General features: G+C 44.0%; 1 protein-coding gene across 4 annotated transcripts; it reads right to left on the minus strand.

Annotated features, from left to right (window-relative positions):
* Window positions 1-11,785: 11,785 nt before the first annotated feature.
* On the minus strand, window positions 11,786-238,889 carry HYCC1 (hyccin PI4KA lipid kinase complex subunit 1). 4 transcript variants are annotated; one of them, XM_082259374.1, is made up of 12 exons: window positions 238,675-238,889; window positions 177,037-177,119; window positions 169,090-169,191; window positions 158,942-159,121; window positions 135,152-135,232; window positions 130,476-130,591; window positions 115,510-115,605; window positions 60,239-60,355; window positions 40,943-41,030; window positions 31,408-31,567; window positions 21,515-21,708; window positions 12,397-12,561 (listed from the first exon to the last, which is right to left on the minus strand). In XM_082259374.1, exons 2-12 carry the CDS (start codon window positions 177,085-177,087, stop codon window positions 12,547-12,549), a joined length of 1,200 nt encoding a protein of 399 aa, XP_082115500.1. In that variant the 5' UTR covers window positions 177,088-177,119; window positions 238,675-238,889; the 3' UTR covers window positions 12,397-12,546. The 4 variants fall into 4 exon arrangements, 3 of the variants coding, with proteins under 3 accessions (XP_082115498.1, XP_082115500.1, XP_082115499.1); XM_082259373.1 differs by having other exon boundaries at window positions 12,426-12,561; window positions 21,436-21,708; XR_014225350.1 differs by having other exon boundaries at window positions 12,438-12,561; window positions 21,404-21,708.
* Window positions 238,890-288,358: the final 49,469 nt, after the last annotated feature.

Genomic DNA, 288,358 nt, shown 5'->3' on the forward strand with positions numbered 1-288,358 from the left:
ATGCTAATATGATGCTAATACAATAAAATCTTGGATTGCGAGCATAATTCGTTACAGAAACATGCTTGTAATCCAAAGCACTCGTATAATAAAGCAAATTTCCCCATAAGAAATAATGGAAAATCAGATGATTTCTTCCACAACCATTTATGCATAAATCCTTTAGTTTATAATCCATATAAAAAGATTATAGCAACGTGTTTGGTTGTGTAACCATAAAATGTCCATCCACAAATGGCGCCTCCACAAGGGGATTAGAAACAAAATCCAGCAGGAGCTCCAGAGTATAAAAGAGAAGAGAGGAGCCTCTAAGTGTAGCAATATGGTTACATTTAATGAAGGTACAACATTTGGCAACACATGGTTGAAAAAAATAGGCACATCTAAGTATGCAGGCATCCGGGGTAAAGCTGTCCACATAGACCATCCTCCTCACCGCCGGCTCTCACCGCTGTCAGTCTGCAATCGTGACCGGGAAGACTACCCTGCAGTAGAGCGATCTTGAAAGCGAGGTGTGGAGCGCAGTGTGGAAGGGAAGACGTCGATGGCGATGTGGAGGACAGTCTATGTGGACAGCTTTCCCCCGGATGCCTACACACTTAGATGTGCCGGTTTTAATCATCAACTATGTGCGTTGCTAAATGTTGTACCTTCAATAAATGTAAGCAGATTGCTACACAAAGGGCTCTTTCACACGGACGTTCCGTATATCCGTATATCACCCCATCCATTTGCGGGTGATATACGGACATAATGCTTGTCAATGGGATTGCGGATGTCAGCGGATGACCATCAGTGTCATCCGTGTCCGTAAAAAAAAAAAAAAAAAAAACGCCGCAGCGGAGATAAAAAACTGAGCGGCCGTGTGAAAGAGCCCTTAGAGGTGACTTTCTTCTCTTTTATACTCGGTTGTGACATGAAATTACTCTTAGTCCCCATTCACACTACGGACGGGTATGGTGCCAGCTGATTGGAAAAAAGCCAACGTGGTACCAATATTTAAAAAGGGGCCGAGGTGTATCCCAGGGAACTATAGGCCGGTCAGCCTAACATCGGTAGTCTGCAAGATTTTGGAGGGGATGTTAAGGGACCACATACAAGACTTTAGTAATGAAAACGGTATTATAAGTAGTAATCCGCATGGATTCATGAAAAATCGTTCGTGCCAAACCAATCTATTAACCTTCTACGATGAAGTGAGCTGCCACCTAGATAAAGGTAAGCCTGTGGATGTGGTGTATCTGGACTTTGCAAAGGCCTTTGACACCGTTCCCCACAAACGCTTACTGTACAAACTAAGGAAGGTAGGTATGGACCATAAGGTGAGTACCTGGATAGAGAACTGGCTCCAGGGGAGAGTACAGAGGGTGGTGATTAATGGGGAGTACTCGGATTGGGCGGGTGTGGAAAGTGGGGTCCCCCAGGGTTCTGTCCTGGGACCAATCCTGTTTAATTTATTCATAAATGATCTGGAGGAGGGGATATAGAGTACAATCTCAGTATTTGCGGATGATACTAAATTAGGCATGCCAATATCTTCTATGCAGGATGTGGAAACCTTGCAAGCGGACCTGAACAAAATAACGGGGTGGGCAACTACATGGCAGATGAGATTTAATGTTGAAAAATGTAAAGTAATGCACTTGGGGGCCAGAAACCAGAAAGCAAGCTACTCACTAGGGGGGGAACCTCTGGGTGAGTCTAGGATGGAAAAGGACCTGGGGGTACTGCTAGACAACAGGCTTGGCAGTGGCATGCAATGCCAAGCCGCCGCAAGCAAAGCCAACAGAATACTGGGTTGTATAAAAAAGGGGATTCACTCCAGAAATAAAGAGATTATTCTCCCGCTCTACAAGACTCTGGTCCGGCCACATCTGGAGTATGCTGTCCAGTTCTGGGCACCGGTCCTCAGAAAGGATGTGCTGGAACTGGAGAAAGTCCAGAGAAGGGCAACAAAAATAATTAGGGGAATGGAGGACATCAGCTATGAGGAAAGACTACAAGCACTGAACCTATTCTCTCTGGAGAAGAGACGATTGAGGGGGGATATGATATCAATGTACAAATACTGTACTGGCGACCCGAGCATAAGGAACAAACTATTCAGAGAAAGGAGATACAATAAGACACGTGGCCACTCACTAAAACTTGAGGAAAGGCGGTTTAACCTTAAAGTGCGTAAGGGGTTCTTCACTGTAAGAGCGGTAAGGATGTGGAATTGTCTTCCACAAGCAGTCATATCAGCAGGGAGCATTGATAGTTTCAAAAAACTATTAGATGGACACCTTAAAGACCACAACATACAGGGGTATACAATGTACGGTTAAAAGCAAACACACACATACATCATAGGTTGAACTGGATGGACTGATGTCTTTTTTCAACCTCACTAACTATGTAACTATGTAACACTAGCGCGACTTGTCAGGCGACTTGGTCGCCTGACAAGTCGCGGTGGGTCGCCTGCCATTGATTAGCACAGGACCCATTCTAATAGGAGCGACACAAGTCGCTCCGACTTAGAAAAAGGGTCCTGTACTACTTTGGGGTGACCTGGAGGCGACTTGCATAGACTTCAATGATATGAAGTCTGTGCATGTCGCGCCGAGGTCGTCCAGCACAGGTCACCCCAGCAAGTCGTGTCGCCCCTGTGTGAATGGGCTCTTAAGAAAGACATTGCTTGTTTATCAAGTGAAAATGTATTTAAAAAAAATGTTGCTAGTCTTGCAAAACGCTCTCAAAACCAAGATACTCTCAATCCAAGGTTTTACTGTACACCTAAAAGATTCTATGCTTCTAAAAGCTACTAAAATGCTACTAGAAGCTGTCACAAAAATTATATTATCAGCATTTTTCTAGCTTTGAGTTTATGAAAACCGCTAGTGTGCATGGAGCCTAAGGTCATGTGACAGTTCTCCCATCTGGAAGGGTTCTCTGCAGCATGATGTAGATATTGAAGGCTTCACACTGAACTCTGCAATTCTATAAATACAATGTAAAATGCAGGGGCAGGGTGCAGTTTTTGAAGCCATGTCCTGCAATTGGGAAAGAGAAGAGAATTGGCTCCAAAGTGTTAAGCTGTATGTGTTTGATGCCCCAAATTCAGGCTAAGTAACAGACCTCAACATTTCTCTTCGGGCACCAAATTCTGTGCCCTTGTTCCAAAGCAGTGCAAATTGTCTATAGCTTTATCCCATGAGATGAGCAGTGCAATAGTATTTATGTGCCATATAGCAATATTGAAGCCCTCCTATATGTTGACTAGAAATAAGTAAACTTTTTTTTAAAGATGTGCTTTCCTTAGTAGTTAAAACTAGAACATTATCCAATCATCACCAACTCTATCAAAATTATTGCAAGAAAGAGGCAATTAACAATTCAGCTGCAATGGAGTATATTTAACCAAAGTTATGGTTGGGATGTCATATAATCCATGGATTTTAGTGAAAAAACCTGTGCTAGGAAAAAAAAAACCCACAGGATTCCATTGCCAACCTCTCCTTCTGAAAATGTGTTTTGCCTGGCATGCTGAATCAGTGGCTTTAGTTCTGAGCTACTGACCCACAACAAGCATGTGGAACAAGGAGTTCTGACTTCATCGTTTGCATATTTGTGACCAAAAATCCTAAAGCAAGAGACAGCCAGGCAGCTAGCAAGTATCTCCCAACATCAGCTTCTTTAACCACTTGACCTCGGGAAGATCCCCCCATTTCAGGACCAAGCCATTTTTTGCGATACGGCACTGCTTTAATTTAACTGACAATTGCGCGGTCATGCAATGCTGTACCCAAACTGTCTTTTTTCCCCCACAAATAGAGCTTTTATTTTAAAGGGATTTGATTAAACACTGCATTTTTTATTTTTTGGGTTATAAAGAAACCAGGAGGCTGACAATTTTGGAAAAAAACATTTTTTTTTACTTTCTGCTAGAACACATATCCAATAAATTAAATTCACAAATTTAGGCCAATATATATTCAGCTATATTTTTAGCATACAAAAAAAAAATCCCAATAAGTGTATATTGATTGTAGATGCTATAACTTTTACACAAACCAAACTATGGGATATATACTGTAATTTTTATTTTTTACTAGTAATGGCGGCGATTAGCAACTTACAGCGGCAGACATTCGGGCACTGACATATTTTGGGAACCAGTGACACAAATACAGTGATCAGTGCTAAACATATGCACTATCACTGTACGGACACTGGCTGGGAAGGGGGTTTAACATCTAGGGTGCTCAAGGGTTAGATTGTGTGCCTAGCCAGGGGTTTGGTGTACTACGTGTGGTGATTTTACCAAGGGAAGTAATGGATTTTATTACCTGCTTTGCGAAAAAAGAAAAACCATTACTTCCCCACTAACAGGACAGTGCTCTGTCCTTTTTGAATTCCCAATGATCGGCAGGTGCTGGCGGTCAACCATTGCCCAGCACCCGCTGTGCCTAATCACAACACAGCCGGGTCTCCGGCAGCATGTGTGCTTCACACCCGGTAGTGCTGGATCATGTACCTAGAGCAGCCTTATAGGTATGTTATACTGTCGGCAAGTGGTTAAAGACGTTTCAAAATGAGATATACTTCAAGGATTGAGATGAGATGTACTCATTTGGCTCCTGATCCAGGTAAAATTATGAGCCAATACAAGGGTTGCGTTATGCTCTACACAGAGGTGACTCAAATATGGGTCACAAAATCCTTTAAAACAAATAATTTGTTCCTAAATACAACAGCCTTTCCCAAACACCCTCAAGTCTCACCAATAGTGTATTTTCTTTGGATAGCCATATATAGTTGTATAACATTGTGGCCGTGCTGTCTGTGAGGTTACCAACATAACACGCACATAGGGCTGGATTTCAGATTTTTAGGAAGCACTGAGATGTTCCCATGTTTAAAGGTCAAACTTGACCCTGGATTGAGAATTTAGTCCTGCGTGTTCTCTTGCACGTAAACCTACTCTGGTATATTATTTATCTGCTAATACTATTTATAACCAATGTTTGGATTTCTCCACTAAAGTTTTTGGGTCTACTGAGCTGCTGTAGCTTATACAAATCCAAAACATTGATGATCAGCTCCCAATGGTTTCACCATAAACACAGAAAAAAGTCTGGGAAGTCCAGCTGCAAAAAAGTGACATCAATGTTATGACATGGGACAAGGAGACATTAGCCGATTTAGCACTTGTGTGCCACTGTAGCAAACGTTAACCCATGGTGTATGCTTGTTGCCAATCGTTTTTAAAGACAACCCAACACTTAAACATTGATAAGAAAAAAACCACACAGGACCCTTAGCGCAACACATGCAATAAAAAACACATGTTGATTCGTTGCTCATTGGGGGGGGGGGAGGCAGGGTTGTTTTTTGGTCCATAGATTTACTTTGAGGGCCCATTAAAAATAAAAGGGTGTAAGTAAAAAACAACGCTTGTACAGTTGTAAATAGACCCTAAAGGATAAGAAGTCAACTGGTAGATTACTTGGCTCTGTCTAAAATGTCCTTAGTATGGTGATCTACTGAGTGAACTCAAGAGGACGGTCTCATCATCTGCTATCTGGCAGCAAATAAAGTGATTTGAGTCCGCAGGGAGAAAAGCGATATAGAAATAGAAATATAAAATGATTGATTGAATTGAACTACTTATACAAAGGACAACAAAATAAGCAGCACCAAACATTTAATTCTAATCTCACTGTATCAAAGCAAAAATAATCTAATCTAAAATGCATCATCCAATTGCAGAAGGTCACTTTCGGGAGCAGTCAATATGATTTTCAATGCAATTGCCTTGATATATTCAAGCACACAACACTATGTTTCTTTAACTCTGAATTTATGAGAATGAGATTTTATTAGGACAAATTTGCCCATGTAACAGCACAGACCTACAGCCTATCACATCAGTTGAGAATAGAAACCTGGCCTTTACTAATCAATATATAATAAGAACTGACTATTACCTCTGTAGCCACCAATCAGATTAAAATGAACTATAGAAGTAGGATTACAGGAGTGTTCTCTTTAGCGATTCAAAAAAAAAAAAAAAAAAAAAAAAAAAAGGACTACAGATACACTAATGCCTAGTACACACGATCAGAAAATTGGACGAAAAATACTGCTTCGAAGCCATCGTAAGATAATTTGAATTAGTTAGCACACAGCTTTCGAGAGCCAATCACAGTAGCTCATCCAAAATTACCCAAAGGGTCAAACACAAAACTTTTTCTTGTACAAAATCAAACTAAATTTTTTTATGATTTTCATTTAATCAGTACAGTCTTCTTCCGGAAAAAAATAAATTGAAAGAGCAAGAACAAGCATGCTCGGAAATGAAAAAATTACAACACAATATATCACTTCCGAAGTTGTATTCTGTCGTACGAGAAATTTCCTAAGTTTAGCAACTTCATTTTTGATATGAGACTAGCATGAAAAAAAAACCACGATCATTCGACTGATATTCTCATCATGTGTACGAGGCTTAAGTTGCACTCTACTTTGCCTTACCCTGGTAACTTTTATATAAATTCAAGTTTTAAAATATTAGTTTACTTTATTTACTTATTTACTTTTTTTAAATATACTTTCAATGACTGTACACATTACAAAATGGAGTGGCACAATGGCAATATTTATTAAACAAGAATCACTTTTTTATTTAATAGAATATGTTCCACTGAACAGAAAAATATGGCTACATTCCCAGTCTGGGAGTCTGCCATCTGGTTTTACAATGCGATTGGTTAGCGCAGTTGGTTGTTCATCTCTGCGATGCTTACACACTTTCATAGACAAGTAAGCAACAGCAGCTCCTTTTTTGACTTGACATTCCTTTTTAAAGCAGAATTCCAGGAAAAAAATAACCCGTCGTTTGTTTTGGATAATGTGGGGAAGGATTTAAACCTCTTTCAGATTTTTACAACCCCTTTTGCTTAGGAGCTTTACCCTCACTTCCTGTATGGTCATTCAGAAGTGGGGAGAAGTCTTTCCAATGTGAACATCGCAATGGACTTTTTTTTTTTTTAATAGAAGACTTGGAAGTGGTCAAATAGTAAGGTTTTTAGTATTCTCTCAGTCCCTATTTTGGAGGGTCCCCCCACTTCTGTCCTGGGGACCACATATGAGTTAGTCGAATCTCCCCAACAGAACACAGGGAAATAAAGCTCTGTGTAATGTGCCATGATGATCCAGCTTCATATAGTTCCTTTAAAAATTTCCACCCATTTCTGTACATGCTGCTACCATCTGTCTCTGTACCTCTGGTAGCCACACTGAAAATCAATCAGGAATACTGCAAACCGAGAGGAGATAAGTGGAGGAACAACAGGATTGCAAAGGTAAGCATAAGGCCTCATACACACTGGACGATTTTGCTGCTGCTGCTTTGAGCATCTGGTGTTTTTTTTCTGCAGCCAGTAAACTCCCCAGCATGTTATCCTCTGTGTGTAATGCACACATAGGCTGTTATTTGTGGTGTACAGTTTTTGGCAGAGGTGTTTTCAGGCTGGAAAAAAAACCCACAGAACTAGTGGGGTTTGAGAGGAGTTTTTCAGCTATAAAAACGCTCTAAGGCTTCTTTCACACGGTCCGCCTCCTCAGGCGGATCCGTGTTGCTCAGAGGGGTTCGATCCGCGATCCCCGCTGAGCTGGGCGGATGACAGCTCCGTCTCCGCTTGCAGAGCAGAGAGGGAGGTGTCTCAGCACCCGCTGCCCTCTATGGGGGATCGGAGGAGAGCGGACCGCTTGTCCGCTCTCATCAGATCCGCTCCGATTACTGAACGGATGGAAAAATAGGGTTTCCATCCGTCCAGATTTCAGCACAGGATCGGATGCGGATGGCAGCGGGTGTCAGCGGAGGTGACCTCCGCTGACACCCGCTGCCCCATAGAGCTGCATGGAGGATCCGATCAGATCCGCCTAAAAAACTGACAGGCGGATCTGATCGGACCGCCCGTGTGAAAGAGCCCTTACTCTTAAAAACGCTGGAAAGCGCAGCTATTCTGTGTTTATCAGCATTTTTGAGCTACACGCTTTTGTGGGAGTATAGTTTTGTTAAAAAAAAAAAAAAAAAAAAGCTACTGCTGAAAAACGCTACTGCAAAAAAGCTGAAAAAATCCTTTTATAGCTATAGCTTTCTACTGGCGTTTTGATAAGTACAGTGTGCATGAGGCCTAAAGGTTAAACCAACGTCTGTCATTCTCCATGGTAAGGTGGCTGTCCGTGGCAGATTTACCCAGCAGAATTTTATGTGCCAAGTTAATTTTTTTGGTGCTAATGTAGCAGCTTTCCTTCAATATTATTCTGGGAAGAGGAAAATATACAACAATCCAAAATATGGTCCATTTCCTGTGACCGGCCTGTTAGCCTGCTACAATGCGCATGCTTATTCTGTAGCCCACTAATAAGACCCTAAACTCAATGTCAGCATCACATCCTATTATCCACCATACGCTACTGTGTTGGGTCACTTACATTCACCCTGCAGTTATAGTATGTATTTTGAACATTGCCAACATCTGCAACCAACACAACATCCAACCTACGTTTATACGATCCTTGCAATATTCATCTAATCTCAATTTTCCTTTTTCTCCTTCCTTTCTGTGGGTACAATTTTTGCTCCTTAATCACCTGTTACTAAAGTTTAAAAAATTGAATTTTATATTGAGGCAATGGAAATAGGCAGCCATCTACATAAAACATATTAGGCAATCTGACCAAATGTTTAGCATAATCCCTATTACCTCTTTTAACCAAGATTCCTCCCTATTTCAGTTCGATGCACAAACATGCACTCTTGGGCAATATTTGCATACATGGGTATGTAAAAATATTTTAGAAAGTAGATGTTAAAGTATACATAAAAATCTTTTTTTTTTTTTTTTTTTTTTAAGTTTTGGACAGAGAGGAGAGGGATTAGAACACCTATCAGGTTTCTGTGCCCGTTCGCGAGATTCACCCTCTCCATTTGTCCAGTTTACGGTTATCATCAAAGTGAAATTAAAAGAAAATTTGGATTGGCATCAAAACAGTAAGAGGAGGACTCTTCCGATGGGGACACTATTTCTGATGACCTGGGGGTTCCTAATGAATTCCCCTAATTTGCAGGCATTTGTTCTCACTTCCTGTTTTGGCTACGAGACAGGAAGGGAAGGTAAAACTCCAAAATGGGGCACAGATGGCAATAAAATGACAGAGGTTATAACCCTCACTAAATTTCCAAAATTAAAAAAAATAAATGTTTTGCCCACAGATCTACTTTTAGGCTCGGTTCACACTGGGGCGACTAGATGCGCTCCATTCAGTGCAATGGAACCATTCAAATCGGAGCGACTCAAGTCGCTCTGACTTAGAAAAAGGTTCCTGCACTACTTGGGGGGGCGACTTCAGAGCAGCTTGCATTGACTTCTATTAAAGAAGTCGTTTGCAAGTCACGCTGCAGTCACGCTGTACAGGGCAGCTTCAGGGTCAGGTGACTTTGAAGCCGCCCCAGTTTGAACCGAGCCTAAACCTGTGGCCAGAGCAGACCTTATGTCATTTGCTTAGTTAGGATACCAAGATTATCAAATGTTTTTCTCAGAGTTTCTTTTTCAGTTCAGTCTCAAACAATGATAGAGGGTGCCCTCAGAACTCTTGACACATGTTAAATGTTTTTTAAAAAAAATCTGGTTGATAGGGGTGGAGCTTGAGGACATCATCACGTAGAGCAAGAAGGAAGCTTACTTATAGGTGAAAACTTTACTGGCGTTGTTCCTGAAGGGACAACACTATTTTAAAACGCCAATTGTTCCAGTGCACAGGATTATGTGAGCATATCTCCTCTGGATTTTTTTAGGTTTTAATGAAGTGTATGGTGTTTAATACTGTACAATTAGGCCACATGCACACTGGGCATTCTAAAAAGCCAGTATCCTTAGCTGTAGAATAAGTTTTTTTAGCAAAACTATATTCCGCAAAAGCTTATGGCTCAAAAACGCTGATAAACATCGTATAGCCATGATTTTCAGTGTTTTTATGCTTTTATCAGAGTTAGAGAGTTTTTAAAGCTGAAAAACTCCTCTTCAAATCCACTAGTTCTTGTTTTTTTTTTTCCCAGCCAGAAAATGCCCCTGCCAAAAAAAGCTTATTGCCCCTGCTAAAAAACAGCCTTTGTGTGCATGGACACATAGGACAACATGCTGGGGAGTTTACTGGCTGCAGAAAAAAATGCCTCAAGCCAAAAACAGGAGCTGTAAAAAATGTCCAGTGTGCATGAGGCCTTAGGGTTCTTATTTCTTTCGAGCACTATTAACTGCAAGTACTGGTAATTGCTTTCTGGAGAGTATGGAGATCCATGGTGGTGATGAATCTCCCTAACATCTGGAGAGTTATTGGAACCTTATTAAAGGGCAAGGTGCTCTTATATTTTATACTAAGGTGAGCAGCTAGCGCAATTGGTGGTGTATTACACTGGGTATACATGGCAATATTTCTTGATTTATCATCAGGGAGGACTATTTTTCCTCGACACTGAGCACTTTTGGAGTACATTGATCTAATGGTTTTCAGGACTTTTGAACACAGTATATTGAATGCACTTCTATATGCAATACAAATCACAGCTTTTCTAGGTTTATGTTTCAGGATTTTGATCACATTAATGCATGTCATATACTTGCACATTGGTACTCCTTGTGCATTTTAGTTTCAATGAAGTGTGTGTATATATATATATATAATCTATATATCTAAAGCATTGAAGATTGTTGTGAATTGTTGAACATAAGTGTGTGTGTATATATATATATATATATATATATATATATATATATATATCTATATATCTAAAGCATTGAAGATTGTTGTGAATTGTTGCACATAATCACCACGTTTGAAGTGCACATTTTATTTTTGATTGCTCTGCACTTTTTAAATAGAAGAACCTTTATGTGGACGGATAGTATCTTTGTGCTCAATTTTTTCCTACAAACCTCAATATGTTACTCAAAAGGCAGAGTCAAGTTTCTTTATACACTTGGAAGCTTCCTTGAAACTTGATGTCACATCAGATTGGGATACTCACCTATACCCAGATCCAGTGCGCTACCACCTCACCTCTCTTTCAGTTTTTAAGATCTGTGGAGATTTTCATTATCTCTTACCTAAACTGTACTTGTAATGATTGACAAACTTGGTACAAGAGCTACATCATAGCTTTTAGGCAGTTCCCATAAAGACAATAACTATAAAAGGCAAAACATTTTAACATTACCATTTCAAGATCTTCAAAAGCATCAATATAATTTTCTAAATGTTCAAAAATAAAAACCACCAACATTTTACAGACATTTTGAGGTGGAAAATTACAGTAATTCACAAAGCTTTTCCACCAACAGCTATTTTTCCAGACAAAAACTAGAAAACACTTGTGCATGGTACACCGCATTGCCATCTGCTGGTCAGAGACATCCATTGTGCAGGCCATTCCAGGACAATTGCATTCACATGGACTGAAATGACCATCAACCCACAGGAGTATAGAGATGGTTATTTGAGAAAGCTGCTTAAAAGCAAACCAGTGATGTTACAAATATCTTGCGGATATCATCCTTGTGCCTAACCAGCTGTATTTATTTTTATCCATAGCTTAAAGGTTGACATAAAAAAACATATGTTCTATAAAACAGGAAACAATACTTCATACTAGAAGGGTAAATAAAACCATGAATACATCTGAGTAACACAAAGTTTGGTGGGTGTTCAAGGATACACCCCTGGCATATTCAAAAAAAAATGCTAAAAAGTTATGGCTGGTTATTTATCCATTTTATACAAATTGCTTAACGCTTCAATTAAGGTATCATGTAAAAACTTTGGTAAACTACAAGTCAGGTAATTCTATAAGCTGCTCCATTGTGTTTTGATTCAAATTTGGGGGTAATAGGGAACAGTTTGTTTGGCTTTCCTATTTTATGGCGCTTCTTCTGTGGGTCTAGTCAGTAGACAGAGTAATGCAGATACTCGGGGATCTCTGGTGGCTTTTGCCAGGCATGACCAGCTCAGTCCTTTCAGAAATGTACACCAGTTTCTCTTCTTGTAGGCTGCATGCACTAAATCTATTGGTTTCCACATTAGTGCCTGCGCCAGCTGTGTTGACACCTGTGGCATTGTGTATAGGAGCTGCTCCACTCATCTGTTCAAAGGATTTACTGAACATAGCTGTTGCAGTCCGTGCAAGACTATAGCTGCCAGGTTTAGGGAGTGACTGGCTAGTTGTCAGAGTGAGCCTTTTTAGAGATACTAGCTCTAAATTCTCACTCATAGCTCTCTGGTTCTGCTTCCTGTTGAGATGCTCACGGCAAGGATCCCCTGTGGATTCCCTTTCTTTACCCCCGACCCTGGATCCAAGAGATCTCCTCTGGGCTCTACCCAAAGGTGGCCTACTGAAGCTACCGCTGCTGCTGTGAGACATGGCCGATTGGCTTGAGCTTGAGGCTGCCCTGGAGCAGAAACCTTCGTCCACCTCGGCTATTTCAGACAGCTCATCTGGTAGGGTCAACTCTGCGGAGTCTGGAAGAGCAGATGTATAAAAAAAACAACAAAATTAATGTCATAGTTCGAGGAGCAGCAAACAAGTGGAATGCTACAGCACAATTTAAAGCATAATCATTTGAAGCAGTGTCAGATATACTTACTCATTTATTAAAAAAAAAAAAAAGAATCAAACATTAAAATGGTCCAGTGATTTTGCAGCAAACAATGTGATGTGAAGGAAGAATATAGAAGAGGATTTAAGAAAAGAGGGTTTCATACATTTTGAAAGGCTGCTGCGAAGCCTAACCGACTTGAAAAATAAAAGGTTTGCCGGTCCAATAACAGAAAAAAAAGAAAAAAATTCTGGAAAAATAAACTGTTGACACAAGACTACCATGTTCCAGGCTTCTGACAATTCTTGTAGGCATTGGCAACACTGTGCCTCATCACTGCCACCTTAGAAAACATTGGCTTTAGAGGCTAAGGTAATTTATTTTCCCTCTTGTCAACTGTTTATTTTTGAGGGTTTTTTTTTTTTTAAACTAATTCTGTTTGGAGGAAGGGGGCTGGCCGTAAAGCAGACCTTCCTTTTTATGGCACTTATGTGTATGCAGGTTATGAGCATGCCTTTCACACGTCTTCCACAACCTTACCTCCTACTGTGGCTATAAAAGCACAGAAACGTGGAAGTACATGGGGCTAAAGTCATTTTTAAACATCAATGGCCAAAAAAAAAAAAACACAATACAATCCTGTATCTACTTTTCCAATCCTCCTCCTTCACATCATTAGCTTTATTACAAAAATGTAAGTGTGCTTTTGGTGCAAATGCAAAAAAACTATAGGTTCAAAGAAGAAGCATGCATAAGTGGATTGTGAGGCAAGTCAAGTGGTTAACCATGCAAAAGAACAGTTTATAAGATCACCCAAATTTATGAGTGCCGGCTTATACCACATACATGAAACAAAAGACACACCAATTTACTGAAGATTCCAAACCTCTAAAATGTGAGGGCTGACAAATGGAAAGGTCACATAATGCACACACTGACTTCAAAATCTGTTTAGAGTATACAGACTTACTACATTAAATGGTCTATACATAGATAGTAATAAGTTATCTTCTGTCATCTTTATGCATTCGAATTTTAAAGGAAGATCACATACTGTATGTCTACTATAGGCGTAGATATATACAATAGTATTTGCATGCAGCTTATTATAGGTTAGTGTTCCATGCTTCCAGCATATAGCCAAGGAATCAGTTCAAGCATGAATGCTCTGTTTTAAAGAAACTCCACTGAAAAAAATACCTGACCAATTAGGACATTCCCTAGTGAAACCAAAAAGACTTATGCCTCGTACACACGCAACGATTGTTGGCCGTGAATTTTCGGCCATCGTCCGATTGTCGGCTTGTTAGTATGATGCTTCCGACAACCGACTGCGACTTTTCGGCCGAACAAAATCTGGTGTGCATGCTATAAAATTTTTGTTGGCCGTCAACAGAACGGCCGATTTTCCGTCAGTCAGTACAGATTTCGGCAGACAAAAATCAGATGAGCAAGACTGGGCATGCTCAGAGAAGAAAAAACACACGGAAAGTAAACCAGCACATGACATCACTTCTGAAGTTGGTTGTTGTTGGCCGAGAAAATTCGTGTGCAGTCTAGAGCACATTTCAACCAACACAACAACATTGGACAAAAGACGGCCAATCGGTCGGCCAACAATCGTTGTGTGTGTACGAGGCATGTGTACCTAATGAGCACCTCTGGTAAAAACTGATCAATGTGACAATTTCAATCCAGAGCATGTGCTAGAAGACTCCCACTGATGCTTATGAGACAGCCAATCACTCAAAAATGAACCTTCCCATAAGGTCAAAAACACTCAGCTTTTTTCTGATCAAACTCCCCTAGGCTTCCATAATAAAGACCTGTCACCTTTACGCTGAATGTAGAATAACTCCCCAAACTTCTTTACTGCAGGCATCCCATCCAGTGCCAAATAACGGAATTTTTGTAAAATCTTACCTGTAAAATTCCTTTCTCTGAGTCCTCCGACAGTCGCCGCCTCTTCATATTCGTCACATATGGGGTATTAGACTTTGCTCCGAAGGAGTAGCTAGGCAACAGAATATGTTAACAATAAAGCTTTAACATATCCCACCCTCAAGGGGTGGTCCCCTCAGTCAATACCCTCCTACTTCCTGCAACCATATCTCAGTTTTAGTGGAATAGCAGTAGAGTATACATTCAAACCCCAAAAGAGGGGCGGGGGCGGCGACTGTCGGAGGACTCAGAGAAAGGAATTTTACAGGTAAGATTTTACAAAAATTCCGTTTTCTCTTACGTCCTCCGACAGTCGCCGCCTCTTCATATTCGTCACATATGGGGACGTCCCAAAGCAGTGCAAACATGAGGGGTGGGAAACGCATCCGCGCCGAAAGGCAACGCAGTCTCCACATCAAAGAAAGGAACCTTACCAAAGGAAGGAAACCAGCTGGGCAACAGCAAAAATAAGTGCTCAACAGGAGCAACAACCCAGGAAAAGACAAAAAACCAGGGGATACAAAACTTATCCCAACAGCCAGGAGTCCCCAACAAGGGGCCCTAGGGAACAGCCGCACTAAGAACCTTGCGGCCAAAGGAAGCATCCGCCGATGCCTGAACATCTACTTTGTAGAATTTTGTGAAAGTGTGTACGGTCGACCAAGTCGCCGCCTTACACACCTGGGCTACAGAAGCCCCATGACGACAGGCCCAAGACGTACTCAGAGATCTAGTAGAGTGCGCCTTCACAGGCACAGGGGGAACCTTCCCCTGCAAGGCATAGGCCTGTTCAATGGTCTGCCTGATCCATTTGGCAATGGTAGAGGCGGAAGCCGCCATGCCCTTCCGAGGACCCTCTGGAAGAACAAACAAGGAGTCCGTCTTTCGAAAAGACTCAGTCGATTTAAGGTAAACCCTAATCGCCCGAACAACATCCAGAGAATGCAATCTCACCTCCTTTGGATGTGTAGGCTTCGTGCACAACGAAGGCAAAACAATATCCTCGTTAAGATGGAATTCCGAAACTCGTTTCGGCAGAAAAGAAGGATTAGGTCGCAAGACCACCTTATCCAAATGAACAACCAGGTACGGAGACTTGCAGGACAAAGCCGCCAGTTCCGACACTCTGCGAGCCGAAGTGATCGCCACCAAAAAGGCGACCTTTTTGGACAACATAGACAACGAGATCTCCCTGATCTGTTCAAAAGGAGCACGTTGTAACACAGATAGGACCAGATTCAAGTCCCAAGGGGGCAAAGGATCCCTCCTAGGAGGAACCAGATGCCGCACACCCTGAATAAAAGTGCCAACCAAGGAGTTGGAAGCCACGGGACGTTGAAACAGAACGGCCAGCGCAGACACCTGACCCTTTATCGTAGCCAGCGCCAAACGCTGATCGACACCCGTCTGAAGGAAAGACAGCACACGGGAAACCGAGTACGTGCGGGGTGAAAACCCCCTGGACTCACACCAGGCAAAATAGGCCTTCCAAGTACGGTAATAAACCTTTCCCGAGGAAGACTTCCTCGCGTTGATCAAGGTATGAACAACCTCTGGAGAGAGACCCTTCTCCTTCAGGACCTCGGTCTCAACAGCCAGGCCGTCAAAGCCAGCGACTGTAAAGCAGGATGGTAAATCGGTCCTTGAGACAGTAGATCGTCCCGAAGAGGCAGACGCCAGGGGGCGTCGACCGCCAGATTCACGAGGTCTGCGTACCAGGACCGGCGAGGCCAGTCCGGTGCCACAAGAATCACCGTGCTGCGTTCCGAGTGTAACCTGCGAAGGAACCGGGACAGCAACTGAATCGGTGGAAACGCGTACATCAGCCTGTACTGATGCCACGGGGCCACTAACGCGTCCGACGCGTCTGCCCGAGGGTCGCGCGTCCTTGCCACGAACCTCTTCACCTTGTAGTTGAGGCGGGACGCGAACAGGTCCACATCTGGAAGACCCCACTTCGCGCACAACATCTGGAAGACAGCCGGATGGAGAGACCATTCCCCCTGATCCAGGGTCTGGCGACTCAGATAGTCCGCCTGCCAGTTCTCCACTCCCGGAATGTGAACCGCCGTTATCGCCGGGACATGAGTCTCGGCCCAAGACAGAATGTCGGCCACTTCTCGAGCCGCTCGGGCACTCCTGGTGCCCCCTTGGTGGTTGATGTAGGCCACCGCCGTGGCATTGTCCGTCTGCACCCGAACCGGGCAGCCCTGCAGCCGGTCCGTCCAGCGATGAAGACAGAGCCTTATCGCACGCAATTCCAGAATGTTGATCGGGAGGGAAGACTCCCCCTCCGACCAGGTCCCCTGGGCGGACAGAACGCCCAGAACACCACCCCAGCCCGACAGGCTGGCATCCGTGGTGATTATCGTCCACGAGATCGGACGAAACGACTTGCCCCCGGACACCAACGGGGACTGAAGCCACCACAGAAGGTTTTCCCTGGTGCGATGACTCAACGAGATCTGAAGATCCAGAGATTGAGGTCGCCCGTCCCACTTGGACAAGATCTCCGCCTGGAGACCCCGCGTGTGAAACTGCGCGAAAGGAATCGCCTCGAAAGCCGAGACCATCAATCCCAGACATCTCATACACGTCCGCAGAGACGAGTTCGGAACGTCCCTGAGGGACCTGACTTCCTCCTGAAGAGTCCTGAGTTTGTCTTCCGGCAGGAAGACCTTCGCCTGCACCGAGTCCAGTATCATTCCCAGATAGGGAAGACGAACCGACGGACTCAGTGTCGACTTTGGAACATTTATCGTCCAACCGAACTCCTGCAGAGTTTGCATCGTGACAGACAGGTCCTTCTCCAGACCCTGACTGGTCGCAGACCGAATCAGAATGTCGTCCAGATACCCCAGGACAGAAATGCCCTGGGCCCTCAATAATGCCAGAACCGGTGCAAGCACCTTGGTGAAGACCCGCGGAGCCGAGGCGAGCCCAAAGGGCAACGCCACGAACTGGTAGTGATCCTCCGCAATGGCAAATCGAAGGTACCTCTGATGACCCTCGAATATGGGGATGTGAAGATACGCATCCTTCAAATCGATGGAGGCCATGAATTCCCCCGGAACCAGGGCAGCCACCACCGAGCGCAGGGATTCCATGCGGAACTTGCGAACCCGCACAGAGCGGTTCAGAGCTTTCAAGTCCAGAATTGGACGAACCTTGCCCTCCTTTCTGGGCACGGTGAACAGATTGGAATAAAACCCCCGAAATCTGTCCCGATGAGGCACCGGAACCACCACTCCCTGAGCCCTCAGGTCCCGCACCGCCAGGTGCAGATCCCGCAGGCGCTCTGGAGACAGTTGTAGATTTGAGGGAAAAAATCTGCTCTCCGGCCGAGAGAGAAGCTCGATCTTGTAACCAGATCGAACGATTTCCAGAACCCATCTGTCCCGCACACGGGCCAACCAGGGTGGAAGAAAACCGAGCAAGCGTCCCCCCACCCCAAAACTGGGTGAGGGCGCCCCTTCAGGCCGAACTGTTATGGGCCGCAGGTCCGGATTGGCCGGACTTCTGTTTCCCAGACCAGGGTTTCTTCTGAGAGCCCTGGCCCTTGAACGGTTTGCCCTTGTAGTGCGGCCGAAAGGCACGAAAGGACCCCTGAGGGGGCCGAAAATTCGCATGCTTCTTCCCAGAAGCCCCCTTAGCCTTGGGGAAATGGGGCAAGAGAGTGCTCTTACCCCCGGTGATCCCCTTAATCAACACATCCAAGGACTCCCCAAAAAGGCGAGACCCATCATAAGGCAGATTGGCTAAGGTTTTACGTGAAGATTGGTCCACCGACCAACATTTCAACCAAACCAGGCGGCGAGACAACACCGCCACGCTGTGCACACGTGCAGCCAACGGAATCAAGTCCAGGTCCGCATCACACAGATACATGACACCCTGGTGTATCTGATCCACCATGTCCAGGGTCGCCGCCGAGGCCGAATCGGCCACTAGGACGCGCCTAAGCATCTGCGTCCAACTTGCGATCGCCTGGGCCGCCATGAGAGAAGCAAATAGAGCTTTAAGCATAGAACCCGTAACAGAATAAGTATGACGGGCAAGAGACTCCAGTCTCCTATCCGTGGCATCACGGAAAACAGGGGATCCCTCTGCAGGAATCGCAGTGGCTTTGTTCAAAACCGCAATTGCATGATCCACTGGTGGAGGCACACACCACAGTTCATCAGTGGCAGGGGAGAAAGGATAACGCAGCTTGAATTTACTTGGTACCGCAAAATGTTTGCGCAGATCGCGCCATTGATCCTTTACCGCGCGCTGAAAATCAGCATTGCAGGGAAAAACCTGCGGCGTCCTGCGTTTTCTCTGCGTCCCATAAGCCGCCAAGGCAGCGGGGGGACACACTTCGTCCTGCAAACGTAGCGTCTGCTTAATGGAAGCAATCAACTCATCCATGATTGCAAGCTCTTCAGGCGAGCCAGGGGGAGAATTATCAACCCCCTCAACCTCAGCCTCTACCTCAGACCCCACTAGATCAAGAGAGGAGCGGGACCCCGATAGGGAGGTCCCTGCCAGAACAGCCCCATCACCTTCACCCTCAGAATCAGAGGACAGAGTAACTCTGGGCCGTTTAGTAGATTGAGCAGCCACCAGCATTTGCACCTGGGCAGCAAGGCCAGCCACAATAGTGGCTAAATCCCCCCCTGGGGGGGAAACAGCGGTCCCCTGGCTTTCCACCAATACTGTGGGAAACTTGCCCTCCTGAGAATCCATTGCCCCTGTACGCCAGACAACCAAGGGTTAACTGCCCCCTTTCAGCAAGCGCGGTAAGCGCAGCCCACCGCACACACTCAGGCACAATGAGACCCCCACAGGGAATATACAGACTGAATACAGGCAATGGACAACAGGAATAGAAGGATAAAACCTGAGGAGACCCCGCTGCTGCTGCTGCCTCGACCGGTGTTCCAGGAAAAAGGAAGTGATGCTGCCAGGGCGCTCTATGTAAGCCTATGGAGGCTACAAGAAAATGGCCGCCGTGCATGTAAACCATGCGGCCGGAGCGGGCGCCGGTAAAATGGCGTCGTTTGGCGCCGAAACCGCCGCTCCACAGTGCATAAAAACACACACAATTTCATCCCATTATATGGATACATGTTAGATCGCCGCAGCGATCGCTGTATATGCCCCAACATGCCATTAAAAACATGCCCCACAGCACACAGCTTCCCACACTGCCCAGCCTGACACACACAGTGTCATACAGCTCCCCCCCCCCTTGCAGCCCACAGCATGCAGCCGAGAGATAGGGAGACAAGCAGTGTGATATAAAGGCAGGTTACACAGTCCCAGACTGAGACCCCCCCCAGACAGACAGGTCCCCACATAGACACACTTACCTCATATGGCGTGGGGAACCCGCACAGGCGAACAAGCCGCTGCACATGAGGCAGGGAGAGTCACAATTCAAGACGCCCACAATGGCGGTTAAGAAACCGCACAGCGTCCGGTGAGGTAGCCACCTCACCAAACTTCCCTGCACCGAACAGGGATGGGTCGTTCACCGTGCCAGGAGCGTTACCTGGCTGAACGCTCGATGGCAGACTGGGAAGCCACTGACCCACGACCTGCGATCAGGGGGATCAGCCCGAGACCCAGTCCGCATGATCCTCTTCGTCCGAAGAACTAACTAATGCTGACAAAAAACAACAGCTAAGTAAAGGTAGAGGAAAAACTCAAATAAAATATTAAAAAGAAGAAAGAGTCTGGGACAAAAAGTCCCAGCACAGAGAGAGCCAGCCACTCCTGACAAGCTAGACATTAAAACTGAGATATGGTTGCAGGAAGTAGGAGGGTATTGACTGAGGGGACCACCCCTTGAGGGTGGGATATGTTAAAGCTTTATTGTTAACATATTCTGTTGCCTAGCTACTCCTTCGGAGCAAAGTCTAATACCCCATATGTGACGAATATGAAGAGGCGGCGACTGTCGGAGGACGTAAGAGAAATTACCATTAGCGCTCCCAAGACAGTTTGTGCTATAGCTCCAAAAAAGATCCAACATAATCAACTTTTCTGAAGATGTTACTGGGCAAGCCCCCTTCCAAGCTCAGAGCATTGCACTGTGGAATGGGAAGAGAGAGCATTGCAGGATCAGTAATTGTAATTCACATCCTGTCCTTAAGACACAACAGGAAGTGAGAAGAAATCTCTCTAAACTAAGGGAATTGCCCTGTTAGACAATGGTGATTACATGGGTTCCAATTGGAAGACTTTTCCTTACCTCTTGTTCTGGAAAACTCTAGATTGCCCATCAGCGACAATGGTCACCAGGATAAACAGCGGCTGAATCTGGCCAGCAGGGAAACAGACAGTAATACAAACCCTGACAGGGATTCTAAACCCTCACCCCTTTAGCTAAAATGTAATAAAATGTTTTGGGTACACATACACTAGAAGAGTACAGGCTTGCTTTAAATGGCAGATGATTTCAATCTGAATGGTACGGAAAAGAAAGACAGGAGCAAAGTATTTTCTACCTTATGGAGTGGGGGGTCATATTGGAGGTAACAAGATTTTAAGACCTATGAAAGCACAACTTTATGATTAAACATACATTTGGTGTAATGATTCTGTACAAAGTGCAGTAAACCCATGGCCCCCAATGAGATTTTAGCATTCTGTAGACATAGGAAAAAGATTTAACTGAAGAATCAAGAGAAACCCCACTATGCTCTACTTTACCCAAAAAATGTCCCAATTGACCACAAAGAAAGTTAAAGCAATTCAGGTGGAATTGTATAGGGTACCAAACAGATACGCATGCTTGACTGCAGCCATTAAGAAGTAAAAATGTTTAGTATGCGCACCCATGCATTGTGACCCTTTCACTTGCAGGTACCTTGTGCCCATCATCTATCAAGTGATTAACACTGCACTCTGCCATGTGAAGACATCCCGTCCTCCATCAATCTCCTTACAGATTTTTGCCTTCTGATTTCAGGCTTGCCCTCAGTTCTAGACTCTGAACAGTTTTCATGCAGAGCATCATTATCTGCTAGTGGTTTGATTCTCTCCCCATTGCCGGCTCTGTCTCCTGGCACACTGGTGACACTAATCTCGGGTATGACAAGGTTGCCCATGTCTGAGGAGTCATTATTAGTGTCATTTTGTTCTAGATGGAAGAAAAAAAAAAAAAGAAAAAAGGAAGGTAATGGCTGAAATGACAATGGAGGGAATTGAAGACAAAACAAGTAATGTAAATGAACATCAACACAAATGTTACATGAATAATGAACAATGTAAACCAGTTAGACATTAGTTATGGTTAAAGCTTGACAAATATAAAATTAAGGATCATTATAGGGAAAAATAAATAAAACAGCGAGTTGTCTGAATACATTTAGTCCAAATGGTAAACATTCTAAATTTCTGACCCCTAAATTGTAGGCTGAATGTGGCCCTTTGTTTGCCCTCATCTGACCACTGGGGCATTCTTTCCACTGACATAATAGGGAAATATTCCTCCCAATGACACCAATAATGAGAGACAATTTCTTCCACTGGCGCCAACAATGGGGCACCATTTCTCCCATTAGTACCAACAATATGGCAAAATCCCTTCCACTGACACTAAGGGGCACAATTGTTATTTGCACCAATTCCTTGCACAAATGCACTATCCTTCCCACTGATGCCAATGATGGGACATTTCTACCCACTGGCATCAACAATAGGGCATTATTCTTCCTCCCACTGACAAAAGGTGCTAGCTATTCTCACTAAGTCACAAAGTCTGAAGCTTTGTTTACCATGGACAATAGGACATTTTCTACTCCCAACGGCCACAGTCTGCCCCCCTATAGTCTAAAGCAGTGGTCCTCACCTCCGGTCCTCAGGGCCCACTAACAGGCCAGATTTTAAGTATTACCTTGGGGAGATGCAGACTAGAGTACTGCAATCACTGAGCAGCAAATGATATCACCTGGGATGTATTTCAGTTATCTTGCAAACCTGGCCTGTTAGAGGGCCCTGTAGGCCAGGGTTGGGGACCACTGGTCTAAAGGATAGAGAACTGCCCCTTTGTTAGGAAAATCTGGGGTTTCTGATTCTAAATGAACATGCATCTATATGAACGATTAACACACACATGACTTTGAAGGAATTTTGTAGCACTAATAGAGTTCCTACAGTAATAACAGAAATAATTACTCTGCATTTAGAAATGTGGTCAATTGTGCTACATTATTTCAGATGGAGTTGGTCACAAAACCAATGGCTATGATTTCATCCACACAGCCCACAGTTTAACATTCACCATTTTTCTTATTAAATGTTGAGCTACAGAAGCAGTTTTATAAATTAAGAATCCGATCTATCTAAATGATTAACTTCTAAAGCCACAGCTGCTCTCCTACATCTACTATCCATTTAAAATGCAGTCAAATTCCCAGTTTAAATGTGGAGTTACATAATGCATGTTTAGCACTGACATGATTGATAAAATAGGATGAGAGAAGACTTGGCCAGCGGTCGAGAGGATTAATCTATGATTATAAAATAGATAACCATTTGTATCTAAGGCAAAAATACTTCATAGTAAACCAGAAAAAATGTTACAAAATAAAAGTAGGAAAGATTTCTTGACCAGAGAAATATTTGCCGTGGGTCGATTTGTTCTCAAACTATTAATCTTTCTAATATTAATATTCACTAATTCTAAAGAGGATAACGTACGCATTTTTTTTTCCTATCCTAGTCGGGGCTTGGGTGGTGGTAGGGGAAAGGGATTAAGATGTAATGCCCTTTCCCAGCAGTATCTCCAACCCAGTACCCAACAAGCATATACAGTACTTTGACTCTCCTGTGGTCTCAATATCCCACCTACTAAAGAACACTTTCTTTAGAGAGTTTTTTTTCCCCCCAAAACTCTAAGGCCCTGTAAACAATGAATTCAGCTTGTATGAGCCTCTACAACGCATTTTCACAAGCTTTTGACATGTTTTGTTTAAGGATTCTAGGAAAACAAATGTTTTAGAATCTGCTGGCACACAAATAGTTAAGTGCAACACGATGCATGCAACCTCCTGGAGCACTTTTCTTCCTCCTTACAATTAACCCTTTCACTGAGGGTTGATCGTATAGCTATCAGTATACTTCTAGAACTCCAGTACCCTAGCTACAGGGGTCTTACACAGCACTGGTTTGCATCTGTGCTGCCAGCCTCTCGCCTCCCCCTTGCACAAAGAAAAGAGAAAAAAAAAACTGATTTGAATTCTATTTAATAAAAGTAACAAAGTTCAAACCTTTCCGTGACCGAGCATGGGAAATGAGGGGTGGACAGAGCTGCTGCTGTGTAAGAGAACCATCTCTCTCCTCTTAATATAGTATACAGAGATAACTATACTATTTGGCAGCAGCAGAATTTGGTAGGCAAAGAAAAGCGCTTGGCGCATGTAAATGCGTCTTAACATGCATTAGTGATAGGCGCATTTAGCGCTTGAATGTGAATTCATTTCAGTGGCCAGAATAGGTTATTATTGTGACCAATGAAATGAATTAAGGCCTGAGTGCCTTCACGCGCCTAAAAGAGTTATATGCGCTTTTTTTACCTGCCAAAACGCTGCTGCCAGGAGAGGCGTCTAGGAGAGTTGACGCGACGCATGTGGGCATGAGACCTAAATGTAGAATGCTTAAGCCGGGTACACACTTAGGGGTTGCACAAAAAAAAAAAAAAGCTGTCAGCTCCGGTCAGAGCCGCTGTACTTACCATTCGAAGGTTAGTTCAGCGATCTCCCCACACTCAACCATTGTGTTCCGACAGGGGGACGCCAGGAGGCAGCCCCCGCCAGAACACTATGATCAGCGCTCTTAGCCAATGGCAGTTGGGAGTCAAGTGTATGCTGTTTTTTTAGCATCCACGTCCGTCAGACCGACCGACATACACATGGGCCGAATGTCGGATGTTTTTTGATTAACCGCTCTATAGACATTTGGCCAGTGTGTACAGTGGCTTAAGCCTCGGTGCCATCACTCCATAAACACATTTTGAGAGGAGATATCAGCCACAAAAGGATATGCATTGTTTTCAAATGACCAAGACTAGCACTAGGAAAAGGGAATAGTAATGCACAGGGAGCAGAGAATGAATATGTGATAAACAAGTCTTCCTTTTAACAAATGATCTAGAAGTTTCCACACTGAATGCAAAACTCCTTAGCACTTGCTTTATAATCTGACCATTCAATGACCATGGCATGTATAGTTGTGTCTTTGATTAGATGTGATCAGACTTCCAAGTTAAGTGGGACAGCAATCAGATTGAGCTGACAATGCTTCGTTCTGCAATAGGTGTTGAATGCTTTCAAAATAATTCCTATTCTTCAATTTTACCAGGAACCTGGCAAATGACTTTTCTTTGTATGACTCAATTGTTTTCCTATTAGCAATTCAAAGAGGCACATGTGTGGCTCTACTGCTTGGAAAGAATTCATTGTGCTAAACACTTATGATTAAATTGGAAAGGAAAACTATATCGTGTGGCCACCACTATGGAGGACATTTTCCAATTACTTTACTCCAGGGCATAAACCCAAGACAAATGTCCCATTACACAAAGTAGGTTTGGTCCCACTACACCTCATGTCAATACTCTTATGGTCTGCCCAGCTACAGATCTATGGGGTTTACTTTTCCTTTATCCTTAGTTAACATAACTGCTATATTAACACACGAAGAGTCTGGATGCTCCACCAGAAAATTAATATAAAACTCATGCTCATTATGCAGCCATCTGATCCTGGGAGATAAATGGTGCTCTATGAAATCACAAAACAATCACATGCACTTAACACCACAAATGTAAGAAACGATGGCATGATTGGAGCAGTCTGATGAAACAAATCTCTTCAATTGCTAAATTGTCTGCTCTGAATTATGCATGGAAATCTAGTTCTGGATTGTTTTGTCAGCGTACACTGTGTAATGTTTGATCTATTATAGTGAGTAAAATGGGCAGGAAAAATGTAGCAAATTGTAAAATATGTATAATGAATGCTGCATATCCACCAGCAAACTGAAATCTGAAATACTGACAGAACATTCAGCTTTCTTAATAACAGGTATTTGTACAGTATTTAGAGCAATCATAATGTTTAAATTGTGGTTATATTTATAAAAATTCAAATATATGTGTCTATCCTTGGTATACCTGACAGAAGCACTTCAAAGAAGAACTCTACTTCTATGCCAAGCCCCTGTGCTGCATAACACACAGTAAAATGCACACTACTATGCACCCTGCTGATTGGCACCGTAAGGCACCTTGTCCGCACACCGCAACGCATGCGTTTCCACAGAAAGTGTCACTGTGTTGTAATGCTCTAAAAAATGATGCACAACTAGTTTTATGTGTTGTGGTGCATTGGCAGTTCATAGGCTAACTAAACAATGTTAGGAAGCACAAGAGTGTAATGGCAGAGCCCTAGTGGGCACAGCAGGCTATGGCGCTGGACTGTTAACGTATATGTAAACCCTTCTAATCTTTTATGTGTTAATGTAATTTTAAAAGCCATGTTCAATCTGTTTAAATCTACAGCGTCCATTCAAATATCTGGCGATTCTGCTATGAACTACCTTTTCTACCACTTCCTGTAATAGAAGATCACTGTGTAAGGCTCCATTCACACCCGAGCATATCGTTTGCAGGCATTTTTCAGGTGTTTTTTGCAGGTGTTTGGAGGCAGGCATTGACATCTTAGGCCCCTTTCACACAGGGAGTCCGTTCAGATCCGCCTGTCAGTTTTTTTGGCGGATCTGAACGGACGCCCCATGCATCTCTATGGGGCATCAGATGTCAGCGGAGACATTTCCGCTGACATCCGATCCGTCAAAACCGGACGGATGGAAACCCTATTTTCCATCCGTCTGGCGGATCGGATGAGAACGGACAGACGGTCTGTTCCCATCCGATTCCCCCATAGAGATGCATTGGGACCTGACAGCTGTGTCTTTGCACACAGCGTGGAGACACAGCTGTCATCCGCCTGCTCAGCGGGGGATCGGCGGATCAATCCTCCCGCTGAGAAAAACTGAGTCCGCCTGACGGACTACATGTGTGAAAGGGGCCTAACAAAAACACTTGTAATCTGCCAAAAAAAAGCTCATGTACTTTTTTTGAGCTTCAGGTGACAAAACGCTCAGATGTGAACAGGGGCCGTTGAAATAAATGGACTTCTGCTTGTTGGGCATTTTGAGACTTCAGAGATGAGCGTTTTATGAGCTGTAAAATGCTCAGGTGTGAACAGGGTCTTAAGCTGGCTATACATTGATAGATATTTGACCTGTTCAGCAGGGGCTGGGTGAATTCCTGTCAGTGTGTGGGTATCCTCACTCGACATTGGTAGATTGTTTGGTTAATGTCTATTAGAGTGACATGCTGCAAAATGTTCCCCATCAGCAGCTGCAGCCGTTGATCAGTATTTTCTGAAAACTGTGGGTGCCAATGTCAGAATTCAATGTTCCAGTGGGAAAAAGAGATTCCTCCATCCTCCATGTTTGTGTGAATGGAGGAATCTGTTTTATTGAGCAAGCAAAGAGCTACCCATGTATGGCCAGCTTAAAGCATTTCAGATAGATAGGTAGATAGATATATTTATCTATTTATTTGTTATTTTGTTTAATACCAAACATGTCATACTTCCCTGCTCTGTGCAATGGTTTTGACGGGAGAATGCAAGGCTGCGGGCATGGTACGGGAGAATGCAAGGCTGCGGGCATGGTGCATGAGAATGCGGGGCTGCAGACATGGTACATGAGAATGCGGGGCTGCAGACATGGTACATGAGAATGCGGGGCTGCAGACATGGTACATGAGAATGCGGGGCTGCAGACATGGTACAGGAGAATGCGGGGCTGCAGACATGGTACAGGAGAATGCGGGGCTGCAGACATGGTACAGGAGAATGCGGGGCTGCAGACATGGTACAGGAGAATGCGGGGCTGCAGACATGGTACAGGAGAATGCGGGGCTGCAGACATGGTACAGGAGAATGCGGGGCTGCAGACATGGTACAGGAGAATGCGGGGCTGCAGACATGGTACAGGAGAATGCGGGGCTGCAGACATGGTACAGGAGAATGCGGGGCTGCAGACATGGTACAGGAGAATGCGGGGCTGCAGACATGGTACAGGAGAATGCGGGGCTGCAGACATGGTACAGGAGAATGCGGGGCTGCAGACATGGTACAGGAGAATGCGGGGCTGCAGACATGGTACAGGAGAATGCGGGGCTGCAGACATGGTACAGGAGAATGCGGGGCTGCAGACATGGTACAGGAGAATGCGGGGCTGCAGACATGGTACAGGAGAATGCGGGGCTGCGGGCATGGTACAGGAGAATGCGGGGCTGCGGGCATGGTACAGGAGAATGCGGGGCTGCGGGCATGGTACATGAGAATGCGGGGCTGCGGACATGGTACATGAGAATGCGGGGCTGCGGACATGGTACATGAGAATGCGGGGCTGCGGACATGGTACAGGAGAATGCGGGGCTGCGGGCATGGTACAGGAGAATGCGGGGCTGCGGGCATGGTACAGGAGAATGCGGGGCTGCGGGCATGGTACAGGAGAATGCGGGGCTGCAGACATGGTACAGGAGAATGCGGGGCTGCAGACATGGTACAGGAGAATGCGGGGCTGCAGACATGGTACAGGAGAATGCGGGGCTGCAGACATGGTACAGGAGAATGCGGGGCTGCAGACATGGTACAGGAGAATGCGGGGCTGCGGGCATGGTACAGGAGAATGCGGGGCTGCGGGCATGGTACAGGAGAATGCGGGGCTGCGGGCATGGTACATGAGAATGCGGGACTGCAGACATGGTACATGAGAATGCGGGACTGCAGACATGGTACATGAGAATGCGGGGCTGCGGACATGGTACATGAGAATGCGGGGCTGCGGACATGGTACAGGAGAATGCAGGGCTGCGGGCATGCTACAGGAGAATGCAGGGTCTGCGGGCATGGTACAGGGGAATGAAGGGTCTGCGGGCATGGTACAGGAGAATGCAGGGTCTGCGGGCATGGTACAGGAGAATGCAGGGTCTGCGGGCATGGTACAGGAGAATGAAGGGTCTGCGGGCATGGTACAGGAGAATGAAGGGTCTGCGGGCATGGTACAGGAGAATGAAGGGTCTGTGGGCATGGTACAGGAGAATGCAGGGACTGCGGACATGGTACAGGAGAATGCAGGGACTCTGCGGGCATGGTACAGGAGAATGCAGGGCTGCGGGCATAGTACAGGAGAATGCAGGGTCTGCGGGCATAGTACAGGAGAATGCAGGGCTGCGGGCATGGTACAGGAGAATGCGGGACTGCGGACATGGTGCAGGAGAATGCAGGGACTCTGCGGGCATGGTACAGGAGAATGCAGGGTCTGCGGGCATGGTGCATGGGAATGCAGGGCTGTGGGCATGGTACAGGAGACGGACATGGTACAAGAGAATGCGAGGCTGTGGGCATACTACAGGAGATGCAGTGCTGTGGGCATGTACCATGCCCGCAGCACTGCATCTTCTGTAGTATGCCTGCAGCCCCGAATAATGACAGGTAGTGTGCAGCCTCACTTACCTGTTCCTAAAGGGCACTTTAGAATTTAAAAATGGCGCCGCCCGGGGCCACACGTCAACACGTCCGCGGCCGGCCTGACATGCACACTGCGCATGCGCCGCCGCTCGGGAAAGCTAGCTAATACATGTTCGGCTATTCCCGGAAATAGCCGAACGTTTACGGGCTTTGCCGAGCGGCGGCGCATGCGCAGTGTGCATGTCGGGCCAGCAGCAGACCTTTTTTTTTTGCGAGATAGGCTTAGAAGAGAAGAGGCGGCCGGGGCCACCCCTCTCTAAGTGCCGCCTGGGACCCATGGTAGGGCCGACCCTGAGGAGAGCAATTGGTGGACAAATAACCTGCATTCATACCTGTCATGGTGATCCCTGATGGAGACAGTAAGCAGCCACACTGACACGTTGTGTAGGAATATTCTACAAACAGAACATTTCCCAGCACATTTACCAGTTAGCCTACAACAGTTACATAGTTAGTGAGGTTGAAAAAAATAGATACCAGTCCATCCAGTTCAACCTGCACACATTTATAAAATATATTCGAAAACCACAGTGCCTCGCCAAGGTTCATCTGTATACGGTCGTCCTAAACTCTATAGTTTTGAGAGTTTCCCAATTGGAGCATATAGAGCAGTTGATACATTTAGGGCAGATTTGTCTGGGGGTAGCCTAATCCTCTTTAAAAGGCACAAGGACACACTGGACACCCAGCAACTGCACAACTGCAGCTGAAGGTATTCAATGAGTCCCGGCAACAAATTCAGCTAAATCGATATATGGCAACCACCCCAATCTATAACTAGCCTTTACAGTAAGGTGCAAATGTGCAAAGCCCCTTCCATGCGCACCTTACTGTAAAGGCTAGTTATAGAGGAGCCTTGGTAAGACACTGTGGCTTTCATATATATATATATATATATATATATATATATATATATATATATATATATTTGCAAATGTGTGAAACTAAAACTTCTGATTTAACACAAACTGCTAGATAGGGCTAATTTGCTTTTGTTGCAGATAAGCTGGCAAGTGTGGTGGGGAATTTTCTGTTTGTAATGTGCAAAGCCCCTTCTATGTGAATCTTACTGTAAAAGGCTAGTTATAGATTGGGGTGGTTGCCATTTACAGGCAGTCCCCGGATTACCAACAAGATAGTTTCTGTAGGTTTGTTCTCAAGTTGAATTTGTGTGTAAGTTGGAACAGGTACTTTTTTTTAAGTGTAACTGCAGCCAAAACTATTTTTAGGTTTTTTGGAAAGCATTGTGAATACCCCTGTAATGTTTGTTTTGCGATCTGCGCCTGTTGGATTTTGAAAATTTTGGGTTGTTGTGGGGAAAAAAAAAAAAAAGGATTGGTGATAAAGCTTTAGTAGAGACAACTTTTTCTCATGATAACTCTAAATTTCCCTTCCTAGGGGTAGATTTCCTCTCACTACCTGTTGTCTCCCTCAGTTTGGAAGTAGGAGTCGTAAGTGGGATGTATGCAACTCAGGGACTGCCTGTGTCTGTATAGGCATATTCTGCCACCACTAGGAACCTCGTCCTGAGAAATTACATGCACCCGCAACTGTAGCGAGGGGCATGTAGACAAAAAATGGCTTCAAAGAGGCTGGAGGAAATCAATATGGTAATTCTAAAACACTGTGCAATACGGTTTTACTTTCAGTTGGGGGGCATGATCTAGCCACAAGCATGAGTTGAAGCCTTGTTTATAGTGGCAAAGAAAATCAATTCTAAGATGATAAAATATACTTCTGATCCTAGAGAGACTGCACATTGTTGGCATACATTTGTCCTCGACAGTTTTGATTTGAGAAGCACACTCCATGAGTTTGGGTGAAGGCTAAGTGAGTGATGTGTGTAAGTATATCTACTCTTCATGATCATTTCACTGTGCCCTTGTCCTAAGTGAAGGTCTTCATAGGAACATCTTTTGACCCTACTCTGAGATAAGAACTGCTTACAAAATGGTCTACGACAAGCATTATGCCCACAGAAGACTACAGGAAACCATTTTCTATTTTTAAGATCTCTCTAAAACAATAGCACTTGCATGTCTTCTAAATAGTCATTAAAAGAAGGAAAAAAAAAGAAAAAGCAAGTCACTACAAGGTTTTAAAAATGGTGACCGATGCATTGCTTCATATAACCAATATAATGCAACATCCTTGGAAACCACCACCACTCACTAGTAGAGGGTGATATTGGGTAAAGCATAAGAGCAAACCAAAAAACAAATCCTCACCATTTCGCTTCCACCTGTGGCCTCTTATAGACATACTGGTGACAGCATTTCTAGATATCCTAGATGCGGTTGGAGCAATTTCAACCTGTATGCTTTTAGTGCCTCCTTTAGTTCCCTTAATAGCAGCTTGGGGTAATGAAGCCTTTATTGCATTTGCAACCTGAAAAAAATGAACAGCAGCACAGCGTCAGGATGTGTATATACTGTATGTCAATCAGATCTGCAGGAGAAAGTGTATTGTGGTAAACACTATGTATTTGGGTCATATAAACTGGAGAAAAGATCCATACAAACATTTGGCTGTTAACCAATTTAAAATGACATTTTCATGTTTACTAAAGGAAAAAAGAAGAGGATTGACCGACATTTTTCTTCATAAATATATAAACCAATCAATCAATCACTTTAGTTTTGGATAGAGTGGGTTAGGATTTTTTTTGCTGTCTGTGCCCCTGTAAGGGAGACTTGCTCTCTCCATATGTCCTATTTACCATTGTCATCGAAAGTGAAAGTAAAAGAAAATCCCAAATTTTGGGATGACAGTGATAGAGGAGAAACCTTTCGATGGGGACACTGGTTCTAAATACTGGTGACACGCTGAACTTCCCTCACCTTGAAGAGGATTCCTCCAACTTCCTGTTTTGCTTATGAGACAGGTAGTTAAAAGGTAAATCTCCCCTATGGGACACAGATGGCAAAAAATCTGACAGGGGTTATAACCCTCAATTACTCTATTCAAAATAAAAAATAAAAAGTTTCGCCTTTAGTTACACTTTAAATTAGAATTGTAACAATCCAATAAATACATCCTATAAAGCTAATGCTGTTCCAGTAAGGGAACACAGGCTACATCATCATAAGCCCATACATGTGAAGAATTTGTAAGCTTTTCATCCACCCAACATTTTTTATCATGTTTGCTTTTTGAGAAAATACAAACAATAAAAACAGTATCAGTAGTGGGTTAAAGATGCTTATCAATTCGCAATGCACCGCAACAATATCAGTTAATTTTAACTATTATTTTGATCTTTTAATTCTGAAAGTTTAGAATTTAAGCGAAACCTTTCAGGATAATGTAGATTTGTCCTCATTATAAATGTATTCGATTTCTAAAATATTTTTTCTTGGAGTCCATGGAGTTACACAGCAAATCTTAAACCTGTGTAATACTGCCACATACAGGAGGACTGGACTTGCCAGGCCAGCCCAGGGTATAACGCACCAGGACCATGAACACAAACACAGTGAAGGAACCTGTGCACCTCAATGGACTCAATAGTAGAAAATTCTGATTTCTTTGTTTGAGAGATACCGGAAAGCAGACACTGTTGGAATGTCCAAAAGCAGTCCAACTGGGGGGTGGGTAACACATCAAAAATTGCCAACAGGCCCAAGGAGCGAACTGGGGACTGCCTGCAGCCCAGCAGTCATCTGAGGGACAAAAACCCAAAATGTGATCCAAGTAAGGGTGGAGTCCCCTACCAATAGGGGAATCTGCCAACACAACCAGAGGGAGGACACAGAATCAGTCGGATCCTCAAGATCTAGAAGATTGGTAACCACCAGTGGGAAAGACTCCACAAGGAAGAGGCACGGAATCTGAACCAGCGTTAAAGTGATCAACAGAAAACCGCCATAAAACAGATGTAACCACAATTAATTCCCATGAAGGGAAGAGAAGACCCACAACCTGATGTGGTCAACAAAAAATGGGTTAAGCCTCCAGACAGAACAGGTCCCAGGAAGGAAAACTAGGATCAGCAGGTCCAGTGAGCTGATCTACTTGGAAAGGCCAAAGGCCTTTGCAGCACTGATCCTCTTAGATAAAAGGAATGAAACTAGCTAAATAGGTTGTCTTGTCTGACAACCAATCTCACTAGGTGAGGGTTCTCACAGGGCTCATGTGAAGAGCACATGCAAGAGTAGGCAATAATGAATCACCAGACTGCCCAGACAGTACAACTGATGAAGCCAATGCATCCTCCTAGAACAAAAAAAGGTGCCAACTCAGAAGGATCCTGTTAAAAAAAACTGCTCTGCCTAGACCTCAGGTAATACAAGTCTAAGAAAGCTCCTAATCCCTCAGTTCCAGTGAAGCATCTGTTGCCATGGAGGGAACAGGTACAGTGGATATAAACAGTCTACATACCCTTGTTAAAATTTCAGGTTTCCGTGATGTAAAAAAATGAGACAAAGACAAGTAATTTCAGAACTTTTTCCACCTTTAATGTGACCTGAAAACTGTACAACTCAATTAAAAAACTAACTGAAATCTTTTAGGTTCAGCTGTTCTATTAGGCCAAATTGTTTTACATCAAATAAACCTGACATTTTAACAGGAGTATGTAGACATTTTATATCCACTGTATCTTAGCTGTACCACAAAAAGTATTCCCCTGATTAAAGGGGAGAACCAGGGAAGGAATCCGAAGAACCATTGGTAAGCAGCTGCCGATCCACCAAGGAGGAAGGACGAAGTCTGTGTTCAACCTTCTAACAATCCAGGAAGATATAGGGACCCTCAGAGATGCCATGCAGGGTCTGAGGCGCATCTAGATGCTTGAATCTCTCTTTTCAGTCCAGAGGCTACTAGTTGAGAAGAACCAGATCTCACAAGTTACTGTCCATAGTGAAAATGGTGCAAAAAAGGTTAAGTTACTTGGCATTGTCTAGAACAGAGACAAGACTACCTGGTTTTGGTAGTGAAGGCCAGGCAGCACCTAGATGGTGTCTAACAGTTTGAACCTGGCCTAGGCAAGATCCCCCCAACATGGATGGAATCATCTGCTCTGAAGAGCCAGACAACAGCCCTAGGGATATTGGTTCTCCAATGGACAAAGCCGATTGGATAAGGTGATAAGAAACTAACCGAGCCCCCTAAAAAGGCTTAAAGGATAGGTTAACCTTTACAAAAAAAATAAATGCATATTTTTTGCAGATAATGCATTTATTATTTTTTGTTAAGAGACCTGTAAAGCATTGCACCCACGATCAGCAGACCTCCACAAATCGTACCTCCGTTACAGGCAGACAGTTACAATGACAGAATGCTTAATGAGAACTACAAGCTGACAGCCGTAAAGGACCTTGTAGAGTTTTATGTGGGGCTTTGCAAAATAGGAGCTTTAGGATTTTTCCTCTACTCTGAATAGTGTAAGATACAGCACCCAACATAACTCTTTCTTTTCTGCAGCAAAACTGGCAAAAAGGGAAAATGGTGGGTTCTTTGGCCTTCAGGGATATCCTTGATGAGGATGTCAAGGGTTGATCCGATTAAACGTCATTCCTTGAAAATCAAGTGGATCAGGTGCTCCTTGGACACAGTGTCTGTGTCACAGCACATTACCCAAGTGCTCTGTTCCATTGTATTGACAACAGACCTGAACAGAAAACAAGCCAAGATGCTTTCAACAGGTCCTTATAGCTTATGTACAAACAAATTGTCACTGCCCCCACCTATAACTGGCCTTTGAAAGGATTACATGGAAGGATGATGCACGTCAAACAAAATTCCCAGCTCAACTTACCGACCAGCCTGCAACCAACTGAATTATGCTAACAGTATGCTTTAAAAACAGTTTAGAAAAGGTTTCACTTGCACACATTTGCAAATACAGGCGTAAACTGCAGAGCCACTTCATGGCACCCCAGTCCTAATTCTAAATTAGGAGAGCCTCCATAGTAGAAGAACATGCATTATAATGAATAGGCAGAGAGCAGGTGAGCCTGAAAGTAGCCCACCCTGCCTTAAAAGCACAGGGCACACTGGACACCCAGCATATGGCACAATGGCAGCAACGGTGTTGTGTCTCCACTCACCAGTATTCCAACAGTACAAACAAACGGCCAATGCCACCGCCTATAACTGCAACTTTGAATGGCAAGTTATAGGTGAGGGGCAGTGGTCATTTGTTTGTATTGTTGGAATACTGTTGAGGGGACACATCGTGCTATATGCTGGGTGTCCAGTGTGCCCCTGTGCCTTTAGGGAGAGGTGGGCTCCCTCCAGGCTCACCTGCCCTCTGTCTATTCATTGTAATGCATGTTCCACTATGGAGGCTCTCAAAATTTAGAGCTAAGACTGCAAATACTGGGGTGTCGTGAAGTGGCTCTGCAGCTTACGCATGTATTTGCAAATGTGTGCAAGCTAAACCCCTGTTTTTAACGCACTCTGTTAGACAGGATAATTTGGTTGGTTGCAGGCTAGTCAGTAAGTTAAGCTTGGAATTTGTTTTGAAATTATAGCATGAAGTTATACATGTTTTGTCAGGAAAGGATCCACTGCCACAGTAGATATATCTTTTTGAGGGATTTAGATCGTTCTGCCACAGTTCGAAAAAAATGGATTTTTGTAAAATCTTACCGTAAAATCCTTTTCTCTTAGCTCATTGACAGACGTAGTCCTCGGTGATTCAGCACCTCCGGGTTATGCTGCCCTCCACAGGAGTAGGACTAGACAGGAAATAAAATGCTCTGGCCACACCCTAGGGGCAGTCCCCGAGGGTATATCCTCTCTCTCTCTCTGCCACAGCAAATCAGTTATGTCACAAAGCAGTGTTTAGAGAATTTAACCCAACCCAACTCCAAAACAGAGGGGCGGGTACTACGTCTGTCAATGAGCTAAGAGAAAAGGATTTTACGGTAAGATTTTACAAAAATCCATTTTTCTCTATCGCTCATTGACAGACGTAGTCCTCTGTGATTCAGCACCTCCGGGACGTCCCAAAGCAGTACCACAAATGAGGGGTGGGAAAAAATGGAAATTAAATCCAATCTAGAAGGCTCAACCGGTGCCAACTAGAAGTTTTACAATGCTCATCCTCAATGATGAGACTCAACAAAAAAAAATTTTCAACAGAAAAAATCCTCGAGGTAGACCTCCGGTCTCCTCAAATTGCGGCCTGCAAAACCTTGCGGCCAAATGAGGCATCCGCCGATGCCATCACATTAATTTTATAAAATTTTGTAAAGGTATGTACCGACGACCAGGTGGCCGCCTTACATACCTGGACCACTGACGCCTGATGGCGGAAGGCCCAGGAAGTACTGAGCGCTCGAGTGGAGTGCGCCCTAACAGGGAACGGAGGACTCCGACCCTTAATAGAATAAGCCTGTACCACCGTCTGTCTAATCCATTTGGCGATAGTCGCGGCAGATGCAGGCAACCCCTTTCTGGGGCCATCCATGATCACAAAAAGTGAATCCGTCTTACGGAACGATTCCGTAGCCTTCAGGTATACCCTGATTGCCCGAACCACATCCAAGGAATGCAACGCATGTTCCCGATGATGATTGGGCTGAGGACACAAGGAAGGTAGTACAATATCTTCATTCAGATGAAAATCTGAAACCACCTTAGGAAGAAAGGATGGCTTAGGATGAAGTACTACCTTATCCCTATGAATCACTAAGTATGGGGACTGGCATGATAAAGCAGCCAGTTCTGACACCCTGCGTGCAGAAGTGATAGCCACCAAGAAGGCCACCTTCTGGGATAAAGTAAGCAAGGGAATCTCCCTGATGTTTTCAAAGGGAGGTTTCTGTAGAACCGACAAAACCAAATTAAGATCCCAGGGCAGTAAGGGCGCGCGGACTGGTGGAGCCAGGTGCCGCACCCCCTGGATGAAATTCCGCACCAAGGACTTGGTAGCTAAAGGTTTCTGAAAGAAGATTGCTAATGCTGAAACTTGACCCTTGATGGTGCTCAAGGCTAGTTTCTGCTCAACCCCTTTTTGCAAAAAGGCCAATATTCGAGTCACCGAATAGGTACGTGGAGGAAATCCTAAAGATTCGCACCACGCGATACAAGTCTTCCATGTGTGATAATAGACTCTGCTGGAAGTCGCTTTCCTTGCTTTAATAAGGGTAGGAATGACTGAAGCTGACAACCCTCTGTCCTTCAGTACTTGGGTCTCAATGGCCAGGCCATTAAAACCAGCGACTGTAAAGCACAATGGTAGATTGGTCCTTGAGACCGCAGATACTCCCTGAGACGAAGTTCCCACGGAACGTCCGCGACTAGCATGTCCAAGTCGGCCAGGCCGGCTTGACGAGGCCAGCCTAGAATTTCTAGGACCACTGGCGCTGACTGGATCTGAACCAGGCGTCCCTAGAGCTATCTGGCCCCGACCATCCGAGAAAGTCTGGTCGTTTTCTGTTCCCACACATTTATCAGACACCTGATTCCTGTCAGGAACGGTGATCTTTCCTGGTTGAACCTCAGGGACCGAAGTCACCTGGCTAGAGGCTTCTTGGTCTGTCTGGTTAACCAGATCCGATTCCTGTGGGGAATTGAGACTAATCTTTGGAAAAGGTAAAGGAAAGGATCTGTTCAGGGAACGGTAACTACCGCTCCCTGTAGTACTTAAATTTTGGAAGGGAAGAATCGCACCGGTAGCAGTAGACGATGCTCGATCTAATGTCCTGAATACCGGTGAAAACGTCCCCCCACCCTCAAACCGGGTGGGGGCGCACCTTCAGGCTGTGTAATCCTTTGCTTCGGGTTTGGCTGAGTCGGTCCTCTGTTTGTCCGACCAGCCCTTCTTGAACCCTCCTGAAGGAGTCTTGCCTTTCCCGCTTGTTCCAGCCGGGCGTGCGAACCCTTTATGGGCGGTAAAGAAAGGTCCTCGCTTGTTACGAGGTCCCTTAGCTTTAGCAGCCTGTGGCAAGAAAGTGCTCTTGCCCCCCGTGGCGTCCTTAATGATCTCATCTAGGGTGGCCCCAAATAGGCGATTCCCCTGAAAGGGGAGATTCGTCAAGGTCTTTTTGGAACCTAGGTCTGCTGACCAGCATTTTAACCACAGCACACGTCTGAGGATTACCGCTGACATAGATGCATGCCCTAATAGGGGGGGTAGCATCCAAGGCTGCGTCACAGACAAACTGTAGCCCTTGTATAATCTGTTCCATCAAATCAGATGTTCCCTGGGGGATATCTTTCCCCCTCAGGTCTTGGCGTACCAATCTCGCCCATTCCGTTAGTGTCTGGGAAACTAGACCAATAACAATTACTGGTCTAAATGCTGACCCTATCAGGGAGAAGATACTGCGGGACTCCGCTTCCACCTTTCGATCCACCGGATCCTTAAAGGACGAAGTGTCCTCCACTGGGATAACCGTGGCTTTATTCAGCCTGGAAATAGGTGGATCCACCACTGGTGGTACCGTCCATTTCTTAATGAGAGATTCCTCAAACGGATAGCGTCTAGCAATACGCTTGGAAATAGTAAAGGTACGTTTAGAATGCTCCCATTCTTCTTTAATTTTATTACCAAAACACTTGGGTACAGGAAAAACCTTCACCGTTTTGATGGGCTTGTTAGTACCAAAGGGAATCTCAGTTTCAGTTGCCTCTGCCGGTAAAACCTCAAGTCTTAAGGTTTCCCGCACCGCCACAACTAGTGCGTCCACCAATGCTTCTTCCTGAATTATGGCGGAAGAATGAACGTCCTCCTCACTGTCTGAGGGAACTTTACCTGAGACAACAGCCCCTGCAGAGAAACCTGCAGCTGCAGTGACCATCTCTGAATCTGAGTCAGAGGTGTCAGATGATATAGGGGTAGGCGGGGGTCGCTTTCTTGACCCCCGTCCCTGACAGGCCGTCTCCACCCGAGCCACCAAAGACTACAAAACTGATGTAAATGCGTCTATACTCTGTGCACCGGCGGGTCCCGTGGTCCCCTCGAGGGAAACAGGTGGGGGTGCTTGTGTGGCAGGGTCCATGATAATTCCAGCTACTACCCGGAAAATTCAATCCAAAAATAAAACTTTTTTTTTTTTTTTAGACCCCCCGCGCCACAAAGCCCCTCAGTGTTAGCTGCTCAGGGACCCTATCGAGCGAGAAAGAGAGAGATAGACCCCCAGGCTCACCACTTGATGCTCAGAGTTTTCCACTGCACTTGTCTCAGCACTGTCTTGAATCGACAGGAAGTCTCTTGGCTGGCTGCCCGGGAAGAAAGGAGGCGGCTCCGCCCCTCCGTACGCCTTCCGGCGCCTCCCCTAGCTCCACGAGGTGTTTGGGTCACCTCAAACATGGCCGCCCCCATGCTGGAGACACGAGGCTACGCCAAAATGGCGGCCTTGTGCGATCTAGCAAAACAATGGCGGCGGTAGTACCGAATAGCGGCGTGACTGCAGAGCATCACAACACCTTCTCTACATGGGGATTCAGCCTGGTCGGCGGTACCGGACCCTGGCGGACCGCATGGCCGTCGGAAGGCCTGCTATTGCTGGAGACCTGACCTGGAAAGCAGTCTACATGTCCGTGGCTTCTGACTGGTAGGATACTTATATTATCACAGTAAGATACCCATACTGCCACTGATTACAATCTTTTAACATATTTACAATTAGATTGTCAGCTCCCAAACCAAGCCTCCTGGCTTTTTTGCACATAAAAATCACACTCAAAGTAGGGGGATCTGTGCCATGTTATAGGATAGAGGGGAACTCATCCTTACCATACAGAGAGGGGCCCGCGTTCACCACAAGACCCGTCAGGGGAAAGGGGGAACATAATACTCACCATACCGGAACCAGGCGGGCACCAACTCCTGACAGTACCCCTCTCCACCGGGGTGGGAGGGCTGTCGACTAATACGGACGCCGTGACTCATGGTCCTTAGCGTTTCAGCGAGACGTTTAACTCGCAGGGTCAGTCCCTCCAGTGGGACTATGTCGCGGCCGACCCAGCGCGGAGCTATGGCCTGCACGTGCTCGTAGGCTGAACTGGGGTGACCACCGGATCTCAACATCCAGCCCGTCGCCCAGTTCAGCTTTCTTGCTTGAAGATCTCACTGGAACACTGGAGAAAAAAAGCTGTCTAAAAAATCTTAAGAAAAAAATCCTGCCAGGACCGAAGATCCCAGCAAGGTATCTAGGTCCGTACTCCTGACTAGACAGAAAAAAACTGATTTGCTGTGGCAGAGAGAGAGAGGATATACCCTCGGGGACTGCCCCTAGGGTGTGGCCAGAGCATTTTATTTCCTGTCTAGTCCTACTCCTGTGGAGGGCAGCATAACCCGGAGGTGCTGAATCACCGAGGACTACGTCTGTCAATGAGCGATAGAGAAATAAGGTCACCTTATGCCAGCAGGAAAAGCATTAAGTGGAGGGATTCTAACTAATGGTCAGTAAATTCTGAAAACCATTGAATGTTAGCTACAGTTGTAGAGCCCCGCTCTAGCAGCAATGCAATGCAGTACCTTGACTGAGGAGAAAACGCAGAAGAAAAAGAAAAAATGCAAGCAAAAAATTAGGTTCGATTTGTCCCAGAAAAACTGAAGAACAGATGATAATTCTACTAGAAAATAACAAAGGCATTCTGGTAATAAAAGGAGTTGTACCCTGGTCTGACCTACATTTTTTTTTTCTGCCAGTGTACAGTCCTCTTGTAGGTAGCAGCATAACCCAAAGGTTTAAGATGTCCTGTGTCCCTCATTGGAAAAGAAAGAAAAAAAAAAAAAGTTTTCCTGCCTGTATAGAGTTCCAACCGAATTAAAAGGAAATACAATGAATAGTCCCTAATGCTTACCAGAAGAGCCTCTGGGAACAGTTCCAGCTGCGCCCTGTACAGAACATCATCCAGTGCCCTACGTGCAGAATCCCATTCTCCATTATAACTGCAAGAAAGAATTAAATCATAAGAACTCCAAAAAAGGCAAGTCATCTGTACAAATAGGAGGAAAACAGATAACACTTTTGACAAAACAATCAACATGAGGTTTTAATTTTGGTGGTCAAGGGTCGGCTGAATCACCCGCTGCCTTCTATCCCTTGAGCTTGACTTGAGATCTCTACACTTGCATTTCTAGTATAACTGGAATTCTCTTTTCTTAAGCAGGATGTACAGAAGGTGAGGTAGAGAAGCTGCAGCCTGAAGGCTTACAGGCTCCTTAGAGGGTACAGTCAGGCCCATTGATACTGCAGTCCAGGTGGCTAAAAAGGCCCTTTCTGAGAACATATTGAAGATGGCGGATATGAAAGATCGTATGCGACACAATATTAGAGTGGTGGATTTCCCAGAAGGTGCGGAAGGTGGGTGCCCTGAAGAATTTTCTGGAGGGCTGGCTTAAGGCAAACATGGAGGCTGCCACTTTCACCTGCTTGTTAGCCATTTAGAGGGCCTTCATATACTGGCTGGGGCACCTCCTAGTTGGACGATTCCTCGTCCCATGATAGCGAAGATGCTGCATTTCTGTGACCAGGAGAATATTCTGAAAGCTGCGGGAACTGGTCCTGCGCTGGATTTTAATAGTTACCGTATCTCCATCTATCATGATTTTTCAGTTGCCACTCAGACGCAGCGTGCCAGTTAAAGGCATGTGAAGAAATGCCTTCGGGATCTCCATGTGGTTTACAGTATGCTTTACCTGGCCAAAATTGTAGGGGGGTAAAGGGTAAGGGTAAAGCCCAATTTTTTACGACCCCCTACTGAGGGCTTCTAGATGGCTGGATGCTCGTGGCAGCCTGAGAGGAGGCAGTTCCCCACAGCCTCCCTAAGGCTGAGGTTCTATCAAGTGGGTGGGGGGAATTCTCTGTCCGTTCTCTTTTGTTGAAGTGTCCCTATTGAACTGGGAAATTTTTTCTTAAAGCGGAAGCTTAATACCTTAAATTCTCCCCTGCAATTATTATTGTGAGCTAGGTTCTGCCCTATGTGCCAAAATGAAAAACTCCCAGTTTTTCTACTTTTTTTTTTTTGCAGTCTTCAGTGCCGTCACATGACTGCAATCACTCTTCCTGCTGAGTCCAAGAGCAGCAAATGGGTGTGGTTACTGAAAGCCAGTGACATCACTTCCAGGGAGGGACACTGTGTAGCCAGTGGGCATATACATGATGGGATAAGCTGATCATAGGTTCCTGCCCAGTGTTCTCTCATTAGTAAGGATGCATTGCACATCCTAATTCATGAGAAAATGAAGAAATAATTCACACAGGATACGGGGGGGGGGGGGGTTGTGAGGGAGGTGCACATATACATTTTAGCTCTGCTGGGCTTGGACTGAAGACTATCACAGGAGAAGGAAGCTGGACACGAGGGGGGGTGGGTTGTCAGTGTAGCTGGAAGTGCTCTGGGGTCTCAGCTCACAGTCTACAGTGATCATGGTACAGGCAACCACACTAAGTCTACGTTTCCATTAGTGCGACTAATCAATGACACCCGTTCCCATCTATGCGACTTTAAAAATCAGAAACCTTGAAGGCAGGGCTCGACAAACCCAGGCGCCAGCTTTTCGGCCTTCTTCTGTGAGATGAGAGGCTAGGGGAACTGGCGCCCTCTTGTGGTGGCCGGGAGTAATGCATGTTTTTAATGCCTTCCCATACCCTTCCAAAGAGGAAATGAGAGGGAAGTTTTTTAAGGCTTCATCTCTCTGTCCAGTTACCTTTGCTTAAAGGTAAGTGGACAGGGAGTGTGGTTACTATTTATTTTTTAAATGTAAAAAAAAAAAAAAAAAAAATAATTTTTTCTTTTTTTTTTTTTAATCATTAAAAAAAAATAAAAATGTTTCTCTTTTTTTTTCTCCAATTCTTATTATTAAAAAAAAAAAAGAAAAAATATTATATATATATATATATATATATATATATATATATATATATATATATATATCTTTTTTTTTTTCCTCATCGCCGTGCCACAGCCGAAAGCCCCTTTCACACGGGCTGTCTGATCAGGTCCGCCTGTCAGTTTTTCAGGCAGACCTGATCGGACCCTTAATTCTCCTATGGAGCAGTAATCTGCCGCCATCTGATCCTGTCCGCCAAAAACAGACAGATGGTGGTTCTATTTTCTATCCATCCCGTGGATCGGATCAGATGGCATCGGATGGAAAGAGACAGACAGTCTGTTTCCATCCAATTGCGCTATAGAAGAGAATGGAGTTCTAGTCGTATTCATTTGTAAATTTAGTATCCGTTTTATCAAATAAAGCTTGGTTGTTAGTTTAAAAAAAAAAAAACTGGCTCCTAACTTTTTTAGCTGGCTCCTAGATTTCAGGCAAATTTGTCAAGCCCTGCTTGAAGGTACTTGCACTACTTTGATGCAGCTTTTGATGCAACTTTGATCCAGAGTGTGTAAAGTTGGATCAAAGTCGCACTCTAAATGGCAATAGTGGATACGTAGACTAAAAGTCAGTTTCCACTAGTGTGACTTTTCATGCGACATTGGACTCAAAGTCACCTGACAAGTCCCAGCCTATTGATTTCAATGCACCTGTTCCCATCTATGCAACTTTAAAAATCAGCGACCTTAAAAAGGTACCTGCACTACTTTGATGCAACGTTTGATGCGACTTTAATCCATAGAGTATAAAGTTGGATCAAAGCTGCACTCAGACACTCCAAAGTCGCACTCTAGCCTCATTACTCACATGTAATGAGCAATAGACATCAATCTGTATCCTTCTAAAAACTTTCAAAAATGTTCCTTTGTACTTTATTTCTTTCAAATATTGTGGCAGTCACGTTAAACCCCTCCCCTACTATCCCTCTCTCAGGAGAAGCTGCGAAGCTGCTAGCCTAAACAAGCCAACTTTGTTTTTTGAACAACCTTTTTTTGGACGTGAACTTGTAGACTCCCGGATATTAAAGGGGGCTATGCTTTGTGTAGAATCCTGGAGCTCTGGTTGGTTGCTTGCGATGGAGATGGTGGCCTGGTAATCCTTTATTTTATAGTCCCCTACTACCCGAGATGGCGTTAACCTTACGTTTCGTGTCCTGGAACCTCCGGTGTCCTAATTCAAAATGTAAGCTTTCACTGGTATTTGATTATCTTAAAAGATATAAACCCCATTTAATTATTTTTCTGGAGACTCATTTACAGGGCTCCAGGATTCTTTCCTTGAAAAAGGGCCCAAATTGCTGGGGCCTATACTGCCACCTTTTCCTCTTTTGCTAGAGGTGTATCTACATCAGTGACAAAGGCCTTACCCAGATCTATACATGCGATTAAAACTGATCTTTATGTGCAATATTTGATCCTGGTTATTAACGTGTGCAATAAGTTCTTGATATTGGTTAATAAATATGTACCCCCTCCCTTCTCGCTCTCTCATTTGGATGATATCCTCAAAGCAACTTTTGAAAAGGGGAGGGGCGGATCTTCATTATGGGTGACTTAACACGGTGGCAGATGCCTTGATGGACAGGTTGGCCGCACCTCCTGGCTCACCAGTCCTTGGCAAGATGGCTGTCTACTTATCAATTTAGGGATGTTTAGTGTTACAAACATCTAGATCTGAAGGAATAGTCTTGTTACTTTGAGACATACAAGTCCTTATCCAGAATAGATACCATTCTTGCTAAGGGTGTGGGGTTGGGTCTGGTCGATTCGGTTGAATAAAATACCCAGAGCACTTTATGACCATTTTCCAATATCTCTCTCACTCTCAACTTGGGTGTCCGGCAGGGTATCTGTCACTGGCGTATGGAGGGTAATTGGTTGCAAGAGGAATATATTAAAGGAGTTGTAAAGTCAGGTGTTTTTTATCTTAATGCATTCTTTGCATCAAGATAAAAAAAACCTTCCTTGTGTAGCAGCCTCCCCAACACCCCCTAATACTCACCTGAACTCAATCTCTGTCCAGCTATGTCAACGAGTCCCTCGACCGTCCGGGACTCTTCCGATTGGCTGAGACACAGCAGCAGCACCATTGGCTCCCTCGGCTGTCAATCAAAGTCAGCCAGCCAATCGGGAGGGAGAGGGGGCAAGGCTGAACGGCAGCTTTGTGTCTGAATGGACAGATTGAGCTGCAGCTCGGCTAAGATGCCCCCATAGCAAGCTGCTTGCTGTGGGGGCACTTGATAGGAGGGAGGGCCAGGAGCTGCACAGAGGGAGCTGAGAAGAGGAGTATCGTGGCTGCTCTGTGCAAATCCACTGCAACAGAGCAGGTTTAAGTATAACATTTTTTTTTAAATTTAAAATAAGGACTTTACAATCACTTTAAGATTAAATGTACGCAAGCAATTCATCATTTTTGGGTGGAAAACGGGGCAAGTGGGTCCTTCCTGGTTCAATGGGAGGCCTTTAAGGCAACTTTGAGGGGAGTTTTTATGACGGAGGAACGTGGCTTCAAGCGGCAGCTGGCTTCCACAGTGGGAGATGGCTGCATCTTTTGCTGAGGCGGCGTGCATTCGGGAACCTACTCGGGATAGGCTGGTAGAGTGGCAGCAGGCGACTCGGAGTTCCGTGCTTTTTTGGCAGCCCAGACAAGAATATGCTGGCCAAGAGGAGGTTCATATTTGAGTTTGGGGATAAAAACAGTCGCTTGCTGGTGTACTTGGCCCGACCTGACTACCTACCTGTGTGCATATAGGTGTCATTTATACATCCCAGAGGGTGGAGGTTGCTGAATCCGCTGAGATACTCCAGGTGTTAACCCAATATTAAAAAGGAACTGTATGTGTCCCGTGCCTCTCTAAACCAAGCCACTTTGTCAACCTATTTGTCAGGAATAGCACTTCCTGAGTTCTCAAAGGAGGACAGAGAGCTGCTCGATAAGGATATTACTTTGGAGAGGAGGAGATTTAGGTGGCTATTACCTCCTTTTCTCCTCGGAAGTCTCCAGGGTTAGATGGTCTCCCCTCAAAGTGGTATGGAACATTTAGTGAACTCTTAGCGCCCCATTTGTTACAGGTCTTTGAATCAGCAAGAGAGGATGGTACTTTGCCACCCTCCATGAGAGAAGCGCTTGTAGTTTTTATCCCTAAGACAGGGAAAGATCCTAGGGAGTGTGACTCCTACCACCCAATCTCACTGATGAATGTTGATACTAAGATCCTTGCAAAAATCCTGGCAGGTAGACTTCAGGAGGTTATACTGAAACTTGTTAAGGCGGAACAAACTGGGTTCATGCCTGGTAGATGTGCCCAGATGAATATCAGGAGGCTCTTTGTATATCTTCAGACTCTGCATGACAACTCTGGTGCAAGGGTGGTAGCCTCGCTGTATACCAAGAAAAACTCGGTGCAGTGGCCTTATCTTTTTCATCTGCTAGAGTCTTATGGCTTTGGTCCTACCTTTTGTATCTTGGGTAAAATTGCTATACAACTGACCCATTGGTAAGGCTGTGGGTAAATGGTACTATTTCCGAAACCTTTCCTATATATAGGGGAACCAGACAGGGGTGTCCATTATCACCCATGCTGTTCGCCCTGGCCATAGAACCTCTAGCTGCCAAATTACGATGGAGTATGTCCTTTACAGGGTTTCAGTTGGGTCAAATGGAGGAACGTGCAATCGCTCTATGGGGATGACATGCTTCTGTATTTACAAGACCCGGGTCCCCTTGTTATCTGCTGCATTTGCCCTGATTCAAGAGTTTGGGAATTATTCGGGGTTCTGTATAAACTGGTCCAAGTTCCCTATTGATGTCTTGAAGGTACCTGGGGACTACCCCATTCCACTGACCAGCTCCTTTAGGTATCTGGGGATTCAAATTTAACTCCCAATATCTAAATTTATGGAGGTCAATTTGTCCCTAATCCTAAGGGCATTTCGGCAGACAGTGCACAAATGGCAGGCATTACCACCTACCTTGATGGGGTGCATACATTTATTCAAAATTATATTTCTCCCTAAATTCCTGTATGTCTTCACTAATTCTCCTGATTATGTCCCAAAAAGTGTTTTAAGGGTATAGATTAAATCAGTGTATTATGGGGATTGCGTACTCCCAGGCTCTCCTTGGCTGTTCTGAAGTTACCTATGGCCATGGGGGGGGGAATCATATTTTGCCTCCCAACTGACTTCATTGGAGGTTTTTTCCCCAGATTCCAAATGCGACCACTGAGTTGGGAGGCGGCGGTCACCACGTCCTTTGAGGCTTTACCTAATATGCCCTATAGAGGTGGCATCCCAGGAAGGGAATCGGGGTCAGTTATAGCTCTCCCTGGGAAGATTTTTTGTATATGCTCCCGAATTGCTGGTGACAACTCCTTATCCATGTCTCCTAATAATCCCATATGGTTTAACGTGTCCCTAGGAGAATTTTGTAAGCTTCAGGATGGCTGTGGGCCCACTATGGAATTAAACACATACATCATACATTTAATGATGTGCTTTTGAACGGCTGTGAGGGCAGTTCGGGATACCCAGGACTTGGCATTTTAGGTACGCACAGCTCCATCATGCTACGCTGGCACAGTTCAGGAGTGGAGCAGCTTACTAGTTCTTCCTTGGAGACTGTCTTAGTGGACCCTGACCTGGGGACCTCGGACTTCTTGAACGAGCTAGACCGGATGGCTGGCTGTTGCACCGGAGTTGTCAGAGGAGATGTGGATGGAGGTGCTTGATACCTACTTCAGCACTGTTCTATCTTCCACGAATACGATGATTCAGTTGCGGTTTCTGCAACAGATGTACTATAAACCTGTAAGTCTGTTCTGTATGCATAAAAGGGACGCCACAATCTTGTCATAAAGGTCTACTAGCTCAAGGAATTTTTTTTCACATGGTGTGGGGTTGTTCTAGGGTGAGGCCTTTATGGTCTATGATTACGGAGTTCATAGAAAAGTTTGGCCTTCCCAATGTATGCTCCCCCTTGCGGTCTCTTCTAGAAATTATTGAGGATGAGGAGACGGATGCGGTTACGAAAAACTGTTCCTCAGACTCCTTTTCTTTTGTGTCCATAAGCTCATAGCACGGAAATGGATATACAGTATCTCACAAAAGCCTGCATGTCATCCCAGAAGGAAGCCTCTTCTAAAGATGATGCACAAGAAAGCCCGCAAACAGCTGAAGACAAGCTCTTTTAGCCTTTTTCCACTAAACGTTTTTTTTAATACTAGTGATTAGGCCAAAAAAAAAAATCTTGATCTGCGGAACAATTTCTCCTCACCCTAGTCAATTGCCCCTTTGGGATATTACGGAGCCATATTGGGTGGTGGCCACTAAAGGTCGGTAGAAAACTATTCCTATCAGTAGGCTTGAAAAAGATACTCGTGCTGATATTTCAGTCTTTCAAAAAAATACTCCAGAAAATCAACGTGCTCAAGACTCCAATGAAATTGGAGCCTGATGTTATTGTTGTTAGTGTTGAGGAAATCAGCAAAGGTTTTCAAAGAAGATTCATCTCCGACCCATATAAAAAACAGGTCATCGTTAAATCTTCGATAAAACAAAAGTTCCTTCTTTCTATTGCTGAAAACAAACCTATCTTCCCACTGGCTCAAATATATTCGCCAAACTAGGGGCGAATTTGACACCAATAGCAACTCCCCTCCTTTGGGTGTAGAAGCCGCCATTGAACCAAAAATAATTATGGGTTAAACAATAATCCAAAATCATCCTCAAAAACCATTTCTGAATAAAAGGTAAATCCTCCCTCTGACATAGAGCCCGATTCAGGGTCAGAAGCACATCCTCATGTTGAATCACCGTATACGACGACACGTCAGCAGTCACCAGATGAACCTGGGTCCTGGATTTTGGGGGATTGCTTCAACACCATCTACCTGGAGAGGGTCCAATAGAGTTAAGGAACTATCTAGAAACAAAACAAAATTGATTTACTGGACCGATATCCTTCGTCCAAAGGGAATGAACATTGACCTGGACTTAAACTGTTTTATAAGGGATTACTGATCTGAATTACTTCTTTTAGGGGTGTGTGTCTGTAGTCACCAGTTCAGCAATACGTTCATTCCCTTGTATACATCTGTTTATGACTGTACATATGTTTATATTTGGTTTATTGTACTATCATCTGTATATGGGTGGAGTATGTAAGGTACAACTTGTTTATGAGGGGGCTATATGCGCAGGTTTTATTTTCCAGTTTAGCAGTACCCCTTTGTTTACATGTATCCCTATACCTGTTTCTATGCGTATGCAATAGGTTGGAGTATGGAATGTATTTTCTTTAAATTTTTTAAACTGCGTTTTAAGTTTGTTTGATGCCTGGGTCACTCAAATTCTCTGCTGAGCATTAAACTTTAGGTGTCCCGGATATGGCTGGTGGAGTCACTGTGTGTTGTGCCGCTACGTCATGTGGGTTAAACCATTGCTGAGCAAGAGGGGGGTTCTTCCATTTTCAGCTTCCCATTTTATCTGGTTTCTCTTTTTAGGGTGTCTGCCCGATCTTATTAGGTCTAGGGGAATTAGCTTTAGGCTGCATTCTATACACATCAGGGCGGCCTAGTTATTGTCTGCAGCATCATTATGATTGATTGATGAGTGGACAGTTTGGGTTACCCTGGCATCTGATGTGTACGAAGATGGCGTGCTTCCTGCTCGGGAGATGCAGGGTTTAAGCTTCCAGTCCAGCATGCTATACATTTGTGATGGCCCTGCCGTGTGGCCACGCCCTCTGACGAAGCGATGACAAACGCATTAGTGCATGACCACGCGGCTTTCACCTAGTGACGCAGGTCGGCTTTCCCTGACCAAGGATCTCCGCTGGTCGGATATTGGTGGTGGGTGGTTGATGCTTCGCGCTCTGCTCATACAAGTTTTATATACGGATCTTATGAAAACTTTGTTAAAAGCGCATATTTGTAAGGGGGGATTGGTGTGTTATTCAATAAAGTTCCAGTTGAATTGCACAATGAGTTTCCCCCTTCTCTTTTTGGTGGTCTTACAACTTGGAGTACATCTGTTCTGAGAATCACCTGCATACTCCCTGGAGAGGTCCTGTGAGTGGGTCAGATGAGACATGCCTAGTGTGTGTGTTTGCAAGAGGACACCATGGAAATGACAGGCTGTTAAATGTATTTCTGGTGAGTGTATGACCACTGGGAGAGGCTGCACGTGGTGTGGTGATGGAGGATTACGTTACAACCCTGGATTTTCCTCACGTGGTGTACCCTGAATGCTTTCAGATTGAACAGATATATGGACTGATCATTTTATGTTATTGTGATCTCTCCGACTATTATGATATATTGATGGTCCCAAGACTCAATCTGTCCTAAATAGTGCTGTGTCAGTCTAGCATTTATCTGTATGATTGAATAGCTGTAGGATTTGTGTAATTTTAGAGTATTTCCAGGCATTATTTGTTTTATTTTTTACAGTGATGTTCATTTGATCCTTTCTGGGATTATACATTGTAATGTATGGTGGTGTGGCCTGTTAACATTCTGGAATGTGTGGTATGGCCTTCACCTCTATCCATCTCCATTCATCCACTATTTTATTAATTAGTGTTTAGCGCCACTTGATGTTATAGTTCTTTGAGCTTGAACATCCTCTTGTGATATTGTTATTTTTTATAGGTAGCTGCTTATTAATTTGAGTACTTTGTTTGTGATTTGGCGCATGGTGGAGATTGCTTGCAATTATCACAGGCGTGTTTCCTTTTGTTTTTGTATTTGACTGTATACTTTAAGGCTGACATTCCACTACATCGCATTCAGGAAGGTCTGATTTCTGTGGGTGGAGTCCACTGATACACCAGAGGGAGAGAAGGATATTTAAGATGCATACATTGGCCGAGACGAGATGTGTCTGTTTGAATTCTCTCTGCTGGGGGGTATGCTATTGCACACTTGCTGGAACTAAGGAGACTGGGTTTAACTTTCCCCCGGTTTAAATTTTTCTGATGGCTGTTCGGTTATTCTTTTTGTTTAGTCTATTGTTTATGTTTTGAGGTTGAGGCCTGTTGCCCTTCTTCGGGATTGCGCTCAAAGGCAGGGGGGGTTGGGGGAAATAAAAAGGAAAAATGGGAAAGGGGAGGGGGGAAAAATGCATTTTTTTTACTCTGAGGGATGAGGTATCTAATGTTTTACTGCTGGATAAATGTAGGGGACAATCATTTCCTAAATCATGGATATTGCTTTCAACCACTTGTCTTAGGTTTGCCCACTAATTTTCCAGTTGATGCACTATGCTTTTTGACACGGTTTGTGAATCTTTTGTTGAGCAACAAATAAATCTTTTTAAAAATAAAAAAAATAAAATAAGCAACCGTCAAACAGGATAGTATATTGGTCGATGCTGCAAAGCAGATGAGGGATGCATTCCATAGGCATACATAAAGATGTACTGATTCCACAGAGCCAAAAGAGCATCCACTGCTTTGGCTATAGGGTTCCTGGCTATAGGGTTCCTGTACCTGAACACAAAATTGTCCAGTTTCCTGTTGAACTTGGAGGTCCACATACAGTGTCCCCACCTGTGACAGAGGTCCTGGGACACCACTGTGTGTAGGTACCACTCCCTTGAGTCTAGGCTCTGTCAGTGGAGAAAGTCTGCCTGCCAATTGCCTATGCCTGGGAATTGAATAGTAGACTAGGCTGAAATTCTGTCCAGGACAGGATCCAATTTACATCTCTGCAATAAGACTTCAGATTCCTTTCTAATGGTTGATGTATGGCACCACTGTGGCATTGCCCACCTGAATCAAGATTGAATGAATCTCTAGCAGGATTGTGCATTGCTGCAGAGACAGTGAAACTGCTCAAAGTTTAAGGATGTTGACCAAGTCTCCAGGAGGGCTGGCACCAGTAATGAGGATTCTTTAAAGACAAGGAAGAACCTCTATAAATCCAAAGCTGGATGCCTGAGCCACCAACTGAAGACAGCCTGGACCTAAGTGCCAAATGAACTCACCTATCCAGGGACTTCACTGACTTGTGCCATGATGACAGAATGTTGCATTGTAGAGGTCTGGAGTAAAAAAAAATGAGCAAACAAACTGCCCCAAAAGGAGGACGACTCCTAAGAGCATGAATTTGTTATCCGAGGTGAAGTTTCTTAGTCCTGGGTTGTGGTTCTGGTGAGAGTGTTTCTTCCAGAGAATAACAAAGGAACTCTGATGAGTCGGCGACCAGCAAAGATTTCTGAAGTTTCAAAAACGCTTATGTCAGGGCTCAAAATTTCAAGTCATGAGCTACTAGCCAGGCCTTAAGAGTTACTCGCCACTTGTTGCCCCACCCAAACCCTACCCTGCTCCTCCCCTAAACACGCCCTCGTAAAATATCTCATAAAATTACACTGTTAAAGGTTTTATTCATAATTAAATTACAAAAAAAAAAAAATTAACAGCAACAACTTTAGAGTGCCTACAGCGTGCCCCCTTTCAATGCAGACTGCCCACAGAGTGACCACAGCATGCCCCATTTCAATGCAGAATGACCACAGCGTGCCCCCTTTCAATGCAGAGCGCCCACAACGTGCCCCCTTTCAATGCAGAGCGCCCACAGCATGCCCCCTTTCAATGCAGAGCACCCACAGCGTGCCCCCTTTCAATGCAGAGCACCCACAGCGTGCCCCCTTTCAATGCAGAGCGCCCACAGCGTGCCCCCTTTCAATGCAGAGTGCCCACAGCGTGCCCCCTTTCAATGCAAAGCGCCCACAGCGTGCCCCCTTTCGATGCAGAGCACTCCCACAGCGTGCCCCCTTTCAATGCAGAGCGCTCCCACAGCGTGCCCCCTTTCAATGCAGAGCGCTCCCACAGCGTGCCCCCTTTCATTGCGGAGCGCTCACAGCGTGCCCCCTTTCATTGCAGAGGGCCCACAGCGTGCAGAGAGACCAGCGTGCACTTACCTGCAGCGGGCGGCTTCTCATCAATTGTGCGCATCCTCCGTGTCTCCCGAGTCCTCCTCCTTGACCAATTGCAATTGTTCGCCTTTCTGCCAATCAGGAAATGGTCTTGCACCCGCCTCCTGATTGGCCAGTAGGAGGATCCCTGTGACAATAGCGAATATTCATTCGCTATTGTCACACAATGGGTGGGCTCAGAGCGCACTGCTCTGCGCCCCGGGTCCGCCCTTTTCTGCAGAAGAATGTAATTGCAGGCTGCGCTGTGAACAGCGGCGGCAGGGGCAGGCACAGGCACTACTAGTACATTCCCCATACACGGGACTACAGCACAGCCCTTACTCGCCATCCTCATAATTCCACTCGCAAAATGCGAGCAGGCGAGTGGAATTTTTGAGGGCTGGCTTATGTGGTTTCTTTAATAGGTCATCCAAGTAGCCCACAATCGGGACGACATGGGATCACAACAGGGCTAATTCTAGGGATTAGCAATCTTGTACTTAAAATAAAGAAGAGAGGCCAAATGTCAAGGCCAGAAACTGTAGGGGCCCCAAGTAAAAGGTAGGACAGTGATGCACTAGAATGATAGGAACATGCAGGCACATGCCCGTATGTCCACAGAAGCCAGAAAGTCTCCCTCATGGTAGGGGACAAGGACAGACCTAAAAGATTTTATGCGGAATATCCAAGTTTAAAATGTATACATTCAGAGCGTAAAAATCCAAGATAGGAAAGATGTCCACTTTGTTTGAGAACAGTAAACTCATTGAAGTAAAATCCTGGAAACCATTCTTTCACACGAACTGAGGCAACGACACCTTAAGCCCAGAAGGCCCAGAGGGCAGGATGAGGAAACTGGTTATTCTGTGCACCAACACGGGTTGAAGGTGAGAAATCAAGAAGGTTGCAGGAAGCTAAATTCCAGTTTGCAACCCTGGGATATCACCTCCTGCTCCTAAGTGTCTGAGATAAAAGCTGTAGTGTCATAGAAACGTAAACATAGAATGTATCGGCAGATAAGAACCATTGGCCCATCTAGTCTGCCCAATATATCTGAATCGTATGAATAGTCCCTGGCCCTATCTTATATGAAGGATAGCCTTATGCCTATCCCATGCATGCTTAAACTCCTTCACTGTATTTGCAGCTACCACTTCTGCAGGAAGGTTATTCCATGCATCCACTACTCTCTCAGTAAAGTAATACTTCCTCATATTACTTTTAAACCTTTGCCCCTCTAATTTAAAACTGTGTCCTCTTGTGGTAGTGTTTCTTCTTTTAAATATGCTCTCCTCCTTTACCGTGTGTATTCCCTTTATGTATTTAAAAGTTTCTATCATATCCCCTCTGTCTCTTCTTTCTTCCAAGCTATACATGTTAAGGTCGTTTAACCTTTCCTGGTAAGTTTTTTCTTGCAATCCATGTACTAGTTTAGTAGCTCTTCTCTGAACTTTCTCTAGAGTATCTATATCCTTCTGGAGATATGGCCTCCAGTACTGCGCACAATACTCCAAGTGAGGCCTCACCAGTGTTCTGTACAGCGGCATAAGCACTTCTCTCTTTCTACTGCTTATACCTCTCCCTATACATCCAAGCATTCTGCTGGTATTTCGTGCTGCTCTATTACATTGTCTTCTCACCTTTAAGTCTTCTGAAATAATTACTCCTAAATCCCTTTCCTCAGATACTGAGGTCAGGACTGTGTCAAATATTCTATATTCTGCCCTTGGGTTTTTACGCCCCAGGTGCATAATCTTGCACTTATCCACATTAAATTTCAGTTGCCAGAGTTCTGACCATTCTTCTAGTTTTCCTAAATCCTTTTCCATTTGGCGTTTCCCTCCAGGAACATTAACCCTGTTACATATCTTTGTGTCATCAGCAAAAAGACAAACCTTACCATTGAGGCCTTTTGCAATATCACTTATGAAGATATTAAACAAAATTGGTCCCAGTACAGATCCCTGAGGTACCCCACTGGTAACATGACCTTGTTCTGAATGTTCTCCATTGACTACAACCCTCTGTTGTCTGTCACTCAGCCACTGCCTAATCCACTCAACAATATGGGAGTCCATGCAGTTTATTGATAAGTCTTCTATGTGGGACAGTGTCAAAAGCCTTACTAAAATCTAGATATGCAATGTCTACTGCACCTCCACCGTCTATTATTTTAGTCACCCAGTCAACAAAAAAAATCTATAAGATTTGTTTGACATGATCTCCCTGAAGTAAACCCATGTTTTTCATCTTGCAATCCATGGGATTTAAGATGTTCCACAATCCTATCCTTTAATAGGGTTTCCATTAATTTGCCTACTATTGATGTCAGACTCACTGGTCTATAGTTGCTCGATTCCTCCCTACTACCTTTCTTGTGAATGGGCACGACATTTGCCAATTTCGAATCTTCCGGGACGACTCCTGTTACTAATGATTGGTTATCCACAAAAATAACCAATCATTAGTAACAGGAGTTACACAAAAAAGTTAGATATCCCTCACTCTGGAAAGCATCTTGCCACCTTCATACTAAGAAAGGCTTCTCCAAGCATTTGGAAGACTAAGTGCCAGACCTTGCAGGTGGACGGAGTCAGGCTTGGAGGGGTTTTGACATAAAGAGTAGACCAATGAAAAGGTCTCCAACAGAGTGAGGAGACTTTGCTATATGATCTATATAGCTTATTTTACGGCGTAAGATGGCTGCTCTTGCCACCAGTAGCGTCCTTGATAATGGTATCAAGAGTAGATCTGAACAGATGTCTTTCGAAGGCCAAAAGAGATCAAACATTTCTTACATGTGGGTTCAGTAATCCAGCTCTTTAGCCAACACTCTAAAATTGAAGTAGTTCCCAGTGCTCTGCCCACTGACCTACTCACAAAACATATCCTTCAGAGGCAGGACCTCTTCCAGGATATCCCTGCAGTATCAATTCAGTGGGGTCCAGATGCAGCAATTCCAAAATCAGGCTGAGGACAGCAGTACTGGATGGCTGCAATCAGATGAGTTATAGCAGCCATGTAGAAAAGAGTAAAGTTAAGAAAAAAAGGGCAAGCAAATATAGGTCTTTTAAACAGCAGGTCCACAAACCGCAGACACTAGCAAAAAACTGAGGCATTCTGGTAGCGGGTCTACGCTGTTTGCCAATCCTCCTAAAGGCAGTAGAGATGGGATCGGGCTTATTCGCTGCACAAATCGGGAAATGTCTCAGTGACTGTGATTAGTCGAGTGCAGTGTCGGTTTCCTGGCAGGATAGGGCACGGAGGGGGGGATTCGAACACGCCCATACCCATCTCTAATAGGCAGCATTATAACGACGTCCTGTGTTCCTTAATGGATGAGAAAAAAACAATGTTTCCTATCAGCAACAAACCAACTCAGATACTAGTTTTGAGTGAAAAGCCCTAAAACCAGCCATCCATCTTAAGAAAATATGATAAAGGAGGGTGTATCTTTGTGGGTGTTATTCCCCTTTTAAATAGGCTGCATCCAGTTTGATCGGGAAGAGATCCATGTAAAGATCCCCTGCTGAATCTGAGCAGATTGTAATGGATGTCACTTTTAAGACATCAGTGTCTGTTCAGTTTTTGTGTTGCAAAAAAAAAAAAAGGGTAAGGGACAAAACTTTTCTACTTTTTTCTAAACCTAGACGCACTTGGAGGTAAATTAATTGAATGAATGCAAGTTAATTTACATCCAGCCACTCGTAGACTTGTATGGAGTTTTCAATCAGGTCTTTCTAAAAAAACTGACCTGTGTGAAAAGTGCCTTAATCCTAAGGTGGCTGAATCCTTATCTAATAGCTATCAATAAATTGAGAGATAGATAAAAAAAAGTCACAAAATAGTGGTTTTAATAAAATTTGGTGTTCAAGATACCAAAATCTCTTCTATTCAGCTTCTTGGAATCTTCTGCACAGCATCACTCAGACTGGGAGTAGGAGGAGCAGCACTGTAAATCAGTCATCAGTTTCTTCCTCATTGTACAACTTTATGAAAAGAGGAGCGCTGAGGAATTGTGTTATCAGTGTACTGCTCCTTCAATGTTCAAGCATAAGTTAAGGCAGTCCTTGACCACTTTATTTTACTTGTCTGCAGTGAAATATGCAGAACATTCTAAAACTGCAAAACAAGGATGCAATGTCCATCAAGGGTTCCTAGACCACAATATTATGTTTTTGAATTACTTTAGCAGTTAAGACGGTTCATATACACATAATTAAACTACATTTTTTTGTATGCCTGGATTTCAGTTTTGAATCTATTATGTCACCTTCATGGTGATCTCCATACCCTTATGTGTGCCCTTTGCAGAAAAGAGAATAAGTAGTATTCATGACAAAATAATCTTGAATAGATCAATCACATATCCTATTGGTTATATGGTTTCTCCAGTTTATATTGCAAGTTGTTCAAATTTCTTTAAAAGCTAGAATAATTCTGATTCCAAATAAACACTATGTCCTGTTTTACAAAGTTACAGCAAAAAGGTGTAACTTCTAATCATGGCTCATCATTGCCATCGGCTACCCCATTCTTCGCCCACTTTCATATGTCCTTGGCTGGATTAGCAAACCTGAACAAAGCAGAGAGAATAATTTCTGTCCTCCACCCACTTGTTTCCTGGCGACTAAACTTGTACCATCTATAGCTGTGGATACCTGTGCGTGGTGGTTTCCATGGTTTCAATACTTTCTCTATCCACTCTTATTTTTGACGCAGATACATCAATAAGATATTACTTAAAGTATAAAAGTGTTTATTCTACATTCGTTTTTTTGATAAATGCATCATTCTTTAAAATGTGGACAATGTGAAAACCTTCAACATTCACTAATAAATGTGAAAAAGTGTTCGTGTCTCATTCATCCGTATAAATAAGAGTAATTTTCCAACACACAGACTGCCTTGTGAATTACATAAAACACTGGCAAATGCATGAGCCTCCCTTAGGTACCCTTGCAAAAATTAGCCGTGATCAAATGTTATTGCTTAATTAATTAAAAATGAGGGTTCCAACAGACTGCTTAGGGCAGTCAGCAAGTGTACTGCCATTGCTTGCTGGGCACACAGATATAAATACATACAAATAAGACACTTTAGGTGATCCCAAACTGTTATAAGGAATGGGGTAGAAGTAGAGTGGAACTGCCATCTTTCCTATTTTCTAATGTGCCTTGTCTATTGTCTACCACCCTTTAGTTCACTCATGGCAGGTTGTCATAGGAGTCAAATACATGAGATGGCAATCGTTGATTTTAACTGTTTAAAGCCCAATTATATCCTAAACGTTTTAGTTTTAAATATGGCTGAAAAAAGTGAAGATTTGTCATATTTTTTGGTCATCGGTGACTGCCTTGGGAGTTTTCACCTCTTTTCCTGTCCCCATGACAGTAGGACAAGGAAGATACTACAGGTTCTAAACCTCCCCCCATTTTACTCATAAATCAATATTGCATAGATCTATATATCTACACTGGAAGGATTTCTAACTTCCGGTCAGGATTTTGTATGACTTCTTATGATGGAAAATAGGGACTTGGACTGCAAAAAAAACTCTCTAAATAAAAAATAAAACATTTTGACTAAATTAGCTGTACAGCGTGTGACTTTATACACATAGAAATACACATCTACTGCAGGATGTAACACTGACAAAACATACATTAAAGGGGTTGTAAAGTCAGAAGGTTTTCTATCTTAATGCTTTCTATGCATTAGGATAAAAAGCCTTCTGTGTGCAGCAGCCCTCCTAATACTTACCTGATCATCTCTATCCAGTGATGTCCTGATTGGTTGGGACACAGCAGCAGCACAATTTGCTCTCAATGCTTTTAAACTCAGTTAGCCAATCAGGAGAGGGGGAGGGGGCAAAAGGCACCTATGTGTCATAATGGATACACAAAGCTGCAGCTTGGCTTGGGTGCCCCCACAGTAAGCCACTTGCTGTGGGGGCACTCAACAGGAGGCAGGGGCCAGGAGCTCCAGCCATGGACCGGTTTGCTCTGTGCAAAACTTCTGGGGAGGTGGTAAGTATAAAATATTTGTTATTTTACTAGAAAAAAAAAAACACAAGACTTGACAATCACTTTAATGTAAACCTATGCCTAATAAAGCATTTACATGTTCAGAAATAAAAGTAAAAGCATTTCTAACAAGCCCTCATTCACCTCTGTATCTATTCGCTTGGGGCATAAATCATTTTTGAAAATGCACTGAAATCCTAGGTATTTTCTATCGCAATTGAATCCCGGCAAGCTGCCAGGCTTCTAATGCAAACATACAGACCAAACCCATATTTAGGGCTTATGCACACGGCCGAATAAAGCAGTAAACCTCCCAGATCTGCATTTTCTGTGGCGGGTATAGCCAGGTGTTTCCAGTCAGCTGTGGAAAGAAAGCCAATGCAAATCAATTACAGGCTCACACTATCTGTATATAGATGCCCATGGCGTGATTACCTGCAGATAGTTTAAATTGTGTCTAAGGGCACATCTGTCTCTAACTGCAGGCAATTGCTCCATGTGCATGCAGATAGCAGTGGACAGCGTCAGCCTTGTTATTCATTTGTATAGGCTTCCCAACTGCGGCTGATCAGAAAACACCGGGCTTTACCTGCCACAGAAATATGCCAAGTGGTACAGCCCTAATTTTTGAGGATCTTTCAGAAGGAGTAGCTTCACATTAAAAACCGCTATACTGTATAGAGGACAGGAATGGCTTGCTTTACAGCTTTTTTTTCTGGGTATTTAGAATATGTAAAACAGTTTAATGATCTGGGTACAGGTGTACTTTTACGTGCATCTAATAAAATGGTATTTTTCGTTTTAGTAAAAAAGGTAGAGAAGGTCAGAATCCCTCAGTTTTTTTTTTTTTTTTTTTCCTGTGTGTTCCTTCGGGCAGATATTTATTGGAACAGATATTTCTTCAATTTCTATCCAGGAGACACAACATGAAGTGAAGCAAAAGTTGACAACCCAACTGGAGTCCCTTTTGGAGATTTCTCCTATCTTTTTCATAATTTATCCTGTTCGAGGCGGTGGTAGCCGTATTAGTGCATTTGAAAACAAAAAACGTATTAAGCACTGTCCAAAACACTTTTTTTTAAAATTTGCACTAATATCCAAATTTTGGGGTGTACCCCATTGTCCAAGCAGGACGTTGAAGAAGGGGGTGCAACCCGAAAGCTTGTCCTGCAAATTTGGATGTTAGCGCAAAAAAAAAAAAAAATAGTATTATGGACAGTGCTCAATTATTTTTTCATACTTTATCCAAAACTAGTGAAAAAAAAAAAGTTTTGCAGTAGATGCACATTAAGCTGAAGGTACTGTATTAAAATTTTGATCTTACAATGAGTAGTAAATGCCGGTAAGAAGCTGGACCATAAACTCTGAGGAAACTGGTATTCTGTTCTTCAAGCCTTTGAATTTTCTTGCATTTTGGCGAGGATATCCACTGAGGCAAAGTCTGCAGGAGAAATTGATAAGGATTTCATACGTTAAATGGAAACTGAAGCGTTCTAGAAGTAGCTGCTGAATACAAAACTGCTCAAAAAAACAAAATTTTAGTCTACAACCTTTACTACACTTGGGGTTTCAAGATGAATCAAATGCAAGAGGTTTCTAGGGAATAACCATTGAACATAGCTTAGAATAAGTTTCCATTCATTATTGTTTTAACAGTCTATGGCAAAAATATATTCAATTATGCAACAAAATCTCTGGTCTTTGCCATGCTGACTTGTTTCCATTATTATAAAATTACATCATGGATGACTGACATTTTACCAAAAAAGGTTGTGTTTATTTTGTCTCTGACTCTCAGAACATTCCAAGTAACCTACTTACACAATTTATATATATGTACCACTACACAAAATGCACACCATTTACACTAGGTTCACACTTACATTTTATGAGGTTTTTTTTTTTTTATGCAATCCTACTGAGATCTATGGGGCCAAAAATGCTAAAATATTGCACCCTTTTTACAAGTCGCATGGCAACACATCACAAAAGTGTGGACGCCCTCTCGGCTCTGCTAAGCAGAAGATCAGTAGACAGATCCCCTGCTAATTGAAACAAAAGACATCCATGTGAAAGGGGCCTGAGAATGCTTAGGCCTGCAGAATCTTTTTAGTTTAGAAATATTTGTCTTACAATATATTTCAATAATTTTTTCAAAGAAGAAACAGGGAAAATGTACAATATTGGTTTTAGAATTTTTAGCTAAAGTATAACAATGTACTGAACAAAAAGAGGAATAAAATAAAAGCAACACCAATAAGTCCTACGGCATTAAAATGTAGCATACATTTGGTGTACAAGAACAAATAGTTTAATAAAAACTTAGATATAAGAGCGAGAATTCTAAGTGGGGGGGGGGGGTGGTCGTTTTTTGTTAACCGAGTAAAGGTACAAAGTATTCGTTTTTTTTGTTCAACCACACTGAAAAAAAACAAAAAAAAAAACCTGTCCGCTCCAGTCTGAGCCGCCGTACTAACCATGCGAGATTAGTTCGGAGAGCTCTCACGCTGAGCTGTTGTGTTCTGACAGGGAGATGCCCCCCCCCTGCCAGGACACCGATCAGCACTTTGACATTGGCTGGGAGTGCTGGTCATGAGTCTATTGGATGTGGTTTCCCAGTATGCATGTCCGACAGAAGCCGGCAAAGACTGATATACACACAGGCCGAATGTTGCCAGTTTTTTTTTTTTTTTAACTGGCGGTTGTTTCCAGACATTCAACCCATGTGTACTGGGCTTAACACAGAAGAGGGTCAATGAAGATTCAAATATTAAATTAGGTCAAGTGTATCAGAAATGCAAAAGTATCTAAAGAAACAAAGGAAAGAGAAAATCAGTGAAGAGAGAGAAGGGAGGAGGAAGGAATGGGATCGGAAAGATTGGGATAAGAAAGAGGTAACCCTATGTAGTCTCAGTATTGGTAATGGTGGTGGTTGAGGGGATTCCTGGTCCGGACTACACATGGTTAGAGGGAAAGAAGGGAACGATCAATGTTCAAGTGTTTGATGTACTGTAGTTAAGCCATGGGTCCCATACCTTTGTTTAGAAAATATTTTGTAAGAAGTTCTGTAAGCACTGCATGCTTGACATCTCCCTATCTCTTCGCATGGCTATGGCATGTCTCCACAAAGGCAACAGTGAGGCAGATTATCCTTACATGTGTGAGGTGTTGATATCAGAAAGCAATTACAAAGTAAACACTAAAAAAATGCTTTATTACATTTATACGGTTATACCCTTAGCATCTGTCCAACATGCCCACGTTTTATCAAATTACCTAGGACAATAGTGACTGGCATAAATAGGTTTGTACAGAGGCAGCACCTTGTTGACTATCTTCCACTCTGCTATATTGGGAGGTAAGGGTGGCTTCCATTTCAACAAAATCTTTCTCTTCGAGCATAGAAGGCGGTAAAAAAATAAACAGTTTTTGATATTGTGATACCCAGGGCCTCCGATGGGGGGGCACCTTGTTCCTCCTGTAGGGGGCCCAGGCACACAGGGGGGCCCGGAAAGCAGGGGGATCAGTGCAGCAGGTCGGATGGACAATTAGAGAATGATGCAATGTGTGGCTCCCTTCAACAGCTGAAAGGTGATTTCTCTCCCACCCACTGGTTTTTAGCTGCTGCAGGGAGAGACACGGACACAGGGCATTGTTCTGTAACTTACCCCCTCCGCACCAATCCCCCTTCCCCATTCTGCTGACATCTTATTACCGCCTGTGTGCCTGGGCATTCCTTTCCTGTCCCGCCGGCTGCTACAGATACAAAAAGGATGTGTCAGAATGGAGAGCGGTGGAAGGGGGCAGTAAATATGCAATTTACCGGCCCCTCCCTTTTTTTTATGGACAAAGTGAGTGATCCATACCAATCACTCCTGTATACATTGATAACTGGGCATAATAAACTGTGTTTAAAGGTGAGATGTCAGGGGTCTGTTTAGACCCCTGATATCTCACCAATGCCCCACCAACAGCGTTGTAAAAAAAAAAAAAGTTTTTAAATTATTTAACAAAATTAAGGGCTTATTCACACCTCAAGTTCTCTGACCCATACAGTGTGAATAAGAAGTTTGTGCAGCTGGAGCTGTTACTCTATGAGGATGCAACGGCTGTTTGAACACAGCCGTAGGCCCTAATTTGATAAGTGTGCAGGTGCAGCCCTAAATATGTCATCTGTGTTTGGGGCTGTGTTCGTACTGCTGCATCCCCATAGCATAACATAGGCAGCTAGGCTGCCTGCACACAGGTCCAGTTACATTTAAAAAAAAAAAAAAAATAGATTTTTTTAGATTTAACATGAATTTTCTAAGTTAGGTTACGTTTGTTAGTTAATGATTTTACTATATTTTTAGTGAAAAATAGTTTTGATATTTTCAGGAAAGGGGGCCCTGTCAGGGAAGGCTGTACAGGGCCCCGTGATTTCTAACAGGTAGTGATACCCCAAGGTTCTCTAATACCCAGCAGGCATATAAGTGGGTCTGACAGGACCGCTACTCCCCTACAGTCTAAACGACAGAGATGACTCCCCTCCCAGTAGTCCTGCAATCTCAGGCAAGTCAACAGCATATGAAAGAAGGAGCCCTCAGTACAACATTCGGGACAGGTAGCAGATAGTTGAGGGTAGATACAGGACAGCCTTTGATCATATCCATTAGGAAGAAATCTAGGCAGAAATCCCAGTTTTAAGTTTGGGTAGGAAGATCCGCATGTCACTTCTGATATAGGGGGGTCAGTTGGGGCACATTAGCAGTGTTCTCTTTTTAATTTTGCACAAAGTGCAAAATGGTTAATACCCATCATGTCTACAGTAGATCTGCAGTCTAGGACCTATTAGAAGACTTCTCTTGTATTCTGGTCTGACAAATGGTAAGATGTTGCATTTCCGATTATTTTCTGTATTGGAGACAATGATCACCAAGAAAAGCAGAGGGGTTAATCAGACCATGTAAAAAAGAAAAAAAAAAAAAAATCACTTTTTGTATATGTTGAGCATTTAGAACATAGAAAATAATGATCCCAAGTCTCCTGCATGTCCCTGTGCAGAATGTGCTGATAACAGAGCTCCAGGCTACTTTCCCACTGTGTATCTAACTAGAGTGCACAATAAACAGGCACGCAGGACTGTACCATGGGAACAGATTCCCAGTAATTGCAATTCTGATCTACATCACACATTGTGCATCACCCTCCCCTTTCTCAGCACACATTGTACACAAGCAACATTCTCATTTTACCACCCTGTGACTGAGAAGTAAATGTATACTCCTATTCATCACGCCGCGTGCTTATATCCAGATAGAAGAAATAGTAAATTAGAGGGAACTGATCTTGCTGTGTGACCCCAATGTGTGTTGCTTCAAGTGCATATAAAATTGTAGCTGAGTGTAAGACCAAGTCCACAAAGATTTCTGCTTTGAAGGCATTCCCACTGCAATAAAGTCCAAAAAACAAAAAAAAAAAAACACAACACACTTTGATGTGATACATGGTATGCTCGCCAGCCCATTCAACATGAATAGCTTGCCTTAAAAGCTTTTTTTGGCCATACTTCTTTTCTAGGTCACAGGAATGCACTGCACTCCGCTGACGTCATGATTTTAAAAGTAAGCTCCAGTCGTTTTTGAGTTTATTAAAAGTCAGCAGCTACAACAACTGTAACTGCTGACTTTTAATAAACACACACTCACCTGTCCCAAGATCCAGCAAAGTGGTCACCTGAAGAGTCGCTTCTCTTCCTCTCCTCCCCCTGGCATTTCAACTGTGGGCACCCACCTGGGTGCGCACTGCTCATGAGCGAGTCACATTGCGCCTCCTGAATGGTTCAGGTATAGACACCCGCTTCCCCCCCCTCCCAAAAAAAACTGTGGGCACCCACCTGGGTGCGCACTGCTCATGAGCGAGTCACATTGCGCCTCCTGAATGGTTCAGGTATAGACACCCGCTTCCCCCCCCTCCCAAAAAAAAAAAAAAATGACATGCCAAGGGGGGGGGGGGGGGGGGGTAAGGGTGCTTAGAGTTACCTTTTGGGTGGAGCTCCACTTTAAGCGCAGGATCCAACCAAATGTCTGAAAAGGAAGCTGGCTCAGCCTCTCAGCATGCCGCCAAGAGCCTGCCGCTCCCACCGCCTCCACAGCCCAGTGTTCCAGTGATCACTGGAGGCAGAGAGCGATGTCTGACAGTCACTGAAGACCGAGAAGTGAGCAATCAGCATTCATATGAATGCTCAGTTCTCTGTTTTATGGCCCGTACACACGATCCAAAATTCGTACAAAAAATGCCACTTTTGAAGTGATCGTTCGATAATCTGCTGGTTAGCACTGAGCTTTTGAGAGCTGATCACGACAGTTCATCCAAAATTATCCGAAGGGACAAAAATTGTTTTTGTACATTACCAGATCGTAGGATTTTCTATTAATCAGTTGCTGTTCCTTTGAAAACACAATACAATACAAATGCACTACAACACATTACATCAACGAAAAATGTATTTTGTCGTCTGATTTTCGGGTCCTGTGTGCAGGCAAATAGAGCTGGCAGGGGACAGCTGCAGCAACGCATCAATGCTGCAGCCATATAGGGGAGTATGAAAGTTTGTTATTTTGATTTCCCATGTTTCTGCTTTAACACACAACAGTATTGTATTAAAACCCATAGTGTGATGGGGCTAAAGAAAGAGGAAGGAGGGAAATAAAAAACAAGGAATGTTGGTCTCAAGGCACAGTTAATAATTTTGGACAATAACCAATTTCCAAGTGGAATGTTTTAGTTGCCATTTGTTTCAGCTCAATTTTTAAACTGTGCCTTGTCCCAGTGGCTGCAAAGGGTCCTGATGGGGTTTACTGCTAAGTCCCCTTGGTGAGACAACCATTGCCTTTCCAAGACAAAACACTATTACACTAATGGGCATATACAATGTTTTGTGGTGCTCTAAAATAGCAAAAAAAAAAAAGTAATGTCATTACTTTTGAGTGCTAAGGTACACTACCAGCCCATTCAAAACAACTAAGCTGCCTTAACACACCGTAATGCATTACATTTAAAAACAGTCCAAAAGTACTCTAAGGGCCAAGATATTCAAGGCCCTAAGTACTCGGAAAGAGAATAATACAACCCCAAGCAATGTGTAAAAGCAAACAGTCCAGAAAGACAGGGAATTTTGGGCTTATGCTAAAGCCAATAACTAATGACTTAATTCCCAAGTGCTGATTTAAAAATGCACAGTTTTTGCAATTGTTTCATCGCAGTTTTAAAATAGCACTTTGTCTCAGTGGCTGCGGAGGGTCCACTGGATACCCCAGGTGTGACAGTTAAGGTCAATCCATTACAAAGCCTAGCAGTAAAAGAAGCTACTGGACTTGTAATCCTGCTAGAACGCTCTCAACAAGGCTAGATACACACTTTTGCGGGTTGGGAATGCTCGTAAATTGTTCATGTTACCGACCTGCAAGCAAAACGCTGTGCTCTTAAGCAGATGCACGAGGTGCTTAGGCTAGGTTCACACTCGTGCAACCTGTGGGTAGGGCAGCACATTCATTTCAAAGGGCTACCCTACCTGCAGGTTTTAGCTTAAAACTGGTGCTAGACATAGCCGATCCTAGTATGGATGGATGTGAAATCCTCAGCCAATGCCACTCCTTGGGCCTTCCCCCCTGACATGTTTGGCACCACCTACTGATGCCTAGTTATAGAGGCATTGACAGGTTTACACATTTATACATACTAGGATCAGTTATGGCGAGCAGCCGGATCAAGCTAAAATGTTCATTGCTCACTGGATAAGTTTCTAACGCTGGCATCCCTACTATCCTGTGTGTCAATGGTGGGCTACCACCTATGACTATCCACAGAAATGCAGTTAAAGAAGTCACTGACTTTTTGTTTTGTCAATGTGCAAGAGTGCCATTAGTTTACCACAGTTATTCACTTTAAAAATTGTAGCTTTCTCTTGGCGTCTTTCAAGAATTTGTTTCACGAGGTCAACAACACTTATTTGAAGTACAAAATCCATCTTTCAAAATCTGCCTGGTTTCCCTCTGTAGCAGATCACTACAATAGTGATCTATGGTTTACAATTAAGTGATCGCTTTCTTATAGAAAACAGCCAGCAATAGATCCTTAAATCTGCTAGGGAACTGTTCAGAGATAAATTGGGGGTGGGGGGCAATTGGGGCACTTTTCAAAAATGTTTCCCCTCCAATAGCTTGGTACTTTGGCAGGACCCCTCTCACAATGTTTTGCCCTGAAGGGAGAAGCTAGTGCATCAACACAGGGGTTCTTATAATCAGGGATACCTGGCTGGCAACTCCCAGCTTAGCCCCTACGCAACTTCTTTTACAGATGGGGGCCGCACGCTAGAACCATATTTATACCGGTTTTGTTCTATTTCACTCTGAAGCATTGATCCTTAGATTGCTGTAACACATCAGTGGTTTTTCGAAGACTCTTATTTTAATCACTTGTAACATTTATTGTGATGGTTAAAATGGAAGTAAACCCATCAATTTAACGGTTTTAAAAAAAAAAAAACTGTCATATTTGTGCTCCCAACCAAACTGTCAAACCATCCAATGGCTGGTGTCATAACTGATCACATGTGCAGCATCATGGCAGTTGAAGATCAAATAGAGGCCAAGATAGCAGCTTCCTTGACTGAAAACAATAATCGGATTTTTGTAAGATCTTACCGTAAAATCCTTTTCTCTTAAGCTCATTGACAGACGTAGTCTTCTTGATTCTCAAGAGCTGGGTTATGTTGTCTCTGCAGGACTAGGACTAGGCAGAAAGACAAAACGTTCTGGCTCCACCTTAGGGGCAGTCCCTGAGGGTATATCCTCCCTCTCTCTGCTACAGGGAATCAGTTCTGTTCTAAAGCAGTAACAGAGAATTTAACCCAACCCAACTCAATGATAGAGGGGCGGGTACTACGTCTGTCAATGAGCTTAAGAGAAAAGGATTTTACGGTAAGATCTTACAAAAATCCGATTTTCTCTATCGCTCATTGACAGACGTAGTCTTCTTGATTCTCAAGAGCTGGGACATCCAGAAGCAGTGCCACAAATGAGGGGTGGGATTGACAAAAATCAAAATCCAATCTAGAAGGCCCAACCGATGCCAAACTAGAAGTTTTAAAGGCTCATTATAAACAAAGAATGAGACTCAAAAGAAAAATTTCCAACGGAAAAAAACCCTCGAGGCAGACCACTGGTCTCCTCAAATGGCGGCCTGCAAAACCTTGCGGCCAAACACGGCATCAGATGATGCCATTACATCAACTTTATAATGTTTTGTAAAGGTATGCACCGACGACCAGGTAGCCGCCTTGCACACCTGGACCACTGACGCCTGATGGCGAAAGGCCCATGACGCACTAAGCGCCCGAGTGGAGTGCGCCTTAACAGGGAACGGGGGCTCCCGACCCTTAATAGAATAAGCCTGTACCACCGTCTGTCTGATCCATTTGGAAATGGTCGCGGCAGATGCAGGCAACCCCTTTTTGGGTCCATCCGGGATCACAAAAAGTGAATCCGTCTTGCGAAACGAGTCTGTCATTTTTAAGTATACCCTGATCGCCCGGACCACATCCAAGGAGTGTAAAGCAAACTCCCGAGGATGACTGGGCTTAGGACACAGGGAAGGTAATACAATTTCTTCATTCAGATGAAATTCTGAAACCACTTTTGGTAGGAAGGATGGATTCGGAAGAAGAACCACCTTATCTCTATGAACCACCAGATATGGGGAACGACAAGATAATGCGGCCAGTTCTGACACCCTGCGTGCAGAAGTAATAGCCACCAAGAAGGCCACCTTCTGGGACAACGTAGGTAGAGGAATCTCCCTAATATCTTCAAAGGGAGGTTTCTGAAGAACCGACAATACTAAATTAAGATCCCAGGGTGGTAACGGCGCGCGCACTGGCGGAGCCAGATGTCGCACCCCCTGGATGAAATTCCGCACCAAGGAATGAGTAGCCAAAGGCTTCTGAAAGAAGATAGCTAATGCTGAGACCTGACCCTTGATAGTACTCAAGGCCAGTTTCTGCTCAACCCCTTGTTGCAGAAAAGCTAATATTCGACTAACCTAATAAGACCGTGGACGGAACCCCAGAGGTTCACACCATGCAATGTAGGACTTCCATGTGCGATGATAAATCTTTCTGGAAGTCGCTTTCCTTGCTTCAACTAGAGTAGGAATAACTGAAGCTGACAAACCTTTGTCCTTCAGCATCTGGGTCTCAATAGCCAGGCCGTTAAAGCCAGCGATCGTAAAGCAGGATGGAAGATCGGTCCCTGAGACAGTAGGTCCTCCCTGAGAGGAAGTCTCCACGGGACGTCCGCCACCAGTCTGACCACGTCGGCGTACCAAGCTCGACGAGGCCAGTCCGGAGCTACCAGAATTACTGGAATTCCTTCCTCCTCTATCCTGCGAAGAAGTCTTGGCAGTAACCCGAGAGGAGGGAAGGCATACATTAGCTGGTATTGCCCCCACGGGGCGATCAGTGCGTCTGCGGTCTCTGCTAGAGGATCGCGGGAGCGAGCCACGAATCTCTGTACTTTCCTGTTGAATCGTGATGCCAACAGATCCACATCCGGGGTGCTCCACCGTAGGCACAACTGGTGGAAAACTTCTGGATGGAGGGACCATTCCCCCTGATCCAGAGTCTGACGGCTGAGATAATCTGCCTGCCAATTCTCCACCCCCGGAATGAACACCGCAGAGATAGCTGGAACAAATCGTTCCGCCCAGCGAAGAATGCAAGCCACTTCTTTGGCCGCTCGGACACTCTTGGTGCCCCCCTGGTGATTGACATAAGCCACGGCCGTGGCATTGTCCAACTGGATCCGAACCGGGCTGCCCTGGAGCTGCTCGGTCCAGTGAATCAGAGAAAGTCTGATCGCTCTCAGTTCCAATACATTTATCGGCCACCTGGATTCTTCCAGGGACCAAAGTCCCTGGACAGATAACTGACCGAGAATTCCTCCCCATCCGGATAGGCTGGCATCCGTGGTCACTATCGTCCAATCTATTGGCAGAAATGACTTTCCCTGGCTGAGCATCGGAGACCGAAGCCACCAGACCAGAGACTCTCTGGTCTGTTTGCTCAATCGGATCTGATTGTCCAGGGATTCCGGATTCCGATTCCATCTTAGAAGAATCTCTTGCTGAAGAATTTGGGTATGGGACTGGGCAAATGGGACTGCTTCGAAGGAAGCCACCATCAACCCCAGAACCCTCATGCAAGTTCGAAGAGAAGACCAGCTGTTGGATAGTAACAACTGGACTGCTAACTGAATCTTCCGGAGTTTCCCTACCGGAAGAAAAACTCTTGTCCTGACTGTGTCTAGAATTAGACCCAGATATTCGAGCCTCTGGGTGGGAACCAGAAATGACTTTTGCTGGTTCACCAGCCACCCGAATTCCTGTAAAGAAATTATAGTAATTTCTATGTTTTGTAGCAAGGTCTGAGGAGACTCTGCATGAAGCAGAAGATCGTCTAGGTAACCAAGAATCGATATGCCTCTTTGGCGCAGTAGTGCCAACATTGGGGCCAACACCTTCGCGAAGACCCGAGGAGCCGTGGCGAGACCGAAAGGTAACGCCACAAACTGATAGTGGTTCTCTTCTACGGAAAAGCGTAGAAACCGCTGATGTCTTGCGAAAATGGGAATGTGAAGATATGCGTCCTTGATGTCTATGGACGTTAGGACATCCCCTGGATGCAGGAAGGCTGCTACTGTGCGAATGGACTCCATTCTGAATTTTCTTATGTTGACAAAAGAATTGAGTGCCCTTAAGTCCAGAATTGGACGCACTTTGCCCTCTTTCCTGGGTATTGTAAATAGGTTTGAATAAAACCCCTGAAAACGTTCTGTCCAAGGAACGTGGACTACCACTCCTTGTTGTAGTAAATCCGTGACTGCTCTCCGCAGATCTTCTAAACGATCCGGGGATAGTCGAATATTGTAAGGGAAGAATCGCGCCGGTGGGAGAGGTCGAAACTCGATCTTGTACCCTGACCTTATGACTTCGCAAACCCACTTGTCCGGGATTCTGGAAAGCCATGGATCCGGGAACCGGCGAAGATGTCCCCCCACCCCAGTTATGGGTGGGGGCGCACCTTCAGGCTTTGGACGATTTATCTTCAGGTCTGGAGGGGGTGGGCTTTTGCTTGCCCGACCAACGTCCAGTGAAGCCTCCTGAAGGAGCTTTGGAGGACTTAATTTTTTCACCCGCGGGACGAAAAAACCTTTTGTGAGCAGCAAAAGAAGGCCCTCGTTTTTGACGAGTTCCTTTACCTTTAACATTTTGCGGTAAAAAGGTGCTCTTTCCACCCGTGAGATCCTTAATGATCTCATCTAAGTTGGCTCCAAAAAGACGCTCTCCTAAAAAGGGGATATTAGCCAATGCTTTTTTGGAACCTTGGTCGGCTAACCAACCTTTTAGCCACAGTGTACGCCTGAGAACCACCGCTGAGACTGATGCTCGCGCCAATAATGGAGTGGCGTCTAACGCTGCATCACACACAAACTGTAACCCCTGTATCATTTGTTCCAACAAATCTGATACCGCCTGAGGGACCTCTTCTAAGTCCCGGCGTAACCACTTGGTCCATTCAGTTACAGCCTGCGAAACCAGACCAATAGCAATTATTGGTCTGAAAGCTGATCCAATCAAGGTAAACATGGTGCGAGACATAGCTTCTATCTTGCGATCCACTGGATCTTTAAAAGACGGAGCGTCTTCTAGAGGAATAACCGTGGCTTTATTCAATCTAGCAATTGGTGAATCCACCACAGGTGGTTCTGTCCATTTCTTAATGAGGGTTTCCTCAAACGGATAACGCCTGTTAATGCGTTTAGAAATAGCAGAAGTGCGTTTTGGCAGACGCCATTCTTCGATTGGATTGCCAAAACATTTGGGCAATGGAAAAACCTTCGCCACTTTGATGCGTTTTTTTAGTCCCAAAAGGGATTTCAGTTTCAGCTATTTCCGACGGAATACCCTGTAATCTTAAGGTTTCTTGAACAGATACAATGAGTGCGTTTACCAACGCTTCCTCTCTGGCTATGGCTGATGCCGAAACATCCTCCTCACTGTCTGAAGAGACAGTACACGAGACACCAATCCCAGATGAAGTACCTGCAACTGCAGAAATAGGCTCAGAGTCTGAATCCGAGGTTTCAGATAATAAGGGGTTAGGCGGGGGTCGCTTTCTTGCGCCCTGTCCCTGACAAGCCACTTCCACCCGGGACACAAAAGTTTCCATAATAGCTGACAATGATTCAATCGTCAGTGGGGTGCTGGAGGATCCTGCAGACCCCTCGAGGGGATCCGGAGGAGATACATGAGTGGTAGGGTCCATGTTAATTCAGGACACCTTTGCCAGAAAAAACAAAAAAAACTTTTTTTTTTTTTTTTTTATGTGTCTCCCCCTAGCGCAATAGCGCTCCTCAGAGTACCTGCTTCTCGATCCCCACAGAGAGAGAGAGGGACCCCCAAGGCTCACCAACCGATGCAGTGAAGTTTCCAACCAACTGCAGTCAGCGTCTGTCTTTTACAGACTGGAAGGAGCTGTTGCTTTTTCCCGGGTAGAAGGACGTGGCTCCGCCCCCTGTGTACGCCTTCTGGCGTTCCCAGCTCTCCACGAGGTAGCTGGGCTCATGAAACATGGCCGCCCCCATACAAGAGGCAATAGACTCCAAAAACATGGCGGCCGGCGTGACCTGAGGACATACATGCACTTGGTCTACGGCAAAATGGCGGCGGACCGCCGAAATCGTTTTCCCAGCACATCCACCTGCATCTCTGCTAAGTGGCGATTTATTGATCTACAGGAGATACACTACAAATAAGGTAGGATTATACCTCCTATGTCTGCTGTAATGCTACAGTCTGCTGGGTAGAGTGTTAGCTCTCAAACCAAGTCCACTTCCCACCAAACACATACTGTATTTACAAGGGGGACTTTTAGTGTCAGATATATACTGACCATGTATGGAGGGGCCCATAATTCATACTGCCTCATAACGAGGAAAGAAAAAAAGGGAACGTTTACTCACCATACCGAACCAACAGGCACCCTCTCTTCACAATACCCTCTCCACCGGGGTGGGGGGTTGTGGACCACTCCGGACGCCTCGACTCTCTGGTTCCTGGCGTCCAAGCGAGACTTTTAACTCGCCAGGTCAGTCCCTCCACTGGGACTCCGTCGCGGCCGACCCAGCGCGGAGCTCTGGTCTGCACGCGCTCGTAGGCAGAAACCGGGGTGACCACTGGATCTCAACACCCAGCCCGTCGCCCGGCCCCGCATACTTACTTGAATGTGTCGCGGCCGACCAAGCGCAATGCAATGGTCTGCGCGCGCTCGTAGGCCGGCTGGGGTGACCACTAGTGTCGCCCAGTCCGGCGTATTTGCTTGAAGATCTCACAGGAAAAAAACACTGGAGAAAAACTGCCTAAAAAAAAAAACTTTTTCTCTTTTTTTTTTTTTTAAAGAAAAAATCTTGCCAGGACCAAAAGATCCCAGCAAGGAACTTAGGTCCTTACTCCTGACTAGACAGAAAAAAACTGATTCCCTGTAGCAGAGAGAGGGAGGATATACCCTCAGGGACTGCCCCTAAGGTGGAGCCAGAACGTTTTGTCTTTCTGCCTAGTCCTACTCCTGCGGAGACAACATAACCCAGCTCTTGAGAATCAAGAAGACTACGTCTGTCAATGAGCGATAGAGAAAGGAGGGTTTAATTCCACTTTAATGTTCTTGGTGCCTTACTATTGTAGAGCTAGATAGATCTGTCACTGAACATCAAGTATTATTGTATGTATCATATGCAAATTTCTTCCTGGGATATACACATACATACATACACAGTATCTCACAAAAGTGAGTACATCCCTCATATTTTTGTAAATATTTTATTACATCTTTTCATGTGACAACACTGAAAAAAACGGAATTTTTGTAAAATCTTACCTGTAAAATTCCTTTCTCTGAGTCCTCCGACAGTCGCCGCCTCTTCATATTCGTCACATATGGGGTATTAGACTTTGCTCCGAAGGAGTAGCTAGGCAACAGAATATGTTAACAAAGCTTTTAACATATCCCACCCTCAAGGGGTGGTCCCCTCAGTCAATACCCTCCTACTTCCTGCAACCATATCTCAGTTTTAGTGGAATAGCAGTAGAGTATACAACCAAACCCCAAAAGAGGGGCGGGGGCGGCGACTGTCGGAGGACTCAGAGAAAGGAATTTTACAGGTAAGATTTTACAAAAATTCCGTTTTCTCTTACGTCCTCCGACAGTCGCCGCCTCTTCATATTCGTCACATATGGGGACGTCCCAAAGCAGTGCAAACATGAGGGGTGGGAAACGCATCCGCGCCGAAAGGCAACGCAGTCTCCGCATCAAAGAAAGGAACCTTACCAAAGGAAGGAAACCAGCTGGGCAACAGCAAAAAAACAAGTGCTCAACAGGAGCAACAACCCAGGGAAAGACAAAAAAACCAGGGGATACAAAACTTATCCCAACAGCCAGGAGTCCCCAACAAGGGACCCTAGGGAACAGCCGCACTAAGAACCTTGCGGCCAAAGGAAGCATCCGCCGATGCCTGAACATCTACTTTGTAGAATTTTGTGAAAGTGTGCACGGTCGACCAAGTCGCCGCCTTACACACCTGGGCTACAGAAGCCCCATGACGACAGGCCCAAGACGTACTCAGAGATCTAGTAGAGTGCGCCTTCACAGGCACAGGGGGAACCTTCCCCTGCAAAGCATAGGCCTGTTCAATGGTCCGCCTGATCCATTTGGCGATGGTAGAGGCCGAAGCCGCCATGCCCTTCCGAGGACCCTCTGGAAGAACAAACAAGGAGTCCGTTTTACGAAAAGACTCAGTCGATTTAAGGTAAACCCTTATCGCCCGAACAACATCCAGAGAATGCAATCTCACCTCCTTTGGATGTTTAGGCTTCGCGCACAACGAAGGCAAGACAATATCCTCATTAAGATGGAATTCCGAAACTCGTTTCGGAAGAAACTAAGGATTAGGTCGTAAGACCACCTTATCCAAATGAATAACCAGGTACGGAGACTTGCAGGACAAAGCCGCCAGCTCCGACACTCTGCGAGCCGAAGTGATCGCCACCAAAAAGGCGACCTTTTTGGACAACATAGACAACGAGATCTCCCCGATCTGTTCAAAAGGAGCACGTTGTAACACAGATAGAACGAGATTCAAGTCCCAAGGGGGCAGAGGATCCCGCCTAGGGGGGACCAGATGCCGCACACCCTGAACAAAGGTGCCAACCAAGGAGTTGGAAGCCACGGGACGTTGAAACAGAACGGCCAGTGCAGACACCTGACCCTTTATCGTAGCTAGCGCCAAACGCTGATCAACACCCGTTTGAAGGAAAGACAGCACACGGGAAACCGAGTACGTGCGGGATGAAAACCCCCTGGACTCACACCAGGCAAAATAGGCCTTCCAAGTACGGTAATAAACCTTCCCCGAGGAAGACTTCCTCGCGTTGATTAAAGTATGAACGACCTCTGGAGAGAGACCCCTCTCCTGCAGGACCTCGGTCTCAACAGCCAGGCCGTCAAAGCCAGCGACTGTAAAGCAGGATGGTATATCGGTCCTTGAGACAATAGATCGTCTCGAAGAGGCAGACGCCACGGGGCGTCGACCGCCAGATTCACGAGGTCTGCGTACCAGGACCGGCGAGGTCAGTCCGGTGCCACAAGAATCACCGTGCTGCGTTCCGAGTGTAACCTGCGAAGGAACCTGGACAGCAACTGAATCGGTGGAAACGCGTACATCAGCCTGTACTGATGCCACGGGGCCACTAACGCGTCCGACGCGTCTGCCCGAGGGTCGCGCGTCCTTGCCACGAACCTCTTCACCTTGTTGTTGAGACGAGACGCGAACAGGTCCACATCTGGAAGACTCCACCTCGCGCACAACATCTGGAAGACAGCCGGGTGGAGAGACCATTCCCCCTGATCCAGGGTCTGGCGACTCAGATAGTCCGCCTGCCAGTTCTCCACCCCCGGAATGTGAACCGCCGTTATCGCCGGGACATGAGCCTCGGCCCAAGACAGAATGTCGGCCACTTCTCGAGCCGCTCGGGCACTCCTGGTGCCCCCTTGGTGGTTGATGTAGGCCACCGCCGTGGCATTGTCCGTCTGCACCCGAACCGGGCAGCCCTGCAGCCGGTCCGTCCAGCGATGAAGACAGAGACTTATCGCACGCAATTCCAGAATGTTGATCGGACGGGAAGACTCCCCCCTCCGACCAAGTCCCCTGGGCGGACAGAACGCCCAGAACTCCACCCCAGCCCGACAGGCTGGCATCCGTGGTGATTACCGTCCACGAGATCGGACGAAACGACTTGCCCCCGGACACCAACGGGGACTGGAGCCACCACAGAAGGTTTTCTCTGGTGCGATGACTCAACGAGATTTGAAGATCCAGAGATTGAGGTCGCCCGTCCCACCTGGACAGGATCTCCGCTTGGAGACCCCGCGTGTGAAACTGGGCGAATGGAATCGCCTCGAAGGCCGAGACCATCAATCCCAGACATCTCATACACGTCCGCAGAGACTAGTGCAGAACGTCCCTGAGGGACCTGACTTCCTCCTGGAGAGTCCTGAGTTTGTCTTCCGGCAGGAAGACCTTCGCCTGCACCGAGTCCAGAATCATTCCCAGATAGGGAAGACGAACCGACGGACTCAGTGTCGACTTTGGAAAATTTATCGTCCAACCAAACTCCTGCAGAGTTTGCATCGTGACAGACAGGTCCTTCTCCAGACCCTGGCTGGTCGCAGACCGAACCAGAATGTCGTCCAGATACCCCAGGACAGAAACGCCCTGGGCCCTCAATAATGCCAGAACCGGTGCAAGCACCTTGGTGAAGACCCGCGGAGCCGAGGCGAGACCAAAGGGCAACGCCACGAACTGGTAGTGATCCTCCGCAATGGCAAATCGAAGGTATCTCTGGTGACCCTCGAAAATGGGGATGTGAAGATACGCATCCTTCAAATCGATGGAGGCCATGAATTCCCCCGGAACCAGGGCAGCCACCACCGACCGCAGGGATTCCATGCGGAACTTGCGAACCCGCACAGAGCGGTTCAGAGCCTTCAAGTCCAGAATTGGACGAACCTTGCCCTCCTTTCTGGGCACGGTGAACAGATTGGAATAAAACCCCCGAAACCTGTCCCGATGAGGCACCGGAACCACCACTCCCTGAGCCCTCAGGTCCCGCAAGCGCTCTGGAGACAGTTGAAGATTTGAGGGAAAAAATCTGCTCTCCGGCCGAGAGAGAAACTCGATCTTGTAACCAGATCGAACGATTTCCTGAACCCATCTGTCCCGCACACGGGCCAACCAGGGCTGAAGAAAACCGAGCAAGCGTCCCCCCACCCCAAAACTGGGTGAGGGCGCCCCTTCAGGCCGCACCGTTATGGGCTGCAGATCCGGATTGGCCGGACTTCTGTTTACCAGACCAGGGCTTCTTCTGAGAGCCTTGACCTTTGAACGGTTTGCCCTTGTAGTGCGGCCGAAAGGCACGAAAGGACCCCTGAGGGGGCCGAAAATTAGCATGCTTCTTCCCAGAAGCCCCCTTAGCCTTGGGGAAATGGGGCAAGAGAGTGCTCTTACCCCCGGTGATCCCCTTAATCAACACATCCAGGGACTCCCCAAAAAGGCGAGACCCATCATAAGGTAGATTGGCCAAGGTCTTACGTGAAGATTGGTCCACCGACCAACATTTTAACCAAACCAGGCGGCGAGACAACACCGCCACGCTGTGCACACGTGCAGCCAACGGAACCAGGTCCAGGTCCGCATCACACAGATACATGACACCCTGGTGGATTTGATCCACCATATCCAGGGTCGCCGGCGAGGCCGAGTCGGCCACTAGGACGCGCCTAAGCATCTGCGTCCAACTTGCGATCGCCTGGGCCGCCATGAGAGAAGCAAACAGAGCCTTAAGCATAGAACCCGTAACAGAATAAGTATGACGGGCAAGAGACTCCAGTCTCCTATCCGTGGCATCACGGAACACAGGGGAATCCTCTGCAGGAATCGCAGTGGCTTTGTTCAAAACCGCAATTGCGTGATCCACTGGGGGAGGCACACACCACCTTTCATCAGTGGAAGGAGAAAAAGGGTAACGCAGCTTGAATCTACTTGGTACCGCAAAAGGTTTGCGCAGATTGCGCCATTGATCCTTAACAGCGCGCTGAAAATCATCATTGCAGGGAAAAACCTGCGGCGTCCTGCGTTTTCTCTGCGTCCCATAAGCCGCCAAGGCAGCGGGGGGACACACTTCGTCCTGCAAACGCAGCGTTTGCTTAATGGAAGCAATCAACTCATCCATGATTGCAAGCTCTTCAGGCGAGCCAGGGGGAGAATTATCAACCCCCTCAACTTCAGCCTCCACCTCAGACCCCACTAGATCAAGAGAGGAGCGGGACCCCGATAAGGAGGCCCCCGCCATAACAGCCCCATCACCTTCACCCTCAGAATCAGAGGAAAGAGCAACTCTGGGCCTTTTAGTAGATTGAGCAGCCACCAGCATCTGCACCTGAGCAGCAAGGCCAGCCACAATAGTGGCTAAATCCCCCCCTGGGGGGGAGACAGTGGTCCCCTGGCTTTCCACCAATGCTGTAGGAAATTTGCCCTCCTGAGAATCCATTGCCCCTGTAATGCCAGACAACAAAGGGTTAACTGCCCCTTTTAAGCAAGCGCGGCAAGCGCAGCCCACCGCACCACACTCAAGCACAATAAGACCCCCATAGGGAATATGCAAACTGAACACAGGCAATGGATAGCAAGAACAGAAGGATAAAACCTGAGGAGACCCTCGCCGCTGCTGCTGCCTCGATCGGTGTTCCTGGAAAGAGGAAGTGATGCTGCCAGGGCGCTCTATGTAAACCTATGGAGGCTACAAGAAAATGGCCGCCATGCATGTAAAACATGCGGCCGGAGCGAGTGTAGGCAAAATGGCGTCGTTTGGCGCCGAAACCGCCGCTCCACAGTGCATTAAAACACACATTACATTCCAAAATCAGAATACATGTCAGATCGCCGCAGCGATCGCTGTATATGCCCAAACATGCCAAAAAAACATGCCCCACAGCACACAGCTTCTCACACTGACCAGTCTGACACACACAGTGTCATACAGCTCCCCCCCCCCCCCTTGCAGCCCACAGCATGCAGCCGAGAGATAGGGAGACAAGCAGTGTGAATAGAGGCAGGTTACACAGTCCCAGACTGACACCCCCCCAGACAGACAGGTCCCCACATAAATACACTTACCTCACATGGCGTGGGGGACCCGCACAGGCGAACAAGCCACTGCACATGAGGCAGGGAGAGTCGCATTCAAGACGCACACAATGGGGGTTAAGAAACCGCACAGCGTCCAGTGGAGGTAGCCACCTCACCAATCATCCCTGCACCGAACAGGGATGGGTCGTTCACTGTGCCAGGAGCGTTACCTGGCTGAACGCTCGATGGCAGACTGGGAAGCCACTGACCCACGACCTGCGACCAGGGGGATCAGCCCGAGACCCAGTCCGCATGATCCTCTTCATCCGAAGAACTAACTAACGCTGACAAAATAACAGCTAAGTAAAGGTAGAGAGAAAACTCAAACAAAATTTTAAAAAGAAGAAAGTCTGGGACAGAAAGTCCCAGCACAGAGAGAGCCAGCCACTCCTGACAAGCTAGACATTAAAACTGAGATATGGTTGCAGGAAGTAGGAGGGTATTGACTGAGGGGACCACCCCTTGAGGGTGGGATATGTTAAAAGCTTTATTGTTAACATATTCTGTTGCCTAGCTACTCCTTCGGAGCAAAGTCTAATACCCCATATGTGACGAATATGAAGAGGCGGCGACTGTCGGAGGACGTAAGAGAAATAACACTTTGCTACAATGTAAAGTAGTGAGTGTACAGTTTGTAGAACAGTGTAAATTTGCTATCCCCTCAAAATAACTCAACACAGCCATTATTGTCTAAACCACTGGCAACAAAAGGGAGTACACCCCTAAGTGGAAATGTCCAATTGGGCCCAATTAGCCATTTTCCCTTCCCAGTGTCATGTGACTCGTTCGGTGTTAGAAGGTCACAGGTGTGAATGGGGAGCAGGTGTGAAATGTTGTGTTATTGCTCTCACTATCTTATACTGGTTACTGGAAGTTCAACATGGCACCTCATGGCAAAGAACTCTACATAGAGATGGCCTAGGCTATAAGATTGCAAAGACCCTGAAACTGAGCTGCAGCACGGTGGCCAAGACCATACAGTGCTTTAACAGGACAGGTTCCACTCAGAACAGGCAACGCCATGGTCGACCAGAGAGGTTGAGTGCACGTGCTCAGCGTCATATCCAGATGTGGTCTTTGGGAAATAGACGTACAAGTGCTGCAGAGATTGAAGGAGTGGGGGGGGGGGGGGGTCAGCCTGTCAGTGCTCAGACCATACACAGCACACTGCATCAAATTGGTCTGCATTTTGTCCCAGAAGGAAGCCTCTTCTAAGGATGATGCACAAGAAAGTCTGCAAACAGTTTGTTGAAGATAAGCAGCCTAATCACATAGATTACTGGGATCATGTCCTGTGGTCTGGTGAGACCTAGATAAACCTATTTGGTTCAGATGATGTAAAGCAGGGATCTTCAAACTACGGCCCACCAGCTGTTGCAGAACTACACATCCCATGAGGCATTGTAAAACTGACATTCACAGATATGACTAGGCATGATGGGAATTGTAGTTCCTGAACAACTGGAGGGCCATAGTTTGAAGACCCTTGATGTAAAGCTTTTGTGTGGCGGCAACCAGGTGAGGAGTACAAGGACAAGTGTGTCTTGCCAACAGTTAAGCATGGTGGTGGAAGCGTCATGGTCTGGGGCTGCATAAGTGCTGCCGCCACTGGGGAGCTACAGTTCATTGAGGGAACCATGAATGCCAACATGTACTGTGACATACTGAAGCAGAGCATGATCCCCTCCCTTCGGAGACTGGACAGCAAGGCAGTATTCCAACATAATGACCCCAAACATACCTCTAAGATGACCACTGTCTTGCTAATAGAAGGTGGAGGAGCACAAGGTCTCTTACATCCACCAGCTCTGTGATGTCGTCTTGGAGGAGTGGAAGAGGACTCCAATGGCAATCTGTGAAGCTCTGGTGAACTCCATGCCCAAGAGGGTTAAGCCAGTGCTGAAAAATAATGGTGGCCACACAAAATATTGACACTTTGGGCCCAATTAGGACAATTTTCACTTAGGGGTGTACTCACTTTCGTTGCCAGAGGTTTGGACAATAATATATAATTATATTATAAATATATTATAATAATAATATAATGGACAATAAAGTTTTTATTTAAAAACAGACAGGACAGACACTGGAAGTGCACAGTGCAGAGAATAGAATAGACAGGTCAGTGCTCCAAGGACTGTTCTGTCCATTAGCAAATATATTAATACACATCATGCAGAGATGATGGAAATATATTGCAGATGAAGAGTCTTGTTCAGCTAAGACTATTGACCTACTCTACACTTAATTAGTTAGACGATCAATACACTGCAGTCAGCGATCGTTCAAAACTTCCTCTTGTGTACTATTCAGAAAGTGGAAAAAAAACTGCCTGGTGCTATTACATTATGTAATAGCACTTAACAGTTCAATCAAACTATTCTTACCTATGACGACAATCCTTACTTTAAGGCCATATTAGCAGCACTAGCAAGAAGCATCTTGAAGCGAAGGCAAAGGACCAAAACACAAAACTAAGGGTAATTATTACATACATTTATTTTTAAGCTGTTCAGCAAAACTGCTACGTACACAGTTGGAAAACAAATGTGAACTGTTTCACTATTCTGTTTAACCACATATTCCTGCTACAACTTTATTAAAATTACAATAAAAGCATAGGTTACCCAAAAAAAAAAAAAAAAAACCTGTTCCTAAAGCATTTTATACAGCACAGTGCTTGTGCTGTGTAATTTGGCCCCCTGTATCACCTAAAATACCTGGCTGATCCTGCCAGTTTCTACCCTCCCCTCTGTACACTGACCACGGCTGCTGAGCCCCGACACTGTGGTCAGTTTATGTGCCTCCATTATCTGCAGCTCTCCTCTGTCCTCCTCAACCCCCCCCCCCCCCCCGACTGTGTCAGGGACCACCTCTCCTGCTGCTGAAATTACTTTTTAATTTTCATATAATCCTATGTGGTTAATAATTTTAGGTGCCAGGTGTCTGTGCTCAATTAAAAAAATGCCGTTTTTTACCTGATTTCAGAGCGCCACTCAGCGATCATGTGCTCTCTCCTCCCGACTGACATCAGCGGAGAATTCTCGACCCCTTCCGCTGTAGCTGTCAGATGAAGAGAGGGGAGAGGCGGCCGGTCACGTGAGCGCAGAAACGCGCTCTGAAATCAGGTATAGAACGGCATTTTTTTTACTAAACAGACACTGGGGCACCGAACATTAACCACAGAGGATTATAAGAAGACAACACAGTGGCTTAACAACCACTTTTAGCCTTTTACACACAGTCTTGAGTATAGCAAACTTTTACAAAGCCTAAAGGATAAGTTCACCTTTTAGAAAAAACTGAATTTTTGTAAAATCTTACCGTAAAATTCCTTTCTCTGAGTCCTCCGACAGTCGCCGCCCCTTCCCAAGTCTTCACCAATGGGTATTGACCTTTTCTCCGCAGGAGTAGCTAGGCAACAAGATTTGTTAATAACAAAAGCTTTTAGCATAGACACAACCCTAGGGGCTGTCCCCTTAGTCAATACCTCCCTGCACCAGCATTCCCAACTCAGTTTGGTAGCATAGCAGTAAGAGTACACAAAAACCCCAAAAAGAGGGGCGGGGGCGGCGACTGTCGGAGGACTCAGAGAAAGGAATTTTACGGTAAGATTTTACAAAAATTCAGTTTTCTCTTACGTCCTCCGACAGTCGCCGCCCCTTCCCAAGTCTTCACCAATGGGACGTCCCAAAGCAGTGTAGACCTGAGGGGTGGGAGACGCAGCCGCAGAAAAGCAACGCAGTACCCACATCAGAGAAAGGAACCTTACACACAGTAAGAGAACCAACTGGGCAACAGGAAAAAGTGCTCAACAGGAGCAACAACCCAGGAAAAACAAGTAACCCAGGGGTAAAACACCCCAACAGCCAAGGACCCAAAAACAAGGGTCCCTAAGGCACTGCCGCACTGAGAACTTTACGGCCAAAGGAGGCATCAGCCGATGCCTGAACATCCACTTTATAGAACTTTGAGAAGGTGTGAACGGACGACCAAGTCGCCGCCTTACACACCTGGCCACGGAAGCCTGATGCCTGTAAGCCCAAGACGTACTCAAAGACCTGGTAGAGTGCGCTTTCACAGGGAAGGGAGGGGAGGGACCTTCCCCTGCAAGGCATAGGCCTGCACAATGGTTTGTCTAATCCATTTGGCGATAGTCGCAGCCGACGCCGCCATGCCCTTCCGAGGTCCCTCAGGAAGGACAAAGAGGGAATCCGCCTTGCGAAAAGGCTTAGTGGACGACAGGTAAACCCTGATCGCCCGGACAACATCCAATGAATGTAGGCAACCTCCTTAGGATGCTTTGGCTTCGCGCAGAGCGAAGGCAAGACAATTTCCTCATTAAGGTGAAAATCCGAGATCACTTTCGTCAGAAAGGACGGGATAGGTCGCAGGACCACCTTATCCTTGTGGATCACCAAGTAGGGAGAGCTGCAGGACAAAGCCGCCAGCTCCGACACCCTGCGAGCCGAAGTGATCGCCACCAAAAAGGCCACCTTTTTGGACAACAGAGGCAACGAGATCTCCCTGATCTTTTCAAAGGGAGCATGTTGCAACGCGGACAGAACCAGGTTCAAGTCCCACGGAGGCAAAGGCTCCCTCCGCGGAGGGGCCAAATGGTGCACCCCTTTAACAAAAGGTGCGGATCAACGAGTTCGACGCCACAGGGCGCTGAAAAAGGACGGCCAGTGCAGAAATCTGGCCTTTAATCGTGGCCAACGCCAAACGCTGGTCCACTCCAGTTTGGAGGAAAGCCAACACTCTTGACACCGAGTACAAGCGAGGGGAAAACCCCCTGGACTCACACCAGGCAAAGTATGCTTTCCAAGTACGGTAGTAAATCTTTCCCGATGAGGCTTTTCTAGCCTTGATCAAAGTGGGAATGACCTCAGGGGAGAGACCTCTGTCCTTCAGGACCTGGCTTTCAACAGCCAGGCCGTTAAAGCCAGCGACTATAAAGCAGGATGGAATATCGGCCCTTGAGACAGAAGGTCTTCTCGAAGCGGCAGACGCCACGGAGCGTCGACTGCCAGATTTACGAGGTCTGCGTACCAAGACCGGCGAGGCCAGTCCGGTGCCACCAGAATCACCGTGTGCGGTTCCAAGGCCAACCTGCGAAGGAGCCTGGACAGCAGCTGAATCGGTGAAAAGGCATACATCAGACGATACTGATGCCAGGGCGCCACTAACGCGTCTGAGGCGTCTGCCTGAGGATCGCGCGTCCTTGCCACGAACCTTTCCACCTTTTTGTTTAGACGAGACGCAAACAGGTCCACATCTGGGGAACCCCACTTCGCGCACAACATCTGGAATACATCCGGGTGAAGGGACCATTCTCCCTGGTCCAGGGTCTGGCGACTCAGATAATCCGCCTGCCAGTTCTCCACCCCCGGAATGTGAACTGCCGTTATTGCCGGGACGTGCGTCTCGGCCCAAGACAGAATGTCGGCTACTTCCCGAGCCGCTCGGGCACTCCTGGTGCCCCCTTGGTGGTTGACATAGGCCACCGCGGTGGCATTGTCCGTCTGAACCCGAACCGGGCGGCCCTGAAGCCGTTCCGACCATTGCAGAAGGCAAAGCTTTATCGCTCGCAATTCCAGAATGTTGATCAGAAGGGAGGACTCCTCCGACCAAGTCCCCTGGGCGGACAGATTGCCCAGGACACCACCCCAGCCCGTCAGGCTGGCATCCGTGGTGACCACCGTCCACAGCAAGGGACGAAAAGACTTGCCACCCGACACTGCCGGGGACTGGAGCCACCACAGAAGACTGTCTGGTGCGGTGGCTCAACGATATCCACAGATCCAAGGACTGCGGACGCCCGTCCCACTTCGCCAGAATCTCCGCCTGGAGACCCCGCGTGTGGAACTGGGCAAAGGGGATCGCCTCGAAGGCTGAGACCATCAACCCCAGACATCTCATGCATGTCCGGAGGGACGAGCTGTGGTTGGCCCTAAGGGCCCCGACCTCGTCCTGAAGCGTCCGGAGTTTGTCCTCCGGAAGGAAAACTTTCGCCTGTACAGAGTCCAGAACCATCCCCAGATAGGGAAGGCGAACCGAAGGACACAGAGTCGACTTCGGAAAGTTTATGGTCCAACCGAACTCTTGCAGAGTCGGCCATTAGGCTCTGGCTGGCAGTTGACCATATGAGGAGATTGTCCAGATACCCCAAGACAGCAATGCCCTGTGCTCGTAACAGGGCCAGAACCGGCGCCAGTACCTTGGTAAAAACCCGCGGAGCCGAAGCGAGACCGAAAGGTAACGCCACGAATTGGTAGTGTTCCTCCGCAATGGCGAATCGAAGGTACCGTTGATGACCCTCGAAGATGGGAATGTGTAGGTACGCATCCTTCAGATCGATGGAGGCCATGAACTCCCCCGGACTCAGGGCAGCCACCACCGAGCGCAGGGATTCCATGCGGAACTTGCGCACCCGCACAAAGCGGTTCAGAGCTTTCAAATCCAGAATCGGACGCACCTTGCCCTCCTTTCTGGGCACAGTGAAAAGATTGGAGTAAAACCCCCGAAATCTGTCCCGATGAGGCACCGGAACCACCACCCCCTGGGCCCGCAGGTCCTGCACCGCCAGGCGCAGATCCTGCAAACGCTCCGGAGACAGCTGAAGATTTGGAGGGAAAAAATCTGCCCGCCGGCCGAGAGAGAAATTCGATCTTGTAACCAGATCGAACGATTTCCTGAACCCATCTGTCCTGAACGCGGATCAGCCAAGGTTGTAGGAAACCGCGCAGACGTCCCCCCACCCCAGAAACGGGTGAGGGCGCCCCTTCAGGCGGAACTAGCGTGGGTAGTGGAACCGGACTGACCGGATTTTTGCTTACCCGCCCACGGCTTCTTCTGAGAGCCTTGACCCTTGAAGGGCTTGCCCTTGGATTGTGACCGAAAGGCACGAAAGGACCCCTGGGAGGGCCTAAACGAGGGGTTCCGTTTGCCACGGAAAGACTTGTGCTTGGGATGTTGGGGTAAGAGAGTACTCTTGCCCCCAGTAACACCTTTAATCAGCGTATCCAAAGCCTCGCCGAAAAGGCGAGACCCCACATAGGGAAAATCTGCCAACGTCTTGCGAGAAGATTGGTCCACAGACCAATTCTTCAGCCATATCAGGCGACGGTTGAGCACCGCCACGCCAGACAGACGTGCGGCCAAAGGAGCCAAATTCAAGTCCGCATCACACAAATACATGACGCCCTGATGGATTTGATCCACCATGGCCAATGTGGTGGGCGGAGCCGAAGCAGCCACCAGGGTGCGCCTGAGCACCTTCGTCCAATCGGCAACCGCCTGGGCCGCCATAACCGAAGCAAAAATAGGTTTCAGCATAGAACCAGCAACCATGTAGGCATGACTGGCAAGAGACTCCAATCTCCTGTCCGTAGGGTCCCGGAAAACCGGGGTATCCTCAGAAGGAATCGCAGTAGCTTTGTTCAAAACGGCTACCGCGTGATCCACCTGAGGCGCCACACACCAACGCTCGTCGGTGGATGGTGCGAATGGATAAAGCAGTTTAAATTTATTCGGCACTGTAAAGGGCTTCTTTAAATTGCGCCACTGCTCATTAACTGTATGGTGAAATTCAGCAGGGCAGGGAAAAACCTGCGCAGATTTGCGGGTCCTTTGCGTCCCAAAGGAGGACACCCTAGTTGGAGGTGCTGGCTCATCCTCCAAGTGCAAAGTATCCTTAATGGAAGCGATCAGCTCATCCATGAGTGCAAGCTCTTCAGGCGAGCCAGGGGGAGAAGTATCAACCCCTTCCACCTCCGCCTCCCCCTCAGACCCCACGAGGTCCAGAGATGAGCGAGACCCTGAGAAGGGCACGCCAGCCCCAGCAGCCATATTGCCCTCTGAATCAGAGGAAATGGATAACCTGGCCCTTTTTGCGGATCGTTCAGCCATCAGCATCTGCACCTGAGACACTAAGGATGCCACTACAGTGGTCAGATCGGCCCCCTCGGGGGGTGCAGCAGCCCCCTGGTCCCCCACCAGGGCGGGGGAAACTTGCTATCCTGAGAATCCATGCCCACAGTATAAAATCAAAAAGGGGTACTGTCCCTTCAACACCCGGCGTGCGCAGCCCACCGCACACTACTGCATGCACTGATCCCACAGGGATAGAGAACACTGAGCAAGGAATGACAGGACAAAGAAGTAAAAAACCTTGAGAGAGCACAAACAGGCTGCTGCCACCGATCGCTGTCCCAGAGAAAGAGGAAGTGATGCAATAACCGGCTGACTATTATAGCCTATGAAGGCTCCGCAAAAATGGGCGCTCAGGCTGAGGGATCGAGGCTACAAGAAAATGGCGCCGACATGTGCTCGAACGAGCGCGGTCCGCCAAAACACAGCGCTGTACAGGACAGGGCCATCCATAGCATTTTCTCGCAAAAAGACAGGCGGGCCGCATAACGGTCGCCGCTCAGGCATGTATGTATATTCAGCCCCACAGAAAAGAGCGGAGCGGGAGGGCCCCCCCCCCTTAGCAGCCCAAAAGGCACGCATCCATACAGGGATCTGACAGGGAGCCCGCACAGTACACAGACATGAGGGTACACACAGCCACAGACTGAACACCCATACAGATGGTCCCCACACAGAATGTGCTTACCGTACCGGATGGCGTGGGGAGCCTTCTCAAGCGACAAACCGCTATCAGGATGACAGGGAGTGCCGCAGCCAGGACGCAGTGGACCGCAGCACAAGACCGCAGAATGGCGTCCAGTGAGGTAGCCACCTCACTGGCAGCATCCCTGCAGCAAACAGGGATGGGTCGTTCATAGCGCCAGGGCGAACCATAGCTGAACGCTCGATGGCAGGCTGGGGATCCATCTGGCTCTCAGCCCTGGGATCCAGGGCGGCCAGTCCGAGACCCAGCTCCGCATGATGATTCTTCATCCGAAGATCCCTAAACTAAAGCTGACAAAATAACAGCTAGTAAAGAAAAGAAAAAATACTTGAAATAAAATCAAATAAAGGGTAGAAGGCTGGGACTGAGCCCCAGCACAGGAAAGCCTGCTACTCCTAAGCTAGGCAAGATCAAACTGAGTTGGGAATGCTGGTGCAGGGAGGTATTGACTAAGGGGACAGCCCCTAGGGGGTGTGTCTATGCTAAAAGCTTTTGTTATTAACAAATCTTGTTGCCTAGCTACTCCTGCGGAGCAAAGGTCAATACCCATTGGTGAAGACTTGGGAAGGGGCGGCGACTGTCGGAGGACGTAAGAGAAAAAATAAACGCACATTTTTTTGCAGGTAAAAAATGTGCATTTATTTTTTTCCTTTGGAGCCTGTAAAGCATTGCACCAGCGATTAGAAGATCGCCGACGCCATGCAGATCTGCAGACCTGTGAGTATATCTGTATACCCATACATCCCGTACGACCAGGCAGATATACAGACAGGGACAAATCAATCAGCGCCGTGGTCGTTCATTGAGACCTACAAGCCGAAAACTGCAAGGGATGTCGGGGTTTATAGTTCATTCACACAAAGAGCTATGTGAATAAATAAGGTGGGAAAGATTTGATCTCTATTATCCTATCTGTAGTTGGGTTTTGCCGTTGTCCCTGAATAAATGCTCAATTAGTTTACACTTGCCTTAAAAGTCCCATCCGAATTGGCTTGAGGTACCAACAGACATACATGTGAATAAATAAGGTGGCCGGGTGGGCGGAGCTGATATTAAAAAGTGACACCTAGTACGGGGAACTTTTTCCTGTATGGCTGCCACAGGTAGAGGGCAGCGGCTGCGGCATTGGGAACATGGCACATGTTCCACCCTAAAAACAGGAGGAACATGTAGCATGTTCCCAAAGTTGAACTTATCCTTTAAAAGTGGTTGTAAACCTCAAACATGAAATATAAAACACAGTATATCCTTTTATACTGTGTACTTGTCTCAATCCAAAGCACTAAGTGTCATTTCTGTCTGCTGATTCGTTCTGCCATCTACACGAGTCACTTCTGACAAGTTTTCCTGACACCAAGGGAAAGAAGGTGACAGGCAAAGAAGGTGACAGGGGAAGGGCTTCCAGTTCATTGAAAGCTTCAGCTCTGTTTCTGTGTGCTATGTGGAGAAGGGGGGTGGGAGGTGGTACGTCCCTCCATGCTCTCAGAGCTCTCCTCACTGAGCTCTGCAGAGTAACGTCAGCTATCTGCCACCTTTTTCCTGAAAGCTCAAACAAGCTTTATAAATTCTGGATTTTGAACGGATGTAGAGAAGACTGCAGATCAACAGGTACAACATATATATAGGAGGATTGGTCTCATCTCTGTATCACCTGAGACCAGCCACTTCACTGAGTATATGTAGGGGTTTATAACAACTTTCTTAAAGCAGCCTTCAGCTCCCAGTTAAGGTCGTTTAACAAATACAGTATTGGAATTTGTATATTTAGGTATTAATCGGTTCTCTACAGTGAAATGTTGCCCAGTGGGTCATTTGTGCTGGGGGGCCAAGGGGAAAAGGCAATAAATGTGTGTTGTATGACCCTTGTTTATGTCAGCAGGAGTCAGATTTAGTAATTTAGTGCTTTGATATATGGGAGGAAAGATCTCTGTGCATAAAATAAAAAAAAAGGTCTAAAATCTCCATGACTACGGGCTCGTTCATTCATGCAATGCCCTCTGAGCAGCAATCTGCTACTCAGAGGACATTTATGAGGCTGTGAGGAGATGTTGTGTTGCCTTCTCACTGATTGATTTAACCCTGTAACTGCAACACTAATGTGCCGCAATCTGGGCTGCGGTGTTGTGGTATGGTCCCATTGATTTGCATTGGTCACACCCACTAATTGAGAGGTCTCATTTTTGCTGCGACCGTTATGCACAGCATCCCAGCCATGACAGGTGTACAGCGCTGTGTAGTACTATGCCCAGGTTCAGGAGAGTAGTTGGAATTGGGAGGGGACAGTTAAAACACCAGCTAAACCGACTGGTTAACCACCGCTTAGCTATGTGTGAACGAAGCCTAAAATCCAAACAAATGTGGAAGATTTCAAGTGTAGATCAGGTAAAGTGGAAGATTAAAACATTCAATACAACTTTGCAACACATGCACATTACCCCATGTTTTAGAACTTCAAAAAACGGGACAGAAAAATATGGGTTGATCTGTCAGAAATGCGCTCAGCTATTAAGTCCTGACTGGGTTGACAACAGAGGTCTTTTGCTAAACTACTAAAACCATACAAAAGGAATTATTCTGTATTCCCAAGGAAAGAACTGGAAGGGCTTTTGCATTTATCAACCACGTGCCTACTGGACCCCCTTCCTGCCCAGGCCAGTTTTCAGCTTTCAGTGTGGTCATAGTTTGAATGACAATTGTGCAGTCATGCAACACTGTACTCGTATGATAGTTTTATCATTTTTTTCACACAAAAAGAGCTTTCTTTTGGTAGTATTTAATCACTACTGGGTTTTTTTATTTTATGCTAAATAAATAAAAAAAAAAATACCGAAAATTTTGCAAACTGGTCATTTTTCCTCTTCACTGATGTGTGCTGATGAGGGTGCACTGATTGGCAGGCACCGATAGGCAACACTGGTGGCGCTGCACTGATAATCAGGACACTGATATTATCAGTACCGATGTCCCTTTAACAAGCCGATTATCGGCTCTCCTTTTTTCTCCTCAAGCAGAAAGAAAAGCCGATAACCGGCTTGTGTTTACATCCTATGATCAGCTATCATTGGACACAGCTGATCACGTGGTAAAGGGCCGCTGTGATTGGACTTTTCAACTCTGATCAACTGAGACCAAAGGGGGCAAGCGGGCAGCGTGATCACGGAAGGACGTCCATTTACGTTCTCGCAGCAAACTTTTTAATTATTATTATTTTTTTTTTGGATATGTTTTATAGCAGAAAGTAAAAAAAAAATTAAAACAATCTAATTTCTTCATAAATTTAAGCAAATAAGAATTCTGCTACATATTTTTGTTTAAAACAAAATCCCAAAAAGCGTATATTGATTGATTTGCGCAAAAGTTAAAGCGTCTACAAACTAAGATATTTTTTTTTATTAATTTATTTATTTAAAATAGTAATGCCGGCGAATAGTGACTTCTAGCAGGACTGTGGTATTAAGCCGGACATCCTGACACCTTTTGGGAACCAGTGACATGAAAACAGCAATCAGTGCTACAAAAAAAAAAAAAAAAAAAGCACCGTCACTGTACTAAGGACGGGGTTAGCATCGGGCTCAAAGGGTTAACTGTGTGTCTAGCGAGTATTTCTATACTGTGTGAAGTGCTTTTACTGGGGGAAAGAGATGGAATTTATTACCTGCTTTGCAGGAACACAAACTCCATCCCATCCTGTCAGTATGGCGTTAGGTCTTGTTTACCTAGACAGATCGCAGTTCTGTGTTTCTGCAATCACAGGGGAAGCGAGCCACCGGCAACGCGCATTCGCCCCCCTACCCGGAAGCAGCAGATTACGTACGTGTGTGTGTGTGTGTGTGTGTGTGTGTGTGTGTGTGTGTGTGTGTGTGTGTGTGATCTGGCGCACAGGTGCCATCTTGTAGCAGTTAAAACTACTATAGGATGGACCTAAACTGGCTAAACTTCTTATAGTTTGCTTTTTAAGCTGAAGTTCAGCTTTAGGCCCTTTTCACACATACTGTCTGTTCAGTTCATCAGTTCAGTCACATTAAAATGTATCAGTTTTTCATCCGTTGTTTTTTTTTTTTTTACATTCACTACCAATGAAAAAAACGGATTAAAAACGGACCGTTTGTCCGTTTACATCTGTTTTTTGTCCGATCCGTTTTTTTGACGGATGAAAAATAGGGCATTCATCCGTTCCAAAAAACGGACATTGACGGAAGCAGATGAAAATGGATGTTAACGGATGATCATCCGTTGTCACAGAGATGCATTGATGTCAGTTTTTCACCCGTCTTAGGCCCCTTTCACACATACGGTCCATTCGTCCGTTTTTCATCCATCCGTTGACGGATGAAAAATGGACATCAGTGCATCTCTATGTAAAAACGACGACAACGGATGATCATCCGTTTTCATCCACTTCCGTCAACGTCCGTTTTTTAGAACGGATGAATGCCCTATTTTTCATCCGTCAAAAAAAACGGATTGGATGAAAAACGGATGTAAATGGACAGTCGATTTTTCATCCGTTTTTGGTAGTGGATGTAAAAAAAACCGACGAAAAAACTATACATTTTGACGTGACTGAACTGATGAACTGAACAGACAGTATGTGTGAAAGGGGCCTTAAAGCTAGATTTGAGGAATTTTGGTTCTTTTAAAGTGTAGGCACACTATGAGCTAAAGTGTTACTAAATCCACAACAGTAAAATCAGCCTGTATATGCAGTAAAGCAAGGGGCTAATCCTGCTCATTGTTTAAAAAGACTGTTTTATCCCATCATCTCTGATCGTAGGTGGACCCTAGGAGGCACTCTGCACATACATAGTTTGGTGTGTATTGCTAGAGTGTTTTTTTTTTATTTTTTTTATTAGGAGGGTGCATATGATTAGCACAGGGCCAATCAACACTGTCCAGAGAGTCAGGGGTCATGCAGCCTCATACGGCCTATGGTATGTGTACTGTGGGAAATCAGGTAAAGTAAATGCAGGGGTTTAGTAACACTAAGTCCAACTAGGTGCATGTCACCTCTTGGACTTATTTATTTTACTTATATGTTACAGGTTTATTGAACTCCCCGGAGGACACAGTCTTGCTGTGAGAGGAGAGAAGCACACACAGCAGCTATGTCCACCCCTCCCCTCCCCTCCTCTGTCTATTCACAAGAGCCTTTGTATTTTGCAAATGAGTTCCCATATTACAAAGGCTTCTGTGAATGGGCAGAAGGAGGGGAGAGGCAGGCATAGCATTTCCAGCAACTCTGCTTTTGAAGAAATGGAGACCACAGTGAACAGCCTTGTAGCTCCGGAAGATATCTTCCTGGAGCACAATAAACCTGTCAGATATGAATAATAGAGATAAGTCTATGAGGCAGCAGGCACCTGGTTAAACTTAACGCATGCTATGCTATGCCTCTGGTTTTTGCAAAGTAGCTTAATTCAGGGAATTCAGCTTTAACATGGCTACCTTTTAAAGGAAGTCAAGAAAACAAAACTCCCTGGTCCCTCTTGCCTCCACATTAAAATAGTCAGTCACTTGACACAACTGATCACTAGGGATCAAGAGAGAACAAGAAAGTGATTGGTCCAAACAATACAGGCAATAGGCTGGACCAGGATTAGGGTTACCAATTTGAGGATAACAATTTTAGACAGTTTTAGAAATGCTTAAAGTGCATAAAAAGCCAAAACTGAAGCGGTTTTATCCAAAATTTAATTTTAATCACAATGAGAGAGAAAATATCCTTTATTTAAATGGATATGCATTACAGCAGATACGACTTCTGCAGCTCAAAGGGTTAAAGCAAGGCACGGAAGAATGAATGAAGTCATCGGGGTTGCCTGGTTTAGGATAGCAGCTAATCTTCATATCAACAGCAAAACTGTTATTAGTTTATATTTAGACACAAACCGCTCCACCACTAGATACTACGGAAAAAGATTTAGGTCTTCGTTTATACTCACGATGTTCTGCTCAAAGTAAACCTGTTAAAAAGAGTTGCCATTGTGAACCCCCTTGTGAAAATGCTAGCTGAATGGCTATTATAATGACCCACCTGGCTTCAATACTTCACTGACCTGAAACAAGTAAGCAGACTAGGGATACGTCACAGAACCTTAAATTCATCTTAGGCCAGTGGCTTAGAGCTCAAACGTCAGCATGACAGACGAGAAGAGAACAACAAAGAAGTGGAAAGCCGCACGCGGACATTCAGCCCAATTCGCATCTACAAGAAAACGGCTTCAGCCAGCCTCCTGCAGAAGCCAATTCTAACGCGTTTCATCTGCCCACTGCACTGTCTATGAGTAGCAAGGTGATGAAGATCAGCGCAGACATCAGTGCTGAGCAGTTTAAAACCCAAGGATAAGCTAAGGAGGCAACGATAAACGTACAAACCGTGTGCCCATCTTAGTGGGTTGGGGTTACATTTAGATCTAATGATTCAGATAATTTTGACTGGAATGCCAATAATAACAAATAAAATAGCAATGATTTATACTGCTGCTCTAAAATTTGGGCTTTGTCAAATTACTCATTAAAAAGAACTTGCAGGACAGAAATTTAAAAGCTATACATAAAAACATTTCAAGGTCCAGTCCATAAGTCTTATCCTTCAACTACTTTCAACCATCTAAATCAGGTATTCAGGATGGAATTCACTTTTTAGATTTCATTGGCTGCATGTTTGTTTTGGATTAAGGACTTAAAAAAAGGTAGTGAAGTTAGGATAAGGGATTCGTATACTGAAGGCTGCAGCTTTAAAAGCTTTTGTAATACTTAAAAATACCTAGTGGGATTCAGTCCTCATTTCGTTGACGAAAAATGTTGTCATAATATTCATCAGTGGCATGTTTCCAGTGACTGACACTTAACGAAAAGTACCCCAAATATTCATCAACTGACGAAAACTATGATGAAAATTAATTCTATTTAGCAGTATTTACAGGCCTTCTCAGACCTCCACCTAGAACGCTGTGTGCATTACAGACCTCCTCAGATCACCTTCTAGAGCACTGTGTGCATTACAGGCCTCCTTAGACCACCATCCAGAGCACTGTGTGCATTACAGCAGTGTTAATTTCAGTAAATGAACACTATTTTAGTCAACTAAAATATTACTAAAACTAAATCGAAAAAGAACACTGATGGGACTTCTGCTTACAGCAATGGTAACAACAATATTTGTTTAAAACGTCAGCTTTCCCTAAGGCTCTATTCACACCTGGGCGTTAAGCATTTTTCAGCCCAAAAACCGCTAAAAAAACACGTTCCAAAACGCCCAACAAGTAAAACCCCATCCATTTAAATGGCCCCTGTTCACATCTGAGCGTTTTAACGCCTGAAGCAAAACGCCTGTAGCTAAAAAATGTACATGAGCTTCTTTTTGGGCTGATTACCAGCGTTTTTGATAGATGTCAATGCCTGCCTCCAAAAACGCCTGAAAAAAACACCTGAAAATCGTGGTAAAAAATTGTGAAAAAAATTGCAGTAAAAAAATTGCAGTAAAAAACGCCTGAAAAACGCTACGCTCAAGTGTGAATGCAGCCTAAAGGGTGCAACAATTCTGAGATTCGTTTACATTTTCATGTGTTGAGTTATGAAAAACAAACTGTTCACTTTGCAAGAGAACTATCCCCAAAGCTTAGTAAAAGAGGTGAAGCTCTGCTGACTTCCATCCAATCATGCGTAAGCAAAAGTACAGTAGCTTTTTTTTTTTTTTTTACAAAGTAAAATTTTACCACATTCACCAAAGCCGGCCATACATAGTTCAAATCTACGCTGTTCCAGCCAGTTCTGACAACCCCCCCCCTGTAAACTGACAGTTTATCACGGCTGCTGAGCCCTGACACCGTGGTCAATTTACGTGCCGCCGTCATCCGCAACTCTCCTCTGTCCTACTCTCCTCCCTCCTGGTCTGCTGCGTCAGGGCCACCCTGCTCTTGGTCCCTTCCCTTCCTGCTGCTAAAAACTATGTTTTGATCATATAATCCCCTCTGTTAAAAAAAGGACATGTGCCCCAGTGCAAGTCTTTTATAAAAAAATATGCAGACTTCTACCTTATTTCATAGTGTCTCCCGGCGCTCACGTGACTCCTTGCCACTCTCCTCATCCCACTGTATTTGTCAGCCCAGGAGAAGAGAGTGGCGAGGATTTACGTGGGCGATGGGAAACGCTCTGAAATAAGGTAGAAGTCCACATATTTTTTTATAAAAACACATGCAGTGAGGTACATGTCCTTATTTAACAGAGGGGAATGTATGATCCTATCATAGTAGCTTTACAACCACTTTTAAACTATGTATGTATATTACAATCAGCCTGTAGGATTTTACATGTGATTATTGCTAGTGGCTGTTAACAGTCATTGAAGAATTTGAGAAGTCAAGATCTTTGTGGATATCTTGATGCTTACTGGCAGATAAGTGGCAGCAAACCGGCATTAGTTAATGGAATGCAAAGTAGATACAGTGTAACTGACCATTAGAAAAGAGATACAAGTATATACACTGCTCAAGAAAATTAAAGGAACACTTTGAAAACACATCAGATCTCAATGGGGAAAAATATCATATGATGGATATCTATACTGATTTGGACTGGCTAATGTGTTAGGAATGAAAAGATGCCACGTCGTTTTGATGGAAATTAACTGCTTCCCATCCGCGCTACAGCCTATATACGGCTGCAGCGCAGTTTCAAATTTTCTTTATTTTTATACTTTTAAAAAAAAAAACATTTTAGATCACTTTTATTCCTATTACAAGGAATGTAAACATCAATTGTAATAGAAATAGGCATGACATGCTCTCTTGAATATGAGATCTGGGGTCAAAAAGACCTCAGATCTCACATCTACATAAAAAAGGAAAAAAAAAAAAAAAAAAAGCACTTTTTTCATCTTTAAAAAAATAAAAATGGGCTCTTTAAATCGGTTGCTAGAAAGCGACAAATGACGTCGCTTCAGTCTTCCAAGGCCATAGAGTCACGTGAGGGCCATCTTGCCCTGTCTGAGGGGACAGCAGACCTGATAGTTTTCCCCGCTACTGGCAGATCTGGGAAGCAGGGAAAACAACCGGGAAGCAGGGGGCACCTCTACCGCCACCCATAAGGGTGATACCGTGGCGAATCTGCCACTGGAACCACCCTTATGTTAAAGTGGACCGCCCGCACTTTAAAAAAAATACCAGGGTTATGGCAACTATCTTCTGCCATAACCCCGGTATTTAACGTCAAAGTACCGATGTAAAACTCGGCGGGCGGTCCAGAAGTGGTTAAATGATTAAAGTATAACTAAGGCAAAATTTTTTTTTTTTTTAAGTTTTAGATAAAGTGAAGAGGGATAGAACGCTTGTCAGTTTTTATTGCTGTCTGTGCCCCCCCCCCCCCCCCCCCGTTAAGGAGATTCACCCTCTATTTGTCCTGGTTATGGTTAGCTCTTTGAAAGTGAAAGTAAAAGGAAATCCCAAATTCTGAGCTGTCCCCAGAAAAGTAATACAAAGAAAATCTCCAACAAGGAGACAGTTCCTGTGATCTGGGGGTCCCTAAGGAATTCCCTTAATTTCCAGGGATTTCCTCTCCTTTCCTATTTGGCTATGAGACAGGAAGTGAAGGGGAATCTCCCTAATGGGACAAAGATGGCAGAAAAATAAAAAAAAATTACACTACTGAATTAGTCGTTTTTCAAAACAGCAAATTATGGCAGAGAAAAATACAAATCTGTTAAATCTCTTGCATAGCAAGAAAAACAAATGAAAATGTGGTCAATTGCAGTAAGCAGTGTAGCGCATTAGGGTATTGAATACATATGTTTTAGCCATTGTGCTGTAAATGGAGCGCAGATGGACTCAACTCTGATTATACTTTGGCTCTTCATGCTAAGGGAGTATTCTGCAGATATGGGCACCAGGGATTTGTCTTTGGCGGGGCATCTGTGCAGAAAATTCCCGATGTTGATGTTCATTTTAACTGTGCTTTAAAAATGAAATAGTTGTTAAAAACACAGTTATGGGCATTGGTAACATTTTTTTTAAAATGTTTAATTCACAATATTGAAGTTATTTGAAATGTATTATCTTTGAGGGTGACTACACTTTGAAACATACAGAGGATCAGGTAAATAGAGCAGCCTTATAAAGCAACAGGCCAGCAGCTGAAGGTGCAGCATAAGCGAATGGCCTACATGACTGGGTTTGACAGCATGGGTGAGAGTTAACCAAGGGTTAATAAGGGGTAAAGAAAACTAGAGGACTTACAGTGGGTACGGAAAGTATTCAGACCCCCTTAAATTTTTCACTCTTTGTTATATTGCAGCCATTTGCTAAAATCATTTAAGTTCATTCTTCTTCCTCATGAATGTACACATAGCACCCCATACTGACAGAAAAACACAGAATTGTTGACATTGTTGCAGATTTATTAAAAAAGAAAAACTGAAATATCACATGGTCCTAAGTATTCAGACCCTTTGCTGTGACACTCATATTTAATTCAGGTGCTTTCCATTTCTTCTGATCATCCTTGAGATGGTTCTACACCTTCGAGTCCAGCTGTGTTTGATTATACTGATTGGACTTGATTAGGAAAGCCACACACCTGTCTATATAAGACCTTCCAGATCACAATGCATGTCAGAGCAAATGAGAATCATGAGGTCAAAGGAACTGCCTGAAGAGCTCAGAGACAGAATTGTGGCAAGGCACAGATCTGGCCAAGGTTACAAAAAGATTTCTGCTGCACTTAAGGTTCCTAAGAGCACAGTGGCCTCCATAATCCTCAAATGGAAGACGTTTGGGACGACCAGAACCCTTCCTAGAGCTGGCCGTCCGGCCAAACTGAGCTATCGGGGGAGAAGAGCCTTGGTGAGAGAGGTAAAGAAGAACCCAAAGATCACTGTGGCTGAGCTCCAGAGATGCAGTCAGGAGATGGGAGAAAGTTGTAGAAAGTCAACCATCACTGCAGCCCTCCACCAGTCGGGGCTTTATGGCAGAGTGGCCCGACGGAAGTCTCTCCTCAGTGTAAGACACATGAAAGCCCACATGGAGTTTGCTAAAAAACACCTGAAGGACTCCAAGATGGTGAGAAATAAGATTCTCTGGTCTGAGGAGACCAAAATAGAACTTTTTGGCCTTAATTCTAAGCGGTATGTGTGGAGAAAACCAGGCACTGCTCATCACCTGTCCAATACAGTCCCAACAGTGAAGCATGGTGGTGGCAGCATCATGCTGTGGGGGTGTTTTTCAGCTGCAGGGACAAGACGACTGGTTGCAATCGAGGGAAAGATGAATGCGGCCAAGTACAGGGATATCCTGGACAAAAACCTTCTCCAGAGTGCTCTGGACCTCAGACTGGGCCGAAGGTTTACCTTCCAACAAGACAATGACCCTAAGCACACAGCTAAAATAACGAAGGAGTGGCTTCACAACAACTCTGTGACTGTTCTTCAATGGCCCAGCCAGAGCCCTGACTTAAACCCAATTGAGCATCTCTGGAGAGACCTAAAAATGGCTGTCCACAAACGTTTACCATCCAACCTGACAGAACTGGAGAGGATCTGCAAGGAGGAATGGCAGAGGATCCCCAAATCCAGGTGTGAAAGACTTGTTGCATCTTTCCCAAAAAGACTCCTGGCTGTATTAGATCAAAAGGGGGCTTCTACTAAATACTGAGCAAAGGGTCTGAATACTTAGGACCATGTGATATTTCAGTTTTTCTTTTTTAATAAATCTGCAACAATGTCAACAATTCTGTGTTTTTCTGTCAGTATGGGGTGCTATGTGTACATTCATGAGGAAGAAGAATGAACTTAAATGATTTTAGCAAATGGCTGCAATATAACAAAGAGTGAAAAATTTAAGGGGGTCTGAATACTTTCCGTACCCACTGTACCTTATTGGTGCAGGATAGGCGTGGGGCAGGGGGTGGTCCTAGGGGTCTTCTGGGGGGAGGTGCTGCTTTTAGCATCAGTTAGCAGGGGGACAGCGTAGTACAAGATTCTCCCGCCCTCCTGTCCCCTTTTTTATATATTGGGTGTCATAGCAGGCAGAGGTCGCTGGGTTTTTGAAGGCAGGGGATGGTTGCGTTCTTTGGAGAACGAGGGTCTGGGCCCATCTTCGGTATGGGTGTACCTGCCCTAATAAGTGTCTAAAGCAATATGGAAGTGGTTAAGATGGCTGTATCTGCTGGAGAATGGATAAATATTTGTCCCCGAGCCGGTGTAATTGCGGCTAGGGGCCCCTGGTGACGCAAACTGGTGCTAGATACAGCCAGTTGGTTATTCAAGGGGTGCTTTCAAAAATCTTAGGACCCATTAGAAGAACAGGTAGCTATATCAGGCTGTTTATGTTCAGTTATGTTTTTTGTTAAAAAAGAATGTAATATTATGTAATGAAGAGATTTGTTTTTTTGTTTTTTTTATGGTTGTTTAAGAGCTGCTATGGCCAATAAAACCCAAAATAAAGATGTTTTGGTCTGAAGTTATTTTAAGGTGGGTAAAAAGAAAGTGTGTGGTAGTTGGGTCGTGTCATGGCAGCCGTAACATTGGGCAATACCCCAGTCATGTTTTAATGCAGACACAGATATGGAAGTAGGCAGATTAAAAAGCATTCATCCAGTCAAATCATATCATCCATATCATGTCTATACCATTTATCCAGTGGATGCCTCAAGAAGTGCTCAATGTTCTTATAATACCATTAATAGTATATTCTAGTCATAAACTGGTAGGAAAGTAATCTGATTGGGTGGATCTTTTAGGCTTTCAATGGACTTTAAAAGCAAACATTTTATAGGAGCATGCAGTGCCCTTTGGGTGAATGGTTTATCTACTGTACCAAAAGGAGAATACGAACTACTATTTGGTGGCTAGATTTTTTTCTTCTTTTTTCTTACAGAGACATTGCTTGTGCGTATTGTGCGCAGTACTGGAGGCCATATCTCCAGAAGGATATAGATACTCTAGAGAGAGTTCAGAGAAGAGCTACTAAACTAGTACATGGATTGCAGGAAAAAACTTACCAGGAAAGGTTAAAGGACCTTAACATTTATAGCTTGGAAGAAAGAAGAGACAGAGGGGATATGATAGAAACTTTTAAATACATAAAGGGAATCAACTCGGTAAAGGAGGAGAGCATATTTAAAAGAAGAAAAACTACCACAAGAGGACACAGTTTTAAATTAGAGGGGCAAAGGTTTAAAAGTAATAGGAGGAAGTATTACTTTACTGAGAGAGTAGTGGATGCATGGAATAACCTTCCTGCAGAAGTGGTAGCTGCAAATACAGTGAAGGAGTTTAAGCATGCATGGGATAGGCATAAGGCTATCCTTCATATAAGATAGGGCCAGGGACTATTCATAGGATTCAGATATATTGGGCAGACTAGATGGGCCAAATGGTTCTTATCTGCCGACACATTCTATGTTTCTATGTTTCTATAATGGTTTGTGACTAATGATCTACAGTGATATGGTAATGAGTGTGACAGATTATATAAAAGTCACTTAATTAGTGTCATGAGATTTTGCATGGTGACATTAGGTTCTTTGACAGTCATTGGGCGATTATATTATAGCCATTCATAGTGCAATTCATATGACAGTATCAGATTACATGCCGTGATTGCTTTGTGCGACGTGTTTTCTTTTTAATTTTAGTGATGTGGATATGTATAATTGGGGATAATTCTGTACAGTAACAATAGTCTGTATGATGGATGCCAAGATGTGACAGTCAAAATTACACACTGTCCAAGTAGGCCAATGACGTAGGACCATGGAAGGTGGAGTGAGGAGCTGCAAACAGTGTGTAATGTGGAAAGTTTGTGGCTAGTGTAGACAGTGTAGAGAAGAGAACTGGCTCAATATAGTTGTTGGCTGGAGAGGGGGGGTATTCTTCTGAATCCCCTTTAATTTTGCCTTAATGGGGTGTGCCGAAAAAAAACAGAGGGTCTATTGGCGTGCAGTAAGGATGCAAAGTGTTGAATTCCTGCCAAATAGGTCTTAACGGTGTTGTGAGAAAGATTAAGCTGGGAGAGGTAGTAGGCTACGAAAGCCAGCAGGTATTGAATGTCGAAATTTAGACTGGGGTACGGAGACTGGAAAGTATTCCAAGCCATATTGTACGCCTTTTCCTTGTGTTGGCTGATAATGACTTGTCGATCAATGCTACCACACAGGCCCAGTGAGCATCTAATCCATTGTTAATAGTGAGTAGTGCGGGGGGGAGAGTGGCGATGGCGTCTGCAACCTACTGGAAAAACAGTGGATAATTAAATTGTGATAAATCATCTGTGGCTGTTATATCTACACTTTTGATGAATCTGCAGTGAAAATGGAATTTGTATTGGAGACAAAGCGAAATGAACCTGCGTACAATGGACATGATTAGTAATGAACTTGACCTTCCTTTGTTAAATCATTTTGGATGTGGCCTGATTGTCTGTGGAGAAAACAACAGTGTTACCTGTCCATTGGTGACCCCACACCTGTGCTGCGGAAACTATAGGGTAAATTTCAAAGTGTGATGACATTTGTGCAAACCTGGGAATTGCCAGACTTTCGTCAGGCCATGGTCCTGCTAACCAGCGAGTACCAAAAATTGCCACATAGCCTTTGGTGGCTGCAGCATCAGTAATACCGCAGGGGAGATGACATGGACACTGCAGGAATAAACATAGCAATGCCATTCCAACGCTGGAGGAACTCGACCCACATGTGTAAATCTGATAAGGCCGCGGGATCTAGTTAGATCCGAAAATCAGAGTCGGGGGCTGTGGGTAACAATGCTAGCAACCTAAAAAAGAAGGACCTACCTTGGGGAATAATTCTCCTAGCAAAGTTTAGCATTCTTAGCAGTGATTGCAGTTCCTTCCTGGTACAGGCTTGGGAGATCATAAAGCTAATTTGTCCGCAGGCAGACTAGCCTGCATGGACTGGATGTCAAACATAATCCCCAAAAAGGTGAGCGCAGTAGCTGGGCCCTCAATTTTCTGCCACTGGGACATTAAGTGCAGAAAAAAAACTGCCATGAGCTTTTGTAGATCGGTAGGGGCTTGTTTAGGACTTTCAATAAAGAGGTAATCGTCTAGAGAGTGTATGACCCAACAGTGAGCTTCATGCATGAAAATCCAATTTAGTACCTGCGCGAAGGTATCGAACAGCCAGGGGCTACTTTAGGACCCGAAAGCAAGTTTGGTAGGGAAATAGGATTTTTGTACTCACAGTAAAATCCTTTTCTCTGAGTTCATTGACAGATAGCTCCATATTCTTCACTATAGGGTTATACTGCCCTCTACAGGAGTAGGACTAGGCAGACAACACAAAAGCTTGGCTACGCCCCGTGGGCTGTACTCCGCTAGCATAATCCCCCTCGCTGCTCAGTGATACTCAGTTTTGTAAAAAGCAGTAACAGAAGCATAAACAAAACTCAGAGGGGTGGGTGCTTTGTGTCAATGAACTCAGAGAAAAGGATTTTACGGTGAGTACAAAAATCCTATATTCTTTTCCGTTCATTGACAAACACAGCTCCATATTCTTCACCATAGGGATGTCCCAAAGCAGTGCCAAACATGAGGGGTGGGCACAACAAACCCAAAGCTAAACACAAGCCAATCCAGGTAATGGTAGCTAAACTAGAACAGGAGCCCAACCTGAAATACACGCTCAAGAGGGAAAAAACAAACCCTCTAAAAATCGCAGCCCGCAAAGCTTTTGCGGCCAGAGTAGGCATCCGCAGATAACAATACATCCACTATGCAAAACTTTGTAAAAGTACGCACCAACGACCCAGTGGCCGCCGTACAGGCCTGCGCCACCAACGCCTGATGACAGAAGGCCCAAAAAGCACTAAGTGCCCTAGTAGAATGTGCCATCAAAAGGAAAGGGGAAACCCGACCCATAAGTGAATAAGCACGGGTCACTGTCAGTCTGATCCATCTGGAAATGGTAGAGGAAGCAGGAGCCCCTTCCACAACCCGTCTGTACTTCAACCACCAACTCTGAAACCCCTGCGAGCATGTGACCTCATGTGACAGTGTAAGGAAAGGGATCTTACGTACTTTTTCAAAGGGAGGTTTTTGAAGAACCAACAGAACCAGGTTCAAATCCCATGGTGGCAAAGGGGAACTTACAGGCGGAGTAAAAAGACAACCACCTGAAGGCAGATATGCACCAGTTAATGGGAAGCCAAAAGGCAGACTGCAAAGCAGACACTTGGCCTTGCACAGTGCTCAAAACCAGTTTCTAATCAACACCCCCTTAAAGAAAGGCCAGAATCTGAGCCACCGAAAAACGAACAACGATGGACTCCTTGAACCTCACACTAGGAAATGTATGCCTTCCACATCCGAAAAGGCTTTTGAGATGCAGATTTCCTCGCCTTCAAAATGGTCGGAAACACTGAGCCAGTTCAGCGCCTGGCTCTCAACAGCCAGGCCGTCAAAGCCAGCGACTGCAAAACAGGATAGAAGATCGGCCCCTTACACAACAGATCGTCCCTGAGAGGAGAAACCGAATCCTACCGGCCTCGATCCTGCGTAGAAGTGGCAGAAGAAGCTGGAGCGGGAGGGAAGGCGTATAACAGATGGCACCTGCTCCATGAAGTCCCCAAAGCGTCCGTGGCATCTGCCAGAGGATCTCGTGACCAAACAGACTGACATATAAAAACACGTCCGGATGAAGAGACCAGACCCCCTAGTCCAATGTCTGACGACTGAAGTAATCCGCCCACTAACATTCTATGCCTGAAATTATGCACAGCGGAGATAGCTGGAACGAACAGTTCTGCCCCCGGAGAATTCTGGACATCTCCAGGACCGCCAACACACTCTTTGTGCCGCTCTGGTGATTCACATAAGCCAGGGCCATGACATTGCTCCACATTGGGAGCCCCTGGAGCTGCTTTGATCCAGGCAAGCCTGATCGTTCAAAGTTCCAAAACATTGATGAGCAATCTGGACTCTTTCAACGTCCAAAAGCCCTGGGCCGAGTACAGCTCCAGGACCCCTCCCCACACGGACAGACTGGCATCTGTCATAATGTCCAGTACAAGGGGAGAAAGGACTTGCCCTGTATCAAGGTCGGGGAGCACAGCCACCAGACTGGAGAACTCTCATCACCTGACACAGACCAATCACATCGTCCAGCGACTTGGGACACTCATCCCATTAACCAGCATCTCCTTTTGAAGGAGTCTCGTGTAGAACTGTGAAAATGGAACTGCCTCAAAGGTGGACACCATCAGGCCCAACACTCGTATAAATGCCCAAAGGGACGACCACTTGTGGGCTAGCAGCAGTTGAATCACAGAACGCAACTGCTGCAATTGCTTCTGGGAAAAGAAAACTCTTGTCAGAGCGGAATCCAGAGTCAGCCCCAGATAATCCAATCTTCTGGTCGGAACCAGGGCAGACTTCTGAAAATTCAGAAACCACCCCGCTAATGCCGGTTGGATATAGGGATGTGCAAATAGGCATCCTAAAAACTTGCCCTCCTTCCTGGGAGCCATGAAAGGGTATAAATATTACCCCCGAAAAACGTTCTGACACCGGAACAGGAACAAACAAACCCTGGGACAAGTTCTGCCCTGCCACAACAGAGCATGCAGCCGATCCAGGGGCAGGTGCACATTGGAAGGAAGGAACCTTTCCCAAGGACAATAACTGGATATAACCACCATGTAGACCCCCTGGTCGCTGACTCGGCAAGGCCATGGCCCCCGGAAGCAGCGAAGATGTCCCCTCACAAAAGACATGGATGGGGCAAACCCCAGAGGGACCAACCAGCCCAGGGAGTGCCTGCACCCCTCACTTTATCCAGGGAAGCAGAGGAGGCAGCCCTTACTTACTGATCCAACAAAGCGTATAGGTAACACTTCCAAGACAGAAACCTTCTCGCCACTGAAGTGGGGGAGCTGTCAGCCAGAAGGAACGCTGCGACACAGGCTGAGAACCGGTCGTATGTGACCTTGCGACACATTTAGTTCGTGGGCCAGCCCCCATCCAGTGGGGCTTTGTCGCGGCCGACCGAGCACGGAGCTACGATCTGCACATTCTCGCTGGCCGGGCTGAGGGGACCACTGGAACTGCAATAGTCCAGCCTGTCGCTCAGCCCCCAGAAGTTGCTAGAAGATCGCTACATTAAAAAAACCTTATTCAAAATCAAAACTGCAAAAAGACAGACAAAAATGCCAGGACCTAGGGACTGGCAAGGAGACTAGGTCCTACTCCTGAACTAAGCAAACAAAAACTGAGTATTTCTAAGCAGAGAGTGGGATTATGCTAGCTGACAGCCCACAGAGCGTAGCCAAGCTTTTGTGTTGTCTGCCTAGTCCTACTCCTGTAGAGGGCAGCATAACCCTATGGAGCTGTGTCTCGATGAACTGAAGAGAAAATACAGACCTCTCAACTTGGTACCATGCCACTGCCAGAGGGAAGGCAATATGAGGAGAAGCTTGAAGGCATCAGAAATATCGGCTTCAGACAGCCAAGCATTCTTACCGATACTGATTATGAATTAGATAGCCTGATCAACTGATGTATATTTGAAGGAAAATTCCTCAGATGGGATCAAGGCATTAGGACTAGGCATGTGAGAAGAGTTGCACAAGACTGAAAGCGTGTCAGTCGTTGAGTGTGATAGAGCCCGAGTTACCTCAGGCGCACCAGGCAAATTAACAACGTAAACTCAAGCCAGGTAAGGGGTATGAGTGTATGCGATATGTTGTAAACGCAAGATGTATGTGTTAACAGATGAGTCTTGCCACCAAACAAATCAATTAATTGTAGCACCCTCCTAGACAGGTGCTAGATAAAAGCATCTAATGCTCCTGCTGCATATCAGGGGAGCCTGATCTTTGGTTAGGTCTGTTCTCTGTGCTTCGTGTTTATTCATCTGGTCTGAGGGAGTGTCCCCACTGTATCCAATGGGAGGCCTGTTGGACAGTGGTGAAATCCTGGCCAATGATACACAGCTTTTGTACTGTCCCAGTGGGTTGGCATCTGGAGAGGTGCATCATGAGATCGATGATAAAAGTGGGGAGCGCCATGAGGCAGGGTGTCTTTTGGCAGTAGCAAAGTCCCAGGAGGAGGTGGATGGCTGTCTCTCCTCCTGTAGGTGTGAGGGAGATGGTTCAGGCGGTCGACTTAGTGAACCAGGTGTGTGGAGCTGAGCTGCAGAGGATCCAGAGCGCTGCCTAAGGGTCTGCCTAAGAGAAGTCATGGGATCAAGAAGCTAGCTCACACAGGAAGTTTATCAGTAAAGGGGTTCTCGTATAGTTGACCCTGAAGAATAGGAACAAAAGGGGTGCCAGAAAGGGCCCTGAAGTTATTCAGCAATACAGTAAAGATTACCTCAGAAAGCTCATTTACTTATACTTCACAGCTAAGGGCAAAGAGAAGCAGCGGCCTAGCCGTGACTAGCGTTACTCAGCATTTTCAAGTTGTCCCAGCCAATTGTGCATAGTTGTATAAAGTTGGAGTATCTCACTCATTCCCTTCTCCTATCCAAGTTCCAAATAAAAACCGAAGCTACTGGACTGTTTCCTGACTAAGCTAAAACACTTGGGAAAAATGTCAAACTGTCATGTTGTGGCTAATAGTAACCCAGGGGAACCCCTAATCAGCAGCTCCCAAGGGAGTAGTGCTACATAATGAATGAACATCTCAATCCGTAGGTACCCGTAAGCGTGACGGGTGACAACTGTAGTGGTGACAGGATAAGTGATGTATGTACAACAAAAATTGACATGTATGTGATAAGAAGCAAAAGTGGTGAATAGATTATAAAGTGTGACTATGAAAGGCTGAGGAAATACCCGCTTGTATTGACTGCATCGAAACTCAGACTTGTAAGTCCTGTGGATATGTAGAAATAAGAACTATGGGAAATAAACAAAAGAAACCATAAGGTCAATGTTACCTGGGCACTAGGTCTAGTCAACCAGAAAGGACGTGTGAAGTATGACCAATATACAGTTTAAGCAAGAGTATTTTAACTCCCACTGGATATTTAACAGTACCTCAAATGTGTTAGAACATGACACGTCACAAGGTGTAAAATCGAATGTACCAAGAACATATCGAATGAAACCGATAGCTCGACAGCTACGGATATAACCAAAAAGAGATAAGTGAGATGCAGATGCGAAAATATGATGTATATGAATCGAAAATAAAATCGTATGTAAATATTGGCGTAGTCATAATCTGATTAGCATTTAGTAAAGAGTTCAGGGAGGTTAAAGTTAGAAAAATAATATACATGTGTATATGTATGTAAACACATATATACACTAGTTTTGTGTAGTGGAGTATATCCCATTACCTGCAGGTGGCTGCTTCATCTTAAAATCATCCTCGAGTACCTGCTTTACAACTGCCAGATACTGCCCTGAGCGATGGTCTTGGGGAACGTTAGGACCTATGGCTGTTCACATACCCCTTCTGCCCTCTCTTCCAGTCATAGAACATGTATTATTATTATCAAACAAACAATGCATGGTGTCCTGTGAATGGGAAGAGGGGATTCATCCATTCCACTACTCCATCACCCATTCATGGAATGCATTGCATGAGTGTAGGAAGGAGATTGGCAGAGATGGTTCTACATTAAAGGGTACATGAATATCAACAATATTGGGGAAGAGTAGAAAAGAAGGAACCTATGCTTTGGAGGTAAAGTAAGTAGTTTGGGAAAAAAAAGAATGGGCAGGGCTGAGACCACTCAGTTACACATAAGTTGTGTGCTGTCAGGCAAGAATAGGAAATTAGGAGCAGAGTGCGTTTTTTGGCAGATACAGTGCCTTGCAAAAGTATTCGGCCCCCTTGAACTTTGCAACCTTTTGCCACATTTCAGGCTTCAAACATAAAGATATAAAACTGGATCTGGAAGAAAACCTGATGGAGTCTGCAAAAGACCTGAGACTGGGACGGAGATTTGTCTTCCAACAAGACAATGATCCAAAACATAAAGCAAAATCTACAATGGAATGGTTCACAAATAAACATATCCAGGTGTTAGAATGGCCAAGTCAAAGTCCAGACCTGAATCTGTCCTGGGACCAATCCTGTTTAATTTATTCATAAATGATCTAGAGGAGGGGATATCTAGTACAATCTCAGTATTTGCAGATGATACTAAACTAGGCTTGCCAATATCTTTTATGCAGGATGTGGAAACCTTGCAAGCGGACCTGAACAAAATAACGGGGTGGGCAACTACATGGCAGATGAGATTTAATGTTGAAAAATGTAAAGTAATGCACTTGGGGGCCAGAAACCAGAAAGCAAGCTACTCACTAGGGGGAACCTCTGGGTGAGTCTAGGATGGAAAAGGACTTGGGGGTACTGGTAGACAACAAGCTTGGCAGTGGCATGCAATGCCAAGCCGCCGCAAGCAAAGCCAACAGAATACTGGGATGTATAAAAAAGGGGATTCACTCCAGAAATAAAGAGATTATTCTCCCACTCTACAAGACTCTGGTCCGGCCACATCTGGAGTATGCTGTCCAGTTCTGGGCACCGGTCCTCAGGAAGGACGTGCTGTAACTGGAGAAAGTCCAGAGAAGGGCAACAAAAATAATTAGGGGAATGGAGGACTTTAGCTATGAGGAAAGACTACAAGCACTGAACCTATTCTCTCTGGAGAAGAGACGATTGAGGGGGGATATGATATCAATGTACAAATACTGTACTGGTGACCCGAGCATAAGGAACAAACTATTCAGAGAAAGGAGATACAATAAGACACGTGGCCACTCACTAAAACTAGAAGAAAGGCGGTTTAACCTTCAAGTGCGTAAGGGTTCTTCACTGTAAGAGCGGTAAGGATGTGGAATTCTCTTCCACAAGCAGTCGTATCAGCAGGGAGCATTGATAGTTTCAAAAAACTATTAGATGGGCACCTTAAAGACCACAACATACAGGGGTATACAATGTACGGTTAAAAGCAAACACACACATACATCATAGGTTGAACTGGATGGACTGATGTCTTTTTTCAACCTCACTATGTAATCCAACCGAGACTCTGTGCAAAGAACTGAAAACTGCTGTTCACAAATGCTCTCCATCCAACCTCACTGAGCTCGAGCGGTTTTGCAAGGAGGAATGGGCAAAAATTTCAGCCTCTTGATGTGCAAAACTGATAGAGACATACCCCAAGCGACTCACAGCTGTAATCACAGCAAAAGGTGGCGCTACAAAGTATTAACTTAAGGGGCTGAATAATTTTTATTTGTTAAAAAAGAAGTTTGAAATATCCAATAAATTTCGTTCCACTTCATGATTGTGTCCCACCTGTTGATTCTTCACAAAAAATTACAGGTTTATATCTTTATGTTTGAAGCCTGAAATGTGGCAAAAGGTCGAAAAGTTCAAGGTGGCCGAATACTTTCGCAAAGCACTGTAAATAAGCATTTTTCTGTACTTGCAGGGTCTCTAAAGGAATAAAACCTCAAAAAATGTGCATGTATTGTTCTTCTACACTGGGACTGCAAGCTCCTTGAGGTTAGGGACTGATGTGAAGATACAATATGTAAATTGCTGTGAAAATTATAGGCACTATATAAATGAATGTAATAAATATATTGCAGAGACATACTGCATATATTTGTTACGATATACACTTTGAACTGAAAATGGCAATTTTGAACGCAGTGTTGCCTGTTAGGCATGTTGGCATTTAATATCATGGAGGGTGTGCTGCACACTGCACCCACGGAACCCAGTGCCTAAAATGGTGGACTACTTTAGCCAGAAATAAAAAAGTATTCTTCTGCATAGATAAAGCAGTCCATGTATGAAGAACACCATGCCCCTCCACCCTCATACAGTCTCCCCATTTTCCTGAGCAGCAATGTTAGCTTTTTACAGACTGTATAGCTGTAGATGAGATCCTATATTGCATAATGTTCTCTAGGATACAATGACTTTCTATAATAAACATTATATTAAAGCAGGGCTGCTGTTAGAAATCACAGAGCCTACCCAACAGTTTACTATGCTTCAGTTATAAATGAACACCGTAAGGGATTGGTACCAATCACAACGCATTTACTGGAACTGATCCCCTGTGGCTCCCCTGCAGAAGCTAAAATCCAGTGGGAGGGAGAGAAGGTGGCAGCTTTCAGCTGTCACAGGGGGATTGGTTCCAGTAAATGACCCCCCCTCCTCCATACTGACCCCCCTCCCTGTCCATGATCCCCTTCCCCCTGCACCACCCTGTTTAAATAATAGGCCGGGCCCAGTACAGTTACCTGCAAGTCCTGTATGAATTGATAGCTTTAGCTCACTGCAATGACCAACAGAATGAAGATGCTGCAAACTTACAATTTTGTACAAATTACCAACCCTGTCTATTAAAACCTATTAAAAATATAGACCAAAACAGTTACAATAGAAATAAATCCTAACTGAATGTAATTTAGTCTGCTAGATCACTGTGCATTATAAACTGTCATTTTTAAACAGATACTTGTTTTTCTCTCTTTTTCATCATTCGTTTCCTCTTTGTAGCTACTTTTTGTTTACATATGTATGCACTTCAATGATGGCTGCATGACATTTCCCAGAGCAAATTACCCGACGATAACAGTGCTGCTTATTATGTGTTGAACCTACCATTGGTCTCCACCAGAATCCTGTGTTACAGGGTGGAGACTAAGAATGAACTTGGATTTGGTCTAAACTGGAGTTGGGCTGAACCCACAAAGAAAGCTGTAATTTCCCTGTCACTTCCTACAAAGAGGTGGGTATTCTCATGACATCAAAGACCTAATATGGGCACAAGGCCTCCTCACCCCTTTGTGTACATGTAGTCTGGGGCAGTGAATGCCATGGTTGCAGTTGATTGGGCGGCATGGGCAGAGGATGGGATGGACAACGTTCAGGCCAAACCAAAAGGTCATCATTAGTGACAACACAGGAAAGCAAATTACAGACCGGAGATGCCCAAACAATGACTTTCATGGCAGGATCACCAGGTATTTTAATGAATGCTGCAGATTTAAAAATATTGAAAACAAGTTTTGAAATTACACTCACACGTTAAAGTTTATATAAGATTTTAGCACTTGAATATACATAAACTTTAAGAAACACAACCTTATTAAACCTGAAAACAAAAATGTAAGATATTGCAGTTTACCAATCCATAGATCAGTATGGTTATGGGATAAAGGTTTTACATCAAACAAAGCTGACTACTGTAAGCTTTCTGGTCAGTGTTAAATAGTTCAACCCTCTAAGTGAAAGTTTTGCTGGATAGCTTGGTCAGTTTACCATGTGAAAAATAAAAACGATGCAGCCACCACGTCTAAGAGTTGGTAAGCTGCAATATAATGAATATTGTTTTTAGCCCTAATACCACTTTAGGTTACACATGCTGAAAGCCATAGTACTTTACATTTCCATTGGGCTCAGTGTAAGAAACCATCAGAAATGTCAGTCACACACATGGACTGACTTTGTAGGCATAAACATTTCAAATTGCAGTACGAATTGCAAGCAGAACTTAAATGACTACATTTAAAAGCATTTAAACAAGTTAACGGATAGCTCTATAAAAAATAATTATGTAGGGTAAAAATAAGTCATTTTAATATTTTTCTGTTTGAGGAAATGTTCTGCCCCTATTTGCATGTTCAGGTGTGACTAAGCCTCTTTAATACAATGCTAGTTCTGTGTTAGAAGCACCTGTTTCCTGGACTAACACCAGTGTACTTAAATAAGTTCATCACCAAATATAAACTATGGGAAGAGGATTAGTGGTCAGCAACCACCTGCAAATACAAAGCCCTTTCAGTCCTATCAGAACGGGACAATGAACTTCAACAGACAGAAAATATTGGAGACACATTTGTCCACTTATTTTATTATAAAGTAAAAAGGAAACAAAAATATAGGTATTACCTTGTCTAGTGTTTAAATATACAGTGGGTATAGAAAAGAATAACCCCCCCCCCCTTTTTGAACAATTACATTTTGTTGCTTTGCAACCTGCAACAAAGACAAAGTTTTTGTTTTATCTAGCTGTACAGTAAAACCTTGGATTGCGAGCATAATTCGTTCCGGAAGCATGCTTGTAATCCAAAGCACTCTTATATCAAAGCGAATTTCCCCATAAGAAATAATGGAAACTCAGATGATTCGTTCCACAACCATTTATTCATAAATCCTTCAATTTATAGTCCATATAAAAAGATTATAGCATTGCGATAGGTTGTGTAACCATAAAATGTCCATCCACAAATAGCCACTTCCAGAAGGGGATTGGAAGCAAAATCCAGCAGGAGCTACAGGGTAGCAATATGGTTCCATTTAATGAAGGTACAACATTTAGCAACTCACATGGTTGATGAATAAAACAGGCACATCTAAGTATGCAGGCATCTGGGGTAAAGCTTTTCACATAGACCATCTTCTGCACCGCCGGCTGCCAGTCTGTAATCCTGACCGGGAAGACCACCCTGCAGTAAAGCGATCTGAAAGCGAGGGGCAGCATGGAAAGGATGACGTAGATGACGGTGCGGAGGATGGTCCTATGTGGACAGCTTGACCCCCAGATGCCTGCATCCTTAGATGTGCCTGTTCCAATCATCAACCATGTGAATTGCTAAATGTTGTACCTTCATTAAATTTAACCATATTGCTACACTTAGAGGCGCCTCTCTTCTCTTTTATACTTAGCTGTGACTTGAGGCTACTTGTATATCAAGACATCGCTTGTATATCAAGTCAAAATTTATTTGAAAATTTTGCTTGTCTTGCAAAGCGCTCTTAAACCAAGTTACTCTCAAACCAATGTTTTACTGTATTTGCAAGTGAGAGATAGAACAGTAACATGTCAGAAAAAAATAAACGTTCAAAAACAGAATCAGTGTTGGTATAAGGATCACCCCCCTAAAATGACTTGTAGACTCGACCAGGTGTAGCTAATCAACTTTCTAATGGCAAGTAAAGCCATTTAACTTTCAACTGTGATCAGCTGTTGTCATTTTGATTATCTCAGCATGAAAAGAGCTTTCTCAGAGCATTTCAGTCTCTGGTTGTGCAACTGAAGCAAACAATCAACTATGGGTGGCAAGGCACTGTCAAAAGATCTCTGGGTAAAAGTTGGACAGGCACAAGTCAGAAGATGGATACAAAAAAAAAAAAAAAAAAGTAAAAAAGTAAAAAAGGCTTTATTAATGCCTTGAAGCACAGTTAATTCTATTAAGTGGAAGGTATTTGGTACAACACAGACCCTCCCTGGATCAGGACATCGCTCCAAACTGGATGAAAGAGCCAGAAGGTAACTGGTCAGAGAGGCTATCAAGAGGCCTACAGAAACTCTGAAGCAGTTGCAGGAATTTATGACAAACAGTGGTAATTCTGTGCACGAGATAACAATATTACTAATTCTCCACAAATGTGGTTTGTATGGGAGGGTTGCAAGAAAAAGAAAAAAAAAAAAAAAAAAAACACTCCTCAAGAAAGGCCATATGCAGTCATGACTGAGCTTTGCCAAAACGCACCTCGACAATTCTGAGGCTACATGGAAAAAGGTGGAATGGTCAGGAGACTAAAATGCAATTATCTGGCCTCAACAACAAACGATATGTCTGGCGGAAATCCAATACAGCTCACCGTCCAAATAACACTATTCTGAGGTGGTAATATCCTATTATTGGGGTGTTTTTCAGCATTAGAAATATGAGCACTTGTCAGGATAGAAGGAAAAATGGATGGAATCAAATTCTTGAGGAAAATCAGCTGCCCTCTGCCAGAAAGTTGTCAATGAGAAGAAGGTTTACCTTCCAACATGACAAGGACCCAAAGCACACCGTAAAAATGAACACTCAGTGATTGAAGGAGAAAAAGGTAAATGTCCTTGCATAGCCTAGTTAGAGCCCAGGCGTAAACCCCATTGATAATATGTGGAATGACTTGAAGACTGCAGTCCACAGAAGGTCACCATCAAATTCAACTGAACTTGAGCAGTTCTGCAAAGGAGAATTGGCAAATACTGCAATGTCTAGAAATTCAAAATTATTAGAGACATATCCCAACAGACTAAACGATGTAATCAAAGCAAAGGTTTGTTCAATAAAATACTGACACAAGGGGGTATTGGGTAATCCTTTTACCAATTCAGTGATTCTGTTTTTGAATTCTTTGATTTTTTTCCCCTGACATCTTGGTGTTATACCTTTCACTTGGTTGGTATAAGTTGCACTGATTAAATACAGCTGGATAAAACAAACTGTGTCCGTCTTCATTTCAGGCTGCAAAGCAACAAAACGTGATTTTAAAAGGGCAATTCTTTCCTACACTCACTGTAAATTTTCCAGGGCAGAGTCTGGTGACTTTACCTAGTAAGCTGCTGACCTGGATCGTATATGAAGGCAGATATAGTTAGGTTAGAAAAAATAATAATAAAAAAAAAAAAAGGAAGGGCAACATTTCAGATTTCACTGGCCTGCCAATTCTGGGGGTGCTGGGCTGGAACCTCAGCTGTCATGGATAACGCTTATGCAACCTTTTTTGAGCTGTACAGGAAACACGATTGCTGTAAGCTATCCTTGCATCAGAAGCAAGAGCAAGAGCTGCTGTATACAAAATGCATGCTGCTCACGGAGCAATTTCAATGGAAAGCAAACTACAAACTTACCTTGATGACATTTGACACAGGGATCGGAGGGAAAGCGATGGCATGAAGTTTAAGGCAGAATTATAACAAAGTAGAAGAAATGCCAGTACTTCAAATCTACAAAAAAAAAAAGAGAAAACATTCAACATATTCTTAAAAGGTTAAAGACAGTAAATGACGTAACTAAGAAATTGCATGATTTACAATAGTTGCATTACCCCTTTATGTTCGATCTTGAGCCCACATATCTACAGGATCAGATCACAAATGGTTTAAAGTAGATTTCCACTTTTGCAGCCAAATTGGGATACACATACTTTATATTTGTTACAGGTTTCCATTCAAATCGCATAATTTAAAAAAAAATAAAAAGTTGCTGCTTACCTTTTCACTTGCATAAACATCCTATCTTGCTTTTCCCTTCTATGGAAGGCAGCCCATGGAGGATTCCTTCCACGGGTTGAAGGAAGGAAAATGACTTGATGCGGGCAACCTTCCAGCCCGGGAGGACACAATGATTACTGCTAGCAGCTATAGTAGCAGGCAGTCATGGCATGTGAAAACTCCTATAGGCTGGTTGTACCTAGATCGATCAAAGGATCGACTTGAGTACAATCAGCCTGCCCACACATGGTTCCAAATTCAGCCGATACCTTCAGAACTGGCCGAATTTCAATCTATGTATGGCCGGCTTAATGTTAAGGAGGTGACTAGGGAGTTTAGTTTACCACTGATAATGAAGAGCTGCCAGCATGATACAGACAGAATTCATTTTGGTAAACCTGTTTTGCACACCTTCTGTCCTAACTTAAAGGGTTAAAGCGGAGATCCACCCAAAAGTGGAACCTCCGCACATTTACTCCCCCCTCCCTCTGGTGCCACATTTGGCACCTTTCAAGAGGGAGGAGGGAGGGGGGAATGGGTACCTGTTTTTTGACAAGTAGTCTTCCCCACTTCCGGGAGACGGCGCCACGGTGCTGTTAATCTGAAGTTTGGCCCCCTCCCCCCCCACTGCTGAGCCAATCCAAATGTGCATAGCGCATGCGCAGTGGGGACCCGCCCATGAAGCTGCAAGGCTTCACTGCCGGGTTCCCTTACCGGCAATGGCGGCTGCAGCACCCGACAGCCGATGGGAACATCGGCTGCCGTGCCGACATCGCTGGACTCCAGGACAGGTAAGTGTCCGAATATTAAAAGTCAGCAGATCCAGTATGTGTAGCTGCTGACTTAATTTTTGGAGGGGGAGGCTGGAACACCGCTTTAAAGATCTCAAGGCTTGGATGGTCTATGGTCTGTTAAATGCACTGTCCCTTAATTGCCCAAGCCATTCTGAACTATTTCAATTTGCCTATAGAAATCCATGTATAAATCTACTCCAAAAGAAACAACTAGAAAAGGTCAGAAAATAATTTTAGGTATTCTGTGTAAAAGGGGACACAAACATAGTGGGGGGTTCTCCGATCTGACTGCAAAAGTGGAAATACGTTTTAAAGCGGTTAGAAAAAGCTGACTGTATTTCCTCTACAATACCAGCAGCCCCGCAGGAGTCATGAAATGAAGCACAAGTTTGGAAAGCAATACACATTTGTGTGTGGAACATAGGATATTGCCTGCAGTCTGCGGTTATGGTGTATATGCCATTTATTTGCATTGCCTGGCTTGTCTGAAAAGGGATCATCAAAAACAAACACTTCTTTCTATTATAACAATGTCTGAAAGTGGTTGTAAATCCCAGTCATGAAATTAGAACTAAGCATATACGTATAACTGTAGTGTTTACTGGTCTCTACCCAAAGCTGTAAGTGTAGTTTCTCACTGGTTCTTCGTTACAGTGTTAACAGCAGGACTCACTTCTGAAAAGTTTTTCAGACACAAGATAACAGGAGCTAAAATTTGTGTCGGGGAGGGAGATGAGCACACAGCTTGTCTATTCAGAATAAGCCTCTGCATGTTCCTTCATTCCTCTATGTGGAGGGGGGGGGGGGGAGCATGTCCCTTTCCTCCAATCAGCTCTCACAGTGCCACTGCAGCCTCTCTGCCCTCTTCTCTGCTGCTGACAGATGAAGAAACATTAACATGATCTGCACTTTTGCGTGTGTAGAGAGGGGAAGGCTGCAGTTAAACAAGTAAAACCTATATAGGAGGATTTGTTTCATCTAAACCTATGTGTTAGGATTTGTTTCATCTCTGTGTATTATCTGAGGCTGTTCACGTCACTGTGTATTTGTGAGGGTTTACAACCACATTATGTAATAAAGGTTTCACATGAAGAACAGTAATGGTGGGGTTACCCATACTACCAATCTAGCGCTAGCTTTTGTTTTATATTGTCTGCTTATGTCACTATGCACTTGACCAACAATGGCATAAATCTGAAATTTATGGGCCAACTTCACCTTTTCCAAAAAAAAAAAAAAAAAAATACCTATGCAGGAAATACTAAATGGTTATTAATTTTAATGTCATACTTGTAGAACATTTAGGGCCCCTTAGAAGCCTGGATGAGAAACTATCACTTTGTATTTTCCATGTCCTGCCTCATCACTAGCACAACAACTGTAATTGCGCAATTCACCATTAGCTTAAGGCCCCTTTCACACATACGGTCCATTTGTCTGTTTTTCATCCATCCGTTGGCGGATGAAAAACAGGCGTCAATGCATCTATGTATAAACGGATGATCATCCGTTTTCATTCGCTTCCGTCAATGTCCATTTTTTGGAAATGATGAATGCCCTATTTTTCCTCCGTCAAAAAAACGGATCGGAAGAAAAACCGATGTAAGCGGACAAAACTGTCCATTTTTCATCCGTTTTTGCTTTGGTAACGGATTGAAAAAACGGATTGATAAAATTTTGACGTGACTGAACTGATGAACTGAACAGACCGTATGTGTGAAAGGGGCCTAACTCAAAACTTGGGAAATGGCCTAGAACAGTGGTCCTCAACTCCGGTCCTTGGAGCCCACTAACAGGCCAGATTTTAAGTATTACCTTGGGGAAATGCAGACTAGAATTCTGCAATCACTGAGCAGCAAATTATATCACCTGTGATGTAATTTAGTTATCTTGCAAACCTGGCCTGTTAGTGGGCCCCGAGGACCGGAGTCGAGGACCACTGGCCTAGAAGACAGTCTAAACCCAAAGCTCCACAAGAATACATTTCTTCAGCTTAAAGTGGTTGTAAAGGCAGACTTTTTTTTATCTTAATGCATTCTATGCAATAGGATAAAAAGCCTTCTGTGTTCAGCAGCCCCCCTCAGCCTCCTTATGACTTACCTGAGCCCCATCTCTATCCAGTGATGTTGCAGGAGTGTCTCAGCTGCCCGAGACTACCCCCTCCTGATTGGCTGAGATGGCAGAGCGGCGCCATTGGCTCTCGCTGCTGTCAAACTCAGTGAGCCAATCAGGAAAGAGACGGCGGGCCGGCCACAGCTCCATGTCTGAATGCCCACAGGGAGCTGCAGCTTGGCTCGGTTGCCCCCATAGCAAGCTGCTTGCTGTGGGGGTACTCAACAGGAAGGAGGGGCTAGGAGCTCCGAAGAGGGACCCAAGAAGAGGTGGATCTGGGCTGCTCTGTGCAAAACCATTACACAGGGCAGGTAAGTATAACATGTTTGTTTAAAAAAAAAAAAAAACGAGACTTTACAATCACTTTAAGATCCCGTTCACACTGGGGCGATCCGGCTTGCCGGGGCGACCTCACAGTGTCCGGCACCGCGACCTCGGAGCGGCCGGCCTGGACTTCATAACATTAAAGTCAATGCAGGTCGCTCCAGGTCGCCCCAAAGAAGCTCCGGACCCTTTTTCTAAGTCGGAGCGACTTGTGTCGCTCCTATTAGAACGGGTCCACAGCTTCTCTATGGCAGGCGACCTACGGCGACCTGTCAGGCGACCAGGTCGCCCCAGTGTGAACGGGGTCTAAATCAACTAAATACATTTCAGGAACATCAAAACAAAAAAGGTGTTCAAACTCCTACAGTTTACCATCTTTAGAAACCAGCCAGTTTGGGTAAGGAGTTGGACTCCTGGTCTCTGGACATTAAAATGCAGGTTTTTTTTTTTTTTTTTAACCACTTCCGGACCGCCCACCGTGTATTTACGTCAGGTACTTTGACGCTAAATACCAGAGTTATGGCAGCAGATAGCTGCCATAACCCCAGTATTTTTCTACATGGCCGGCGATCCGCTTTAACATAAAAGTGGTCCCAGCATCTCGGAGCCATCGGTAGTGGGGAAAAACGATCCAGTCCTTTCAGGTCCTGGGCAGAAAGTCAAGCGAGGGCCACATTATCTCCACTCTACTCTATAGCCTTGGAGGACCAGAGCGACGTCAGATGTCACTTCCGCCCAACGGCCTTAAAGGGCCTATTCTTTTTAATTTTTTTTATTGCTTTTATGTGTAGATGTGAGATCCGAGGTCTTTTTGACCCCAGATCTCACATTAAAAATAGGACCTGTCCTGCTTATCTCTATTGCAAGGCATGTTTACATTTCTTGTAATAGGAATCAAAGTGATCAAAAAAAATGTAAAAAAAAAAGGGACAGAGTAAAAATAAGAAAAAAGAGAAAAAAAAATTTAAAGCGACCTGTCCCTCCGAGCTGGCGCACAGAAGCGAACACATACGCAAGTCACGCCTACATATGTGAACGGTGTTCAAACCACACATGAGAGGTATCGCTGCAATCGTAAGAGCGAGAGCAATAAATTCTAGCACTAGACGACCTCTGTAACTCCAAACTGGTAACCTGTAGAAATTTTGAAAGCATCGCCTATGGAGATTTTTAAGTTCCAATGTTTGTCACCATTCCACGAGCGCAAATTTGAAGCATGACTTAAGTGATATAAAAAAGGTGCGTATAAGAGCCTTAGCCCAAATAAACACTAGCAGCGCTAAAAACCGCCTCTGACGAGGTTGAAGGTATATGGCAATTATTAGCAGCCTAACAAAGTAGTGAATAGATATAAAGCCTTAAAGTTCATGAGTCCATAATATTCTCAGGGTGAAGACACACGAAAGGTTGGAAACTCGTTGTGTGATGAAACACAAGACTTCTTTATCGATCACTCAGCAACCATCATATCCTTCACCTCACCACTGTGCTACCCCCCTTGAGAGTGGACACGTACCCTTAATGCTAGGGTTTAGCGCTTTATTCAATCAATAATCCTCCACTTCCGGATGGCGATCCCCTCAGGATTCCACTCCAACTAGTAGGGATATAGGCAGCACCTCCTCCTCTCCTCTCACATAAAGGGGGAACAGATACCTCCTCCTCTCGTCTCACATAAAAGGGGAACAGATACCCATAGCGAAATATGTAAAAACAAGGCTTTATTAAAAGGTTAAAATCACACTCACATGGAATCGGATGTATTATGCGAACAACATATCCAAGGCACAAGACCCGGTCCTCCCGCTACTAACGTTGTCCCCACTGAGCCACACGGTACGGGTGATCCAGCCACCCTATCGCGATGTTGCCCGGACTCAAATGGCGTTTAGTGCTGGGGATCCTCTGGGATGTCCTTGGTGTGGAACAGAATGACCGCGTGCTCACGCTCTGACGCGTTTCGTCGGCACTGGACTTCTACTGAGCCACCTTCCTCACACCTGCAGGAGGAGAGACAGCCGTCCACCTCAACCTGGGACTTTGCTCCCGCCAAAAGATGCCCTGTCACATGTCCCCTCAGTATTTATGGTCGATCCCAGGATGCATTGCAAGAATGCCCTCCACTAGGATTGCCATAAACCCTGATGTGCAACTCGCTAGGCTTCCTCCACTGTCCAACAAGCTCACTCATTGGATGCAGTAGGGACACTCCCTCAGACCCAGTGAATCACACCTGGAAACATGAGACAGGCAAACTAACAGATCAAGCTCCCCCCTTGATACATACATTATATATATATATATATATAATTTTTGGGGATTCTAAGTAATTTTCTAGCAAAAAAATACTGGTTTTAACTTGTAAACAAGTGTCAGAAATAGGCTTGGTCCAGAAGTGGCCAAACAAACATGTCCTGCTTACCTGCTCTGAGCAATGGTTTTGCACAGAGCAGCCCTGATCCTCCTCTTCTCGGGTCCCCAACCAGCGTTTGTTACCTCGCTCCTGCCTAGTGCCCCCAAGCCGCTGCTCTAGGTGTCCATTCACACACAGAGTATGGCTCAGCTCCGTTCCCGCTCTCTCCTCACTGGCTGTGATTGACAGTAGTGGGAGCCATGTGCACACTGCTGGATCAAGAGATGGCTCAGGTAAGTATTAGGGGGGCTGGGTTGCTGTGTACAGTTTTTTTTTACCTCGATATAAATACCTTGAGCCCTTACAACCACTTTAAAATACCTGCTGATTGAAAGGCTCTGGAATGCATCATACACGTTTTGTTTTGACACACTTGAAATATATTTGGTGGATTTAAACTGAAAGTTTGAGATTTAATATAGCCATTATCCAGAACAAAAATAACAACCAACAATTAAGGTGCAGGATCCCGCTATAAAAGCTGTAAATCTATACTTCCTTATTCAGATTAGGCACACAAATGGAGGAGGTTTAACCGTACAATGCCAGACAGGAGATGAACGGCTTTTGTTGTCTGAAGTGTTCCGCTTCCATAATGATCATAGATAAATGCAGATTTAAATTACCTTTGATAACTATTCTGCAGCAATGTGCTGACAGGGGTGTAAAATTGCACTCAGCTGAGAGAAGAAAAGCTCTTCCAGGCCCAATTCAAAGACATTATTTACGGTTCCATGCACGCACAGACCATACTGTGATAAGCAGTCTATTTTACAGATCTTGATCATACCATAAATAGTGTTTTCAATAGAGAGGATTTAAACATCACTTTTCCCAGGAAACTAAAAATCTGGAGACAACTGTACTTTGTATTTTCTCCATCAGCTCATCCTTCACAGTTACCTTTTGTATCACTTGATCCTCCCTTTTAGATTGTAAGCTCCAATGAGCAGGAGCCTGATTCCTCTTGCATTGAATTGTATTGGGACTGTACTGTCTGCCCCCATGTTGTACAGCACTGCACAAACAGTTAGCGCTATAAATCTCGTCTAATAACGGTCTACCAAACCTCAGTAGACTGAACTAAATATACAGCTGAAATATATGTAAATCGGTTTGCTCAATAAAGGATTAGTCTGTTCAGCCAGTCTTCTGATCCAGGCACCTTAAAGCAGTGCTCCAGATAGGGGGAAAAAAATTAAAAGTCAACAGCTACCAATACTGTAGCTTCTCCAGGGAGACATACCGTGTCCAGGGAGCCTGCGATGTCAGCATCCCAGCCGATTTTCGGATCGGCTGCTGGGTGCTGCCGCCGCCATTCGTTGTGATGGAAACCAGCAGTGAAGCCTTTCGGCTTCACTGTGGGTTCCCACCTATGCATGTGCGAAGCCCACTGCGCTTTCTAATTGGCCCAGCGATAGGGGAAGGAAGAGGGGGGCCAAACTCTCGAGGGGTGGCGGAGTCTCCTGGAAGTGGGGAAGGGTAAACCCCCCCGAAAGGTGCCAAAAGTGGCACCAGAGGGGGGGGGGGAGGAGGAAGCAGATAAGTGGAAGTTCCATTTTTGGGTGGAACTCTGCTTTAACAGACAACACAGCTAGGTTGTGGAGTGGAACTAATCCAGCCTTGTATTTGCACAAGAGTGCCACTGTGGAGGAAATAAGAAGCCGTGAATGTTACCACAGCACTCGAAAATGTGCGTTTGTGAGCTGCAGTGCCATTCTTCTTAAAGTGTTACTAAACCCAGGACCCTGCATTCAGGATATCCGGTCTCCCACAGTACACAGAACACAGAACATAAAAATGCAATTATTTTGTTAAATATAAACTGCTAAACACCTTTTCTCATCTTCTTATCAGTCAGTATATACCAGTCTTGTGACTTCTACCAGTGTCTAGCCAAGCACAGGTTAAAGCTTGTAGGAGGAGATTTCTGACTGACCTATGAGACTGCAAGACCCCCTGACCCTCTGTCTGGACAGTGTTGATTGGCCCTGTGCTGATCACATGCACTATCCCAAGAAAAAAAAAAAAAAACCTCTCTAGCAAAGAGCCTTTTTAAACAATGCGCTGGATTAACCCATTAGGTTCCACAGTGAGTACAATAGGCATGCATATACAGACTGATTTTATGGTTGTGGGTTTAGTAACACTAATAGCACCCAACACACCTTGCCACCTAGCATACCACAATGCACAGTAACACACTATTGTTCACTGTAGTGCAATGCATTACAAAAAATAGTGCAGTCAAATGATCTGCCTTTATGCAACGTGCATTACTGTGTGTGAAACGCTCTGCAACAGTTTGAAACCCAGCCTTAGTGTTCACCTAGTTCTAGAGAATCAGAAAACAGTTCTACTCAAATTAAAGTTTTACTATAATTAAGTGCCTTCAAAACCAAGCGGATATTTCCAATGAGATTTCTTTTTTTCCAGTTGAATTCCAATAAGACCCAATCATTACTACTGCATAAGGCTATTTTCGACATGACCATTTGGCAATTAGATCCCTTTGCATCAAGTTGCCCAAAGGTGGATCAGCAGAGACCATCTGAATTTTGATCTAACAAATCGATTTCGGACAAACGGGACTGTTGGAAAAGTTTTGTTGATCAAGTCCAGCTATCAGAAAAAAAAAACCTTAGTTACTTACCGGTGACGGTATTTCTAAGAGCCTTTCAGGACAGCACCTGGAGAGAGCGCAGCTCCACCCAATTCACAGGAAACACTGCAAGATAAAAACTCCTCCTCTTCCACCATGCCTCAGTCATTTAGAGTAACCTCCGACATGCTGGAAAAAATGGAACATAAACAACAACTACCGCAGGTTAAACATTTACAAAAGATTATAAACAAAAAACCAGGGGGGGTAGCTGCTGCTGTCCTGAAAGGTTCTTAGAAATACCGTCACCGGTAAGTAACTAAGGTTTTCTCAGGTCGCCTTTCAGGACAGCACCTGGAGAGGATAAGCGAGCAACTTACACTTAGGGTGGGACCACTGCCTGCAGAACCTTTCTGCCGAAGGCTTGATCCTGAGCTGACAACAAGTCCAACCTGTAGTATCTAAGGAAGGTTGAGAAACTGGACCAGGTAGCTGCCTTGCAGATCTGTTAAGGCGAAGCACCGGCCCTTTCAGCCCATGAGGTTGCCACAGACCTTGTGGAATGTGCTAGAATGCCTTCTGGAGGTTCTTCACCTTGAGCTACACAAGCTTGCTCAATAGCCCCTCTGAGCCATCTGCCTAGAGTGCTCTTAGATGCTTTTTCTCCTATGCGAGATCCAGAGAAGACAACAAATAATGCATTTGATTTTTTAAATTCTTTAGTTACGAGGAGGAACTGAAGCAAACATCTCCTCACATTCAATGTGTGAAAGGATTCCTCACGAGTATTCTTAGGAGTTGAGGAGAAGGTTGGTAACACAATTTCTTGTGACCTTGAAAAGATGAAGCAATCTTTGGAAGAAATGCTGGGTCTGTACGCAGCACAACTCGATCTGAAAAAACGGTCAGAAAGGAGTCTGACACTGAAAGGGCCTGAATTTCACTAATTCTTCTGGCCAAGGTAATAGCTATCAGGAAGATAGTTTTCAAAACCAAATTCTTCAGAGAAGCCTCTCTAATTAAAGTCTCTTGGGACAATGTCCTTTCGAAAAAACTGAAAGAGCCGCCACTTGCGTTTTTAGAGTGCTGGCTGCCAGTCCTTTCTCCATTCCTTCATGGAGAAACTTCAGCACTGAAACTAACTTTTAATCTCAAAGTTGTTGCTGGAACACCAGGAGTTATACTTTTACCAGACTTTCATATAAATGTCCCTGGTCACCTTCTTTCTACTGGAGAGAAGGGTAGAGATGACCTTTTCCGACAGGCCTCTGGCTCTTAGGAGGCCTTCCTCAGAAACCACACTGTCAGTTGTAGACGGTCAAACTCCGGATAAATCAGGTTCCCCTGTGTTAGTAGATCTCTCCTGGATAGGAGCTTCCAAGGAGGCCGTGAGGCCAGATTCACCAGGGGAGCAAACCAAGGCCTTTTTGGTCAAAAAGGTGTGATCAGGATTAAACTTGTCTTTTCCTCCCTGAAATTCTTGAGAACTAATGGGATTAGTTGAAACGGAGGAAATGCATAAGACAAAGGGAAGTCTCATGGATGAGCTAGAGCATCCAAGCCCCAGGCCTGATCTTCCCTGTGGAGGGAAAAGAATCTTTGGACCTTGGCGTTCTGTTGACAAACAAACAGATCTATCTGGGGAAGTCCCCAGGCTTCCACTATCTCCAAAAATACTTCCTGGTTCAGACTCCATTCTGATTCCAGTACTTTTCTTCTGCTCAGTAAAACTGCCAGAAGATTTTGTGATCCCTTTAGGTGAACAGCTATCAAGGAGGCAAGATTTTTCTCCGCACAGGAGAGCTGGATTGCCAGATATGAAAAGCAGCCTGCTTCTTGTGCCTCCTTGTTTTGACACGTAAGCTACCACTGTCATGTTGTCCGAGAGAACTTGGACATGATGGCCCTTGACTGCCTGTTGAAAAGACCAAAGACCTAGGAAAATGGCTTTCAACTCCCGCTGTGTTGGATGACCTCCTGGCCTTGTTTTGGACCATGTCCTTTGCATTGTCCGACCATCTAAGTGGGCTCCCCAGCCCCAGGCACTGGAGTTCGTGGTCAGAAGTTTGTCCGGATGGAAGGACCACTGCAGACCGTCATCCAGATTTCTGGAATTCCCCCACCACCACAGAGACCTTTTTGCTTTTGTGGAAATTTTGACAAATTTCTCCAGAGGGTCCAGATGTGACCATTTCTGCAAAATGTCTCTTTAGAGGAGGCAAGAATGTAGCCTTGCTTATTGTACAGCAGGGATAGCAGCTGTGAGCAAGCCCAGAACTGCCATGGCTGACCTGACTGTAACCTGATGATTGGTTTGCATCCGGGCCCCGGCATTCTGGGTCTTCACTATCTTCTCTTGTGGTAAGAAGACTTTTTTGGAGGACAGAATCTATCCTTTACCCAAGAAGTTTTATATGTTAGGATGGAATTAAACTGGATTTCTCCACATTCCTGAGCCACCCCAGACCCCTGAGGTGGTCCTGAGTCTCCTGAAGGTGTCCCAACGTCTGGCTTTTGGATTCTGCAAATATTAGCAGATCGTCTAGATATGGGACAATGGAAATACCCTTCAGCCTCAGAGACTCTAGGGCGTCTGCCATCACTTTGGTGAACACCCTGGGAGAGGATGAAAGACCGAAGGGGAGGGCTCTGAACTGCAGGTGCCAGACCGATTCCCCCAGATTTACTGCCAGCCTCAGAAACTTCTGGTAGTCTCGATGTATTGGGATGTGTAAATAAGCAACCCTCAAATCCAGAGATGCCAAAAAGCAGTTTGGGAACAGCAGCTTGGTCCCCGAGTAGATGGTGTCCATCCTGAAATGTTTGTACCTGATAGATCTGTTTAGAATCTTCTGATTCAAGATCATCCAATACTTGCCTGAGGGTTTCCTTACCAGAAAAATGTGTGAATAAAAACCCACGGCCTTGTTACTCCTTGGGAACTTGAAAGAGTACTTCCTGTTGAATCAGCTCTTGCCACAGAGACATGATTGAGGAAGCTTCACCACACAAGGTGAAGAAACAACTCTTGAGTCTGGTGCCTTAGACCACTCGGCCATGCTGACAAGACATTCCGGATCCCTTGAGAGTAACAAAAAATCTGCTTGGAGGAGTCTCCAGGAACTCCAGCATGTATCCCTAAGCCACAACGTTCTTTACAAAGGGGCTTGCGGACACTTCTCACCGTGGGAGGAACCCTAAAAGTCTTCCCCCCCACTGGAAGGCAGCTGTCACTTGCTTTGGGTCTGCTTGTCAGGAGGTAAAGAGAATTCCACTTTTTCCCTTACCTTTCTGAGAGGCCCATCTGGGTCTCTGGTCCTGTTCACGCTTTTTGTTGGATTGCGGGATAGGACGAAATCCCTTGCTTGGGATCGATTTCTTTTTGGACGGAAAGGCTCTTTTTATCTGCCGTTCTGTCAAAGAACTGTTTTTAATTCAGGCCCAAAAGCAAGTCACCAGAAAAGGGCAAACCACAAAGTTTGGCCTTAAAGGCTGAAACTCCCGACCAATTTTTCAACCAACTACCCTTCGAGCAGAGTTGATGAGGGCTGCCGCCTGGCAGACATTATGATCGTTTCAGCAGAAGCCTCAGCCATGTATTTACTGCTTTTAGGATCAGCAGGAAAGACTCCAGGAGATCTTTCCTTGATGCACCAGCCTGCATATGTCCCTTGAGCTGGTCGAGCCACCACTCTAGATTTCTGGCTACGACCGTGGAGGCCATGGCCGGCTTTAGGCTGGATGTAGTAGAATTCCAAGCCTTCTTAAGGAGAGAATCTGCCCTTTTATCCATGGCGTCTTTAATATCCCCATATCCTCAAATGCCATCCGTGCGACAAGACACCTGTGAGAAAACCGCCTCTGGGTTTTTGTGTTCCACAAATGTGTCTGATCCCCTTCAAAGGAAAACCTCCTTTTTAGAGATTTTAGAAAAGAAAGAGACCCCTCTGGGTCCTTCAATTCATTTCCAAAGGACCCTGTAAGGACCCTATGGCCCGGAAAGACCCTTTCCATTATGGATAGCCATTTCAAACGTGGAATAAATCGCTCCCAGATCTTTAACAATTTATATCTAGAGGATTCAGCCACTCTGAACTTTTTGAGGAACAAGAGCACATTCGCCCTTTCATCCTCTGAAACACTTAATACAGTGATTAGAAGTGCACCGATTGTTTGGTAATCTGAGGATAGGGTGCCATAAATGGATAAATTCACTATTCAGCTGAACAGTCTCTTTATAATGACACACAGCTGTGAGCACACAAGGTGTTATCATGGTTGGGCCTTGAACTCATGCCTATGAGCATCGACCACACCCAAAGAAATTACTACTGCAAACTGCAGAGGGGTTTCACCAGGAATCTCTTAAGTGGGTTTTAACACAAAGGACACTTCCTTCTTCGTGTTGGGGCTCTGGTTTTCACTGTGGCTTTAACCTAATAAACAGAGAAGCCACCATGAATCCCCATGAAGCATTTAAGAAAACCACCACTCTAGTGATTAACAAAGCAGTGACCCACTTTAAAAGTAACAAAATTCCCAGAAACACATATCCTGCAAGACCGAGAACCGTATACTCAGTAACTGCAGGGCAGGACTCCCAAGGAGGCAAAACAGAAAACCCAATAAAGCTCAATAGTAAAGGAAAGAGGCACCACTGTACCTCTCCTACCTGAGCCTGGCCGGTGCTGGCGGTGCCTGCTTCCACCGATGCTGCAATCCTTTCTTCCATGTCAGAAAAGGTGCAGCGTGCTGACAGATTCTCTCCAAATGTTTGTACATTCAAATGCTGCTTTCCCGCGTCCCCCGCTGTGGACCGGAAGCGGAAGCACCGACCTTCGACCTGCCTCCTGACCCCTGCGAATGCGGCCGGAGCTAGAGCCGTCACGCCCCCTCCGGAAGTCTCGTCCACCGGAACTGACGCCACGCGTCCCCGGGATCAGGGTCCGAAAAATGCGGGAAATTTAAACGAAAAAACGATTCCCCGCCTGCTGCCGGTTAAGCAGCCGAACCGCGGACCCCCGACACCCGGACAAGGATCTTCCGAAGGGTCTCTGCTCCCCTGAGCGAGAGAGGTCAGTGGCTCCGGAGCGTACCCCCTTTGTACTCAGGGAGGGGAGCTGGGATGGTCCTCGATATACATCAACAAAAATGGGCATCAAACTTTTCCTCTCCCCCTGGAGAGAGCGCAGCCCTTCCACCAAGCTCCTGCAATGCTTCCACCATGGAGGAGGAAACACAAATGACTGAGGCATGGTGGAAGAGGAGGAGTTTTTATCTTGCAGTGTTTCCTGTGAATTGGGTGGAGCTGCGCTCTCTCCAGGTGCTGTCCTGAAAGGCGACCTGAGAAAAAAAATGGCACAGTGGGGAAGATTCCTCCATCTACCTCACATGCGTGGATGGGGGAATAGGTTAACTCCCTCCCTCCCCCCCTGCCCCCCCAATCAGCCCACTGGCTGGAGGAAAAAACACAGACCATCTATGGCCAGCCTAACATCCTTGTTGATTGGATCCCTTTGCATTGGGTCCATAGTTAGTAGTTAATTTTTCTGCTGAGAGATTTAATTGGCAGTTCTCTCTTTAGCATCACATTTACTTCAATGTACTGCACATGAGACGAATCGTAACATGTAGTTAAATCTCTCCGTAGCAAAGTAGTAGCTGCTTACTTAAATAGCATATCCTAGTGATAAAACCAGAATACATATTTGCCCATTCATTGTCAGCGTATTGTTGGTAAAAGGTGAAGTGAGTCACTTGCTTTTGTTAATCCTGGCTGATTTCTACGTTGGTTTGTAAGACGGTAGGCAGCCCTAGCCTTACCCATAAGGTCAGCGCCAGTGCACACTGGTGCAATGTGGGAACCCTGCAAATCCACTGCGGGTTCCCACATCGCACCCAACTCGCAGGCAGTTCACACTGCCATATGCAAACTGCTGGGCGAGTCTGTACAAAGTTAATGACACCCCCAGATTAGTTTGCATATCGCAGTGCGAACTGTCAATTCAGACAGGAATCAGATTGCATAGGTATGAACACCCATGTGATCAGATTCTGGTGCGGACCAAAAAAAGGTTCTGCATGACTTTGGTCGGAATGCAATGCAAATTCAGTCATACAATCTGTATGGCTGAATTTGCATCGCACAGACATCGTATTTGATTTGCATAGCAGTGCGAATCACGTGCGATGTCTGACATCTCTATAGTGTGAACCTGCACTTGAGGAACGGGTTACCATAAATAAATTAGCATGGAAAATTCACCTAACAGTTCTTACTGTGGAAACCTTAGAAGGTACTAAAAACACCATTCACCAATAAACATGTGGGTAAAAAATTAAAGAAAGCACTTATCACCTGTTCTGAGCGGTTAGCATTTCTCTTTGGGGATGAGGCCCACTGTACACAACCCTGGTTAATCCATGCTGTGATAGAGCTCCTTCCGTTAATGCCATTGATCCTATACTAGATGGCTAGAAAACAAAAAGAAAAATAACAGGTTTGTAAATCTGACTCACAATAGAGCATTGGAATGATAATATAATAATGGTTCTTGAAATATAATAATAATACACTGAAACTCAACTTTTAAACAGGGCATGGCCACACAAAACCTATTTCAGCATTAGGAAACATACAGTATCTCCCAAAAGGGTGTACACCCCTCACTTTTTTGTAAATATTTTATAACTTTTCATGTGACAACACTGAAGAAATTACACTTTGCTACAATGTAAAGTAGTGAGTGTACAGCTTGTATAACCGTGTAAATCTGCTGTCCCCTCAAAATAACTCAACACACAGCCATGTCTAAACTGCTGGCAACCAGTGAGTACACCCCTAAGTGAAAATCTCCAAACTCGGCACAAAGTGTCAAACTTGTGTGTGGCCACCATAATTTTCCTGCACTGCCTTAACCCTCTTGGGCATGGAGTTCACCAGAGCTTCACAGGTTGCCACTGGAATCCTCTTCCATTCCTCCATGATGACATTACGGAGCTGGCGGATGTTAGAGACCTTGCGCTCCTCCACCGTCCGTTTGAGGACATTTTCCCTACGTACCTTATGGACTACTTGTATGAACTGGATTATACTTAAGGTCCAGCCGCCATTCCTCCAACTGGAGTTTGGCAGTATTTGATGTAAGTCACTGTTACATACTGACTCTTGCCCATGCAATATGTTTTTGTGGATTGTAGGTTTAATTATGGGTTTACAATAAATACTACACTAGGAGTGTTTTTCTCTGGCTTTTTTTGCCGGTTTTTGGATGAATGAGAGTAAGTAGTTCCCTTGACGGCCTCATCAGAGATTGGGGGATCTACCACATCCTACTGATTAGCACTTGCACCTTTGAGAGGAGGATCAATGATGAATGAATGCGTTATTGCTGTCCTTTTAACTTAGACAGCAATTGGCTCTGGTGAGTTTGCACTTCGTTCATATGGTGGAGGCAAGACACCGCGGATGACACTTTGAGATTGTTGATCATCTGCACCTGGATTTGATCTCATAAAAGGGCACTTTTTTTCTTGTGATCAATCCACTCACCACTGTTGCATGCACTCTTTGTTTTTTGTTAGAGATAATGTTTTTGTCTTTGATTTCACTTATCAAATGCAATATTTATTTTTACATATAGAGCAGAATGCATGATGATCTCAGATCAGACTTTCAGATTTTAAATTTTCATAGTAATAACAATTACAGAAGGCATAGAGACTATAAACACACACATAGCCTCATCACTCTTAAGATGATCTCTGAATATGCCCCTGTGGCTCCAAACACCACTATTAAATTACCCAAAGATCTCTAAAACAGATAAATATGTATTTTTCAGAAATATTCAAAGTGCAAGCGGTCAGAGATTGAGTCACATAAGAAACATTGACGTAGTGATCAGCATTATGGTATATTTCAGTGAGCACTGCCTAGAAGAGCTAGTGGTTTAATGAACTGTTTGGAAAGCTCTTTATTCCAATTTAATTAAATTCTGCTAAAAAGCCCAGTGACCTCATAACCTTCTGCCAAAACTGACTGATTTAAACAGCAATGTGGGCTAATATGCATCATTAGTTCACCTGACATGCCCACATAAGCAGCTTATCATTCTCCAGCTACTTTGGTCAGAATATAGTCTTCTCGCACAGACACAGATTTAGTAAAAATAAATAAAAAATTCAAACACTAAATACACAGTATCATTAAAGAAAACGCAGCAGCTTTTATGGCAGAACTCCCGAAACGCTAGTCGCTGGACCCCTGATCTGATCCATGCTCTGGGATCAATAAATAAAATCAAAGGAGCAGCAGAACAGCCAGGAACAACTAGAGCATATGTTTACAGCTACCTCCTCTGGTCTGGCCCCATTTTTCTGAATCAGACTCATAGGGAAAGATCCTTTTACTTTTAAGGTTACAAAAAATTAAAACTTTATAAGCAAAAAAACAAACTACTGGTGCAGCATTGAAATAGAGAAAGGAAGAGAAATCTGTACAGAGTTAAGCCATACCAAACTTGGTTATGCTGACCATGCATGGCTCGATCTTTGGCTGATTTAGCAGGAATTTGAGACATGGATGGTCCTATTGGTGCAATCCAGCCCAGAAAACTTGGATCTGAAAATTGATGGAGCCAGGTGGAAATTTATCAGCTGAACTGTGGCTACACCCAATGCAGTCACTGTCCGGGTATTCTGACAGCCGCAGGTTGTTGTCAGAGCACAAGCTGGTAGGGAAGATTCCTCCATCCACATGAAGATTTCACTCAGACTGAAAGCGAAACATCGACATGTATGGTTAGCCTTAGTGAAACATCGACATGTATGGTTGTCCTTAGTGTCTGAGAAAATATTCTGCTGCCTAATTCATTTGCATGGACAGCAGTCTAACTTAGGCATGTTTAACTGGTGTTTGAGTGGCATGCAGCCTTTTCGCAGTCCTTGTGGATTTAAGAATTTAATTTGAACAAGGCCCCAGGTGTTCTTCAGTTAATAAAGCTACACTGCCCTATGTAATTTTGCAGCTCAGTACTTAAGTGTTTTAGCACCCATTTCTCTGGAATAAAAGGTCATGTATTGCAAACGTGAAGTGCTATCATTCTTGCCAATGCACAGACATGCACTTCATTATAACCCAATTCAGAGAACTGGTGAACGGTTACGATTATTAAAGCAAAACATTTTTGGGGGGGGGGGGGGGGCAGTACCAGTTTTTCTGTCAGTACCGGCGCCCACTTACTCAATTCTGGCCTAAGCGAGCATGATGTCACTCATCCACTTCCTCTCTACCTGCAGTCTCCTGGGACACCTTCCATGTCCCCCAGGGAAGCTGCCGGAACAGTCTTTCCTGCTCATTGCAATCTTGCGCAAAAATTCCAACACAATATTCCCAACCCCCACATTCCTGAAATGGCTGTGTGTGTAATTGGGTGCTGCAGTGACTGCCGGCTGGAACTGAAGATAGTCAGAGCGAGAAAACGTCATCAGCATACAGGTGATCTCCGGAATGGATCCAGAGCTTTATTCAGTGATCACATTTTTACAGCAGAAGCAACGTTTTAGAGCCTCGCGGGACCCATTCATCAGACATGTGCTGGTGACTGTTTCTCGCTTTTGCAATATTGCGCATACGCAGTGGGGAGCTGGCTTTGGCCCCCATAGTGGTAAGATGGCCGCACCGGGGACCTGCAGTGATGCTCCGAATTGGCGGAGGGAAGACGGCGCTGGAATACATGGATTGGCAAGTACCTGATTTTTAAACATCAGTGACTACATCTTTGTAGCTGCTGACTTGTAATGGAAAAAAATTATAAAGATAGATAGATAGAGACTGAATTTTTTTTTTTTTTTTTTTAATTGCCAGCAGGTCTTTTCTGCCATAAAAGCTTCTGCCTGAATTGCTCAGTGTACATACTTGTCATGCCCTGGAAAATGGGATGAATTAACTCCATGTGCGAGGAAAAAAAAAAAAAAAAAAAAAAAGTTGACCAGAGGCATCAGGGGAAGCTGTGATTTTGGAAAGACTGCTTCCTGTAACTGACAAAATATTGTGTGGGTGTGTAGATGTAACACCCTTCTAGGTAGGCGCTAGAGTACATCATTTTTGGGTTTCCCTGCTCACCAGGGGGGGACTGTCAGGCAAATTTAAGTACTCTCAGCCTAACGGGGAGCAGTGATCCATTGATGGGGTCTGCTCAGTGTGATCAGATGCTGCTCATGTTATCTGTCTGTTTGTGTTTCACACTGGTCCAATAGGAGGGGGCATATTGGACAGTGGGAGGAAACCTGACAAATGGGAGCATGGGTGTAGACACAGCCCATGCCATTAGCAGAGGAAGGTGCCTCAAGGAATTCTGGGCGAATGTATGCATGGGGTCTTCGGCTGGACAGCAGGGTCTCAGGAGAAGGGAGGGGCGTTGCTGCCCCTCCTTCGTGCAGGCTGCCATGCGGCCTTAGGTAGTCGACTTGAGGGCCAGGGTCGCAGAAGCTGCAAACAAGTTGTCCTGCAGAGCTGACTGCTCCTCTACCAATGCAAACCTAGTTGTAGACAAAAGACTAGATGTGGGGGGGGGGGGGGGGCTGAGATTTTATCAAAAGTGGTGGTTATTCAGGGAGCCTAAAACAACTGAACTGAAATTACAGACCGCCACTAGAAGGAAAATGTAGAAATCATTACAAATGATACACTATAGATGGTACAGAATTAAGTATTTTGCTGCTTGGCATAAAGGCAGGAAAGGATAAAGGAAATTGCCCCAAGGCCAGTCTTGTTGACCAGGAATAAACCGCGCACCAATGCAGCTAAAACCCAAGTCACACATTTTAGATGGAGCGGTTCTTTATTATTAGCGTATATAAATGTAACCTTTTTTTGTCTTAAAGCATCTCTGACTAATGCCACCCACAAGAGACGATGTGTGAAATATACAGTATAAGCCAGCTGTACAAGGATAATATGGACAGATGGATAAAATAACTAAAATCACCTTCAGAAGCTCATTCCAGGAGAGAAGCATTCTGTACACTTACCTCATGAAACACAGATGGCTTTGACAAGGATGGAATTGTAAAAGACAAGATCTTGCTGTGTCCCTGATCATCCATAATTTCCTGAAAGAGGAATATAAAACAGGTATCATCTATAGGAATCAGAATACATACATTAGAAAGGGACATCAATATTAAATAAAGTTTTTAAAGCTGAACATCCAGAAAATATGACGTTTCAGACAATAAAAATTCATAAATTCATATTTACATGGAACTGTATGTGTCCTGATATGAGCCTCTGTAATACTTTGCACAGCAGAACTCAGACTGGGAGAGGTTGGGACAGTACTAAGAGCCCATTAGTGCTATCAGCCGTCAGTATAAGGCCCCTTTCACACAGACGGTCCGTTCAGATCAACCGGTTTGTTTTTTTGGCGGATCTGAACAGTCCCCCCATGCATTCCTATGGGGCATCGGATGTCAGCAGAGACATGTCCGCTGACATCCGATCCGATAAATCTGGACGATGGAAACCCTATTTTCCATCCGTCCAGCGGATCGGATCGGATGAGAACCGACCGACGGTCCGTTCCCATCCAATTTCCTCCATAGAGATGCATGGGGAACTGACAGCTGTGTCTCCGCACACAGCGCGGAGACACAGCTGTCATCCTTCTGTTTCGGATCGATCCCCCGCTGAGAAAAGCGGAGTCCGTTTGACGGACACAGTGTGTGACAGAGCCCTAAGGCTCAGTTCACACTGATGCGACTTGGGAGCCGACTTGTGAGACCCCAAGTCGCATGACATATGAAATCACATATTAGTCAATCAGAGCTGTCTTAATTAGCACTACTGAAGTCGCTCAGACTTTAGAAAAGGTTCCTGTACTACTTCAAGGTGACTTCTATCTGACTTGTGACCATAAACTTTAACCTATATTGATATGATTTGGATCAGACATTACAGGGAGATTACCCAGGCATTCCTGAAAGTCGCTTCTAAAGTCATATCAAAGTAATACTCAAGTCTCCAGCAAGTCACCAGAACGTCACACTGTAGGTCGCAGTAGTGTGAACTGTGCAGAGAGATATCAGCAGTCTGCTTCTCTTTCATTGTCCAATCACAGGCTAGGGTTATGACCAAGCTGTATTGCTTGTCTACAGTAAATAAAAAAAGACAGGTAAAAAAAGTTTATGCCTATGTATTTCAACTTCACCATTTGAAATTTAACAGGTAGAAGTTCCAGCCTGTATTAAAAAGAATTAAAGTCAGCAGCTACAAATACTGTAGCTGCTGACTTACCTGTCCAGGGAGCACACAATGTCAGCACCGGAAGCCGACTCCTGCCCATCCGCTCCAAGAGCGGACACAGGCGTTTTGCCGAAAACTCCAAATTGCCAAAATATCCAACCACATCACTTCCCGTGACTGTACAGCAGCAATAGTTGGAAATTTGGACAAGTTGCTGTTTTCGCAGAACATGGCAGCATATACACTCCGGTACACGATGAGTAGAGTGTTTTGGCAGAACACCAGGTAAGTAGGAAAGACGTGGTCACCACCTTGGAGGCGGCCATGTTTTCGGTTAGTAGCGGGCAGACTAACAATGTCCACTCATTGCGTTGTGTACTGGAGTGTATAGGCTGTCCATGTTCTGTGAAAACAGCAACTCGTCCAAATCTCCAATTATTGCTGCTGTACAGTCACCAGAAGTACCATGGCTAGAAATTTTGGAGAGATGGAGTTTTCGGCAGAACATCGGGCATCCTTACTTTCTGCTTCACTGCCTGTTTCCTACTGTGCATGTGCAAGTCACGCTGCCCTTTCTGTATGGTCCCTCAAGCTTCTGGTACCTTTGTGTGTCTCCCAGAAGGCAGCAGGGGAGGGGGCGTAAATGACGTAGGTCGCTTTGGACCGAAATTCAACCAGTCCCTGCTGAAAGAAGAAAGATCGGAAGACAAATTTTTCGTACGACGAACAATCAGCAGATTATCTGGTCGTATAGTGCTTTGGACAGTCGATTCCGACTTTTGGGATGACAAAAACATGGGAGGTGCAGGAAGAAAATGTTTTTATCGCAAGTGAACACAACATACGATTTTCATCGAATGTGTACAGTGATCGTACGTAAATAATCGAATAGAAAGAAATGCGCATGCTCAGAAGCATAGAACAACCGTACACTTCCTCTTCGACTACGCTAGTATGTGCACTTTCAAGAAAAATCGAACGATCGGTCGTCCGATTTTCTCATAGTATGTACTAGGCTTTAGTGTTCATCATCACATATATAAAGCAGGTAGTCTCTTAAAATTACATTAGGGAGATTTCCTTTCACTTCCTGCTCCACAGCCAAAACAAGGGGAGAGAAGAAATCCCGCCAAGGGAATTCCTAGTTGTCACCGAGGTCACAGGAACTAGTGTATCCATTGGAAGATTTCAGCTCTTTTCATGTTCTGGGGATAACCCAAAATGATGAATCTCTAATGGCGCTTTTCCACTGCATGGAACCGTACCGGTTTGGCATGCTTTTGTGCTTTTCCACTGCTGGTACCGCATGGTATAGGGTCGGAACGGTTCGGTACAGGTTTGCTTTTCCACTGCATGGAACGGTACGGTACGGCTCTGAAAAAACAGTACCTACTCGATTGTGGTTCCAACAGGTACCAAACTGGTACCATATCCCACAATCCTTTGCATGCAGTCACTACTAGCCACTGATTGGTCAGAGAATCCAACCCACCCAGTTGTTATCCCACCCACTTAACTTAGTACAACTTTTGTGGAAAAGCAAACCTATACCGTACCGCACCGAACCGTTACGACACTATACCATGCGGTACCAGCAGTGGAAAAGCAAACCGGGCCGAGTAGAGCCGAGCCGGTACTTGCAGTGGAAAAGTGCCATAAGAGGCATTGGCAGGAATAAAAACTTCACAGGTGTTCTAATCAATCTGCACGATCTTTAAAAAAAAAATAATAATAATAATAAAATTGCCTTTAGTTATACTGTATTATTGTTGCCATTTTGTAATTTCTTCACAATTTAAAATATCTTGGGAACATTCAGTAGAAAACCACAGGTCACACCTCTGTTCTTTCTACTGTGATAAAAAAAAACATTATATATATATATATATATATATATATATATATATATATATATATATATATATATATATATATATATATATATATATATATATATAAATAAAATAAAAACAGTGAACAAAGCCTCACTCTGTTCTGTCTTCATACATCCCAGAGCCCAAGAAAAGACTAAGAAAAAAAACAGCCCAAATGGGTTGGTACACTGCAATATTTAATGCAATATTTGTGTTCTTGGGCTGAGATAGGCTTTGTTCGTTTTTGTTGACCTAGCAAGCTCATGTCACTATAGAAAGGCAGAAGGAGAATAAAAGCACTACACACACTGCTGGCAGCCCTTATCTTGGGGAAGAGCCCTACTGCTCAGGACAGATCCTACATCTGATGTGCCTCCTCGCACCCCCATAGCTGTTGGGTATTGGGCATCTGCTAACTTCCAGAGGGTTGCGGTCAGATCAGCCATCTGTCCCATTGGGTTTACAGGCTACTAAAGACTCAAATATTATATCACATGAACAACAAACCAGGCTATTGAATTGGCTGTCTGAACAGAAATAGTCAAAAATGATGAATTACAAAACAAAAGTTCTTTGTATGGGAGAAAAAAAAAAAAAAAAAAAGTTTTTCCTGGTGGGTTTGGCCGTTTGAAACAATTAGCTCCTCAGTATTCAATAAATGGGGTCCAACAAGTGTTAGGATTATACAGTGCCTTGAAAAAGTATGCATACCCCTTGAAATGTTACACATTTTGTCATGTTACAACCAAAAACAAATGTATTTTATTTGGATTTTATGCGATAAGAGATAGACAAACACAAAGTAGCACATAATTGTGAAGTGAAAGGCGAAAGATAAATTAACATTTTTTTACAAATATGTGAAAAGTGTGGCGTGAAGCCCCCTTTACTCTGATACCCCTAACTAAAATCTAGTGGAACCAATTGCCTTCAGAAGTCACCTAATTAGTAAATGGAGTCCATCTGTAATTTATTCTCAGTATAAATATAGCTGTCCTGTGAAGCCCTCAGCGGTCTGTTAGATAACCTTTGTGAAGAAACAGCATCATGAAGGCCAAGGAACACTCCAGACAGGTCAGGGATAAAGTTGTGGAGAAGTTTAAAGCAGGGGTAAGTTATATAAAAAAAAAAAAAAAAAACGGGCAAGAAGAGCATCAGAGACGCAGCCAAAAGGCCCATGATAACTCTGGAGGAGCTGCAGAGATCAACAGCTCAGATGGGAGAATCTGTCCACAGGACAACTATTAGTCGTGCACTCCACTAGTCTGGCCTTTATGGAAGAGTGGCAAGAAAAAAGACATTGCTGAAAGAAAGCCACAAAAAGTTTGCGAGAAGCCATGTGGGGGACACAGTAAACATGCGAAAGAAGGTGCTCTGGTCAGATGAGACAAAAATTGAACTTTTTGAGGCCAGGCACTGTCGTGTTCCAGGATGAACCCAGGACCCACTGCACCAGCAAGGGTCTGACAATGGGTCCAAGGATTTCATCACCACACCAAATGGAAGTCAAGAGTGCCATTCTCTAGCCTGTAGAGGTCTGTGCATTCCTCCATTGATATACCTCCCCAGACCATCACTGACCCACCACCAAACCGGTCATGCTGAACAACGTTACAGGCAGCATAACATTCTCCACAGCTTCTCAAGACCCTTTCACATCTGTCATATATGCTCAGGGTAAACATGCACTCATCTGTGAAAAGCAAAGGGTGCCAGCAGCAGACCTGCCAATTCTGGTGTTCAAGGGCAAATGCCAATCGAGCTCCAGGGTGCCGGACAGTGAGCACAGAGCCCTCTAGAAGACGTTGGGCCCTCAGGCCACCCTTATGAAGTCGGTTTCTGATTGTATGGTAAGAGACATTCACACCAGTGGCCTGCTGAAGGTAATTTTGTAGGACTCTGGCAGTGCTCATCCTGTTTCTCCCTGCACAAAGGAGCAGATACCAGTCCTGCTAACCTTCTATGGCCCTATCCCGCTCTCCTAGAGTAACTACCTGTCTCATGGAATCTCCTCCATGCTCTTGAGACTGTGCTTGGAGACACAGCAAACCTTCTGGCAATGGCATGCATTGACATGACATCCTGGAGGAGTTGGACTGCCTGTGCAACCTCTATAGGGTCCAGGTATTGCCTCATGCTACCAGTAGTAGTGATACTGATCCTAGCCAAATGCACATGCGCCATAGGGACCCACCCGTGAAGCTACAAGGCTTCACTGCCTGTTTCCCTTACCGGCAATGGCGGCGGCAGCACCAGACAGCTGATGGATACATCGGCTGCGGTGCCGACATCACTGGACTCCAGGACAGGCAAGTGTCCTAATATTAAAAGTCAGCAGCTACAGTATGTGTAGCTGCTGACTTAATTTTTGGAGGGGGAGGCGGAACTCCGCTTTAACTGACCAGATCAATATTCCAGTAGTTTAAATTACTTGATTCTATACTCCGAGTAAAAACTTTTCCTTTCATTTTTTTTTTCAGCAGTGTAGTAGCTCTAAACCACATCTCCAGACTCGTTTCATTAATTGGACTCCAGGTGTGCAACCTACTGACTAATTAGCTTTTCTTGGAAGTAATTAGTCTATGGGATCATTTACTTTTTCCCTTCAGCACTGTGAATGTTTATTGGATGTGTTCAATGACACAAAAATGGCTTGTGTTTAATCAGCTTCGGCATATCCTCTCAGTCTATCATTTACTTGAGGATCAGATCATATTTTAATGGGCAAGGTATGCAGAAAAAACGTTCATTCCAAGGGATTCACATACAATTTTATTATATACCGTATCTCACAAAAGTGAGTACACCCCTCAAAGTTTGTAAATATAGCTTTTCATGTGACAACACTGAAGAAATTACACTTTACTACAATGTAAAGTAGTAAGTGTACAGCTTGTATAACAGTGTAAATATGCTGTCCCCTCAAAAAAACAACACACAGCCATTAATGGCTAAACCACTGGCAACAAAAGTGAATACACCTCTAAGTGAAAATAGCCAAATTGGGCCCAAAGTGTCAATATTTTGTGTGGCCACCATTATTTTCCAGCACTGCCTTAACCCTCTTGGGCATAGAGTTTATCAGAGCTGCACAGGTTGCCACTGGAGTCCTCTTCCACTCCTCCATGACAACATCACAGGGCTGGTGGTTGATCGAGACCTTGTGCTCCTCCACCATTTGAGGATGCCCCACAGATGCTCAATAGGGTTTAGGTCTGGAGACATGCTTGGCCAGTACATCACCTTTACACTCAGCTTCTTCAGCAAGGCAGTGGTCATCTTGAAGGTGTGTTTGGGGTCCTTATGCTGGAATACTGCCCTGCGGCCCAGTCCCTGAAGGGAGGGGGATCATGCTCTGCTTCAGTATGTCACAGTACATGTTGGCTTTCATAGTTCCCTCAATGAACTGTAGCTCCCCAGTGCAGCACACATGCAGCCCCAGACCATGACACTCCCACCACCATTCTTGACTGCAGGTAAGACACACTTGTTTTTGTACTCCTCACCTGGTTGCCGCCACACACGTTTGACAACATCTGAACCCAATAAGTTTATCTTGGTCTCATCGGACCACAGGACATGGTTCCAGTAATTTATCTCCTCAGTCTGCTTGTCTTCAAATGGTTTGTGGGCTGTCTTGTTCATCTTTAGAAGAGGCTTCCTTCTGGGACGACAGCCATACAGACCAAATTTAAAAGCAGTGTGCGGCGTATGGTCTGAGCACTGACAGGCTGACCCCCCACCCCTTCAACCTCTGCAGCAATGCTGGCAGCACTCATATGTATATTTCCCAAAGACAACCTCTGGATGTGATGCTGGGCACGCGTAGTCAACTCCCTTGGTCAACCATGGCGAGAGTTGTTCTAAGTGGAATCTGTCCTGTTAAACTGCTGTATGGTCTTGGCCATTGTGCTGCAGCTCCGTTTCAGGGTCTTGGCAATCTTCTTATAGCCTAGGCCACCTTTATGTAGAGCAACAATTCTTTTTTTCCAATCCTCAGACAGTTCTTTGCCATGAGGTGCCATGTTGAACTTCCAGTGACCAGTATGAGAGAGAGAGTGATAACACCAAATTTAACACACCTGCTCCCCATTCACACCTGAAACATTGTAACACTAACGAGTCACATGACACCGGGGAGGGAAAATGGTTAATTTGGGCCCAATTTGGCCATTTTCACTTAAGGGTGTACTCCCTTACGTTGCCAGCAGTTTAGACATTGTGATGAGTTATTTTGAGGGGACAGCAAATTTACACTGTTATACAAGCTGTACACTCACTACTTTACATTGTAGCAAAGTGTCATTTTTTCAGTGTTGTCACGTTAAAAGATATAATAAAATATTTACAAAAATGTGAGGGGTGTATACACACACACTTATTAAATCCAATAGAACCCCTCTGGGACATTACGTTTCGGTCCATCTGACGCCACCAGGCTACACCTCATGATATTTTTCCCCATTGAGATCCAATGTGTTTTCAAAGTGTTCCCTTAATTTTTATATACACACACACACACACACACACACCATTGGAGTACACTGAATGCATTAAGTTCAAGAAACCAGTTTGAGAAGATTTGAGTTTTGTGACAGTGCATTATCCTACTGGAAGTAGCCATCAGAAAATGGCTTGACTGGACATCATAGGACATCCTTCAGAACAAGCCACTGTGCGTGACCGGTGTGTCACCCAAATACACTGCATCTTTGATCATGGTAAAGTGCCTATGAGGTAAACAGCTCTGACGGGGGGGTCTGCACTGATAAATCAGTACACGGATTATCAGTGCAGCTCCATCAGCGATGGCTGACAGTGCCCCCCAGTGATGCCAATCAGTGCTGCCTGTCCATGCCACCCCATCAATGCCCGTCAGAGCAGCCTCATCAGGGCACATCAGTAAAGGAGAAAAATTACTTTACAAAATTTTGTAACAAAGAAAAACCTTTTTTCCTTCAAAAGTGTTGTTCTTTTTTCATACATTTAGCAAAATAAAAAAAAACTCAATGGTGATTAAATACCACCAAAAGAAAGCTCTGTCACAAAAATTACAAACATTTTGTTTGGGTACAGTATTGCATGACCGCGCAATTGTTATTCAAAGTGCGACAGCGCTGAAAGTTGAAAATTGGCTTGGGCAGGAAGGTGGTGAAAGTCCCCAGTATTGAAGTGGTGTACAATGCTCAATTGGTACTAAGGGGGTCAAAGCGTGGCAAGAAACGCTACCATCTGAATGTTGCAGCTGAAATTGAGACTTATTAGACCAGGGAACGTTTTTCCAATCTTCTATTGTCCAATTTTGGTGAGCCTGTGCAAACTGTAGCCTCAGTCTCCTGTTCTTAGCTGACAGGAGTAGCACACAGTGTAGCCCATCTCTGCTTTAAGGTACGATGTGTTGTGCTTTCAGAGACGGTATTCCTTATACCTTGGCTGTAACGAGTGATTATTTGAGTTACTGTTGCCTTTCTATTATCTCAAACCAGTCCGCCTAGTCTCCTCTGACATCAACTAGTCATTTTCGTCCACACAGCTGCCACTCACTGGATATTTTTTCTTTTTCTGATCATTCTCTGTAAAAAGTTGTGCGTGAAAATCCCAGTAGACCAACAGTTTTTAAAAATACTCAGACCAGCCTATCTGGCACCAACACCCATTCCACATTCAGAGTCACTTAAATCCCCTTTCTTCCCCACTCTGATGCTTGGTTTTCCTTCACCAAGTTGTTGCCACCACATCTAGATGTCTAAATACATTGAGTTGCTGCCACGTGATTGGCCAAATAGCAATCTGTGTTACCAAGCAATTGAACAGGTGTACCTAATAAAGTGGCCGGAGAGGATAGAAAGATAGATAGGATGGATAGATTTTTGTGTGATTGTATCCATTGGTCTTTGCAAGCCATCAACAACCTATTTCTATGACTTAAACTCTACTCCACCAACAAAATACTTAACTGTGTAGGCAGACAATGAAGCCCTGCAGGGATCCCCAATCATTATTACAGCATACACTTGAACTACACTTTTCGAATACCTTCCCCCACAGGACACACCTCCTAATACATGATCCAACAATGGCATCAATAATTATGTTCATTACAGCTTCAAAGAACTAACCAGAATGCCTTGTTCAGTTGTTGCGGTGTAATAGGAGAGGCCTTATATGGAATTATTAAAATCACACACCCTTCATTAAACCAACACATTATCATGGGGATTGCGTGTCACCGATTTACAGCAAATAAATAGCAACCATAAATCTCTAAACTGTACCAGAAAAGCAAACTATTTTATGCAATAATTGTGTGAGACTTGTGATCCTCCTTCCCATTTGCCTCTTAAAGCCCCATCTTCTTCTCTTTTCTTTGTTACAATACATGAATAGGGGTATGGGCCACTTATCACCGTAATTTCCATCTCGGAAAAAGTCTAAATACTTTTTTTTTTTTTAAACAAAGCAAGAAACATTTTAAAGCTCTCTAACTTCAGTTTTCAAATGATTAAGCCGCCTCTTAAAGCAGGGGCTACAGATTTTGAATACTTGCTGTCATACTTAGGATGGTGAGTAGCAAACACAGCCTGAATTTTCAATTTTGTCTCTGTTGTGTGGGACATTGGCAGCAAAGGCAGAGAGAGTATACTCAGCTTCATCAGGCAACACACCAGCTGACCACTAGCAGGAGGGGCACACACACCCCCACCAACCACCAGCCAGAGGAGAACACCCCACCAGCGAGAGGGGTGCACCCACCCCACCAGCCAGAGGGGCGCACCCACCCCACCAGCCAGAGGGGCACACACACCCCACCAGCGAGAGGGGCACACCACTAACCACCAGCGAGAGGGGCACACCACTAACCACCAGCGAGAGGGGCACACCACTAACCACCAGCGAGAGGGGCACACCACCAACCACCAGCGAGAGGGGCACACCACCAGCCACCAGCGAGAGGGGCACATATCACCGACCAGTGATCAGTAAATATAAAGAGAACAGTGTGTATTTACCAGGTCATCTGCCTGTATCGCTTTCAACCACTGCCAAAGACCTTTCTGCTTTGAAAAAACACTGGGGAATCAGATGCCCAGTTTCCATCTGCACTCTATGGTTTCTCCTGTTAATCCCTACGTCACTGCTGTATACTGTATTGAGATAAAAATTGGCAGGGGGAACTCCAGAATGCAGAATTGAACCAGGCGCTAAATGCAGAAAATTCAGGTAGGTTTTACAAAACCAACCGTATTTGGTGCCTGGCACACCTCACACCAAACTGAGGCCCAGACTAGAAGGGTTACCCATTTGCCATCTTTCTTTTTTATCTTGCCAACATTTTTCAGGCAATAACACTGCATGACTAGTGGCTTCAAATGACCCAATAGTTAAAGGACTGTGCCGACTAGAAGATGGTATAGATATTTAAAAAATGTGAACACTCGGGGTGCACCTATGCTTCTCTGTAATATTCTCAATGTTGGCCATGCAGTTGAAAACTTTGGAGTTTTCTCATCAGCTTTCAACAACAAAAATCTGCCTCTCAACAGATGGCGATAAACATCGGTCCCTAACCGCAGGTGATTGCTGGTTGTGCGGATACATGCTTACGGGCTCGGATAGTTCCAACTGCTTTCAGTGTGCCATTTGGTTATAGAAGCTTACTGGTCCCCCATGATCAGAACACCTGAAATCCCAGCCACAGGTATTCACAGAATTGCCACGTAGGAGGGCTTTTTTTGCACATTAATGAAGCCTTATACTATGAGAATCTTATATAAAACACTCTGCAGCAACACAACTAAGCAGGAAGCAGACCTTACATACCTAGTGTGCAAAAATGGCTGGCCCAACGTATACATTTTTTCCCCCCAATTCTCTATCACAAGGAAAGAGTACAGAGGTCTCATAACACTCTACTATCCGCATTTAAAACATGGGGTACGACAGGTAATGTCCAAGAATGAGACATAACCTGTCTCAGAATTGACAATATCCAACAAAAGTCAATACAGTACAACCAAGTAGTAAAGATCAAATACAAGAAAACCCTTAATTCTGAGTGTAGGTACCCCACCCAGCACAGTGCCCAGGGGTCTCTGTACCCTGCTTTTCCAAAGCAATTATGGGGGAAAGGAGCAGTAGGTAGGGATGAGAATAGAAAAAAAAAAAAAGGGTTGGGGGGTGGGGGGCACACCGTCTCCAAGCCTCCTGATCCCCTGTGGTCTTTAGTCCTCCACCAATAAAGTTGATCTAAGCTTAGTGTACCAAAGATGCATACTCCGCACCATATACAAAATCATGCCAGTAGACCAATACAAAAAAGGAAGGTCTCCCTCAAGCACCTCTCCAGTGCAACCAAGTCCTCCATTTCATTAATTTCAGCAACTTTTTTCAACAAAGACGTTAAGATCCGGTTCACACTACTCCGACTTGGGACACGACTTGTGCGACCTCAAGTCATGCCAAGTCGCTTGTCATTACAAATTCAATGTAAATGAATGAGAGCCGTCTTAATATGCAATACTGAAGTCGCTCTGACTTCAGAAAAAGGTTCCTGTACTACTTCAAGGCGACCTCTATCCGACTTGTGCACATAGACTTCAATGGGAGGTTCCTCTTCCAGGAAGAAGAAAAAGATTACCCAGGCATTCCCCACAGACAAAGTCGCCCATCATTAAAGTCTCTTCAAAGTCACGCTAAAGTTGCTTCTTCATGGGGCGACTTTCTGGTCGCGGTAGTGTGAACCAGCTCTTAAAAGGGTGTTTGTTTTTTGTTTCCAAAGAAGCTGGGTACAGTCACCTATAATGGTATAATAGATGGTCTGTAATTCTTTTCTAAGATCGTATGGTGGTGCATTATAGAGAATGCCGGGTCCCAGGGAAGCTCATAGTTGATGCATTTTTGAGTAATACACCGAACTTCAGTCCAGAAGTCATGTAGCAGGCAGATAACCTTTTCTCCACATCTCCAGCACAGGTTGGAACATGGGGGGGGGGGGGGGGGTAATCTTATGGATCCGTATGGGTGTGGAATACCAACGTATCAACAGCTTGAAGCCAGATTCCTGATATCTGGAGAATATGGATGTTTTACAAGTGAAAAGGAGGATTCTCTCAACCTGCTTGCCAGCGAGTGATTCCATGGTCCCGCTCCCATTTGGAAATATAGGGTATCTTGAAATGCGAAGGAGGAGAGATAAGGCGGTGATAGGTCTGAGAGATTGTATGAAGCAGCGGTAAACGCTCAGAACAAAACTTCAAAACGTAAAAATATTTAGGACCATAGCTAGGGATACATTATTGTAAATTAACAGATCTTGAGAAGATAATCCCATGTAAAGGTATAAAAAAAAAAAAAAAGTCTTAGGGCTTTTACAGTCATCCTACTACACAGTTGAGGAAAGATTGATTTTAAGCTCCGGTAAGGTAAGCAGACATGTTCAAAGGAAATAGTACAGGTCCCTGGATGACAAAGCCGGGTGTGTGTTTTTAACGTAATGTTTTCCAGGACAGCTAATGTCTGCGGATTACGGGTGCCCGTATGCTTATGGAAGCTGCGAACAGCTTTGTTTGGATTACTTGAACTGTCACTGTATGTCTGATTACCATCTTTAGTTTGTTGTGTGTAATGTGCCGCTGTGGCTGCTGTGTGTTTAAAACTAAAACTTTAATAAAAATGTAAAAAATCTGCTTTAAAAAGAAACGTGTTCCAGGACACGCTGCTGAAAAAAAAAAAAAAAAAAAAAAAAAAAAAAGCTTAAAGCTGGGAGCTGAGAAACGAATCTGATGGAGAAGTAAAGGCCTGGCTTGCTGTTTTGCCTATGTAAAGCAGCTCTCAATTTTATTTTTGTTTTTTTTTTGTTGCCATAAATCACATAGTTGCTTCATATACAACATGTACCTAAAGCAGAACTCTGGGCAAACAGAAAACAAACAGATACAACACATACAAGAGCTGCTTTACATACTAAAGGATATATATTTGTCTATCCAGTTCTGAGATTTTCACAGCTCTGCTACATAATAGAGCCCTCTTTGCCAGGGAAGGAGAGCTGCTTTTTTGTTGTTGCAATTAACACTTTACAGGTTTTGTCCCTCCAGCAGCCTGTGACTGGATAGTGAAAGGATAAGCAGCAGACTGCTGAGTTCATCTCTGTGTAATGTAGCTCTCTCCTTTGATTAGCATGCCCCTGGTTAGTACATGAACACTACAGCACAGATGACTGACTGCTGTTTCTCCTTCTCCCAGTCTAAGCTCTGCTATGCAGGGGATTGCAAGATGCCAAGAGCAGGTCAAAATCATGTACTTTGTCATATGGGGGATGTTGAGCATTTTCAGTCATGCCAGTCCAAATGGTTTTTCCTTTAGATGTGCTCCTTCGGAAAGTGAGGCAAAATCCCCCACAAAGGGAACAGACAGCAGTAAAAAACACCTTTTTATGCTCCTTTTATTCAAAGCATGTCTGAATATACAAGAAACTGTTTTACTGAATTAATTAAATAAATACAGGTAGAAAACGTGGCTTTAAAAAAAAAAAAAAAAATCAGGAGTATCTCTGCAGTGGTCGGGCACACCCGCTGTAAGTCAGAGCTAGAGCTCTCCAATTAGCAGAAGGCATGAGCTTTCCCCGATTACAGAGATCTGGCTAGGACTTATTAGGGGGTGAGGTGGATTGCTGCAGGGAGACCGCTTCTCCCAAACAGTGACGGTCTGCAGTCTGCTCCCCCTTCCCGGTTTAAACATTTAAAGCCGCATTAAACCCAAAACAATCCTTAACCACCACTTGCCAATCGGCCACCGCATATATACTGTAGCAAAGTAGCGCTACTGCACAAAACAATGTACCTGTACAGCATTTTGTTCAATAGCCACTAGATGGCGCAGTGATTGGCTAGCGGAGATGTCAATCAATGGGTCCGGCAGACCGGATGTTCGTTGGCCACCAGCGATCATCCCAAGGAGAGTCAAGGGGACAAGATGGAGATCTTGTGTTCCTCCTGCAAAGCAGAAACCAGAATCTCAGGGGTTTATTTAATAAAGGCAAATCCACTATGCGCTTTAAGTACACTTGGAAGTGCAGTCGCTGTAGATCTAAAATTGCGGCCAAAGCATCCGCAGATGCCAACACATTTACTTTATGGAACTTTGTGAAAGTGTGCACTGACAACCAGAAAGCCGCCTTGCAAACCTGCATCACTGACGCCTGATAACGCAAAGCCCAGAAGGCACTGAGCTCCCGAGTAGAATGTGCCTTGACAGGAAAAGAAGGAATCTGATCATGGATTGAATAGACCTAAACCACCGTCTGTCTGATCCATCTGGAAATGGTCGCAGAGAAAACAGACAACCCTTTCCGAGGCCCATTTGTGAGCACAAATAGTGAGTCTGACTTCCTAAAAGACTCCATAGCTACCAGGTACACCCTAATAGCCCGATCCACATCCAAGGCATGCAAAGCAATTTCCTTTGGATGTGTTGGCCTAGGACACAGTGAAGGCAACACAATGTCTTTATTAAAATGAAAATCAGACAACCTGAGGAAGGAACAATGGACAGGGGCGAAGAACCACCAGTAAGGTAAACGGTAGGATAATGCTGCCAATTCTGACACCCTGCGCGCAGAGGTGAAAGTCACCAAAAAGGCCACCTTCTGGGACAGCGTAAGAAGCAAAATCTCCCAAAGATTCTCTGCCTGAATCCTGCATAGAAGTCTTGGCAGAAGCTTGAGGAGGAGGGAAGGCATAAATCAAATGATCCTGAACCACGGGCCACCAGCGCATCTGTTGGGTCCAGAGGATCCCGTGACCGAGCCGCAAACCTCTGCACCTTTCTGTCGAGCTGTAAAGCCAACAGATCCACCTCGGGGATGCCCCACCAGAGACACAACTGATGAAACACCTCCAGATGAAGGGACCACTCCCCTTGGTCCAACGCCTGCCGACTGAAGCAATCCGCCTGCCAGTTTTCCACCCCGGGAATGTATACTGTGGAGAGTGCTGGAAAAAACCTTTCTGCCCACCTTAGAATGTCGGCTACCTCCAGAGCCGCCAGGACACTTTTCATGCCCCCCTGGTGACTGACATAAGACCCCCCTGGTGACTGACATAAGACGTGGCATTGTCCAATTGAATATGCACTGGACATCCCTTTAGACGATCCGTCCAATGTTCCAGGCACAGTCTGATCGCTCGGAGTTCCAAGACATTGATCAGTAGTCTGGACCGACACATATTGAAATGTGAAGGCAAGTGTCCTTGATTTCAATAGAGGCAAGAAAATCCCCCTGATGCAGGGAAGCCACCGCCATGCGAACGGACTCCATTCTGAACTTCTGCACCCGCACAAAGCAGATCAGAATTGGTCCAGAATTGGCCATACCTTGCCTTCCTTCCTGGGAGCTGTAAAATAGGAGTAAAACACCTGAAAATGTTCCGAAGTTGGTACCAGGACCATCACCCGTAAAGTAAAAGGTCTCGCACCGCCCCAAAAAAGAGCCTGTAAGCCAGCTATGTCCCAACTATGGCCCTCCAGCTGTTCAGGAACTACAATTCCCATCATGCCTAGTTATGTCTGAATGTTAGAGGTTTACAATGCCTCATGGGAATTGTAGTTCCTGAACAGCTGGAGGGCAGTAGTTTGGACACCCCTGCTGTAAGCAGAACAGGGACAGTCGCACGTCGGAAGGAAGAACCTTACCGGAGGGTAGGAACGAAACTCGATCTTGCAGCCGGACCAAATGACCTCGTGGACCCACTTTTTCTTGTGCCAGGGGAGTCCATGGGTCTGGGAACCAGCGAAGATGTCCCCCCCACCCCAGAAACAGGTGTAGGCGCACCTTCCTGCTGAAGGGGCCTTGTCCACGGATCTGAAGAAGGCCGCACTTGACTTGCCAGACTAAGTTCGCTTGCATCCTCCAGAAGAGGCCCAAAGGGCTCTGATCCCCTGTCAGTCGACACTGAGGGACGAAAAAACTTCTTATGAGCCAAGAGGGAGGGCCTACGTCTATGACAAGGGTCCTTGCCCTTAGTAGCCCGTGGAAGAAACGTACTCTTGCCACCTGTGAGACCTTTAATGTCTTCATCAAGGGTAGCTCCAAACAGGGGATCTCCTTGAAAAAGGCACTGCAGATTAGCATTTGAGCCAAAAGACACCAAATAGACCACTGCCGAAACAGGGAGCTGAGCCACTAGAGGAGCCGCAACCAAAGAGGCATCACAGATAAATTGTAGCCCCTGGAACAGCTGGTCCGCCAGCTCAGGAAAGGCTGGGGGAGCTGTTCTTCCAGGTCACAGCGCAAAAGCTTAGCCCACTCAGTCACAGTTTGAGACACCAGGGCAATGGTGAATACCGGTCTCAGTGCTGAACCAGAGTGTTCATATTATGTCAGCAGGATCTTTAAAGGCCGGGGACTCTTCAACCGGAATCATGGTTGCCTTGTTCAATCTGGAACAGTCCACTTCTTAATAAGGAACTCCTCATAAAAGTTATCGCCTAGCAGATCGCTTAGGGACCCTAAGGGTACGCTGTGGCCATCTCCACTCTTTAGCGAAAATTCTGTCAAAATAGGCGGGGAAAGGAAACACCCTTGCTGCTCTGGATGGTTTGTGAGTGCCAAAGGGAACCTGTATCCTCCATCTTTAAAGGTCTCACGCACAGATACAATCACTGCTCCCACCAGCACCTTCTCATATGCGGTTGCAGATGTGGAGGAATTGTCCTTATTAATCTGAGGATTCCGGGAGCGTGGTCGCAGACCCAACAGGGTGACCTACGTCTGGCGGCCAAACCAGATTCAGGATCTGATGAGAAAGATGAGGAAGGGGAAGACAGGTGGGTGCTTTTTGCTAGCCCGTCATCCGAAAGCCACCTCTACCAGGGATACAAAGGACTCCAGGACCATCATCAGTGCATCGATGGATGGTTGGGACCCAGAAGGCCCCGCAGCCTCACAGAGGGGGATCAGGTGGGGAGATGTGCTCCAAAGACATCAGGAGTCACCAGGGGGACCCCATAAAAAATAACACACCACAAAAGGGACAATTCCCATCGCACTGGGAGCACCACCCAGTTGCTAGGCACAAAGCACCAAGCGATCCTAAGCAGAGAGGGAGAGGAGCCCACCAGACTCCCCACCGAGCAAAAACAGGCAGCTGCAGCCACCAGGATAATCTGCACGGCGATCAGGAAGTTTAAAAGGTCCAGGAGTCTTCCCCCCCCCCCCCACTGGGCCCCTGGTGTACCCACTTTAGAGCTATACTTTGGTTTTGGTTGAGACCCCTTCTGTGTGGGGGTCCATCCACGCAGCGTGGCCTCGGCCACACCTACAGCTTGAGCACACCCTCATTGCATCCCAGACGGGACACCGGGTCGATCCCATATACGTATTGCATTTTCTACAAACAAACATGTTGTTTGTGTGTTATATACAGCAGTTTTGTATTTCAATGCGCCTTGTTTTACCTAGGCATGTACCGACTATTTAAAAACAAAATAGGTGTAGCGCTTGCAATAAATAAAGAGAACTACACAGTCCTTGTAGACAGACAGTCCAAATAACAGATCTGTGTGTTAAGAATCTTCCAGGTAAGATAGAACAGGGTGCTCCTGAGGACACTCCAAAACACCGATCACCATGTGCAGGAAGAACCACCACCAAGGTATAAATTGGCCTCTTACCGCAATAATTTGACCCCCATGACAGAGATCAAAATCAGCCTGTTACAACCTCCACTTGCTAGTCCCGTATCAGCTCACTTACTGACCGCTTCCACTTTTGTTGGGAAGAAATAGCTGTTCCTTTCACTAGACTGATTGCAGTCTATCAGTCTAGTGAAAGGAACAGCCATTTCTTCCCAACAAAAGTGGAAGCAGTCAGTAAGTGAGCTGATACGGGACTAGCAAGTGGAGGTTGTAACAGGCTGATTTTGATCTCTGTCATGGGGGTCAAATTATTGCGGTAAGAGGCCAATTTATACCTTGGTGGTGGTTCTTCCTGCACATGGTGATCGGTGTTTGGACTGTCCTCAGGAGCACCCTGTTCTATCTTACCTGGAAGATTCTTAACACACAGATCTGTTATTTGGACTGTCTGTCTACAAGGACTGTGTAGTTCTCTTTATTTATTGCAAGTGCTACACCTATTTTGTTTTTAATTTCTAAGTGGATCTGTTTATCTAATTCATGGATCAAGTGTTGGCAGCTCATTCATTTATTTTATTTGAATTGTAAACTTAAAATTGTTGACGTGTGCAGCATATCCGACATTTCTATGTACCTACTATTACCACTGCATATTGCTGTACCATGTTTCTTTTACCTTTAATAAAAACCGTTTAAAAGAAAGATCCGGGAGTCAGCACCAGGGGATGAGGGGCTCCCACCGCAGAAATTGCCACCCTCAGGGCTCCACTGTCATAGCCGCTATTTTTAATGGCAAACCGCCGCAAATGTCGGCCCCACGAGCCTCCCAGGGACCCAGGAGGGATCCCTGGGCCTCAAGGACATGCCCAGGCAGGATGGCGGGCCCTGGCAGGAGTCCCCACAAAGTACTATCCCCCTCCTCTTTGCACAGCCGATGGTACGGACGTTGGCGGTGCACCCCCCATCCCTGGCACAGCACTCTGTCCCCACCCCAGAAGATGGACCAGACCACCCACACAGCCCCAGCATAAGTTGGGGTCAGTAGGATGGGGGGACAGATTAAGGGGGGTGCCTGATGGGAAGGGGGGGAACCCGGGGGTCCGACCATCCCAAGGAGGATGGAGAAGCAACAGAGATACCTTGGACAGCAGCAATGCCAAATCTGGGGAGATGGTAGTGTTAGATGCACTAGACTTGAGTAACAAATTAAAGCCAAACTCCAGCCAACACTTTTATAAGCAGTTACAGCAACACTTTTTTTTAGTTTTCCTTTTTGCAAAAAAGGTTTTACAATAAAGGCTGGCCACTGTAAACACCTCTGTCAGTGTTAAATAGTTTGCCTCAACTCTGTCACTTTTGCTGGACAGCTTGATTTTTTTAAAGGAAGTGGAAAAACAGATTTACTGGCTGGATCAACAGCCAAAAAAAGAAAAACAGTCACTGTATCCAAAAAATTAGTAAGCTGCAATATAATACAATTTTGGGTTTAATGCTGGAGGGGCTTTGTTCTAAGGTAAAGACTTTCATATTAAGCTAGTATGCAATGCATACTAGCTCATTATGCCTTTTTTTTTTTGGGAGGTTTACAACCGCTTTAACCTTTCTAGAGGCAACATGCAATGCTTTGGTGGAGGGATTCCAAAACTATGCCCCTACAGCTGTTGCAGAACTACACAACCCATGAGGCATTGTAAAACTCTTGACATTCACATACATGACAAGGCATTGTTGCATTATTTATATAGGATATTCTGTATATGTATGTGTATAAATAGATATATATTTCTACACAGATATACATACACAGTCTTTTTAATGTGAACATAGGTTTGCTATTTAAAGCGGTTGTATCCCGCTTTTTGACACTTTTACCTACAGGTAAGCCTATAATAAGGCTTACCTGTAGGTACAAATAATATCTCCTAAAGCCGGCCCGGAAGAGACGACGAGGGATCATGGCAGCGCCCGCATCGATGTCCGGGGGTCCGTGTCGGGGCTTCGTTTTAAGGTAAGTTAAACATAATGGGCTAGTATGCGATGCATACTAGCTCATTATGCCTTTGTCTTGCAGGTTTTTTTTTTTTTATTTTTTTTTTTTTTATAGGGTTTACAACCGCTTTAACACATCAAAAAGTAAGTAAGGTAAGGTTGGGAATAGATATTTATCCAATTAGGCATTTCAAAGGGGACTTGACCAGAACAGAGACTGACCAAACCAGGTTGACCTTTACATATCAAAGGGGCAGGTAATGACCCTCTGCCATGTTAATTTTAATAAAAGACCACCTCAGCCTTTGAGAGCCAACCTAATTAGTAGTCAAAGAATGCAAATTAGGACATTTCCTGATGCAAATTAGGACATTTCCTGAAGGGTTTTATGACTGCAGTTGTCCATAGCCAGAGGGGGCATTATCCACCCAGAAAGAAAAGCAGATCAAAGGCCTAATAAAACTGGCCAATCAAATTGCTTATACTGGTCCTCAATGAGGAAAAAAAAAAGGTATATTAGGAAATGGGTTGTTTTGGCTAAGTTATGACAGGAGAAGCTGGGTTCTCTGAAGGTGAAAGAAATGTCCCGTCATCCATCTTGTATGTACCTCTGTTGACTTTTGTGAAGTCTCAATGAATGCATCTCTCTGGAAGAACTGGGGTGTTGCAAGAATAACTCGCATTATAGTAATAATTAATTAATACTACCACTAATACGATTATATCACTACAGGCATGATGGGAAATGTAGTTCCTGAACAACTGGAGGGCCGTAGTTCGGGAATCTCTGCTTGGGTGTGTTGACTTCCATCTCGAGGACTGCAACAAATCAGTAGCCCCCTCCAAACAGGAAGGGTAGGAAATACAACAGAGAGAAGGCAGACTGTGCAGTTCGGTTGAGCGGACCCATCAAAGCAGTACAAAAAAAAACAAACCATGGTGTTATCTTAGATAAAACACTGCTTACAAACAAGCAGTAAGTGTGGTATCTAAAACACTGGCTACTAGACTGGACTGACTGGTTCTAGGACGACACTTTACCTCCTGGGCTAAATGCAGATATCAGACAGCAGAAGCTAAGCCTGTGCTACAGGTTTGGTCTACTCTTAGTCACACACAACGGTTTTGTAAGACGAAGACTAAAAACAGAAGATCTTATGACGCAAACGAGAATATAGCTCCCAAAAAACCCCATGCCATTAATTAGAACCATGGGCACCTTGTGTGTACCACGTCCAGATTGCTTTACATCGAAGGCTCAGCCTCTGTATGAGACAAGTCTCTAGCAGAAAGCAAGAATGTCACCCCTAGGCAGAAGAGACAGAATAAATGTCCTCTAAGGGAGGACATGAGTACTGTCACATTTACTTGAGTAAAAGACATATCATGCAAGCCCGTGCATTGGCTGCCTTTCTGCTGCTCTAATTTTTCCTTTAACTGCTTCACGGGATTTCAACATGTAGATTTTGTGTTTTTCCTCAACATGGCATGTAGATTTTGTGTTTTTCCCTTCGAAAATAATTACAAAAAAAAAAAAAAAAACAGTATTATCAGCAATCAGCTTGATATCGGGGGGTCACAAAACATTTTAAACAAATTAATAAACTCACAACTGGGATATGCTGTATTTCTCAATAGAGTGCCATCTGCAAGCTATGTCAACAGCCATACTGTCAATGTAATTTCTCACAAAATATATTTCAACTTTTGTCACCAAATTGGTATAACACTAACTTTACATTTGTTACACGTTCTTATTCACACAGCATAACTTGGTGTTAAAGCTGTTAGCAAAGCTTGAGCATAAATCAATGTAGAATATGCTTTATACAGAAGAAAATGCTCCTTTTCTTTCTTCTTACCCACTGGCCACCAGCTGTATAGTCAAACATTTCAGGGGCTCAGCATGCCCCCCTTTATCAGGGCTAAAAACAGGATGATGCAGGCACTTAGATTTGACTTTCCAATCGAAGTTCCTGCATCATCCTTTATTTAGCCCTGATGAAGGAGTGCTGAGCCCCCGAAACGCAGTGGCTGTTCCAAAATAAAAATCTTTTAAAAAAGTTTGTACAAGCTGATGTGGCACTCCCATCCTTTCAAAACTTCAAACCCCTCTGGGGGTCCAGAAAGACCCTACAGTTGCTGGTGAGCAGCGTCTAGGACCACAAACTACCTCTCCCATCGAAGAACACATGCGCAAAAGTTTCAGCGCTCCTACATCACAAAGATTGCGTATATTAAATATACGGCTTCACAGCGGCTTCCTAGTTCTAGGGGGGTGTCCTTGGAAAAACATTGGACTGCTTACTTTCCAAACAGTGGTTATTTGTACTGTCCTGGCATTTTAGGGCCTCAAGAACAGAGAGGTCATCAGTATATCAGGACTGATCAATTTTCAAGACCCTATAACTTTCACACACTAAATATACATGGGTTTACCAAAGAAATGTAGCAAATTACATTTTGGCCTAAATTTATGAAGCTAGATTACTTATTTGCAAAATTATATAACAAGTATGAAGAAAAACATTTTTTTTTTTTTTTTTGTTTTTTTGTATTTTTGTTTGGTTTGTATAGCTAAAAATAAAAAAAAAACCCAGTGGGCTATCAGGGCAGAGATGAGATCAGGGGTCTAACAGACCTAGGATCTCTCAGTAAAGCGTTCGTGCCTGTAACTGCCAATGCTATCACAAGATGTTGTTCATCCCTTGTGATAGCAATAAAGTTGATCACATTTTTATTTTTTTTAAAGCGGCAGTGCAAAAAAAAAGAAAAAAAAATGTAATTGCCCCCATGCTCACATGCAAATATATAACCCATACACAGGTCCGCGCACATATGTAAATTGTTATTGCACCACACATTTGAGGTATCATCACGAATGTCAGAGTGAAAGCAATACTAGTGCCAGATCTACTGTAACTTTAAACTGGTAACCTGTAAAGACTTAAAAATCTGTCCCCTATGGATAATTTAATGTAGTGTAATTTGTCACCATTTCACAGGTGTGCACAAAGTCAAAGCATGCCATGATAGGAATCCATTTACTTGGCTTAACGGCATCTTTTATACAAAACTTTGGGTATTATATTGTGTGCACAAAAATTAATTAAAAGGATAAGTTCACCTTTTTGTAATGTGTGACTTGTTACTGTGCTCCAGTCCCAGCACTCCCTGATCCCTCACTGTGAAAGTGTGCGGGGGATCCTCTCCCCGCACCCACTGTCGCACAGAATTCTGTGAATGAATTACAAGTACCCTCTGCCACGTTAGACAGCTTGTAGTATTCAACTCTTCCTGCAATTCCATAACTGTCTGCACACACGGGAGGTACGGGCAGACAGCTATACTGAGGGGCTGGTTCATATCGGGAATCACATGGGAATACGCTGTGGGATCTTGTGTGATTCACATGCAGTTCTGTGCATTAGGACCTTGGCCTATTCATTTTGAATGGGCTGAAATAGCACTGCACCATACCAAAAGTTAGTGCACTGCTTTTAGAATCTCACTGCAACCGCATCGTACTCCTATATCATGTGATCCTGGGCAAGGCAAATGTATTTCGTTTGGGGTGTCATTAATATTGACACCTGCTGAAACTTGCAATGGCAGTGTGGGAAACACGCAAGAATAAATGCCTTGAGTGTCGGCAAGAGCCTGACATTGCACCAGTGATCTGCTGACTGACAAAATTTATAAAATGCAAATTTTCATACCAGCAAAATCATGTGCATTTATGATTTTTTTTTTCACAAAAGGGGAACTTCTACTTTAAATTTGTGATTTAAAAAATGGCTGTCCAAGTATCGTATGACATAAAACAACCATTTTATTCTCCAGGGCCTCCGCTTTAAAAAAAAAAAAAATAATGTATGAGAGAAATGTCCCAACTGGCCCAGGCAGCAAGTGATTGAACTTACAGATTTATACATTTGGTGCCATTTAAAGTACCTTGCAAAAGTGAAGGTTAGGCTATGTTTTGAATGCGATCAGAGTGCAATCAGCCTGGCAGTGTAACATGGTTTTTATACAGTTAAGCTTCGTCTATCTTGGGTAACAAAACCCAGTACTCACCAAGTTGTAGATGCTCAGAAGCAGCGCTTCGATGCACCCACTGCTCTGAAGGTCTCTGCTGGTGGATACAGACAAGTAGCACCATATGAGCTCTGGCAGGAACTGAAGCGTGAATGTCCTCAGGTGCTTTTCTCCGCTTCTGTAGAACTCAAAGAGCTGGTGGCAGACTGGCTCCAACAACTGTCATCAGAAGCACAAAGTACATCACACATTTAGCATTTCAACATTATTACTATTCTGACTGGTGAAAATTAAATTCAGCTTAAAAAATAAATATATAAATATATATATATATATATATATATATATATATATATATATATATATATATATATATATATATATATATATATAGCCCATTTACATCCATGTTCATGCAGTACTGCCTTTTGTTCCACATACCCCTAAAGTGGGCCTGCATTCAAAAGTTTAGAACCCAACAAGAGGTTTTTTTTTGTTTTATTTATTTACTGTCAGATACTGCCATTTGTGAAGCTTTTATGGCTGTGAGCAAAATTCCCTGAGGTTCTAACCCATCCACCCCCACCAAAAACAAAATGTTTGCCTGGCACTGGGCTTCAAAACCCATATCTAGGCTGCTATTAAATTTAAAGGAGTTAGGTAGTCTTAAGCCCCGTACACACGTACCGATCGTCGGCCGAACGATCGGCCGTCTTTTGTCCGAGGGCTGTCTTGTCTGTTGAAAACTGCAAAAGACTGCACACGAATTTTGTCGGCCAACAACAGCCGACTGCAGAAGTGATGTCATGTGATGGTTAACTTTCCTGGTCTTTTTTCTTTTCTGAGCATGCCCAGTCTTGCAAATCTGCTGTCTGTCGGCTGAAATCTGTACTGACTGGCGAACAATCGGCCGTTCTGGTGTTGGCCAACAAAAATTTTGTCAGAAGCATCATACTAACAAGCCTACAATCGGCCGATCGGTCGTTGGCCGAATCTTTACGGCCGACAATCGGTACGTGTGTACGGGCCTATAGAATACAATTTTATTTTTTAAAATCAGCATTGTAATAGCAATACAGTTAACACCTTGGATTGAGAGTACTGTAACTTGATTTGAGAGCATTTTGCAACACACGCAAATAAAATTTTGACTTGAAAAATCTGCGACGTCTTGATATACAAGTAGCATCATGTCACAACTGAGTATAAAAGAGAAGAGAGGTAGGTGCATCCAAGTGTAACAATATGGTTACATTTAACCACTTTAAGACCGGAAGGATTTGCCCTCTTCCTGACCAGGCCCTATTTTGCATTTCGGCACTGCGTTATTTTAACTAACAATTGCACGGTCGTGCGACGCTGTAGCCAAACTAAATTTATGTCTTTTTTCCCCACAAATAGAGCTTTCTTTTGGGGGTATTTGATCACCTGTGCGATTTTTTATTTTTTGTGCTATAAACAAAAATAAGAGCAACAATTTTGAAAAAAAAAAAAAGCAATAATATTTCTCACATTTTGCTATACAACATTCCCCAAAAAAAAAAAAAAATTAAAAATCAAAAAATTTAACATTTTAGGCCAAATTGTTTTCTGCTACACATTTTTGGCAAAAAAAAAAAAAAATTGCAATAAGCGTATTTTGATTGGTTTGCGTAAAAGTTATTGTTTCTACTAACTACGGGAAAGATTTATGTAATTTTTTTTGACTAGTAATGGTGGCGATCTGTGATTTTTTGCGGGACTGCGACATTGAGGCGGACAGATCGAACCCCTGACATTTGACACTTTTGGGGGGGGGGGATCAGTGACATTACTACAGTAATCAGTGCTAAAAATATGCACCGTTACTGTAATAATGCCATTGGCAGGGAAGGGGTTAACCCTGTGGGTGCTCAAGGGGTAAAATGTGAGCCTAGGGGAGTGATCCTAAGTGTGGGGGGGCGTGGCTTCTGAAATGACCATAGATACATTTGATCCTATATAGCAGGATCACATAGGATCCATGATCATCCGAGGGAGAACGGCCAGCTGTGTTTACAACAGCCGACTGTCCTCCTCTCTCAGCGGGGAGCGATCGTGGGTGTCAGGCAGCAATCTGAGCCGCCTGCCCGCTGTATCGGCTTCCCCGCTGACGAGTGAGGGCGCGCGCTGGCCCCCTGGACTCCCTAGAGTGAGCAGCGTACATGTACGGCGATTTGCCTGGGAGCGGCTGCCTGCCGGGTCGTAAACTGGTAAATAAAAAAGGTACAACATTTAGCAACTCCCATGGTTGATGATTAAAACAGGCACATCTAAGTGTGCAGGCATGCGGGGTAAAGCTGTCCATATAGATCATCTTCCGCACCGCCATCAACATCATCCCTTCTACACTGCGCTCCACGCCTCACATTCAGATCGCTCTACTGCAAGGTAGTCTTCCCGGTCACGATTGCAGACGGACAGCGCAGGATGGTCGATGTGGACAGATTTACCCTGGATGCCTGCATACTTAGCGGTGCGCCTCTTTTAAATCAACCATGCGAGTTGCACACTTAGAGGTGCCTCTCTTCTTTCTGCTGGATTTTGCTTCTAATCCCGTTGTGGAGGCGGCCATTTGTTGATGGACATTTTATGGTTATACAACCCAACACATTACTATAATCTTTTTATTTGGACTATAAACTGAAGGACTTTATGAATAAATGATTGTGAACGAGTTATGCTCACAATCCAATGTTTTACAATACTAAGTTATTTTTGACAATCCAACATATGCTTACTTAAAAATCTCCTTTCATGTTGTGATTGGTCTGCTTGCCATCCCTTTCCACACATTCTGCACGTTTCAAAGCTTTTCGTCTGCCATTTACTAAACTTCTAAGGACTACATACCCCATGGACCTTGCTGTCTTACTGACGCTGCCTCCTAAAACTTCCCCTCTCAGCACCTCTGTAGTACCTTCTCAGAGGACATAGTAAATACGGGTCACCGAATTCAGGGAAATCAATGTCCGGGGCTCGTCACAAAGTAAGGTAGGTAGTTGATCTCATTCCTATCCTTCAATCCAAATGAGCATTTAACCCATAGAGTGCAGGGAGACCCCACTGAACGGATCGATTAAAAGCAATCTGGAGTGCGAACTTTAACTTCTCTTAAAGCTTTGTTAGTAAATTAAAAAGAGTAATTGAAGGGCTGAAAGACGAGAGGACCGAAAGGAACCCCTTCTAACAACTGGAGGGAAAGACCTACTGGTAGAGGCACAAGAGGGAGTACTCTTCTCCCCTGTGATCTACTTACTCAAGGAGGGTCCAAACAAGTGTTTGCTCCTAAATAGCAGCCTCTCAAGACACTTCTTATGTGAATTTAGCTGTGGAAAAAAAATCCAGAAAGAAAAAATAAAAAGGAAATTTCGATAAGGGAACACAAGCTTCTCTCAGCAAAGAGAAGTGGTCCATTACCTAAGGACACTAGCAAAAAGCGGAGCTTAGCTGGGAGTGGGAGGGGATCATATGCGGATGTCCTAGCAGCTTTTTTCGTCACTGTCCAGTCACCTGTTGGTAGCAGCCTATAACCCAGCTGGGAATAAGAAGTCCCATAGTGTACTACAGGAAACAGATTTATTTAGTAAAAAAGTCAAAAAGCCCATTTTATGTACTTTTGAACAACATTTGTCAGGTCTCTGATGGCAAGATCAATGGTACTATCAGATTTTTTTTTTTTTTTTTTTCTGTCCTTTACTATATGGAAACGTAATTAGCTTTTTTGGTTAAACATGTTTTTATTCAAAAATATTAGGCATTTTAATAAAAAAGGCAGTTAAAAATGGTGAACAAAAACGTGTCATGGGTATTTCATGTGCTTTAAAACATTTAATTTTAAAATGAGCGAAACTTCCAACTGAAAACCACACGCACTCTTAGACAAATGTATTCTTTGAAGAAAAATGTACAATTTTTCACTTTTTTTCCATCACCATAGTTGAAATCAATCAGTTTGACCCATTAAAGCCTTACTAAACCCACAACCGTATAATCAGTCCGTATATGCAGTAAAGCGGTTATACTCACTGTGGAACCTAAGGGGTTAAGTACAGAGCCGTGGGTGCACTCTACACATGCTCAGTTTGGTGTGTATTGCTAGAGTTTTTTTTGGGGGGGGGGGGGGCATGTGATCAGCACAGGGCCAATCAGCACTGTTCTGAAGCCTCATAGGACGGTCAGAGGAGAATGAAAACTCCTCCTTCAAGCTTTAAGCAGACACTGATAGAAGTCCCAAGACTGCTGAACAATGCTGATGAGAAAAGGTATTTAGTAGTTTACTAAATATTCATGTTCTGTGTACTGTGGGAGACCCAATCTAGTGATTGCAGGCTCCTGGGTTTAGTAACATTAACTATTAGAAAATCATACGAACTTTCAAAATCTAAATTTTCGAAGGAAGTTCTACCTGGGTATGGCCAGCTTTATATTTTGCCACAGTCCTGAAAGTGAGAAATGGGGCAGCCAGAGTTCTTTTCTCCATATAAAAAGGCTTTTTGTTTTTTTACCTAATTGAGTATTGTTCCGAGTCCATTTTAGACACAATACCTGGTTATTGGTGTTTGATTCAAAATGTGAATATATTTGCAAATTAGATGAACATGGTTTTACTTTACTCCTTTATGACATGGAGACAAATCCCAGTCATCACCATACAGGGCAATCAGCCAAGGCTTTTAAGATTAACATTTTCAATAGACCAGTAAATGCAATCATTCAGCCAAAAAGAGTTCCATGTTGCAAAGTGCTACAGACTCAATTATATCAAGTTTTCAAGGCAGGTTTTTTCCACATAACCCCGTTTCTTTTTAATGCATGTAAATTCTCAATAAAAGCTGGCTGGATGGGTTGCTAAGCTGCAGTGGAGATTTAAAGTACAGCTTCCACCTACACTTTATTCAAGAAAACAAACATTTCCATGAATCACCACAATTTCCTTCTCCTAATTGACGCATTAAACTTTGCTGTTTTACTTAAAACCGTGCCTAGAGATAATCAAGCTTCTGGTTTGTTACGCGACCAGCACAGTGCAGAGAATGTTCATATTTGCTGCATCCATCCCAAACACAGGCAAGGGAGACGGAATTCTCCTGTTAGTGACTATTGGGATTATTTTTCTCTTCCTTTAACCACTTGCCCTCTGCGAGATTTACCCCCTTCATGACCAGGCAATTTTTTGTGATACCGCACAAATGCAGCTTTTTTTGGTATTTGATCACCTCTTGGGTTTTTATTTTTTTTTTGCGCTATAAGCAAAATTTGGAAAAAAAAAAAAAAATTTTTTTCTACTTTCTGCTATAAAAACATATCCAATTAAATTTAAAAAAAAATTCTAAATTTCTTCAAAAAAGGTCAATATGTATTCTGCTACATGTCTTTGGTTAAAAAAAAAAAAAAAAAAAAAAAAAAAAAAAAAAAGCGTATATTAATAGGTTTACGCAAATGTTATGGTGTCTACAAACTATGGTATATATACACACACTGGAATTTTTTTTAAATGTTTTATACTAGTAAGGGAGGTGATCAGTGACATATTGGGAATGCAATATTGCGGGGAACAATCTGACACTTTATAGGAACCAGTGACACGAAGAGTGATCAGTGCTAAAAATATGAACGGTCACTGTACTGACAATGGCTGGGAAGGGGTTAAACATCTAGGGCAATCAAAGGGTTAAATGTGTGCCTAACCAGTGTTTGTGTGTGCTGTGAGGTTCTTTTACTAAGAGATGACTGTTTTTATTCCCTGCTTTGAAGGGAAACAAAAACCGCCACTTTCTCACTGACATTATTGAATAAGCACAAGATATTTGTGTGAAATGCGTCAACATTCCACTGTCTATTGCCTCTTGTCATCTGGTGTGTGTCCCACAGTCTCTTCAAAATAAATGGACTTAGTCTCCAGCATGGTGTGCAGCCATTCTTTCTATTGATCTTGTTCTCGGAAGTGAGTCGGGGCTTGCACCAACGCGTGGATTCACATATTGATTAGATTACCCACCTGGAGCAGCACTCTCCCCGTTCCTGATCTGACTGACCCCACTGACAGGACAGAACTTTGCATGGTTTACAAATGCAGAGCTCTGTCCCCATCTTCCTCCTCACTGATCAGTAGGTGCAGGTGGACATCCAGTGGCCGGTACCCATTGACCAGCTTGTGCAGTGTCTAATCATAGCACAGCCGGCGTAAATACAGAATCACACACACACTATGTATGTGTGTGCATAATATATATATATATACACACACACACACATACACATACATACATACACAAACAGGATTCTGCACACAGCGACCACCCTGTAATCTACAGGAGGTGGTCGCTACATGGTTGAAAAGATAATTTCAAGCAATCAAAAGCAGTGGGGAAAAATCCTTAACATGGTTTTGCAGTTCTGTGCCTTGCCACGGTGTAAAGAGTAAATAACCCAGCATGCTCATCCAAGCAAGTTGAGGAGCTCCAAAGAATTTGTATCATTCAGAAAAAACGGACTTTTCAGTTTCTGCATCAGTTGGTAAAACCCGGTTTGGGACCTGAAGCCTGGGGAAATCTTCTAGATCTGGGAGGGATGAAAATCTTCCATCCTGGGTCCATGTTTTGAGAACCACCTGCACACTAACTGGGAGATCTCTGCCCAGGAGAGAGTTGGGAGCCAGAGCAGCAAGGGGCTGCTAGTTATATGCACAGAGTTCTGCATGGATATGGACTGGGGGAAACACATTGGCCTAAAAAAGTAAGGCCAGAGAAGCAGTGCTAAAGGTGTAAGCCAGGAGGCTAAAAGTTGTTTGATTTGTTGTTGATTGAAGCGCATTGTTGAATACCCCTGTGAGGGAAACTCATCTTGTGTTTTTCTAGGGGCATGAGAAGCCCTTAAAAAGAAGAAAAAAGAGTAATGGTGTCCGGCATCATCTCGGTTCGGTTTTGGTTTTCCAAGCCGACGGTCGGCTCTCTTGTAAAAGAAATCCTAGCGGCTAATTAGCTGGATTGCTTTCATAAGCAGCTGGAGGTGAAGTTCCCCAGCTCCTCTCTCGAAGCTTTACCAGAACCTCCCATCACTCTGGGAGTCCCGATTGACCAGCTGGTGCTTTCGCCTGCTGATCAAAGACCGGATCGGCTTTGTTTGGCTCTATGATATAGTAACATGGAATCAAATGCTTTTAAGGTCAGACGAGGGATCTGGGGTCTTATAGACCCCTTTATAAAGCGTATCTGTCACAAGGATGTTTACAAAGGCAAAAACGCACGCATCAGTCCCGCGCGCACACATCGATCGTCCGACACGTGTGAGGTATCACTACAAACGGCAGATCATGGGCAGTAAGTCTAGCACCAGACCTCTTGTGTTAATATAAAGTAATCTGTAAAAGCTTTTAAAGCGTCCCCTATTGATAGTAAAACGTACGTGGTTTGCTGTCGTTGTACAGGCATGTGCAATTTACCATGACAAGCTTATCTATTTACTCAGCCCAACATCTTTTATATCTTAGTAAAAAAAGGGGTTATGTATTGTGTTTTTTTTTTTTGCGTTAAAAGTGTAATTTAAAAAAAAAAAAAAAAAATGCGTTTGAAAAACCGCTGTGCAAATACCCCCTGCTTTAAAAAAAAAAAAAAAAATTGCAAAACCAACCAAATTATTCTCAATGCCCCCTGCTTTAAAAACAAAATGTATAATGTTTGGGGGTTCTAACATTTTCTACCAAAAATACTTTTGTGTAATTCCTGAGAGCACGCTTGTAAATTAAAGTGGAAGGAAAGCCCAATTACAGCTATTTTTAAAAAGGTTTCCTCGACCTCTCTCCTCTTACCCATCCTGGCCAAACTTTATCAGAAAAGATCTGCATACTCACTGTACCTTTTTTTAATCCGTTTTGGTCCAGTCACGCGATCCAGCAGCTCAATAAGCAGGTGCTGCAGGGGAGAGGAGGGAGTGCCGACAACAGCCGAGTTTTGGGAGCCTATGGGTGACGGCGCAGCTCCCGGAATTCACAGCCATTGGACACTCCCTTACTCAGGGGAGCCAGAGCTGCAGGATTCAAGTGACCTGACCGGACTAAAAAATAGGTAAGTAAACGGATCTTTTTAATACAGGTTAGGCAGGATGGGTAGGAAGAGGGAGAAGAGAACATATTTAGGAAAAGATGTAGTTATGGTTTTCTTCCACTTTAACTGTCTTGTGTTGTCAGCAATAAGGGGATACGGCAGCCCTTGTGAAGGCCTTGCAGATGGACAATAAAATTGGTCAGAACAGCTATCCCTGAGAAGTAAAGCTGGTCCCATATACTTTAAAATGTTGCCCGATTCCTGGGTATCGGCCAAAATACAAGCCAGTTCCACAAACTTTGATTAAGAAGTCAAAGAAACCGGGCAGAAAGCTGTGTGAGCAGTGACTGCAGCCAATCCGATGCAGTCACTGTTTGGGTATTCTGACAGTCACAGGCAATGGCTGCCAGTATATAATAGTTAGTAGTGGGGGATTAATCAATCCACGCATTAGCCCCCACCCCCTTGCATACCCCACATCCTACCAGGACTCCAGCGGTTTGCACGCATGGCCTCGTGCAGCAGTAGTCTGGAGGCTTGTTGCTCCCCCTGCTCCCCTTCACACTCTGTCTGCAGCCTTTGCTATCCCTGGAGGATCTGACATGCGGTTATCCATCTCCTATACTGTGAATGGCTCTTGTTTTTAATAAAGTTTGAGCTGTTTTTATACTACACTTAGAGTGGCGCTGTTTTGTTTTATGTTATACAAAGCTACCTTCATCTCCTATGAAGCTGCCCTCCTGTTGTGCCTGCCATGCTGCTCTTGTCACCTACCTGCTCTTCCTGCCAAGATTCCTTATACTAAGGCTGTCGCTTTGGAGAGAGTATCTCTTCCACCCATGCGCCATCTATGCAGCATTAACTCTTTGAATCCACGCTGTTTAGCATGGATGGGATTTTCTCATTTAGCCCACTGGCCTGAACAAAAGAAATCTTCAAATGTATGGTCAGCTTAAGCCTGCATTAATTTAACAATTCTAGATTGGAGATTCCGATGAGTGCAAATGCCAATTTGTGACTGGTGTTCTTTAAAAGTACAATTCTGGGCTAGGGACCGGCTTCATTCCTGACTGTAAAAATGCAGCACCACTCTTGCAGCATTCTTCTGCAAGTGCAGGATGAGGGTGGGCTTTTCATGCCCTAGCATCATTCAACCTGTTGGAAGACCGAACCTGGATGGAGTGGGTGAGTCTTCAGGGGACAGCACTGGAGAGGTGGCGAGTGTGTGCGGCTGGGGGCTACATCCCTGTTTTTTGCCCAAGCTAGACATGGGCTTTAAGACACAGCTTTTAAAGGATAAGTTCACTTGCATAACCTGTTACATACTCCACCGGTTTTTTTAGGGTAAAACCTGTGACATGTTTCAGCATCTGCACACCAGACCCCAACCTCCCTGTGAAAGCAGTCAGGGAATCTTCTTCCCGCACTTGCTGTCACCATTTGACAACAGTACGGCCGTGTGGGTGGAGTTTCCTGTGAATGGATAGACTACAAGTACTAACAGCCACTGCGACTGTCAACTTGTAGTTCTCAATGAAGAGGGCGTTAGGGAGCAGTTTTGTAGTTTGATGGTTTCTGCTCTCCAGTAACGGCTTGCCTGTACGATGTATAAACAGACAGCTATCTTGAGATTCTGCATGAGCCTGGCATTGCACCCATAATCTGCTGATCATGGGTGGGATGCCCTGCAGACTCCTTAGAAAAATAAATGCACATTTTACCTGCAAATAATGTGCATTTATTTATTTATTTCAAAAGCTGAACTTGAATCTTTGAATAAGATAAAGCACACATTTATGTGCACATAGCACCTTCATTAGATGGAACTGCCTCAACTCACAGCTGGTATCTTGTTAGCTATGTGACCCATCAACATCAGCGGTTTCATACCGTAGATTACAATTCCTCAGTTTGAATTTTTGGCACAGTATCAGTTCTGTACAGTAAACCCATATAATATATATCTAAAAGTAATTTAAAATTATGCTCAGAGGTTGTCTATTGCCTAAAAATCGAAACGGTTCCCAACCCATGATCAACGCTTTTCTAGCTTTCCATTGATTGTTCTCCTCATTCCTGACTGGAAGCTACCCAACATGCATTTGTAATGGACATGTTACTTACCTCGCTCTGAGGCTCCTGAATCACATCATACAATGCAGATACCAAAAATGTCTTCTCTTTCAAACTGACAGCATAACTTGTAATGGACGCCTCGGGTAGAGTCTAAAAACAAAACATCTTCGTTAAAAATGTTAATCAGAGGTCTTTCTTCCCCTCCAGCTGTCTCCTGATTACTGTAAGGAAAAGGCTCTCAGTCTTCCAATATCAGCACAAGCTGTGTGCCAAAGTAATTCTAGCTTCATGGTTTGAATTTGTGCCGTAGAATGGAACAGATAATTACATGTACATTTTACATGGCCGTGTGGAAAAACAGGAGCCAATATTTACAAAAATACTACCTTTTAGGATATATGGTCATCTTATGCTGGCAATACACTATATGTAAAATCGTTTAAACTCGAATAACACTCGGCCGTTAGAGCAAATTTGTTAGGTCACATATGCCTAGTGCAATTAGCTCGGGTGAGAAACACATACCTTTTAGTTTATTGTTCGTTCTGCAGAATTTTCCAAAATATATATATATGTATATATATATGTATATATATATATATATATATATATATATATATATATATATATATAATGTTTGGGGGTTCCAAGTAATTTTCTAGCAAAAAATACTGAATTTAACTTGTAAGCAACAAGTGTCAGAAAAAGGCCTTGTCCTTAAGTGGCTAAACTGACCTCATTTACAGACCGAAGTTCATCCCTTTGAACTAAAAAAGAGCCAAATGATGCAATGTTTCTCATTTTTTTTTCCCCTTCTCTGACAGCTGTGAGCAGAGAACAGCTCTGCACTGATTCTGGAAAAGCTGGATTAAGATGGGGGGGGGATTTTGAAAAGATATCATGATTTTTTAACGATTATTCATTCAGCTCTAACCTATTCCTTACATATTTTGGCTCTGAAAAGCTTAAACCGATTTTCTATTTGCGCCCATAAAATGGGCAAAAAACAATTGAATGGTCCAAATGACAGATTTTCAAATGATTTTTCAGCTAGTGTATGGCCAGCATTATCGAGGCATACCTATACTCCAACGCTTACCACATATACTCTAGGTTCCCCTATTACCAGGCATGGAGATGTCAGTGTTACAAAGCTTTCAGATGAAGCAGCTTCACTTTAAAGTTTAACCACTTCACACCTAAGGATAAAACAAATCTTAATGCCTAGGCACAATTTTGAAACTTTGACATACGTTAGTAAAACCGTACATATCACAACTATTTTGTACATCCAATTGAATTATACCTTGTTTTGTTTTTTTCAGGACAAATTGGTTTTTCATTTGGTAGTAAATGGTTATGGATACCTCTTAATTGCTTTTTAAATTAATCAAAAGAAAACAAGCCCAAAAAAGCAAAAAAAAATTTAAAATAGATAAATATTTTTAATGTAGCTGTATATTTCTTGTTACTACCATAACCTACCACCAAAAAACAACCCAAAATAATTCTCCTGCTCCTGACGATCGCAGCCATACCACATATGTGTATTTTATTTGTATCTGTAGTACAGCCCAGAAACAATAGTGCGCATTTTGCTTTTTTTTTTGCTGTTCTAACACATACGGATACTAATTTAAAGAAATAAACTAAAAATCCTACCCCAAATATATTGACCCTGACCTTCACGTTTGAGCCTTACTTGACCCAAACACTAACCCTGGCACTGACCTAGAGCAAACCTTGATCTAGTTATGTTTTCTTTAATATTTATTTTACCAACTTTTTTTACTCTGCAAGGTGAGACAAAGATATAATGTATCTTTCCTCCCGATTTAGAGAAAACACAGGGGAGGGCTTCACAGTGACTGATATGTAGCCAGTCAGAGGCTATCACAGTGATCAGGTGACCGCAATCTTTAGTATGGGGCCCGGGGCTCGGTCTGTGTTAGGTTGGCGTGATGGGGTTCACCCCTTCACGCCGACCGAACATAAATATGCATCCCGCTCAGAGATGTATAGTAACTAAGTAGAACTACTTCACTACTGTACTTAAGTACCGAAAGGCGGTATCTGTACTTTCCTAGAGTAGAATTTTTTTCTCCTACTTCCACTTATACTTCACTACATTTTTTCGATGATTTCAATACTTCTACTCTGATATTTTTTTTGTGCTGCATAGTTACTCGTTACAATTATAAAAATTACCACTGCCAGAACAGTAGATGGCAGGTTTCATGAAGCTCAAACAAATGTGTATAATGTCATGTGTAAATCAGCGCATAAGAAAATAAATGCTATTGTATGTATAAATAAAAGCTGCTATACCAAATCTTTCCACTAAAAAGAAAATATGAAACAAACAAATTATGATTGTCCTTTAGGTTAATCATTTGAAATAATAAAAAACAATATGGTGTTCAAACTTTTGACTTCTTTCTTTAATAACTACATAACACAGTACTTGTACTTTTACTTTCAGTACTTGAGTAGCAAAATTTAAAAAAAAAAAAAAAAAAAAAAACTACTTGCAATACTTAAGTACAAAAAATGTTGAATACTTTAGTACTTCTACTCAAGTCACTTTTTGATAGAGCACTTCCACTCAAGTTACTTTTTGATCGAACACTTGTACTTTTACTCAAGTATGGGTTTTGAGTACTTTATACAACTCTGATCCCGCTGCACTGGGATTTTTCTCTGTGGGGCCGCATATTTGTGCATCTCCCTTTGTGCTGGGAGTCCGCCGCATGCCGTACTCCCAGTACACAGACTGGGGTCTCACAGAGAGCCCCAGGCCGCATTCTCATGATCAGGACCTAGAACGTCCGATTCAGGGTCACCTGATCGCTGTGATAGCCTCTGATTGGCTATCACAGTGATTAGTCAATGTGAAGCTCGTCCCTGTGTGTTTTATGTCTCTGAGAATGGAAGAGACAGATACATTGTATCTTTCTCTGTCCTTGCAGAGATAGAAAATAATAATAAAAAAAAAAAAAAAATACCTAGCTCAAGGTTTATTCTAGGTCAGCCCCAGGGTTAGTGTTTAGGTCAAACTCAAAGGTCAAGGTCAGGACTTTTTAATTAGTATCTGTGTCAGTTAGTGTGTTTTAGGCAGGATAAAACAAAAATAAAACCAAAATGCACACTATTGTTTCTGGGCTGTACTACAGGTGCAAACAACAAATATACACATGTGGTACTGCGGCAATAGTCAGCGCCGGTTCACACTACCGCGACGCTACTTCCAAGGGCGACCTCCGAGATCGCGATGCGAGCAGCGCGCCGCGACCTCGGAGCGGCCGCCACGGACTTCATAACATTGAAGTCTATAGCGGTCGCCTCCTGGTCGCCCCAAAGAAGCTCCAGGCCCTTTTTCTAGGTCGGAGCGACTTGTGTCGCTCCTATTAGAACGGGTCCGCAGCTTCACTATGGGAGGCGACCTGCGGCGACCTGTGAGGCGACCAGGTCGCCCTAGTGTGAACCGGGGCTTAGGAGCAGGAAAATTAATTTTGGGTTGTTCTTTGGTGATCGATTAATGTAGTAGCAAGAAAAATACATCCTTGGATAATAGAAAAAAATCAGGAGCTATCCCATTACTTACAAAATAGATGTGATGATATGTACAGATTTACTAACACGTCAAAAGTTGCAAAATTGGGCTTAGGCATTAGGATTTGTTTTATACTTAGGCATGAAGGCATTAGGATTTGTTTTATACTTAGGCGTGAAGGGGTTAAAGTATATTTTTTTTATTGGAAAAAGTGGAATTACTCTAACATTCATATCTACAAGCAAACCAAAGAGAAAAAAAAAAAAAATCTCTTTGCATACATGCATTTCCTTGGAAAAAATATTGAAAGCCAAAAATTGCTGAAGTGCGCAAAAGCTGTAGGCTGAAAACAAATACTTAAAGCTGGCCATAGATGGATCAAAAATTGGCCCGTTCAGCAATGGCTGAATTTTGATCCTTATATGGTTATTCCTGTTCAAGAGAAGTCGATTTATTGAACAGCTTCTCTCGAACGGGAACGTTGAAAATTTTTAAATTTGATCAGCGCATGCGCCGATCAGTGTACTCCAACAGTAGAGGAGTCCCTGCTGTCAGACTACAACAGCACTGTGGGTAGATTCCCCCATCCATCTCGTTTGTGTGAATGGGGAAATCTGATGGCTTTTTTTTTTTTTTTTTTTTTTTTTTTAATAGCCGCTAGCTGATTTAAAGAGGAAGTAAACCCTTAAAAAAAAAAAAAAAAAAAAAAACCTGTAAAGACAAAGGCATAATGAGCTAGTATGCATCTCATTATGAAATACTTACCTTAAAACAAAGCCCTCACAGTGCGGCCCGCTCAGTAACAGGGCGGCCGACATGTCCGGCCGTCCTGCTTCCTTGTTCGCTTCCTCCGGCCATCTGATTGGCCGGAGGCGCGATTACATAACTCCTGCGCATGCGCACGGGAGCCGTTGTTCTCGCCACTGGGCTCTGAAGGAATGGCATGGGTGGCCGTTCTTTCAGATCGCATATGCGCCGATGACGTCAATCGGCTGCATGCACTGTTAATATCTCCTAAACGGTGCATGTTTAGGAGATATTTATAGCACCTATAGGTAAGCCTTAATATAGGTTTACCTATAGGTAAATGTCAACAGAGTGGGTTTACAACCACTTTAAAAAACAAAAAGGATCCATCTATGTCCAAGTGTACAAACACTTCTGACCTAGTGACCTACATCACCATGGTCAAACCATTTGCAAGTATTCAAAGAACAAGAAAAATCCTCAGATAGACAAAATCCAAAAAGATAATTTTAATGCGGCACTAAGCAGTTAAAATGGTTTAAAATGAGACACTGGTTAACCACTTACCCACTGGGCACTTAAACTCCCTTCCTAACCAGACCATTTTGAATGGCAGTTACTCAGTCATGCAACACTGTACTCATGAAATTTTTGTCTTTTTTCCACACAAATAGATTAGAGCTTTCTTTTGGTGGTATTTAATCATCATTAGGTTTTTTATTTTTTGCACTATGAATGAAAAAAAGAACCAAACAAAGAAAAATTTATTTTTTTTTTTACAAAATTTTCAGTTTTAAAATTTTGCAAATGTAGTCATTTTTCTTGATAAATTTTGGGCAAAAGTTATACTGCTACATATCTTTTGCAAAAATAACCCAAATAAGTATATGCACTGAACAAAATTTTAAAAAACACAACACTTGTTTTTGCTTCCATTTTTCATGATCTGAACTCAAAGATCTAATGCCCCGTACACACGTACCGATTGTCGGCCGTAAATATTCGGCCGACGACCGATCGGCCGATTGTAGGCTTGTTAGTATGATGCTTCCGACAGCCGACAGCGCATTTTCGGCCGAACAGAATCTGTCGTGCAAGCATTAAAATTTTTGTTGGCCAACACCAGAACGGCCGATTGTTCCCCAGTCAGTACAGATTTCGGCCGACAGACAGCAGATTTGCAAGACTGGGCATGCTCAGAAAAGAAAAAAAGACAAGGAAAGTTAACCATCACATGACATCACTTCTGCAGTCGGCTGTTGTTGGCCGACAAAATTCGTGTGCAGTCTTTTGCACTTTTCAACAGACAAGACAGCCCTGGACAAAAGACGGCCGATCGTTCGGCCGACGATCGGTACGTGTGTACGGGGCTTAAGACTTTTTCTATGCACACAAAAGGCCTATTTCTCCCAAATATTGTTCACAAATCTGTCTAAATCTGTGTTAGTGAGCACTTCTCTTTTGCCAAGATAATCCATCCACCTCACAGGTGTGGCTTGTCAAGATGCTGATTAAACAGCACGATCATTGCACAGATGTGCCTTAGGCTTGCCACAATAAAGGCCACTTTAAAATGTGCAGTTTTACTGTATTGGGGGGGGGGGGGGGTCCAAAAACCAGTCAGTATCTGGTGTGACCACCATTTGCCTCATCTCCTTCGCATAGAGTTGATCAGTTTGTTGATTGTGGCCTGTAAAATGTTGGTCCACTCCTCTTTAATGGCTGTGCGAAGTTGCTGGACATTGGCAGGACCTGGAACACGCTGTCTTATACGCCGATCCAGAGCATCCCAAACATGCTCAATGGGCGACATGTCCGGTGAGTATGCTGGCCATGCAAGAACTGTTTTCAGCTTCCAGGAATCGTTTACAGATTCTTGCATCATGCTGCAACATGAGGTGATGGTCGTGGATGAATGGCACAGCAATGGACCTCAGGATCTCATCACAGTATCTCTGTGCATTCAAAATGCCATCAATAAAATGCAGCTGTGCTCGCTGTCCATAACATATGCCTGCCCATACCATAACCTCACCACCACCATGGGCCACTCAATCCACAACGTTGACATCAGCAAACTGCTCACCCAAACGATGCCATACATGCGGTCTGCCATCTGCCCTGTACAGTGAATTCTGTTCAAAAAATGTTATTAAGAGTCAACAAAGGAGATATAACAGTGGTACAGAGTTTGGTACAACACGTAAATTAAAACTGTGGGTACCATAGGCATAGAATATATAACGTTGTACTGCATGCTCATGGTATGGAGGCAAGGGGAGATGTAAAAGTGCAACAAATAAAGTACAACTGGGGTAAAGAGTAACAAACGAGGATTAACGTGTAATTTGTATGGGAGATGGGAATGTTGCCTTCGTCTTCCACTCACTGTATAAAGTACAAGTGGTGTGGCTGTTTGGCACCCCAAAAGCGGACAATACCAAAGAGCAAGAGAAGTCTGGGAGACCGTGAGATGTGGGAGATAGGGAGGCCAATGGAGGGTAACCTTGAGGGCGTGAGGGGGGAAGAAGAGAGAAAAAAAAAAAAAAAGGGAACCGGGATTCATCCGTGAAGAGAACACCTCTCCAAAGTGCCAGACGCCATTGAATGTTTGCCCACTCAAGTCGGTTACGAACGAACGAACTGCAGTCAGGTCGAGACCCCGATAAGGACAATGAGCATGCAGATGAGCTTCCCTTAACGGGAACTGACAGTTTTTGCAGAAATTCTTTGGTTATGCAAAACCGATTGTTACAGCAGCTGTCAGGGTGGCTGGTCTCAGACGATCTTGGAGGTAAAGATGCTGGATGTGGAGGTCCTGGGCTGGTGTGGTTACACGTGGTCTGCAGTTGTGAGGCCGGTTGGATGTACTGCCAAATTCTCTGAAATTACTTTGGAGACGGCTTATGGTAGATAAATGAACATTCAAAATCATGGGCAACAGCTCTGGTGGACATTGCTGCAGTCAGCAGGCCAATTGCACACTCCCTCAAAACATGCGACATCTGTGGCATTGTGCTGTGTGATAAAACTGCACATTTTAGAGGGGCCTTTATTGTGGGCAGCCTAAGGCACACCTGTGCAATAATCATACTGTCTAATCAGCATCTTGATATGTCACACCTGTGAGGTGGATGGATTATCTCGGAAAATGAGAAGTGCTCACTAACACAGATTTGAGAATATTTGAGAAAAATAGGCCTTTTGTGTACATAGAATAAGTCTTAGATCTTTGGAGTTCAGCTCATGAAAAATGGGGACAAAAACAAAAGTGCTACGTTTAAAATTTTGTTCAGTGTTTTTGGTCTTTGTGAAGATTATAGAGTCTACAAGCTATGGTGCCAATCATTGAAACTTGATCACACCTGATGTACTGACAGCATATCTCATTTCTTAAGACACTAACAAGCAAGATGGATGAGCACTGATGTGGCATTGATGAGCACGGAGGTGGCATGATTGAGGCATGGAGGGGGCAGGGGATGAGGAGAGAACTGAACCAGACATGCGCTGGTTTGTTGACGATGGAGCGATCACGTGGTAAAGGGCAGCTGTCATTGTCCTTTACCACGATCCGTCAGGGGGCGCACGGGAAGCGAGATTCTGGGAGGACGTCGTACGCCCTCCCAGAATAAGCCAACCGCTCTGTAGCCATCATTTGGCTATAGCCCAGGCTGCAAGTGGTTAATATTTACCTTAAACTCCGATAACCATTCTTCAACAACTCCTCTCTCTGTGGACAACATCTTCCCACATCTAGCAGTATACAACTGGCCTCCTGAAAGAAAAAAAAAAAGACAGAAGATAAGCATGTTGCCATGTACCTTTGGACTACGTTTGGTCATTAACAGAAAAAAAATTAGAAGTTCCTCTTTTTAGTGGTGTTTGGCACTCCCAATGCAAACCAAATGCCAGGCGTTTTCCATAATAAAGCATTTTCATATTTCTTTGTGCACGAGTGCTCAGCGATATGTAGAATTCACCATGTTAAAACAAATACATCAGTTTATATTAGCCATGCCACCAAGTGAGAAGAGCTTCTGAAAAGGGAACCAGGGTTAAATAAGGCACCCAATGAGCTTCTTCATTAAAAACCACTTAGGGGGAGTCCACCCCTGTTGATGCTGTTGTTCTTTGTGGACAACCCTGCAAGGAGGTACATTCAGCCCCTTCGATTCACTTTAGCAATTTAGCAAAACCTGAAGATGGTCTCTATGGTGCAGCTGTAGCCCAAACTTTTTCTCTACTACTACTTTAACACCGCTAACATAAAAAAAAAAAAAAAAAAAAAAAACGAAAAAAAAAGGGTGCCCAAAATTGGAAAAATTCAAAAAATATATGACAATTACTCAATTAACAAATGATGCTGCAGCATTCTAGGTGTAAAAGGAATCAATGTCCGATACAAAAATAAAAAAAAGATATCTGATAAAGTGGTTTAAGACCATTCACACTACAATCCTCATGTGTCACTGCAATTGACGTTTACATGCATTTTTTTTTAAAGGTTTTGCACTGTATTTTTTTTTTTTATTCATTAAAATGCATTTTTGTTGTTTGGAGGGATAGTTATTGGAATTGACTTTCAAGGTTTTGTTCTGTGCTCACAAGACTACACAGCATCTCTTCTACGGGGAGCATGTCTGCTCTCTTACACTGCTACAAGAGCTCTTGCTGGTAGCCACTTTACATCAATACAGCGGAGGCTTCTCTCCATCTCTACCCGTTTTGGGAGCAAGGCTCTGAGCCTTGCCAATCAAAAAATAAATAGTGTGGCTGTCCGGGGGGGCTCGATAGTGGTACAGACTACGGAAGGATATAGGCATGCCGTGCACTTGCACAAAGTCATATCCCCAAAGAGAAAGCAGGGAGATGCAATTTGACCACACCAGCACAGATTAACTTTTATGCTTGGTGTGGTCAAAAAGCAGAAGACAGAGGATCACCAGAGATGAATGGATCTCTATCTATATACACACAAACATGAGTCCTGACCTCAACCCGATAGAATGGGATGATTTAGAGCGTAGACTGCGAGCCAGGCCTTCAACGTCAGCAAAACTTGTGCCTGACCAAACAAATGCACTTCTGGAATTACAGTCCAACATTCCCATAGACACTCCTAAACCTTGTGGACAACCTTCCCAGAAGAGATGAAGCGGTTATAGCTGCAAAGGGTGGGCCAACTCAGTATTGAACCCTATAGACTAATGGGCCATACACACTATAAGATTTTCTGAAGACTTTTTCCTTTAGACTTACCAAAACCATATAATACGAGGTCAAACCTAAACACTTTCAATTTGTATGCAATCAGGCAGGCCCTTGCACTACATAGAAAAAAGGTAAATCTGAAGGAAATCTAACCACAAAAGTTGGATAGTGTGTATCCAGCTTAAGACACTATTAAAGTTAATGTGTGTGTAAACGCAATACTTTTGACAATAGAATGTGTGTGTACACATACACACACAGCTCAAAAAAATTAAAGGAACACTGTTTAGAGTACAGCATCAAGTCAATGAAACTCCTGGGATATTGATCTGGTCAGTTAAGTAGCAGAGGGGGTTGCTAATCAGTTGCAGCTGCTTTGGTGTTTAACAGGTGCACTAGATGGGCAACGAGACAACCTTCAAAAACAGGAATGGTTTTACAGATCAAGGCCACTGACATTTTTTCCCTACTCACTTTTCTGACTGTTATTTACTAGTTTTGCATTTGGCTAGGGTCAGTGTCACTACTGGTAGCATGAGACGATAACTGGACCCTATAGAGGTTGCAAAGGCAGTCCAACTCCTCCTGGATGAAACATCAATACATGCCATTGCCAGAAGGTATGTTGTGTCTCCCAGCACAGTCTCAAGAGCATGGAGGAGATTCCCGGACAGGCAGTTAGTTACTCTAGGAGAGCTTGACAGGGCCAAAGAAGGTCCTTGTCCATCAGCTGGACTGGTATCTGCTCCTTTATGCAAGGAGGAACAGGATGAGCACTGCCAGAGCCCTACAAAATGACCTCCAGCAGGCAACTGGTATAATGTCGCTGACCAAACAATCAGAAACAGACTTCATGAGGGTGGACTGAGGGCCCAACGTCATCTAGTGGGCCCTGTGCTCACTGCCCAGCACCATTCAGCTCGATTAGCATATTCCATTGAACACCAGTATTGGCAGGTCCGCCATGTGAAAGACGTGAAAGGGTCTGGAGAAGCCATGGAGAACGTTACGCTTCCTGGAACATCGTTCAGCATGACTGGTTTGGTGGTGGGTCAGTGATGGTCTGGGGAGGCATATCCATGGAGGGATGCACAGACCTCTACAGGCTAGACGTTGGCACCCTTACTGCCATTAGGTATCGGGATGAAATCCTAGGACCCACTGTCAGACCCTACGTTGGTGCAGTGGGCCCTGGGTTCCTCCTGGTGCATGAAAATGCCCAGCCTCATGTGGCAAGAGTATGCAGCCAGTTCCTGGAAGATGAAGGAATTGATACCATTGAATGGCCCCTATGTTCGTCTGACCTAAATCCAATAGAACACCTCTGGGACATTATGTTTCAGTCCATCTGACACTGCTAGGTTGCACCTCAGTCTGTTCAGGAGCTCAGCGATGCCCTGGTCCAGATCTGGGAGGAAATACCCCAGGACACCATGTTTCGTCTCATTAAGAGCATGCTCCAACGTTGTCAGGCATGCATACAAGCACGTGGGGGCTATACAAACTAATGGGTACCATTTTGAGTTGCAAAATGGGCTAGCCTGCTGCATCATTCTTTCACTTTGATTTTCAGGGTGTCTTTGAATTCAGCCCTCTGTAGGTTGTGAATTTTCATTTCCATCAAACGATGTGGCATCCTTTCCTTCCTAACACAATACCCAGTCCATATCAGTATAGATATCCAGCATATTTTTCCCCATTGAGATCTGATAAAAGCGTTCCTTTAATTTTTTGGAGCGAGATTAAATAGACACACACACTAAAAGTAAGGAAAAGGCAGAATTACACAAGCTTTCTTTTGGAAGGATGTAGGTGTAAACATGTGGAAGAGGAACAGGACCCAGCAGTGAAGATTTAAGAGGCTGTGCAGCACTAAGCAGGCCACGCAACAAATATTTCAGAAGAGTGGGACGAGCCAGTGTGCCCTTTGTCAGTGGTGAACCATTGGGGTCCAACAATTGTCATTTTAAAAGCGTCCAATTAAATGTATTTTCTTTCTACTACCATGACGATGGTTGAAGACTGCTACACATAAAAGCTATTCACCTTCACATCAACTGTTGTATTTTCTCCCATGTTAGGTAAGAAACTAACATTCTCAGTAAACTGCTTTTGAAAAGCAGAGTATAAAAAGAAAATGAGGGAATCGCATGTATAAAAAGAAAGACACGTTAATGCAACTCTGTATTCGTGAAAAATAATTAAGTGTATTTTATCTTATTTTATTTGGTATTAGCTGCAATCTCCAGCAGCACTCAGTTGTCTAAGGCAGGGGAAGTAAATGGAGCCAACCAGGTGTGTCGCATTGAAAAGTGCAGACAAGTACCATGTTGAAGTAGGAATAAGCAGCGAGATGACCTCAGTATCCTGCTGTTCCTTTACTGTCAAATCAGCTAGCTGTTTAGAGGGGACAACATTGTATTTCTCAAAGGGAGTGTGTGCCCAGATCATACCCACCAAATATTTGCATATTCTGAACAGTTTTAAAAGCACTTTAAGACAAGCCCTTATCCATGTCTGTATCTAAGCTTTTTTTTTGGGGGGGGGGGGGGGGGGGGAACACGCGTTCACAACATATACTGAAATCTCAAAAAAAAATCCTTGTCCTTTTATCCCCTTGGCCCTGCATACATTTGAAAGCATTCGAAAGCAAATCACTTTTTTTTTTTTTTTTACAACTTTTTATATGCAGTTACATCATTGCAAAGCTCTGGCATGGAAATATGTAGGGGGGGAGGAAGTCTGAATCACATATAGTAGTGCTACCCACTGTAGTAATCCCACCCACTGCTCTAGGCATTGTTGGTGAGGCACAGAGCATGTGCCCATCAGCTGCACCAGCCATTCAAAAAGAAGATAGATCTAGAGTTTGCAGTAATGTAACCCCAAAAAAAAAAAAAAAAAAAAAAAAAACTTTGTGATGGTTTAAAATGTATGCAGGATGTCATTGATCCTGACCAAATCTCCAACTCCCTTTGTAGAAATGCAACCCAAACTTGCAAGGAACCTCCACCATGCTGCGCGGTTGCCTGCAGACACTCATTGTATCGCTCTTCAGCCCTTTGCTAACCAATTGCCTTTTGCTACAGCCAAATAATTAAAATTTTGATTCATCAGTCCAGAGCTCCTGCTGTGATTTTTTTTGGCAACCCAGTTCCTATGTGTTTGTGCAAACTACTCTGTCCCTCCACTTTCAAAAGTTCAAAGTGGGGGACAGACTCAGTTTGAGATCTTAAATCCATTAATCAGACAGCCAAGTGTTCAAATATAGTTTACAACAGATGTGATCTGCCAGCACAGTACAGACAGGGTAATTATGATAAAATTAAAGCTAAGTTCCACCCAAAAGTGGAACTTCTGCTCATTTGCTCCCCCCCCCCCGGTGCCCATTTGTTTCTGAAAGGTACCCCTTCCCCCACTTCCGGGAGAAGGCACCGCGGCGCTGTCCCTCGAAAGTTTGACCCACCCTTCACCCGCCGCCGAGCCAATCCAAATGTGCAGCGTGCTTCGCGCATGCGCATTAGGGACCCGCCCGTGAAGCCGTAAGGCTTCACTGCCATGTTCCCTCACCGGCAGTGGCAGCACCCGACGGAAACATTGGCTGCGGTGCCGACATCGTTGGACTCCAGGACAGGTAAGTGTCCTAATATTAAAAGTCAGCAGCTACAGTATAATTTTTGGAGGGGGAGGTTGGAACACCGCTTTAACTACCCTGCCCACTTCTTAGCATTACATAGAAAGGGAGATCTCCGGTTTAGGCTCTGTGCACATCTTGGCGTCCCAGATCGCAGGCTGAATTGCGGTGATTCTGCCCGCAATCCTGAATCACTGCAAATCGCAGGACGCCTGGGCGATCTCAGTCACTGCCAATAGCACCCCGATTGCGACGCGATTTTGCCACATTTGCCGCTCGCCGAATCGGAATAAAATCATGCAAACAGAATTGCGTGATGCCTGTTGCCTAAAAGAAGTTCTTGTACTTCGTTTGGGACGATAGGTGTCCCACAATTTTACTGCCATTCGTCGGGCGACAATCGTGGCGTGATCAGGGTGCCATTGGTAGGGACACGGATCGCATGGGGCATCCCACAATTTCCACGATTCAGGATCATAGGCATAATCGCCGCGATTCTGCCCGCTATCTGGGACGCCAAGATGTGAATGGAGCCTAAAAGTTTTCAGAAATGAGAAAAGTAAAAATGTAAGCTTGTTTAAAGAGGAAGTAAACCCTCCTCTGCAACTTTTACCTATAGGTACTGTAAATATCTCCTAAACATGCACAGTTTAGGAGATATTTACCTTCCATGCAGCCAGTGACATCACTGGCGCATGCGCTCTGAAGGAACGGCCGCTGGTGCCGTTCCTTCAGAGCCCCATGCCGAGACCGTCGGCTCCCGCGCGCGGGAGTGACGTCACCACGGCTCCGGCCAATCAGATGGCCGAATGCCGCGATCCCGGAAGACAGGCGACTGAACATGTCGCCCGTCAGAGGTAAGCGGGTGGCACGGCGGGGGCTCGTTCTAAGGTAAGGGTTTCATATTTCATAATAAGCTAGTATGCGATGCATACTAGCTCATTATGTGTTTCTCTTTAAGGTTAAAAAAGAAAAAAAATGTTTGGGTTTACAACCTCTTTAAATATTTATTTATGCTATGTGAGTGGGAACATGTAAACATACCTCCCAACTTTTTGAGCTGGGAATGAGGGACCCCTATTAGCAAATGTATGCATAGGATCCTGCCATGCCCCCTTAAAAGGAGAATTGTGCAAAAAAATAAAATAAAAAAAAAAGAAGGATTGGTTAAACCCACAAGTGCTTGTTTTTTACCACTACTATTCCTTTATATTGGCATTTACAAATGCAGAAATGTAGAAATTGGATGGCAGGTTTAGCACTGGGAAACACTTGATAAATTAGTGCATGGGACAGTAGGCAGTATTTAATAACCTAAAAACTTATAACTAAAATAAAAAACAGCAGACAACTGTACTTGTGGCAAATAATTGGCTGCGGCTGTTTATTATTGGTTTTAAGGCCCCGTTCACATAGGGGCGATCCGACTTCGGGTGCCGACCTCCGAGGTCGCGGTGCGAGGAGCGCGCCGCGACCTCGGAGCGGCCGCCACGGACTTCATAACATTGAAGTCTATGGCGGTCGCCTCCGGGTCGCCCCAAAGAAGCTCCGGACCGTCGCTCCTATTAGAACGGGTCCACAGCTTCCCTATTAGTGTGAAAGGGGGCTAAAACTTTAATAAATATAAGATAAAACATTGTGACAACCCAGCCACCATGGCTCAGGCTGCATAATAAATAACTCAGTTAAAATCATCACTTCCACATATAATTAAAAACCGTCCCCCTTTGCAAGATGCAAAGGTGACCTACCACATAACAGCCGCGACAAGGGAGGGAACTGCACTGGTCGAGTCTTCTGAGGCGAATGAGCCCCCTCTGAGGCGACCCCTTCCTTAAATAGGGTCCCCAGGAGTTCTAGAAAATTCCTCCAGCTGCTCTCTTCCTATAGGTGCTCTAACCCCTGCAGAGCTAAAGGACCGCCCACTACAGGTGTTTTACCTCAGGAATACCTCACTCTTCACCTTCCCCTTTTCCCTGAGGAAAAAAGGAGGGAAAATTTACTATTTCTGACTAAACCCTATCCTGCCACTCTCCCATGAGGAAAAAGGGGGCTATTCAGCCTTCCCTTTTCCTTTCATTTTCTGTACAACTATATACAGTAGATTAGACCATAACGAGGGACAAATGAGAAGGGAATGCAGGACAGAGGGACTGTTACAAATGAGGGACAGCTCCTGGAAATCAGAGACAGTTGGAAGCTATGAACAAATATAGAAGTTATTCCAAAATTGGCTGCAAAAAACGTAATACCACTTTTTTTTTTTTTTAAACGGAGAACAGGACAGATCTCAGCAGGCTGCAATCCCTCCATTATAAATACAAAGCAGATGTTTCTAAGCTGTTAGAAAATCAAATGTCCATAGCCTGGGCACAGGTGCACTTTACCCTAACAGGGAAAGTTGTATCCACCTGGCTGTGCAAATTTCAAGCACAAATGCAAATGTATTGGCAGGCAAAATAGTCTCTACCGTATGCATGTTATCTTTGTATTTAAAATAATCTTTTTTTTTCCGACCCTTACACTCCATAATAAACTAGGAATGAAAAAGTCACAGGACTAACCATGAACCCTATACCAAAGTCATCATTACAACGACATTATTTCCTTACATACCCTGTGGGATTTGTTACTATGCAAGAGAGGAACTCGGCTGAGACAAACCATGTACACCATCTGGGAAGTCTTACACAAAACCGCACAAACAACTTCCTTAATTCATTCCTCAAGAGCTCACGTAGCATAACTGACACTGGAATGGGTTTAGGTAGGAAACAAAAACCATACCAAAAAGAAAAAGAAAAAAAAAAGGAGAGAAAGAAAAAGAAAAAAGAGAAAGAAAAAGAAAAAAAAGAAAGAAAAAGAAAAAAAGAGAAAGAAAAAGAAAAAAAAGAAAGAAAAAGAAAAAAAGAGAAAGAAAAAGAAAGAGGAAAAAAAAAGAGAAAAAAAAAGAGAAAAGAAAGAGAAAGAAAAAGAAAAAAGAGAAAAAAAGAGAAAAAAGAGAAAGAAAAAGAAAGAGAAAAAAAAGAGAAAAAAGAGAAAGAAAAAGAAAGAGAAAAAAAAGAGAAAAAAAAGAGAAAGAAAAAGAAAGAGATAGAAAAAGAAAAAGAAAGAAAAATAGAAAGAAAAAGAAAAAGAAAAAGAAAAAGAAAAAAGAGTTGTAAAGTCAGGAAGGTTTGTTATCTTAATGCATTCTAATAATTTAAAGTTTGGCATCTCATAATCCCTCATCCAAGTTGATTTCTCTCAATGAAATAACACAAAAGCCCATGGACTGGTTACTGACTCTGTGGAAGTTAGAAAATGTGTGTTGCCAGGCTATGCAGGAATAGGGGGACCCAAAACTCTAGCAGCCTTCTAGGGGATAGCGCTACATACATTCCGTTTTATTTATATCTGTATGCTTCAGGGATGTAGATCAGAGGATTATGCTCCTACTTTGCATGGCATGCGCAACCAGCCTCGTTTTATACTGACTTCTACCTTTTCAAGTTTCCTTTATTTTATTTTTTTTTTCTCTCAATAAATTATTAAAAGGCCAACATAGAACATACATGTGCAAGGAGACCTAGCCAATGTATTTTCATTACAAAAACAGTATCTACAGTGGTATAACTCAAAATAACAAATTACAATATAAAGTTTAGGCTGACCCAGCTCAGTATATCAGTATAAACAATTAATGTCCAATGCTTCGTTCGCTCCAAGAAAATTTATCCTCTGTGGAATTTCACCCTCTGTGACCCATTTTCAGCCAACAGCAGGCTACAGTAAACTGTTGGCTGAGGTCACTCAGCCAGTCTAGGGTTGAGATCCACCTGGACCTACACCTGGCTCAGCCTCTCCGCCGGAAAACCAAGCTGGATACACACTATACAACTTTTGTTATCAGATTTCCTTTAGATTTACCTTTTCTATGTAGTGCAAGGGCCTGCCTGATTGCATACAAATTGAAAGTGTTTAGGTTTGACCTCATTATCTGTTTTTTTTGTAAATCTAACAGAAAATTGTAGAAGAAAATTGAAAATGTCTGGCCAGCCTAAGTCAGCTGTTCCCGCCCCTTCACAGGCCAGTGCTTCAGTGAGCACTGGAGGGGCAGAGCAGAGAGAGACTGTCACAACTCTGTGGGAGCGCTTTTTTTTGCATGCGATCCTTAACACCTATTTTGGAATTGTGGGGCTAAGTAAAGGTCGCACAAGGTTCGTTAAAGAGGTGCGTGTAGACTTCTTGTATGACCTATGCTTGTCTGTGAAATGACCAGCAATACTGTTTGTTCCACCTTCATTGAGATAAGGAGTTTACACAGAGCTATCACTATCAGTGTCCCTACCCTCACATCTCCCTACCCTCCAGTGCCTGAACCCCCCCCCCCCGCAAAGATTAAATGCTCATCAACTCTACAGGATGAGGAATAAGGCTTTATCCTTAGCTCACTCCTCACTCTGGCAGGCTCCAAGGTCATTGGTGGCCCCTCATTATCCAATGTACAACACATGGCCAACCCTGCACTGTATCCGAGGATGTCATCATTCAGCAACCGTGGACACCTTATAGAAGGCAAGTTGCACATATGAAGAGGGCCTGCTGGAGTGAGGAGTAAGGAATGTTTTGCACCTTATTCCTCACCCTCTGAAGTGAATGAGTATTTGACCCTTAATGCAGTAGACCAAGTACACAACACGTCTAGGGGCATTCAAATTAAAAGTAGACAAGTACTCTAGTAGTGGAGCTTATACATACCTAAAAGCATAAACATTTCAGATAAGACCACAGTCTCCTGTTCTTTATACCAAGTACATTGCCTTGAAAAAGGATTCATACCCTTTGAAAATTTCCACATTTTGTCATGTTGCAACCAAAAACAAAAATGTATTTTATTGGGATTTTATGTGATAATCCATAAAAGTGGCACATAATTGTAAAGTGGCGTATGGCACAACTGCAAACCTACCAAGACATGGCCGCCCACCTAAACCGACAGGCTGGACAAGGAGGGCATTAATCAGGGAAGCAACCAAGAGGCCCATGGTAACTCTGTAGAAGCTGCAGAGATCCATAGCTCAGGTGGGAGAATCTATCCATATGACAACGATCAGCTGTGCACTCCAAAAATCTGGCCTTTATGGAAAAGTGGCAAGAAGAGGGCCATTGTTGAAAGAAAGGCAGAAGTAGTCTAGTTTGCAAGAATCCATGAGAGGGACACAGCAAACATGTAGAAGAAGGTGCTCTGGTCAGATGAGAGCAAAAGTGAACTTTTTGGCCTAAAAGCAAAGCAATGTGTGTGGCAGAAAATGAACACTGCACATCACCCTAAACACATCATCCCAACTGTGAAACATGGTGATGGCAGCATCATGTTGTGGGGATAGTTTTTTTCAACAGGGACAGGGAAGCTGGTCAGAGTTGATGGGAAGATGGATGGAGCCAAATAAAGGGCAATCTTAGAAGAAAACCTGTTAAGAGTCTGCAAAAGACTTGAGATTGGGGCGGAGGTCCATCTTCAAGCAGGGCAACAACCCTAAACATACAGCCAGAGCTACAATGGAACTGTGGCAAGACCTAAAAATTGCAGCGAATGGTGGTTCTACAAAGTATTGACTCAGGCAGGCTGAACCTCCTAGGTAGGTGCAAGGGGAGAGAGTATAGTTTTGGATCCTTTCTGTTTACCAGGATTGCCAGGTAAATCTATATTTTTCTCTGCATACCAGAGAGCGGGATCTGCTAGTGAGGTCTGCTCAATGTGCTCAGGTTCAACTCCATTTGTCTGAAGAGTGTTTCACACTGGTCCAATTGGGAGGCATATTCAACAGTGGGAGGAAACCTGACAAATAAGTGCAGAGGCATTTAGTACAGCCCCGGTGATTTGGCAGAGGAAAGTGCCTCAGTGCATGCTGGGATACTGTATAAATGCCAGGGGCACACGTGCTTGAGGTCTATCAACTGGAGAGCCAAGTGCCAGAGGGAGGAGGCGGCTGCCTCCTCTGTAGAAGTGCCATGCAGCCTCCAGTAGTCAAACTGAGGGCCTTAAGAGCTACAGAGAAACTGAACCCGGAGGTCCGGTGAAGCTGGAAGGGAGACACTGGAAGGATCAGATTCTGCATACAGTGAGTACAGATATGTGCCAAGGGGCCTGACCTCAAGGGGGCCACCCCTGCAGCTAGAAGAGTCAGTGGATGGGTATCTGTAAAGGGGATGGCTAGAGTGTCCTGAGTAGCTCACCAAGTCTATTGCTGGAGAGAAAAGAGCAAGGAAACTTAACCCTTTCCACGTTGCAGTATGGTTTAAGCAGTGTGTCTGCTTCCACAAGCAACCTGGTGAGGCCAAGTGAGAGTTGTCCTTATCTAATGTATATAGTTCCAATTGGAGTATCCCACTATTCCCTTCTCCCATCCAAGTTCCACAATAAATACAAAAAAACCAACACCCCTTGACTGTTTGAGTAACGAGCGATTGGGAGTAAAGAGGAATGTGTGAACTGTACTCAAAGTGACTGTTTGCCGGTAATCAGAGGAGGCCCAACAAGTCATCATACAGCAAGCCCTACAGGGACATTGCTACAAACGCCACACTTTTCAGATATTTGTAAAAAAAAAAGTTGAAAACCACTTCTTTCCACTTCTCAAATTATGTGCCACTTTGTGTTCGCTTATCACATAATATCACAATAAAATAAAATTTACGTTTTTGGTTGTAACATGACAAAATGTGGAAAATTTCAAGGGGTATGAATAATTTTTCAAGGTACTGTGTATGGCATTGTAGGGTATCAAGCAGTCCCTGCTCTATTTATACCGTGAACAGCGCTTGTACGCCTTTCCTGACAGAATTCTGTTCTCATAGCTGACAGACTGGCATTGACTGGCAAGTACACACAGCATAGGCGGAGACAGTTTAAGGGAAAAATTCAATTTGGTTAAAAATAGACATATAGATAGAAATGTATATCATTTAAGACCAGACATTTTGTTGTTTTATTAAAGATGGCATGTTCGAAAATCTTGGCTTACTGCAGATTAATCAAAAAGTTTGTCTCTTCCTAGAACCAAAAAACAGTGTTTATTTTACAGTTTGATATCCTAGAGTCTTCATCTATCCTCCCAAATTTACTGTCCTACCAGTTGTATCAGAAGTCAAATCAAATTGTAGGCATCCTTTAACCACTTGCCGACCGCCGCACGACTATTTACTGCGGTGGTCAGCCCCTCACAGGCAGAGTGACCTAGGTCTACATCGCTAGCCTGTGAGGGTCTAGGGAGCGAGCGCGCGCTGCCCGAGGCGCGCTCCCGAGTGGTCACTGACCCCCCCGCGCGTGTGACCGGCGGACCCGATCGTCTGCCGGTCACTCGCGATCGTTGGTGGAGAGGGAGAAAGGCAGGTGGCTAATGTAAACAAGCCAACTGTCATTCTCCCCGGTGTATGAATGGTGATCATACGGTTCTACTATGTAGAACCGTTGATCACTGTTCATACATCTCAAGCCACAGCCAATCACAGTTAGAATCACGCCCCTAGGGACACACATAGCCCCTCCCTCTTAAAAAAGTTAACCCCTTCACTGCCAGTGTAATTTTACAGTAACAGTGCATATGTATAGCACTGATTACTGTAGAAATGTCACTGGTAACCCCAAAAGTGTCAAAAATGTCAGTCAAGGGTCCGATCTGTCCGCCGCAATACCGCAAAAAAAAAAAAAGACAAAAATCTTTCCCTTTGTTAGTAAACGCGATAACTTTTGCGCAAACCAATCAAAAATACGCTTTTTGCGATTTTTTTACCAAACATATGTAGCATAAAACAAATTGGCCGAAAATGTTAAAAAATTTTGTTTTTTACATTTTTTTGGGGGGGAATTTCATATAAAAAAAAATGTGAAAAATATTGTTATTTTTGCAAAATTTACGCTTTTTTTTTGTTTATAGCGCATGATCAAAAAAAATTGCACAGGTGATCAAATACCACCAAAAGAAAGCTCCGTTTGGGGGAAAAAAAGGACGTCAAATTCGTTTAGGTACAGTGTCGCACGACCGCGCAATTGTCCGTTAAAGTCACGCAGTGCCGAATCGCAAAATAGGCCCTGGTCAGGAAGGGGGTAAAATCTTCCGGGGGTTAAGTGGTTAAACAAGACCTTTCTAGGTCTATAGCCAGGGGTTTTTTGTTTAGCAGGAACTCAGAGGAACACACCTCCAGCTGTATGTAACAGCAAGGGGTGCTAAAGTGTGCTGGAAGGTCTATAGATGCTAGCTGCTGGAGGATCTATTGTTGTGATGGGGGGGGTTAAACTGTTGCCAGGAGAGGTCTGTTGTTGGCTGGTGGAGGGTCCATTGATGCTGGCTGCTAGGAGATCTATAGTTGAAAGGGGGGGGTATATTGTTGCTGGCTGCAGTGGATACATTTTAAAGATTATTAACTTACATACAAAATTACCAATCACCACAAAATTATACTTACCGTATTTTTTGCTCCATAAGACGCACTCCCCCCCCCCCCCCAAAAAAAAAAAAATGGGGGGGGGGAAATGTCTGTGCGTCTTATAGAGTTATAGAGCGAATACCGAGTCTCCCCGCGGTATCTCCTCAGCTCAGCCGTCACTCACTTGCACGGAGGCGCTACTTCCTGTATAGGTCCGGCTCACAGGCGGAGTGATATCAGATGCACTCCGCCTGTGAATGGAGGAGCCATACACAGGAAGCAGCAGCTTTGCTCTGTATTGCAGCCACATGCTTCCTCCCGGGCTCAGCCACAGACAGACAGTGCCTACAAGCGAATCCCTGCAAGTACCCTTATTGATAGATTATATATCATATATATATATATATATATATATATATATATATACACATATATACACATATATATATATACACATATATATATATATATACATATATACACACACACACACATATATATATATATATATATATATATATATATATATATATATATATATATATATATATATATATATATATATACATATACACACATACACATATATACACATAATTTGTCAGATTTTTTTTTCTTGTTTTCGTCCTCTAAAACCTAGGTGCGCCTTATGATCAGGTGAGTCTTATGGAGCAAAAAAATAGGGCAGTTCTGTATTTTCTAAAAGGGGCAATACTGGGAAGCGGGCAGGGGAAGGAACCAAGGGACGGTACTCACAGGTGGGTAGGTGGTGAAGACAAGGGGTGACTTGAAAAGGGGAGTTCCTGCACCGATTCTCTGAGAAAAAAACCTGCCTAAAACAATATCTCAAAGCAAGCAAGGATTTCCAATGTTTACTAAAGTAAACACTTGGCCTGGAGGGAACACCTTTTTTACTATCAAATAAATGAGAAAAAGTCAGAAATTTCATAAGTCTTATCTGCATGCCTGTTCCAGATGGGTAACTCATAGAAGTCAAGAGGGTAGGCAGAAGATCTAAGGAACAATCAATCATATTCAAAGCATTGGCGGCAACCTCATGTTTTTGAGGATAGGTAACCTTCGGAAATGTTATCAAAGTTAACAGATTTTTTTTTTTTTTTTTATTTAACACTTTTGCACCATTTTTATGCTGTGACAGTGCTACACAACATACAGCATCTGCTTCCTAATTACTCGCTGCAAGCCGTCTTTAGCTTGGATGTTAAATCATAAACATTTAATTCCATCTGCATCCTGTTTATAATCATCAGGGTTAGATGAGAGAGGCGCTAGAGATTTGCAATGAGTATCTACCATGCAAGCACCTGGATGTGCCACTGGGAACAGAGGCAAAGCCAGGGGAATGCTTATATTATACAACTGTGAACAGCTGAATTCCAACAGCTCAATGCTCCCTGCTGCCTTGCTATGCTGTACTTGAAGCATGTAAGAGCTCATTACTCAGATACCAAGCATTAACCACTTGTCTACCAAGGTACGTTATTAAGCGGAGGGGTAAAAAGTGGTTAATGCTGGCTTTAGGCAGGGCCATCTTACTGAATGGGCATGCTGGGCAGTTGCCTGGCCCCAGCCAAGCATTAGTCCCAATTCCGTGTGCATCCCGCCGCTGAACTTAGCAGGTGGCAAGCGTCTGTCGGCCCTGCGCTGCTGTCAGGCCACTTGGGCCATGGAGGGGAAGCCCACAACTGCAGGAATGCTTGTCTGCCTCCACGGGAACAGGCACACACAGGACAGTAAAGTCGAACTCCCGTCTGTGTGTGTGTGTTCACCGAACCCAGCCGCCGAACTTGGAAGCTGTCATTAACCTGGCACTGCTGTATCAATAAATATTGCCTGATCAATGATTTGCATTTTTTCCTCGTGGGTGATTTAGGCAGGGCCCCAGAGCACTGCATTGCCCAGGGCCCTTTAATGCTCTTAAGATGGTACTGGCTTTAGGAGCTGGTGAAGGGCTTTCCGATAAAAGGAATTGAGCCACCTAGGCACTCTGGTGTCCTTAGCCTCATAGATCCACAGTATAAGATCTCAGGCACTTCTTCCCTCGGATTGTTAGTCCTAGATTTGGAGTCACTACTGTGCTGCTCTCTTTGCTAGAGATTCTGACATTTAGATGCAAACAAACACTCTATATCAAGATGGCCATCCCCACACAGTGAGAGAATGCAGGCAAAAGGCATTATAGGACAATAGTGGGGAAAAGGTTGCAGAGACTATATGCTATACTAGTGTAGCAGGTTTTCCAGACCTGTGGCCTGATGTGGGTCTGCCATCGGTACCGGTTACCCCTCCAGCCCTTGTGAGCTGCGGCCCTGGGTGTGAGCACTAAGACATTGACAACTCCGGCATCTTTGTTTTGTTGTTTTATTGTATTTAAGGGGATGGGAGAAGGGAATGAGTGGGATACTCCTTTAGGCTCAACCAAATACAATTGTGGGACTTTTCTGATGCCCGTTAGCGCTGTCTTGACGCCAGCCGACGCTAGCCAACTCTTCCCGACGCTTGAACACTGTATGTCACTGAAAACGGTGCTGGATCCTTGACTCTAGTCCAGAAGATCCAGGACTGTAGAACTGCTTGACTTGTAACACTGCAATAGCTCAAAGTCACTGAATGGCCCCTTCTAGCACTGCACTGGCTGAGGAAGCTCCTTGTAGGTTCCTGTTCTGCTGCAACTCTCAACTGGCACACTTCACACTGTGCACTGGCACTTCAGGGCCCAACCCGCAGGCGCCCCCTTTACACTTTAAGCTCTTCAGGGTCCACTGACTATGTACCCCCTCTGTCACTTCAGGGTCCTCAATCTAGATACCCCCTTTCACCACTAGCTGGCACTGGATCCCCCGGAGTGGTCCCCTCTAACTTCAGACCCCCAGGGGCAATCCTCAGTATTCATGACTTTGTAGGCTTTCCTGGGACTGGACCCCTCTAACTCTCCGCAGGTTCTCGGTACACCGGATCCCCTCAGCTAAGCTCAGCACTCTCTGGATCTTCAGGTAGCACCCCGAGATCCTCCTCCTCAGACAGGAGGAGAGACAGCCGTTCTCTCCCTCCTGGGACTCTGCTCCCGCCAAAGACATTGTGTCATGCGCCACCCCCAAACTTATACCCACTCCCAGAATCCTTTGCAGCACAATCTGCCTTCTGGGGTAGTTACAAGCCTGGATGTGTCCCCTGATTGGGCTTCCTCCACTGCCCTATGAGAAGCCTCTCACAGGAGCCAGTGGGGAGACTCCCCCTTCAGCAGGCACACCTGGAAACCATGACACCCTGACTAATAAATCACAGCTCTGCTGTTAAGCAGACAATACCCACTATACCTTTACCTTTACCTAGCACCTACCTGTAGGGTGCTACACTAGTAACTAGTCCTTTGCCCTCTTTTTTGCACAGCTTCCAGAGCTTAGTTCAGTTTTCGGTGAATGGCTGAGAAGCGCGCTGTTTGATGGAACATAGCTCTGTATACTATACGCAGCCAATGCTACATACAGTTTGTACAGCGTTCAGTGGGCACATGTATTCATAAAGGAAATAGATTGGACCAACTATTTAAAGCAGACTATTTAAAGCAGAACTTATTTTCTACGGTCACAAGCTGCAAGCAAGCTAGCGCGCTCTTTATGCAAGGTCTCTTCTGCAATAAAATACACCTGCCTGCTGCAGCGTTCTCCGGCATGTAAACGGAGCTTTGCTTGCGCAGCTCAGCATATAGCACTGGCATGGTCTCTGTGTGGCTGGAAGATGAACCTCCTCCCCGGTCTCAAGTCTTTTGCAGACTCTACCACGTGTGTTTCTAAGATTACCCTGTATTTGGCTCCATCCATCTTGCCATGAACTCTGACCGGCCTCCCTGTCCCTGCTGAAGAGAAGCATCCCCACAACATGATGCAGTCACCACCACCACACCAGCAGCATTTTGCTTTTAGGCCAAAAAGTTTGTTGGTCTCATCCAACCAGAGCGCCTTCTGCCACATGTTTACCGTGTCCCCCACATGGCTTCTTGCCACTCTTCCATAAAGAGGAAGATGGATTGAACAGACTCCGTGAGATGTTCAAAGCATGGGATATTTTTTTTTATACCCTAACCCTGCTTTAAACTTCACAACTTTATCCCTGACCAGTGTTAAAAATTTAATCGACTAAAATATTTTCATCAACTACGGTAAAATTACCACTATTTTAGTCGACTGAAAGAAGACTAAAACAATTCAGAGGACAAACTAAAATTACATTTTAGTCATAAGACTAGGACTAAAAGTAAATCGAAAATTGACACTTCTCTGCTGGCCGTTTCTAAATCGGCAACACAATTCCATCCAGAGCCAGTAATAGCACATTAAAGTTTAAACGTGTATTGCACTACCACATAAGCATAAGCAGGGGGCATTTACTAAGCTGCTGAAAATGAAAAAAAAAAAAAAAAAAGGCTTTTCTTATTTTTTTCGTCATATTTAATGTTGGTAATATATTCAGGTAATATCTGCAATGACAGCACAGCCAATAGAGTTTAGTTTTTTTTTTGTTTTTTTTTTTGTATTTTAACCACTTAAGCCCCGGAGGATTTGGCTGCTAAACGACCAGAGGGTATTTTGCGATTCGGCACTGCGTGACTTTAACAGACAATTGCGCGGTCGTGCGACGCTGTACCTAAACGAATTTGGCGTCCTTTTTTTCCCACAAACAGAGCTTTCTTTTGGCGGTATTTGATCACCTGTGCGATTTTTTGATCACGCGCTATAAACAAAAAAAGAGCGTAAATTTTGCAAAAATAGCAATATTTTTCCCTTTTTTTTTATATGAAATTCCCCCAAAAAAAAATGTAAAAATCAAAATTTTTTAATATTTTCGGCCAATTTGTTTTATGCTACCTATGTTTGGTAAAAAAAAAAAAAAAAAAAAAAAAAAAAAAATCGCAAAAAGCGGTATTTTGATTGGTTTGCGCAAAAGTTATCGCGTTTACTAACAAAGGGAAAGATTTTTGTCATTTTTGTTGTTTTTTTTTTTAACGCGTAATGGCGGCGATCTGCGATTTTTTTTGCGGTACTGCGACATTGCGGCGGACAGATCGGACCCTTGACTGACATTTTTGACACTTTTGGGGTTACCAGTGACATTTCTACAGTAATCAGTGCTATATATATGCACTGTTACTGTAAAAATACACTGGTAGTGAAAGGGTTAACTTTATTTGAGAGGGAGGGGCTGTGTGTGTCCCTAGGGGCGTGATTCTAACTGTGATTGGCTGTGGCTTCAACTGTATGCAGAGTGATCAATGGATCTACATAGTAGATCCATGTGATCATCTCTCATACAGAGAGGAGAATGACAGGCAGCTTGTTTACACAAGCTGCCTGACTTTCTCCCTCTCCCCCGCCGATCGCAGAGTGGCCGGCGGCGATCGGGTCCGCCGGTCACACGCGCGGGGGGGTCCGTGACCACGCGGGAGCGCGCCTCCGGCGGCGCGCGCTCGCTCCCTAAACCCTCACAGGCGAGCGACGTAGACCTACGTCACTTTGCCTGTGAGGGGCTGACCGCCGCCGTAGATAGTCGTGCGGCGGTCGGCAAGTGGTTAAAGTTGCACTTCTGTTTGTCAAAAAGAAATATTTGTTTATGAAAACTTGGATTTATAAAAGACGTTATGTGCCGGTTCACACTAGGGCGACCTGGTCGCCTCCCATAGGGAAGCTGCGGACCCGTTCTAATAGGAGCGACACAAGTCGCTCCGACCTAGAAAAAGGGTCCGGAGCTTCTTTGGGGCGACCCGGAGGCGACCGCCATAGACTTCAATGTTATGAAGTCCGTGGCGGCCGCTCCGAGGTCGCGGTGCGAAGTAGCGTCGCTGCAATGTGAACCGGCGCTATAAGGCTAGGTTTCCACTAGTGCGGCTACGAAGTCGTGCTACTTCTAGCACGACTTTGTAGCAAAAGTAAACCGCGGCTTCAGTTAGACTTGTCCCTCATATATAGAGGGGAGTCGCGCTCAAAAGTAGTACACGATTTACTTTTGAGGTCGCGGCAACTGAAGCCGCGGCAGTGGAAACGGACCCCATTGAAAACAATGGGTTTTGACTTGCTGTGCGACTTGACATGTGTCAAGTCGCACCGCAAGTCGCACTAGTGGAAACCGAGCCTAAATCACAATGGCAAAATCTGTGTCTTTATTGAATGTTCAAAACATTAATACCATAAATAACACGTTATTAGATTTTTACTCCAGGAGTATATAACTAGTTTGGAAATTCTAGAAAAAATGTTTAAATAATGCATAACAATTTACCTAAACCTATTCGATTTGTAGTTGACTAAAATGCATGAGATTTTTAGTCTACTAAAATGTACTGGAAATTTTAGTAAACTAAAATAGGACCAACAATTCAGATGACTAAAATTGGAAATAGCATTTTAGGCAAAATGCTAAAATATAACAAGCTAAAATGGCATTTTAGTCAAAAGAAAAAAACTAAATTGAACTTTGCTGCCAAAGTGAACACTGTCCCTGACCTGTCTGGAGTGTTCCTTGGCCTTCATGATGCGGTTTGTTCACCAAAAGGTTCTCTAACAGACCTCTGAGGGCTCCACAGAAAAGCTGTATTTATACTGAGATTAAACTACACACAGGTGGACTCCATTTACTAAGGTGACTTCTGAAGGCAATTGGTTCCTCTAGATTTTAGTTAGGGGTATCAAAGTAAAGGGGGCTGAATACAAATGCACACCACACCCTTTTCAAATATTTGTAAAACATTTTAGAAAACCATTTATCATTTTCCTTCCACGTCACAATTATGTGCTGCTTTGTGTTAGTCTATCACATAAAATCCCAATAAAAACATACTTAAGTTTTTGGTTACATCATGACAAAACGTGGAAAATTTCAAGGGGTATCCACCTCTTCTGGGGTCCCCGTCCGGCGTTCCTCTTCTCTGGTGCGTGCTGCTATAGGAAGCCACTTCCTATGGGGGCACTTGAGCTGGCTCGATCCTGAGCCACGCAGCCTGCATCCATTGACACAGACAGTGCCATGCCCCAGGATTTTTTGACAGCAGCAGGAGCCAATGGATTCTGACTAGTTTATGCATAAGCAGTGCAAAATACACTAGCAAAACAAACCAAAACCTTAATAGTGAGGAATTTCTCTGCACCAACATGGTCTTTGCTTGCGCCAGATTCATGTAGTGTGAGAAACATGTACAAGGATCTGCTGGAGGCCGACCCAAAAACACTGAGATCGGAGTGTCCAGACTAGACACTTTTTCCTCAGTGCACCCTCTCCACAGCCACGGTGCCCATCACACAGACAGTTGCATGCCTGAGGAGTTTTGTAGTGGGGTGAGCAGAGCGCCATGTGGAACTAAAGCAGTGGGCAGATCCACAGCCGCTATTCAGTCCAACACTGCCATTCACTGTCAATCAAAAGCAAAGCAGACCTCATGGGGAACTAATCACTCAGTTCCCCCATCAGCCTCTGCCCACCCAACAGGCACTGGTGCAGTGGGGACTAGTTCCCCATCATGTCTATCCCCCAGGCAGCCCATTACCCAAATATGGCCATTGCCAGTATCATTGCCCCTTTGTTTACATTTAGCTTTTGGCCAGGGAATCTGCCACCCAACAGCTAAATGGGGTCGGGGATACAGTACTTAACAAAACCACATTGCTCTGAACAGTGGAACCAACAGATGATTGGAAACGTCCCATCAGGTGCACAGGCTGTGGTGATCTCTCCAAACACCATGGAATACAATATCAAGCAGAAGGACAGCCGGCAACTCTGTGAATCTTCTAATATTTTATTGGCACATCTCAGTGAGTAAGAGACATGGTGACTAACGCGTTTCAACGATAAGCCTTTGTCACCAAGGGGGGATACACCCCTGCCTTAGGTTTCTCAGCACAGGCATGCCCCAGGACCCCAGCTCAGAGCCAATCTAAATGTATAATGTATTCATTGTTTATTTTTCTAATGTAACTTCAAATGTAAGACAGCTGTTCCAATATAAATTATTTGGATTCTGATCGGTCCTTATGGAAACAGATGTGTTGACCGATTTTTAAAACTTCATTTTTGTTACCTATTTTTTTCAAAACCACAACCAAACTCAACCACGTCCTATACTAAACAGCAGTATGTGAGATTGTAGATCCACTCACATCACTGGAGATGGGGGATCTATAAGAATGGAACCAGTAACCCGGCTCATGAGAAACAGAGCACAACAAGACTTTAACCCAATCCTACTCAGATCTGGTGACATTAGCATTATGGTGAGTGGTGCTTGGTGGGTTGGGGTGGGCAGAACAAGCCCCTGCACTACACAATAAAATCATCCAGGATAATCCGCTACATACAGAAGATCACAAAAACAGGAGTCTGACGTAACAAAAAATTGTGATAACCATGAGTATGTTGAGAAATGTAATGCTAACAAAAAACACAGACAAAAAAAAAAAAAAAATCTATAAAAGCAAACTTATCTTTTCTGATCATTTTATAACATGGACCTTGCAGCCAGTCATTTCCTATCAGTTTTATTTGCATGGGTGTGTAAACCAAGCTACACTTTCACTCTTCATTCCAATAAAAGAGAAAAATAAACTCACTCAGCTCACAACCCCATTAAAACAAAAGGTTATGAAAGTACACTATGGTTTAGAGGGCTTACTTAAATATAACCATAAAAAACACAAGAATCTGTTATAATAAACTTTTAAATCACACTTTAGCTTTCATTTTACATGCAACAAAATCAAAGTGACAATACACGTACCAATGAATTTAAAGAGGATATTCAGTAAACCCCCGCCTTTAAAAAAAAAAAAAAAAACACTGACATTGCAGCGGACAGATCGGACCCCTGACATTTGACACTTTTGGGGGGACCAGTGACATTACTACAATAATCAGTGCTAAAAATATGCACTGTTACTGTAATAATGACACTGGCAGGGAAGGGGTTACCCTAGGGGTGATCAAAGGGTTAAATGTTAGCCTAGGGGAGTGTTTCCTAACTGTGGGGGGAGGGACTTGTGAAATGATCGCAAAGACCTGTGTTTCTATATAGAAGGATCACAGGCTCTCCGGGATCATCTCAGAGAGAACGGCCGGCTTTGTTTATAACAGCTGACTGGTTTTCTCTCTCAGTAGGGAGTGATCGCGGGTGCCACCGGTCCCGTGCATTGGCATCCCCACTGCCTAGTGAGGGCGGGCGCTCGCCCCCAGGACCGCTCCCACGAGCCCCCATGTCGGTTTGCACAGTGGAGCCAGCCTGCCTCAGTAAATCTGCGGTGGGCGGTTGGAAAGTGGATAAAGAACACTTTCCAGGAATCCAGCTCTGTTCTCACTTAGGCCAGTTCTTCATCCCTCTTTGGGTCCCCGGCACCGGTATCCTTTGTGGGGGAAGCCGGCTGTGACTCCTTGCTGCACTATGCTTTGTGAATGGTCCCCCAACCTTCTGGGACCTGTGACATGTCCCAGAAGGCTGCAGGCAGAGGTTGAGGGGGGGGGGGGGGGTGAACATCTGCTCGAATCCCCTAGGCAATCTATGCATAAGTGGGAGCCGATACCTATAAAAACCAGGTACTCAAAAAATATAAGTGCCCACAAGTTAAAGGGGGAAGGGGGCAGGCATAAAAAGTATGGACTTCCCCTTTTAGGTCAAGTTCTGCTTTAAATAGTTCATTTGGGCCATCTTGGCCCAAACAAACAGTCAAAGTAACCCTGGAAGTCTACTTTATGTCATTTCAAAAAAGGAAACCCAGTACCTTTGCTATTATCCTCCCTGTTTTTTTTTTTTTTTTTTTTTTTTTTTTTTTTAAATCTGCCAACAAGCCCACCCCAGTTTAAACACTGTTCTAGCTACATGTATGTAGCCTGTGAGTATCTGCATTGCAACTGCAAACAGTGCTAGAGAATCCACTCTGAATACCTGCTTAAACTAAAGACATTCTATTCTTTCCTACCTGCACCTTGTGTTTTTAACCAGGATAACATAGGCATTAATCATGTAGTTTCATGGTCATTTTTTGCCTGTACGTCCATTCTACAGTAGAGTAAATCTTCACATTTATGCAGTTTCCATTTGTGTTCAAACGTGAAACATGGTACTGCACAAGTTAATGCACAACCTCCATCTGTAGTGTGAGGATTGACACTTCCTGTAAAGAAATTACATATCCCACAATTATTGGGTCCCCCAATCTAGTGCTCTTCAGGTGAGAGCTAATAGAAATTAGATCTGACACAGATACAAGCAGGCAAATTTAGCCTGCGGTCACACCGGGTATGATTTAACTTCCTCCCGTCCACGCCATAGCCGTAGATGAATACAGCTCGGGAGCGCATCCATGAACGTCCTCCCGTGCATGAGCTGCCTGCGTGCTCTGCTCGCCCTGTGATCAGGGAGTCTATGAGACTCGGCTGATCACAGATTGGAGTAAAGGTCTGGTCAGCCAACGACAGCTGATCATGTGATGTAAACAGCAGCTGGCGAACAGCTTTTTTTTTCTCCTTTTAGGGTAAGGAGAAAAAAAAAAAAAAAAAAGCAGATCGCTGGCTGCTGTCAGAGGGAAATCAGTCCCAAAGAGGAGCATCTGTGCCCACCAGCGCCACCTACCAGTGACCCATCAGGGTCACCTACCAGTGCCTATCATTGCCCATCAGTGCCACCTATTAGTGACCTTTAGTAACGTCTCACCAGAGATCAATGAAGGAGAAAAAATTACCTGTTTGTAAAATGTTATCACCAACTACAAAAACTTTTTTTCTCAAAATTTTTGGTCTTTTTTTGTTTGTTCAGCAAAAATAAAAACCCCAGTAGTGATTAAATACCACCAAAAGAAAGCTCTATTTGTTTGGGGGGGAAAAAAATGATAAAAATTTAATTTGGGTACAGTGTTGCATGATCGCGCAATTGTCAATTTAAAGAGCGACAGTGATAAAAGCTGAGAATTGGCCTGGGCAGGAAGGTGGTTTAAGTGTCCAGTAGGCAAAGCAAGTAGTGCGATTTCAAGCACTGTATCAGCACTACTTCAGTGAGATTTCTAATGATTTGAGATTACTTCAGGGCTACTGTATGAGAGGGGCTGTCCATGTCACAGGGAGAAACAGTGATGTAATATACAAAAGTTTAAGTAGCAAAGGGTTAATCTTTCACTTCTTCAGGCTCAAGTAGTGCCAATAAGGACACAGGCACAATTTACATTATAGTCTATGGCAGTGAAATCCTGCCAAAGTAATACATGAACTATTTCTCAAACCGTACTACTTGAAATCCTATTAAGACGCTGATATAGAAACACAATTAGATGCTACTTTAGGTACCAATTTGCAAATCATACTGGTGTGACCAAGGGCTTAGGGTACTTTCATACTGCTCTGTAGCAAAAGCGCAAGAAAAACTACATATGCATTTGCTGTGCGCTTTTGGGTTGCCTGCACCTGTGAAAAATGGACATGCGACTCAAAAACGCACCAAAAGTGCAAAATCGTCTAAATTTTTACCACGATTTCTATTCATTTCAAATGGGAAGCTGCGGTTTTCAAAACCGCACTAAAGATACAGCATACAGGACTTTTTAAAAACGCACTGCACCTGTAATGCAGCAGTGTAAATAAAGTCCCATAGCATTAAAAAGGGAAACCTTTTTCTTGCAAGGAAAAAATGCAGGGAAAGTGTATCAGTGTCAAAGGGCCGGAAGGTGCAATCAAAGTGGTTGTAAACCTCTGACATGAAATATGAGTGCATGTGTCCCCTCCCACCAATCAGCTCTCACTGAGCAGAGTGTACCTTCAGCTTCCTGCCATCTTCTTTCTGTATAAATTCTGGACAAATGGATGTAGAGAAGCGTGGGCTGCAGGTACAACTTACGTAGGAGGATTTGGTTTATCTCTATCACCCGAGAATAGTCACTTCACTGGATATATGGAAGATTTTACAACCACTAACAAAAAAGTTCACCATGCAGCCTTCCATCTCATTAGCATTTCCACATTTGTGATGCAACATAGAAGAAATAGTAAGGCATGGATTGTGACCCAGAACAAGAAGCGGTCTAGCCCATTAGCGAATAGGGACAAGCTAGGTGAATGAATACATGGACATAGAAGAAACGATCAGCCCTGACACTACAAACTGCAGCTACTTCATGTAAGAAAGTCTTTCATTCAAGGTAAGGCAAACAAAGTGAGACTATAACCACACTAATACCTAGTTAAAACAACCAAAACTTTTGCACATGTACAATGCCTTGAATAGGCTAACAAATCAATTCACATGCTTTTAAACACAAAGAAAAGATCTTTGTTTTATCCACATGACCAAGTTTATGTCTCACTGAACACCGCTAACTAAAGAGGCTGTAAAGTCAGAAGGTATTTTTTATTTTAATGCATTCTACGCGTTTGGATAAAAAGCCTTCTGTGTGCAGCTCCCCTCAGCCCCCCTAATAATTACCTGAGGTCTCTCTCTGTCCAGCAATATCCAAGAGTGTCTCTGCCATCCAAAATTCTCCCTCCCGATTGGTTGAGACACCGCAGCTGCGCCATTGGTTCCCGCTGTGGTGTAAGTTAGCTAGCCAATCAGTAGAGAGAGGGGGCGGGGCCGGGTTTTGTGTCTGAATGGACACAGGGAGTTGTGACTCCGCTCGGGTGCCCCCATAGGAAGCGGCTTGCTGTGGGGGCACTCAGCAGAAGGGAGGGGCCAGGATCACAGAAAAGGGACCCGAGAAGAGGAGGATCTGGGCTGCTCTGTGCAAATCCACTGCAATAGAGCAGACAAGTACGGTATAACCGGTTTGTTATTTTTATAGGGGAAACAGAAAATAAAAAAAAAAAAATAAAAAAAAGACTTTAAAATCACTTTACCTTTTTCATTTTTTATTTTATTAAATGTGAAATGGCCCATTGTTTTATATGGATTATAAAACTAGTTTTAAACATCGGACATTAAAATATTTACAACTTATATCCCTCTATAGTGTGTACTTACCTCAATCAAAGCACTAAGCATCATTTGTCTGCTCCCTCTTATCTGCGAATGTCACTTCTGACTAGTTCTGCAACACCACAGAATCTTGGGGGACAATTCTACCCCCTCTCCAGCATATAGAAGGGGACTGACAGCCTCAGCTGTGCATGTTTCCTTATGAGACTGTGCAGAGGGGGTCTTGGGTTACACTCAACCCCCTGCTCTATGTTGTGCAGCGTGTGATATCAGATCTGCGCCCCTTGTGGCTTAGAAATGCAGTGTAAAGTGTGAGCTTTAGGAGGCTGTAGAGGAGAGTAAGGGCTGTAGATAAACTGGTACAAATTATCTAGAAATTTGTTTAAGCTCTGTATCACCTGAGGCTAGTCACTTTAGCGGGTATAAGTAAGGGTTTACAACCAATTTAAGGAGGTATGTAACACAAAACACATATTAGACTGCCTTTCCTGGATGAATGAGCTCAGGGTGCACATTTGGACAGCAGCATTGTCGTGGGGGGGGGGGGGGGTTTAGGTGTGCTAGCAAATTTAACCATTTCAGCCCCGCCCACTGCAGTTTTACTGCGGCAGGCGCTCCTGGGCAAAGTGACGTAGTACTACGTCGCTTACTCAGGAGCGGCGCGCCCCTGCTCGTTAGCTGGGGAGCCAGCGCGTGTGACCGGTGGCTCTGATGGCCGCCGGCCACTCGCAATCTCCCGCGGCAGGGAGAGGACAGACGGCTGATGTAAACACAGCTGTCTGTCATTCTCCCTGAAGTGATTACAGAGGCTATGTGATCCTGCTATAAAGGATCGCATGTCTCTAATTACTTCACATGCTAAAATTACAGATCGCCGCCATTACTAGTAAAAAAAAAAAAAAAATGACATAAATCTTTCCTGTAGTTAGTAAAACGCAATAACTTTTGCGCAAACCAAACAAAATATGCTTATTGCGATTTTTTTTTACCAAAAATATGTAGCAGAAAACAAAAATTAGCCTAAAATGTTAAAAAATAGATTTTACATTTTTTTTTTTTTTTTGAGAATTTCATAAAAAAAAAAAAAAAAGAAAAAAGTGAAAAATATTGTTTTTTCAAAATTGTCGCTCTTTTTTTTGTTTATAGTGCAAAAATCGCATAGGTGATCAAATCCCACCAAAAGAAAGCTCTGTTTGTGGGGAAAAAAAGGACGTCAATTTCGTTTGGGTACAGCATTGCATGACTGTGTAATTGTCCGTTAAAGTCACGCAGTGCCGAATCGCAAAATAGGGCCTGTTTATTGAGCAGCCAAATCCTCCAGGGCTAAAGTGGTTAAATAAACATACTGAAGCCAAACTCCAGATGACACTTTATAAGCAGTTACAGCAACAGTTTCCTTTTTTTTTTTTTCCCCTTTTAGGATAAACATTTTACATAAATAATAGCTGATCGTTGGTAAGCACTCCTGACAGTGTTACATGGTTTGTCCATCAAGGTAACTGCTACGTCTGCAAGAGAGCTTGTTCTTTGGGGGAAAAAAAAAAAAAAAAAACAGACTTAATGGCCAAATCACCAGGTGAAAATAAAAGAAAGCCTAAAAAAGAAAACAAATGCAGCCATCACATCTAAGGATTTGTAAGCGGAATTATTATAATGGTTTGCTTTTAGGTTTATCATCACTTTAAAATAAACTGCAATGATAACTCAAAACATAGGCTTGATATCCCTCTAGATCTTGGATGTGTCTGGGCTTTAAACCAGCAGGATTTAGAATCTCAGCGAGATCAGTGATGTGGTGTTGATATAAGCGGTTTCAGAACAGCTGTATACTGAAAGGCCATAGTGCTAAAAAACCAATCCACTTCCTGACAAAAGCTGGCCAATAATACACAGGAAGTGGGGAACATCTCATATTGTGGCCGTTGTGATGGAAACCATCACAATTTCTATAAACTATTCACACAAGCCTTTCCTTGCATCATAAAGGCTGTGCCTCAAACTTACGCAAAGCTACAGTCTGTATGCAACCAAGTACTTGCACAACAGAGAATATTCTTATTACAAAAGCATGCAAAAAAAAAAAAAAAAAGCAGATCTATCTGGCTTTTAAGTGTATGAGAAACTGCCTAGTTACCACAGCATCACTATTTATCATGTACACAAATACAGATGATTCATAAAAATGACAAACAAGAGAAAAGAGAGTTGTTGCAACTACATTTTACCTTTCACTCTGTCCTAGGATAACGACACACAGGATCGCCATTCAATCAAACGTGCCTGCTTTCAGCAACTGCATAACATTTTATTTGCTAATATATATATATATATATATATATATATATATATATATATATATATATATATATATATATATATATATAATATAATATATATATATATATATATATATATATATAGCAAATAAAATGTTATGCAGTTGCTGAGAGCAGGCACGTTTGATTGAATGCCGATACCTGGACCCTATAAGTTGCCCGGCAGTCCAACTCCTCCAGGATGGCACATCAATACGTGCCATTGCCAGAAGGTTTGCTGTGTATCCCAGTACAGTCTCAAGAGAGAGCATGGAGGAGATTCCAGGAGACAGGCAGTTACTCTAGAAGAGCTGGACAGGGCCATAGAAGGTTCTTACCCATCAGGAGGACAGGTATCTGCTCCTTTGTGCAAGGAGGAACAGGATGAGCACTGCCAGAGCTCTACAAAATTACCTTCAGCAGACCACTGGTGTGAATGTTCCTGACCATACAATCAGAAACAGACTTCATGAGGATGGCCTGAGGGCCAGACATCCTCTAGTGGGCCCTGTGCTCATTTCCCGGCACCATGGACCTGCATTGGCCATTGAACACCAGAAATGACAGGTCTGCCACTGGCAGGAGCAGGTTCACTCTGAGCACAAGTGACAGACATAGAAGGTCTGGTATCATGCTCTCCCCTGTGAGCAGTTGCATGAGAGAGGAGAGAGCACTCAATATAGGACTTAGTAACGCCTGAAGCGGTGACATCAACCATAGGTTTCACTAGCCGATGCAGGGGAGCCAATCATGTGACTGGACCAGAGCAGCCTAAAAAGAGGCAAGTATATATTATATATATATATATCTCTATCTATCTATCTATCTTATACCAGGTTAGATACGGTAGGTATAAGCGTTAGAACAGGGGAGGGACCAGTTTTAAAGACTAGTTGGGTATAAGTTGAATTCCACAAGTGTCAATGCAGATAAAAAGCATGAATTCTATTCTGCAACTTGCATAGTATATATTACACATTTTTTATTACAGCCCTATAAAAATAAAACAAAATAAATGAAAAAAAAGGAGTGCCTGCGGACAAAGGATTTGTTGGCAAGGATGGTGGCGTGGAAGAGGATCAGGGTGGGCCTTCCACACCACCTGCTAAATAAGGCAACTATCGTTTTAAAGGATACGTGCCCTTATAAACAAACAATGTGCAATTATCTTTTTGTATTTTTCCGACATTTAATCCTCCATTCTGTGGTTTTAGTCACAGTATTTTCATACCATACCTCCACCCTGTACAGTGGATCCACACTTACATCTATGGAGGCCAGTGACCCTTGGGAGATCATCCCATACAAGGCTACGGAGGATCAACTAACTACATAAGTAGGTTTTTCACATGAGGATGCAAACACTTCAACAGCCAACAGAATTATTATTATTATACAGGATTTATATAGCTCCAACAGTTTGCGCAGCACTTTACAATGTGAGGGAATACAATACAGTTACAATACAATTCAAAACAGGAGGAACTAGAGGGCCCTGCTCATTAGAGCTTACAATCTAGAATAGAGGCAACTACATTTTGGGAGTAGAAATTGGTGAACTTTATGTTTTTGTTTGAAAGTATTTACTAATTTGATTACAATGTTTTTTATTGCCATATCTATGTATGCAATGCTCACTGTGAGCCATTTTATTTAAAACCTCCTTAAAACCATTAGCAAAGAGAGAATCTCCTTCAATCTATGAACAAAGTTTGAGCCAAAACCAGCTTTCCAAGCTTGTGAAAGGGACAGTTCTGCCCCGAAAGCTTTGCTCATTGACTGAAGAAACTTCTATTTATGCTGCTGATTTTTAAACAGGGCATTTGTTCCCAACGGAATTGCTTTTCGCCATAAACAAGCCAATAGGAACTTACAAAGCAGCTTTCCACAGCTCATTCGAGGGCTCTCAGAAGCAACTCAAACCAAATTTAAATGCAAACGGAATGCACATGAAAGCATCTATACAAACCCAGGCGGTGGCAGAAATTGGTTCTTCCCCCAACCTTCTCAGACCTACAGGATAGACTTTACTGAAGATCTGTAGAAAAAAGGGTTTTTGCTTTCAGACACATGAAGATGAAATGGAGGGGCTGCTAGTGAGATTTCCTCCAAGCTTGCAGGGAAATGTACGGTAGGCTTGGCTGCCAGAAACACACACAGCAATCCTTTTCATTTTCATATTACGGGTTTTATAATAAATCACTGAAGCATGGCGAACAATTGCGTTTAAAGGAGAACATTTCAAAATGTTGGTATAAATTATAAAAACATCCCTACCTGCTGCATATTAACACTTGCTACTTCACGATTATTTTAACCTCCTTAGATTCCCCCCTTTAGGTGTCCCTCTCATCCTTTCAGTGCAGCTGGAAGGGACAGGGGGAGCATACAGCACCAATGCCTGCAGTCTATGGCAAGCTGCAGCTGAAAGCAAGTCCTACTTGGTACAGTCACAGCCCGCCATAGCCTTTGATAGGCTGCAGATAGTGGGGTACCAGTTGTTGCACTTGTCCCCCCTGAGCACGGTAAACTGTTGGCAGGGGCACACAGCAGATAGACATCCCTGTGTGCAGTGGGCCTTATAAAGACAACCATTGTGAACATGTTGTATCCTGAAAACAGCTTGCAGCTGAACTATGTAATGACCGAGTATGATGAGTACTTTTTATTTTATTTATTTCCCATGCCTTTAATTAAGTGGTTATAAAGGCAGAATGTTTTTCAACTTTAATGAATTCTATCAAGGTAAAAACCTGAGTGAAGCTCCCCCCTCCTTATACTTACCTAAGCCCCATTTCGATCCAGCGATGTCCATAAGAGCAGCGGCTCTCTTGGATCTCTCTCTCCTTATTGTCTCACATAGCAGTGGGAGCCATTGGCTCCCACAGCTGTTACTCACAGCCAGTGGGCCAATGAGAATGGGTGTCTGGGCCAAGCCACGTTTTGTGTGTGAACGGAAAATGTACATTCACAGGAGCGCGGCTCAGGAGTGACCCTGGTAAAGCGCTCTCATAACAAGAGGCTTGCCATTCGGCAGGGGGGAGCCAGGAGCGCCAGCGGGGTACCCAACACAAAAGGATCGGGGCTGCTCTGTGCAAAACCATTGCACAGAGAAGGTAAGTATAACAGGTTTTTTTTTTTTTTTTAAATTAAACCTTTAGAATTACTTTAAATATTTCCTCAAAATTGACATGCAAGGAAAGCTGTATCTTCAAGATTTATCACTGCTTGCCATGGTTCTATTCTTCGACCCCGATATGACTTCAGTCAAGAACAGGTAAACCACTCCTACATTTTCACGATGATGATACCTAATCAGGGTCCAGGCTTTGCCCATCGTGGGATCTTTGGGGTCTATGTTCTATTTGGATGGACCATGACCCTGGGCCTGTATAGTACTCTGCAGCCAACTAAGGGCAAAAGGTAAGTGCCCATGCAGGATCCAGTGCCCGAAGCAACATTACAGGCCATCCCCACATCATGGGGTCCAGTTCCCAGGAGAATACCGATGTTGCATCAATCCAGATGAATGTCCAGCCTGTGCCTTTTACTGTACGATTACAAGAATAGCTCTTCTTTTGAAGGGACCTGCGATTTGGATTATTTTTCAGGGATCTGACAGGGTCTCTTTATGGCAAACAGGATTGTTTTGTGCTCGCCATTAAATCTTTTACTTTGCGTGCATTGCAAGTACAGATTTTTTTAGATTCTGACCACTGGGTTATAGCACTGCCTGCAAGAGAAGAATGCTACATACAAAACAAGAGCAAAGCCTAAGTGGCCTCTGCTGATGGCCACTTTCCCCAAACTTCTTAAGGAGCTCCTTATATTGCCTGGTATCAAGGAGATAGGACCTTGGGAATTTAGTTTTCCTATTTGCCATAGAAAAAGATTTCCTCTGTGGATCTTCAAACAAGCCACTGCCTGGGAAACAAGTTGGATGATATAGATTCCTTTAGTTTCCCCCTGTCCAGCCCACAATCCCATGCAGTTTACTGCACTGTGTGTATTTGGCTGTGAGTGTTGCTACCCTTAAAATTACTGTGACTGGTCAGTCATATGTACTTCTCTTTTGGCCAATAGAGCCCTGATCCCTACCTTAGACTTCATGACTACATGAGTAAGACAAGTCCATGAGCTTATCATTAGAGTGGGTCCAAAGGATCTTCTTGCTTTCACCAAACCACAACCTACGAGTAGGACATTCTAAACAGAGAACAAGTAATGTACAGTCATGTTGGGGAGTGTTCAGTTTTAGCGAAGCATGTTGATATATCTGCTCAAAAAAATGGTTTTGCACTTCTTACAGATAAAATGTATGTTGTAATAAAATCTATCAGCTGTTATCAAAAATGCATTCCAAATTCCATTTTACAAGGCTGTCCTGTAAGCTTTGCACCAAAAACTAGGGAGCGGTTGGGACAGAAACTGTGACAACATTCTGTGTGGCTTGCCATGTGTACTGGCGCTGTAGCGGATTGACTTCCTATTTGACAGTGCATGCGTAGTTCCAGGACCAATGCCAATAAGCACAAGCATGACCATGGCATCGATAATAGTTTAGCCATTTTTAAGGGTGGTATTTTGACCACTGTTGTAAAGGTTGCATTTATCCTCCTGACCACCAATGAATACGGCATTTACCCATTTGATCCCCGATAAACTTCATAGCAAGGATTCCCAAGGACCTGAAAATTATAGGCGTTTCGTGAGAAAAAAAAAAACAAAAACTGAGAAAGGCTGTTCTAGATAGTGTTACCAGAACATTTGCCTTCTCACAAATCCATCAGTATATTGCTCTTTAGACCAGTCCAGATATCTGAAAGTTATTGTACGATATTCTTGTACCAAATGAACTTGGCAATACACAGGCAATGATGATCCAATCATATCTCACAATATCCTTTGACAATCTGCCCTAAAACAAAACCTTAATACTTCTCCGGTCACACAAGCCTCCCTGTTCAGGCTCGAGGATGAAAGAGAAGCCGCAAAACACAGTGTAGACGGTCTTCACCCAGGGGGAATTAACAATCAGACAAGGTCTTGCAGCCCGTTTAATCACCTTCCTCCCGGAAATTTGCCTGGCAGGACTGTCAAAAGCCGGCCGTTGGGACTTACTGATCAAGATACTATAATTTCATGTCAGGCAGCGCACATGATGTACACAGTCCCAGAGCTGCCTTTGGAGGGAGGGGGGGGGAGCAGTCAGACAAGTTTTCTATTCTGTCCGATTGCTTTCTACCCCCAGGCTATGTTGGGTGGCACTGTCATTAACTCATATCTACCTTTTTACTCCTTCACAGGCATATTAACATCAGTTTATATACAAGTACAGAACAAAAGTTTGGACACACCTTCTCATTCAAAGAGTTTTCTTTATTTTCATTACTATGAAAATTGTAGAGTCACACTTCAAGAGGTAGTCACCTGAAATGGTTTTCACTTCACAGGTGTGCCCTGTCAGGTTTAATAAGTGTGATTTCTTGCCTTATAAATGGGGTTGGGACCATCAGTTGTGTTGTGCAGAAGTCAGGTGGATACACAGCTGATAGTCCTACTGAATAGACTGTTAGAATTTGTATTATGGCAAGAAAAAAGCCGCTAAGTACAGGAAAACGAGTGGCCATCATTACTTTAAGAAATTAAGGTCATCAGCTTGCCCACTTTCTCGAATCGCTGCCGCCGGCGACCTCTTATACTCGACACCTCACGCCTTTTGAAAAATTGTGCACGACAGACCCCCCAGTGCGTCATGCGATTTCTCTGCTGTACCGTATCCTGACGATGCCTGAACCTTCTTTCAGGCCCTCGTTCTTTTCTCTTTGGGAACGCGACCTGGGGGTTTCCTTTTCGGATCATCAGGTTGAGCGTATGCTTTTCTTTGCATATAAAACCTCCATGTGCTCTAAATACCAGGAGGTAGGATATAAGCTTCTGACCAGGTGGTATTATACCCCGGTTAGGCTCCGCAGGATGTTTCCTGACTGCCCGGATCTCTGCTGGCGCTGTGGAGAAGAGGTGGGTTCCCTCCTCCACATTTTCTGGTCCTGTAATAGGCTACAATCCTTCTGGCAGGAGGTCCTCCGCATTGCTCAAAAATTTACGGATCATACCCCAACTCTGGATGCGGCTCTCTTCCTCCTACACCACCACGGCTACTCAAGGGCATCCTATCGGAAGTCGATCCTGCCAATCCTACTTACGGCAGCAAATAGCTGCATTCCCCTGCTTTGGAAGCAGTCCCAACCTCCTACGGTTGCAATGTGGCTACGTAAAGTAGCGTTCATTAATGAAATGGAAGACTTGACAGCGGCCGAACGTGGTACCAGAGATACGTTTCTTAAACGCTGGTTTTACTGGCATGAATTCAGTGCTTCCGAAGCATACAGAGATCTAGTTGCCTGAATGACTTGTTCACTGTGGGTGGCCCTCTCCCCTCACCCCCACCGGCACGCCTATTCCCTCCTTTCTCTCCCCCCCCCCTTTTTTTTTCCCCCTTCTCCCCCTCTTTTTCTTTCTAATGTGGCTCTTCCTGATCCTATTCTTTTCCTATACTTGCCTTCTCCATAAATCTCTCCCATTCCCTCACGGCATACGCATTATGACCTCTCTTTGGGATCTGCTGGACTGGCTGGTCCCATGGGTTGCCCTCCCCGCTCCTGTATACCGGCCATATGACAGATGCCGGTGGGATTCTTCCCTTGGGGCCTGTTATCTTGCAGATAATTACAATTACTGTGCATCGTCTTCTGATGTATATTGTTACATCCCCATAATTCCTGTTTTCTGCTCCAAGGCTTCTTTGATGTTCCGATGCATCTCGATTTACTGTTCTTATTGCTTATGTATGCCTTTCTTATCCTCAATAAACGTTGAATTTGAAAAAAAAAAAAAAAAAAAAAAAAAAATGAAATGAAGGTCAGTCAGTCCGAAAAATTGGGAAAACTTTGAAAGTGTCCCCAAGTGCAGTCACAAAGAAACTGGCTCACATGTGGACCGCCCCAGGAAAGGAAGACCAAGAGTCACCTCTGCTGCAGAGGATAAGTTCATCCGAGTCGCCAGCCTCAGAAATCACAGGTTAAAAGCAGCTCAGATTAGAGACCAGGTCAATGGCACACGGAGTTCTAGCAGCAGGCACATCTCTAGAACAACTGTTAAGAGGAGACTGTGTGAATCAGGCCTTCATGGTAGAATATCTGCTAGGAAACCACTGCTAAAGAAAGGCAACAAGCAGAAGAGACTTGTTTGGGCTAAACACAAGGAATGGACATTAGACCAGTGGAAATCTGTGCTTTGGTCTGATGAGTCCAAATTTGAGATCTTTGGTTCCAACCACCGTGTCTTTGTGCGACGCAGAAAAGGTGAACGGATGGACTCTACATGCATGGTTCCGACCGTGAAGCATGGAGGAGGTGGTGTGATGGTGTGGGGGTGCTTTGGTGGTGACACTGTTGGGGATTTATTCAAAATTGAAGGCATACTGAACCAGCATGGCTACCACACCATGTTGCAGCGGCATGCTATTCCATCCGCTTTGCGGTTTGTTGGACCATCATTTATTTTTCAACAGGACAATGACCCCAAACACAACTCCAGGCTGTGTAAGGGCTATTTGACCAAGAAGGAGAGTGATGGGGTGCTGCGCCAGATGACCTGGCCTCCACAGTCACCGGACCTGAACCCAATCGAGATTGTTTGGGGTGAGCTGGACCGCAGAGTGAAGGCAAAAGGGCCAACAAGTGCTAAGCCTCTCTGGGAACTCCTTCAAGACTGTTGGAAGACCATTTCAGGTGACTCTACAATTTTCATAGTCATGAAAATAAAGAAAACTCTTTGAATGAGAAGCTGTGTCCAAACTTTTGGTCTGTACTAATATATCTATCTATCACACACACACACACACACACACCTTTTGCACGTTTTCATCACTTTTTGGTTTTATATTGAACATTATTCAACTTTATATTGGTTTGGTGTCAATCATATATTTAAAATTAGTGCACCTTTTTATTCATGTATGTGGTTTGGTTGAGCGCCCTACCCCCCTCATAAACACTATTCACGTCAATCAGGTTTTACGTTGCAGCTCACAGGAATTTTTCTTTATTCCACATACAGCTCACATACAATTTAAAATTCACTAGGAAGCCTGGAATCCCTTCTGCCTTGATCCTGCGTAGAAGTCTTGACAGAAGCTTGAGAGGAGGGAAGGCAGAAATCAGACGATACTGACCCCACAGGCCCTTCAGAGGATCCCGTGACCGAGCCACAAACCTCTGCACCTTTCTGTTGAGCCGAGACGCCAACAGATCCAACTCAGGGATGCCCCACTGGTGACACAACTGATGAAAGCCCTCCAGATGAAGGGGCCACTCCCCCTTGGTCCAACGCCAATCCACCTGCTAGTTTTCCACCCCGGGAATGTATAGGGCAGAGAGGGCTGGAAAAAAAACAAACATTCTGCCCACCCTAGAATGCTGGCTATCTCAAGAGCCGCCAGGACACTTCTTGTGCCCTCCTGGTGACTGAAAAGCCACGGCCGTGGCATTGTCCAATTGAATATGCACTGGACATCCCTAAAGACAACCTGTCCAATGTTTCAGGCACAGTCTGATCGCTCAGGGGTTCCAAGACATTGATCAGTATTCTGAACTCTTCCCATGTCCAAATACCCCAAGCAGAATATTTGCCGAGGACACCTCCCCAGCAGGACAGGCTGGCATCTGCGGTGACCACTGTCCAAAAAAGAAATACTACCTATTTTTACCCCCTTCCGACTGAAAATGTAAGTTAGGCCTCTGTGTTCTGATTCATGCATTGAACCTGAAGCCATTTACAGTCGGGAATGTGCAGATCTGTGCAGTCCCCCCACCTGTCATCGATTTGAAGAGGCTCCCTGCACAGTACACCTGCGTACACTGAAGATAGCCCCTCACATGGGTGGACAGATCGGTACCAACATATTGAGGCCTCAGGCTAGCCATACATTATCCAATTTTCTGTACAATTTTCTTTGGATTTACCCCATGTATTATGCCATCCTGTGCCCAGCACTCGGTTTATTATGCCGTCCTGTGCCCAGCACTCGGTTTATTATTTGGGGGTGGAGGGGAAATGCATAGAACGCAGATATGTGTTCCTGTACAGTTCAGGTGTGAACGGCCCCTAAATCAGGCCATATAGATTATGCAATTTTCTTTCCTGCAACCACTCGACTGCTCCATCACATTTAGTGTTGATGGGGAATCACTCCCACAGAGCTTTTGTGTTCTCCAGTCAGGGGGGACAAGGGGAGCCGTCCCTGCTGGGGGGGGGGGGGGGGGGGAGGTCGAAACACTACTGCTACCAGCTATAGCTGCATGGTAAAAATCAGACATGCTGGTTGTACAAAAGTCGATCGATGGATTGACTTGGGTACATCAGCCTGCCTCTAGATGGATCAGATCTCGGCAGGTCCCTGCTTAACTGACTAAGATTCGATTCATCTACAACTGGCTTTGGTCAGATTCTTGTACATCGTCTGTAATTGACACAGTTTTTGAATCTGTCTCGATCTGTGAGCTTTAAGGGTCCATGTACAAGGGACGCTGGAAATGGCCGTTTAGGAGCAGTTGGGCGTTTTTTTCAGAAGCCCCTGAATGCAGCTCCATGTTATCTTATCTGTCCATGTACACATGGTCGTTTACAGTCATTTGCAGGCAGTTGCGTTCAGGGACTTTTTTTAGAACGCAATTATTTGCGTTCGAACGTGTGTTTCCTGGCGTTTCAAATGCAGAAACGCGGCCGAACGTGACTGAACGTGATGAACCTGCGTTCAGCCACGTTATAAGTTTTTTTTCCTTCCATTCAAAATCAATGGTTCCCTATGGGAGCCGATTTGAATGGAAGTCGCACCACAAGTCGGAGCCGACTTGCGGCACGACCTGCACTGTGAGAATCTTGAGGGGGAACTCCACGCCAAAAATGGGAAAAAAACTGCGTGGGGGTCCCCCCCAGGTTCCAAACCAGGCCCTTCGGGTCCGGTATGGAATTTGAGGGTAGCCCCACGCCGAAAAAACGGCGTGGGGTCCCCCCCAAAATCCATACCAGACCCTTATCCGAGCATGCAGCCCGGCAGGCCAGGAAAGGGGAGAGGACGAGCGAGCGGCCCCACCCCCCCTGGACCACACCAGGCCACCTGCCCTCAACATGGGGGGGGTGTTGGTGCTTTGGGGCAGGGGGAGCTCTGCACCCCCCACCTCAAAGCACCTTGCCCCCATGTTGATGAGGACAAGGGCCTCATCCCCACAACCCTGGCCGGTGGTTGTGGGGGTCTGCGGGCAGGGGGCTCATCGGAATCCGGAAGCCCCCTTTAACAAGGGGGCCCCCCAGATCCTGGACCCCCTCCCTATGTGAATGGGTATGGGGTACACTGTACCATTACTCATTCACCACATAAAAGGCAGTGTATGGAAATAATGACAGGAGACGTTTTGGAAAGTTTATTAAAAATCTTCATCCGGCTCTTCTTGTCTTCTCCTCTCCGGGGTCTTCTGCTCTTTTGCTGTCCGCCCTTCTGCTGTCCTCTCTTCTTTTCTTCTCCTCTCCAGTCTTCTGCTCTTTTGCTGTCGGCTCTTCTTCTTCCTCCGGTCCTCCTCCGACGACGTCACCCGGTGATTATGCCGGTCTCTGCAGCTTATTATATAGCCATTAGGGGCGTGGCCCCCTGATGACGTCATCGGGAGGCCCCGCCCCTCATGTCACAGATGACGTCATCAGGGGGCCACGCCCCTAATGGCTATATAATAAGCTGCAGAGACCGGCATAATCACCGGGTGACGTCGTCGGAGGAGGACCGGAGGAAGAAGAAGAGCCGACAGCAAAAGAGCAGAAGACTGGAGAGGAGAAGAAAAGAAGAGAGGACAGCAGAAGGGCGGACAGCAAAAGAGCAGAAGACCCCGGAGAGGAGCGGACAGCAAAAGAGCAGAAGACCCCCGGAGAGGAGAAGACAAGAAGAGCCGGATGAAGATTTTTAATAAACTTTCCAAAACGTCTCCTGTCATTATTTCCATACACTGCCTTTTATGTGGTGAATGAGTAGGGGTACAGTGTACCCCATACCCATTCACATAGGGAGGGGGTCCGGGATCTGGGGGGCCCCCCTTGTTAAAGGGGGCTTCCAGATTCCGATGTGCCCCCTGCCCGCAGACCCCCACAACCACCGGCCAGGGTTGTGGGGATGAGGCCCTTGTCCTCATCAACATGGGGGCAAGGTGCTTTGAGGTGGGGGGTGCAGAGCTCCCCCTGCCCCAAAGCACCAACACCCCCCCATGTTGAGGCAATGTGGCCTGGTGTGGTCCAGGGGGGGTGGGGCCGCTCGCTCGTCCACTCCCCTTTCCTGGCCTGCATGCTCTGGTATGGATTTTGGGGGGGACCCCACGCCGTTTTTTTAGGCGTGGGGCTACCCTCAAATTCCATACCGGACCAGAAGGGCCTGGTTTGGAACCTGGGGGGGACCCCCACGCAGTTTTTTTCCCCATTTTTGGCATGGAGTTCCCCCTCAAGACTCTCACAGCGCAGGTCGTGCCGCAAGTCGGATCCAACTTGCGGTGCGACTTCCATAGGGAACCATTGATTTTGAATGGAGGCAGAAAAACGCTGCTGAAAGCAACGTGGCCAAACGTGCAATAACGCAAATGGAAAAAGCTACTGAAAGCACGTTTAACAGCTGCTTTTTCCCGGCGTCAGAAATAGCTTTGCAGGACGTTTTTTCTAACGTCCCGTGTACATGGAGCCTTAGGAAGAAAAAGAAAAAGAGAAAAAAAAAAAACCACCACACAAAATAAAACCTCTTGCCTCTATATTAGTTAGCTGATAATCTATTAATTTTATAGTATGAGTGCACTTCTACAGCAAGAACATGTAGAACAAAGCTTTACTGAATGCATTACTCATAAGAAAAAATTATTTATATTATATATATTATATACACACACATACATACATACATACATATACATAACCATCCTTCATGACCAACAGGGGGGGGGGGGGGGGTAATCATTAGCAGTTTAGGACATTTTGCTTTCTGACGCCACCTTTTAAAAATTATGGGATGGAATATAGAAAAGCTATACTATTATATGGTCTTTCAGTAAGAACATTCTATAGAGAAAAGAAGAAAAAAAAAAAACCACACAAACACTATTTTGACCTTTCATAAGATGAAACCATGTTAACATCTGTTAGAGGTAAAGGACTTGATAATACACGGCTGAGCATTAGCGTACAGGAAGCCATGAGGCATATAAATCCATAATAATATGCACTAAAACCTCAATCCTAATATTAGTTATTTGACCTACATGAACAGAACACACCGAAACACTTTCCTTACAAAGTCGCCACCAAATGACAAGATCTATAACAAATTGCTGTGTATACAACGAACGCCAGTCTAACCTATAATTAAACGTGCGTCATAACTGGATGTTCAGAGTTCTTTCCATACGATCTCCCCATCTTCGATCCCTACAGGAATCCAAGAAGCATCTACAATTCATTCATGGGGGGAAAGAAAATCACACAGTGGATCTCCAAGGGACGCATTAGCCCACATTTACATTGGAGCAACTAGTCATGCGATGCGACAGGTCACATCGCATGACAAGTGGCACCCTATTGCCGGCAATCGCACTATTTAAATCGATGCGACACCAACTTTGCGGTGCCGCATCGATTTGAAAAACTGACATGCGGCTTTGAAATCATGCGATTTCAAATGAAGTTGCACGATTTCAAAGCCACATTCAATGTGATCAAGGGCTTATGAGAGCAAGGGGAATATTCCCTCAAACACATTGCTTGAGGACTTGCCAATGTATGTGTGAATTGGGTGCCGACTTGACATAGGGAATCACATATGCACTTTGTGTTTTTTGCATTTGTACCTTTATTTTACTTGAAAAAGAATATTAATGAAGGATTATTTTTATTGTACTGGTTTACTTTGGTTGTATTATGAATGTGTAATAGATGGGACTTGTGTAGTCACTTAGCACTTTATGGGGACACCATATGTTTTGGTTTATTAGCTGGTAAACTTGCAGTAAATTTTTTGAGTGGGTGACTCTTTTTTTCCCTTTAGGGAGTGGAACATGAAGGCAAGAGTTGATGCTTCGGATGTAATTTTCAACAATACTAGTTGCCTGGCTGTCTCGGATTTCGGAGTCAGATACCCAGAGCAAGCAGTGTAGTCAGGAAAGTCAGAATTTCTGATCTTTACATACAGGGGTCTTCTCACACAAGTTTACCTTTACCAATTGCTAGAATTTCCAGATTTCACCTGCTGCTAAAATCTGATACGGCAACACAACAAGGAGAAACTGCTGTAATTTTTATATTCAGTCGCCAACCAGCAAGACAGAGGTTCTGCTATCCACAAAGAGGCTGCTGGAAGTGAGGTGCTCTATGACTTATTACAGGAGATTCCATTGCTCCAGAAAACCCCTTTAATAAGTCGGGGACAGGGGCTGAATGTTGTTGCGTCACACTTTATGATCCCAGTTCACGCTCCCTCCAAGCCGACCCTATTGAGGAACTATTGGCCTCTTTAGATAAGCCTCTCTCAACCCTTTATAGTGCTCTCCTCTGTGTTGACTCACCTAAGATAGAAAAGGGGGGATTTTTCCTCTCTGGACAGGGAGTACTGTTTGAAGCAGGGCCCTAGGCTTGTTGTCTCGCCCATGGCTAAATTAATTTGAATTAAGTTCCTTCACCGGTTAAACTATACTCCCTCTAGGCTCCATAAAATGTTCTGAGATCAGGACCCCCATTGTAGGCTTCAACCGGGATCCTATTTACATTTTGCCCCTCTTTTTTGACATAGAGCTATTTTTGAAGACAAACCTTAGATTACAGTCGACTCTCTCGCCTGCTCCATCCTTAGCTCTACTGGGGATTCAAGATGACGAACAACGGTCTCACCACACTAAGCTCCTAATATCTTATCTCCTTTACTATGCCAAAAAAGGTTTTGATAAAATGGTCGTCCAATGCAACTTAAAGTGTCCTCTTAGGCGGCTATGGTGAATGCAGCTCTTGCTCTATGTAAAAGGAATGTATATGAAAAGGGGGTGCCCCTTGAAGTTTGATGAGGTATGGTCCCCATGGGCCCTGACATGAGGAGGTCCACCCATGTTCTCCTGGTTGAGTGTAGGGTCTAGTACTAGATAGGTGTGACCTTACCATTGGCCCCTCCTCCCTAATTGTTTGTCTCCTGCGCTCCTCTCTTTCCCCTTTACACCCCTCTTCTCCACCATATTATGCTCCTGGGTACAGGGCGGTCTCTCCTTCCTTTGAAGGGGGTTTTCTTTTCTGGTACTTACGTGTGTATCCTGCCCATGATGTGCTATGCCTAATCTACATCTGCTGCTTACCTGTACTTTGTTTTGATTGCTTGACATAACTGTATTCTACGTCTATATCCCTTTGATGTGAGCTGTACAAGACCATGTTTTTTTTTTGTGATCTGATCTGCTGTACTGCTATGGACTAAAATAAAGCACCCTTGTTTTGTTAAAAAAAAAGGGGAAGAATGGGGAGGAAACCAGGAACAGACTGCCTAAAACAATAGAAAAGGCTAATCACAAGATATGAAATGAAACATTTAGGCAATCTGGTTACCTGGCTCCCAAGGCTAGCCCAATACTGGAACAGGGTCATATTCTTGCTCTTAGACCAAGTAATGTTGACTTCAGACACCAGACACCTATTCTGAATTGTTACTGTAACCCAGTGGACCATAACAGGGCATGTTTTACCAGGGTTCATACACATTTTCACCAATAAAATTCCATGACTTTACGTAAATATTCATGACCTAATGTTTCATGAAATGTATATGTATACATGTTAAATAAGAAGAAAATCCATGTCACACCCAGCATATTTTTACTAAAATAAATGACAATCTTTGTAGTGTACAGTACCTCTGCAGTTAGGGTTTCATTTCTGGATACAGCGTGACGTCCCTTGTTTTACAGTGGATGAAATAGAAGCACCGCTGCCGCAGCTGGGAGCCGGTGTCACTTCAGGTGCACGGGTGAAAAAGCCATCGATCGGATTGGAAGCTGTCAAGCACGCAGCTGCAGACTGGTGCTTTGCACCTTTAGCGTGGCTAGACAGCGCTGCCTCTCCCATGTTCGAAATGTCAAACGTTTTATGACACACACTGTACATTTAGCGGACATGATACAGGACAAGGTCAGAGGCTGCGGACATGATACAGGAGGTGGTCAGAGACTGCGGACATGATACAGGAGGTGGTCAGAGACTGCGGACATGATACAGGAGGTGGTCAGAGACTGCAGACATGATACAGGAGGTGGTCAGAGACTGCGGACATGATACAGGAGGTGGTCAGAGACTGCGGACATGATACAGGAGGTGGTCAGAGACTGCGGACATGATACAGGAGGTGGTCAGAGACTGCGGACATGATACAGGAGGTGGTCAGAGACTGCAGACATGATACAGGAGGTGGTCAGAGACTGCAGACATGATACAGGAGGTGGTCAGAGACTGCAGACATGATACAGGAGGTGGTCAGAGACTGCAGACATGATACAGGAGGTGGTCAGAGACTGCAGACATGATACAGGAGGTGGTCAGAGACTGCAGACATGATACAGGAGGTGGTCAGAGACTGCAGACATGATAGAAGATAGAAGAGCACAGGGGAAGCAGAGAGCACTGGAGCAGCTGAAGGCCACGGGGGAGGGGGGGGACTGGAGATAATTAAGGGGGGTTTGGAAAGCATTGCAGGGGGGTTGGAAGACGCGGAGGAGCATGGAAAACCAGGGGGATGGAGAGCACTGTCTGGGGGAACTGGAAATCACTGAGGGGGGAGCCAGGGAGCTGGAGAGCACTGGGGGAGCCAGGGAGCATGGGGGGGGGGGAGAGAGATGAAAAGCACTATGGGGAGCTGAAGAGCATCGGGGGGGCTAAGAGAACGGGGGGGGGGCTTAAGGGCACTGGGGGACTAAGAGCACTGGGGGGGGCATTTTTACATTCAGCGTATAGCACTGGTACAGGTAGGTGTCCTCCAGGGTCCGCAGTTTGCCCTTACTGTCAGTCACTGGCCAGCAGCAGCCGAGGAGATGACCAGGGGAGGCAGCGGAAGCGTCACTGGAGGGCGGGCCGGTCGCATGAACGTGATGATGACGCGGGCCGGCCCGCCCTCCAGTGACACTTCCGCTGCCTCGTTGGTTGATAATCTCCCGGCTGTTACTGCTGCTGCTAGCCAGTCAGTGTCTCCAGGCAAACCGCGGCCGGCCCTCCCCGCTGCCTGATTGGGTTATCTCTTCGGCTGCTGCTGGTCAATGACAGCACGCGCATACCGCGGACCCGGAAGGACACTAATACAGCGAAATGTACAGTAAGTGGCAATATAATTATCATAAAATAATTAAAATAATTAAGCATCCGCTCCCTGCTCCTCCACAGTAATTTAATTCCATGACTTTTCCAAAACCTAGTGTGTTTCCTAATTTTCCATGACCTTTCCAGGCCTGGAAAGTGTCATCTAAAAATTCCAAAACTTTTCCAGGATTTCCAGGACCGTACGAACCCTGTTTACACGCTTTCAGGCATTTGAAAGTGTGACTGATGATCACAGCTATCCATCTAGGAGTCCTTGATGAAATATGTAAAACATGACCAATTCTTGGTCTCTCAGGACTGGTTTTGAAACACTTTTGCAGCCAGCTGCAGTTTGGGACTCCAACTGCTGATGATCCACAGACTAACAGAAAGGCATGCAGTGGGGTTAAATTTACTAAAACTGGAGCGTGCAAAATCTGGTGCATCTGTTCATGGTAGCCAATCAGCTTCTAACTTCAAATTGTTTAATTAAAATGGTTCTAAACTTTTTTTTTTTTTTTTTTTTTTTAAATAAAACAACAAAACAGGTTATAATTACCTGCTCTGTGCAGTGCTTTTGCACAGAACAGCCCCGATCCTCCTCTTCTTGGGTCCCCCCAGCAATCTAGACCCCTCCTCTTCGACGGGTGTCATGGACACAGACAGCAGGACTCGGCCTTGCCCCCGTGCTACAGCATTTGATTGACAGCAGTGGGAGCCAATGGTGCTTTCAATCTGCCCAATGAGAAGCGAGACAGAAGCAAGAGTCGCACATCACTGAATTGGATCAGGCTCGGGTTTTTTTTTTTTTTTTTTTTTTATTTTAATGCCAGCAGGAGAAGTACCAAGTTTGGCTTTTTATGAGGCTGAGAGGCAGCACGGAGATCCAATCAGGTGTGCCACTGTGCAAGGAGCAGGATGGCAGCAAGAGGACAGAGTGATAAGAAAGTGGGCTTATCTGGGTGCCGCTTCTTGTTTCACTGTTCATTCATAGGATAAAAGGTGGGGAGGAGAACTTCCACTATTCTCAACTAGGAGAGGGAGCTGGTACCTGTCAAAAGGAGGTCCCATATTCTCCCACCCAACGGATCCAGCTTTCCCCCGAGAAAGGTCCTCTTTCCTTCTGCCCCCCACCCCGTGGGCATCTTTTTGCACGTCGTCATTGGATTGCCACCAACTTTACAGGACTCAGATGGTGACTCTCCTAATGACTTGCTGTTAGGCCCACCCCCTGCTCCTTTCTCAACTAAGGACTATACCTTCTAGGATATGCGAGGTGCATATTCCAGGAGGAGGAACTACACTGCATCTGAGCACCACAAATCAAAAAAATGCTAATTGATGCATTTTTGACATTCAAAGCAAACTCCCCCATCCATGCCTCCTTGCTTTAGTTTGCTGGGAAATCACTTTGAAAACCACCTGTAACATTTCTGGCAGTGGCCATCTTAAGGGCAGATGACTCATGTAGCATTTGCTTCCTGGAATCAATCTGCCCTTAGCTCAGGCATGAGGGTGTGCTTAGCTGGGAAAAACTCAGCTCCTGAAGACTCCTAGAACGTATGACATCATTTGCCTAGACCTGGAAACCAGAAAGTAAATTAAAAAAAAAAAAAAAAAAAAAAAAAAAAAAAAAAAAAGAATACAAGTAAAAGATAGATAGATAGATAGATATGCACACACACACACACACACACACACACACACACACACACACACACACACACACACACCTTACTAAGGGCATCAGCATAAGGATTACAAATAGTCAGCCAATGTTACACAGAGAGTGAAGTTCCCATTTAGTTTTTAACAGAACAGTTCTTCCTTGCCTTTTGGGGTGAAAACAAAAAGTTTGGTTTCCCAAACGAATTTAGTATTTAAAATGACAGTTATTACCTTGCCTGTATCCTTCAAGGCAATGACTGTCATTTTAAATACTAAATTAGTTTGAGAAATCAAAACTTTTTGTTTTCACCCCAAAAGGCAAGGAAGAACTGTTCTGTTAAAACCTAAGAATGGCCACATATAAAAAAAAAATAAATAGCGAAGCACCTCTAGTTTATCATGATAAAAGCAAGAAAAATGAATGCTTAATTCAAAGCATTCAGCCATGCCAGCACACAATGATAAAAGGATAAATAAAAAGCAGTTATTGATTTTAACATTAAACACAGCTTTTTATATGGAGGCGACTCAACCTTGGCAGAATAAGAAATATCTGTCAACATACAATGCATCCAAAGCTGATAAAATACATCAGTGAAGCATAGTAAACATTGTAAACTGAAAAGTAGATTTTAATATCAAACACTAATAAAATCATATAAAAAAAAAATACAGCCAATATCATAAAGAAGTCTAGCAATAAACAATATATTAGAAAGAAGCATAGTGATAAGCAAAAGAGCTGCAACAACCCCCCAGCACGCACAGCCAACCTAATCACTCATTGAGGCACTACACGTGAGACAGAGAGATTAGGATATTTAATCATATTCGGCCCATTTATATCGTTTCCTTTACGCCTAGAGGCAAAATCTCCTTGGAGACAAACACTGATGTCAAATATTTATTAAAATCTCAAACACATGTAGTGTTTGCCAAAGTGCCAAAATTCTTACCGTATGAACGTTCTCTCTATATTGGTATTATTGGCGTCTCTGAGAACAAAACTAGATTAAGACAATTTACCCAAATGGTGCTCATGAATCACCACTGAGGCCATTATGAGATTATCAGAGAAAAACAGGGCTGCTTTTTTTTTTTTTTTTTTTTTTTTTTTTTTTTTTTTAATGTATAAATCCTACGGTTCTGACAGTAACAATGGGGGTGATTTGCTAAAACTGGGAGAGTAAAATCCGGTGCAGCTCTGCATAGAAACCAAGCAGCTTCCAGAATTTTTGTCAAAGCTTAAGGGCCCTTTCTCACTAAATATGTTTTTCCTGCGTCTTTGCCTTGCAAGAAAAAAGGTTTCCCTTTGAGCCTTGGTTCACCCTTGTGTGGTATGGAACACCGCATGGGATTGGCACAGGAATTGCCATGCATTCCTATGGGCATTACATGCAATGTCTATGCAAAAGGATTTTAACCATACATTTTGCACACTAAAATGGAGCAGAACCCTTTTTTCCCCCTGCACCTAAATCACATCGAATAGGTGTTCACATCCATGCAATCTGATTCTGGCAATCGCACTACGTTTTGTGAGCCGTTACAGGTGTGGTTAATCTAACATTGACACCAGCAGCAGATCGCATGGACGTCGTACGATTGTAATACGGTGCAGGAAACGCAAAGGATTCGCTGCATTCCCTGCATAGCATCAGTGTGAACTTCAATTCTATAGGACTCTTCGCACCACTACCTTACAGGTGTGGTGCATTCTGAAAAGGTCCTGAATCTTTGGTGCGGTTTTGAAAAACCTCTCCAAAAAAAATAAAAATAAATAAATAATAAAAAAAAAAAAAAATGCAGCTTCCCATTGAAATGAATAGAAATTGTGGCAAAAATCACGGTAAAACCACACTGCGATTTGCATTCGACATGTTTTTGAGTCCCATGTCCCTTTCGCACAAGTGCAGGCAACCCAAAAACACACAGGAAACACAGCAAAATCGCAGTAAGGCCCAGCTCTTAAAACGCTCATCACTGAATTCTCGAAACGCCCAACAAGCAAAATCCCATTCAAAACAACAGCCCCTATTCACATATGAGAGTTTTGTCACCTGTAGCAAAACGCCTGAAGCTCAAAGCAGTACATGAGCTTTTTTTGGCAGATTACAAGTGTTTGTTAGATGTCAATGCCTGCCTCCAAACTCCAAGAAAAAAAAAAAAAAAAACACGCATGAAAATGATAGCTCAGGTGTGAATGGAGCCTAAAAACAATGCATTTTTACTGCATTTGCTACAGAGCAGTGTGAAAGGGCCCTGACATCACAAGCTGAAGTTAGAAGCTGATTGGCTATCATGCACTGCTGCACCAGACTTTGCACTCTCCAGTTTTAGTAAATCAGCCCCAATGTTCTTTGAACAACTATCCCTGCTGCCATTTACAAATCCAAAATGCACAGCGGTTTCTTTGACAAAACAATATACATTTATATATTGCAGAAGAAAGGAATAGCCCATATTGCAACTTTAAAAACTTCCAAAGTGCCACCCAACTAAACCTGAGAAAAATATGGGCAGCACAGTGGCTAAGCGGTTAGCACGTCCGTCTAGCAGCACTAGGGTTGTCGAATGGAATTCCAACCACGCCACTACCTGCCTGGAGTTTGCTTGTTCTCCCTGTGCCTGCTTGTGTTTCCTCTGGGTACTCTGGTTTCCTCCCACACTCCAAAGACATGCTGGTAGGTAATTGGTTCCTGTCTAAATTGGCCCTAATATGTGTATGTATTAATGTGAGTAGGGGCCCTTAAGAGATTGTAAGCTCCTTCAGGGCAGGGATTGATGTAAATGCACTATAATATATATATATATACTGCGTAAAGTAGAGAGCTCCCAAGTATGCAGATTAACAAACTGAGAATCCTCCTTATCAGCATTCAAAGCGTAGAAGGAAAAGCATCAACACAAGAGCCAGACAACAAGAATTTTCAGAAAGCTTAGCATTGGCAGTCTCCATGACTCTCTTATGGCAAGTTCTCTTGCTTTTGTAAATGGAAGCAAACATTCCCTGGCTCTGTAAACTAAAATGTACTTAAAACAAAAGAAACCACAAAAACACAAACTACACCCCATTTGCCCCTTTAATCTGATTGGACCTCAGTGCTAACCGCCATTTTTTGGCTTGTATGACGACATGCTTAAATGTCCAGATTGAGTTCTTCTGGTTGATCAATGTGCAGGCTGTAACCTCACCGCCCCGCCATCTCTACCTTGCCCAATAAAGCTGGATACACACTAAACAACAATTGTCTTTAGATTTACCAAAACCATATAATATGAGGTCAGACCGAAACACTTCCAATTTGTATGCAATCTGGCAGGCCCTTGTACTACATAGTTGAAGGTAAATCTAAAGGAAATCTACCAACAAAAGTTGTATAGTGTGTATCCAGTTTTGTAGAATAATTTGCTGTGCCTGTGCTGAGCAAGCAACCACTCGGAGTTACTATGCAGCATGGAAGTCGCTCGTATGGGAGCCAGGATAGCAAATGCCCTGGCCAATTGGAGATGCACTCACAGCTTCATTCCAGGTGTGAAATATCCTAGAATATTTTCTCTTCTGTGCAATAGAGAACAGCGCCCCCCAGTGATAAGTGTATGGCCCCTTGCATATGAGGCCATCGAGCTGCTGTGCATCTCTCCTGATTTTTGTGCGCCTGAAAGGGACATGTGCAACCTCCAGCACAGCTGCCTGCAACCTGTCACACTCTATAGCAGGCTGCATTCAGCCTTAAATGCAGGTCTTCTGTGTTCTGGAAATTCACACCTAAACGGTTTCACAGCTTTTAATCTAACATGGCGGCCAGACGGGGTTTTACACATGCCGCCACTGCAATTATACCCCCTGTTGAGACAGGCAGTACCACCGCTAAATGTAGTGTACCCCATTTAAATTAATAGGGTCACATCGCAAATGCCTGCAACCATGTGAAATGCAAAAAGCAGGCAGTGAGAAAGTAACATTAACTCCCAGCTGCCTGCCAGACGCTGAAAAGTGATCCACTGTAGGTTTGCTTTTCAGGGGTGTAGCAAGGGCTGCTGCCTGTGCAAACAAGCCCTGAATCTGCCAGCTTCAGCTTTGAAGATGACCACGGCTACCGTCTACATACATCTCGCTCCCCTTAAACCCCCCCCCCCAGAAAAATAGTAAAGTTAGCCCACTTTTTATGTAAAATGTGAAAGATGATATTATGCCAAGAATCATGCTCTTTATTCCAAGAAAAGAAATAAAAAATTGTGATTCTGATTTTATCCAGAATTGTGCAGCTCTACAAAAGAACCCTCAAAAACAGGAAAAAACTAAAAAATTATATATATATATATATATATATATATATATATATATATATATATATATATATATATAAATATAACATACATACATATATTTTTATTGTACCAGTTCAAAAAGTGGGCTCATCATTTAGGAGATGTGGACCATTTCAGAACTGCTGGTTTATGAAAGATGCACAAAAATCAGACATTAAACGGTGGCTATAGCCACTGGCAGGGAGCGTACAAAAAAAAAAAAAACCTGACAGGCTGGTTGTAATGAAGTTGATCAAAGGATAAAAGCCAAAACGATGGATCGGAAGGGGTCCAGTTCCTGCTGAATTCCCATCAGGGACTCCCCCTGACCTGCGTGTATACAAGAAATACAGTTTGCATCTTTAGCACATCTGTGTGGGTGTAACCAGACAAATCCACGCTCACCCAGTTCCTATCCTATTGCTCATCTGTGAATAATCATCCGTGAAAACAGGATCAGCTTCCAGGAACAACCACAATGGACTACACAGAGGTGATCAGCTGCTGCTGTACCTCTTGTCTGCCAGTAAATGTTCTCCTCTCATTCAACAAGACACATAACACCCCCAAGAGAGTCTTCCAACTCTATAAAATGACTTTGATGTAATTACCAAGTCACTAATAGGACGGCGCTGCTCTGTGCGCAGAATGCAGCCTCCCGCTGACCCTGGGACTGTGCTGAGAAATTCATTTCGGCCAAAAGCTGGCCGCCTATCTGGAACGCGTCCCTCCTCCTTTTCCACCAAGTCTTGGCTTCCATTCAGCCAGCAAAATTGTACTTTGTAATCACTGCTTGCTACAGCTGGGGCAGATACTTCGCTATTGATCGCATTCCCTTCTTCATTAACTATTTCCTTAGGATAAAAAAGAAACACCTTGACATGCGTGGAATGGAATATCATTGTTATTCTTGTTCTATATTCATGTCTGATTGGTATACTAACTGCTTTGTGGAACAAAAACAGAAAGACAACAAAGGAGTTATTCACAGATTGTTTGTATAATTATAAATACACCGATCATCAACATAAAAGGAATCTCAATTTAAACCATGACAATAAAACCATCCTGTCTTTAGTTCAAACATGGGAGTGCCAGGTTGGCTAAAACGGTTTTTGCATGGATGGAAAAAAAAAAAAAAAAAAAAAAAAAAAGGTAAATTAACAGTCCCAGATTTTGTTGCAATATCCAGATTTCTGCTGCAGTACTTTAATCTGCCCCTAGATGTCAGTCTGATAACCAGAATTATTTAAAGTGCTTCTTCTGAGCCCAGGTTGTCCTGGACTTTCCCTAAACCTGACTTGACAGGGAAAGAGAAGCAGCACACTAATGGGCTCTCTGTCACTCAGGGGACGATTCACTTTAACTGAATCTGGTGCAACTGTGCATCGTAGCCAATCAGCTTCTAACTTCAGTTTGTTCAAAGTGTTACTAATGCCCCGTACACACGTGCAGATTATCTGCAGACTTTTGTCTGCAGATTTACCTTTTCTATGTAGTGCAAGGGCCTGCCGGATTGCATACAAATTGAAAGTGTTTAGGTTTGACCTCATATTATATGGTTTTGGTAAGTCTGCAGATAATCTGCACGTGTGTATGGGGCATAAGTCTGCATGCTTTTTATACTTCCTGTGGAACCTAAGGAGTTAATCCTCCGCACTGTGTAAAAAAGGCCATTTGGTCCCATCTTCTCTGGTCTTACCCTTCTTTTACTGTCCCCAATCCAACTACTGATAGTACAGAGCCTTGGGGGCACTCTGCACATGCTCAGTTTCGTGTGTATTGATAGAGAGTTTTTTTTTTTTTTTTCTTTTTGGGAGGGTGCATGTGATTAGCACAGAGCCAATCAGCACTGTCAAGACGGAGGGTCAGGAGTCAGCCAGCCTCATAGGACAGTCAGAGGAAAATGAAAACTCCTCCTACAAGCTTTAACCACTGCTTGGACAGCTGCTATATACTGCTGATGAAAAAAAGGAATTTAGCAGTTTATATTTACTAAAATAATTGCATTTCCATGTTCTGTGTACTGTAAGAGACCAGATATAGTGAATGCAAGGTCCTGGCTTTAGTAACACTTTAAAGGAGTCGTAAAGTCAGAAGGCTTTTTATCTTAAAGCGGTAGTATCCTGCTTTTTTTGACTTTTACCTACAGGTAAGCCTATAATAAGGCTTACCTGTAGGTACAATTAATATCTCCTAAACCGGCATGGCTTAGGAGATTTGCAGTGCATGCAGCCGCTCACGAGAGCGGCGCATGCGCTCTGAAGGTCTGGGGGGACCTTCAGTTTTGCTTGCCGGAAAATCAATCCCGCACGCATGCGCGGGAGTGACGTCGTCGCGGCTCCGGCCAATCACAGCGCCGGAGCCGCCGAATCCGGAAGAGACGCCGAGGGATCATGGCAGCGCCCACATCGATGTCCGGGGGTCCGTGTCGGGGCTTCGTTCTAAGGTAAGTAATACATAATGAGCTAGTATGCGATGCATACTAGCTCATTATGCCTTTGTCTTGCAGGTTTTTTTTTCTTTTTTGTTAGCGTTTTTGGGTTTACAACAGCTTTAATGCATTCTATGCTCGCACAGCACCCCTTAATACTCACCTGAACCCTTTCTCTCTCCAACGACGTACACGAGTCCCTTTGGCTGTCCGAGACTCTCTCTCCTGATTGGCTGAGACACAGTCGTGGTGCCATTGGCTCCCATGGCTGTCAAAGTTGGTTAACCAATCAGGAGAGAGAAGGGACCGGAACAGCAGCTCCGTGTCTGAATGGACACACATAGCTGCAGCTCGGGTGCCCCCATAGCAAGCTACTTGCTATGGGGACCCGAGAAGAGGAGGATCCGGGCTGCTCTGTGAAAAACCAACTGCAAAGAGCAGGTAAGTATAACATGTTTGTTACTTAAAAGAAAAAAACCACACACAATGAGACTTTACAATCACCTTAAGATTTGGCAATAAAACCATGAAGCTGATTGATTGCTATGCAGAGCTGCGCCAGCTTTTGCATTCTTAAGTTTTAGTAAATAACTCCCTCTGTTGTCTTCACATATCAGCATGTTCTTTCCCTATCATATTAACTGATTGGCTTCTCGTGACGCTTCCTGCTCTCGCATTCCAGTTCTGTTGTACAGGGACCACAAGGGGCTGACACCAGGACAAATTCAGGTACTTAAACTGATGGCATTTAAAAATAATAATATTCATTTTATTAATTAAAGAGCTGCATTCACTTCTGTCTTTTTTTTTTCCTCATCTCCACAGTTCAGCTTTGAAGGGTCAAGCCATAATAAAGCCCCAATCACATTAGGTGATTTTGGATCGTTGGCAGACATGGCGCATTTCTGTCCGTGATTCCAAATCCCCGACAAAAACGCGTGACATGATTTTGGGTGCACCCCAAATGTGGTGAGATTCTGTTGCGACTGTCACCTGTCGGAATCATGCAACTATCACGATAAGCTTGTTGCTCAAAAAGGAGCACGAGTTTCTTTTGGGCGAAAAAACGTGCATAGCGCATCCGTCCATTGAAGTGAATGGGCTGCCTTATTTGCAATACACAGAAACGCGTATAAATCGCACTTTAACAAACTCGTTCCCACAATGCAATGTCTGAAAGGGGCCTAAAACATAAGTCAAGCCCCAACCCAGACCATCTTGAAAAACTAAAAAGATTTAGTGTCCTCAAAAATAAGCTCCTTTACAGGTAAACCTACAGACATGTGATGACTGCATGATACAGACACCACACTCATTTTCAGATTATAATAAAAAACATGTGTATTTACATAGGGAGTACAAAGGCAGAGCTGTACCTACAGGGGTTGCAATAGGGACCCAACCCATGCAGCCCCCCTATACACCTAGATAGGAGTGGCGGGGGCAGCTGCATATATATTGAAACCGATCTCTTCATTTTCCTCCTGTGAACAAACATGTACAGAGCTATTCCTATCCATTCATTCAGTGCAGCTGAGGCTGCAGATTGAGGGCGGTGTCCTCAATCTCCTTTCTCTGTCTCAAAAGGTGGAACATCAGAGGTCTGTTTGGACCCCTGAAATCTCACCAAAGCCCCCCAATGGGGTTCCAGAAAAATAAATATATATGTGTGTGTGTGTGTGTATCAATTGACCCTCCCTTTTAGATTGACACCAGCGGAACTACCGGGGGTCACAAAGGTCGCATTTGCGACCAGGCCCTGGAATTCTGCCACCAGGCTCAGAGGGAAGAACCCCAACTGGGGGTCAGGGGGGCTCTTCATGGTTTCTTGTATTGGCCCTAAAGGTTCTAGTTAAACCACTGGTAAGAGGGGGATCACTTGGGGGAAAAACATTGATCATCTAGGAGCAAATTAACCTGGTTGCTCATTTCATCTCCTGAAAATGCTCACCTAGGACAGGTGTCTGTCCAGCTCAGGGAGGCCATACAGACATGGAACAGGAGGATGTATTTGTCTTACTCCCTGAATTTATCTATGTAATAAAAACAACACATTTATTGGCATAAGAAATGGCTGTGGCACTTTATTGGTTTAAATAATACATTCAATTATTAATTCAGAATACCTTTATAAAACTTCTCAAACCACACAAATATAAATTTATATAAAACATCCATCTATCCCGCTTAGTCCCAGAACTCAAGCGAGATCCAAATTAAATTTATCCACACACAAAGTCCCCCCTTAATTCAAGGGTGACGTTACCACATAAAGTGCCTTGCGACGGGAGGGAGGGTGGGGAGCTCGCCAGGTAGACCGCGATTCACTGAGGGGGATCACCTCACAGATCCCCTTATATAAAATGGGGCACAGAAAGTTCTAGAGGGGCGCGTGGCGCCCCGCATTCCCGCCCGAACACCCTGAGGAAAAGATCCCGGCTCTTAAAGGGGCCGCTATCTATAAATTATGAAAACCCCTATTACCCATTTAAACTTAAAATAATTTAAATTATTTTCTACATCCCCAGTCCCATGTTTGAGGGCACCTAATTTTGTACCCCCTTTCCATTAGTGCACGATTGGGCTGCAAGATTAGCTTAAAGCTGAACTCAAGGATTTAGGCAAAAATCTAACCTTACGGGTCCAAGTCCCACCCCCACACCGCAAGGGTCACATGCTCATTTAAGCTGGCCACGGACTGGATAGTTTCTTTTCATTCAGCACAAACAAGGTGGAAAAAGGAAACCCTGTCGCTGGGACACTGTATTAGGACAGTGGGACTCTCCATGGTCAGAACACTCTGATCAGTGGCTGCAGCAGCTGATCGACAAAGGTTTTCCAGCTTGTCCCTTTGACTGAAGACATTCAAACTGTTCAGCTTCTCTTAAGCAAAGGCGGCCACACACTGATCCAAATTTAGCCGGTCCCTGAACTGGAACTTTTCAACTGTCCATGCTTTAGTCTAGAAGTGCTGGGATAAAATGTAAAAAAAAAAAAAAAAAAAAAACACACCTTAATCTCTGCACTTCTAGAGTAAATGCGCATTTAACCCTTGCATTGCAGAATTGGAGGGTGGAATCCCACTAATTGTCTAATCTCCTAGCTCATCTTTAACAGATTAAGAGCTCGTTTAAAAGCGCTTGCTGTGCAACAAAAACATGGCCACGGCATGAGTACACCCCCATCCAGCAGGAGGAGGGGACGCTAAAAAGAAATACAGCTTAACTGCCTGTTTTTACCTCCCTTCTGACCGAAAATGTAAATTAAGCCCCTCTGTGTTCTGATCCACGCATTGGACCTGAAGGGATTTACAGTCAGGGATGTGCAGATTGGTGCAGTCCCCCACTTGTCATCGATTTGAAGAGGCTCCCTGCACAGTACACAGAAGACAGCCCTTCACACGGGTGGACAGATCGGTACCAACAGATTGAGGCCTCAGGCTGACCATACATTATACAATTTTCTGTGGATTTACCTTCAACTATGTAGTACAAAGGCCTGCCTAAATGGATATAATTGAAAGTGTTGTTTAGTATTCACCTCATATTATATGGTTTTTGGTAAATCTAACAGAAAATTTAACATGTATGGGCAGCCTTAAGCTGGATACACACTATACATCTTTTTTGGCAGACTTCCTTTAGATTTACCTTCAACTATGTAGTACAAGGACCTGCCTGATTGCATACAAACTAAAAGTGTTTAGATTGACCTCATATTATATGGTTTTGATAAATCTAAAGGGTCCTTTCACACGGCCGCTCCGTGTGTCCGCAAATCATCCCATCCGTTTGCGGATGATTTGCGGACATAATGTAAGTGAATGGCACTGCGGATGTCAGCGGAATACCATCCGCTGACATCCGATTTTCCTCCTTTCAGTTCTGTTCCGTTTTTTCGAATGGAACAGAACCCCATTTTTCCTTCCGTGTAAAAAACAGAAAGGAAGGAAAATCGGATGTCAGCGGTGTCATCCGCTGACATCCGCAGTGCCATATACTTACACTATGTCCGCATATCATCCGCAAACGGATGGGATGATATGCGGGCACACGGAGCGGATGACAGAAATGTCATCCGCTCCGTGGGAAAAAAAAAAAGTCCCGCAGCGGAGCTTTCACACGGAGCGGCCGTGTGAAAGGACCCAAAAGGAAAAAATCTAAAGACAATTGTATAGTGTGTATGGCCCATTAGCCTAGCCCTGGATCACACTGCACAGCACATTCCTGTGCATATTACATGCCATTCTGTGGGGTGAGATTTGAGACGTTCATTTTGGATGGCTCAAATCACACCGCATCAAAAAAGGTGCAGGCAGCTTTTGTCTGTTCGAACTAAAACCGGATCAAATTTGTGTTGGAATGTACACCCATGCGATCCAGTTCTGGCATATGTACTGCATTTTGCAACCTGCTTTTGGCGCGTCGTTAACTTTTAATTGACAGCTGCACCAGATCGCATGAACAAGTGAAAAAGTGTGATGTGGTGCGGGAAATGCACAGGAATCGCTACGTTTTCTGCACCGCATTAGTGTGCACCTCAAAGCGAAAAGATTTTGTAACAAAAAAAAAAAAAAAAGATAATTTAGAAAAGTAAACATGACTCACTAAGTCCCGGTTCACACTACCGCGACTTGTCAGGCGACTGGTCAGCCTGACAAGTCGCGGTCCATTCTGTGCTACAGGAACCGTTCTAATAGGAGCGTCTCAAGTCGCTCCGACTTAGAAAATAGTTCCTGTACTACTTAGGGGCGACATTGGAGCGACTTGCATTGACTTCCATTAAGTCCGTGCAAGTTGCGCCAAAGTCGCGGTGCACGCGACTTCACAGGTCGTCACCGAAGTCGGATCGCCATAGTGTGAACCGACACTAAGGCTTCTTTCACACGGCTGCTCAGTTTATTTCCTCCGTTCAGTTATTTTTTTTTTTTTTTTTTTACAGACACGGATGACATTTGTGTCATCCGGTCCGTAAGTCCACATATCATCCCATCCGTTTGCGGGTGATATACGGACATAATGTATGTCTATGAGATTGCGGACGTCAGCGGATGACACCGCTGACATCCGATTTTGCGTCCTTTCCGTTTTTTAAACGGAAGAAAAATAGGGTTCTGTTCCGTTCCAAAAAACGAACCAGAACTGAAAGGACGCAAATCGGATGTCAGCGGATGGTCATCCGCTGACATCCGCAATCCCATTGACATGCATTATGTCCGTATATCAACCGCAAACGGATGGGGTGATATATGGACATACGGAACGCCCGTGTGAAAGGGGCCTTAGTATTTAAATCTACTTCAAATGTGGTAGTAAACTCTGTTACACCACTTATACCTACAGGTAAGTCTATAATAGGGCTTAGCTGTAGCTACTGTGAATATCCCCTAAACTTGCACTATTTAAGAAATATTTTGAGTGCATAAGGCCGGTGACATCACCAGTGAAGGTCCACCATACGGGGCACGGACCTTCAAAGCCCATGCCTTAAATGATGGCTCCCAAGCGCATGTGTGGGAGTGAAGTCATTGTGACTCTGGCCACTCATGTAGCTGGGGGCTGCAAATCCAGAAAGAAGACCAGTGGAAGATGGAAGTCCTCTCAGCGGTGACAGCATGGCGCTGGAGCACTTCGTTCCAAGGGAAGTTTTTTTATCATGTGCCAATATACGATGCATACTAGCACATTATGACACTGCCTTGCAGGGATGCAGGGATCCCCCACCCAACTAGCAGCAGTTTACTACCACTATAAAGTGGATCTAAACCCAAGTACAGAAATTGACAGTATTGCACCTTACATTTCCATAGATGTGGTAGCTGCATTCATTTTTCTTTATTCAAACTATTTAACGTTTAATTTAACCTGGTACCCTGCCACTAACACGCTCCCTGTCCCAGGGTGAGAAATGTACGGAGCAATATTGTCACTCCAGGAGGAGTCTGTCAGGACTACATACCATGTCCCTATAAAAGGTGGTGTTTTGTAGTCTACGGAGAGAGCAAAGAACAATGCTAGAGGATACCCTCTTGTAAGCTCATAAACCGACAGAGCACAGGATGTCTGGCTGGATAACGAGCTAGGTTTTATTTGAACAGAAATAAAACACTTAGTGCCGGTTCACATTGCGATGCGGGAACCCTGCGAATCCACTGCGGGTTCCCTCATCGCGACCGACTCTCAGGCAGTTCACACTGCCATAGGCGAACTGCTGGGAGTGTCAATACAAAGTTAATAACACCCCCAGATTAGTTTGCATATTGCAGTGTGAACTGTCAATTCAGACAGGAATGGGATAGCATAGGTGTGAACAGCCATGCGATCCAATTCTGGTGCGGACCAAAAAAAAGGGTCCTGCACGACTTTGTTCCGAATGTAATGCGAATTCCGCCATACAATCTGTATAGCTAAATTCAAATCGCATGGGATTTTCAGAGCAGTGTGGTGCAAATCTCATGCAAGGTCTTACATCGCTATAATGTGAACCCGCACTAAATGTGATATTTTGGCATTTTGTCGATAATGGTGCCTAAAATATAAGTGATTTCACCTCGATTTCACTGTGCTTATGGTGTGTTATTCATAGGTCACATAACTCAAAAACTGCACCAAAAACGTAACTCGGTGCATTGATGCGTTTAATGCATTTCAACGGAGAGGTGCGTTTTTTTTTTTTTTTTAACTGACCAAAAATGCAGCAAGTAGGATTTTTAACGCCACAATGGAAGCCCAATGGACCAGTATAAAGATATACATGGAATTTAAAAGGATACATTTTTCTTGAGCTTAAGGTTCCAAAAAAATGGCGCGCAAATTCATATTCATTTAAATTAATGACCTGAATTAAACAAGTCAAATATAAAACACATTCTATATAATAAAAAATAATAATATAACATATCTCATTTATATTAAAAGCTGTCATTTTCAGTACCAACATTTCTATTTGGCGCACCTCTAATTCACGCCTGTGCTTTTCATGGTTTTTTTTTTGGGCAGTTTTTGTAGGAAGACACTGATTGAGTTTTAGGTTTAACAACTACAAAAAAGCAAAAAACACACAACACCAAACCACGCAGATGTGCATTCCATTTTTCATGCATATGCTTTCTTTGAGATCCATGGACCCAAAAAAAAAAAAAAAAAAAACCACCTTCTAATATTTAAAAAAAAAAAAAAAAAAAGTCCCTGTACCTCGTCCAAAAACCTCAGTGCATAGATGTGAATGAGACTCATAGGACAATATGTGAGATTGATTGTCGCAGATTCCTGCACTTCTGAAAAGCAGCTAAAAATCGCACAGGTGTGTATCCAGTCTGAACAATGGGGAGCCAATAGGAGAAATGTACTGAGAGTCCATAGACTGACTCATGTATACTGAGTGTCCATAGACTGACTCGTGTATACCAATGGCTGTGTTGTGATGGGTGTAATCCCTGTGTATTGCTGTGCATTGTGTAGGGTGATGGGATACATTGTTACAATGTCCTGCACGATTCTCCTTTATTTTTATTTTGAAATGATACAAAATGCCATTTGCTTGCCATCCATTCCCTGTAACACACAATACACCCCATCCTGCCTTCTAGATGGGAACAAAAGAAGAGAGGAATGCAGATCTTAGTGGATGTGGATGGGGCAGCATTGGTCATAGAGGTGAATGAGCCCCACATCCACATAATGGTGATCAGTGACGGCTCAGCCTGTGTTCTCTCCCATCCATCCATCCCTCCCCATCACACACAATAGATCCGGCTGCAGACACATGGAGGATGTTGCAGCATTCCACTACATCCCCGAATTGTAGTAGAAAGGAGCGGACAGACACCGTGTCCCCGGATCACCCCGGACTGACAGGCAGCACAGGGTGTCACTTCCCCCCTCCCCTCCTCCATCTGGGTGGGGGGGGGGGGGGGGGACACTGTCGGATTCCGTGCCCTGGGTGTGATCGGTGTACACGGGAAGAACGGGCACACAAAGTACTCACACAGCGCTCGGAGAAGAGTGGCGGAGCTCCCTCGCCGTCCGGGCCGGTTCCGATTTGTAGAAGAAAGTTTGCCAGCATTGGAATAGGAAGTGTCCCTCCCTCCTCACTGTCCGCCCAGAAAGTCCCGGCAATCCCGGGGAGGAGGAGGAGGAGAAGACCGATCAGAGGCGATCACCCCGAACTGCCGTACACACCGAACTGGCGGAGGATCCGCTCCCCGCTCTGTCTGCGAGCTGTCACTCACCCCGCGTCACGTGACTCCGAGCCCTCTCCAAACCATGAGTTCCGAGCGGAGGGTTTAGCAATCCGGTGACGTCAGGAGGACACGCCCCTAGTCTGGGGAGAATCGCGGACTGCCAGCTTTGTAGTGACAGTAGGGAGGGGGGGAATCTATAAACAAAGTATAAGGAGTGATGGGGGTGGGTCTGTACACAAAGTATAAGGAGTGATGGTCGGGGGGGGGAGGGTCTGTACACCAAGTATAAGGAGTGATGGGGGGGGGTCTGTACACAAAGTATAAGAAGTGATGGTGGGTGGGGGGGTCTGTACACAAAGTATAAGGAGTGATGGAGGGGGATCTGTATACCAAGTATAAGGAGTGATGGAGGGGAGGCCTGTACAATAAGTATACACTAAGTATAAGGAGTGATGGTGGGGGGGGTCTGTGCACCAAGTATAAGGAGTGATGGGGGGGGGGTCTGTACACAAAGTATAAGGAGTGGGGGAGGGGGTCTGTACACCAAGTATAAGGAGTGATGGTGGGGGGGGGGTCTGTGTACCAAGTATAAGGAGTGATGGTGGGGGGGGGGTCTGTACACAAAGTATAAGGAGTGGGGGAGGGGGTCTGTACACCAAGTATAAGGAGTGATGGTCGGGGGGGAGGGTCTGTACACCAAGTATAAGGAGTGATGGGGGGGGGGTCTGTACACAAAGTATAAGGAGTGATGGAGGGGGGTCTGTACACCAAGTATAAGGAGTGTTGGAGGGGGGGGGGTCTGTACACCAAGTATAAGAAGTGATGGAGGGGGGGGTCTGTACACTAAGTATAAGGAGTGATGGAGGGGGGTCTCTACACCAAGTATAAGGAGTGATGGTGGGGGGGTCTGTACACAAAGTATAAGGATTGGGGGAGGGGGGGTCTGTATACCAAGAATAAGGGGTGATGGAGGGGAGACTGTACACCATTTATAAGGAGTGATGGGGGGGGGCCTGTACACCAAGTGTAAGGAGTGATGGAGGGGGGGGGGCTGTACACCAAGTGTAAGGAGTGATGGAGGGGGTCTGTACACCAAGTATAAGGAGTGATGGAGGGGGGGGCCTGTACACCAAGTTTAAGGAGTGATGGTGGGGGGGGTCTGTACACCAAGTATAAGGAGTGATGGAGGGGGGGCTCTGTATACCAAGAATAAGGAGTGGTGGAGGGGGGGGGTTTGTACAACATTTATAAGGAGTGATGGAGGGGGGCCTGTACACCAAGTGTAAGGATTGATGGAGGGGGGTCTATACACCAAATAGGAGTGATGGGGGGGGGGTCTGTACACCAAGCATAAGGAATGATGAAGGGGAGCCTGTATACCAAGTATACCGAGTGATAGAGAGGTGTCTATATACCAAGTATATGGAGTGATGGAGGGGAGGTTCTAAGTATATGGAGTGATGGAGGGGGAGTTCTAAGTATATGGAGTGATGGAGGGGGGGGGGTACTAAGTATATGGAGTGATGGAGGGGGGTACTAAGTATATGGAGTGATGGAGGGGGGTACTAAGTATATGGAGTGATGGAGGGGGGTACTAAGTATATGGAGTGATGGATGGGGGGTACTAAGTATATGGAGTGATGGAGGGGGGTACTAAGTATGTGGAGTTATGGAGGGGGGTACTAAGTATATGGGTTCAAAGTATGTGGAGTGATGGATGGGGGGTACTAAGTATATGGAGTGATGGAGGGGGGTACTAAGTATGTGGAGTTATGGAGGGGGGTACTAAGTATATGGAGTGGTGGAGGGGGGTACTAAGTATATGGAGTGATTTAGGGGGGTACTAAGTATATGGAGTGATGGAGGGGGGGGGGGGGTACTAAGTATATGGAGTGATGGAGGGGGGGGTACTAAGTATGTGGAGTGATGGAGGGGGGTACTAAGTATATGGAGTGATGGAGGGGGGTACTAAGTATATGAAGTGATGGAGGGGGGGTACTAAGTATATGGAGTGATGGAGGGGGGTACTAAGTATATGGAGTGATGGAGGGGGGTACTAAGTATATGGAGTGATGGATGGGGGGTACTAAGTATATGGAGTGATGGAGGGGGGTACTAAGTATGTGGAGTTATGGAGGGGGGTACTAAGTATATGGGTTCAAAGTATGTGGAGTGATGGATGGGGGGTACTAAGTATATGGAGTGATGGAGGGGGGTACTAAGTATGTGGAGTTATGGAGGGGGGTACTAAGTATATGGAGTGGTGGAGGGGGGTACTAAGTATATGGAGTGATTTAGGGGGGTACTAAGTATATGGAGTGATGGAGGGGGGGGGTACTAAGTATATGGAGTGATGGAGGGGGGGTACTAAGTATGTGGAGTGATGGAGGGGGGTACTAAGTATATGGAGTGATGGAGGGGGGTACTAAGTATATGAAGTGATGGAGGGGGGGTACTAAGTATATGGAGTGATGGAGGGGGGGTACTAAGTATATGGAGTGGTGGAGGGGGGTACTAAGTATATGGAGTGATGGAGGGGGGTACTAAGTATATGGAGTGATGGAGGGGGGTATTAAGTATATGGAGTGATGGAGGGGGGTACTAAGTATATGGAGTGATGGAGGGGGGGTACTAAGTATATGGAGTGATGGAGGGGGGTACTAAGTATATGGAGTGATGGAGGGGGGTATTAAGTATATGGAGTGATGGAGGGGGGTACTAAGTATATGAAGTGATGGAGGGGGGTATTAAGTATATGGAGTGATGGAGGGGGGTACTAAGTATATGGAGTGATGGAGGGGGGTACTAAGTATATGGAGTGATGGAGGGGGGTATTAAGTATATGGAGTGATGGAGGGGGGTACTAAGTATATGAAGTGATGGAGGGGGGGTACTAAGTATATGGAGTGATGGAGGGGGGTATTAAGTATATGGAGTGATGGAGGGGGGTACTAAGTATATGAAGTGATGGAGGGGGGGTACTAAGTATATGGAGTGATGGAGGGGGGGGGTACTAAGTATATGGAGTGATGGAGGGGGGTACTAAGTATATGGAGTGATGGAGGTGGGGGGGGGGGGTCTGTGTCCTAAGTAGACAGAATGTACTGCTAAGAGGATGAAGCATTTCTAGTATCCTTGCAGTTGTGTAGTTTGCTCTTTATCCGTTACCCATCATCCCTCTATATTTGCAGTATGAGTAGTGCCTGACAGGTCCGTTGCCGTGTGCTATGTATTTGTCAGCTATCCTTGATTTAGGATAGTAGTCCAAGGCCATGGAGATATTTCCATGGCAATGTCAGGTGTTTTTAAGAGGCCATCAGCTGCGGATAAGGGAATAACAGTTAGGGGGGTGCAGGGCGATACTAAAAGGTTCTGTTTTCCAAATCCTACAGAATTGTGTTTAATGATGTATTAATGATTAGAGAGCTGAACCAATTTGTGTCTTTTATATCTGCCCGGAGTTCAGCTTTAATTAGAACATGGGAGTCTAATCCCAGGTAACAGGTGCAGTGTTACTCAGTGGCGGCCCACCCATAGAGGGCGCAGGGGCGCCGCCCCCCCCCAAACAGAAGCAGAAAAAAAAAAAGATTAAATAAATAAAAAAAAAAAAAAAAAGGCAAGTTCTCGCCCACTAGGGGCGCCGGACTTAGTGCTGGGTATGGGGGGGTGGGGTTTTTGACCCCACCCTCGCCCGGCCAGAGGCGCCGATTGGCGCTCTTCTGGGGGTCATCGGGGCGCAGAGCAATGCTCCCCGACACACCCCACTTTAACGATGTCCGGGCTGTGATTGGTCCAGAGTCCAGTCTGGACCAATCACAGGAGGACATCGGACCTGGTGACGTGACGCCTGGGGGCGGTGCACCGCCCCGGCGTCACGTTCACCTTCAGTTCCCGTCCGCCGGTGCCGGAGAAGAGAGGAGACAGGAGAGCCGCCGCGCGTGAGGAAGAAGAAGATGACTGTCCAGTTCGTGTCACCACCGCACCGCGTTCCGCCGCCACCCCGGGCTGACTCAGAGCAGCACGCCGTCAGTGACTAGTGAGGTAAGTGTCTGCTTTGAAGGGGGCACGCACGCTGATCTCTGCATTGGGGACATCACATGTACACTGGTCACTGCATTGGAAGCACGCACGCTGATCTCTGCATTGGGGACATGTACACTGGTCACTGCATTGGAGGCACGCACGCTGATCTCTGCATTGGGGACATGTATGCTGGTCACTGCATTGGGGACATGTACGCTGGCCACCGCATTGAAAGCACGCACGCTGATCTCTGCATTGGGGACATGTACACTGGTCACTGCATTGGGGATATGTACGCTGGTCACTGCACTGGAAGCACGCACGCTGATCTCTGCATTGGGGACATGTACACTGGTCACTGCATTGGGGATATGTACGCTGGTCACTGCACTGGAAGCACGCACGCTGATCTCTGCATTGGGGACATAAAGTAATAAATTATCATCAGATATGTTGATTTCGCTATAGTGAGCACAGTAATGGTGTTAGTTTTATACCAAGGGATGGAGGAATTTCCATTTTAGGAGATTTGCTTACCTACACAAACCCAACTACTTCAAGTACTAAAATATATTTGTAGTAAAACATGTTTTGGAAATTTTAAACGCATTTCATATTTATAAATGGCTGTGAAATCTGCCCTGTTTGGTGATTCTCGATAAGAAGCTAAATGTAAAGTTTTCTAGTGATCCATGGGCCAGTAATTAAGAGATAATGTGCAAGGACCACAGATACAGTATGGGTTAGGGTCTGCACAAGCCACTTCGAATAGCCAACGACTACTTGCCATCCCGCCACAGCACTTTACTGCAGCGGGGCTGGGGCTACTGGCACAATGACGTACTGGTATGGGTTTCCCCCTGTGCCTGGGTTTGAGGCACATGCGTGTCACTGCTACCCCCCCCCCCCCTCTCTACTCTGTTATTTGACACAGTGGTAGTTAATCAACAGATCCCGGCCAATTGTTTAATGGCTGGACCTGCCGATCGGCTGCGTCAAATAATCTGTTAGTAAGCAACGCAGAACTCTATACAGAGGGAGCAATCAGTTTGTTTCTTTTCCCTGCCAAGCAGGGTAAAGAAATAAACCAATCTGCAGTACAAAGCAGCGCACATTAAACACATTAAGACTTGCTAGGCACACAAATAACCCCTTGATTGCCCCTAGATGGTAACCCCTTCCCAGCCAGTGTAATTAGTACAGTGACAGTGTATATTTTTTTAGCACTGATCACTGTATTAGTGTAACTGGTGATGTCAGTGCCCACAAAGTGTCAGGGGGTATCAGTTTGCCCACTGCACATCAAACTCCCACTATAAGTTGCTAAACGCCACAATTGCAATTATATAAAAAATAAATAAAAATTCCAGTATATATCCTATGGTTTGAAGACAATATAACTTTTACCTGAACCAATTAATATCCACTTATTGGGATTTTTTTTTTTTTTTTTTTTACCAAAATATGTAGCAGAATACAGTTTGACCAAAATTTTTGAAGAAATGTTGATTTTTTTATTAGATTTGTTTTATAGCAGAAATTAAAAAATAATGTTTTTGTTTTTCAAAATGTATGTTTTTTTAATTTATATGATAAATAATAAAAAAAACCCAGTGGTGATCAAATACCCACAAAAAGAAATCCTTTTTTGTGGGGAAAAAATGATATCAATTTCATTTGGGTACAGCGTTGCATGACCGCACAATTGTCCAATAAAATAACAGTGCTGTATAGCAAAAAATGGCTTGGTCACGAAGAAGGTAAATGGGGATAAATATCGTGCTGGATAGCTATACTGATATGGACTGGGTAATGTGTTAAGACTGAAAGGATACCACATCATTTGATGGAAATGAAAATTATCACCCAACAGAGGTGAAAAAATAGGCATCAGGCTAGTCCATTTTGCTGAAATTTCATTTCAGCAACTCAAAACAAAATGGTACTCAGTAGTTTGTTTGGCCCCCACCGTATGCATTCCTGCCAACGTCAGGGGATGCTCCTAATGAGATGACGGATGGTGTCCTGGGGTATTTCCTCCCAGATCTGAGCTCCTAAACAGACTCATTTGCAACCAGGCGGTGTCGGATGGACCAAAACATAATGTCCCAGAGGTGTTCTATCGGATTTAGGTCAGGCGTGGGGGCCATTCAATGGTATATATTCCTTCATCCTCCAGGAACTCTCGCCACATGAGGCCGGGCATTGTCTTGTACCAGGAGGAACGCAGGCCCAGTACACCAGTGTAGGGTCTGACATTGGGTCCAAGGAGTTCATCCCAATACCTAATTGCAGTCTGGGAGCCATTGTCTAGCCTGTAGAGGTCTGTGTGTCCCTCCATAGATATGCCTCCCCAGACCACCACCAAACCAGTCATGCTGAACAATGTTACAGGCAGCAAAATGTTCTCCACGGCTTCTCCAGACCCTTTCACATCTGTCACATGTGCTCAGGGTGAACCTGTTCTCATCTGTGAAAAGCACAGGGCACCAATGGTGGACCTACCAATTCTGGTGTTCAATGACAAATGCCAATCAAGCTCCACAATCCTGGGCATTGAGCACAGGGCCCACTAGAGGACGTCAGGCCCTTGGGCCACCCTTATGAAGTCTGTTTCTGATTGTTTGGTCAGAGACATTCACACCACTGGCCTGCTGGAGGTCATTTTGTAGGGCTCTGGCAGTGCTGATCCTGTTCCTTCTTGCAAAAGGAGCAGACATCGATCCTGCTGATGGGTAAGGACCTTCTATTGCCCTGTTCAGCTCTCCTAGAGTAACTGCCTGTCTCCCGGAATCTCCTCCATGCTCTTGAGACTGTGCTGGAAGACGCAGCAAACCTTCTGGCAATGGCACGTATTGATATGCCATCCTGGAGGAGTTGGACTGCCTGTACAACCTCTATAGGGTCCAGGTATTGCCTCATGTTACCTGTAGTGACACTGACCCTAGCCAAATGTAAAACTAGTGAAAAACAGTCATAAATGATAATTAGGGAAAAAAATGTCAGTGGCCTCCACCTATAAAACCATTCCAGTTTTGGAGGTTGTCTCAACCTTCATCTAGTGCGCCTGTTGTTAATTTCAATAACACCAAAGCAGCTGAAACTGACTAACAAAGCCCTCTGCTACTTAACTGACCAGATCAATATCCCAGGAGTTTATTGACTCAATGCTATACTCTGATTAAAAAGTGTTCCTTTAATGTTTTTGAGCAGTGTACAGTATATAGTAGTATAGTATAGTACTAATATGGTGTGTGTGTGTGTGTGTGTGTGTATATATATATATATATATATATATATATATAATACATACACACACTCCAATAAATAAATATAAATGTATTAAAACATGGATGGTGTCATAAGGCCAGTGGGTGGATGATGTCTGTAGAGTAGCGGATGTATCAGTAGTTCAGAGGTTGGTAACAGCGGGACAGTGGATGGTGTCAGTCAGTAGGGCATGAACTTTGTCAGTAGGGAAGAGGATGGTGGATGCCGATGTTCACACGTATGTCTGGGACGACCCTGCTAGTGGTAAGTGACAGCTAGCCAGCTGAGGTGTTGGGCATGAGTACTTCTTCCCCATATCATATGATGGTTCCAGCCACATAAATAAATGACAAGTTCACTGTGTACAGACCTCAGCACCCATGTGAATGAGGCCATACCAAAGGTTCTCTTGAGCCAGCAGAAGATGATGTGAAAGAGTCTAAATAGAAGCATAGTCATTTTGTTTAGCAGTTACTTCTGCCTCCAAAAAATAGAAACTACCCCATCAGGAATCATGCAGTTTTTATCCAAAGAAGCCAACTATAAAGCTTACCTGAACTAAGTACAAACTAAAAACTTCACAGCTGTCTCCACCTAAAATAAAATGTTACTCTCTTTCTTGTGCTTCAAATACATTTTAGATTTCTAGCCTTTTTCCTTCATGTGTCCCTCTGAACAGTGCTTCCTTGAACTTCTAGGAGCATGCAATGAGCACACCAGAGCTCTAAATCTGCGAGACTACATTTCCCGCAGTCCTTGTGTGCTGGTCACACTGCGCATGCATCAGCCAAACACAGCACCAGGGGACAGTTTGGGCAGTGGCTCATGTGCCTGCTGGACACAGTACTCAAATGCTGTTGGAGCATCAGTCCATAATGTGCATGCATCAGCCAAACACAGCACCAGAACATTAGTGGCCCATACTGTACATGTATCCCCTGGGCTGCGGGGATGACCCTGTGAGACACAGGAGCCACCCTACAGGCAGAAACTCCACACAGAAAAATTGCACAGGCTAATTATATAGTAACAACTGCAAAAAAGGGGATTAGGAAAGAATTGTGATGTAAGGTATGCAGCAGCAGCAGGTGTTTTCTGTTTTTTTTTTTTTTTAAATGGAGGGTTGAAATACACTTTAGCCACTTCAATACCGGGCACTTTTATTCCCTTCCTGCCAAAGCCAATTTTCAGCTTTCAGCGCCTTCACGCTTTGACACTTTGAATGACAATTGCGCGGTCATGCAACACTGGACCCAAGCCAAATTTTTATCATTTTGATCACACAAAAAGAGCTTTCTTTTGGTGGTATTTAATCACCACTGGGTTTTTTATTTTTTGCTAAATAAATGAAAAATGACTGAGAATTTTGAAAAAAAAAAAAAAAACACCCTTTTCTTCTTTGCTGTTATACAATTTTGCAAATAAATATTTGTTCTTCAAAAATTTTACCTAAAATATATGGGATAGTAGACAGGATTTCTTATACTCTAAAACTTATACTAAAATGATGACACTACACCTTTAGGCTCCATTCACACCTGGGCGTTTTCAGCTCCAAAAACGCTCAAAAGAAACGCTTCCAAAACGCCCAACAAGTAAAACCCCATTCATTTAAATGGCCCCTGTTCACATCTGAGCGTTTTGCAAAACGCCTGTAGCTGAAAAAATACATGAGCTTCTTTTTGGGCTGATTACCAGCGTTTTTGATAGATGTCAATGAAAAACGCCTGAAAAAATCGCGGTAAAATCGCGGTAAAAATCGCGGTAAAAAGCGCTACGCTCAAGTGTGAATGCAGCCTTACTGTTGGATTTTAAAAGGCAGCGCCGTTTATTATTTGTTTTAAAACACTTGTAACTTGAAAACATCAATTCAAAGCAATCAAAATTAACCCGGCCACTACGGCCCAGGTTAAAACAAATAAATAATACATAAATCAATTATCCAAACTTAAATCAAAACATATCATTAAACAAAATCAATAGAATATCGTCCCCCTTTGCATTATGCAAAGGTGACCCTACAAATAATATACTGAAGCAGTCAAAATAACCCGGCCACTACGGCCCAGGTTAAACAATTAAACAAAACCAATAGAATATCGTCCCCCTTTGCATGATGTAAAGGCGACCCTACAAATAATATACTGGCCGCGACAAACAAAAGGGGAGTGGGGGAGGGGAACAGCACGGTTTTTCTTGACTTCTGTGAGGTGATGTGAGGTCCGGTCACTGATGAGCCCCCTTAAATAGCACTGAGGCGAGCTCTGGAGGCGGGAAATACAGGAAAAAACAGGTATGCTACCTAATCTTCCTAGCTACAGGGGCAGGCTTAAGCTGATTGGGGCTTATTCTCACCTAACAGAGCGCTACAGACCTTTTCTACCACAGCAACAAGGTCTCCTCACACTCTAAGCCCGCCAAAATTAGCTCTAATTTACTTTAGCTAGACCTGTCACTATCCCATCGATAAAAGGGAGCTATTGAACTCCCTTTTCTTTCCATTCTGCTACATTTCTTCAGTGACAATAACTCAAATCATTGATTATTATTTAGTCTGTAGGAGTCCACCATCTATGGTATATACAGTATCTGAAAATTGATCAATCCTGATATACTCACGCGCCGAGGAGAAGGAAGGATGCGCTGTCATCCAAACATTCCCACCTCCTATGCCGACGTCTATCATAGGCGCCGGGACTTCCGAAGACAGCGCATCCTTCCTTCTTCTCGGCGCCGCCCGCCCCCTTCTACCTCTCGGCGCTGCTTCCTTGGACTTATTTAAAAGTGATTCGGATAGTGGCAATGGCGCTGGTGAGGCTGCTATTAGGACACTGCGCTGGCGAGGCTGCATATATGGGCACTGCGCTGGCGAGGCTGCAATTATGGACACTGCGCTGGTGAGGCTGCAATTATGGGCACTGCGCTGGCGAGGCTGCATGTATGGGCACTGCGCTGGCGAGGCTGCAATTATGGGCACTGCGCTGGCGAGACTGCATATATGGGCACTGCGCTGGTGAGGCTGCAATTATGGGCACTGCGCTGGCGAGGCTGCATGTATGGGCACTGCGCTGGCGAGGCTGCAATTATGGGCACTGCGCTGGCAAGGCTGCATGTATGGGCAGTGCGCTGATGAGGTTGCATTCGTGGGCACTCCACTGATGAGGCTGCATTTGTGGGCACTGCGCTGATGAGGCTGCATTCGTGGGCACTGCGCTGATGAGGCTGCATTCGTGGGCACTGCGCTGATGAGGCTGCATTCGTGGGCACTCCGCTGATGAGGCTGCATTCGTGGGCACTGGTAAGACAGCATTTGATTAAAAAAAAAATGTTCTGAGTTCAAAGCTGTTTATTTTAAATTTCAGCTTTTTTCCTGAAATTTCTCTCCTAAAATGTAGGTGCGTGTTATATGCCGGTGCGTGTTATATGCCGGTGCGTGTTATACGCCCATAAATACAGGAACTGGTGTGGTGGTGATCAGGGACTCTGACTGGCGACAATACAAAAAATAGAAAAAAATGTTATAATTTTTTTCTTTTTTATTACATTTTCTTCTTTTTGTTTACAATTTATTTTTTTGGTGACCAGAGCAATTTAATGTTACCATAGCAACATTGTACTACTCTGGGGAAGTGATCAGGATTTCGTTTTTTTTACACATTATGTTTTGCTTATAGCAGTGCATTACATTGCTATTACCGAGCATTTTACTTAGAAAAACTGGTTCAATCGGTCTGTTTTTTTGTGATTAGCTGCGATTGGTCAAAACTAATCACATGGTATAGATGGGCTATGATTTACCCTGTCTACACCATATGATCACACTGACCAATCACAGCTCGCAAAACAATGTACACACTGGCTGGCTTGAAAGAAGGCCATCCATTGTGTACAACTGTCATGTAAACTGCTGTTATTCATCACGGCAGTCACTTGGCGCGGGCAGCGAGCCGGTACTCTGAGCAGTTATTGGCCATGTCCCGTGGACACGGCTGGTGAAAGATCACGCTGCGATTGGTGCATCCTGACTGGGTGTCACATGACGTCCAGTCAGGATGAGAAAGCACCAGCCCTGCTGTCAATCTGCTATTGGCCGCGTGAAAATTGGTGACCTTGATAAGGTTTCACCCCCTTCATGACCAGACCATTTTTTGCTATTCAGCACTGTGCTAATTTATCTGCCAACTGCACAGTCATGCAACACTGTACGCAAAGGAAATTTGTATCATTCTTCCACACAAATAGAGCTTTGTTTTGGTGGTATTTGATCACCACTGGGTTTTTTTTATTTTTGAATTACTGTATATAAACCAAAAAAAAAAAAAACTCCCAACATTTTCCAATTTCTGTTATAAAACATATCCAATAAAAATTAAAATAAATACAGTTACTTCATAAATTAAAGCCAAAATGTATTCTGCTAAAAAAAATTTTATATATTTTTTTTAATTGATTAGTGTGAAAGCTATAGCGTCTACAAACTAGTTTGTGTATTCACAGGTTTTAGAGCCCATTCAGACTAGCGCGACACGACTTTGGGGGGCAACCTGTGAAGCCGCGTGCACCGCGACTTCGGCGCGACTTGCAGAGACTTCACATAATGGAAGTCTATGCAAGTCGCCTCCAGGTCGCCCCAAAGTAGTACAGGACCCTTTTTCTAAGTCGGAGCGACTTGTGTCGATCCTATTAGAACAGGTCCTGTGCTAATCAATGGACCGCGACCGAGCGCGACTTGTCAGGCTGACAAGTCGCCTGACAAGTCGCACTAATGTGAATGGACTCTTACACTCCAATATTTACAAAACCTTAACGCTTTTGAAAATATATTGCTACACAATCCTACTAAATTGTAGGCCAGTTTTCAACCTTATACCAAATGTTTCTTCAAACCTCTGTATTATATAAAGTGATGAAAACAAAAATGGGTCACATTGGTACCAGAGGCTTGAAGACATATAGTATGGCACACATCCCCTTGCTACTCAATAAGCTCCAATGCTTTTGAAACAAACTACTACCAGGGTGGAATATGGTACCACAAAGGCTAGCGAAGCTCGGGACAGGAGCTTCTAACTGCTTTAGGAGTTGTAGTACTATAGGCTACCATAAACTTATATGGTGGGACTCTCTGGTCTAGTGTCAGCAACTTATTTATACCATCGTGGGCAAAGGTATCAAACCTAAAACCTGTTCCCTGTACTAACAAATCATTTAAATTGATCACTCACATCTTCACAGTGGCTAAGCAAATCATTATGAAAGCTCAGTGGTTTTCTTATCTGGAAATAACAATAATGGCTTGGTTTCTAGTGCTTACCAGATCTTTCAACTACTCAGTCTTGATTATCTAAGACAACATATGCTGCTAATGATCCAATCCACCCCCACCTAACTCACTGTTACTTTTTTTCTGTTTTTTTTTTTCCATTTACAATACACCATTCTTGGTGTCGGATTCAATATTACTTTTCAATAGAATTTTGTAAACGTTGTTAATCTCAAACCAGCAAGGGGACTAGTAGTGATTCATTGGGGAAACTCTAGACAGGGTCGATATTGGAGGTAGATCATGATACCTAATATATTTTAAGACGTAAAGTAATCTGTAATCTATAAAATCCATTAGACAGTTGTTTAACTGAGATAGTACAAAAAATACACTTTTTTGTACTATCGCGTTTCATGTAAGGAGATATAATACTAATGTATTTGACATGGAAGAACGCACTTACAACTGAAAATGTACTCACGAAGGTCAGGACTTTATTTACTCCATAAGATATTTTATATATATTTAAATAAAATAAGATTGTCAAAAAGAATACTAAGTCCTGGTGTTATTATAATTGTTTGTACCATAAACTGATATGTATGCAGCCATCAAGGACTACTCAACTGTATAGCATGCTTTTATTAAAAAGGGAGTTAGTTCCATTTAAACTCCACCCACTCCCCCAGGCAGAGTTGTGATTTTTTTTTTCTTTGTACCTGCTACATGTACCTGGTCCTGTAGCCAACATTACCAGGCATACAGAGCAGCCAGGGGGCTGGCCTGGCATGTTATTGGTAGCTGGCTTCCTGCACCCAAAGGAGGCTGCCAGCTCAAGAGGTCCAAGATTGCAGCAAGGGACCAGGTGTATGTCACCTGAACAGCAGATTGCAGTGAGACAACACTGGATTCACAGCGTGGGTAAGTATGAGTTTTAAAGTGGCTGTAAAGGCACAAGGTTTTTTGTCTTCATGCATAGAATTATCCCCCCTAATACTTACCTGAGCCCCTCTTGATCCAGCAATGTCCGTGAGAGCCTTGGCTCTCCCGGGACTCGTACTCCTGATTGGATTTTGACAGCAGTGAGAGCCATTGGCTCCCGCTGCTGTCAATCACAGCCAGTGAGCCAATCAGGAGACGGAGGGGGTGGGGCTGTGCCGCAACTTCATGTGTAAATGAACGCACAAAGCCGCTGATCGGGAGCCCCCATTGCAAGCTGCTTGCTGTGGAGGCACCTGACAGGAAGGAGGAGCCAGGAGCGCCGGCATGGGATCCGAGAAAAGCAGGATCTGGGCTGCTCTGTGCAAAGTCACTACACAAAGCAAGGCTTTACAATCATTTTAAGGCTACTGTAACGGATCAATCGGCACCCGGACCGGGTACCTCCGTTGACGGATGCTCCTAGTGCTTCTCGGGGGCTCCAAGCACTCCACCAGACACCATAACCGCCTCAGACCCCCCGAACCGCCGCAGCTTGGTTGGGGTCTTGCCATCTCCTACCCACCCTGGACCTACGACAAGGCTCCAAGTTACAGTGGGTGAACCTCTCTTTCCCCAGACGGTGAAGCAGGAACAAGAACAAGCTCTTACACAAGCTCTTACAAGAGCTTAGTGATTATCCAAGGGAGTATGAAGGACATAGCAATCCCTTGTAGCATATTCCCCCAATGAGAGACAGGACTCTAGATTGAGGGTGAAGTATAACTCAACTTTAATGAACAAGAAACAGACTTTTATACAGTTTTCCCCCATCAGGTTACCGCCCAGGTAGACCTTGTTGAAAACAGGCCCTGACATTCACAATCCAATGAAAACAGAGTTTTACACTCCCATACAGTGTACACAAAGATATACACTGTGGAACAATCCCCCCTCCCCCTTAGCAGCCATTCCACATACACAAATACATCCCATAATAAGCTTATCTTAAGGCAGACAGAACAATGTGAGGTCATTAACATTTAACAATGAGACAGGCACAATCCACATTCCCTCCTAATACACAAACAATAAGGAAGTCTGCCAATGACAGTCTGTGTGTCTCTCTCACAGACAAGCACATGGAATACAACGTGTAAGGTGATATTAAATCTTCATATTTCTATATGAAGATATGGTTGACAAATATTACTGTCCCATCTGAAGCAATTCAAACCATTAAGTATCTGCTCTTCACCTCCAGTGACGGTGAATACCATCACATATCTTCCCGCCATAGGTAGACTAACCAGGTACCAGACCTCCAACTGGTCTGTGCCTGAGTTAGTCTGGTAACAAGTTCCAAAGAGTCAATCCATCATGGCAGCTTCCTTGACAAAGTTCCACATAGTTTGTAAGTTTGTCTTGGCAAGGCGCATGGTGCTCTCATACCCGATCAGTCTGTGGAAGTCTGGTTTGAAATAAACTGGCCACTCAGGAGCAGCCACTGTACTAACAATCCAATGTTAGTACAGCAATCTCCCTTGATGTTCTATTGTGTTCTGAAAGGGGAAACTGCCCCCTCCCCCCTGCCAGAACACTCCAGTCAGCGCTCTCAATGGCCGATCGGCAGACCTTTTTTGGTCATGCCCCTTTGACAGAAGGCAGACCGACTCCAGTATACACGGACTGAATGTTGGCTGGTTTCTATTGAACCAGCCCATACTGCCCGACATTTGGCCTGTGTGTACATGTACTAGACGTAGGAGAATACAGAACTACAGGTAAGAGGGGAAAGAAAACAGCATGGGGGGGGGGCGGAGTTTGAGTATCATTTTAAGCGAATATGCCTGAATTAATTATTGAACCATTGCTCTCAGTATAGTGTACAATCCTACAGCCAGATAAGGAGCAGATAGAGAAGTCGTTTTTTAATTGTAGTACAAACACTAATATCACTTGGCACAGTGACAGGCTTAAAGCTAACTCTCCAAGATTTATATTGCAATCATGCAATTTGTACGTGGAAAGGAGAAAGGCTAAAGTCCATTATCAAGGGCACTTGTGAAGTCTAGCATAACATGCCATCAGTGCTGAAATACTACATGTATTATTAATAGCAAAACTGAAAGCATGCATGTGATAATAACATGGCAAGAACGGGCAATTGCCTTATAGTCAACATGTTCCAGAGGGAGCATTATACCACACTTTGTAAAGTTTGATTGTTACTGTATTTGGCATCACAATTCCCATTACTGCGAACTTAAATACAGCAAACATAAACTATATTGTTTTTCTGAGTATTCTAATTTATGTAATCAGTTTCAATAACCTTAAGCCACTCTAACTCTGAAACCAGCACCGCAATCGTTGTGACTCTGATTTAAACAATACACACCCCACACTACAGACACGATTTTCTGCTTCCCAAATATCTGTAAGGCAGATTAAATGCCTGGGTGGCTATAACATACTGACGGGCAAGCACGGAATCATGAAATGTCCAAGGAAATTGTAATTTCAAAGATATTTTATGCATTTTGACTTGTGTTTATCACCGTTATGCCACCTTTTACCAAAATGTTTGTCCTTGTTCACTAGATAACCTAAATTGCTACCTTATGTGTACTTTATCTATTACACATACTGTAGATATTTCTACAAAGTGAGATTTAAAACATTTGAATGTACAATATATGTTATATGTGAAGCCAGCGCAGCGCTGCGTAAAATGTCAGCGCCATAGGCGTGTGCAGGGGTGTACCAGGTGTGCCTGGGCACACCCTACTCACTACATGCGGTGCCGATTCCCCCTACTGCCCGGGCTTCCCCCCGTGTTGGCCCCCCACCCTGCAGTGCTGTTGGCTTTCTACCTCCCCCCCCCCCCCCCCCAGCTGCTGCAGGGGATGTTTCAGAATGGACAATGGAGGAAGGGGCTAGAAAATATATAATTTACCGGCCTCTTTCTTTTCTAAATGAACACACTCGCTCACTGTGTCCATTCATAACTGAAGCATAGTTAACTGTGTTTACTATGCTTTAGTTTGTGAATGAACAGGAAGCCACTCAGCACAGAGCACTTTCCATTCATTCGCTGCACACCCTGATGCAATAGGCTGCGCACACCTATGGCCAGCGCTATACAAGTACCTGTAGTAATAATATTATTTAATAAGAGTACAATAGCAATGATATCCATTAATTAACAACAAATGTTAGCCATTTAGACTATAGTTTAACTGATAAAAGTTTATTTCCCTATGGTTTCTCCTTCTGATATATATAATTTCTCTTTGCCTTATAACCTCTCCATGAGCAATGGTTCTTTCTGTCTTCCCCTTGTCTTTCCCTTTTTTAAAAAAAAAAAGCTGAGCGCCAGCAAAAACGTACTTGTTTTTTAGTAGAACTCAAATGAGTCAGAATTTTAGCCATATACGGCTTTAAAATATGAAAGTCTATTTAAAGCCAAAATCTACTTTTTCATTTTGGATAGAGTGGGAATGATTAAATTCCCTTTTATTTATTTTTTTCCATCTGTGTCTCATTGGGGAGATTTTTTCTTCACTTCCTGCTCTGTAAACACAACAGTTATAGGAACTCTCCAAAATGAGTGAACAATATTTTCTTCACCTTTCAGTCCTGGTGACGGTCAAGGCCGGTGCTAGACTATTTTACGCCCTAGGCAAGACCAGCTACTTGCGCCCCCCCCCCCCCCAAAAAAAAAAAAATAAAAGGGGAAGGGGTTAAATACTCCTCTATGTCATACCCAGTGACCCTGATCTGATGGTTCCTCCATGTTATGCTTTCATACCCAGTGACCTCCCCATGTTCCTCCATGTCACACCCAGGGACCCTAATGTCCCTCCGTGTCACACCCAGGGACTTTGAAGTTTTTCCATGTCACACCCTTGGACCCCCAATATTCCTCCATGTCATGCTGTCATACCCACTGACCCTGATGTTCCTGCATGTCACACCCAGGGACCCCCGTGTTCCTCCATGTCATGCTGTCATACTCAGTGACCCCAATGTTCCTCTATGTCAGACCCTGATGTTTTTCCATGTCACAGTTGGGGACCCTGATGTTCCTCCATGTCACACCTGGGGACCCCGATGTTCCTCCGTGTCACATTTGGGGACCCCAATCCCCCATGGCACACCCAGGGACCCCAATTCCTCATGGCACACCCGGTGACCCCTATCCTCCATGTCACACCTGGTGACTCTGATTCCCCATGGCACACCTGGTGACCCCGATTCCCTTTCATACCAGGGATGCTCCATGTAACACCCAGGGACCAGCTCAGTGCAGAGAGTCACTTCCTGCCTAAGGTTAAGGCTGTTCAGCTCCAGCTGAAGAGGATCATCATGCAGGCAGCATTCTGGTGGGCTCCATTCCTGCCTCTTGGGGCCCCTCCAACAGTAGTGGAAAGCCGGGGCCTGATAGTTCCGCCACTGCCCAAGGCACCTGGCATCTTTTTCTGTCCCTTCTTCCTCCCCTACCGCCACCTCTCCCCTCAGCTCACAATAATCATTCATGATGGAGAAAGATTGCCGACTCCTGGCTTCTCCCCTAGGTGGCAATGCGCCCTAGGCGGCTGCCTAGATTGCCTAGTGGAAGTGCCGGCCCTGGTGACGGTGGCCATAGAACATACTGTATAAGAAGAGCGAATCTATCTAGCAGGGTTAGAGACAGCTATAAACCTAGAAATTGCGCTGGTCAGATATCCCCCACAACATGCTGGTTATTGTAGTCCTCTTTAATATGCATATTAATCACTGGGACCCTGCAGCTCTCTAAATGTTCCACGATGCATCTCTGTAAACAAAAGGAGAAAAGAGTGCACATCCGCCCTAGTGGACTTGATAAAGGAGGCCATGCTATTGAAACGTGTCGTCGTAGCAACCATGACGTCGCCACTATCCTCCCTCCCTTGACTTTCATTGTGCCGTGGGTGTTTGCATCAGAGCACAGCACCGGCCGGACCGGGCGCATGCGCAGTGGATCGGGTACATCACAGCTCTGTCCCGGTGGTCTTTTAACTGCCTGGCAGCGCACTGGCTCCCAGCTAGATCTTACTGTGACGATCTGCGAAAAGGAACTTGAGGCAACACATACATCTGTTTATGGCTTAAAGTTTTTATTTTGGATTATAATAAACGGTGTCACACAAGGGCGGATGTGCACTCCTTTTATTTACACATGTAAATTAAGAATGCTTTCAGAAATAGAAGTGGTAATAATTTATTTTTATCAATTAACAAAATAAAAAATAAAAAAACAGAAAAAAATCCAAATCAAACCAACACTTGGTGTGACCACCCTTTGCCATCCAAACAGCAAGAATTATTTTAGGTACACTTGCCCACAGTTTTTAAAGGAACTTGGCAGGTAGGTTGTTCCAAACATCTGGAGAACTAACCACAGATCTTCTGTGGATGTAAGTTGCCTCAAATCCTTCTGTTTCTTCATGTAATCACAGACAGACTCAATGATGTTGAGATCAGGACTCTGTGGGGGCCAAACCATCACTTCCAGGACTCCTTGTTCTTCTTTACGCTGAAGATAGTTCCTAAAGGAGAAGGTAACCTTTTGGATTATGTTACATTCTCCATTCGTATTAAGTGTGGAATATGTAACATGTTCCAGCAGCTGCAGCCTCTCCTGCCCCTTCTGTGACAGTGAGCAGGGGATCTTCTCCCCGCGCCTGATGTCACCATTAAAAATAATGCGGCCATGCATGGCTCCGCCAACATGACTGCCTCAGTCATTCACAGTTCCCTGTGAATGCACAAACTTCAACTACTGTCAACCACGGCAGCTGATGGGTTATAGTTCTGAATGGACTGCTAGGTCGCCGATGAGTGGTCTCATAGTTCATGCACAAGCAGAGTTGTATAAAGTACTCGAAACCCATACTTGAGTAAAAGTACAAGTGCTCGATCAAAAAGTGACTTGAGTAGAAGTGGAAGTGCTCGATCAAAAAGTGACTTGAGTAGAAGTACTAAAGTATTCAACATTTTTTGTACTTAAGTATTGCAATTATTTTTTTTTTACATTTTGCTACTCAAGTACTGAAAGTAAAAGTACCAGTAGTTTTGAAAAGAAAATTGCTACTCAAGTACTGAAAGTAAAAGTAAAAGTACTGTGTTATGTAGTTATTAAAGAAAGAAGTCAAAAGTTTGAACATCATATTGTTTTTTATTATTTCAAATGCAGCTTTTATTTATACATACAGTAGCATTTATTTTCGTATGCGCTGATAATACACATGTTTTGAGCTTCATGAAACCTGCCATCTACTGTTCTGGCAGTGGTAATTTTTATAATTGTAACGAGTAACTATGCAGCACACAAAAAAAAATATCGGAGTAGAAGTATTGAAATCATTGAAAAAATGTAGTGAAGTAAAAGTGGAAGTAGGAGAAAAAAATTATACTCTAGGAAAGTACAGAGACCGCCTTTCGGTACTTACAGTAAGTACAGTAATGAAGTAGTTCTACTTAGTTACTATACATCTCTGTGCACAAGCCCTACAGCTTTTAAATAATAAGCCCTTATGGAGGTACGGGCTAAAAGCTGCAGGGCTTGACTGCAGGAGTATGGCATTGCACCTCTTATCCACTGATCACGAGTGCGATGCTTTCTAGGCTCCTTAGGGAAAAAATAATAAATGCACATTTTTTCTCCTGCAAAAATATGTACATTTATTTTTTTTTCCCAAAAGGTGAACTTATCCTTTTATGACATTAACTGTATGTTTGGGGTCATTGTCCTGCGGCAGAATAAATCTGTGGCCAATCACATGCCTCTCTGATGGTATGGCTTGCTGGTTAAGTATCTGCCTAAATTTCTCAGCATTGAGGACACCATTGTACCTGACCAAATCTTCATCTCCAACAGCCCCAAACTTGCAACCCATGCTTCACTGTTACCTGTGGACACTCATTATTATATAGTTTTCCTTTGGCAAACTGCCTTCTGCTACAGTCAAATATTTCACATTCATCAGTCCAGAGCACCTGCTGCCATTTTTCTGCACCCCAATTTCTATGTTTTAGTGCATAGTTAAGTCGCTTAGCCTTGTTTCCAGGTTGGAGGTACGACTTTTTTGCTGCAATTTTTCCATGAAGACCACTTCTGGCCAGATTTCTCCAGACAGTAGATGGGTGTACCTGGGTCCCACTGGTTTCTGCCAGTTCTGTGTTGATGGCACTGCTGGACATGTTCTCATGTTGTAGGGAAGTAAGCATGATGTGTATTTCATGTGCTGCATTAGGTTTCCTTGGCCGACCACTGCCTCTACGGTCATCAACATTACCTGTTTCCTTGTGCTTTTTTAAAAGAGCTTGAACAGCACATCTTGAAAACCCAGTCTGCTTTAAAAATCTTTGCCTGGTAGAGACCTTGCTGATGCCGTATAACTACCTTGTGTCTTGTTGCTGTGCTCAGTCTTGCCATGGTGTATGACTTGTGACATGAAACTGTCTTCCAAAACCTCACCTTAGTAGCAGAGTTTGTCTTTTCTCTACCCAGTTTTAAGCCTCTCACTCAGCTGTTTCTATTTCAGTTAATTACTATGTTTCAACCTACAGTACATATACAATTGTATGTAAGCAAGACATAGCAAAAACTAGCAATGAAGAAATACATTAGGTGGTGGTAAGATAGCCATGCACTTCCCCTAAGGCTCCGTTCACATGTAGGCGTTTTGGGGCGTTTTTGGGGAGTTTTTCTGCTCAAGGATCAGCTCTCAAAACGCCCAACAAGACAAATCCTATTCATTTCAATGGCCCCTGTTCACATCTGAGCGTTTTGACGCTGTGAGCAAAATGCCCAACGCTCAAGAAATTACATGAGCTTCTTTTTGGGCAGATTACAGGCGTTTTCCATTGGTTCTAATGTGCGGTAAAAGTCGCGGTAAAAATCGCTGTAAAATCGCGGTTAAAATTCACTCAGATGTGAATGTAGCCTAAGGCTTTGTCCTGTTTCAGTAATCTCAAGGTATTGCAGGACCATGTGTTTAGGGTAATGCAGGACCATGTGTTTTGTGGAAAATATTGTTCTACCAATTATTTGGACTTTATGCTATAGTCATTATCAAGTAAAAGCATTCAGAAAAGCAAGTTCCTAACTTGACACCTGTCTGGGATTTATGTAATGCCTAACATGGCATGGAGAGTTCTAACACTCTGAAGGGCCTGATATGCATTAAGGGCAAGTGTCCAGTGTTTGTTCATGTGACCTTCTGGGCTGAAGACAGAGAGAGGATTCCACTGCTGTTCTGAGATGTACTTAAGTGAGGAAGACTGATCCAGGAAGCATATTGATATTTGAGTCTCTATGTTATTACACTTGAACTGTTTCAGACACCCAGGGACTGTGAGATTTTTCTACTACTACACTACTGACAAGCAGAAAGAGTATTGCATTTCTCCACTGACCAGAAGCAATGGGGGAGTATTGCATTTCTCCTCTAACCAGCAGTAACCACACACCACTGACCACCTATTCTCTGAGAAAAAAAAAATATACAGTATAAGAGAATGTATAGAACCGCTTCATCTGGTTTAATGTGTTGAGGCGGTTAATGGAACAGTTAATTATCCTCTAAAAATAAGGGTGACTCCATATTTGATATCTGGTCTACCTAGGCAGTATTCCAAAGCTCCCTAAAAGTCTACTCCCCTACTAGTGTTATAGTAGCAGCGACATCTTTCCATGTTTCTTATACAACAATATATACCATACTATACATTTCTTGGAAAACGGTCTTCAATTTTTGTATGTTCAATAAGTGTTAACTATTCAGTTGAACAGTTTTTATCTTTTTCTCTTCTTTTTTTTTCTTCCTCTTTTCTTTTAATATGCTGTTTTCTTGTTTCCAAAATTCTTAGCTTAAGAGGTTGTAGTCTGTATGATACAGTCATCACATGAAATGTGGACAATCAGTTTTAACGTTAATCTGGTGTGGCACTGGCTTGGATCAAGGCTTACTATTTGGGTAAGTACATTATTATAATGTTTCATTGCTCCATACATTTTACATTTTCAACTCCAAGAGTTTTGAATAAAGTGGGGAAAAGTTGGAACATCTGTCAGGTTTTAATTATTCTCTGTCCCTATTGATAAGATTTCCATTCACTTTCAGTTTCAAAACTGGTTATTGAGTTGTCAATAGTTTACAGATGGCAAAACAAAGTACCAGAGATGGTACACAATCTTTACGCTAAAAATACCATTGTATAGAAGAAGCCCTACAAGCCCATCATGGAACATAACAATACAGGTCATTAGTCTGTTTTAGCATCTGTAATGTGAACTAGAAGTAACAATCCCAGGGATATCTCATCCCGGGTTTGGGAAATAGGCAGTGGATCAATTTGAAAGAGGGTATAGCCTCTGTGATGGGCAACTGAGGTCCAAAATAGGGACATAGACCAGTAAGAACCACTGGGGAAGATAAGGTGGAAGAGAGGACAAAGAGACAAAGGGGCATGGAGGAAAGCAAGAGGGAGAAAGAAGATAAAAAAATAAAAAAAGTGTGGGTGGAGGGAAAGTAACCAGCACTCGTTATAGGGTCCAGTTATCAAAGGTCTCATCGGGAAAAATTAAATAGTGGGAAGGGTGCAACAGTTTATGATCCAAGACTCCCAAACTTTGTAGTATTCAGACAGTCTAATATCTAGGTTGGCCACAATTTTCTTAAACGTGATACATAAGTTAATATGAGATTTAGGCTGTTCAAAGGGAATGGTTGGTTTTCTTCAGGACCTAGCTATTGTCTGTTTGTATTAGAACTTTTTATTGCCATTTGTGGCAAATGGGGACATAGTTAGAAATACCTAGTTGACAGAGGCTATAACATTACATTTTTTGTCTTTGTTGTACTTTAAACTAATATGGTGGCTCCAAGGCTTCTGGATGACTCAAAGGTTCATAGTCTCTTCTCTACAGGTGTTCCGAAAGGAAGATGAGATTCTAAGATGCAAAATTATTATTCCAAGGAGAAAGCCTCTTTTAGTAGCATAAAATAAATGTGTTTTCTATGGACTCCATAACTGTAAAGTGAAAATCGAGTGTGTATACGTCTCTTTGGGACTGTTTTATGATAAATGTGTATGTATAAAAATGTTATGCTTAGTTTTTTTTTCCCCTGCCTCTCATTATAAACCCCTTTAATTTCTCTAAATATATTCAATTCACTTTGTACAAACAGCAAGTTTCCATTCATGCAATTTAATTCCTATATTAAATGTATAGCATAATCATTTCCAATACATTTTCACCTACACACTATTAATCACTGTTCCTTTCCTACGCCTTCTATCTAGTCTTGTGTGTTTTTTTGTACTTCAGTCATTAGCAAGCCCACTCTTATTCATTAAACTGTTCTAAACTTTTAAACTTTTCTGTATAACTGATTTAAATCTTTTTTATAAGACTAAAACTTTTTGAGAAATTCATAAATCAAATAAAAAGAGGCCAGAACGGCAATGGAGGTGTCGATCATGGCTGACAGTGGAGGTGCCTGGAAGTTCTTGCAAATAGATTTCTATTTCATATTGTTCTCTTTTCATATAGCTGATATGACCGCCATGTAAACAGTGGCACATTTATGAAACCCCCAAAAAAATTGGAATTGTATTTGTAAAAGGCCAAACAAGAAAATACCATACAATGGGAACCACACAAAGAATGTTTTATATATGACAGTAAATGACCAGAGAAATTGCCCTCCATTATGGAATTTGAATGATCTCTGAAAGAATAGATTATCAGCAGATTGTGCGAGGAAGAAATAGCACTTGACACAACAAAGGCCTTTAGAACAGATTGATGATAGAAGTAGGTTTAACTATCAGAACCTGATGGCTTACACATGAAAGTCCTCAAAGAACTTAGCCAGGTAATTGCTAGACCATTATTCCTAATCTAAGCCACCTTACTGGCCAGAATGGTATTAGCTGACTGACGAAAAGCTAGCATGGTACCAATATTCAAAATAGGCCAAGATACATACCTGGAAACTACAGCTCAGTTAGCCTAACATCAATAGTATGTAAACTATTGGAGGTGTTGATAAGGGACTATATCCAAGAATTTGCTGAGGAACATAGTATAATTTGTATGGATTTGTGAAGGATCGTTTCTGCCAGACCAACCTTTTAACATTCTATGAGCGGGTGAGCTGTAATCTGGAGAGAGGAAGGCCTGTGGGTGTTGTTTATCTGGACTTTGCAAAAGCATTTGATATAGTACGCCATAAATTCTTAATTTACAAATTGAAGTCTGTTGGCATTAAAATAGTGTATGTACCTGAATAGAAAACTGGTTAAAGGAGCATGTACAAAGGGTTGTGATAAATAATGTATCTTCTGAATGAGCTGGAGTTGTGAGCAGGGTGTCCTAGGGCTCTGTCCTGGGACCAATTCTGTTAAATTTTTACATAATGATATAAATAAATGATTTACAGTTTGGCATAAATAGTTCAATCTCAAGGTTTCCTGATGATTCAATGCTAGGCAGGGTAATAACCCCACAACAGGATATAGCAACCTTCCAGGAATACCTCGATAAAATAAAGGGGTGGTCAATAGGGATGATCAAAACATTGACTGTTCGAAATCCGGCCAAATTCGGCAACCAGAACCGCCCAAAATGCAATGGGACAGGAACTGGGCTTTAAAAGCCCTTGATTGGACCAGAAACATCAGTAAAAGCCAATTGAGGGGGCAGGAGGATGCTAGGAATGTGATTGGAGTGACTAGGGGGTCCAAAGGGCAATCAGTAGTGAATACGCCCCCCAGTATATAACATAGCCCCGCCAAATCTCTAGCACTGTAATACAGGGGCTGTGGAAGAGAGTGGAAGCAGTTCTGTTACTCCTGCTGCAAAAGTGTAATTTAGCAATTATTAGTGTGAGGAAAGGGATATCTAGTGTAGTTAGGGTACTATATACCACTATAGTTAGATTCAATAATCTAGTTTCTGTAGGGAAAGTGTTAAGTGTCAGGGTGACCATGTGTAGTGTAGGGTGAACTGACTCTGACTGCTATGCCAGGGTGACAGAACTCATCCATGTCAGGGTGACCGCCATAAGAAAAAGATCATTTTTCTTAGAATCAATAGTAGAGCAGGGATGGGGCTCCGCTCCTTGTATGCCAGGGTGACCGAATTCATCCATGTCAGGGTGACCGCCATAAGAAAAAGATAATTTTTCTTAGAATTATTAGTAGAGCAGGGATGGGGCTTCACTCCTGTCACACCTGGGTGTTTTTGTTTCAGAAATGATGAAGGGAATGTGCACTCAGATAGCAGCAATCTGAGCATATGAAACATATATTGATGGTGCCAAATCCTTAATATATTTGAAAGAAGGAAGGATTGGGAGACAATGATTTTTGGCACAACAAGGTTATTAAAATTAATTTTTATTCATGAATTCATATAAAATCAGGGGAATACACTCAATATAAAAAAATGTGACCTTATAGAAGGCCCAAAAAATTGTTTACAAATATGTAGCAGTTAGTTTCGATATTGATTCCATATAGAATATACAGAGAATATTGCAACCTTTATATAAGCAAATACTTCACATCAGAAAGATCTTGCCGAAGGGTGACAGAAATCAGGGACTGCCGTCCAACCAGACCAGCTGATGCTGTATTCAAATATTCATAGATACATATTCAACATTGCTCAACATGTTTCGCCTTTTTGAAAGCTTCATCTGGAGCATTTTAATAGGATACTCTGTGTAATAAACATACATGTTTAAGAAACCAATATAACATATCCTTAGACCATTTTTGTTTCAGTTGTTTATTGGGCTTTTTTGTGGACGTCTTTGGAGGCAGGCATGACATCTGAACTTCTGTGTAGGTGTATATATTCACACACACATATATATGTACAGTGCCTTGTGAAAGTATTCGGCCCCCTTGAACTTTGCAACCTTTTGCCACATTTCAGGCTTCAAACATAAAGATATAAAACTATCATATAGGTGTGCTAGGAGCGGAACTCCATCCCTGCAAATAATTTCATTAGCGCATGGATGGGGTTCTGCTACTTTCGCACCTGTATGTGTGTATGTGTATGTATATATATATATATATATATGTGTGTGTGTGTATATATACCCCTATACAGAAGTTCAGATGTCATGCCTGCCTCTAAAGACGCCCAAAAAATGCCCAATAAACGCCTGAAACAAAAACGCCCAGGTGTGAAAGTAGCGGAACCCCATCCCTGCGCTAATAAAAATTCTAAGAAAAATTATCTTTTTTTCTGGTTCTGGACATGCTACAGAGCTGAAACTTCACAGGTACACATTTTAGACCTCCCAGACACTAAATCCAAAGAAATCTCATTTTTTTTTTGTTCAATAATTTTAACAATAATTGGCTCTCTATCAAAAACGACAATTTTTAAGAACTTTTTATTGTGTGATTAATAGTCCCTGGGGCATGACCCAGAACCCTAGGCACTTTTTAGGGGCATTTATTGGGTTTTATTGGGCTTCAAAATTATGTTTTTTGATTACCGAAGTTTGGGTCCCATTGATTTCAATGGGGTTCTGGAATCCGGACCCGAACTTTCGGGAAGTTTGGGTGTTCTGGTCGAACCAAACTTTTCAAAAGTTCGATCATCCCTAGTGATCAACTGCATGGCAAATGAGGTTTCATATTGCTAAATGTGAGGTAATGCACTTGGGGACTAAACATATGAATGCAAGTTACTTGTTAGGGGGAAAACTTCTGGGGGAATCTAGAATGGAAAAGGATCTGGAGGTGCTAGTAGACCACAGGCTTAGAAATAGCATAGTATGCCAAGGTGTAGCAAACAAAGGAAACAGACTGATGGTCTACATTAAAAATAGTATATTCTAATGAGATAAAACTATAATCCTGCCACTTTATAAAACTCTTGTTCGGCCACATCTGGAGTATTCTGTCAAGTTCTGTTTACCAGTCCTCAGGAGGGATGTGCTGGAAGTGGAGAGAGTCTAGGGAAGGTCAAAACAGCAGATACGGGGGCTGGAGGACCTCAGTTATGAGGAGTGACTACAATCATTAAAGCATAACTCCACTTTTGTTGAGAAAAAAAACTTTCCCCTCTGGGTGATCTATGTACATTGCAGGGATTTTAACAAACTTTGTTGCAGATTCCTACCTTTTGCTATTCTGAAAAAATGCATGTGTGTTTCTCTGTGTCCATGTAGGAAAGTGAATCTAATGGGAGTGGTTTCATAATTATCACTCATCTGCAGAAGCTTCAGGGCACTAATGAGGAAAGCTGCTGGCCTGCAACCCTTTAGGCGTGTTCCTATTTGGAGTATCTCACCAAAAATGACATTTTTATTGCAGGGGATACCTGAAATCTGACTTGTATCTTAGTGCAGATTTCTGAGAAAATCAGTGAGCCAATCACACAAGCAAGAAAATTATGTTTTTTGGGGGATGATCTGTACACATTCTGCATACAGAACACACCAAGGTAGCCATATTGCATTGCATTTTCAGAAAATTACAGAGCTTCAGATTGAAAAGCAAAGGTAATTTTTTAATAACATTCAATACAATATGACTTCTGTCACAAGTGTATACGCTATATTCTTTTTTCTTTATTTGCTCAAATTCTTTGCCCCACAAAAGTGAAGTTACACTTTAAACTTATTCTCCCTGAAGATGAAATGCTTAAGAGGAGATATAATTGCAATATACAAATATCTAAATGCTGATTTTAGCATCGGGAAAAAACGATGTAGTCTCAGGTAACTTAAGAATACATGTGGGCATTCAATGAAGTTGGATGAGAAGAGGTTCACCTTAAAGTGTTACTAAAGTCTGAATTTTTTTAAAATTAAAATAACAAAAATCCTCACCTGCTCTGTACAGTGGTATTGCACAGAGTGGCCCCGATCCTCCTCTTCTGAGGCGATCTTGGCTCCTCCTCTTATTTGTGTGTCCCCTTAGCAAGCCATTTGCTGTGGAGAGACATGGCACATGATCGCTCCCGACCACACTCCATAGACTTACACATCGGGACTTAGGCCCCCCCCCCCACTTTCTTTTCACTGCATTTGATTGACAGCAGCAAGAGCCAATGGCTCCTTCTGCTGCTCAAATGCTGTGTGAAGAGGAAGAAGGGGGAGAATAGATGCATTCGTGCACAGCACTGATCTCCTCTCCCCTCTATTCCCCTTCACACAGGGAAAGTGGGGCACAGGGAACCTTAAAAAGTGCTTGCATTAAGGTATAAATTGCTTTTCACTTTAGTATCCCTTTAAGCTATGTAAAGGCTCTTTACTGTTAGAGCTAAAAGAATGTGGAACTCCCTTCCACAATTGGTGTTGATAATTTTAAAAACTCTTCGATGGGCATCTTAGCAATTGCAATATACAGGGATATGGGAAAAAGTAGAGACATAAATACATGCACACTCATAGACCCATAGCCGCACAGGTTGAACTGGATGCAGTGATGTCTTTATTCAACCTTACCAACTATGTAACTTATTTGCAATTTAAAGGGTGTGCATATATAGTTAAATATATATTCTCTTAATTTGTTTATTATCTTTGGTAAAAAAACTAAAAACGCCACTTTCATAGAAATCATATTATAATCTGATTGTTGGTACACAGCTTTCGAGAGCCAACACAAAGATTTTTCTCATACGATCACAGATTTTTCATTTAACCAGTTACCGACCACCCGCTGCAGTTTTACTGCGGCAAGGTGGCTCGGCTGCACGAACCGACATAACTGTTAAGTGGGTCGCGCACGCGCGCGCGGGGGGGGGGGGGTAGGGGGCGCGTATTCCGTCTCCGCGATGTGCTGATTCGGTGTAGAACCGATCAGTTATCAGGTCCAGGCCAATGATTTTTGGCCTGGACCTGGTAATCGGTTCTGACCAATTGCAGAATGTCTTGTGCCTGTGCAATGTAAACACAGGCACAGGAAATTATGCAATCTCCTCTCCTGGACCCCTTTTCGGTTCCTGCGTGAGCGGAGAGAACATCTACGGTGAGTACACAAGCACTACACTGACGCCAGTACACATAGGCACATATTTAACCCCCTGATCACCCCCCCCCAGTTAACCCTTTCACTCCCTGTCACAGTGTCACTATATACAGTATACAGATAATTTACTGATCACTATATTAGTGTCAATTGTGACACAAGTTAATGTAAGCGGCAGTTAGTGGTAGTTTAGCGGCAGTCCCAGTTAGGTTTAGGGCACCCCCTATATATTCCTTAAAAAAGATTTAACCCCCTTATCACCCCCAGTCAACCCCTTCATTGCCCTGTCACAGTGTCACTAATATAGTGTACAGATCTTTTTTTATGATGACTGTATTAGTGTCACAGGTGACATCAGTTAGCGTTAACATCAGTTAGCGTCATTCCAGGACAGCGCCAGATTGCCTGCCACATATTTAACCCTTTGATTGCCAGTGACACACACACACACACTATACATCTCCATTACTAGTATAGCATCTGAACGGATCAATATCTTTGATCAGATCAGAACTATACTAGCATCCCCAATAGTTTAGTATAGTGTTCCCAAAATGCAGCGTTAGCAGGATCAGCCCTGACACCTGCCAGCACCTGCGTTTAGCCCCTGCGCCCAGCCCCCAAGAAGTGCAGTGTCAGCAGATTACTGTCACTCCCAATACACAGCACACTAAACCGCAGCGTTAGCAGAGTCAGGCCTGATCTCTGATAGCACTAGCAGTTACATTTTTTGGTAGCGGTTCAAACAGTCCTTGACAACCAGGTGCTTTTTTACCTGTGAGTCACACTAGGTACCTATAAATTTATTGGCAAAAAAATGTCCAAACAGAGGTACAGTAGTGAAGAGGCCTACAGGATGCTGAGCATGACAGATAAGAGAGATGGGGAAGCCTCTGTGTCAGAATCAGGCTTAGTATTCGAACCTATAGAGAGCAGTGGCACCCTGACAGATAGCTCTGACGACGGAGTAGTGGTTCCTGCTAAGGTCAGGCGTACCCTTTCCCCGTTCTTCTGTTGCTGAGGTGCAACAATTGCAGGGTTCTCATATGCAGCAGAGTGTTGTACCAGTGCCGCTCAACCTTCTTGTGAACTGGCAAGCACCAGCGGCCTAGTACATCCTGGTTGTAGTCAAACCAGCACTGCAGTAACACTTGGTGAAGTGGCAAGTCCCATAAGTGCAGTTCAAGCTGGTGTGGTGGCTAGCACAAAAAGTGTCCCGCAGCCACCAAGAATTCAAAAACAGGCCCATAGTGTCCTTCCTGATGCACTTGCAAATCCTGATTGGGAGCTCACCACTTCTGCAGCGCCTGTACTTCCCCCATTCAATGGCCAACCCGGAATTCAAGTGGAAAAAGCCAATTTTAATCCTCTTGATTTTTATGAGCTGTTTTTCATGGAAGATATGTACAGATCTATTGCGGACCAAAGCAATTTATATGCAAATCAATTTATCACCGCAAATCCAAATTTGACCCTTGCCAGAGAATTTGCATGGAAACATATCACTGTTTCCGAATTGAAAACCTTTCTGGGCATATCCCTCATCATGGGCATTACTAAAAAGGGTGGGTTGCGGTCATATTGGTCCACCGACCCAATTCATCTTATGCCTGTGTTCTCTGCTGCCATGGCCAGGACTAGATATGAGCAAATCTTGCGGTTCATACATTTCAATGACAGTGAACTCTGTCATCCTTGGGGTGACCCTGAATATGACCTGCTCCACAAAATTCGGCCCTTATAAATCACTTCAACAAAAATTTGCAGCCTTGTATATGCCCCAACAAGCTGTCTACATTGATGAGTCCCTGATTGACAGTTTCTCCCCAGCAAGCGTGCCAGATATGGGGTCAAGATGTATAAGCTCTGTGACAGGGAAACAGGCTATACATGTAGTTTCTGGATTTAAGAGGGAAAGGATAGCAATGTGGAGCCCCCAACTGCCCAGATTACATAGGAGGCAGCAGCAAGATTGTTTGGGACTTGGTCTCACCCTTATTCGGAAAGGGGTACCATTTATACGTGGACAATTATTACACAAGGGTGACACTTTTTAGTCACCTTTTAGATTCTGGAATTGGCGCATGTGGCACCGTGCCACCTAATCGCCGGGGCTCCCCCCCAACGGCTTGTAGATTCCCAACTTAGACGGGGAGGGAGCCTGCTTGACGTGTAATAAATTGCTTGCAGTGAATTGGAGGGACACATGGAATGTTTTTGTTCTGTCCTCCATTCACGCAGATACAACAGTCCAAATTGAAATGGTAACTGGTGTTGTTGTGTTGTTGAGTAGCCCCTTTGTGTCCATGAATACAACCTTAACATGGGAGGAGTGGACTTCAATGACCAGATGATGGCGCCGTACTTAATTGCCCAAAAGGCCAGACGCTGGTACAAGAAAGTGTCTGTATACTTATTCCAATTGGCTCTGCTGGACGCTTATGTCTTATACAAAGCATCAGTAAGAAGTGGATGCTTCCTAAAATTCCAGGAAGAGATCATAACAGCCCTTCTGTATCCAGAAAGTGCTATGGCCCAAATTCACAATCCAGATGCAGTGAGCCGGCTGCATGAGAGGCATTTTCTGGATGTCCTCCCTGGTACCCCTACCCAAAAAGCACTCCAAAGAAGATGTCGTGTCTGTAGAAAATGAGTATATAGGCGTGACACCCGCTTTTTTGTCCCTCCTGTCCTGGTCAACCTGGTCTCTGCATCGGGGACTGTTTCTGTCGCTACCACACGCTAGTGGAGTATTAGTATAGGGTACAGCATGGCACAGTCTAGGGCACACTTTCACACAAGTCTCGAAAGATGTTAGATGGCTATCACATTTTGAGAGAGACTAGCCTGGAATGTTTAAAGTTTTTTTACAGTTACAAAAAAAGTGTGAAAAAAGTTACAAAAAAAAACTCAACAAAAAATGTAGAAAAATTAAAAAGCCAAAAATAGTTCTCATTTTATTGAGTTTATTTTCTGTTCTTACTGTTTTACTGTACTTTTTAATATACTGCTATATTGTAATGTTTTATTGTTACTGTTTTTCATTGTTAGCCATAGTTTGCTTTGCAGATACCATCATTCTACTGCACTGTTTACTATTATATTGTACTGTTTTATTGTTACTGTGTTTTATTGTTAACCATTGTTTGCTTTGCAGAAACGCCCATCAGCTGGAGCACTGATTTGTTTATTCTGACAACAACAGCATTTGGTCTCAGCATATATGTAAATCAACGATTGCAGCGCTGTAGGAGGTGATTTCACCACTGCAGTTAAAAAAAAAGTATATATGGCGAAGCATAGGGGATGGGGTGGACACAGAGGGTGGCTATCCCCTATGCTTCGCCATATATTTTTTAACACTTTTCTTGGCAGAGAAAAAAGAACATTTAGAGCATGTATGCCCTCTTTTAGAAGCTGGTGGATGCTGGAAGGTCTAATGGTGGGCATACCACACACTTTCTTGCAGATATTTCTTCATCCACATCGATCAATGTGAACAGAGGAATCTGTTAGGTTCTCTTTTTTCATTCATCCCACAGGCTGCATGAAAAAAAAAGAACCTTACAATATATGCCCAACAAGGACCAACAACGTACTGGTACGTCGTTGGAATTTGAGTGGTTATATCAGTATGATGCCTGCAGATTTAGGCATAATCTTGGTATCATTTTTTTAGAGCTAGTCGGATTTCATGTAAAAACAATCCTAGTGGCTAATTAGCCGATAGACTGCTTTTACAAGAAGTGGGAGGGAACAACCCCCTCCCTCATTAAAAAATGTGTATTTGTGCGGAACAAAAAAGAAAAATACATTTATTTGGATACAACATTGCACAACCGCGCAATTGTCAGTTAAAGTAACGAAGTGCCATATTGCAAAAAATGGCCTGGAGCTGAAGTGGTAAAGCAGTTGTAAAGGAATGTTTCTTCAATGTAAATAATAAAGATGTTATACAGTATCTCTCAAAAGTGAGTACACCCCTCACATTTTTGTAAATATTTTATTTTATCTTTTCATGTGACAACACTGAAGAAATTACACTTTTGCTACAATGTAAAGTAGTGAGTGTACAGCTTGTATAACAGTGTAAATTTGCTGTCACTTCAAAATAACTCACAGCCATTAATGTCTTAACCGCTGGCAACAAAAGTGAGTACACCCCTAAGTTAAAATGTACAAATTGGGTCCAAAGTGTCAATATTTTGTGCAGCCACCATTATTTTCCAGCACTGCCTTAACCCTCTTTGGCATGGAGTTCACCAGAGCTTCACAGTTTGCCACTGGAGTCCTCTTCCACTCCTCTATGACAACATCACGGAGCTGGTTGACGTTAGAGACCTTACACTCCTCCAGCTTCTGTTTGAGGATGCCCCACAGATGCTCAATAGGGTTTAGGTCTGGAGACATGCTTTGCCAGTCCATCACCTTTACCCTCAGCTTCTTTAGGAAGGCAGTGGTCATCTTGGAGGCTTGTTCTGAGTGGAAACTGTCCTGTTAAACTGCTGTATGGTCTTGGCCACCATGCTACAGCTCAGTTTCAGGGTCTTGGCAATATTCTTATAGCCTAGGCCATCTTTATGTAGAGCAACAATTCTTTTTTTCAGATCCTTAGAGAGTTCTTTGCCATGAGGTGCCATGTTGAACGTCCAGTGATCAGTATGAGAGAGTGAGAGCGATAACACCAAATTTACCACACCTGCTCCGCATTTACACCTGATACCTTGAAACACTAACAAGTCACATGACACAGGGGAGATAAAATGGCTAATTGTGCCAGATTTGGACATTGTCCCTTAGGGGTGTACTCACTTTTGTCGACAGAGGTTTAGACTTCATTGGCTGTGTGTTGAGTTTTTTCGAGGGGACAGCAAATTTACACTGTTATACAAGCTGTACATTCACTACTTTACATTGTAGCAAAAATGTAATTTCTTCAGTGTTGTTACATGAAAAGATATAATAAAATATTTACACCAGCCACTGACCTCACCTCTCGTCCATGCTGTGAACACTAAAATAGATGTGCACATCACTGGATTGAGCCGAGTGAGGTAAGTATTTACACCTGGTTCACACCTATGCAGGCTGCAGGTTGCATATTCCAGGTGCATTTGGGGTTTTTCAATACACCTTTCTAATCCATTGAAGTCTATGGAACCAAAAACCAGAAAAAAGTCCCTGGCCCTTTCCATAAAATGCACAGATGTGAACATGACCCATAGGAAACCATGTTAAATGGACTGTAGTGTGTTTCTGCAAAACTGAAAACGCACTAAAAAATGCATATGTGTGAACCAGCCCTTAGGGAGGGGGCGATACTGCCACTGGGACATTTTTTACCTTAATGCAGGGAATGCAATAAGGTAAAAAGTCGTATAAGCTTACAACCAATTTCATCTGGTAAATGCAGAAAATGTTTCATATTAATCTATATTTATCTATTTCCAGCCAACTGCTGGAGCTCCAAGCTCCTTTTTACATGATTACAAAACTAATTTTAAAGTCCAACTGCAGTAATATAGTTGTTTACTGCTGGTTTCTGTTGAGAAGATTGAAAAGCACTTTTTCTTACCAGATTCCCCCCCCCCCCCTTTCCCAGTAGACAATTTTCCACCATGCTTCGGAGGTGGACTGTTCCTCAACATCTTTATGTGCAGTGAAGGGCTATGGGTTCTGCCTCGGTCTCGAAGATGTCAGAGGAGCTTAGATTACTGGCGTGCAGGGGAGAAGATGCTGTAGCTCAGCTTTAACTGTTCTGCAGAAGAAAGTTTTTTGTTTACAGACCTCAACAGCTGAAGCTTAGATTATGCAGCTGAATGAATAAGAGGAGTGAGTCACTCCCTTTCTTTCCAATCTCTGCTTTGTACAATTTAGAATTTAATTTATAGAGAGACAGTCTGAAGCAAATAGTTTCTAGACAAAGAAGGTCAGGATTAACATTTTTGTCATGTTTTGTTTCTTGTCTGTGTAAATTTTAGCCCTGGATGGACAGAAATACAAATTCATTGGTATGTAAAATGGCTTTGATTTATGCATGTTCTCTGTGTATTTAGCTGTTTGGAGTCCAGCATTAAACAATAATTAATTGAGACCTAGTAGTAGATGAAGTCAGAAAGAACAAAGGCATAAGTCGATTGTGTCACCATCTAATTGCCAAAAAGCCCAGTGAAATTCAAGGCATTGTTCTGGAATCCATTATTCCCATTTAGCATGCACCTGAGATGTACAGGGATCATCATTTTTCCTGCTTCAATAGAACAAATGACTGAACTCTGCAGATTCAGGTAAACTGGGACTAATTGCACCCACTGGCTCATTCAGTGGATCAAAGAACAATCTGTAAAGTGTGATAACCTATTGCAACCAGAATACATTACAATATATTTTTTTACCTGATCTGACTTCCATCAGCTAGAGTCTAATTGGTTTCACTGGGCTTCTACACTTTGCTTTTTTGTGTTCTATAAACTTTTTCAAACTTGTCTGATTTTTGCCAGTTCTCCTCAGTTTTTCTGATTGTACTAAAAAAATAAGGATTGCAAAGAAGAGTGACTCAACCAGCACTAGCATTTTTATTTATTTTAAAGATATGCTCCTCAAGCTTTAAAATATGTCTAAAGACTTTATAAGGCAGATAAGAGTGAACTATCTTTATACTTACACCCATAGTCCGTGAATGGGCCACGTGTTTAAACGGCTAAATCCATCAGGTGCTGTGCGCAGGCAGCCCACCGCCACTCATCTCAATTTGCCAGCCATGCGGGGGCCCACTTTGTGCATTGGGGCCGCTCAACCCACCTATCTGTCAAATTAGGATGAGTGGCTGTGTCTGTGCAGCCATTGCATTCCCATAGACATGAATGGGTTGCCTGCATACAGCACCTGGAGGCTTCAGCCACCTAAAGTGGAAGTTAAAGCGGAGTTCCAGTCATTTCACTCACCTGTCCAACAGTCCAGTGATGTGGCCGCCCGAAGCCTCGATCCTCTCCCTCGGCGCCGGCATCACTGCTGTGGGCACCCGGCTGTGACAGTTTGCGGCTTCACAGCCAGGTACGCACTGCGCATGCGCGAGTTGCGCTACGCGCCGTGATTGGCCGGCAATCTTCTGGGACCTTTGACATGTCCCAGAAGATTGCAGGGAGGGAGGGGGAGAGGAGAACTTCCGCTCAGGGCGCCGCGGCGCTCCGAGCGGAAGTGGGAGCGGGTACCTGTCAAAACTAGGTACCCGCTCCCCCCCCCCCCCAAAAAAATGACATGCCAAATGTGGCATGTCAGGGGGTTAGGACCACCTAAAGCGGAAGTTCCACTTTTGGGTGGAACTCCGCTTTAACCTTTCTATCTTTTTTAGCTATGGAAACTACCATCTTGGCCTCTGTTTAACCTTCAACTGCCATGATGCTGTCTGCTATGACTCAGATATTGGATGGTTTGACAGTTTGGTTGAGAACACAACCAATGTGACAGTTACATTAACTGTTTCTTGAAACTGTTAAACCGATGGGTTTACTTCCACTTTAAAGTTATGGCCTATTCCCTGAATATGGATGTAAACATTTATTTGAATCAGGCCTTAGAGTAAAGCTGACCATGCACTGTTTACATTTTCAGCCAGTTCCTTATGAACTAGGCAAAATTTGCTTAGTGGGTGGACCTGCCAGCCCCCTCCAACCTCACATCTTTTGACTAAAAAATAGAATACAAAATAGAAGGAGCTGGACAAAACATTTTCAGCCAAACAGCGGCTACATCCAACCAATCCAATACAATAGCCACAGCTGTAGGGAGAATCATCTAACCATACTGTATAGCATGGAGGAAACTGAGCCTGCTGTCTGAATAAAAAAAAAATCTAAGAGTGTTCAACCCGCCAAAGGTCTTGTTAGAGTGTGGCAGAATGATTTAAATACCTTGTAATTTTGGGTTTGATTTACTAATGGGAAACAGTTCACTTTTCGTTGAAATTCCCAGAGCTGAGTGAATTAGGTGAAGCTCTGCTGATTTTATAATTTAATTCTTTGCAAAGTGCAATTTTACCATATTCACTAAGCTATGGGGAAGATTCCCTTGCAAAGTGAATAGTCTATTTGCTTGTAATAAATTAATCCCAATGGCAATTGGCTTGTCTTTCAGGTGGATTTAGTGGAGGATGAGAAGAGACTGAGCTGGAATTTACAGTTGTATTTTCTATTATCCCACATAGTGGCTCAGAAGCCATCTATAGACATGAGCTTGTTGGATTGTCAGACTAAAATACGGCTGGGTGGGATGATTTTCATTACATGTCTATTGGTCACCTTTTTTCTGTGTCACCCTTCAAAGACTTTTTGTTAGCTTGTGACAATATCAAAGAAATCAGTGACCTATTTCAGATCTTGCTGAGCTGCAAACCCCAAATGTGTATGAAACGGCAGGTTTCAAAAACCATTTGTGCATGACTTGTAAGCTTCCCCCTTCTTATATGGACATACTAAAGATACAGACTGTGTAATGCTGTTTACTTCTAGTAGTAAATTCCTGCGAATAGGCAAAAGTGAATTTACTGACATGTTCGCTTTCCCAACACTGCAACTTTTTTGACAGGCTGGCTTCTGTTCTAGTGATGAATTGAAGGAGGAATAGGGATATTCAGATGTAAATTTGTACTTGGTATCCATGCTAAGGTTCAATTCCATGATCTGTGAAATTATTCTGTTTCTCATACAAAATAATCCAGTGTGTTTCTACATTGACAGACAATGGTATAACACAAGCTCTCAATATTGTTTCTGTCTGGAGAAAAAGCAAAGACACTCAATTATTGCAATGGGCAAAATAAAGCTGGTCATACACTGAATGAATTTTGCATGGTTCCTGATTACCAACTCCCACCCAACACCACTTAATTGAAAACTTAAAGGACCTGGGTGGAAACTGTCCAATTAAATGCAGTTGCTGCCTGGATATTTTGCCAGCCGATGGGGCCGGCTGTCAAAAACCAGAATTCAGTGCAATGTGACATCATCAGAGTGTCTGCGTCGTGCGTTATGCATCATGATGATGGGGTGGGCCAATGGTCCAGACATTGAGGTGTTGGCTTGGCATATATGGGGTATACATTAGGGAGTAGGACGCTTCCAGCGTGGCCCAACACTGCATTGGGTGGCTTGGAGGTGACCTACATGATGTATATATATGTATATATATGTATATACAGTATATATATATATATGTATATACAGTATATATATGTATATATGGCGTCCCAGAGAGAGCCGCTACAAGTCCTGTTCGGGGTTTACACATCTCCCAGACTCCTCTCATACACATTCAGGGATCTCTAATCCGTGGTCCAATTCGAGTGTTGGTCCTCTCCAATTTATACTCACTTGAGACAGGGAGGCAGAGCTCTCAGCCTGGGAATCAGACAAGTCCTGTCTGGGAGAGCTAAAAAAGTTGGTGAAAGCTAACAAGCTGTATCTGTGGAAGCTGACAAGCTGTAGACTCAGCCTGTTAGATAGGACCTGTATTGTTTGTATAGTTAGAGCCGGGCTACGGCTAGGGTTTTGTTTTGCTATTGTTTACCCTATTTATTCTCTAAAGCAATCACTGTATAGCACCTATGAATAGATTTGTATATAGTACAAAAAAACCCTGCTCTATTTTGTCATTAATCCCTTGGATTTGGTATCGGTTCCTGAGAGACTGCTTATCCCTGTGAGTTTTTTACCTATTTCCCAGCTCACAATATCTATCTATCTATCTATCTATCTATCTATCTATCTATCTATCTATCTATCTATCTATCTATCTATCTATCTATCTATCTATCTATCTATCTATCTATCTATCTATCTATCTATCTATCTATCTATCTATCTATCTATCTATCTATCTATCTATCTATCTATCTATCTATCTATCTATCTATCTATCTACACACACACACACACACACACACATATATATATATATATATATATATATATATATATATATATATATATATATATATATATATATGTATTCATTGGTTAAGCCAAATTTAATGTCTAAACTGACTAAATGTGAGATTCCCCTTTTTGATTTACTTTGCATATCGATGGTGATTGTATAGATGGAATCTAATGGGGTATACGATAGGAGAAGATAGCTAGTTTCTTCCCCACTTAAGCTGCATACCTGCCTATATGATTCTATGTACATTGGGGTGCTCTGCGCAGGGGCAAATTCGTAAATATAAAAAGTTTATTTCATATAGATCATATAACTATATCATATGTGTAGCTCACCCCTTAATGAGCCACAGATGAACTGGATCCCAAACTCCTGCAAAGCCAGGCACACTGAATTTTCACAGGCATTCTAGATACAGAGAACATAGTCTGTGACTTTGTTTTTTTTTTTTTTTTTAAGGGTTATTAACTTGGCTAGGGATGGGAGATTATGGAATGCCCACTTTAACTTCAGCAAAACTTTACAGAAATTCTTCCTATACACAGTCTCTATGTAAAGCTCCAACTTTTTGCACCAGCACACACTTGCTTGCTCCAGCTATGTCACTCTGTGATGATCTGACAGTCAGATGTAGCAATGGCTCATCAAAGGCAGGGACTCGCAGCATGTTGAACAGTAGAGTGACACAGCTTGTACTTTCACATCACTTGCTCTCTGTGGTCACTGATCCCACCTCTTGGCTGCAGCAGCCCCTTTAACTAGCCCTCCTAACTTCTCCACACCAGTCCCCCAGATTGAATCTTCACCAGCCCACCTGGCTGACTCTCACTAGCCTACCCAGCGGACTTACAGGAGATCTCCCAGGGAAGGATGAAGACTAATGCCCCATACACACGTGCAGATTATCTGAAGACTTTTGTCTGCAGACTTACCAAAACCATATAATATGAGGTCAAACCTAAACACTTTCAATTTTTATGCAATCCGGCAGGCCCTTGCACTACATAGAAAAGGTAAGTCTGCAGACAAAAGTCTTCAGATAATCTGCACGTGTGTATGGGGCATTAAGCACACCGCTGTCTTCAGGGAGAATGGCTTCATGTGGCAGTCTCCCCCTTGTTAGTCCCCAGCAGAGCGGATCTAGTCACACTGTCCTCTCTCTTGCTCCAGTGCTTCCAGAAATAGCTTCCTTCCATGTGTTGTGGAAGGATCTTCCCAGCAACCGACCCTGGCCCAAGGTCACCCCCAGCCCAGACTTGGGGACACTCCTGAGGGCCACCGACAGCTTCCTCAGCACTGTATCTCCATCTTCCACCTGACTGCCCCTGCTGGCATGGCCCATGTCTATTTATAGGGTAAACTCTGCCTCCTGCCAGCCCACTCCTGGGGATAGGCCGAGGCCTCATAAATATTCCAAGCAGCCCCTCCCAACCTCTTGCCCACTAGCTCTAGAACATTCTCCAATGTTCCAGAAACAGAGGGAGGCACCAGAGGATCTGTCAGGATGAGTAACTCAGGATGAACCCTGACCCAGAATCGCAGCTCAGGCTTAGCCCTGAGCTAACTAAATTTACCTACACTAACATTACTTTCATTACTTCTAGCACACACTGGAGGGTGCTACACTCACCCCCCCCCCCCATAAACAGCAGCCGTATCCCCATCGGCTGGAAAAAAGCGACTCCTGCGCCTAGGAGCAGAAGTGGGGGCATCTCATTCGAAAAATAAGGAGGGGGAAAAGGAAAACAAATTGGAGTGGGCTTTGTACAAATAAGTTAGGAGTATCAAAAATATACACATTTTGTCAAAGAACCATACAATGGGGGAAAAAAGTTTTTGATCTCCTGCTGATTTTGTAAGTTTGCTCACTGACAAAGAAATGATCAGTCTATAATTTTATTGGTAGGTTTATTTTAACAGCGAGAGACAGAATAAAAATCCAGAAAAACGCATTTCAAAAAATTATAAATTGATTTGCATTTTAATGAGTGAAATAAGCCTTTGATCCCCTATCAATCAGCAAGATTTCTGGCTTCCATGTTTCTTATATACAGGTAACGAGCTGAGATTAGGAGCACTCTCCTAAAGGGAGTGCTCCTAATCTCAGCTTGTTACCTGTATAAAAAACATCTGTCCACAGAAAGAAATCAGTCAATCAGATTCCAATCTCTTCACCATGGCCAAGACCAAGACCAAAGAGATGTCCAAGGATGTCAGGGACAAGATTGAAGACAGACACAAGGCTGATGTGGGCTACAATACCATCGCCAAGCAGCTTGGTGAGAAGGTGACAACAGTTGGTGCGATTATTCGCAAATGGAAGAAACACAAAATATCTGTCAGTCTCCCTCAGCCTGGGACTTAATGCAAGATCTCACCTCGTGGATGTTTCATTGATCATGAGAACGGTGAGGAATCAGCCCAGAGCTACATGGCAGAATCTTGTCAATGATCTTAAGGCAGCTGGGATCATATCCACCAAGAAAACAATTGGTAGCACACTTCACCGTGAAGGACTAAAATCCTGCAGCACCCGCAAGGTCCCCCTGCTCAAGAAAGCGCATGTACAGGCCCGTCTAAAGTTTGCTAATTAACATTTGATTAATTCAGAGGAAAACTGAGTGAAAGGAAGGAATGCTGCCTAGTGCCTATGACCCCAAGAACACCATCCCCACCATCAAACATGGAGGTGGAAACATTATACTTTGGGGTTGTTTTTCTGCTATGGGGACAGAACAACTTCACCGCATCAAAGGGACGATGGACAGGGCCATGTACCATCAAATCTTGGGTGAAAATCTCCTTCTCTCAGCCAAGGCATTGAAAATGGGTATTCCGGCATGACAATGATCCAAAACACACGGCCAAGGCAGCATAGGATTGGCTCAAGAAGAAGCACATTAAGGTCCTGGAGTGGCCTAGCCAGTCTCCAGACCCTTATCCCAAAGAAAATATGAGGATGGAGTTGAAGGTTCGAGTTACCAAACGTCAGCCTCGAAACCTTAATGAGTTGGAGAGGATCTGCGAAGAGGAGTGGGACAAAATCCCTCCTGAGATATGTGCAAACCTGGTGGCCAACTACAAAAAACGTCTGAACTCTGTGATTGCAAACAAGAGTTTTGCCACCAAGTACTAAGTCATGTTTTGCGAAGGGGTCAAATACTTATTTCACTCTTTAAAATGCAAATCAATTTATAACTTTTTTAAAATGTGTTTTTCTGGACTTTTTGTTTTTATATTATGTTTTTCAGTGTTAAAATAAACCTACCAGCAAACTGTAGAAAATTCAAAGTCCATCACTTAGCAGGGAACAGCCGTCCATAACTAAACCTGCAAACCAAAACAAAAAATGCAATCCTATCTATAACATTTCCTATCTCTTTGTACATTCTGTCAGCAGGGGGTTATAGGCCTGCTGGCAGAAATAAAACAAACAACTTTTTTTTTTTCAAAGAGTCTCTGGTAGGAGGAGCCCCTCCAGGTTTAGCAAAGCAGTAGGATAGGCAGCAGTCCTCTCCTTGCTGTCCATTTTTGTGACCTTTGGGCTGAACAACTAATTTCAGTCCTTCACAGGTAGTACTGAGGATTGGGCAGTCTCTTAAGGTTGCCGTCAGCTCCTCTGACAGCGACAGAGTGGATTCTGGTGGGCTGCCCAGCCTTGACAACCACCACCCTGTTCATGTAAATGGCTCTTGCCAGCCGCCACTCTTGGTGGATGTCCTAGTACCGGGTCCAAGCCTCTTCATTATGTGATCCCCGAAAGGGTTTGGGTACGTGCATGTAGTCCCACACCGGGTCCTCCTCCCACTGTATACTGGAGTCCTCAATGATGTCCACGATATCGGGGGGTACATAAGGGTAGTCCAGCCCCACTCTAGAGCTGTTTCTTACTACACCTCCCTTTGAAATCTTGAAAACCTTGGCAGTATCTGTTGCTTGCCTTTCCCAGGGAGGACACAGGCCTTGGGTAACCTCACTCCCCATTGCCTGTACTCAGCAGGTCTGGCCTGGGTTGTGGATGGTCTGTTTTGAAACTTCTGCCTCACACAGACTGGGGTCTGTACGGATCCTTCGGTCCCTTCAGCTGAGTCTGGCACACCCATTACCTTAGACAGCACCTCCACATTTTTCTCTGAGCCTCCCCACTCCCACTCCTCCTCTGAGCTACTGTGGGATATCCACTCTGCATACTCTTCATCAAAGTACCCAAATTCTGCCTGCAGTCTGGGTGACCCCTAGTCTATGGCCCCACCACTGCTGCTCCCCACTGGCTCACCTGAAGACAAGTCGTCTTCCTGCACTGGCTCCTTCCAGGTGGGGTTGACAGGATGCACGGGTGCAGCCAGCCTTTCAGGGACAGCGTCTGGTTCCTGATGGGCAGTACTCACAGGTACCAGCTCCCTGACCAGGCTGCAGGCCGAGGCGGACTTCCACCTTCCTTCCCCGATGTCACTTGTCTTCGCAGGGGAATCACCATCCTTAGACTTAGCTTAACAGTCACTCTTAGGCCTGTTCTGGCCTTCAGGGACTTCTGCTGCTGTTCCGTGCAGAGACCTGACTGCAGATCTACACTCCCCTGTAGATGAGCAGCTCCTGCTCGCTTAGCGTTAGCTTGATGTGGGGCCTGAAAAGTGAAAAAACTTGTACGCTACACTATGTGAAATTGTGCTAAACAAGTAAATAATAACACTTTAAACTAATAACTGTGTACCACAATAATGAAGGGATTCAAGCTGCCAACACCTGTAATGTCACCATATACACAATCAAATATACCTAAAACATGGAGTGGTGCTAAAATCCTAAAAATATCTAAGAAGTGAAAATATTAGTGTGAACTTTCAATATATGACACCAAAAATAATTGAATACATTTTAAATAAACAAAGCATAATAAACAAGGTGACCAGGTCATAATAGTCCAGAAAAGCTGTGCATCCAAAGTTCCAGTTTTATGTAAACCACACAAAAAAATTCTTATTTATAATGCTGTGATCCTTCAAAACATGGTGAAGACCATATATCATGCAATCCAGTGTAAAATCCAGGTGCTCCACCACTATGCGCAATGACCTTAAGACTTAATGTCATGCGCTTTAATTGAATCAGTAATCTCCATAGACTAGTCACTCAATGTTGTTTTGGGACCGGAAGTTTGATGTACGTGCGTGTTTCTCGTGTGTGACCCCCGCGGTCTTACCTGATTGACTACCAAAGTGATTTTAACTGTAAGTCTACATGTTTTTATAATAAAGCTGTATCTTACCTCTACTATCTAGATTTCCATTCTTGTTCCATGTATTGGCCATCTGAGTACCTTTCAACATTGAGTGACTAGTCGTCTATGGAGATTACTGATTCAATTGAAGTGCATGACACTGAGTCTTAAGGTTAGCGGCCATTACACATAGTGGTGTAGCACTTGGATTAGACCCTGGAATGCATGATATATGATCATCACCACATTTTGAAGGATCACAGCATTTAAATAAGAACTTTTTTGTGTGGTTCACATATCACTGAAACTTTGGATGCACGGCTTCTCTGGACTATGAGTTGGTCACCTTGTTTTTGATGCTTTGTTTATTTAAAATGTATTCAATTATGTTTGGTGTCACATATGAAGAGCACATTAATATTTTCCCTTCTTTTTTTTAGGATTTTAGCGCCACTCCATTTTTTAGTTATATTTGATGAGGGGCTTGTCACAGTGCCTGCACTGGATCCAGGCACTGACCACTGTGGTAGGTCTCCTGCAGCCAGGATATAACAGGCACAGCTTCTCCGCCCGCTTGATCAGCCTGAGGGCGAATCCCCTTTGGCGCTCCAGCCACACACCGGTGTTTGCCAGTGTCAACTCCTGCATGTCAGGCAACCAGGTTAACGCTGGGTACACATGTGCACCGTCCACCATCTTGCTCCTTTCTTTGTCACAAGCAGGGCAGGTTGGGTCTCCTCCAGGGCGTGGCTCCACCTTCAAGCTTCCAGGCTGGCTGGGGCCCGCTGCCCTGCTAAGCAGGTTCGTTCCTTCGCACTCTGCTGTAACCTCTTCTTAGGAGACACAGACAGTATGCTGGTGATGGGGGTATGCATGCTGATACTTGCAGAACTTGTCAGGACATGCAGCTCAGCACGGACTGTGCCTTAGCAACTGGGAGCAGATAGTAGTAAGTGTTCACTGTGGTTGACATAAGCAACAGAAAAGTCTGTAACACACGGCACACTGTTTTTAGCAGGGTTATGGCAGTCCTTAACAACAGCCATGGTTGGACAACTGATAGATTGTATTCAGTGTTGAGAGACACAACTCTAGACCCTGCATGCAAGGTTGGATTCATAGGATACTGCATCTGAAAGGAGTTACCCTGAATCAGGAAACCTGTGGCAGAAGTCATAGCTCCTTCTTAAACTGGAAGGATTAAAAGACGCTGTATACTCTGTAAGTGATTGATTCAGCTGCTGAAATTGTCTAAAAAGCTGTGAGTTTAATTATACTTTAAAATAATGTGGCTTCAGATGCATTGAGTATTGCTTCACATAATTCAGCCATTTAAAAAACTCCTATATAACTTTTTACATCTGTATAGAAAAAGTGGATAAAATGTCACCATTCAGATTTCAGATTGTTATGACCAGAGGTAGACATTGGGGTGACAGGGAACTATTGCTTTTAAAAAGGTTTTTTGAATTAAAACTCTTAGGTCTCATTCACACCTTCATGACACGCTTATGCACATTTTTTGTTCTTTTGTCATGTATAGAACACCCCATTCAATTGCCTGTGCACCTTTTTTAGGTAGTGAGCATCGCACATTTTTTGACTTTGTGTTTTGTTGTTATTCTCATTGTATTCTATTGTAGGATTGAAGAGCACCTAGCTATTGGTGTGGATGGTGATTATGTGATGCAGTATTAGTTTATTTTGTACATTCGTGCAAGTGTTCTCATTGTAGTCTATTGTAAGATTGAAGCGCACCTAGCCATTGGTGTGGATGGTGATTATGTGACACAGTATTCATTTATTTTGTACATTTGTGAATGTGTTCTCATTGCATTCTATTGTAGGATTGAAGAGCACCTAGCCATTGGTGTGAATGGTGATTATGTGACGACATTTCAGTTTATTTTGTACATATTTGAATGTGTTCTCATTGTATTCTATTGTAGGATTGAAGAGCACCTAGCCATTGGTGTGGATGGTGATTATGTGACGCAGTATCAGTTTATTTTGTACATTTTTGAATGTATTTTCATTGTATTCTATTGTAGGATTGAAGCGCACCTAGCTATTGGTGTGGATGGTGATTATGTGATGCAGTATTAGTTTATTTTGTACATTTGTGCAAGTGTTCTCATTGTATTCTATTGTAGGATTGGAGAGCACCTAGCCATTTTGGATGGTGAATATGTGACGCAGTATCAGTTTATTTTGTACATTTGTGAATGTGTTCTCATTGTATTCTATTGTAGGATTGAAGAGCACCTAGCCATTGGTGTGGATGGTGATTATGTAACGCCATTTCAGTTTATTTTGTACATATTTGAATGTGTTCTCATTGTATTCTATTGTAGGATTAAAGAGCACCTAGCTATTGATGTGGATGGTGATTATGTGACGCAGTATCAATTTATTTTGTACATATTTGAATTTATTCCCATTGTACTCTATTTTATGATTAAAGAGTACCTAGCCATTGATGTGCGCTGTAATAATTTGAAACAGATGCAATATGTATGTACATATTTGAATTTATTCTCATGGTGTTCTATTGTTTGATTGAAGAACACCTAGCCATTGGTGTGGATGGTGATTATGTGACGCAGTATCAGTTTATTTTGTACATTTCTGAATGTATTGTCATTGTATTCTATGGTAGGATTGAAGCACACCTAGCTATTGGTGTGGATGGTGATTATGTGATGCAGTATTAGTTTATTTTGTACATTTGTGAATGTGTTCTCCTTGTATTCTATTGTAGGATTGAAGCGTACCTAGCCATTGGTGTGGATGGGGATTATGTGACGAAGTATTTGTTTATTTTGTACATTTGTGAATGTGTTCTCATTGTATTCTATTGTAGGATTGAAGAGCACCTAGCCATTGGTGTGGATGGTAATTATGTGACGCTGTATCAGTTTATTTTGTACATATTTGAATGTATTCCTATTGTACTCTATTTTATGATTAAAGAGTACCTAGCCATTGATGTGCGCTGTAATAATTTGAAACAGATGCAATATGTTTGTACATATTTGAATGTATTCTCATGGTGTTCTATTGTTTGATTGAAGAACACCTAGCCATTGGTGTGGATGGTGATTATGTGACGCAGTATCAGTTTATTTTGTACATTTCTGAATGTATTTTCATTGTATTCTATGGTAGGATTGAAGCACACCTTGCTATTGGTGTGGATGGTGATTATGTGATGCAGTATTAGTGTATTTTGTACATTTGTGCAAGTGTTCTCATTGTATTCTATTGTAGGATTGAAGCGCACCTAGCCATTGGTGTGGATGGGGATTATGTGACGCAGTATTCGTTTATTTTGTACATTTGTGAATGTGTTCTCATTGTATTCTATTGTAGGATTGAAGAGCACCTACCCATTGGTGTGGATGGTGATTATGTGACGCAGTATCAGTTTATTTTGTACATATTTGAATGTATTCCCATTGTATTCTATTTTAGGATTTAAAAGTACCTAGCCATTGATGTGCGCTGTAATTATTTGAAACAGATGCATTATGTTTGTACATATTTTAATGTGTTTTTGCTATACATTTCTGTAGGATTGAATAGCTCCTAACCTGAGAGTTGGATGGTGATTACATGACACACATGTCGAGGACCTTTAGCTTTGTCCTTCGGTTGCATCATAGAAGACCTGTCACTTTAATCTGTATCCATGCAGTGAATTTCTACAAGGGCTTTCAGTCTTTTTTCAGGCCTCTTTTAGCAGTGCATGCGCAGTACGTAACAGAATGTAATTGGCTGTTCTAATTTGAATCTCAGAGGAATATGATTGGCTAAAGTGTTTAGTTAAATGTAACAGGGTTTATGGAGGTTTGATCCCTTTGATATTTAAATGGTTTCACTTGGATGTTGAATAAATGTAGTCTTTGAAAAAAGGCATTACAATGCTAGAAATGTCACTATAATTACAAGGCGTTTCTTGTGTATCTTTATGCCCTGCATCAAATAAAGGCCTATTAACACTACTGATGAAAGCTTTTAAGGATTTGACTGCAATAACGCTTCAGATCTCAAACTGAAAATATCCTCCTTTCCCACACTCTTGAATATTTCTGGGCAGTCTTATCAGCGATGCTTCAAATGATTGCCAAGATGCATTCTAATATAAATTCTGAGCACCTTACGTAATATTTGCTATGTCTATGCTTGGCTATCTTTGTTCCATTTCTATCAAGTGTCAACATCTTATCGCCTGTCTTCTTCCAGTCTGGGTTGCATGGAGACTACTATCTTCCTATTGAAAACAAAAACAAAAACATAGCAAAGCTTCATATGAGAATTGCAAACTTGAAATGAACAATGTTCCTGTTTGGATTACTAATCAGTTTCTTCAGGAAAAAGCTGCCTGGGTGATGGAGCACACCAGAATGTAGTGAACAATCTAAACGTATTTTTAATAGGTAATATCAACGACATCAAACGATGTAGAATTTAGTTTTGGCTATCAAATGAGCCTTTGGTTTTCACATTTGTGAGGTGGTGCTCCATTTTAAAAAGGGAACAGACTTGTTTATTTTGCCTATGGCTATATCCTCCGTTTTTGAGCCTGTCTCTCCAGTGAACCGTCACCCGGAGTCATGGTTTGTTCTTCGGGAGGCCTCTGACGATCATTAGCATAAGGGCCTTTAGAAGCCTCTATAGATATAAAAACTGTGAAGAGTCTGTGTAAGGAACAAAAGGATGCTATAATACCATGCCCAAGCGATTAAAGGAGACTTTGCATTTTCATTCTTCTTTTCTACCCCCTGAATCCCTTGGAAGAATCACTTAATTGTAA

The sequence above is a fragment of the Pelophylax lessonae genome (assembly GCF_965119305.1).
Source record: "Pelophylax lessonae genome assembly, chromosome: 5".
NCBI classification, from domain to species: Eukaryota; Metazoa; Chordata; class Amphibia; order Anura; family Ranidae; genus Pelophylax; species Pelophylax lessonae.

Excerpts from the sequence above, each read along its gene's own strand:
- HYCC1 (XM_082259372.1), bottom strand. The coding sequence starts at position 177,087 with ATGTTGTCCACAGAGAGAGGAGTTGTTGAAGAATGGTTATCGGAGTTT. Across the intron at positions 130,592-135,151 it reads AGCCATCTGTGTTTCATGAG|CCATCTAGTATAGGATCAAT; the intron begins GTAAGTGTACAG and ends TTTGTTTTCTAG. Across the intron at positions 115,606-130,475 it reads ATGCTAACCGCTCAGAACAG|ATTTGAAGTACTGGCATTTC; the intron begins GTGATAAGTGCT and ends TTTTTTTTGTAG.